Source organism: Pan troglodytes, chromosome 10, assembly GCF_028858775.2.
Source record: "Pan troglodytes isolate AG18354 chromosome 10, NHGRI_mPanTro3-v2.0_pri, whole genome shotgun sequence".
Taxonomy (NCBI): domain Eukaryota; kingdom Metazoa; phylum Chordata; class Mammalia; order Primates; family Hominidae; genus Pan; species Pan troglodytes.
Genome location: NC_072408.2, coordinates 138,770,323 through 139,029,928, shown reverse-complemented (window position 1 = coordinate 139,029,928; position 259,606 = coordinate 138,770,323). Strand labels below are relative to the sequence as shown.

The 259,606-nt window shown below is 50.3% G+C and overlaps 5 protein-coding genes and 1 non-coding gene across 45 annotated transcripts; 1 reads left to right on the top strand and 5 right to left on the bottom strand.

Annotated features, from left to right (window-relative positions):
* Positions 1-33,964: 33,964 nt before the first annotated feature.
* Positions 33,965-40,299, bottom strand: NOC4L (nucleolar complex associated 4 homolog). The gene is made up of 15 exons (XM_016924672.4): positions 40,101-40,299; positions 39,713-39,833; positions 39,022-39,128; positions 37,298-37,405; positions 36,904-37,053; positions 36,699-36,798; positions 36,572-36,606; positions 36,016-36,066; positions 35,783-35,894; positions 35,436-35,496; positions 35,109-35,219; positions 34,833-34,993; positions 34,649-34,731; positions 34,272-34,385; positions 33,965-34,187 (listed from the first exon to the last, which is right to left on the bottom strand). The coding sequence occupies exons 1-15, from the start codon at positions 40,215-40,217 to the stop codon at positions 34,068-34,070; spliced, it is 1,551 nt and encodes a 516-aa protein (XP_016780161.2). The 5' UTR covers positions 40,218-40,299; the 3' UTR covers positions 33,965-34,067.
* Positions 40,300-40,373: 74 nt separating this feature from the next.
* On the top strand, positions 40,374-46,945 carry DDX51 (DEAD-box helicase 51). 2 transcript variants are annotated; one of them, XM_016924669.4, is made up of 15 exons: positions 40,374-40,713; positions 40,797-40,969; positions 41,789-41,939; positions 42,245-42,390; positions 42,477-42,548; positions 42,711-42,817; positions 43,061-43,169; positions 43,247-43,392; positions 43,647-43,836; positions 43,932-44,047; positions 44,128-44,244; positions 44,468-44,569; positions 44,743-44,806; positions 44,898-45,032; positions 45,453-46,945. In XM_016924669.4, exons 1-15 carry the CDS (start codon positions 40,410-40,412, stop codon positions 45,645-45,647), a joined length of 2,127 nt encoding a protein of 708 aa, XP_016780158.2. In that variant the 5' UTR covers positions 40,374-40,409; the 3' UTR covers positions 45,648-46,945. The 2 variants fall into 2 exon arrangements, with proteins under 2 accessions (XP_016780158.2, XP_016780160.2); XM_016924671.4 differs by having other exon boundaries at positions 45,369-46,945.
* A 5,271-nt stretch (positions 46,946-52,216) lies between these two features.
* LOC738562 (putative EP400-like protein) lies at positions 52,217-100,180 on the bottom strand. The gene is given in 13 exon segments (XM_063786169.1): positions 52,217-57,440; positions 57,769-57,962; positions 58,412-58,613; positions 61,815-61,870; positions 62,216-62,355; positions 63,196-63,378; positions 65,487-65,751; positions 66,355-69,372; positions 73,956-74,020; positions 75,100-75,210; positions 78,478-79,415; positions 79,418-79,784; positions 100,039-100,180. Coding segments are annotated over 5 exon segments (1,494 nt in total). The 5' UTR covers positions 79,761-79,784; positions 100,039-100,180; the 3' UTR covers positions 52,217-57,440; positions 57,769-57,962; positions 58,412-58,613; positions 61,815-61,870; positions 62,216-62,355; positions 63,196-63,378; positions 65,487-65,751; positions 66,355-69,335.
* Positions 100,181-105,421: 5,241 nt separating this feature from the next.
* On the bottom strand, positions 105,422-234,645 carry EP400 (E1A binding protein p400). 36 transcript variants are annotated; one of them, XM_016924654.4, is made up of 54 exons: positions 234,544-234,645; positions 222,612-223,981; positions 220,926-221,036; positions 204,799-204,898; positions 202,994-203,101; positions 202,114-202,499; positions 197,785-198,078; positions 196,702-196,887; positions 194,488-194,628; positions 193,878-193,956; positions 193,119-193,168; positions 192,336-192,393; positions 189,606-189,695; positions 179,482-179,589; positions 178,364-178,554; positions 177,789-177,966; positions 173,044-173,180; positions 171,500-171,669; positions 171,014-171,188; positions 170,764-170,900; positions 166,955-167,141; positions 166,300-166,466; positions 164,458-164,627; positions 163,355-163,597; positions 160,754-160,918; positions 158,946-159,104; positions 157,217-157,311; positions 156,460-156,731; positions 154,845-155,047; positions 154,590-154,759; positions 152,599-152,795; positions 147,431-147,542; positions 147,128-147,271; positions 141,761-141,919; positions 141,495-141,578; positions 140,912-141,046; positions 140,508-140,552; positions 140,270-140,423; positions 139,663-139,904; positions 139,323-139,496; positions 134,765-134,901; positions 134,569-134,625; positions 132,002-132,080; positions 131,629-131,883; positions 130,159-130,204; positions 129,970-130,079; positions 121,972-122,185; positions 121,582-121,829; positions 119,453-119,671; positions 117,372-117,567; positions 116,855-116,979; positions 114,700-114,846; positions 107,740-107,817; positions 105,422-106,932 (listed from the first exon to the last, which is right to left on the bottom strand). In XM_016924654.4, the coding sequence occupies exons 2-54, from the start codon at positions 223,944-223,946 to the stop codon at positions 106,660-106,662; spliced, it is 9,495 nt and encodes a 3,164-aa protein (XP_016780143.4). In that variant the 5' UTR covers positions 223,947-223,981; positions 234,544-234,645; the 3' UTR covers positions 105,422-106,659. The 36 variants fall into 36 exon arrangements, with proteins under 36 accessions (XP_016780143.4, XP_016780147.4, XP_016780146.4 ...); XM_016924658.4 differs by having other exon boundaries at positions 117,372-117,546; XM_016924657.4 differs by having other exon boundaries at positions 204,808-204,898.
* Positions 153,389-153,524, bottom strand: LOC112205154 (small nucleolar RNA SNORA49). The gene has a single exon (XR_002939005.1). It is a non-coding gene; the product is annotated as a small nucleolar RNA SNORA49 (small nucleolar RNA).
* A 5,891-nt stretch (positions 234,646-240,536) lies between the features above and the next one.
* PUS1 (pseudouridine synthase 1) lies at positions 240,537-256,083 on the bottom strand. Of its 4 annotated transcripts, none has more exons than XM_009426589.5 (6): positions 254,774-255,369; positions 254,435-254,663; positions 252,250-252,387; positions 245,326-245,428; positions 242,616-243,307; positions 240,537-240,659 (listed from the first exon to the last, which is right to left on the bottom strand). In XM_009426589.5, exons 1-6 carry the CDS (start codon positions 254,845-254,847, stop codon positions 240,654-240,656), a joined length of 1,242 nt encoding a protein of 413 aa, XP_009424864.3. In that variant the 5' UTR covers positions 254,848-255,369; the 3' UTR covers positions 240,537-240,653. The 4 variants fall into 4 exon arrangements, with proteins under 4 accessions (XP_009424864.3, XP_063642226.1, XP_009424863.3 ...); XM_063786156.1 differs by lacking the exons at positions 240,537-240,659; positions 254,774-255,369 and adding exons at positions 240,711-241,060; positions 255,845-256,083; XM_009426588.5 differs by lacking the exon at positions 240,537-240,659 and adding an exon at positions 240,711-241,060 and having other exon boundaries at positions 254,774-255,415.
* Positions 256,084-259,606: the final 3,523 nt, after the last annotated feature.

The following is a 259,606-nucleotide window of genomic DNA, read 5'->3' as shown; positions in this document are numbered from 1 at the left end:
GTGGCACCATCTGACACTCAGGCTCAGCCCCCACACTGGCTCGGTGAGGAGCTCCAACCAAGAATATTCTGACCAGAATGACTCTTGGGACACTCGTGGGATGGGAAAGACTCCCAGAGGCTGGAAGTTGTGGTGACAAGAGCTTGAAGCCACCAGGGGCTACCGCACAGGCCTGAACATGGAGCCAAACCAGAGAAAGCAGAGGTGGCCATTTGAGCCCTGGATCAAGCCACACCTGAAGGCAGTTACCAATAGGAGTCAACACACTCCCGATTGCCTGAATCAGTTTTGGTTTGTTTTTCTGTCACTAGCAACCCAATGACTCCTAAGTAACATAAAGGGGGATGGTCTCGTGTTTGGAGGAAGAGCGAGGCCTGGGGGGACGTTTTCTGTTGTTGTTAGGATGGGAGGTTTGAACTGTTTGCCAGCTGAAAGGGAGCAGTGCCTGGGAGAGGCAGATCCAAGAGGCTGGGCTCTCAGGGAACCCAGAGAGAGGAGAAACAGCCACAGAGAGTGAGAGAAGGAGAGGAACACCAGGGGGACACAGGGACGTCCGGCCCCACTCCTGTTCATCTGAGGACAGACACACAGTTCCACGCACCATTCACCCGAGGACAGCCACGCAGCCCCACGCACCGTTCACCCGAGGACAGATACGCGGCCCCACGCACCGTTCACCCGAGGACAGACACGCGGCCCCACACATTCATTCCGCAGGCACTTATCGAGGGCATACTGTGCACCCGCGCTGCCCTTAGCTCCTTCCCCAGAATTTCCCATCGTGAGCCCCTCTCCCACCAACATCCTGGGCCATTGCCACCTTCTCCAGGAATACTCAACTGTGGAGAGCAGAGAAACCAACTTCCCGCCCACATGGACCCTGCAGAACCTGTGCACCTGGGAGTGCTCAGAGTCAAGGCTCTCCCCCTCCTGCTGCCCAGGGGCAGATGGTCAGCGGCCACGGCTGCCTCCACCAGCACACGTTCAACCATGCCACACATGCCACACACGTGATGCACACGATACACCATCATACAAACACACAACACACATGCAACACACATGACACACAATACACATGATATACAATACACACACCATCATCCAAACACGCACCACACACACCACATGCAACACACACCATGCACACACAATACACACACCATCATCCAAACACACACCACACATTGAACCACACAACACACACGTATGCAATACACACGTGCCACACCACATTCAACCACATGACACCCACACGACACACACACAATACACACACCACACATTCAACCACACAACACACACGTACACAATACACCACCCACGAAACACATCACACGCCACGCAGCCACACAAGGCTCACACACCACACACTCTCCAGCCCTCCTGCCCACCCAGGGGCGCCACAACTGCGGTGCTGTCCCGGCCACACCTGGGCAGGTGGGAAGGTCAAGGTGATCCCCGGGGCCCCCAGGCCTGGAGGGTGCAGGGAGAGGAGGAGCGGAGGTGCAGGCACCGTGGCCAGGCAGTCAGAGGCATCCCATCACTCGGGGGGACAGACTTCACCAGCGGCAGGAAGACAGCGTGGCGGGCACACGAGGTGGAAACAGTGAAGGGACACACCTGTGCTGGCGGCCTCGCCCCTCACACCCTCCAGTCATCGCCAGCCAAGGCAGCCGCTATGCAAGGGCTTGGAAGGACGTGGACCCCAGCACCCAGCGCTCACCGCCCGCCTCCACCACACCCTCCAGCCGCTGAGGCTGACGGCTGACGCCAGCATGTGAGAGCATGTGCTGTCTGCTGGGTGTGTGTGTGCTGGGCTGTGCAGGGTGCGAGTGAACGTGTGCTGCGTGTGTACATGTGCTGGGTGTGTGTACCGAGTGTGTGTGTGCTGTGTGAGTTGTGTGGGGTGTGAGCATGTGCTGAGCCTGTGCTGGGTGTGAGCGTGCGCTGAGTGAGTGTGCCATGTTAGTTGTGCAGGGTGAGTGTGCGAGCATGTGTGCTATGTGTGCACTGGCGGTGGGAGTGTGTGTTAGGTGTGTCAGGGGGTTGTTGCATGTTGCTGAGTGTGTAAAAGGCACAAGGACAAAGATGGTGTACAACATGAGAACTCGGCGTGGCCGTCGGGGATGGGGCAGGTCCCTACCCCAGCTCTCCCCTCGCGGCCGACACCTGCCTTCCCTGGAGCCCACACTCCCTGCAAACCTGGAAGTGCCCAACACGAGACCTTTCAGGGCCGTGGTGTCCACATGCACCCCACACAGACACCCCCAAAGCCCCACAGAATGCAGGGGCACCCGTGGGCCGGAACGAGTGTGCACCCCAAGACCCACAGGCCCTCCCGGCAGTGAGGAGGCTTCCCGCAGTGGCCGTGACGGAGACACGCGGAGCTGCAAGTCTGCTGAGTCCTTCTCTGTTTCAGCAGCTGCGCTGGCTTCGTTTCTATTTTCATTTTTTAATTGTGTAAAATTATATGTATTATAATACACGTAATATGCATTTTATGCAGATATTGAATACATACAATCATACATATATCATTTCATTTAATAACAGAAAACTCACCATCGTCACATTTTTCAGTGCACAGTTTAGCAGGATTAAGAGCAGTCAGGCCTCTGAGCAGCCGAAATCCCCACCCCCACCCCCAGAACCTGTCATCTTCCAAACTCAGGCTTTGTCCCCATGAGACACGAGCTCCCCAGCCCTGGGAGGGCCTGTTTCCTGGCTCGTAGACAGCCACCTTCTCACCGTGCCCTCACATGGCCAAGAAAGCAAGAGGGGTGTGTGTGCATGGATATGTGTGTGTATGCATAGACGTCTGTGCGCATGTGTGTGCATGCATGAATGTGTTTGTGCATGGAAGTGCGTGCGCATGGATGTGTATGTTTGTGCATGGATGTGTGCATGTGTGTGCATGTGTGTATAGATGTGTGTGAGTGTATGTGCACGGATGTGTGTGCACATGTGTGCATGGATTGTGTGCCTGCATGGATGTGTACATGAACGTGTGTGTGCATGGATGTGTGTATGTGTGCGCGCACATGTGCGTATGTTTGCAGCCCTAATCTCAAGGAAGGACTCGAGCTGGGGCAGCCTTGACAAGGAGCAGCTCCTCCTTCCATCGACCTGCAGGCGACCCCGCCAGGGGCTTGAACTCTCACCCATTCCCTACAGCAGGTCGTGGGTGACAGAGAAGGAAGGGCCTGCCCTGCCAGCCCCACTCCCAGGCCCTGCCTGTGCCAGGGGTTCCAGCCAGTCCTGAAGAGCCTGGCCAGGCCCCCAGCTCACATAGACATGGCTCTGCAGAAACACAACCTTTGCCCACCAAAGCCACGGAGGCCGCCCACCATGGACAGAGCTTCCTTCTCCCTGCCCTTTCCTGAGCTGTGAGCATCCCCATCAGCCATTGCACAGACAACTCTAACAACCAGTTAAGCAAAGAGCAAGCTGCAGGCATGGGTGGATCCAGCTGCTTTGCCTTCTGTCCCCAGCTCCTCCCTGGGGGCCCTGTACCCAAGGGGACATCTCTGCAGGACCGTTCAGCAACTGTGGCTCCACTGGGACCACTATTAGCAATAACGGCAGCTACTTGGATCGGGACCTTGCTTTGGGGCAGGCTGTGCCCCGCTTTGTGCATGCCTTCTCATTCATTCTCACACCAACCCTGTTAACAGATAAGGAAACTGAGGCCAGAGAGGTAAAGCACTGGCCCCAAGCCCACAGCAAGGGCGTGGAGCAGCCGAGATTCGCGCTGACACTGGCCCCAGCCACGGCAAGGTGTGGGCCACAGCACCCTGAACTGGAAATGTGCTGTCCTTTGTGGTGGCAAGAGGGACTGGAGCTCGTGCCCTGGGTCTGACACGTTACCTGAAGCCAAGAACTCGGCAGAGCTTCCTGCTTAGTGCTTCGGCTGCGCTGGCGACAGCAGGAAGAGTAGAAACCCGAGAACGCCCACAGCACGCCAGTAACTTGGAGGGGGTGGGGCTCGCCAGGGCACACGAATGGCACAAATGTTAAGCTGAAAACATGATACATCCCTAAACAAACAACAGCTCTGAGAACGGCATTTACGCACAACAGCACGGGCGCAACTCGGAGACACAGAGGACATTCGCTGAGTGACAGAAGCCAGACACAGAACGGGCGCGACTCGGAGACACGGAGGACACTCGCTGAGAGAGAGAACCCAGACATGGCACGCAGGGTGGCAACGACACAAGATGCCAGACACGGAATGCAGGAGAGGCAGGTGCGGCCCGGGGCGCGGGCCCACACGGTCCTGGGCGTGAACACTGCTGTCTGGGTGGATGGAAACGTCCGGCTCCCCCGGTGGGGGCTGCCTGTGGCTGCGTTTGTCAGACTCGCCACCCTACACATGTAAAGTGGGTGCGTCTCCAAGCAGGGAACAGCCTTGCTTCAGTGGCTCTGTCACCAAAGCTGGATTCCCTGAATTTAATCACAGGGAAACGTCAAAAATCCAGATTGAGAGGTGTTCAGCAGGACAGCTGGTCAGCACTCTTCGACTGGTCAGTGGGTACATTTGAGGCCCTGAATCCCAAGGGACAGCCCAACCTGGGGTCACACAATCCTGAGGTCACGAAAGGGAAAGGCTGGGGGCAGCCACAGCACCATGTAAGGGGAGTGGGGGCGGGGGGAGAATCACAAGCCACAGATCAAGGAACAGGAAGTGTTCTCAGGGACAGCTGGAGACATCTGCATTATTTCTCGACTTGGGCCAGCCGGAAACGATTTCAAAAACGAAAAAAGTCAGAAACCAACACTTTTCAGGGGTCTCATTCTGTCGCCCAGGCTGGAGTGCAGGGGTTGGGGGGGCGGGTTCTGAGCTCAGTACAGCCTCAAACTCCTGGGCTCCCCACCCTCCCGTCACACCCTCCCCAGTCACTGGGACTACAGGCGCACACCGCCATGCCCAGCTAAGTTTTTATTTTTCTTTTGTTGCCATGTTGCCCAGCCTGGTCTCGAGCTCCTGGCCTCAAACACTCCTCCCACTTTGGCCTCCCAAAGAGCTGGGATTACAGGCGCGAGCCACTGTGCCCGGCAGAAAAAATACTTTTTTAAGTGCACATTTTATTGTACGTAAATCATACCTCAATAAAGGTAATTTTTGCCTTTAAAGTATATAAACGATAATTCTACCTAGTAAATAAAATATGTACTTGTATATGCATATAAAAAGGTTTGAAATAAACATACCTAAATACCACAGTGATTAAATAGCACTAGTGAGTTTACAAAGACTTTTTTCATGCCTTAATTTTGCTTTTCTGTTTCGTCTGTAATAAGAAAATATTCTACCATTTTTTCAGTTATAATTGTAAATAGTAATTATATATCATAACTATGTTATTCATTTTAATAAAGTTGTAATTAGTTGTAAATTCTATAGTTCTTCTAAAGTAAGAAAACATTCTTTAGAAAAAATAAGAAAACATTCTTACTTTAGAAAAAATATGAAAACATTCTTATTTTAGAAGAAATAAGAAAATATTCTCTTTTCTTATTTCTATATCCCTTCTTTACAGGGATGAGTGGAGTGGGGCCAAGGGGTCTCTTCCTGGCTGAGGGACCCTTGCAGCAAGGTGGTCGGCTGTGGGTCACCGAGGATACCGGCCAGGCAAGGGGTCTGGGTGCAGCCCCTCCTGGGCCCCTGTCAGGCCCCTGCCTGTGACTCAGGGCGTGGCCGCCTCCTCCTAGAGCCTAGGGGCTCTGGAAATAGACCCGGCGTGCAGCCTCCCCACGGAGCCCAGCAACCCATCAGCCCACTCCTTTCCTCTCAGGGAAGTGGGCACAGACCCCACGACCCTGCGGTGCCGCTCAAAGGTGAGCCCATCAGTCTTGCGCCCAGCCCGTGACAAGCTGAAAGCCGCCGGTCTCAGCTCCAGGCTGTCCCTGCTGCGTCTGCACAGTCCACGGCACTTCCAGTCACTCCCCACCACCTCCTCCCCCTCCTGACCGCCTTCTAATTTAATTTCCTGTCAATCCCCAGAAAATGAGTTGTAACTTCTCTAGGAAACATCATCCATCCTTACAGTAAGAGCAAGTTTTATGTCTGCCCGCAGCCAGTCGCCGGGCAGAGCGACGCCTCTGAGCGAACATTCTCCACCAAGCCTCAGTCCCCGCGGGAGGGACCCTGTCCTCAGACCAGCGATGTGGGGGAGAGGGCCGCGATGGGGTGCTTTGGAGCCAGAACTCCCCAGAGCCCGCAAAAGCGCAGATTGCAGGCCCGCCCCTGGAGCTTCTGAGCCAGAAGGACCCCAGAACTAGCATTCCTAACAGGCTCCCCGGGGCTGCTGTGCTCCAGGGACCCCACTTTGAGAATCAGGGGTCTAGAGCACCCCCGGCTTCTAGAAGCTAACACCCCGGGCGGGCCTCGAGCTCCCAGGAGGCGGCTCCTTTCGCCTGGCCTTGGTTTCAGAGAGTCCTGCTTGTCAGCCACCCCATCTCCAGAGCATCATCAGGGTCCCCGCAGCTGCCTCTGACCTCACCCCTGCGGCCCCATCCCACGTGCCTCCCCTCTGCTGGGAGGGTGGCCTGGGTGACGGGGTGTGTGAGGCGGGAGGGTGGCCTGGGTGACTGGGTGGGGCTGCATGTATTCACCCCCACGGGACAGGAAGTCAGTGTCAGAGGGGACAGGGCATGTGGTGACAGAAGCGGAGGCCAGGAGGGAGGGGAAGGGCCCAGCCCAGGAGTGCGGCCTCCGGACGCTGGGAAAGCAGGAGCGGCTCCTCCAGGAGGACCGTGGCTGCCTCCACACTGCATTTTCTGGCCCACGGAGCCGAGAGGATCAATGGGTTGTTGAAGCCACCAAACAGCTTCCAGCTACTATTGTATTGCAGCAGGAACAGGGGACCAGCCGGGCTGGGAGCCTGGGTTGGGGCCGTTTGACGGCTCGGCGCCGGGGTAGGAAGTGTGGGAGCAAGGCCCGAGGAAGGGCAGCTAGTGCCCGTGGCGTCGGGGAAGAGCCTCCAGGCAGAGAGGGCCGCCCTGCGGAGGCAAATGCCAGGGTGTTCCCGGAGCAAACGGGGCCTCAGGGGTGCAGCCAGGGCCAAGGTGAGGGCTTTGGCTCTGGCTCTGAGGGGGTGGGAGCTGCTGGAAGGCTCTGGGCTGAGGCTCCCTCTGGCTGGGAGTGGGCAGAGCCAGCCAAGGGCGAGGTGAGCAGGCGCTGGGTGTGGGGAGACCTCGGGCGGCCAGGCCAGGTGCTGAGCTGGGGGCTGAGCAGGGAGCTGAGCTGCGGGGTCCGAAGCCTGGGTGGGATCCCCTCAGTGGGACCCGGCAGCCCTTGGGGGGTGGGGGGGCAGGGGCGGGCCCAACACTGCCTCCTCCTCCCGTGTGGGGCTGGCACTATCAGAGCCCCAGAAACCCAGGCCAGGGAGCACGGCCCTGCGCAGCCCTCAGCAGGCTCAGCTCTGCGGACTCTCAGAACTCAGCCCCTCCACAAGAGCCACGTCCAGGTGCCACAGTCCCGCGGGTTAAAAAGAGGCCCCCATGACCCACGCACACCAGGATCACATCCGCTAGCTGAGGGGCTTGGGAAGACACCACCCTGATTTAGGGTGGGGTCCTGGTAAGGAGAGGAGGGGAGACAGAGACACACAGGCCAGAGCAGGAGGGACGCAGCCACGGGACACGAGGTACCGACACGGGGCACCCCAGAGAGGCCTGGGATGTACCCTGCCCTGGAGCCCCAGGGAGACCAGGACCTCCCACACACCCCAGCTCCAGGCTCCAGGCTTCTGGTGTGGAGGGAACACATTCCTCTGCACGGCAGCCCCAGGTCACGACACCTCCCACGTGGCCTGTGGTGGGGGTGGGGGTCACCCGGCAGTGGCTCAGCAGTTAGCCCTGAAAGCCGCCGGGAAGCTGACAGCCGCCCTGTCTGTTCCTCGCCGAGGTGAGCAGGGACCTGGGGGCCCCCCTCTCCTCCTGAGCTCGGCCAGCATGGCAGCACCCCCCTGCTTTGCCTCAGTTCCACCACAGGGCCCTCACAGCCCAGCCCAGCCCTCCTCACCTCCCAGAGCAGCTCAGCTACCAGGGTTTATTTTGCCATCCGAGGCGTCTCCTTGTGTTCTGAGATGAATCGGGAGCATGTTTTCCCACTTCCCGAGACCACATCGTTGAGGGTGGACCTGCCTCAACCAACAGCTCACGCTTTTCAGTGCGCTCACCTCACTTGGCAGGTGATCTACCGTCTTATCTAAAGCAGCTCAACAGAAAACACGCCCACAGCTGAGCTGTGTTCTAACTAAGCTAAGATCACAAAGCAAGTTCCACTGGCTCCAAGTTCCAGACACCCACTTCCTAGTGAGTCCTCTTACAAAACCCAAATTATCGTCCTGTTTGGCAGAGGGGATGGGCTAAAGGTCAGCTTCAGCTGTGAGAAACAGAAACCCCTACAAAACGGTGCCTTCCGTAAATCAGGGGCTTTAGTTCAACATCAAAACCAGGTGTCTTCACTTCCTTTCTCCCTTCCTGGAGGTCTCACGGTGGCTGCTGCAGCCCCAGCCCTTACCTTCACATTCTAGGCAACAAAAAGGAGGAGAAAGCCGCCATCTATCCCAGGACAGCCTCTCCCCGCAGCCCCCGGAGGCCTGTTTCTCTCCCATGGCCCCTCTGGCGAGTGTCCTGGTTTGGCAGTGGAGAAAGGTCCCCAAAGGCCGAGTGCTGGGTGAGCAGCCTGCAGGGTGGTCCACACGCCAGAAGCTCAGAGAAGCCGGGAGAGCAGGGCACAAACCCTCACGCCCGCTCCACTGCTGCTCTGCCTGTCTTTCCAGAAGGTTCTGGAGGTTTCTGGATTGTTGAAGACAGTGGGCCTGGGGCAGACATGTGCATCCAGGAGTAGAGGGTGGGGTGGCCCAGTGGACACCCGGCACCAGCAGAGGCAAAGCCCAGGCGTCCCAGGCCGCAGGAGAGGCTCCAGCCGAGCCCCTTCTCCACGGAGTCCCGAGGCTCCCAGCCCCCAACGCCACGTGGCCACGTGCCCTCGGCCGGGGTGGCCGGGCTGTGCGGCAACCCACACTGGGGGCTCAGGACGTGAGAAGTGGGTCCCAGTCAGCAGAGGGGGCTCAGGATGTGAGAAGTGGGTCCCAGCCAGCAGAGGCCGCTGAAAACCCAAGTGTGTGTCTGCAGCCTCCCAGTGGCCTCCCAGTGCCGGAGGGACACATGGAAAATGGGTCCCGGGGTTGAGTGCAGCATGAACCATCCAGCCCGCTACAGCCCCTAGGGGACCCCGAAAACTCCCCTCCTCTCTGTCGCTCCTGGCAGACACCAAAATCCCCAGCCTAACCCCTGGAGAGCGCCTGGCCTCCCCCAGCCCTTGTGGGTCTCTCCATGATGCCTCTTATTTCTGGGTGTCCAGAAAGCCGGTGTCGGAGCCCCGCCTCGCCGCCCCGCACACCTGCCTGGGTCCGGCCTCGCCGCCCCGCACACCTGCCTGGTCCACACGGGCCCTGCAGACTTCACAGGTCCATGCTGCTCCCCACAGGAAGACCCTGTTCTTCCCACAGTGCCCCTCCCAGTGAATGCCACCCCGCCCATCCCTCAAGCCAAAGACCATGGAGCACCTTTGGTTCCTCAGTTCCCATCACCCCAAAATCCATCCCAGCAGCCCCCAAACGCCCGTGCTGCCTGCTCCTCCCCTCCCCAACAGATCACTGGGTCACATGCGCCGTCTCCCTGTGCTGGGAAAGGCCAAGGGAACTAACTGCACCTGCTTCCTTGCAGAGCTGAGGCGTGCAAACCTTGCAGACCTGTGGGCGGTGTGGGAGGGGCGCCTCTAACAATGGATCCTCGCGGGACTCCAGGCCTGCCCTCTCCCTGGGACCTCGCCCTGTTTGTGGCTTTAGAAACCATCCGTTACCTGTCGCCTCCAAGTGGTACCTGCTGCTGCCTGGACCTCTCCATGAACTGCAGCCTCCTAAATCCACCCGCCACGTGCATCAGCCTTTCCGTCTGGACGTCTCGGAGACACCCAGGTCCAGCAGCTGCAAAACCAAACCCCTCCTTTCCCCAGCCTCAGAGTCCACTCCAAGCCCCCCCATCCCATTAGCGACCACTTTGTCCCCGCAAGTGATCACACCAGGGCGTCGGATTCAGCCTTGGCGGCTCTTTCCACCCATGGTGGCTGCTGCAGCAAATTCCGTCAGCTCTGCCTTTGATGCACACCCTGACCTGACTTCTCAGACCCCCGCTGCCCCCCAGGTCCAGGCCACACTGGGCTCCCGACTTCTCAGACCCCTGCTGCCCCCCAGGTCCAGGCCGCCCTGGGCTCGAGCTGGAGTCCCTGCAGCTGCTTCCTCATCGGTCCCGGCCGCCCTGGGCTCGAGCTGGAGTCCCTGCAGCTGCTTCCTCATCGGTCCCGGCCGCCGCCCTCGCCCCTGTGGCCTCTTCCACTCAGCAGCCAGCGTGAACCCAGGAAAGCACACGGTGTCCCCCACCCCTGCCCAGGGCCGCTGGGGAAGTGGCAGAGTCTGGACTGACCACCTCTCCGACCTGAGGACTTGCTCAGACAGTGACGGGGGCATTTCAAGGACACAGGGGACAGGCCTGGCACCATTCAAAAGGGCAGAGAAACAGTAAAAATATCTAATTACAACAGAATCCTTGAGTCTAAGAAAAGGGATGGGGAGGGGAGTTCTGCTTCCCGGAGGAACGGCGGGCTCCAGGCTCACGGGCAGCGGGAACGGTGAGCTCCGGGCTCACGGGCAGCGGGAACGGTGGGCTCCGGGCTCACGGGCAGCATGGAAAATCCCCACTCAACAACAGACCCACGTCAGGCCCTCCTGGGTGCTCAGCCGCCGGGTGGGAGGTGGACTGGGATGGGATACTCGACTGCCCAGAAGTGTCACCCACAGGTCACCTTCCAGTGCACAGGGAGGTGTCGCCATGACAGAGAAACCCCCCGGGTCACCTTAACCGAGTGAGCAATAATCAGACAAGCACCCTGTCTGCCCCGGGTCTGATGCACGAATCCCCCCGGCCAAGAGAGTGGCATGGAGGCCAGTCCCAGAGCGGGACCACTGGCTCCAGAGGGGAAGCTCCACTGGGGCCCACGGAGGAACGGCCTCAACCCTGCCCCGCCTGTGCTGCTGTGCCACGTTGGGCCAGCTGCTGTGCCTCTCTGGGCCTCAGTTTCCTCCTCCGTAAGATTCAGCATCTGCCTCATAAGCTTGTGGGGTAAGATGAAGCTGCACTCAGGCGTCTGGAGCAGCCTCCGGCCCTGAGCAAGCCTGAGATGGAGGGGCATGGTCGTATAATTCCCTCTTTCCTCAGCAGCCGCACGGAGGGTCGGCCAGTGCCCTGCAGGGCCCCTGCCCTTGCCGAGCTCAGCACCCAGCAGGGAGACAGGAGGCCCACGGGCTCCAGGCCAGGCTGTGTGTGGAGAAGGAGGCGCGGAGACATGTACAGGTGGCTGACGGTAAGAGCAGGACTTCCGCATGGGGCAAGGGTAGAAAAATAACCTCCACTCCCACCCGTGATACCTTCGCTCTGAGCCCCACAGGGCCAAGAAAGCGCCTGAGCCTCCATCGGCCCTGGGAGGGCCCTGCTCTACTCACCCCTTTGCAGATGAGCAAACACAGCTTCCGAGGAGTGGGGCTGCCTGCCCAGGGCTGCACCTGGGAGGGCCCGGGTGGCTCCGAGCTCCTGGCCTGGCCCCCTGGGGAGGTGACAGTGGGCAGGGCAGGGGCCTCTTGGCTACAGGCCCAGAACGCCTGAAAAATGTGGCCCTTCAGGGACTTTCGGATGCTTTGGAAGGGCTTCCAGTGTCCCTGGTGCCCCCTCACCCCCTGCCAGGTCTTCCCGGTCCCCACCCCCGACACCCCACACATCCCCATGTCTATGGCCTTGAATGTGCAGGACACGCCTAGGCACCAACCCGACCTCGTCGGAAGCCGTCTCCACCGACACCATCATAGGTGGCCAGGCCTGGTCCCCCAGAGCTGCTCCCCGACTGGCAGCATCACAATTCAAGGCAGATGGAAACCGTCAACGTCTCCACATCATAGCTACCATGCACGCGGCTGGGCAAGTTCCTCGGTGGGTCCCACACAGCACTGCACAGCCTGATCTGGCAACAGCTCCACGGGTCCCAGGGACAGAAACTGAGGCCACACCGGTGTCTGCACGCGCGTTCTGCCTGGTGTTGGAGGGTGTGAGTGCACCTGTGCCTGCCTGTGTGTGCTGGTCTCATGGGTGTGCACATGTGTGATGTCCAGTACTCCTTAGGTGGCCAAAAGTCAATGCCCCTTGCTGACGCCCCAAGGTGCCGGGGTTCCCTCCCCAAAACGTGGTCGCGTTGGCTCTCTGGCTCAGCGTCATCGGAACCCGGGGTCCACCAGCCTCCCGCTGGGCGGGGCATGGTCCTCGTCCTCATGGGGCTGCAGGGCAGCCAATGTCCTCTTGTTCCCCCCGCCTCCACACACACACCGGGGGACTTCATTTGTGGCCACAGGGTCCCCTGCCCTGCAAACTGTCTCCAGCTCACTCTTTGGCCAGTGACAAGCGTGTTCACCTCCAGCACGGGACAGAACCTGGGAGTGTCTGCCAGGATGGAGAGGGCCCAGCCAGGGCCTGCCCAAGGCACCCCTGTGTATTAAAGGGACCTGCCCCGGGGACATTGGGGGATGGGGACAGAAAGGGGCTGGGGCCATGGCTCGACCACAGTGTGCTTGGAAAAATGTGACTGGAGGATGATGAGGCCGTCCCCGCCCAGCACCAGGCAGTACAGATCCGCTTCCCAGCAGGAGCGGGCCGGGATGTGCGTGGCAGCGAAGGCCGGGGCTGGCGACTTTCTACTCATCTGCTCATTAGATCCGCAAAGTGAATTGCGTTTCTCATAATTCTGCTATCGACTGCCAAGTACTTTGTGGTCTGGCACGGGGAGAAAAGAATTTACCAAGAGCAGAGAAATCTGTGTAAATAAATGCATCATTAAGAATTCCTGTAACCGTCAGAAAGGCTGATTAATGGCACTTTTGCTAGTGCAGGAAGAGGGCTGACATCACAACGTTCCTTACTGAGAATGAGGCCTGAGCCCAGCCTACGGAAGGAGGGTGCGAGCCCCGAATCGCTCTCCTGATTAGAACTTGTTCCAAGTATTGACTGGGTCGAAAGAAACAAAATTTAATTTGAAATCAATTCCAGAGCATAAAATTGACCTCAGTTGTGTGTGCTCAGAAGCCACCAGGCCAGTCTGCGAGTTCTTGGTCCAGGCTAGGGGCATCAGACCTCCAGCTGCCCTCCCCGCCAGGGAACATGTCCACCCTGCAGAGACTCACAGGGTCCCCTGTGCCTTTGCCCTTCTTTTGGGGCGTGGTGGGAGTGCGGAGAGAGCGCCCTCATGAGACCGAGGGTCCTCCCACCCATGCCCCCTCAAGCCCAGGTCCCACACAGGTCAGCCCTCCTACCAGGACCCAGGTGCCATGGGAGGTGGGGAGTCAGCAGCCTCAGGGGCCCCCGTGTCAGATGGACAGAGGTTATGCCACAGACGTCCTGGCCGACATCCGGGGTTTGGGGCCACCTGCCAGTCTCACCTGCCACTGCCCATGCTGGACACGTGATTCTGGTGGTGGCCCAGGCTCAGGGAGGAACTCAGGCCAGCAGCCAGGAGGGGCAGGTGGGAGCAGCTCAGAGGAGCTGAGACCCCTCAGCGTCCCCGCCCTGGGGTGCCTGCTGCGGGCGGGGGCTGTGTTCCCTAAAGAACACTGGCCAGCTCCGGCCCTGGCTCCCCGCTGTCTCCCCCTGCCACGCAGCCCACCCTCCCTGCAGTCTCCCCCTGCCACATGGCCCACCTTCCCCACTGTCTCCCCCTGCCACGTGGCCCAACCTCCCTGCTTCTCCCCCTGCCACGTGGCCCACCCTCCCCGCTGTCTCCCCCCTGCCACGTGGCCCACCCTCCCTGCTTCTCCCTCTGCCACACGGCCCACCCTCCCTGCTTCTCCTCCTGCCATGTGGCCCACCCTCCCCGCTGTCTCCCCCTGCCACACGGCCCACCTTCCCCAGAAAGCACCTTGGGGTGGGGCCAGGACCAGGGGCCCCGGCACGTGGGAGTCACACCCAGGACTCAGTGGCCCCCAGCTCCGTGCACAGACGCCAGGGCCAGCCGGGAGGGGCAGGGTGCTGGCCACCACAGGGGCTCCTATCCCCCAGATCCCTCAGTGCACTCCGCCAGAGGGCCGGGACCCCACCAGAAAGGGAGCCGGTGCGGCACGGCAGGCAGGGTGCACCCGGGACTCTGCATTTCTAAGAAGGCTCAGCTGGTGCTGGTGCTCCTGGCCCTGTGGCCACGTGGAGCCATCCCACCACCCGCCATGGGAGCAGACGCCCTCCCTGCTGGCCCCATGAAAGCCCCACGGGGTCCCTGGCCCACAACCCAACTCCCTCCCAACCCCGCATCCTGCTCCCTGGCATCAAGAAAGGATGTACCCCCAGAGCCAGGGACAGCCTCAGCCCCGGCACCATCGGAGTTGGGGCCCCGGCTTCTAAGCCTGGCGCCAGCACAGCCCAGGCAGCTCCTCCGATGTGAGGCTCCTCGGAAGGGCAGGCTTTGCTGGGCTCCTGTCGTCTGGGTCTGTACTGCAGTCGGCAGTCCCCACCCACGCTCAGCGGCCCTGGCCCAGCAATGGACTTATTCCCGTTATCCCGGCCCAGACCCCGTCTCAGCATCGGCCCCCAGAGGACCCCAGTGGGCACCCCTCCCCACAAGCTCACTGTGCTGGGACGTGTGGCCGGCCTCACTGTGACTTGCAGAAAGCCCATGGAGAAGGCTGTTCCCAACCCGTTTCACTCAGGGGAAACTGAGGCTCAGGACCTCAGTGGCGAGCAAGAGGGCTGGCTGCAGAGCCCCTCCTCCCAGCTTGTTCATCTCCTCCAGTCCAGCCCAACCAAAGGCCACAGCTGGGAAGCCCCGTGGGCCTGAGGCTCAGCAGCGTTCCTGGGGACCCTCATCCAGCCCCGCTGACGCTGCCGCCAGACCAGCTCTGACCTGGGAAGAGCCCAGAAGGCTCAGCCCCCAGGCCAGAAAGTGACTGCCCCCACATCCTGCCCTCCACAGCCACGCCAGCGCCTCCCCGACCCCTACACTCAGCTGTGTCTCGGGATCCCCAGGTTTCAATCCCTGCCAGGTTTCCAGAAATGCTGATTCACCTCGGAAACCGCACGTGCTGTGGGCGTGCACATCTGGCGAGAACAAAGCCATCGTGGGCAACCCTTGGGGACGCTGTTTCGGCCTCGTGTGTTGTTATTAAACCTACCGATTTCCGCCTGGGTTCTGGCCCACGTGACCTCCTCTGCTGCTGTGTGAATGGCCCCCGTCCTGCACACTTACCGCCCCAGCAAATCCCAATGCCAGCTCTGCCTCCCTGCCACTGGCCACTCTCTTTCCAGCTTGCCCTTGAGAGGCTCAGGGCTCCGGGCAGGGAAGAGGCTGCAGAGAGGGAGGGTGGCCCCGAGCCGGGTGTTTTCCCAAAAGCTCCTCGCTTGGGTGCCCACCCTAGGTGGAGGAGTGACCCCTTCAGGCTCACAGCTGTGGCCGCCTACTGCCTTCTAACAAGAACCCCACAGCTGAGTGGCTTAAGCAATGCCAATCACTTTATCTCCTCCCTTGGATTCTGTGGTCGGAGTGTCTGGCTCAAGGACAGGAAGAGTAGGGCCCAGAGGTCTCTCTGCGTTGCCATTTCAGCATGGCAGCTTCGGGTGCCTGTGCTGCTCGGTGGCCTGGGACTCTGGAGGAGGGAGTCCCCAGACACACCTGCAAACAATGCATGGCTGTGCCCAACAGCCTCAGCACGCACAGGCAGAAACGAGGTTCTGCCTCACCAGCCATCAGAGAGACCCACTCAAACCACAGGGAGACTGCACTTCACCACCAAGGGATGGCGCAGATGGATGATGAGTGGATGGATGGGTAAATGGGTGATGGATGGATGGATGGATGAATGAATGTATGATGGATGGACGGCTGGGTGGATGAATGGATGGATAAGGGATGGGTGGGTGGATGGATGATGGATGGGGGGCTGGATAGATGGATAGGTAAATGGATGGATGGGTGGGTGATGGGTGGATGAAAGGATGAATGAATGTATGATGGATGGCTGGGTGAATGGATAATGGATGGATGGGTGAATGGATGGATGGGTGGGTGATGGATGAGGGATGGGTGGGTGGATGATGGATGGATGGGTGGATGGGTGGGTGGATGGGTGGATGGGTGGATGGATGGATGGGTGAATGGATGGATGGCTGGGTGGATGGGCGGGTGGATGGGTGGATGGGTGGATGGATGGATGGGTGAATGGATGGATGGCTGGGTGGATGGACGGATGGATGATGGATGGGTGGGTGGATGGATGGATGGGTGAATGGATGGAAGGATGGATGGATGGATGAATGAATGTATGATGGATGGATGGCTGGGTGGATGATGGATGGGTGGGTGGATGGATGGATGGGTGAATGGATGGATGGATGGATGAATGTATGATGGATGGGTGGGTGGATGGATGGATGGGTGAATGGATGGATGGGTGGGTGATGGCTGGATGGATGGATGAATGAATGTATGATGGATCGCTGGGTGGACGGATGATGATGGATGGATGGATGGATGGGTGGATGGATGGATGAATGAATGTATGATGGATGTCTGGGTGGATGGATGATGGATGGATGGTTGGATGGATGGCTGGGTGATGGCTGGATGAATGGGTGATGGATGGATGGATGAATGAATGGATGATGGATGATGGACGGATGGATGAATGGATGGGTGGGTGGATGGATGGATGGATGGGTGGATGGGTGGATGGATGGATGAATGAATGTATGATGGATGGCTGGGTGGATGGATGATGGGTGGGTGAATGGATGGATGGGTGGGTGATGGCTGGATGGATGAATGGGTGATGGACGGATGGATGAATGAATGTATGATGGATGGGTGGATGGATGGATGGCTGGATGGATGGATGGCTGGATGGATGGATGATGGGTGGGTGGGTGGATGGATGGATGATGGGTGGGTGGGTGGATGGATGGATGATGGGTGGGTGGGTGGGTGGATGTATGGATGGCTGGATGGATGGATGGATGAATGAATGTATGATGGATGGCTGGGTGGATGAGGGATGGGTGGGTGGATGGATGGCTGGGTGGATGGATGATGGATGGATGATGGGTGGGTGGGTGGGTGGATGTATGGATGGCTGGCTGGCTGGATGGATGGGTGGATGGATGAATAGATGGAAGAATGTATGATGGATGGCTGGGTGGATGAAGGATGGGTGGGTGGATGGATTGATGGGTGGATGGATGGATGAATGGGTGATGGATGGATGAATGAATGTATGACGGATGGCTGGGTGGATGGATGATGGATGGATGGGTGGGTGGTGGATGGATGGATGGGTGGGTGATGGGTGGATGGATGGATGGATGAGTGGATGAATGGTGGCTGGATGGATAATGGATGGGTGGGTGGGTGGCTGGATGATGGATGCATGGATGGGTGAATGAATGGATGGATGGGTACGTGATAGTGTGCAGGAAAAGTTAAATATTAAATTTGAACTAAATTCAACGTGGAAACTAACAATGGTCACCAAGTCCTGGAACAGGTTGTGTGAGTCCCTTGAGGCATTCATCCAGTGCTGTTTCAGAGAAATCTCTATTTCAATCTATTCCTATACGTTAGTTATTGAAAAACAACAATTGCAAGAACAAGTTGACCTTTTTGCGTTCCTTGAGCCTGGTCGCGAAGGGCCCTTGTGACTGGGCCTCATGAAAAAACAACTCGTTACAAAAAGAGCTCAGGTCCCAGACCGCGCCAAAGATTCATGAGACCTCTCCCCATCTGTGCACAGATGGGCAGCCGACTCTGGAGCCCAGGCTGTTGCTTCCCGGTCTGGTGGTGAATCCTCCATAGTCTGGTGAGTATAAATATATATATATTTAAATATATCTATTTATATATATAAATAGATATATCTATTTATATATATAAATAGATATATTTATTTATATATATAAATAGATATATTTAAATATATTTATATATATTTAAATATATTTAAATATATATAAATATGTATATTTAAACATATTTATTTTTATATATTTAAATATATTTATTTATACATATAAATATATATATTTAAATATATTTATTTATACATATAAATATATATATTTAAATATATTTTTATATATAAATATATATAATATATATTTAAAAATGTTTATACATAAATGTATATATGTATATATTATATATAAATATATAAATACATATATAAATATATGTATATATTATATATATAAATATATGTATATATTATATATAAATATATAAATGTATATATAAATAATATATATTTAAATATATATTATATATTTATATATTTAAATATATATTTATATATAAATAATATATATTTAAATATATTTAAATATATATGTAAATATATATTATTTATATTTAAATATATTTAAATATATATTATTTATATATATAAATATATAACATATATTTATATATTTACATATATATTTATATATAATATATATTATATATAGATATATAAATATATAACATATAAATATATATATTATATACATTTATATGTAAATATTTATATATATTTATATATAAATGTATATTATGTATATTTATATATATTTATATATAAATGTATATTATGTATATTTATATATAAACGTATATTATATACATTTATATATTTATATAAATATATATAAATATATGATATACATTTATATATAAATATACATAATATACATTTATATATTTATATATAAATGTATATAAATGTATATAATATACATTTATATATAAATATACATAATATACATTTATATATTTATATATAAATGTATATAAATGTATATAATATACATTTATATATAAATATACATAATATACATTTATATATAAATATATATAAATATTTACATATAAATGTATATAAATATATATGTAAATATATAATATATATATTTAAATATACATAAATATATATATAAATATATAATATATATTTAAACATATATAAATATATATATTTAAATATATATTTAATTATAATTAAATATATATATAAATATATATAAATATATATAAATATAATTTAATTAAATATATATATAATTATAATTATAATTATAAATATATATATTTAAATATATATAAATATATAATATATATTTAAATATATATAAATATATATAATATATATAAATATATATATTTAAATATATAAATATATAATATATGTATATTTATATATTTATATTTATAATATATAAATATATAATATATGTATATTTATATATTTATATTTATAATATATACTATTCATATATTATATATTTATATATAACATACATAATATATATTTATATATTTATATTATATATAATATAAATAAATATAATATAAATATATATATATTTTTTCCCTTTTCCCCTTCCCATTGCAATTTGCTTATTATATATCTGCACTGCCATTTACGTGGAATAAAGGTTGTTTACCGTTACAGGTATTGTGTGTCTTTTCTTCTCCCCTCATGCATCTCCTGCACAGAACAGATGGATGGGTAGATGGATGGATGTGTGGATTATGGGTGGATGAATGGATGATGGATGGATGGCTGGATGGATGATGGATGGATGGATGATTGATGGATGGGTGGATAGATGGATGGCTAGGTAGACGGATGATGGATGGATGGCTGGGTGGATGGGTGGGTGGGTGGACGGATGATGGATGGGTCAACGGATGGAGGAGTGGTTGATGGACGGATGGGTGGACGGATGGGTAGGTGATAGATTAGCTAAGTGGCAGATACAAATAGATAAATGATACAGATATATATGATTGATCAATGAATATAGATGATAGACATAGGATAGAGATCATCAATATAGATAGAGGTGGCAGACAGGTAAGCAATAGATTGAAATAGACAAATAGAGATAGGTAGAGAGATAGAATAGATAGCAAATATGATAGATCACAGAGATAGAGAGATAGGGGAGAGAGATGATTGAGAGAGACAGAGAGAGATGGAAGGGACCAGTGCTGGCGGGGATGTGGAGAACTTGGACCCTTGTGCCCTGCTGCTGGGATGTCAATGGTGCACCCACTGTGGAAAACTGTCTGGAGAGTCCTGAACACATTAGACGTGGAATTACCACAGGATTGCAGCCACGCGGCACGTCCCTAAGCAGCCGGGAGCCCAGCGACTCTTCTTTAACAGTAAGAACACGGTGAGACTGCTGGGCTGTTTATCCAGTTAGTGACAGGACAAAACCAAATTCCAGAGGCCGTGCCACCTGCACGCCCAGGCCCTGCGGTAATTCCTGGCTTTGTTAGCCATGGGGCTAACGAGGGCTGAGCCACCCACGAGGCACCTTCCTGGAGGCTGGGGTGTCACCCTCTGCGCCCTGATGCGGGCCCCATTATGTGGGTGACCTGCGCCCAGGGGACCCTGGGCAGCCTGCAAGTGAGCGTGGTTCAGGGCTGGGCCACACATCCTGGCTCTGCACAGCACCTACCTGGTTTTTGGTTACTCACCTGTCCTTTAAAATATGTGTAGAGCAGGGAGAGGAGCTCACGTGGCAGGGGCAGCCCACGCAGGGTGGCAAGGGCACAGGTGCGAGCTCAGGGTGATGCTGCTCCTCTGGGGCAGGCCAGGCACCCGTCCTGGGGGGCGTCCCGCAGACCCTATACCCCCTGGCCTGAGCAGCCCCCATTCTGCCAGAGCAGCAGGGCCCCACCTTCCTGCGGGGCACCTGCCCTCCCCACGGGCAGCTCAGTGCATGACAGCTCTGACCCAGCATCAACTGAGAATGCTTCTGGGGTTCTGGGGGAAGGAAACTAAAAGGCATTGGAGGGGCTTGCACCTGCAGGACGGAGCTGCGCCCAGCACAGGGCGGAGTCGAAGTGGCTCAGACCTGCAGGATGGAGCTGTGCCCAGCACACGGCGGAGTCGAGGTCACACAGGTGGGGAGGACCCGGCAGCTGGGGATGGAGCCACCTGGGGCTAGAAACAGAACGACAGGGTCAGTGGAGGAACAGACATGCAGGAGGGACAGTGAGGGAGGTGACGCGGCCATGGGTGAGGTCAGGGCCCAGGGAAGCTCCCAATGGCTCCAGAGCCAGGGCTCACCAGCAGCCAAGCACCGGGATGGAGGGGACGCTCAGCAAGGGCTTCCCGCCTTCCAGAAAAGGCGACATCCACCCTCATGGCCCAAATGGGAGGGTTTGGGGAAGGAATTTCAGAAGGGCCCCTGCCCCCGCCCTGCCCATGACTTCGGTGGCTGATCCCACTCTCCATGAGGCATCTGCTGTGGCTGCATGGCCCGGGAGCCAGCTGGGCTGGGAGGGCAGGGACAACTCAGACTCTGTGTGCCCCCACTGCCTGGGAAGGCGGCCAACACCGCTTTTGAATTTTAAATGAAACCAAAATTGACTGCGGTAGCGAGGAAATATTTCCTAACACAGTAATTTCCCTCAGAGTGCAGTTGCCACATCAATAAAAATAAACAGCTCTGTAGTGGCCACAGCTCAGGAAGCGGGCAGAGCACAGGCTGGCCCAGGAGGCTGCTTCCCTGGCTCCTACCTGCCTCCCACCTCCCCACGGGCCTCCCTGAGCCTCCTCACGGCAGGGCGGCTGGTGACCCGAGAGGGGTGGCTGGGGACAGCATGGAGGACATGACAGCACCTCAGGACCGGATTCTGGATATACTGCACCCTCTCGTGCCAGGTGTTGGCAGTTCCGACCAAGCCCAGGCATGAGGGAGGGCCAGGCGGTGTGAGCCCGGGGGCATCCTGGGGGCCGTTCTGGAGGCCAGAAGCTGCAGGTGACAAAATAATGTGTGACGAGGGGGATTTGAGAGTAGCAGAGAGGAATGTGTCCTATGTCTGCCAAAAAGAAAGAAAAGATGAGGGAAGAGGGGAGAGGAGACAAGAGAGGGGAGGCGAGAGGGGAGAGAGGAGAAGGGAGAGAGGAGAGGATCTGTGCAGGGCACATGTTTCCCGTCCCAGGGTAGGGAAGGACAGCCCCCAGGGCAGAGCTGTGGAACGCTGTTTTCTTCCCTCCTTGATGCTGTGGGTTGGCGGTGGCTGGACGCAGCCCCACCAAATGGGGGCTTCAGGTGGCTGCTGGGGTCCCAAGACAGCCAGGCTGAGAAAACCAAGGCAGGTGTCATGGGCCATGGTGGGGCTTAGGCTTTCTCACGATGTGGCGTCTCCACGTAGTGGAGGGTAGGGCGTGGCCTCTGATGACCCAGCTGTAAAGTCCAGTGGGAGGAACAGCTCAGTGAGGAGGAGCTGAGTGGGGATGAGCTGAGGGAGGAGGAGCTGAGTGAGGAAGAACTGAGTGAGGAGGAGCTGAGTGGGGAGGAGCTAAGGGAGAAGGAGGTGAGTGGGGAGGAGCTGAGTGGGGAGGAGCTGAGGAAGGAGGAGCTGAGGGAGGAGGAGCTGAGTGAGGAGGAGCTGAGTGAGGAGGAGCTGAGGAAGGAGGAGCTGAGTGGGGAGGAGCTGAGTGGGGAGGAGCTAAGGGAGAAGGAGGTGAGTGGGGAGGAGCTGAGTGGGGAGGAGCTGAGGGAGGAGGAGCTGAGGAGGAGCTGAGTGAGGAGGAGCGGAGTGAGGAGGAGCTGAGTGGGGAGGAGCTGAGGGAGGAGGAGCTGAGTGGGGAGGAGCTGAGGGAGAAGGAGGTGAGTGGGGAAGAGCTGAGTGGAGAGGAGCTGAGTGAGGAGCTGAGTGGGGAGGAGCTGAGGGAGGAGGAGCTGAGGGAGGAGGAGCTGAGTGGGGAGAAGCTGAGTGGGGAGGAGCTGAGGGAGGAGGAGCTGAGGGAGGAGGAGCTGAGTGGGGAGGAGCTGAGGGAGAAGGAGGTGAGTGGGGAAGAGCTGAGTGGAGAGGAGCTGAGTGAGGAGCTGAGTGGGGAGGAGCTGAGGGAGGAGGAGCTGAGGGAGGAGGAGCTGAGTGGGGAGAAGCTGAGTGGGGAGGAGCTGAGGGAGGAGGAGCTGAGGGAGGAGGAGCTGAGTGGGGAGGAGCTGAGGGAGAAGGAGGTGAGTGGGGAAGAGCTGAGTGGAGAGGAGCTGAGTGAGGAGCTGAGTGGGGAGGAGCTGAGGGAGGAGGAGCTGAGGGAGGAGGAGCTGAGTGAGGAGGAGCTGAGTGGGGAGGAGCTGAGTGGGGAGGAGCTGAGGGAGGAGGAGCTGAGGGAGGAGGAGCTGAGTGGGGAGGAGCTGAGGGAGAAGGAGGTGAGTGGGGAAGAGCTGAGTGGAGAGGAGCTGAGTGAGGAGCTGAGTGGGGAGGAGCTGAGGGAGGAGGAGCTGAGGGAGGAGGAGCTGAGTGAGGAGGAGCTGAGTGGGGAGGAGCTGAGGGAGGAGGAGCTGAGGGAGGAGGAGCTGAGTGGGGAGGAGCTGAGGGAGAAGGAGGTGAGTGGGGAGGAGCTGAGTGGAGAGGAGCTGAGTGAGGAGCTGAGTGGGGAGGAGCTGAGTGGGGAGGAGCTGAGGGAGGAGGAGCTGAGTGAGGAGGAGCTGAGTGAGGAGCTGAGTGGGGAGGAGCTGAGGGAGGAGGAGCTGAGTGAGGAGCTGAGTGGGGAGGAGCTGAGGGAGGAGGAGCTGAGGGAGGAGGAGCTGAGTGGGGAGGAGCTGAGTGGGGAGGAGCTGAGGGAGGAGGAGCTGAGTGAGGAGGAGCTGAGTGAGGAGCTGAGTGGGGAGGAGCTGAGGGATGAGGAGCTGAGTGAGGAGGAGCTGAGGAAGGAGGAGGTGAGGGGGGAGGAGCCGAGTGAGGAGGAGCTGAGTGGGGAGGAGCTGAGGGAGGAGGAGCTGAGTGAGGAGGAGCTGAGTGGGGAGGAGCTGAGTGGGGAGGAGCTGAGGGAGGAGGAGCTGCGTGAGGAGGAGCTGAGTGGGGAGGAGCTGAGGGATGAGGAGCTGAGTGAGGAGCTGAGTGGGGAGGAGCTGAGGGAGGAGGAGCTGAGTGAGGAGGAGCTGAGGAAGGAGGAGGTGAGGGGGGAGGAGCCGAGTGAGGAGGAGCTGAGTGGGGAGGAGCTGAGGGAGGAGGAGCTGAGTGAGGAGGAGCTGAGTGAGGAGGAGCTGAGTGGGGAGGAGCTGAGGGAGGAGGAGGTGAGGGAGGAGGAGCTGAGGGAGGAGGAGCTGAGGGAGGAGGAGCTGAGGGGGGAGGAGCCGAGTGAGGAGGAGCTGAGTGGGGAGGAGCTGAGGGAGGAGGAGCTGAGTGAGGAGGAGCTGAGTGGGGAGGAGCTGAGGGAGGAGGAGCTGAGGGAGGAGGAGCCGAGGGGGGAGGAGCCGAGTGAGGAGGAACTGAGTGGGGAGGAGCTGAGTGAGGAGGAGCTGAGTGAGGAGGAGCTGAGTGAGGAGCTGAGTGGGGAGGAGCTGAGGGATGAGGAGCTGAGTGAGGAGCTGAGTGGGGAGGAGCTGAGGGAGGAGGAGCTGAGTGAGGAGGAGCTGAGGAAGGAGGAGGTGAGGGGGGAGGAGCCGAGTGAGGAGGAGCTGAGTGGGGAGGAGCTGAGGGAGGAGGAGCTGAGTGAGGAGGAGCTGAGTGAGGAGGAGCTGAGTGGGGAGGAGCTGAGGAAGGAGGAGCTGAGGGAGGAGGAGCTGAGTGGGGAGGAGCTGAGTGGGGAGGAGCTGAGGAAGGAGGAGGTGAGGGAGGAGGAGCTGAGGGAGGAGGAGCCGAGGGAGGAGGAGCCGAGGGGGGAGGAGCCGAGTGGGGAGGAGCCGAGTGAGGAGGAGCTGAGTGAGGAGGAGCTGAGTGGGGAGGAGCTGAGGGAGGAGGAGCTGAGTGGGGAGGAGCTGAGTGGGGAGGAGCTGAGGAAGGAGGAGGTGAGGGAGGAGGAGCTGAGGGAGGAGGAGCTGAGGGAGGAGGAGCTGAGGGGGGAGGAGCCGAGTGAGGAGGAGCTGAGTGAGGAGGAGCTGAGTGGGGAGGAGCCGAGGGAGGAGGAGCCGAGGGAGGAGGAGCCGAGGGGGGAGGAGCCGAGTGAGGAGGAACTGAGTGGGGAGGAGCTGAGTGGGGAGGAGCTGAGTGAGGAGGAGCTGAGTGAGGAGGAGCTGAGGGAGTAGGAGCTGAGGGAGTAGGAGCTGAGGGCGGAGGAGCTGAGTGGGGAGGAGCTGAGGGAGGAGGAGCTGAGGGAGGAGGAGCCGAGGGAGGAGGAGCCGAGGGGGGAGGAGCCGAGTGGGGAGGAGCTGAGTGGGGAGGAGCCGAGTGGGGAGGAGCCGAGTGAGGAGGAGCTGAGTGAGGAGGAGATGAGTGGGGAGGAGCTGAGGGAGGAGGAGCTGAGGGGGGAGGAGCCGAGGGGGGAGGAGCCGAGTGGGGAGGAGCTGAGTGGGGAGGAGCTGAGTGAGGAGGAGCTGAGGGAGTAGGAGCTGAGGGCGGAGGAGCTGAGTGAGGAGGAGCTGAGGAAGGAGGAGCTGAGTGGGGAGGAGCTGAGGAAGGAGGAGCTGAGTGGGGAGGAACTGAGTGGGGAGGACCTGGGTCCAGGGCAGAGCCAGGATGCTGGAGGCCGCCGCATCTTTATCGGTGGGGTCAGGGGTCACCACACGGAATCTTTTTGCCGGGATCTGAGGCTGGAGACTGCGGGAAGCTCTCAGGGGAGGGCCTGCAGTGGAGCAGGCCTAGGTGGGAGGCGGCCAGCAGGAGAGGAAACGAGGGCCCAGGGAACGGGAAGGGCGGGGGCTTCGGCCAGAGGGGGCCAGGAGCTGGGGGAATGTGGGAGGAGGACCGTCGGTCCCAAGATCACTCCCCGTCTCCGGGCCCCTCTGGCCACCAGGTCCTGCCACCAGGTCCTGACACCATCCAGCCTGCCTTGCTTCCACCGCCCCATCTGTGGGGCTGTCAGGCACTTCCCACATGGGCACGCAGGGCTCCTGAGCCTGGCTGTCCTCCGACACCAGCTGGGGGAACCTGCCAGCACCCAGCTCTTCCTTCTTGATCACACCTCGCACAGGTATTGCAAGGACAGGTGGAGGGCACTGGGGCTGTGAACTCTCACGTCACCGCGCCGCACGCACTGGGACAGTGGACACTGCCTCTCCGGACTTCCTGAAGGGCTGACAGGGAAGGGGATGAGGCTGTCCCACCAGGGACAGTCCCCCCACCACCTCTGTGAAGAAGCTCCCAGCCTGTCCTGAGGGTGCTGCAACCCTGGGCTGGACCCTCTGTCCCCTGGTTCCCAGGAGACCCCGACAGAGCCCCCCGAACCCACCCACTCCATCCCCTCGCTTTCTGCCAGTTCCACTGGGCTCAGGGCCTGCAGATCTGGAAGAGGATGCCTGGTCCCGTGGCCCCCGCACCGTTATCTCTTCATTACTTTTTCCTCTTATCTACCCAGTTTCCATTCTCTCATGCAGCCGGAACCACTGGACTAGAATGACAGCAGGATCAGCGCAGCACCGCGCCACCGCCTCCCCGTCTGCCTGCCAGCCAGTAGGGCTTCAGCCACTCGCCAGCTGGCCCAAGCAGCAAAGCCCATCGGGCCTCGGGGAGCACTGTCTGTGGCGGTTCACAGCTCCTTCCCCAACACTGTCACCCACCTGAGTGGCCCAGACAGCACTCGGCCGGCCTGCTGAGCAGAGCTGGGAGCAGGGTGGACCTGGCAGAGCACTCCCCAGCTGGGGTGAAGAGGGCTCGCCCAGCGTGGGCATGGGCGGCTGCCTAGACACCCACGTGAGCACTGCCCAAGCTCTGGGGAAACGAATGAAAGAAGGAAAAGGAGCCGAGAGAAGTGAGAAGAGAACAATGCTGTTTCAGTCCCAGGTCCAATCACACCTGCTGCCAGCTCCATCTGTTCACATCCCATTCCCCAGAGCCCGTGGCTGTGTCCCCCACGGGGCAGAAGAGACTCTGCAGGTGAGACCGGCTGAGAGTCTAGTAGGGGGTCCTCCTGGATGACCCCGGCCCAGTTCATCACACGGTCCTTACAGGATGGAGGCAGGAGGGGCAGAGGGAGCAGTGGCCGCAGCAGCAGAGGTCGGGGTGACAAGCAAGGGACCATGCCAGAGCCCAGGAGCACAGCAGACTCTGGAGCCCAGAGAAGTCAGCAACGAGTCTTCCCAGAACCCCTAGAGGTGCCCAACCCGCCCACACCTCCACACCCCGCCCTTCCATGCCCAGCCCCGCCCACATCTCCATGCCCTGCCCACACCTCCACGCCCCTCCACGTCCAGCCACACCCCGCCACGCCCATACCTCCACGCCAGCCCAGAGCAAAGCCTCTGACTATGCCTTCAGGGGACCTGCCACCTGCAGTATCAGAACTCGGACCACGAGCCCCCAGAGAACAGTGCTGCAGGGGACAGACCCCGGGGGGCCACAGCGAACGGGGAGCTTCCCGAGGTCTTCGAGGGGCGCCATCAAGACAGACGTGGCGCGGAGCACACAGGGGCAGTGGAGGCTCCGCGAGGCACCATCCTCAGCACAGGATGCCACCACAGAGACACTGGGACTGGAGGCATTGGGAGGGCAGCGGGGCCCCAGGGGTCTCCTGAAGGTCACCCGCCCAGCACCCCCCAAGACAGGCGCTACCGTGTGAGCTCCCCACAGCTGACGCAACAAGTCACCGCAAGCCAGTGGCCTAGAACCACGCAGCTTCATCACAGTCCGGCAGCCAGGAGACCGAGATGCTGTCCTGAGGCAGGTGTGGGCAGGTTGGGGCAAATGTGGGCAGGTGTGGGCAGGTGTGGGCGGGTGTGGGCAGGCGGGGCCCTCAGAGACTCAGGGAGGACCCATTCCTGCCTTTTCCAGCTCCCAGAGGCCCCTGCTCCACCCTCGGAGCCGATGGATAATTCCGGCCTCCGCCCTCCTCTTCACGCCTCTGACTAGGACACGGGTCACCGGACTGATGGCCCACCCTGAATGCAAGATGATCTCAGCTGGCTCCTTAATCTGCAAAGACCCTATTTCCAAATAAGGTCCACTCGCCGATGCTGGGGGCCAGGACGGGGACATCTCTTTCCGGGGGACACATGTTAGCCCCCATGAGATCCGAGGAGTGAACCCCACCCCCTGTGAAGGCTGCGGGATGAGGGGTCCCCGTCGGCACCCTGAAAACACCAGCAAAGCTGGTGCAGAACATCTAGGAAGACCAGGCAGGGTCAGAGGCATTTTGGGGGCCACCGCGTCACACGTGCAGGGAGGGCGCTGAGGGAGGTGGGTGGGGGCCCAGGGTCTGCGTGTGCGCGTGTGTGTGCGTGTAGTGGTGTATGTGTGTAGTGGTGTGTGCATGTAGTGGTGTGTGCATGTAGTGGTGTGTGTACGTAGTGGTGTATGTAGTGGTGTGCGTGTAGTGGTGTGTGTGTGTAGTGTGTGTGTAGTGTGTGTAGTGTGTGTGTAATGGTGTGTGTGTGTAGTGGTGTGTATGTGTAGTGTGTGCATAGTGGTGTGTGTGTAGTGTGTGTGTAGTGGTGTGTGTGTGTAGTGTGTGTAGTCTGTGTAGGTAGTGGTCTGTATGTGTAGTGTGTGCATAGTGATGTGTGTGTAGTGTGTGTAATGGTGTGTGTGTGTGCAGTGGTGTGTATGTGTAGTGTGCATAGTGGTGTGTGTGTAGTAGTGTGTGTAGTGTGTGTGTAGTGGTGTGTAGTGTGTGTGTAATGGTGTGTAGTGATGTGTAGTGGTGTGTATAGTGTGTAATGGTGTGTGTGTGTAGTGTGTATGTGTAGTGTGTGCATAGTGGTGTGTGTGTGTAGTGTGTGCGTAGTGGTGTGTGTAGTGGTGTGTAGTGGTGTGTGTAGTGTGTGTGTAATGTGTGTAGTGGTGTGTATGTGTGGTGTGTGCATAGTGGTGTGTGTGTACTGTGTGTGTAGTGGTGTGTGTGTACTGTGTGTGTAGTGTGTGTAGTGGTGTGTGTAGTGTGTGTAGTGGTGTGTGTGTAGTGTGTAGTGTGTGTGTAGTGTGTGTAGTGGTGTGTGTAGTGTGTAATGGTGTGTGTAGTGGTGTGTATGTGTAGTGTGTGCATAGTGGTGTGTGTAGTGTGGTGTGTAGTGTGTAGTGGTGTGTGTGGTGTGGTATGTGTATTGTGTGCATAGTGGTGTGTGTGTGTAGTGTGTAGTGGTGTGTGTGTAGTGGTGTGTGTAGTGTGTAATGGTGTGTGTGTAATGTGTGTGTGTAATGGTGTGTATGTGTAGTGTGCATAGTGGTGTGTGTAAGTAATGTGTGCGTGTAGTGGTGTGCGTAGTGGTGTGTGTAATGGTGTGTAGTGGTGTGTGTAGTGTGTGCGTGTAGTGGTGTGTGTAGTGGTGTGTGTGTAGTGTGTGTAATGGTGTGTGTGTAGTGGTGTGTATGTGTAGTGTGTGCATAGTGGAGTGTGTAGTGTGTAATGGTGTGTGTGTAGTGTAGTGTGTGCGTGTAGTGGTGTGTGTAGTGTGTGTGTAGTGGTGTGTGTAGTGTGTGTAATGTGTAGTAGTGTGTGCATAGTGGTGTGTGTAGTGTGTGTGTAGTGGTGCGTGTAGTGTGTGTAGTGGTTGTGTGTAGTGTGTGTAGTGGTGTGTGTAGTGTGTGTGTAGTGGTTGTGTGTAGTGTGTGTAGTGGTGTGGGTGTAGTGTGTGTAGTGGTGCGTGTAGTGGCGTGTGTAGTTGTGTGTAGTGTGTGTAGTGGTGTGTGGTGTGCGTGTAGTGTGCAGTGTGTGTATAGTGGTTGTGTGCTGTGTGTGTAGTGTGTGTAGTGGTGTATGTAGTGGTGTGTATGCAGTGGTGCGTGTGTAGTGGTGTGTGTAGTGTAGTGTGTGTGTAATGTGTGTGTGTAATGGTGTGTGTAGTGTGTGGTAGTGTGTGCGTGTAGTGGTGTGTGTAGTGGTTTGTATGTAGTGTGTGTGTAGTGGTGTGTGTACTGTGCGTGTAGTGTGTGTAGTGGTGTGTGTATCTAGTGGTGTATGTAGTGGTGTGTGTGTGTAGTGTGTGTAGTGTGTAGTGGTACGTGTAGTGGTGTGTGTAGTGGTTGTGTGTAGTGTGTGTAGTGGTGTGTGTAGTGTGTGTGTAGTGGTTGTGTTGTGTGTGTAGTGTGTGTAGTGTGTAGTGGTGTGTGTGTAGTGGTGTATGTAGTGTGTATGCAGTGGAGTGTGTGTAGTGGTGTGTGTAGTGTAGTGTGTGTGTAATGGTGTGTAGTGGTGTGTAGTGTGTGTAGTGTAAGTGTAGTGGTGTGTAGTGTGTGTAGTGTGCGTGTAGTGGTGTGTGTACTGTGTGTGTGTAGTGTGTGTAGTGGTGCGTGTAGTGGTGTATGTAGTGGTGTGTGTAGTGGTGTGTGTAGTGGTGTGTATAGTGTGTGCGTGTAGTGTGTGTAGTGGTGTGTGTGTAGTGTAGTGTGTGTAGTGGTGTGTGTAGTTGTGTGTGTAGTAGTGTATGTAGTGGTGTGTGTAGTGCGTGTAGTGTGTGTAGTGTGTGTGTAGTGGTGTGTGTAGTGTGTGTAGTGGTTTGTATGTAGTGTGTAGTGTGTACTGCGCATGTAGTGTGTGTAGTGGTGTGTGTAGTGGTGTATGTAGTGTGTGTGTAGTGGTGTGTGTAGTGTGTGTAGTGTGTGCGTGTAGTATGTGTAGTGGTGTGTGTGTAGTGTGTGTAGTGGTGTATGTAGTGGTGTGTGTAGTGTGGTGTGTGTAGTGTGTGCGTGTAGTGGTGTGTGTGTAGTGTGTGTAGTGGTGTGTAGTGTGTAGTGGTGTGTGTGTAGTGTGTGTGCAGTGGTGTGTGTACTGTGTGCATGTAGTGTGTGTAGTGGTGTGTGTAGTGGTGTATCTAGTGGTGTATGTAGTGGTGTGTGTGTGTAGTGGTGTGTATGTAGCGGTGTGTGTCATGTTGCATGGTGAGCTCTAACGACCCCAGCCCCCAACACCCAACTCTACCTCGTGCCACCCGGAGTGCAGGCGAGCCGTCCCCACCAAGTCCACACTGCAGGTTCACGAGCGAAATCAGTGCTGCTGCAGTTCCACACCGCTACGTTCTGAAGTCACTTTGTGAGCAGACATAGACCCTGGCAGCACACTCTGCAGATGGGACAACTGAGGCCTGGGGCCGTGCCACCCTCCCAGCCAGGAGTGGAGCCCGCGCTGTTGGAGACCGGCATGGCCTTCACCGTGGGCTGCTGGCCCCAGTGGGGGAAAACCCAGACACCGCAGGGAACGGACACGCTCCTCGCTGTCGAGCGGGAATCGCTTACCGCCGGGGCCTTCGCCACAGCTCCCAGCACGACCGACGCTCGGGAAACGACTGCTGATTCTCCGCAGCTGATTTCCTCAACGCCAATTAAACGCTCCAGCGTCCCTTATCGCTGGAACGCGCGCTCCACAGCTCTTCAGCTATCCCTCATTACGGATGTAGCTGTGACTTCATTGTCCGGCAGCCGCGTTCATTTCCTGAAGGGAGACCCGGAATCGGGGGACGGGAGGAGAGGGAGAGACAAGACAGAGAGGGAGCGGGGGAAGCACAGGGGGAGAGAGGCCCCATTTGTGCGGCGCTGTTCTCCGTGTGCAGTGAGGACACCGCCGGGTACACGCAGGTGCCGGCTGGGTATTGGCCTCATAGGTGATTGAAGGGGCCCCTGGAATTTCTCTAAGATTCTGGAACTGAAGGTGTCTCAGTCCGTCTGCACCACTGTTACAGGTTACCTGAGAGCAGGTAACTTCTAAAAAGTGCCACTGTCTTCTCTCCAGTTCCGCAGGCCGGGAAGTCCAGGATGAAGGCACCAGCCTCTAGCGAGGGCCTCCTGGCTGCACCCAACCTGACAGGAGGCCAAAGGCCAGAGAGCAGCCGGCTCAGCACCACGTGAAGAATCCACTTTTACAAAGGCCTGAATCCCATTAACAAGGATGGCGCCCTTGTGGACGAGGCACTCCTAACACCGCCTGGTGGGCAGCACCTGGATCTGGGAGGGCAGGCGCTCCTCCACAGCACAGGGGACGTCCCCGTGCTCTCAGGGATGGCGGCAACACCTGTATCTCAGAGGGCATGCACTCCTCGGGGGCAGCACCTGGATCTCAGAGAGCACACGCTCCTCCACAGCACAGGGGACATCCCCGTGCTCTCAGGGATGGGGGTCACCAGCCAGGGAGAGGGGACCTCAGGCGGTGAAGGAGGTCCCTGTTCATGCCCGGCTCACGCAGGGAACACAGGGAGCAGAGGACCGAACACGGTTACGTGGAGGTTGCTAGACACAGAGCCCCTCTGACGACAGAATCCAAGCCTGGCTGACTCGGAGGCGCTTTCACTCTCCTCCTGGCCTCGCCCATCATCCGAGATCCGCCTAACAGCCCAGCACAAACCCTCCGTGATGTCAGGAGGGAGGCCCTGGCTGAATCTGAGCAGGAAATACTGCAGACCCCGGCGAGGTGAAACCTGGCAGGGCAGCTCGGGCGCTGCAGGCCTGGGCAAGGCTGCAGCGGCCTCTGGTGGCCGCATGAGCTCAGGATGCCAGCACCTAGGCCCAGCCCTGCCCCAGGAGCCCAAGGAGGGCGGGGAGGGGGGCCAGGGCTCTGGAGCGTACCCGGTGTGACAGGCTGCCTGGGACACAGCAAGAGGACGGGCCCTGTCTGCCCTGCTGCAGCGGGAGTGCTGAGAGGGCCCGGGCGGGACAGCATGAAGAGTGGGGAAGGAGGGGCGCCTGTGCAGGACTACCACGCACGGGGTACCAGGGAAGGCCTCCCGGGGGGACGGGGACGGGGCGTTCAAACCAGGGCAACACAGGGAAAAGCGGCAGAGGCCACAGCTGTGGCTGGTGCAAAGGCCCTGGGGCAGGAGCCAGTTCACTTGAGGAGCCCGCTGGGGCAGAGGGAAGCAGCCAGGGGGATGCTGGGAGCAGAGGCACCATCTCCACCATCACTCTGCCCCCCAAAACCCCGCTGGGCACACGGAGGGTCCCGGCCAATGCTGGGCCGGCAGGGTGACACCCCCAAGCCACGGCCAAGGCACTCCCCGCCCTCCCCAGCCACACCCACGCGCACCAATCTCTGTTCCAGTGCCCCATCCCACCCCGTCCTCGAATAAGCAGACTGTCAAAAGGAAACTGGGGGTCACTGTGTAGACAGAAAACCTAGTTTGTTTGGTATAAATTTGGTTCCCTAAAAATAAACACCCCAATAACAAGGCTGTGCTGCAGCCGGACCAGCGCCTCCCACAGCGGGGGAAACTCCACTGCAGCTGGACCAGGGCCTCCCACGGGGGTGGGGGCAGGGAACTCCAGAGGGGCCCAGGCACTGCCTGTAACTCTACGCAGCATCTACCCGGAACTCTACGCAGCACCCACCCGGAATTCTACACACCATCCACCCAGAACTCCACGCGGCATCCACCCGGGGCCTCGCGGGGCTCCCAGAACAAAGGCCAGATCGGCAGGACACAGCCAGCGTGGGATGCTGACACTCACAGGAACCCCCGACTCACACCAACCCCCCACTGACAGCAACACCCCCCACTCAAACCAACCTCCCATTCACACTAATCCTAACCCACCCCACACACACACCACCCCCCCATTCACACCAACTCTCCCCTCACACCAACACCCCCTACTCACAACCAAACTCCCCCCAGTCACACTGACCCCCCCACTCCCACCACCTCCCCTCACTCCCACACACACCATACCCGTATACACCACCATACACCTCCCACCACAACTGACCCAGGCAGAGAGAACCCCCCCACCCCTGCTCCCTCCCGGGTGTCTGGAGTGTAACCTCAGCAGAGGCCCCAAGCTCTGCCAACAGGGAGGTCACTGGGGCCAGCGGGTGAGGGAGGCTGGGTGACCGGTGACACTGGTGGGCTGGAGGCCCTGGGAAAGACCACGCCTCAGGTTCCCCACCATCCCCTCCCAGGCTGTGGAGTCGGCAGGGGCCTCGCTTTGCCGTGTGCCTGGTGGGCTCGGGCAGATGTGAGGCCCTCGGCCTGGCAGAGGCATCCAGCCGCCCCAGTCCACACTCCCTGAGCCTTTCTCCTGCAAAAACATTTATTCACAGGTGGGCCGGGGTCAGCTGAGATTTATTCACAGGTGGGCCGGGGTCAGCTGAGATTTATTCACAGGTGGGCCAGGGTCAGCTGAGCGTGAAGTGCTGGGCACAGAGTTCACCCGGCCGTCCCAGCAGGCCCTGGGCTGGGATAAACTCCAGCGGCACCGGCTCGGGCCCCTTCTTCTTCAGGTCCCGCTCAAAGATCTGCAAAGCACAAAGCACGGCGGCTCTCAGGCTTGGCTCAGTGCCCTGTGGCCCAGACCCTCGCACCCCGGCCCAGTTCCGCACCTCGTAGGCCGTGAGCTCCAGCAGTGGCGCGATGCTGACCTCAGGCACGGACAGGGCCTGGTTGATGACGCTGGCGGCTTTGGACACCTCAGGGTGGTAGTGGCGCTGGAGGGCCTGGGGCAGTAGGGCCGTTAAGAGGCAGCTGCCCCAGGCCCCCGCCCTGTGCCCCCAGCCATGGCCTCCCTGTGCTCCCAACCAGAGTGGGCAGGGTCAGGACGGAGCCATGTGAGAAGGCCAAGCACCAAGCACCCACAAACCCAGGTGGCCAGCTGGGGACGCAACATGAGGCTATGCGGGAGGTGGCATGGGGAGCTGGGCTTTCTGAGGGGCCGAAGGATGGCTCGGGAGGCCCCAGGGTGTGGCAGCAGCGCCCTCACCTGAAGCTCCCACAGGGAGCTCTCCAAGGCCCGGCTCTGGGCTGGGTCCTCCTCTCCAGGGTCGTAGGGGTCGGCGTCCAACTCTAGGAATGAGACGCGGGCCCTTGTCTGCCGTCCACCTCCCCAGGGCACCAGGCACCCCCGCCCCAGCTCCAGCCCAGCCTCCGAGGGCCCCGCAACTCACCAGGGCCGTGTGGACGGTGCACGAGGACCCGGCAGGCAGGGTGCCGGCGCAGCAGGTTACAGATGAAAGGCAGGACCATGAGCAGGGCCTCAGGGGGAGCCGTCAGGGCCAGGCGGGCCAGCCGCTTGGCGAAGGCGGCCACCAGGTAGGCGGGGAGGTGGCTGGGCAGGGCAGTGGTTGTGAGACAGGGCCCGGACTGCTAGCCCCCACCACCCTCCCCTGGCCCCAGGCTGCAGCCGCACAGAGCAGGGCAGAGCCAGGTGCCCTGGTACTCACGAGGAGGACAGGAAGAGGTCAGCCAGGTGGAAGAAGCGGGCGCGGTACTTGACGTGAAAGACAGAGGGGTCCAAGAGGCCGTAGAGCTTCCGGTAGAAGTCGGGGTACTCCCTGCGGGCCGGGGGGAAGGAGCAGTGGATGGAGCAGGGCCCGGGAACTGAGGCCTCCAAGGCCAGGGTCTCACTCGGCGCCCCTTCCTCCCGCCCAGGGACTCCAACACCATGGCCTGTGAGGACAGCGGGGACCCCGTGGGGCAGGGTGGGAAGGGGACAGAGGAGCAGGGCTGGGCAGACTGGGAAGAAGACCTGCACCCCTGGCGACACTCACAGGTTGTGTTTGTGAATCAAGATGAACAGCCCGTTCAAGGCCAAGAGGCTGAGGGCCCCCCCTGCAGACAGACAGACACAGGCTGGAGCTGCAGTGACCTCGCTCCCACCCTACCCCCTGCCCATACTGAGTATAAGTCTGTGGAGTGTGGCCTCTGCCCCTGCTGTCCCCTCCCACAGCCCCCACGGACACAAAGCTGGAGACCACATGCAGGGCAGGGGAGTGGGGGGTGGAGGCAGTGGGATCGGGGAAGAGGAGCTGCGGGGTGGGGGTTGGGGGTGTGAGCGAGGCGGCCGCACTCACCGAGGGGATTAGGGGTGTGGTATGAGTGAGGCGGCCGCACTCACCGAGGTCGCAGGCGCGGGTGAGGAAGTCGATCATGAGCGTGGGCTGCGCCAGCTGCGGCAGGATGGCGTCATGCACAATCAGCAGCACCTTCTTGTAGAGGCTGAGGGGCAGCTGGGCGGGGGCCGGCAGGTGGGGGTGAGGGGCGGCTGGGCAGGGGCCGGCGGGTCGGGGTGAGTCCTCCGCCCTGGGGGAGACCCGGATGCCGCCCCCGCCCCCCCGGCCTGGCCCCTACCTTGTGCTTGAGGAAGCTGAGCCACATGGCCTGGAAAACCCTCCTGTGCTCCTGCAACGGGGTCCAGACTGCACTCGCCGCCCTCCCCACCCCAGACCAGAGCCCGAGCAGCTGCCAGGGCACCCCGAAGCCCAGCCTGAGCCAACACAAGCCTGCTCTCCACTTTTCTGACCCTGCCTTCCCTCTTCCTGTCCCTATTCAAGTCAGGTACACCTCGCCCTCGAGGCTGGAGTCTCAGAACAGCCAAGAAAGCAGCTTTGGCAAGACCATGGCCAAGAGGGGGGCTGCGCCCAACACAGCCCACGGGGCCCACAGGTGGCACCAGAGGCTTGACTCCAAGAGGCGGCGGTGGCCTCTGACCCAAGGGAGGGCCCCGAGTTCACAGGTCTCGTCACCTCCCACACTTCTTTGAGTGACCTGGTGGCCGTGCAAGCTGCCACCTGTACCCTGGGAGTTTCCTCTGGTGAGGAAGGCGGCAGCCTCCATGGGGTCTCACATGCACCCCACACACACCCCCAAACCCGGGAGGGTGCCCGGCTCTCCAGAAGCAACTCACCTTCAGGTGAGCAACCTTCCAGGTGTCCCACAGCTCTGCAGGGAAAGCGAGGGCAAAGGTCACCTGACCCGCAGGGGAGGCAGACCAAGGCTCAGCCCTGTCCGCCCCTGACTCTCAGCACACTCACCCGCCCGCTTCACATAGAAGTTGGAGACGGTGGGCTCCCGGCGGGGCAGGCTCACGGCAGACAGCAGCGTAAAGGCGTTGTTCCAAAAGGTGGGGGGCACCTGCGGAGCCTGGCCTGAGTGCCTGAGCGCCTGGATGCCGCCCCCCAGTCCCTGCCTCCCTGGGAGGCAACAGCATGATGCTGGCGACAGGACCCCATCACCCACCTCGGGGTGCTGGCCAGTGACCCGGGCCACGGCATCCACGGCTGCCTGCATGGTGTGGTAGCGGGTGTCGTCGTAGTCCAGGTACTCCCGGAACTGGGACAGGAGCAGGCTCTGGTCCTCCTCAGGAGACAGCAGGCCTCCCACCACCAACTAGGGGCAAGGACCAGTGAGCAGCCCTGCTCGGCCCAGCATACGCCAGCAAGGTCCAGGCAGGCAGCCCTGCCCCATCGAGCCCCCCAGGCAGACTCCTCCTGGTTGGGTGGGCCACAGGAGCCGCAGGAGTGTCCCAGCCAACAGCCAGGCTCAGCTCAGCAGGCCCCTCCCCCACTACGGGGCCATCCTGGGATCTGGCCAGCCAGCCAGGCCCTCTGGGAGTCCCCAGCAAGGCCCTCACCTTGAAGAGCTCTCGGGGGAACAGGTAGTTGCCTTCCCACTTGGACTTCTCCAGGGGGTGCGCTCCTTCCAGCTGCACGAACTTCATGAGTGCGCTGAGGGCCAGCTCCTGGGAAGGGGGCAGTGCAGGGTGGCTGTGATGCCCTCACCCCACGGATGGGCCCAGAGCTCAGCCCAGTCAGGGAGCCCCTCACATCTAGGCCCAGGGCTGAGAAAAGGGCGGCCGGGCCTTCTCTTGCTCCACATGCCACCAGATGCCACTCTGGGCTTCCGTGTCCCACCCATGATGTAGAGATGACAAGAGCTCTAGTTAAAGAGATCCAGTGCTCACGACAGAGTCTGGCGGGGGAAGGGTACACAGCCCAGGTCTGCTTTATGGGCCACCTGACTGCTCTCTCGTCACCTGTGTCACGGGAATGCCACCATAACCCTTGGGAACAGCTGTGAAAACACAGGCGTGTGATGCCAGCGTGGTGCCCAACTCAGACCCAGGCTCGGAAGCTCTCATCTCGGAGTGGCAAACACAGTGCTTTCAGGGCCCAGGCAAATGACACCACAAAGCAAAAGAGCCACGTGCGGGATGACAGGAGCACACGGCTGTCTCAGAGCTGTCTCTGACTCTCCCTCCAGCCAATCGCAGCCATGAACAAACTTAGACCCCGTGTTGACAGAACTGATTATTTCTTTCTGAGAAGGTGGAAACTGGTTATTTTCATGTGGTATCTCCCCAACATTTAAAAGTCTGCAGCTCGGCTATAATTACAGACAGACGTGTCGGCGAGGATGTGGAGTATGGAACCCTCAAATGCTGCCAGGGGGAGTGTAAGATAGCGCAGCTACTATGGAAAACAGTCTTGTAGTTCCTCATAACATTAAAAACGCAGCTGCTGTGTGGCCTTGTAATTCCACTGATAAGGCATATTCAAGCAAAAGAAACATCACACAAAAGTTTGTACGCGAACGTTCACAGTCCGCTGTTCGTAACAGCCAAAGGTGGAAACGACCCAAATGCCCAGCAACATACGAGCGGCTGAACGATACGTGCTGTGCTATACGACGGGCTGCTACTCAGCCACAAAGAGAACCAACTTCGAACACACCGATGAGTGAAAGAAGCCACATACCGTATGATCCCCTTTATGAGGAGCGTCTAGAAAAAGCAAACCCATTGATCCAGAAAGTAACCACTGATCCAGTAGTGGTTGCCTGGGGCTGGGGGTGGAAAGGGGTGGGATATAGGAGCGATGTTAACTGGTACAGGATTTCTTTTCGGGGCGATAAAGATGTTCTGGGATAGTGGTAACCACTGCACAACACAGTAACAGATGCTAACTTCTCAGCTTTAAACAGTAAACTGTGTCTCAGTTATTCCTCATTACAGATTTTAAGAAAGCTCATAATGCACTCCCATGGCTGCAGACCACAGTGTGATCTAAGCAAACACATCTGTGGACTGGCACGAGGCTTGGTGTGCGTGCTCTATGCAAACACAGAGATCCCCGTGGATGCCACTGGAGATGGAACACGGATTCTGCGTCTTCAATATTCAGTACAGGACTCGATAGCCATGTTTCTGAATGGGACTGAACACCCACAGGGTGATGCTCCCATGAAGGAAGCAGCTTTGCCTGGACAATTGTGGGAGCCCCAGACCTCTGCTTTGTGGATAACCTGGGAGTGGGGGTGCAGGGGATGGACAAGGATGAGGCCAGCCCAATGACCCACCTTGACCTGAAAGGAGGGGTGGCCCAGGAGCTCTCCCAAGCGATTGCAGCAGCTGTGATAGCGGTGTCTCATCCACACCTTGTACTTCCGTGTGGCTCCCTGGGACCCTGCAGACAGGTTAGGGTGGTCAGCCCACATGAGGCCCACATATGCCACCCTGGGCCCAGCCCAAAATCTCAGGCCTGGCTCCACCCTCCCATTGTCTTCTACTCAGCCTCCGCAGGTGGAAACAGGTCGCTATGGCCCCCAGACCTGTGCTGGGACCAGCACATTCCCTGAGCCCTGCAAACAGGAAGAGCACCTCCTACCCCAGGACTGCCCCAGCCAAGCTGCCAGGAGCAGGATCCACATCCCCTCTCTTTACTCCAAGACCTGATGTCCCCAGGATGGGGACATAAAGGAAGCTCCGAGTTTAAGCGACCGTGTCAGGATCAGTCAACATCAAATTACAAAAGGGGTGCAAAGCACACAAAAAGTCGTACCTTGTCCATTGTTCATCTACACTCAGCTGCAGGGCACCCATGTCACCCCTGCCCCAACGCCACCATCCATCTTCCACGGTGGGCTTGGTGCGTCCTCCCACCAGCCTGCACGGCCTGTGCCAGGGTTGGGGGCGCTCATCCCATGGTGACAAAGCCTCCCTCCGACCCACGGAAAGAGAAGAGCAGCCCCGGGGCCCTCCAGGGCTCACCTGTCATGACCATCTCCTCAGAGGGCAGCTGGCCCACAAACAGCTCTCCCCGCTCCAGCAAGGCCCCGAAAAGACGGCTGCACGTGCGGACTGCTTCCTGGAACTCCTCCTGGTCCTCAGACTGCAGCAGAGGCGGCGGCGGGGTGCCGAGGCGGCGGCAGGGCGCCCAGCCGGCAAGTGTCACCTTCGCCCCTGCCTAGGCTGCCCCCAACCCGTTCCCTTCCCCCTCGGGACGCCAGCCCCGTCACCCCCGACCCGTGACCCACGCGCCTCCCACCCTGACCCTCCAACGCCGTCTCGGAACCTCCTGGGGACCTGCCGCCGCAGCCCCCCATTCAAGTCCCGCTCCCGTGCCGCGACTCCGGCCCTGCGACGCCGCCAGGCCCACCTGCAGCACGGCCAGGATGTCGAACACGGCGTTGGCCTCACTGCGGCTCGCCAGCACCGCCTCCAGCCGGCGGCCCAGAGCCCGGCGAACTCCCGCGGCGCCCGGCTCCCGCTCCATGCCGCCGCCAACACGGGACAACGCGGATTCTCAGCCGCCGGCGCTCCCGTGACGTCACCACGGCGCGTAGAACCCGACGTCATCTCTACGCGCCGTACCCCAACCCCGTCTTTCGCGCGGAGCCCGAGTCCCAGGCGTGCCGCCGACGTCATCGCAGCGCGCCACGCCCGAGTCCCAGGCGTGCCGCTGGCCATGGCGCTGTTCTACGTCGCGCGGTACCCGGGCCCCGATGCGGCAGCTGCGGCGGGGCCGGAGGGCGCGGAGGCCGGGGCGCACGGCAGGGCCCGCGCGCTGCTCGAGCGGCTGCAGAGCCGGGCCCGCGAACGGCAGCAGCAGCGGGAGCCCGCGCAGACCGAGGCGGCTGCACCGACCGAGCCGGCGACCAGGAGGCGACGGCGGCCCCGGCGGCGGCGGCGGGTGAACGACGCGGAGCCGGGGAGCCCGGAGGCGCCGCAGGGAAAGCGACGGAAGGCGGACGGCGAGGACGCGGGCGCAGGTGGGCCGCGGGGCGAGCGGGCTCCCTCTGGGGCGCCGGCGACTCGGTGCTGACGCGCTGCGGGGTGGGTGTCTGCCTCGCAGAAAGCGACGAGGAGGCGCCGGGGGAGCCCAGCGCAGGGAGCAGCGAGGAGGCGCCGGGGGAGCGCAGCGCCAGCGCCGAGGCGGCCCCAGATGGACGGGCCCTGGAGGAGGCGGCCGGACCCCTGGTCCCCGGCCTGGTGCTGGGGGGGTTCGGGAAGAGGAAGGCGCCGAAGGTGAGCGTCGGCGGGCGGGAGGGTGGTCGGCGTGAGAGGGTAGGCTGCGCGGATTCTTAAGTGCGGCGGTCGCCCCGGAAGGTTTCGTTCAGTGAATGTTCCCGGGTCACAGCCGCGCCTCGCTGCCAGGCCTGCAGTTTCATCGCCTAGGGGTCTGGATCTTGCACGTGCAGAGCTCCCGTTTCCTCTGCTAGGCTTGCCCCTGTCCTCCCGCCGCGCCGCGCCAGTTCTCCTGCAAGATGTGTTTGCGTGAACGTGCGGGGTTTCCTGCTGTGCGCTCACCGCCTCAGGAGTAAGTCAGAGGCCGTTCTGCAAGCCCCTGACCGTTGGTGTTTTTGCTTAACACGTGTAGTTTTCGGTAAAGAGATTTCCGACGAGACAGGTGAAGAAAGCGAGAAGTTTGGCAGAGTGCTCGGGCACCTTAGGTAGGGCAGGTGGAGGAGATTCTCTTTGAGTTGGGATGCAAAGACTTGAAGCCAGGTCAAGGTTGGGGGTTGGGGGTGCCAGGCAGAGGCCTCGAGGCAGGGACGCCGGCGTGGCTGGGGCAGGCGAGCGCCAGGTCACAGGACCTCCTGGCTGCGGGAGCGTGGATGCCACTGTGGGTTGATGGGAGGCTACAGAGTGAGTTTGCTCAGGGAGTGGCATCTGCTTTTACTGTTTAACTTCTGAAGGCTGTATGGAAAGCGCATCCTGGGGCTGAGAAGGAGCTGAAGACTACAGAGGTTTCCCCAGGCTCCCTCCCCCAGCTGCTTCCACCGTGGGCTTCTGCGCGAGAGCCTGGAAAGCGCTCACCTGGCCTCTCTTTCTTTTTGATGGCAGGTCCAGCCTTTCCTGCCAAGGTGGCTGGCTGAGCCTAACTGTGTCAGAAAGAATGTCACGGAAGATCTGGTTCCTATCGAGGACATCCCTGACGTCCATCCTGACCTGCAGAAGCAGCTGCGGGCACACGGCATCTCGTCCTACTTTCCAGGTGCCCCAGCCCCGGGCAGGCAGCTGAGGGAACACCTCCCTGGGCACCCACACACAAGGCTGTGAGTGGCCGTGGGTCAGGCGTCCCTGCCACATCGGTGCCAAGTGTGGTCTCAGCACCCTCAAGCTCATGGTTCCCACTTGGATCTCCTGAGGCTGGCGTTCCTCTGGGCCTTGGTGCCATCCCTCTGGGGAGCGGTTCCCAGGCCTCCAGCAGAGCAGCCCAGCCCAGAGGTCACAGGCAGGGAAGCAGCAGGCCTAGGCCTAGGCGTAAACACGACTTCTCTCTCGCCTTTCCTCATCCAGTCCAGGCAGCTGTGATTCCCGCCCTCCTGGAGAGCGCAGCCTGTGGGTTTCTGGTGGGCAGAGGCGGCTACCGGCCTAGCGACCTCTGTGTTTCTGCCCCAACAGGCAGTGGGAAGACACTGGCCTTCGTCATCCCTGTGGTGCAGGTCTGTGTGAGGGTCCCCTTTCTCTACAGCGGGTGTGCAGAGGACAGGTAACAGCCTTGCTGACGCAGGCGCCCCTTCCCCCTCAGGCCCTGCTTTCGAGAGTGGTCTGCCACATCCGTGCCCTGGTTGTGCTGCCCACCAAGGAGCTGGCCCAGCAGGTATGTGGACCCTAGACCTGGAGTGTGGCACCGCCCGCCTCAGCTTCCCTGCTGAGTGCACAGCGATCAGCCCCTGGGGGACCCAGATTAGATCTGGGGTCCTTTTTGCTGCAGTAGGTGGACACCAGCTACCTCCAGGCCAGTGACAGACTTCTCCTGCAGGTGAGCAAAGTTTTCAACATCTACACAGATGCCACACCTCTGAGAGTCTCCCTGGTTACGGGACAGAAGTCTCTGGCCAAGGAGCAGGAGAGCCTCGTCCAGAAAACGTAGGTTGTGTCAGGGTGCGGGTTTTTCAGGGGGTCCCTGCTCAGCCCTGCAGGTGGCCTGAGGCACCGTGGGAGCAGAGGAGGGGCCAGCATCTTTAACCATCTGTTCCCGTGAAGAGAAGGAGCTCCCACCCGCCCCCTTCCCATGTGGGGTGGAGTCGGGGCTATGGGGCGAGGCAGCGTCTTGCTATCCGGAAGCCCTTGAGAAAGCTTCCTTCTCTCGAGCCGCTCTCTGGTCTGTAGAGGTGATGGGTACCGCTGCTTGGCTGACATCGTGGTAGCCACCCCCGGCCGCCTGGTGGACCACATCGACCAGACCCCAGGATTCAGCCTCCAGCAGCTCCGCTTCCTGGTATGTCCCCGCCCCAGGGGCCTGGGCTTTGAGCTCAGGGCCGCGCCACCCAGTCCCGGGCTCCCTGTCTCCTGCAGGTTATCGACGAGGCTGACCGGATGATTGACAGCATGCATCAGTCCTGGCTGCCGCGGGTGGTGGCGGCCGCCTTCCAGAGCGAGGACCCCGCGGACCCCTGTGCCCTGTTCCAGCGAAGGCAGGCCCAGGCTGTGACAGCCGCCAGGTATCCAGCAGCACTCCCAGGTGCTGGCCTCCCCTGAGCAGAGTCCTCTGCACACAGCTCTCCTTCCTTAATGCCCAGAGATAAGGCTGGCTTGAGCTCTGGTGCACAGAACCGCATCGTTCTGTCACGTGAGCTGGACCCACCTTGCTCCTGGTCTGCGGCAGTCTCTACAGTGCATAGCGTGAGGAATCCTGTTCCCTGGAGGTTCGGGGCAGCCACTGGTAGGGTGCCAGCAACACCTCCTTCTCTTCCAGCACCTGCTGTCCCCAGATGCCCCTGCAGAAGCTGCTCTTCTCAGCTACTCTGACCCAGAACCCTGAAAAGCTGCAGCAGCTTGGCCTCCACCAGCCCCGGCTTTTCTCCACAGGGCTAGCACACAGGGGCCTGGAAGATACAGATGGGGACGGGGATTCGGGGAAGTATGCCTTTCCTGTTGGGCTCACGGTGAGTGGGATACCATGTGGGCAGAGGGTTGCACTGGGAGCCTGGGGCCCCTAACCAATCCTCACCTCCACCCCGACCCCCTGCCGTCCCTGTAGCACCACTACGTGCCCTGCAGCCTCAGCTCTAAGCCGCTGGTCGTCCTGCACCTGGTCCTGGAGATGGGCTTCTCGAGGGTTCTCTGCTTCACTAACTCCCGAGAGAACTCCCACAGGTGAGGCCCCGGCTGGGCGGGGGTGGCAGAGGTGGCCTCTGGTCCCAGCATCACTTGGCTGCAGCCTTCTCTCTGCCTAGGCTCTTCCTGCTGGTGCAAGCTTTTGGGGGTGTGGACGTGGCTGAGTTCTCCTCGCGCTATGGGCCTGGCCAGAGGAGGATGATCCTGAAGCAGTTTGAACAGGGGAAGATCCAGCTGTGAGTTCCTGGGCAGGGGCAAGGCCTCTGTGGGGTGGGGTTGCCCACTCCAGGGTCAGCCTGGGGCTCTCTAAAAGGTGCTTCCTTCTGCAAATGGGCTTCCTGTGCCCCGGCCCCATGGCAGCCAGTTCCCAGAAAGGCCTGAGCTGCCCCCCGCAGGGCCGGTGCTGCCACGGCCCCTGCTCCTGGCACATCGGGCCCACAGTGCTGTGTGTCCCGGCAGGCTCATCAGCACGGACGCCACCGCGCGAGGCATCGACGTGCAGGGTGTGGAGCTGGTGGTGAACTACGACGCCCCCCAGTACCTGAGAACCTACGTGCACCGGTGAGCCCCGGCGCAGCGGCCACTGGGGGGTCTGGGGCTTTGTGAGCTCCTGGGCGTTGATGTGGGACTGTCTTGCCTGGCTTGGGGTGGGGTTGGTGTGGAGAGAAGCTGTCGTTCCGTCAGACTCTTGAAGGCTCAGGGGCCGGTCTGGAGATAGCTGTGTTTGATTCCAGGGTTGGGAGGACAGCTCGCGCTGGGAAAACTGGACAGGCCTTCACACTGCTCCTGAAAGTGCAGGTGAGGCTGCGAGGGTCTTGGGAGTTTCTGCTGTTGGAGGGTGTTAAGGGGCTGGCCCAAGAACCCCCTTCCACCATGAGCTTCCCTCTAGGAGAGGAGATTCCTCCGGATGCTAACTGAAGCTGGGGCACCTGAGTTGCAGCGGCACGAGCTCTCCAGCAAGCTGCTGCAGCCGCTGGTTCCTCGGTACGAGGAGGCCCTGTCCCAGCTGGAGGAGTCTGTCAAGGTAAGGGCACCAGAGTCCGGCATGAAACCCTCTGGGGAGGGCGTTTGCAGAGAGAGCGTCGTCACCACACGTGGAGAAAAGAGAGAAAAAGAGGAAAGCGAGAAGGCAACAGAGGGTCACACAAGTTGTCCTCGAGCTTCTGGCCCAAGGGCGGGGAGCCCCTGGGCACCAGTGGTGGAAACACATGGCCCCAGGGAGGGCTGTCAGCGGGGCCAGGGCCTGGTTTCTGCATGCACAGGGCTTCCTGTCCTCAGGGTTCCAGGGGCAGAGCCCGGGGCCCCACAGACGATGAGGGGACAGAGTGTGTGGTGCTGAGCCCTCCCCTTTCCTCCACAGGAAGAGCGCAAGCAGAGGGCGGCCTAGGCTGGGGCTCAGAGGGCCGGAGGGACTGAATGCTCACCACCCTGACCCTCCTTCCAGAGCAGTGCTGATCACTGGATCCTGTATGTGAGGAAAGGAATCCCCCAGTGGACACAGCCTTCCTCCCCAGGCACATGGTCTCTGCGCCAGGCAGCCCGGGCATCAGAGCTCAAGCACCCGCCCCGACTGGAGACTTTAGGGCTTGTCACTTTCAGAGTGTGGAGGTCAGGATGGCTGCGGGCAATGAAGCCTTAGTAAAACGGTGAAAAGTACTCCCAGACGGACACGGGCACCTGTCATGCTTTTGGCTGAGAGTTGGGGGCATTAACCTTGAGCTAATGTTAAAAATCAAGCTCTTGGCCAGGCATGGTGGCTCATGCCTGTAATTCCAGCACTTCGGGAGGCCAAGGCGGGTGGATCACCTGAGGTCAGGAGTTCGAGACCAGCCTGACCAACATGGAGAAACCCTGTCTCTACTAAAAATACAAAATTAGCCAGGCATGGTGGTGCATGCCTGTAATCCAGCTACTTGGGAGGCTGAGGCGGAAAAATGGCTTGAACCCGGGAGGTGGAGGTTGCAGTGAGCTGAGATTGCGCCACTGCACTCCAGCCTGGGCAACAAGAGCAAAACTCCGTCTCAAAAAAAAAAAAAAAAAAATTGCCGGGCGCGGTGGCACACGCCTATAATCCCAGCACTTTGGGAGGCCGAGGCAGGTGGATCACAAGGTCAGGAGATAGAGACCATCATTGCTAACATGGTGAAACCCCGTCTCTACTAAAAATACAAAAAAAAAAAAAAAAAAAAAAACAACTAGCCAGGCGTGGTGGTGGGCACCTATAGTCCCAGCTACTCGGGAGGCTGAGGCAGGAGAATGGCGTGAACCCAGGAGGCGGAGCTTGCAGTGAGCCGAGACTGCGCCACTGCACTCCATCCTGGGCAACAGAGTGAGACTCCGTCAAAAAAAAAAGCTCTCCTCCCCAGATTTGTGAACCTTGTGATTGTTCAGTGGACACCTCACGTATTGCTGGTGGGAAGGTCACATGTGGAGACAGCTGGGCAAAGCCTTGGGGCGTTAAACAGAGTCACTCATGACCCAGCACTTCCTCTCCTATGCACCTTGTATACCCCAGATCAGTGAAACCTATATCCACACAGAAACGTACACAAATCTCTCAGCAGCATTGTTCACAGTAGCCAAAAACTAGAAACCACATGTCCGTCAGCTGATGAATGGAGAATAAAACGTGGGAAATCCACACCAGGAGAGAAAAAGGAGCGAGGCACCAGCACGGGCACCACGTGGATGAACCCGGAACCTGACGCTAAGTGAAGGAAGCCTCTGGAACCCGACGCTAACTGAAGGAAGGCTCCGGCTATAGGGCGTGTCCCAGGCACAGCCAGAGATTGAAGGGTGCCGGGACCGGGAGTTGGTGGGGGTTGGGGCTGGGGACACAGTGGCCAGTGTGTGGGTTTGTTTTGGGGATGATGAAAATGTTCTTAGATTGTATGTGGTGATGGCTGCTCACCTCTATAAACCTTTTACTAAAAACCACGGACTGGGTGGATACAGTGTGTGAATTCTCTCAGTCCAGTGCTTTGTTTGAAAAAGGTGGATGATGCCAACATCACTAACCGCCAGGGAGACGCAGGCCATGGCCACACCCGGCTCACTGGAGTTGTGAGGATGGGAACACCAGCCCACCCCCCTCAGTTCAGACCTCAGCTTAGATGCAAAGAATGTCTGGGATGGGGACTGGCAGCTGATGAGAGATGCAACCACTGAACCTGTGGACTGTGTTCAAACAAATGCCAGCAGAACACAAAAGGCGACTGTTATAGGAGGCAGAAAGAAATGATTTAGGTAGACAGGGTAAAGCCAGTCCCCAGCAGAAAACTTGCCTTTTAACAAACAGCAGCTCAAAAATAGCTCCCTTTCTAACCTTTGGGTTCAAAATCACTTCTCACAACAAGCAGCCAGAAAGCAGACCGTGAATCACAGATGAGACAGCTCGGGCACAGAAGGAGTGCGGGGGGTCTCCTGGGTGATCACCAAACTTCACACTTCCACAATGGGCCCCAGTAAAACAGTGGACCCTAATAAGCACATTCCCGTCCCCTTAGGCGCACTAAGGGAAGCTAAAAGCAGACTGTGAGGGGTGCCTGTAACCCCAAGAAGATGTCTGGGAGCAGACCCAGAGACCCTCCCAGAAAAGTGTCACAGAGCAGCACAGACTAAGAGTCTGACAGAAACTAACTATACAAATAGCACACCTTGTCCCAGCTAAATCCCTGGGCCCTGGGAGGACAAGACATCCCTCCTCTAACTCCTCGTCACTAGCCCATTTATAAAAACCTTGACAGGCCGGGCGCGGTGGCTCACACCTATAATCCCAGCACTTTGGGAGGCTGAGGCAGGCGCATCACCTGAGGTCAGGAAATCGAGACCATCCTAGCCAACATGGTGAAACCCCATCTCTACTAAAAATACAAAACTTAGCAGAGCGTGGTGGCGTGTGCCTGGAGTCCCAACTACTCAAGAGGCTAAGGCAGGAGAATCACTTGCCCGGGAGGTGGAGGTTGCAGTGGGCCAAGATCAGCCCACTGCACTCCAGCCTGGCGACAGAAAAAAAAGAAACCTTGACATCTTTACTACAACTTAGCAACCCGCTCAGGCCCCCTCTGCAACGGAGAGCTCTTCTTTCTTTTTGCTTATTAAACTTCTGCTCCAAACTCACTGTGTGTGTGTGTGTTTGTGTGTCTGCGACCTCGATCTCCTTGGCCATGAGACCAAGAATCTTGGTATTTACCCCAGGCCACAAGGCTGCTTCACGATGATTGCCATTTATCGGGGATTGATAGTGGCTCAGTGCTGCTGGGTTCGCAGACATAAGATGTGGGCCTGGCCCCACACACGGGAGGTGGGAGGAGCAGGCACCATGGGCACACTCGGGAGGTGGGAGGAGCGGGCACCGGGGAACACTTGGGAGGTGGGAGGAGTGGGCACCGTGGGCACACTCGGGAGGTAGGAGGAGCGGGCACCGGGGCACACTCGGGAGGTGGGAGGAGCAGGCACCATGGGCACACTTGGAAGGAGGAGCGGGCACCGGGGCACACTCAGGTGGGAGGAGTGGGCACCATGGACACACTTGGGAGGTAGGAGGAGCGGGCACCAGGGCACACTCGGGAGGTGGGAGGAGCGGGCACCATGGGCACACTTGGGAGGTAGGAGGAGCGGACACCGGGGCACACTCGGGAGGTGGGAGGAGCAGGCACCATGAGCACATGGGAGGTAGGAGGAGCGGGCACCGGGGCACACTCGGGAGGTGGGAGGAGGGGCACCATGGGCACACTTGGGAGGTAGGAGGAGCGGACACCGGGGCACACTCGGGAGGTGGGAGGAGCAGGCACCATGGGCACACTTGGAAGGAGGAGCGGGCACCGGGGCACACTCAGGTGGGAGGAGCGGGCACCATGGGCACACTTGGGAGGTAGGAGCGGGCACCGGGGCACACTCCGGAGGTGGGAGGAGGGGCACCATGGGCACACTCGGGGAGGTAGGAGCAGGCACCAGGGCATCTGCAGTGCATTGGGCAGGCCCGTCCCGGCCCTTCCACAGTGGCACGGGGGCCTGGATCCTTCCCCAGAGTTTCGAGATGTGAGAGGGGAGAGGAGTGGGAGGGACAGCAGCTGAGCACACGAAGAGGTGGGAGGGGCAACAGGACAGAGCTGTTGGTGATGGTGGGGACCAGGCGAGAGGGGGTGGGGTGGGGGCTGAGGGGTGTGCTGGGGCCATGCCGGCGGCAGGATGGTGGGCACTCACCTGCTGGGCTACCAGCTGCTGAGGGCTCAGGCAGGCGTCCGTGGCTGGGCCTCGAGGGCTCTTTGCGACCTTCACGGAGCACAGAATAGGGAGGAGGGACCTTCAATGTGCAGTGTGGGCCTGAGCTGTCCACACATTCCCGTCTCCTTACCTCTACGGAGGAAGGGGGTAGGTCTTGAAAGTAGGATAATGACAGCAAGGAGCACAGCAGCCACTGGCCTGACCCCGTGTGGCCATGTGGGAGGGGCACAGTGTGAGCTGCCCCTACCTGCATATAGGCCTGCACTGGCGCGGTCCCCATGGCCTCGGGAACCTGAAACATGGGGGACGGCAGAAACAGTGCTTTCCTGGTGGGCCGCGGAGGGTAGGCCACTCTCCTGGCGGGCTGCAGTGGAAGGCTGCTCTTGGCTGTTGGCCGGTTGGCTGCTAGGCCTGAACTGTGACTTGCTGGGTATTCATCTATGAACTCAAAGGACAGGCCTTAGAGAAAGAGCTGGAAGACGGCAGAGCCATGGAGGGGCGGCCAACCCCTCCTTCACCTTTCCAGACATGGGTGTTCCGCATGGCCCTGTGCATTCTAGTTGCTGGGAGACTCTAGGGCGAGTCGGACGGGTCTGGCCCTCCAGGAGCGAGGTCTGCCCTGTCAGGAAGGCAGAGCAAGGCTGGCCGCAAGTGGCTCATGCCTGTAATCCCAGCACTTTGGGAGACCGAGGCAGGTGGATCACCTGAGGTCAGGAGTTCGAGACCAGCTTGGCCAACATGGTGAAACCCCATGTCTACTAAAAATACAAAAATTAGCTAGGTGTGGTGGCAGATGCCTGTAATCCCAGCTACTCGGGAGCCTGAGGTGGGAGAATTGCTTGAACCTGGGAGGTGGAGATTGCAGTGAGCCAAGATTGCACCACTGTACTCCCGCCTGGGTGACAGAACGAGACTCTGTCTCAAAAAAAAAAAAAAAAAAAAAAAAAAAAAAGGAAGGCAGAGTGAGTCCACCTGCCAGGTAACAGGCAGGGTCCCGGGTCTGGAAGGCCCACAGCCATCCCCACTCAAACTGTCATAGCCCCCCCCATCAGCCCCGGCTCCAAGGAGATGGTCCTTGTCACTGGATAGATGCAAACTCGGGCAATCAAGAGGTGGACCCACAGGCTCAGCTGGGCCCGGTCTCCGCAGGAGGAGACCCCGTCCCGGGGGGGGGCAGAACCACCCCCACACTCCGCCCAGGTCAGGGTGGCAGCCATGTCTCTGGAGGGTGGCACAAAACCAGGCAGCAGGCACAGCCAGCAAAACTGTCCACACCCGCGGAGTAAGGATGGCTGTGGGGGAGCGGAGGAGGGCGCAGCCTCACCAGAGCACAGCTGTGCCCGTCTAGCCCCAGGGGGAGATGGTGGGTGGGGTGTGCCGCCTGCGTCTGGCTTGCCTGCTGCGGCTCCCCGGGCGCTCCCCCACCTTATTGAATAAGCAGAGAGAAGCCCAGGGTCGGAGCGGCCTCTCAGGCCTTTCAGAGGAACGTCGCGCCGGTTCTGGAGGAGTGCGCCCCTGACCCAAGGCCCTCCCTTGCCACTGACACTGATGGCGTCCACATCATTGTGGCGAGGCGTGGGAAATAAAAAGAAACCACTGTACGGGTGGCAGCGACGAGCCGCACCCGAAGGCGCTCCTCCGCGGGCCCCGCTGCGCTCCTGGACCGCATCCTCCCGTGGCTGAGGAAGGAGGCGCATCCAGGCTCCCCCACCTGCGTCCCAGCCTCAGCTCTGCTACGGAGAGGCCGCCAGGCCGGGGCAGGCAGCACAGTGGCCCACACCCCTAGCTCCCCCAGCGTCCCCGCCCCTGGCAGCCCCATTGCCGGCCAGGGTCTGGCGTCTCTGAGCCAGGTGGCCCGGCTTCCTGGAAGGGCCACGCCGGCTGCACCAAGATCCTGAGAAGTCAGCCCAGGCTCCACGCAGCGGTTTGGCACATCCCACGAGGCGTCCTTACTGCAGCCCAGCCCTCCCCACGGCTCCTGCTCCCAGGGGCTGCGCCGGGCAGGGGTGGGAGGCAACACCAGGTGCCCACTGCAGGAAGGCCTGGGGGCGGCGGGGCTCATGGAAGGCATCCGGGGGTGGCGGCTGCTCTGGGCTGCGGCCCTGGGGGAGCAGCTCCCCTGGACCACACCTGGAGACTCTACCATCAGCAAAAATGACAGGGAAAAGGCCTCTGTACCACTGTCCTGTGACTGGGCAGAAAAGGAGGCCTTGCTCCCGCTCAGGGAACCTTCTAAAATGCACCTGCTGCTGCTCGCAGTTCTCTTCTTGGTGGGGCCTACAGCTCCTGGTCCAGGTCACAGCGCTTCCCATCAGGTGGGAGAGAATCACCGCCCACCAAGCCCACAGCTCTGGGGCCAGCAGGCAAAAGGCGAAAGCCCTGCTCATATTCCGAACCAGTGGCCTTTGAACACCATGTGCCTCCTGTTCAAAACTGTGCCTTGGGCTATGAGAACAGAGCCCGCAGGGACTACCATGCAAGTCTGGAAACTGCTTCCAAGGAGCCCGACCCTCCGTGGGCAGCCACTCCCCGCCTCGCCTCAATGCCACACAACCGAGCTGCTCTTTAACAACCCACGTTCCACAACGCTCCTTATTCTGGTTTTGTATTTCCATTCCGTTCTCCCGCAGACTTAGTCCTAATGTATTTTACGCTTGGAATCCTTTGACAGCTCCCACAGACTTCTGTGCAACAGAAATGGGTACGAAAATTGATCACAAGGCTCTAGGTGTTCAAAAACAATGACCCCGACTGAGAAATCATTACAATTAGTATTGGTATGCAAATAGTCAACATAACATAAGCATATTACAAACTATGGTAATAACTAAATATGAAAAGTGAAATTTAACCCCAGTGAGATGGATCAGGCTGTAAACTGCCCGATTCTGTCGCTGTTCAGGGCACCACTTGTAACCGCCCTCGATCCCTGGTGGACTGAACAGAGGGGGCGAACGTGGGAATAAAAGACAAGAGACAGAGTATATTTGAAAGAAGGGGTCAGGGGGCACCTTGCCTCTAGTGGACAAGGGCCCTGAGCTTTACACAGCCCTCCATATTTATTGGTAAAAGAGATCGCGACAAAGTGCGGTGATTGTCGGGTAATCGGCAGTCGGCCGTTTGGTTCACAGCAGGCTTGCGAGACTGCATCCTTCGAACAACAGGCGCTAGATTTTCCAGTAGATAACTTCAAGGACCCCAGTGCCAGGGAGTGACCGCCCTCAGCAAACCTTCTGGCAGCAGGCGCAGCTGTGAGTTTTACTCACATCCTACATTCAGGATAAACAGTTTGCTGATTGATCATATAGCCTCCAGTGGAATGCTGAGTTGGTCATGATCCCTTCGGCCTTTTTGGCTCCCAACATCAGGCTATTTTTTTTTTCAACCAGTTCATCCATTCATGGGATGACATAGATTCAGCACTGGTGCTGTTCTTATTTTTCGTATTTATAGATCAAAACACTGAGGAAAACCCACGCCCGTAATTAAGCAGATGGCACCAGGAGTTCTGCCGCTTGACTCTGAGCCCTTCTGAAGACTTCATCAGCTGGAGCTTGACAGGTTCTCCTTCACATGTGGCTGAAGCCAGAAGAGAAGCCTCCCGGCCTGCAGGCAGCTTCGTGGGTGGCACGTGGGGGTGGCCTCCTCAGCCTTGATAGCAGCACTCAGGGCTGTCCTCTGGCAGAGCCCTCACCAGGCAGCAGCTGACGAGGAGACCCGGATGATGATGGAAGCTCTGGAGACGTTCCTAAGGCCTCGTGACTGTGTTTGGAAGGTCTTTGCATCTGTGCAGCTCAGCGTGAGGGGCAGATAGGCTGAGCCACACCCTGGCAGCCTGGGGTGGTCGTCTGATTCTTGCTGTCCTCAAGCTCACACTCCAGTCTCACCATGCACGGCTCCCAGGCCCCCCCTTGGCCCTGGGGGGACCCTCCAGGGAGCATCACCGCCAACTCTTCAGCACACCCTCTGTCCCCTGAGCTTTGCTTTCCACATCGAGGGCCATTTGCCTTCTTAAGGTGAGTTTGTTTGTGGTAAATGTTTTCAGTTTTTGTCTGAGTATGTCTTTGTTTTCACTCTTACCCTTGAAAGACAGTTTTATCCCAGCACTTTAAAGCTACTTCTGGTTTCCACAGTTCCTACTAAGAAGGGAGCTGTCCATGGAATCGCCTTTTCTTCGTGAGAAATCTGTTTTCCTCCTGGATTCTTTCATGGTTTTCTCATCTGCTTTGAGTGCCACAGTTTGCCCAGATGTGTCAGGCACAGGTATCTTTGTCTGTATCCCGCTAGGGACTTGTTGTATTTCTTCAGTCTTTAGACTGGTAAGTTAAACCCATTCTGGAAAATTCTCAGCCATCCACTCTTTGAATATTTTCTTTTTTCATTCTCTTCTGGAACTCAGTTGAATGTGAGATTTTCTCACCCCTCCCTCTTCTTTTCTTATTTTTTTGCAGAGACAGGGCCTCGCTCTGTTGCTCAGACTGGTCTTGAACTGCTTGGCTCAAACAAGCCACCCACACTGGCCTCCCAAAGTGCTGGGGTTACAGGCCTGAGCACTGCAGCCAGCCTGTCTTCTTTGTCTTGTTTGCTAGTCTCATGCTACCATGATTATTTCTCCAGATCTCTCTGCAGCTCACAAATTATCTAATGTATTGTTTAACCCTTCCATTAAGTTTTTTAAAACTGCAGTATAGGCTGGGCACGGTGGCTCATGCCTGTAATCCCAGCATTTTGGGAGGCCGAGGTGGGCAGATCACAAGGTCAGGAGATCGAGACCACCCTGGCTAACACGGTGAAACCTTGTCTCTATTAAAAATACAAAAAAATTAGCCAGGCATGGTGGTGGACACCTGTGGTCCCAGCTACTTGGGAGGCTGAGGCAGGAAAATGACATGAACCTGGGAGGCAGAGCTTGCAGTGAGCCGATATCACTCCACTCCAGCCTGGGCAACACAGCCAGACTCCGTCTCAAAAACAAACAAACAAAGAAACAAAAAAACTGCAGTATAATTTACATACAGTCCAAGTCGCTGTTTCTGATGCATACTTCAGTTTTGATCAATGCACACAGCCATGTAACAACCATCAGCATCAAGATACAGAATCTTTCCACAGCCCCCAAGAATTCCCTCTTGTCCCTTTGAAAGTCAGTCCTTCCACCGCCCCAGCCCCTCGTGACCGCAGAGCTCTTCTCTGTCGCTATAGTGTTGCCTTTTCCAGAATGTCATATATAAAAACAAAAACTGCAGCCTTCTAAGTGTGGCCTCTTTCACTCTGCATAAGACATTTCAGGCTTATCCCTGCTGCCCCCAGCATCAGTGGCCCAGTCCTGTCTCCTGCTGAGTGCTGTTTTATGGAACTGGTGGGCTGCCGTTTGTTTACCCATTGGCCAGTTGAAGAGTGTCTGGGTTGCTTTCAGTTTTAGGTAAATGAATAAAGCTTCTGTGAACACTTGCATCATTTTTCATTGTGGTTACAGTATTTGGTTATTGTGTGGACATATGTCTTCATTTCTCTGGTATAAAGAATGAGGGGCGGGATTGCTGGGTCATACAGTAAATGATTGTTTTATTTTATAAGAAACTGCCAAACTGATTCCAGAGGGCTCCACTATCTTGTAGTTCCACCAACAAGGTATGAGAATTTCTGTTGTTCCACACCCTCACTAACACTTGGTTTTGGTCTTGTCTTTTTTTTTTAAAGGCATTCTCACGGGTGTGCAGTAGTTTCTCATTGTGATTTTTATTTGCATTTCCCAGAGGACAGTGCTTATTTGCCACCTAGAGAGCTTCTTTGGTGGAGTGTCTGCTCAAATCTGTTGCCCACTGTACAAAATAAGTTGTTTTTGTATTAGTAAGCTTTGACAGTTTTTTGTATGTTCTGGTTACACGTCCTTAATCAGCTACATGACTGGCAAAGGTTTTCTCCTGGTAACTTGTCTTTTCATTCTCTAAACAATGGTTTTCACATAGCAAGAAGGTTTAATTTTATTAAAGTATGACTTGCCAATTTTTTCCTTTTGTAGGCTCTATTTTTGGTGTCATATCTAAGAAATGTTTACTTAACCTATAGTCACAAAACTTTTTTCCTAGGTTTCATAGTTTTGAATTTTATGTTTGGGTCTATGATTCATTGAGTTAATTTTCTATGGGGTGTGAGGTAGGGATCAAGATTACTTCCATTAAGTTTTGAATTTCAATTATTACATTTTTCATTTTTAGAGGTTCTATTTGGTTCATTTATTATCTGCTTAGCCTCTGATACTGTCTTGCTTCTTATTCATGCTTTTTAGCTTCTCCTTTGTTTCTTCAAACACATTAAACATATTTGCATTTCCTATTCTAACATCTGAGTCTTTGCAGGTGTGCTTCTTTTGGCCATAACTTCTGAGGCCCCTTCTCTTGTGTGTGCTGTGATTTTCCACTATGAGCTTATAGTCTAGGGATCCTGCTGGCTGGAATTCCTTGAGGCCTGGGTTGGGGGTTCCTCCTGCAAGGACATACATTTCTTTCTACCAGAGGCCTGGGGGCACTATAGCTCCAGATATGCTTGCAATTAAAAGTCACAGTTTGCAGTTCTTTTGAACATGTAAATAATATGAATGTTGGCCCTATACCTGTGATGGAGAGTGCTAGCCAGGGGCCATAAATTTATAGGAGAGACTTTTTAAAGATGTTCCATCCACAGCCATGGCCAAGTGAGATACTGTTTCTGCAGTGAAGGTTAGAGTAGTAGTTTGCCCACTTCATCATTTCCTGGTAGTGTTTGCTGTATCCCTCTGTGAGCCCAGCCTTATATGGGGGTCTCCAATTTGGTTCTGCCCCTCCCTGGGCCCAAGGCTTCTCCAGACTGCTCCCCAAACTTACCTCAAAGTTCTAGGTCATCTGGGTCCATGGGGACCCAGGCCATAGAGTGTCTTTAGCACAGAACTACCTCCTTAGACTTCAGCCCTCGCCTGATTTCTAGACTCACTATCCTGCAGACTCATTCACGGTTTTATATATTTTATCTGGCACTTTTTGAAAATCAGGCATTTTTAGACGTTCTGTTGAGATAGATTTTCAGGTTCTCTCATCTACCATATTACCAGAAATAGAAGTCCTTGTCAGAGTGATTTTTCACAGAAATCATTGTAAATATGTTTGAAAAATTATACTATACAGCAAAGCAAGCTCTCCCCTAGAGAGCAAATATATGTAAAAATTACAGGGTCAGAGTTCCTTGACACTCGGCCCCTCCCCGCCTCCAGAAGCCCATGCAGGGAGCCTCCTCAGCTCTGTTTAATGGCTGCCTCCAAAAGGAAGGGGCTCAGTCCAGCCCCACTCTGGCCTAAGGGCCCTGATTGATGAGTGTGAGATGCAGCTCCCACAAAGCCCAGTGGCCACTTACCTTCCGCTGTGCAGCAGCAGGCCTGGGGCGGCCGAGGGCTGCACAGCTTTTTGCTGCTGGTGGTGTTTCAGCTTTCGGAGCTGCTGCATGTGCAGAGGCTGCACAGCCAATCTGGCCCCCTGTGGTGACAGCAGAGAGACAGCACGCAGGACACACGAAGCGCGCATGGACAAGGATCTGCATCTCACACTCATCATTGCCGCTGATTTGCTCAGAGGAGTAACCTGCCTGGCAATGACGGTAAAGGAAGTGCCTGCTGCCTTAAAAAGGAGAAATAACGCCCATGCCGCATCTCCCCTTAATAGAGGCAAGCAGCTCTCGCTGGGGGGTACAGCGGCCTCTGCTCCATTTGCTTAAAAGGGGGAGGTGCAAGGAATGAGGCTCTAATTAGGTGTCTTAAAAAATTAACACATGAGGTGCTGATGGTCGTTGTGGGAGTCGGTCTCGGTCCGGCACCCCAGAACTCCAACTGGCAGACAGGCATGTGTGACTGCTTCAGCGACTGTGGAGTCTGTCTCTGTGGCACGTATTGTCTCCCGTGCCTTGGGTGTCAAGTTGCAGCTGATATGAATGAATGCTGTGTGGAGCAAGCGTCGCAATGAGGACTCTACAGGACCTGATATGGTATCCCTGGATCTATTTGTGATGATTATATGGCAACCCTTTGCGGTCCTCCTTGTACTCTTTGCCAAATCAAGAGAGATATCAACAGAAGGAGAGTCATGCGTACTTTCTAAAAACTGATGGTGAAAAGCTCCTACCGAAGCAACAAAATTCAGCAGACACCTCTTCAGCTTGAGTTCTTCACCATCTTTTGCAACTGAAATATGATGGATATGTTTAAGTACAACTGATGGCATGAAAAAAATCAAATGTTTGATTTATTATAAATGAACTTTGTCCCTGAGCTTAGCTAAATGGTGCGACTTAGTTTCTCCCTGCTTTCATATTATCGAATTTCCTGGCTTATAGACTTTTTAAATTACATTTGAAATATAAACCAAATAAAAGATTTTACTGATAAGAAAAAAAAGTTAACACATGGCAGAACAACTCAGCAACTTCTAGAATGAGAAATTTAGAAAGGTTTGATGCAACTCACTCAAGTGAGTTGTTTCGAGTTTGGTGAGGCGAAGGTGGCTGCCTACCTGCCGCTTTTTGCAGCTGCCTTATCACAACACTGATCCCGTTGCGTTGATGGAAGCACTGTGACCCTGGCTGACAGCACCACAACTGCCAGGACAGACACCACAGGAGGCGTGGCCACAGCAACCTGGGCCATCTGGTACGTCAGCGCTGACATCAGTCTTGGGCCTTGCAGGTGGGAGGTGGAAACTCGAGTCTAAATAACAAGAAACAAGGATCACACATGCCCTGCCCTGTCACACCGCGTTATCCTTCCTCAGGGGTTGAAATCATCAGCCCCCCTCAGGTATTAAAAACAATGATGAGGCCAGGTGTGGTGGTTCACACCTGTAATCCCAGCACTTTGGGAGGCTAAAGTGGGTGGATCACCTGAGGTCAGGAGTTCGAGACCAGCCTGGCCAACGTGGTGAAACCCGGTCTCTACTAAAAATACAACATTAGCCGGGCGTGGTGGTGCATGCCTGTAATCCCAGCTAATGGGGAGGCTGATGCAGGAGAATCACTTGAACCCAGGAGGGGAAGGTTGCAATGAGCCAAGATTGGGCCATTGCACTCCAGCCCAGGTAACAAGAGCGAAACTCCTTCTCAAAAAAAAAAAAAGCAAAAAAAAAGCAATGATGACCGAACGCTTACAAGCCGGGCTACCTGGAGGTTGGCCATGGTGGTGCCCATCAACAGGGCTCTGGGTCTCGGGGCCGTGACCGTGGTGAGCTGGGGGCTCTGCTGTGGTGGGGGGTGATGGCTGCACTTGCACTTGTGTGGTTGGCTGCGCCCCGGGGAGGGCCTGCGGTGGTGGGGGTGGTGGGAGCAGCTGCAGTTTCTGTTTCTGGAGTCTAATCAAGTGCTCCTGAAGATACAGATAATACTCATGTGTTTCCTTAGTTGGCAAGCTCACTTACGCAAATCCGGAAGTTTATGTCTTTCTTCACTCATGCTTTTAAAAAGACTGTCAAGAGATGTACAGCTAATCAGATATAGATGCTACTACCAGGTATCTCTGGTATCACGGGCTTGCTTTCAGGAGCCACGTGGTTCTAACGGCACATCCTGACTGGCCCTCGGCCCCCACAAATGCACCGCCGGCAGCTCCCTCCCACGCATAGGACACAACACACACTCTTGCACATGACACACAAGGCTCATGCAGAGACGCACCATCCTCAGAAACACCCGCACACAAGGCTGGCCCTGGGCTGGCCTCGGGGAACTTGGGATTTGGGGAGGTTCCCACCATTCTCTGACCCACAGCCCCTCATCCTCTGGGCCTGTGCCGCCTTCTCCCTGCGTTCTGAGTCCTCACCACACAGCCCCGAGCTTCCTGAATGCACTGCACTGCTCCCTGTCACATGCATGTGACGTGTGCGCTACTCCTGCTGCCGTGACTTTCCCTCCCCCGTAACCACCCAGGAACTTCCTATTTGCTCTGAAGACTCAGCATGACCTCCATTCTCCCAGGTCAGGCACTCCTTTCCCTGTGCTTTCCGATACTCACCACCAGGACTGTGAGTTCCTAGGGGCACGTGTTGGTTTTCCACTTTGAGCAGGTGATTAAAAATGGACGGATGGATGGATGGGTAGATAAGAAGATGGGTGGATGGATGGGTAGATGGATGGACAGATGAGTAGGTGGATAGATGGATGGCCGGATGGGGTGGATGGATGGATGAATGAATGGACGGGATGGCTGGCTGAGTGGGTGGGTGTGTGGGTGGATGGATGGATATATGGATGGGTGGGTCGGTGGGTGAATGGATGAGTAGACAGAAGGATAGGTGGATGGATGCATGAATGAATAGATGGATGGAAAAGTAGATGGGTAGATGAATGGATAGATGGATGAGTGGATGGATAGGTGGGTGGGTGGATGGACAAGTTGGTAGGTGGATCGGTGGATGGGTGGGTGAGTGGATGAATGGAGGGACAGATGAGTAGGTAGACAGGTAGGTGGGTGAATGGATGGATGGATGGACAGACAGGTGGGTAGATGGATGGATGAATGGGTGGGTGGGTGAGTGAATGGGTAGAAAAGCGCTGGGACTATAGGTATGAGCCACTGCACCCGGTATATGTATTTTAAATTTAGCCATTAAATTTGAAAGATAAAGCATATAAAGTGGATGTTTAAAATCTTTTTCTTTTCTTTCTTTTTTTTTTGAGACAGAGTCTCACTCTGTCGCCCGGGCTGGAGTGCAGTGGTGCGATCTCAGCTCACTGCAACCTCCACCTCCCGGGTTCAAGCGATTCTCCTGCCTCAGCCTCCCGAGTAGCTGGGACTACAGGCGCATGCCACCATGCCCGACTAAGTTTATTTTTAGTACACATGGGGTAAAATCTTTTCTTAAATACAGCACAGACTCACATCATAGGGGTGCACCAAGTCACATTTCAGCTGGATGCCTGCATGTCGAAATCTCTGATTAGCCAAAGCCAATATTACCATCAACAGAATAAACTCTGTGACAGATGAATAAATCTGACATTTTATTTTTTAAATAATATTTTAAATTTAGGGGTCAAGCTTATTTGTATCTGTGAAAAATTCCCAAACTAGTACTTTTTCTTAAAAGACTTGTCAACAACAGAATTAAACGCTGTCCTTGAAGATGATTTTGCTCAATGCTGTGAATGCCACAGTCCATTCCAACACACAGATCAGAATCAGCCTCCAATCCAATCTTCCCACCACGCTTGATATTATTACTTACATGTTTGGAAATACATGTTGGTTCAAAAAAGATAAAATGTGCTTCCTAAAGTGTTCTACCATGGAGTCTCTCTTTATGTTTGTAGCAACTATTAATCTATTTCTGTATTTTATTATTAGAAAGTTCTTGACAATTATTTGTGGGCACAAAATTACCAGCTTTCACAATAATCATTCATTGTGCTACAGCCTTCTACCACTGCAACAACAGATACAGGTTCATATTTCAACTGACAGAACTTCTAAATATAAAATCCCATAAGGGTTTTTTCTTTTTTTTTTTTAAGCCCAAGTCACCTGAATACACACCGATATTTAAAAGTGAATATTCTGGCTGGGCACAGTGGCTCACACCTGTAATCCCAGCCCTTTGGGAGGGTGAGACGGGCAGATCACCTGAGATCAGGAGCTCAAGACCAGCCTGGCCAACATGGTGAAACCCTGTCTCTACTAAAAATACAAAAAATTAGTTGGATCTGGTGGCTCATGCCTGTAGTCCCAGCTACCGAGGAGGCTGAGGCAGGAGAATCGCTTGAACCCAGGATGCGGAGGCTGCGGTGAGCCAAGATCACACTGTGGTACTCCAAAGCCTGGGTGACAGAACAAGACTCTGTCTCCAAAAATAAAAAAAAGTGAACATTCAGAAACTCATCATTGTAAATAATATGGCTTATTTATATTATAGGTACATAGTCCCTTATCCAAAATACTTAGGGCCACACAGGGTTTGGAATTCAGACTGTTTCAGAGAAGTAAGGTAATGACATAAGTCAAATAAGCATGGGAAAGTGTTAGGGACGGCATCTGGCAGCCATGACCAAACACGCCGACGTTTCCACAGCAATAGCACCCAGACACACTCACCCACCAGGACCGCGGGGCTGGCCTGGCCTCAGTGTGGGTCAGGTTTGCTGCAAACTGAGTGAGCAAAACCTTTCTGCTGTCTGAGCTTTTAGAGTTTTAGAATTGCAGATAAAGGGTGTGAACCCAAGGGACGCTGTCCTACTGATCAGACATGGCGTAACCTGCCCCATCACAGGACACAGAGGACAGTCGAGGTGCCCGGTCCCCACACGGCAAAGCCAAAAGGCAGTTCGGGCGGAAAAACCAAAGGCAAGACCACACGTTTCTGTTTTGATTTGAAGTCATCCTGAGAAAATTCGATTTTGAAATTGACCCTTTCTGGGTGGTCCCAAAGATCGTGAGTAGATCTGTCCTCTCTGGAGGGAGACCAGAGGGAAATGCTGAGGAGACTGGAGACCGGAGCCCCCCGGCAAGGACACGGGCACCCTGAAGCCCCTCACCCGGAACATGAAGTTCTGACATCACAAAGAAAACACTCACCACGTCGCTTTTATTTTCCAGTGGAGCACTTGCTTCAAAGATGCTGGAATCTTTACCTACAAAGACATAATTCATAATGTTTTCAGGGCTTCAGTCTCATTATGCCATGTCACAAAGCACAGGAGCATAACAATGAATTCTAACAGTTCACCTTGGCAGTGGGCTATAACATGACGACTATTTGAATAAGTACACTATATTAACTTAGTTGGTTACCTCTTTTTGAATATTTATTCAAATTTAATGTCTTTTTTTGTTTCTCTTGAAATTCAATTTGCAGCTTAATTTCTACTATCTAAAAGATAATCTACGATCTAAAAGAAAATCATGAATTAAAATATAAAATCATTAGCTCCCGAGTGAAAACTTGAGGGCAAGTTGTAGAGGAAACGTGTGTTTACCTGCGCAGTACTAGACCAGGGACGCTCGATTTCTCTGGTAGTACAGGTGACGTCTGCTTCAGCCTGCTCGGCTCCTCCCTCCTGGCCCCGGCCTCCCTGCGCGTCCTGTCCTGCAGCTGCCGGGCCACAGCTCTGACCATCTGAAGACAATCGCCACATTGTCTGTGAGGGTCTCCACGCACACAGTAATATGGAAACATCTTGTTTTTTACTAGATATACATATTTAATTCTGGAGAATTCCAAAGAAAGTCTATTTTTCCATTTTTAGTATCCATTCATGATACTGCTTCAAGCAACAATTCTAATAATATTCAATAATAAAAAGTAAAATGAATATTCCCCTAGAAAATATCCCTTTACTGTCAGTCAAAGACACTTATGTTAATGGGCAATAAAGTCCAGATGAAACATGAACCACAATTATCACAGGGCTTTCTATGCAAACATAATTCAAGATAATCCTTCTCAGTTTAGACGGTGCCATGGCCAGACATGAAATGCCAGTTGGTATGAAATTGTCCACATGGCCGGGGGTGGTGGGTCATGCCTGTAATCCCAGCACTTTGGGAGGCCGAGGCAGATGGATCACTTTGAAGTCAGAAGTTCGAGATCAGCCTGGCCAACATGGCAAAACCCCATCTCTACTAAAAATACAAAAAATTAGCTGGGCATGGTGGCAGGTGCCGGTAATCCTCACTACTCAGGAGGCTGAGGCAGGAGAGTCCATTTAACCTGGGAGGCAGAAGTTGTAGTGAGCCGAGATTGAGCCACTGAACTCCAGCTTGAGTGACAGAGTGAGACTCCGTCTCAAAAAAAAAAAAAAAAAGACTTACAGTCAGTTAAAGTCTTAGAGTTAGTGATGAAAACTCAAACATTAAATTGGCCATATTAAATTTAGAAATTTTCTTTTACATAATATAATTACTTCTTCAATTCTCTTTCACGATGTGATTTCCACAAAGTACTATTCCAACCCACCTTCTTCACAGAGGCCACCTTCCACCTCTCCTGGGCAAAGTCTGTGGCCATCCACTGCATCTCCTCCAGCAGACAGTCCCAGTGGGACTTGGGCCGTGGGGCCTCCTGCAGCTTCAGCAGACGCCTCTGGGACCACAGACCTGCTTTCCTCAGCTCCGCAATGCGCTGATGCACCTGGTTCTCCTGAAAGACAGGAGCAGCCCATCAACTGTGAAGACAGAGACCCCAGCCCCTTTGTCACGGGCTCAGATTAAGGACCTGAATGAGGGAAGGCGGTTTCCCGGCGGTCCCCAGTACAGCCCACACTGGGTGCTGGTGGGGGAACCTGCAGTTCCCAGATGCTGTGCACACACCCCAGATGCCCCCTGCTCTAGAATCTGAGTAGGCTGGTGCCAAAGAATCACCAGAGAAGTAGCCATGGCCAGTTTTTCAGATGCCTTTACCATCTGCCATATTATATTGAGAAACATTTCAACTTCTAATTTAAACAGCTTGTAGCAAAAGCAACTTCTTTCGCAGATAACTGAGCTCTCTCACCAGCTTCATCTGCTCTGCAATCTTGTCCTAAGGGCTCTCTATGGCCATAGGGCCTGGTGGGGGATGGGGCGGGGCAGGTGGTGCTGTACTCTGGGCTCTGGACACCATGGCCACAGCCACACCTGCAGGTCTGAATGCACCTGGAGAGGCAGCTTTGTGACTTGCTGAGGGGGTGCTGCTTGTCTGCATGGAGCAGATGGAAAGGGGTGCTGCTGGCCGGGCGCGGTGGCTCACACCTGTAATCCCAGCACTTTGGGATGCTGAGGTGGGCGGATCACGAGGTCAGAAGATAGAGACCATTCTGGCTAACATAGTGAAACCCCGTCTCTATACAAAAAAAATTAGCCGGGCATGGTGGTGGGCGCCTGTAGTCCCAGCTACTCGGGAGGCTGAGGCAGGAGAATGGCGTGAACCCGGGAGGCGGAGCTTGCAGTGAGCCGAGATCGCGCCACTGCACTCCAGCCTGGGCGACAGAGCGAAACTCCGTCTAATAAAAAAAAAAAAAATGAAAAGAAAAAAAAAGAAAGGGGTGCTCCCCGCAGGAGCCGAGGGCAGACGAGGTGACAGAGGCAGAGTGTTTGCAATAACTGGTTACCCTCAAGGGCAGCAAGCAACCCGTCATTAACGCATTCGGTTCTCAATTCCACTAAAACCTTTACCCGGAACGCTGACTTACGGCCCTCACCATTTCATCAGAAGTGCTTAGTAGGGGAAAAACATTGAAGAAGTTAGACCTAGTCCTTTACACTCACTGGAAACACAGATTCCTGGGGAAGCACAGACCACCGAGAATATTCTGGTACTGCAGGACTCATCCCGTGCCCGGGTTTGGAGGGCAGCCCCTTTGGGTACCTGGGATGGTGCCGCAGGCAGAGGCTGGCGGGCCTGGGGAGCTGCCTGCTCCTGGGTGGGGAGGTGGAGCGCGAGCTAAACAGCCTGCCTGGTGGCGCCGAGAGCCGGCCTGGCAGGAAAGGTGGCGGCGCTGCGATTGGCGGCTGGGTCCTTCCCTGGACTGGGAGCTGTGCTTGTGGCTCTGTCGCCTGCTGCTGGGAGACCTGCAAAGACGCTGCAGCGCAGACCCCGGCTGGGGCAGCCTCCCGGCGTGTGCAAGCTGGAGGCGTTCTGCACGGGAGGCCCCGTGGAGGGGTCGTACTGCTGCTGCCTCTGCCTCTGCCCAGCGAGCTGCGCGGCGTGCGGCGTGGGGGGCATTCCTCCCGCAAATGCAAAGAAAGTCAAGCCCAGCTCTCCCAGTATCTCAAAGCAAAACAGAGACGCGACCTTAAGAAATTAGGGAGCCCACTGCTCCCCAAACCGAATAATGTCCCAGGTGTCCATTGACAGATGATGCGTAAAGAGAATAAGGTCTTAGCGAGGAAGGAAATCCTGCCACGTGCCACCGCGTGTATGAGCCCCGAGGACCTTCCGCTGAGTGACACGAGCCAGGCACAGAAGGGCAGGCAGATCCTGTCTGTCCCACTGACATGGGGTCCCTAGAGCACTCAAAGCCATGGGGACAGCAAGCGGAGCGGGGCTGCCCAGGGGAGGGGCGGGGCATCCGTGTTTCACGGGGGCAGCGTTTCCGTTTGGGAGGGTGGAAATCTTCTGGAGGTGGACGCAGGTGACAGCTGCACAGCAACGTGAACGTGCTTCATGCCACTGAGCTGTGGCTTCAAATGGTAAAACAAAAGCCAACCGGAAGAACTCCAAGGAGTAACGTTTGAATCATTATTATTATTTTCGAAATAAGGGCTCACCCCATCACCCAGGCTGGCATGCAGTGGAGCAATCACAGCCTTGTCTCTGCAGCCTTGACCCCTGCGCTCAAAGCGATCCTTGTGCCTCAGCCTCCCGAGTAGCTGGGATCACAGGCGCGCGCCATCACGCCCGGCTAATTTTTGTATGTTTTGTAGAGACGGGATTTCTGCATGTTGGCCAGGCTGGTCTCAAACTCCTGACGTCAGGTGATCCGCCCACCTCGGCCTCCCAAAGTGCTGGGATTCCAGGCTGAGCCGCCGCAACCTTCAAGAACAGGTTTTAAAAAAATCATTTTTACAGTAGTTGTTCCAGTCCTAAACACAGCCAATATAAAAGATTTGATTTTACATTTTACAACCAAAAAAGATGGAAATCTCTAGAATCTAGGCAGTGGCTAAACTATCAATTTGGCCCCATCATTCCTTTTCAGGCCCATGGTCCTGAAGGGACCTCCTTCCTCCCACTCGAGAGAACTCTCACCGGCAGATGAGGGCGGACAATGCCACAGCCTGTGATTGGAGGGTGCCTGCCTCTGGCTGCTCTGTGATTGGAGGGCGTTGGCCTGTGACTGGAGGGTGCCCTCCCCTGTTCTGGCCTGTGACTGGAGGGTGCCTGCCTCTGTGCTGCCTTTGATTGGAGGGCGCCGGCCTGCGACTGGAGGGCGCCCTGCCCTGCGCTGGCCTGTGACTGGAGGGTGCCCTCCCCTGTGCTGGACTGTGATTGGAGGGTGCCTGCCTCTAGCTGCCCTGTGACTGGAGGGCGCCCTCACCTGCGCTAGCCTGTGACTGGAGGGTGCCCTCCCCTGTGCTGGACTGTGATTGGAGGGTGCCTGCCTCTAGCTGCCCTGTGACTGGAGGGCGCCCTCACCTGCGCTGGCCTGTGACTGGAGGGCTCCCGCCTCTGGGCGCGCTTTTCCTCCTCTGGTGATCTGCAACCGCACAACTCGCCTCCCAGCCCCCACGCTGGGAGAAGGCGATGGCCGTGCCCTCTGCTCCGGGGGCTCCGTGCTCCTGGATGGTGACTCCCCAGGCCCGGCCCACCTGCCCGCCCCGCAGCCGCAATGCTCCTGGCTCACACCCTGCCCAGCAGCTGCGGCCTGAAGGCCTCGACGACCACCTGCCTCGGGGCGTGCACGTGGCGCAGCCTCTGCCACCAACTCTCCTCAGGCGGGCGCGGTCAGCAGCGCCCACTCTGTTCTAGCAGCAGCGCAGCTTCTCCACCTCAGCACCATCTGCGAGGGACTCTGCCTTGAGGACACGGGACCACCTTCCCTGGCCACCTTCTGTCCCGAGGGCAGAGAGGAGCGCAGGGCACGCCAGGCCCTGCCTTCCCCGGGGAGGCTCAGACACAGGCGACCTGACGGGAGTGGGCGCTCTGAGGACCAGGGAGAGCAAACATGACGGCGCAGGGCGGGCGCCGGGGCGGCAAAGGCCTCTCCAAGGTGGGCCGTGGAGCCAAGACCTGAATAAAGAGAAGGGAGCGGTCGGGAGCCGGTCCGGGCAAAGGCAGCGGGTGGCGGTCACGCATCTCTGCGTACTCGGGCCTCGCCACTCGCCAGTCTCTGTAAATATCTGCTGAAGGAGCGCATGGATGTGACTTACCATCATGGGCCGGTTTCCCGGGTCTCTAGGCACAGACTGATAGGCACGTACGTATACATATGCTGGTACCGGTATTTGCCGATGTGTTTTCCTTGAAAACTACGGTGTACTCACTCTATAAGCAATGCAAACTTGCAAAAATTAAAGAAAGACAAAAAACAGTAGATGCTGGCGAGGACGTGGAGAACAGGGAACACTGCACACTGTCGGGGGGAGTGTAAATTAGCATAGCCTCTATGGAAAATAGAATGGAGGTTCCTCCAAAAACTAAAAATACAACTACCGTCCAATCCAGTAGTCCCACTCCTGGGTGTGTATCCAGAGGGAAATAAATCATTCTCTTGAAGTCATACCTGCGCTCGCATGTTTACTGCAACACAGTTCACAACAGCAAAGACACGGAATCAGCCTAAGTGCCCATCAACAGACAGTTGGATAAGAAGATGTGGTGCATATATACACAATGGAATACTGTCCAGCCATAAAAAAGAATGAAACTGTCCTTTGCAGCAACATGGATGCAAACAGAGGCCATCATCCTAAGCGAAACAACTCGGACACAGAAAGACAAACACCGCACATTCTCACCCGTAAGCGGGAGCTAACTCACACGTCCACACAGATGTAGAGTGTGGAATGAGAGACACTGGAAACTTGGAAGGGTACAGGGTGAGGGGAGGGTAGATGCTCAGTGGGTGTGATTACATTATTCCCATAACGGCTGCACTGAAAGCCCAGACTTTGCCACCACGAAGTATGTCCATGCAACAAAACTGCTCCTGTACCCCATAAGTTTATAGCGAAAAAGTTGGATATGTTAAAAAAAATTAAAGCTTGCCATTAAATCTATAGAATATTAATTTTTTAGTGTGGTATTAACTGACACGTGCTTACAACATGGTGCCGTGCTCAGCGCCTTACAGACGTAACAGTGTCAGTCCCCAGAACACACTTGAGAAGTGTAATTATCGCTGTTGCTCCCATTTTACAGATGAGACAACTGAGAGGGGTGAGGTGACACCACATGGCCACATCCCCAGAGCCAGCGAGGGCAGGGCTGACCACGCTGCAGCCCGCACTCCAAGCGTCACAGCACGGGCCCCACAGAGCAAACAACAGTGCATGTGAAGACAGCCTGAGATCATCATAGAGAAAAAGAGAATGCTTCTACTTGGAAAAAGTTAGGAAAATACATGAAAACTCTTGATAGTTTGGTTTTTAATCACCTGTAGGGGAAACTGTGAGTCTGCACAGACACCGCCAGCCTGTGCCCAGGTCTGGGTCAATAAACAGATGCAAGGGCCCACTCTGCCCAGGAACAATCAACAGATGACAGAGTGTGCAGTAGCTTCAAAGCCTCAGAGCTCAGAGCTTCAGAGCTGTTGGCTCCCGGCTCCCATAGCCTACTCCTGGACTAGTACCTGCCAGGTGCTTCGGCACACAGATACTTTGTGCTGTCGGCATTAACTGCTGGAGAGGAACACCTGATGTCACCTCCAGGTGCTGTAAACCCATCCCAGGATGGCCCACTTGTAGGTGAGGCCTCTGACATCAAAGGAGAATCTGTGACATCAAATCCAATCACAGCACAGTGAGCCAGGTTCCACCTTCAAAGTTCATGCTACATTATCCCTGGTGCAGAACACGGAAATAGCACAGAACGCACTGCGGGCAGGACATCCTCTCTCTGATCCTCACCAGGAAGGGAGGCAGTCTCAGGCCTGGGTGGGACCAAGCTCTTGAGGCACCCATCTTGCTTTGCTCTGAGTCCATGCCCACTGCCAAGTGGCCTGCTCCCAGGGATCCTGCCATCAAGGGGGGTGGCTGGACAGTGAGTTCGGGGACACCCACATGCCAGATTCTGATGTGCCTGGCCAGCATGGGGAAGCTCCTGGGCACAGAGCTGAGGCCCAGGCCCTGCCACTACATGAGTGCCTGTGGCCTCCCCAGGCCCGCTCCCATGCCTCCAGCTCAAGGCACTAAGTGGCCAAAATGATGGCTGAGTGTAAAGTCACTTCGCTCCAAGCAAGAACTGAGAGGAGGCACAGGGGTGACCCCGTGAGCCCACAGAAGCCATTTGGTACCTATTTGTTGACTTACTTAAAATGAAAAAAGTTGAAAAGTACACTGCTAGAAGGCCTGCATGGTTTCCTTTTTGTTTGCAGGCTGGCTTCATGCTGGGTGACTGCTACATACCTGTGGGCGCCAGTGTTCACTGCCTCTTAGATGCTTCCATTTTTATGGAATTCACATCTCCAGGTACTGGAGTCCCCATATGTATTTGCTATTAGAAGACAAAAATTATGGGAAGTATAAATGTGTGTTCACTTATATCACACTGATTTTAAAATAAGTATTTCTCCACTGTCTCTTCAATTTCTATGACAAAGAACATGATATCACAGCTTAGAGCTATTGGCCAGTGATCATAAATAAACTCAAAAAACCCTCCATATTAGCCTTTGAATTTGACAGAAAGGAACAAAAATAATCTTTTCATCGTTTAGTGCTTTTCTGTGTACCACTTGCTAAAGGCAGCACAACAGAACCAGGCTTCAGAAGTAGTATGTAGATAAGAAATCTAAGTCACAGCTGCTAACCAAAAGCGGAAGCCAGAATTAAAACACCAGAGGTATCCATGTGAAAACTAAATCTAGAGCTTAGAAAAATAGTTGTATAAACTAAGGCAAAAATGACAATGTCAAAATATTTGTGGAAAGAAATAAAACTCTAAGTCTATAATATGTCTTCACCAAAAAACAGAAGGCTTATGTGGATTTGACAACAAACAAAATCTTAGTAACTGGAGAATAATGTGAAAAGAAAAATGTCTAAACGTTTACTGAGTAGAAAGCAGACTTAGGTTTTATAAAGTCCACCATACATGAAAATGGGTTGTACTCTCAACTCTAACTGAAATGAGGACAAAGCCACACAGGCCCCTGCAGAGGTGTCCCACACACAAGCACTGGAGCTGCTCTAGGTATTGCTTTCCATCTGTTTGCTTGGGAGAAGTTGTAATAAACCTTTCCCCCAACAAGCGCAGACCCTCAGGCCTTGCCTCATCATCTGGGGGACTGCATCTGTGACAGTCACTTCCGGGACACATCTCCTGGCATGGGTCCTCAGGGACAGCCTCAGAATCAACTCCTCAGAGTCATCTGCAGCATCTGTAAATACACTGATTGCTATTTTTGGGATATTGGGATAGGAAATGTATATGTGTTGATCCTCAGGCATTATTATCATATAAAACAACATTTGTTTCAATATCCTTGTATATGAGCCCTTCCTCAAGCAAAATGTTAAGTTTCAGAGACCAAAATAGAATGGCGATTTGGCTGGGCGTGGTGGCTCATGTCTGTAATCCCAGCACTTCGAGAGACCGAGGTGGGCAGATCACTTGATCTCAGGAATTCGAGACCAGCATGGGCAACATGGTGAAATCCCATCTCTACAAAAAAAATACAAAAATTAGCTGGGTGTGGTGGTGCATGCTGATAGTACCAGCTACTCAGGAGGCTGAGGCAGAAGAATCATTTTGAGCCCGGAAGAGCAAAGTTGCAGTGAGCTGAGATCGTGCCACTGCACTCCAGCCTGGGAGACAGAGCAAGACCCTCTCTCAAAAAAAAAAAAAAAAAAGGAACGGAGATTCAGACAGGTTCACAATTAAAACCAGTGCGCACTATTACTTCAAAGACTGTTAGAATGCTGCAGCAGGCTGAGTTTCAGAAATACCAAAAAAGGCTGGAAAAGATGCTTAAACAAACAAAAAACCAGGCTGGACAACATTAATTTTTTTAAATAAAAAGCTGAAAATTTAGCTGGGCATGGTGGCTCACGCCTGTAACCCCAGCTAGTTGGGAGGATGAAGTGGGAGAATCGCTTAAGGCCAGGAGTTCTAGACCAGCCTGGGCAACATAATGAGATGCCATCTCAACTAAAAATTTTAAAAATTAGCTGAGCATGGTGGTGTGGTGCTTATAGTTACAGCTACTAGAGAGGCTGAGGTGGGAGGACTGCTTGGGCCCAGGAGATGGAGGTTGCAGTGAGCCAAGATCGCACTACTGCGCTCCAACCTGGGTGACAGAGCAAGACCCTGTTTAAAAAAACAAAACAACAACAACAACAAAACCAGTTTCGTTTCTTTTTTCTTTTCTTTTTTTTTTGAGACAAGAGTCTCGCTCCGTCGCCCAGGCTGGAGTGCAGTGGCATGATCTCGGCTCACTGCAACCTCCGCCTCCCAGGTTCAAGCCATTCTTCTGCTTCAGCCTCCCAAGTAGCTTGGATTACAGGCATCCACCATTTTTGTATTTTTAGTAGAGACGGGGTTTCACCATGTTGGTCAGGCTGGTCTTGAACTCCTGACTTCAAGCAATCCACCTGCCCTGGCCTCCCAAAGTGCTGGGATTACAGGTGTGAGCCACCGCACCCAGCCCACTTTTGTTTCTTTACCTCGTTTAAGATGTTAAAGGAAATTTGTTTTTTTGAGCCAGTATGTTAACTCATCATGGAGATACGAGGCTGAGTCAGGCAGACGGCCAGGTTCATCCTCTTATTGAACAAGGGCAGGCCCTGCCCCACGACTGCTCTCCAGGGGCATCGGCACAGGGGTTTCAGCCCAGCGCGGGGCGCTGCACATGTGGCCTCGTGTAAAAGCTCAGTTTTTGGTTTCCACTCCCTACTGCTGGCCTCTCCTCAGCAGTCGTCCAGTTGTTTATCCTCTCCTGCTCTTCATACGGTGAACAACTGGAGGACTGCTAAGCCTCAGTCTGGGGCCAAGCTGAGCACATGACAGAGAGTGCCTCTGTCCAGAGTGTCCCCGGAGGGCACCCTCCCATGACACGCACGGCACCCAGCCCACCTGCATCTGCATCTCCCTAACTGGCCTGCACGGCTTGGTTGAGAAGTAAATGCATGCAGAGGTCCGCCTCCATTGTATTCTTGCCAGAAATGTTCAGCCTAAGTCAGCAGTGAGAAACGGAACACCCAGGCTGTGATGGCCTCTGCAGAGCAACTGGCCTTCGAAACATCAGCGTCGGGAGAGAAAGAAAAGCAGACCCAGGCAGGAACATGCCTCGAGAGGTGTGGATGCCCGCGAGCGTGACCGGAGGGCTGTGGTCATGTGGGACATGTTCTTGTTGGGAGACACACAACAAAGGATCCAGGGGTAAACAATCACGACTGTGACAACTTTAAAATGTGTGGAGATAGACAGACAGGTAGAACACATACATGCGGCCAACTGTTAACAACTGGTGAGTTTACCACTCACTGTACTGCTCTTTCAACATTTTCAGTAATTCAAATTTTTCACAATAAGAAATTGGAAAAAAGAGCCAGGCGTGGTGGCTCACGCCTGTAATCCCAGCACTTTGGGAAGCTGAGGCGGGTGGATCACTTGAGGTCAGGTGTTCGAGACTAGCCTGGCCAACATGGTAAAACCCCCTCTCTGCTAAAAATATAAAAATTAGCCAGGCACGGTGGCACATACCTATAATCTCAGCTACTCAGGAGGCTGAGACATGAGAATTGCTTGAACCCGGGAGGTGGAGATTGCAGTGAGCCGAGATCACACCACTACGCTACAGCCTGGGTGAGAGAGGGAGACTCTGTCTCAAAAGAATATATAAATAAAGAAATTGGAGAAAAGAAAATTGACACTGCCCACAGCCAGTTTGTTTGGAGAATCACACTGAACTCAACCTGTGTTCTCAACATTAAGAACATGACATGAGAAGAGTAGGGTAGAGCAGCCCTGTGTTCTGTCTGGGTCCTTGCGCTTGCTGGGGCCAGGCCACAGGCGCCAGCCCTGCCGGCCACAGGTACAGCACACTGGGCCACCCCACAGCCTGCATCCTGCTCCCAGAAGCCCATGCATCCCTCCACACTCTTCCTGTGGGATTCTGCATATGTCACCAATGCCATTTGTTACTCTGAGTTAAAGTTGTTTTTTCAAATGCTGCCTCCCTCACTAGTCAATTTTGAACCATCAACAGTGCCAGCTGATTAACAGATTAAAACTCTAAATGTCCTTTTTTTTTTTTTTTTTTCTGAGATGGAGTCTCGCTCTTGTTGCCCAGGCTGGAGTGCAGTGGCGCAATCTCGGCTCACTGCAACCTCCGCCTCCTGGGTTCAAGTAAGTCTCCTGCCTCAGCCTCCCAAGTAGCTGGGATTACAGGTGCCCGCCACCATGCCCGGCTAACTGTGGTATTTTTAGTAGAGATGGGGTTTCACCATGTTGGCCAGGCTGATCTCAAACTCCTGACATCAGGTGATCTGCCTGCCTCGGCCTCCCAAAGTGCTGAGATTACAGGTGTGAGCCACCGTGCCCGGCCAACTCTGAATGTCTTTAGCCATATGTACATGCATAGTCAGTAATATTTTTTCTATTACATTATAAAGCATACAGCACACCTGTTAGGGTGGCCACTATTAAAAAAATGTACAAGCGTTGACAAGGATGTGGAGAAAGAAAACCCTCCTCCTTGCTGGTGGGGTGTAAAATGGTGCAGCTACTATGAAAATGGCACGGACTTTCCTAAACAGTTAAACACAGAGTTAGTGCGTGACCCAGCACTTCCACTCTGGGTATATGCCCAAGAGAACTGAAAGCAGGACCTTGAAGAGATATCTGTACGCCTGTCTTCAGGGCAGCGCTGTTCACAGCAGCTGAAATGTGGAAGCAACCCAAGTGTCCACCAAGAGATGGATCAACACATGCAGTCCACCCATCCCGTGGCGTGTGACTCAGCCTTCAAAAGGAAGGAAATTCTGTTACAGGCTACAATGTGGATGCACTCTGAAGACATGATGCTGAGTACAACAACAGACAGAAAAGGACGAATACTGTATGATTCCACTTACTTAGGTTGCCGGAGAAGTGCATTCCAATCCGCAGAGACAGACAGTACAGTGGTGGGTGCCAGGGGCTGGGGGAGGGGGAATGGGGAGTTAGCATTTCATAGAGGCAGAGTTTCAGTCTGAGAAGATGAAAGTGTTCTGGAGATGGATGCTGGTGATGGCCACACAGCAATGTGAATGTGCTTCATGCCACAGAACTGTACACTTAAAAATGGGTAAAATGGGAACTCTTATGTATATTTTAACATAATTTTTAAAACATGTTTTTAAGTATATAGAAATGTTGACTGGGCGCAGTGGCTCACACCTATAATCCCAGCACTTTGGGAGGCTGAGGTGGGGGATCACCTGAGGTCAGGAGTTCGAGACCAGCCTGGGCAACATGGTGAAACCCCATCTCTACTAAATACAAAAAAATTAGCCAGTGGCACGTGCCTGTAATCCCTGCTACTCGGGAGGCTGATGCAGGAGAACTGCTTGAACCCAGGAGGTGGAGGTTGCGGTGAGCAGAGATTGTGCCACTGCACTCCAGCCTGGGCAACAGAGCAGGATTCCATCAAAAGGAAAGAAAGATAGGAAGGAAGAAGGGAAGAGAGGAGAGGAGAGGGGAGGGGAGGGGCGGGGAGGGGAGAGGAGAGGAGAGGAGAGATAACTGAGTTGCAGTTTCCAGGAACTTCCTTGTATTCTGAAATCTGAAATCATTGTTTTTTGCTACTCATCCCCTAGAATATGTTTAAAGAACAAAATCAACTCCCTATAGCAAGAAAATAATTTAGAAAATCTGTTTGTTTAAAAGCAGACAAAGGGGGAAAAAAAAGAGAAACATCCAAAGAGGCCACAATCGTACAGAAGCAATGAAAAATGCAAATATATCAGAAAAGCAAATGCAAATGAAAAACATTCCAGCAGAAAACTTAACAGAACTAATGATCAGAGACAAACACTTTTTAATTTCAGTAACAGTAGGGAAAAATAACAGCATCCATGCATTAAAACTAAGAGCCTTCACAAAGACGTTTCAAGATGTATTTTGAACAAAAGAGGACAGGCTCTTGGGACCCCTCTGGGGCCTGCCTCAGCACATCGAGTCCTCAAATCCGAGTGAGGAAAGTCTGGGGAGCTGCACTGTGGAGCCATCAGAAAGTACCTGGAGCGGCTGCTGCTGGGCTGGAAAAGCCGCAGAAGTCCTCGGCGGTAGCTGGGTTGCTATGGCAACAGGAGTCCCAGGCTGCCCGTGCTTTCTGGCCACAACCTTTACCTGAGAGGGAATATTCAAAGGGAAGGGAGCAAGAAGGGAAAATAATGTCTAAGCTTTGCAAAGTTGACCACCGCCTGCACATCCCATGCAGCTGGCGGCCTCAGCCACTAACAGAGGGGCACGGGGACACTGGGCTCGCTGATGCAATTTCAGGCCTCACAGGGCTGGAAAGAACAAATCTGGCCCTAGGCACTGAAGCTTTGTTTGAAGTCCAGTTGAAACCTCAATCTGTGGCTGGCAGGTAGCCACGGTCAGGCTACACAGGCCGTGTCCACACAGCTTCGTGCAGGAGCCCAGGGGCAGTGTCAGAGGGGGGCCAACCCCTCACGGCAGGGGCCGCAGATGCCTGAGGAGGCCATCCATGGTGGGGCATGGGGAAGAATGACAAAAAACACTCCCACTGAAAATGTGTCATTTCTTAAAAACACACTCTGATAAAACAGAAAGACAAATTAATCTGCATCTCCATAATGACAGCTTCTTAGAGTAAGCAAACCAAAGAAGCTTTCCAGATACATTAACTGCTTCAAGTCCAGGGTATTCAAATGGGAATACCCTGGAAATTAAATGAACTCAAAGTCAAATGGCACTTTACAGCTTGAAATCATAGAGAGAAATACAAGAAAATAGAAACCGGTTCTTACTTCTGGCTGACAGGTCTGAAAAAGAAAAAGGAAAAGAAAAAGAAACTGGTTCTTCTGGCTAAATATGTCCAGAAGGCTAAATATAAACAAGCACATATCATCATAAATAATCAAAACCAAACCTTAATATGTGTCAGTACCCTGGAATAAATTAACACTTTAAAAATAATGAATCAGATAGACAGTAAATCTTATGTTTTGTATATGTTACCACAATTAAATGTTTTCTTTTCTTTTTTTTTTTTTTTTTTGAGACGGAGTCTCGCTCTGTTGCCCAGGCTGAAGTGCAGTGGCGCGACCTCGGCTCACTGCAAACTCTGCCTCCCGGGTTCCTGCCATTCTCCTGCCTCAGCCCCCCAAGTAGCCGGGACTACAGGTGCCCGCCACCACGCCCAGCTAATTTTTTGTATTTTCAGTAGAGACGGGGTTTCACCATGTTAGCCAAGACGGTCTCGATCTCCTGACCTCATGATCCACCTGCCTCGGCCTCCCAAAGTGCTGGGATTACAGGCGTGAGCCACCGCGCCCGGCCCACAATTAAATGTTTTAAAGAAATCACATAGCGGCTGGGCATGGTGGCTCACGCCTGTAATCTCAATGCTTTGGGAGGCCGAGGCAGGTGGATCACGAGGTCAGCACCAATTCACCAAGTAAAAAAGCCATAGGCAAATGTAGCTAATTAGTTTAAATAATTTGGATGAATTCTATAGTTACTAGCCCCCAAATATTTTGTAGCTCTAATGAAGTTTGGTAACAGGGATCATGTTACAGAGTCAACACAACGAGCAGCTGGAACATGAGCAATATTACACAGAGGAAAATATTCACGAAAAACCCAAATGTTAGTCAACTTCCGGTATTTTCCTATAAAATGATGATAAAACATAGATTCCGAAGACGCCAGTCAGGTTCTATAAAAACTTATTTCTATCATTTAGAAGTAAACTTTAATACAACGATGAACTTACTCTTCCTGTGACTATGGAAGCTGTTACACTGCTTATCTGCAGTATTTCTTAACTGAATGCCATAATGACCTTTCTAAGGAGACCTTCAGCTGATCCCACAAGACCTGAAGGCTGCGGCACCTCCGCTGTGGCGTGCTTCAAGACGCTTCCATGAAGATAGTCTCCTCAGCCTATGAATACCTTACGGGCAAGTTTCCTAGTTTCCACACATAGTAAATGTTTAAAATAATTGCTTTCTAATTTTATTGCATTATAGGGAGAGGACAGTTCATATGAAATTAATTTTATAAATTTTATTGAGGATCCCCTTGGGGGTCAATTTACAAATAGTCTCCATGTATACTCTAAAAAAATTATTCTTTGTTGAAAGTTTTTACACACACATACATATACGTGTGTTATACACTTAAACAGGCTAATTTGTGTTAATTTGAATAGTTCATGTTCTACACTTATAAATATTTATTGTCTTCTAAGAAAAAAGCTAGTAACTCCTCATATAATTGTGGATTTAAAAACTGCTCCCTAGGAGGCCAAGGTGGATAGATCACAAGGTCAGGAGTTCGAGACCAGCCTGGCCAACATAGTGAAACCCCGTCTCTACTAAAGATACAAAAAATTAGCCGGGCCTGGTGGCGGGTGCCTGTAATCCCAGCTACTTGGGAGGCTGAAGCAGGAGAATTGCTTGAACCAGGGAGGTGGAGGTTGCAGTGAGCCGAGATCATGCCACTGCACTCCAGCCTGGGCAACAGTGCGAGACTCCGTCTCAAAAGCAAAAAACAAAACCAAACAAAACAAAAAAAAAACTGCTCCCTTGAAATTCTCTAAATAGGCTACACATAGTGGCTCATGCCTGTCATCCCAGCACTTTGGGAGGCTGAGGCGGGCTGATCACTTGAGGCCAGGAGTTCAAGACCAGCCTGGCCAACATGGTGAAACCCTGTCTCTACTAAAAATACAAAAACATTAGCTGGGTGTGGTGGCACATGCCTGTAATCCTAGCTACTCGGGAGGCTGAGGCACGAGAATTGCTTGAATCCGAGAGGCGTAGGTTGCAGTGAGCTGAGATCGCACCACTGCACTCCAGCCTAGGCAACAGAGCAAGACTTTGTCACAAAAAAAAAAGAAAGAAAGAAAGAAAGAAAATGAAATTCTATAAATTTTTGCTCTGTATATTCTAAGTTAGAGCTGTAACTTGTTCAGAAACTCTTGACATTGAGATGTGTGTTCAGGAACTTGGAATCTTGGCTTTGAGCCCAGCCAGCCCTGACTGCAGGCAGCTGGCAAGGGTGGACTCTGGGGTTCTCATCTTGCACGGCACAACCGTTTAGGAGCAGGCAAATGTGGTGGCATTCCAAGAAAGGTGCCAGGACGCTGCCGCCGTGAGCACCTGCCACAGAGGTGCCTGACTGAACACCACTGGAGTTTCCATGCTGCTGGGGGTTCAGCCATGTGCTGGGATCCCTGGAACCACCCTCTGTAAATGTGGGGAGCCTCTGAGGGACTTGAAACCACTATTCACAGCCACAGTGTGTCTCTAAAGTGAAGTGCCTAGGACGCATGCTCTGAGATGGTAAGCTCTGCGTTGCACCTGCACGCAGCATAAGCCCTGAGCTCTGCCTCCCATGACAAGCACCAACACAAAGAACTGTTACCTCATCATTAATGACTTCAAAGTGCTCCTCTTCCTCTTCTTCAATGTCCAAATCATTCTGCCTAAGATATGCTTGTAATGGTCCATACAGTCTCTCCTTGAAAGCTAAGAAATCCATCATGTTCCCTTGAAAGTGTTGCAAGAAAAACAGTTCAATCAAATACTCCTTGAAGACCTCCTTCAGAGCCTGCATCTCCTGGTAATGATAGTCCAGGCACTGCTTCCTCATCTGTGCCATCTCCGGAGAGGCTGGGGGAATCTCCTCTAACTTCTTGGGAGCCTTCTTCATTCCCGCGTTCCCCACAGACATGAGTGGGAGGCTGGAAAGGCCTGGGGGCACGGCAGTCCTGGAAGGGCTGGTGGGCGGGGGTGGGGACGTCATCCCAAACCCCGCTGCGCCCCCAGCCCCGGGGAGCAGCACGCCGGGCGTCCTCTCGAAGCCCAGGGGCCGGGGCAGCGGCGGCCCCTGCAGCACCTGCTGCTGCTGAACCAGCTGGCCCTGGATGATGCTGCTGATCTGCGGTGGCAAGTTAGCCGTGGTGATGTGGCTTGGGCTGGCCAGGGGCTGCAGGCCGGCCCCACCCGCAGCTGCAGGGCTCTGGGGTCCCAGGTGGTGGATGGTGCCCCCTGACTGTGTGTGGGGCTGGGAGGGTCTCCGCTCTCGGACTGTGATGGGCGTACCCGGGTGCTGGAGCTGAACCTGGGCTCCCTGGGCGATCTGGGTGAGCCCTGACCCATCCTGAAACACAAAGTGTCCACCACTGGAGGGGCTCAAGCTGATCTGCCTCACCAGCACGCTGGCATCCATGAAGCCCCCTGTAGGGCTGCTGCTGCAGAGGCCCAGCCCAGGGCCAGGGGCACCTGCACGCACATTCTGCAAGGCCTGCCCCGGCCCGGGACTGGGCTGCGTGGGACTCTGGGTCTGGACCTGCTGGGACATGGGGACGTGACCTGAATGTACCATGGAGACCCATGCTCAAACCGCCGAGGCTGAGCGCTGAACTGGAAGCCTGGAGAGGTGGGACTGGGGAGCGGCAGTGGGGCCAGCGTGACCTGTGGGCTTCCCTGGAACACAGGGCCCACGCCCTGCAGGTCAACATTCATGTTCTGCCCACCCGCAGGGCCCCCTCTCACCATCAGCTGCTGTAGTTGGTGGCTGGGGGATGGCAGTGTGAGGGGCAGGGACGGCTGGGAGCACGCTGGCTGCTCCTCGCCCGCGCTGGGGCAGGCCCCAGGCCACTGGACATGGCGCTGGCTGCTCTGGGAGCTGCTGACGTGCTGCATGACTACGTCTTCAGGAAATGCTCCCTAAACAAATGCAGAAAAGTTAGAGTTGAGTGAGGTGAGCTCCATGCCCGGGCGCCTTTCGGAGCCTGCACAGGTGTCTGGAAAGGTGGCTCAGGAGGGGCCAATGCGGGCCCAGCAAACCCCAGGCACGAGACTGCTACCCAGGGCAAAAAAGGCTCAGATCAGAATATCTGCTCAGCAAGAGATGCTCGGCAAGCTTCCGTGCCTCACACTTTTCTTGAACTGAAGTATTCATACCTGCCTAATCCAAGTCTACCGCAAGGGGCTGAAAGTGCTGGCAATGAAGAGCATGGGAGGGGGGAGAAGGGAGAGAAGTACAGCACAGCAGGGCATCCCCAGCGGGTGGCAGACGGTGGCTCAGGCTCACAAAGGTTCTCTACGCCCCTTACATGATCTCATTTAGTTTTCACAGTCATGCCATGGGGTCACTCCTATTGATAGCCCATTTACACAGAGAGACACTCAGGCAGCGAGAAATGAGCTCCCTGGGCTGTAAGGTCCAGCTCTACAGGGCTTAGCGGGTGTTCTCCCCATGTGCGGAGACGAGAGATTGTAAGAAATAAAGACACAAGACAAAAAAATAAAGAGAAAGCAGCTGTGCCCGGGGGACCACTACCATCAACATGCGGAGACCGGTAGTGGCCCCGAACGGCTGGGTGCGCTGATATTTATTGCATACAGGACAAGGGAGCAGGGTAAGGAGGGTGAATCTTCTAAGTGACTGACAAGGTGAAGCAAGTCACGTGATCACAGGACAGGGGGCCCTTCCCTTTTAGGTAGCTGAAGCAGAGAGGGAAGGCAGCAAACGTCAGCGTTTTCTTCTATGCACTTATAAGAAAGATCAAAGACTTTAAGACTTCCACTATTTCTTCTTCTGCTATCTACTAAGAACTCCAAAGAGGAACCAGGAGTGCGGGAGGAGCATGAAAGTGGACAAGGAGCGTGACCACTCAAGCCCCACAGGGAGGGGGTTAGGCCTCCGGATGACTGCGGGCCAGGCCTGGAGAATATCCAGCCTCCCACAGGAAGCTGGTGGAGCAGAGTGTTCCCTGACTCCTCCAAGGAAAGGAGACTCCCTTTCGCGGTCTGCTAAGTAACAGGTGCCTTCCCAGACACTGGCGTTACCGCTTGACCAAGGAGCCCTCAAGCGGCCCTTATGTGGGCGTGACAGAGGGCTCACCTCTTGCCTTCTAGGTCACTTCTCACAATGTCCCTTCAGCACCTGACCCTATACCCGCAGGTTATTCCTAGGTTATATTAGTAATGCAACAAAGAGTAATATTAAAAGCTAATGATTAATGTTTATACTAATGATTGATAATTGTCCATGATCAGCTCTATATCTGATTCGTATTATGACTATTCTTATTCTAACTATTTTCTTTATTATACTGAAACAGTTTGTGCCTTCAGTCTGTTGCCTTGGCACCTAGGTAATCCTTTGCCACATCGGGCCAAGCTACGAAGTGGTGGAGCCATGGTCCAGCTCCAGGCACATGGGCTCCGAGGCTCATGGGCCTCACTATAGGCCAACACCGTGGACAGGTCCTGAGCCTGCCCCTGAATCTGGGACTTGGACACTATCAACCCCAGTGCTAAAACATCAGTTCCACGGATGTGATCCTGCATGAAGACTGAACACTTGATTGACGGTTTTCAGCATTTAATCTGTCCTGAAGGACTCAGTGCATACTGCCTGGTAGAAAAAGGCAAAGGGAATCTGTTCAGAAGTAGTCATTCCAGAGACAGGCTGGAAACGCGGGCACAGAGTGGACCTGAGGCACTCCAGGTGTGGCCTGACCCCGGCTGGGAGGAGAGTCCAGCTCCCACCTTCCTACCATGACAGTAGACCCCAACTGCCACGTGTTTTTTAATGAAAGACATGTATTACAGACAAATGCATTTTATGGACAGCTTAGACCTGATGTCTTTTCCATCATCACCATCATAGAAATTCAAGGGAAACATTCAAAAAGCTGCAAAGATACCACCCACTACAGAAGCCGCCTCTCCTAACGCCTGATGCTCAGGGACACAGTAGACAGTGCTTACGTGAAAACGGTGCAAGCTCACATCCAGCACGAGGTGTGGCGAGCCAGGCAGACACGAAGCGACGCTTGCCAGCAAAACCACTATAAAGAGTGCTTGATAAACACACTGTTTATGTTCGATTTTAAATGGAAAAATTCAAGATCCAAAATTATGTAATTTTAAAGATGTAATAAAAAGACTCAAAATGTGTCCACAGGTGGTGGTCTCTGGGTTAGGTGGATTATAATGATTTTTTCCCTTTTTATACTTTTTTGTGCTTTCTAGATGTTCTCTAATTACTATGTGGCATTTTTATATCCACATGGAAAAAAAGGCATCTTTTTAAAAAGTGCTTTTCCTGGCTGGGCGCAGTGGCTCACACCTGTAATCCCAGCACTTTGGGAGGCCGAGGCAGGCGGATCATGAGGTCAAGAGATCGAGACCATCTGGCCAACACGGTGATGTTGGCCCGTCTCTACTAAAAATACAAAAAGTGGCTGGCATGGTGGCAGGTACCTGGAGTCCCAGCTACTCGGGAGGCTGAGGCAGGAGAATCACTTGAACCTGGGAGGTGGAGCTTGCAGTGAGCCAAGATCGTGCCACTGCGCTCCAGCCTGGCGACAGAGCGAGACTCTGTCTCAAAAAAAAAAAAAAAAAAGTGCTTTTGCTTACTAGTAAACTCTTCTTCCAGGTGTGCAAAGTTTGCACATGAGGGACTGTAATCTAGTAAAATAATAATTAGAAGGTGCATAGAAGATACAAGGCAAAAAATTATTTGTACATTATTTCTAACTCAGAACACCTTTCCCTACGGAAATGCAATGACTACAGTCTCTTTCTAAGATAAGATAGATCAGTGGCTCTGTACTTCGGAAGACTGTGCCCGCAGGGGACATCAGGCAATGTCTGGAGGCATTTTTGGTTGTCACAACTGATAAGGGTGGGAGCACTACTGGCATTTGGTGGGTAGAGGCCTGGAGGTCTCTAATCATCCTACAACACACAGCACGGCCCCACCAGGAGGAATCTTCTGGCCCCAAATGTGAACCAGCTGAGGCTGAGAACCCAAGACTGAGGAGGTGGCCCTGTGGGGCTGACCCGCCACACCATCTGCACCGTGTGTCCAGGGCTGAGTGAGAGCATCTCCTTGCAGTCAGGCCACCCAAGCACACAAGGAGGCAGCCTGGCCCTCAGTGGCAGCCAGACTGACCCCGGCTCTTCAACTTATTGACCGGGAAGGGGCCACTGACACTCCTGAGAATCTGGTGAAAGCTGTGGACTGTTCTTACCGAACACACCTCACAGCCACAAGCTTTACATGTTTACACATAAGGGACTCTAAGAACCAGACCCTCAGTTGCCAGCAAGGGAATGAGGCCAAGGGAGCTAGTGACTCCTCATGGGGCAGAAGGGCAGCTGGAGTCCCCATGAGAAAGCCCAGCCTGGGCGGGCCGGCCGGCAGGACCAATGGTGGGCAAGAGTCCTAAGTGGACCACAGAAGGTCTGGGGTTAGCAGGCAGTGCCTGGGCTCTGGGGAGGCCAGATGAGGGGAACAGCGAGTCGGAGTGCACAGGAGCCTGTGCTTGTACCTGGGAGGAGGGGCCAGTCCTCTTCCATGACTGCTCCCCGTGACAGGACTCCCACCACAGCAACGCTCAGAAAGAGGACAGTGCACACGTCCCCTTCCCACAGCCCTAGTCAGAGCCTCCCGCCAGCCCTGATCACAACACAAAGGGCTGGCGGTGTCTCCGTGCCTGTGTGCCCTAGGCACACACACTGTCGTCTCCAGACACCGCCTTGGCCGCTGGTAGAGTCTGCATGAGGGCAGTCAACACACGGCCAAACTGGAACTCTCTGCCCCACCACAGGTTTCTGCAGTCTCCATGCAGCAGACATCCCTGGGAGCCCCCAGGCTGCTGGGCAGGGCTTCCTCCTCAGTTCAGATTCTCCTCCACAGACGGTGCTTTTCCTGAGGTGGAGTGCAGCAGAGGGCCCTTCCTGTCACCCGACACTGACGCAGGCCTGGAACTAGAAAAGGGGCTCAGAATACTCAGGGGGCACAACAGAGCTGCAGCAGGGAGAAGGAAGAGGAGCCCTCCCCGGGCCATGCAGGCAGGCCAGCAATAATCAGTACACGTGCCGGAGGAGGCGAAGGCCAACCAGCAGCTCATCCGTACTCGTCGTATTAGAGTGAACTTAGTGTATTAGAGTGAATCCCAGCACTCTGGGAGGCTGAAGCAGGCGGATCACTTGAGGTCGGGAGTTTGAGACCAGCCCGGCCAACATGGCGAAACCCCATCTCTACTAAAAATACAAAAATTAGCCAGGCGTGGTGGTGGGTGCCTGTCATCCCAGCTACTCGGGAGGCTGAAGCAGGAGAATCGCTCGAACCCCTGGGAGGCGGAGGTTGTAGTGAACTGAGATCAGGCCACTGCACTCCAGCCTGAGTGACAGAGTGAGACTCTAGTCTAAAAAAAAAAAAAAAGAAAGAAAAAAGACAAAGATTTTTCCAAATGTACAAAACTGAAAGAATTCACCACCAGCAGATGTGCAGTACAAGAAATGAAGGACGTACTTTAGGAATAAGGAAAACAGATCCAAGGTGACAATCTGGTTCTATATAGTAAACTTGGGGAGAAGAAAACTTCCTCGACCTGATAAAGAATCTCAGCGGCTACAACAGCTAATATGATGCTCGATGGCAAAAGCCTGAAAGCTTTCCCTCCTAAGACAGAAACAAGGAGGGGATGGAATACAGTGTGGATCTGTGTCCCCACCAAACCTCATGTCGAATTGTGATCCCCAGTGTTGGAGGAAGGGCCGGATGGGAGGTGACTGGATCATGGGGGCAGTTTCTCATAGTGTTACACCATCCCCCTCGGTCGCAACAGTGAGTTCTCATGAGATCTGGTCATTTTAAAAGTGTGTATCACCAGCCAGGCGTGGTGGCTCATGCCTGTAATCCCAGCAGTTTGGGAGGCCGAGGCAAGTGGATCACTTGAGGTTAGGAGTTCGAGACCAGCCTGGCCAACTTGGCAAAACCCCGTCTCTACTAAAAATACAAAATTAGCCAGGCGTGGTGGCGCACGCCTGTAATCCTAGCTACTCAGGAGGTTGAGACAGGAGAATCGCTTGAACCTGGGAGGCGGAGGTTGTAGTGAGCCAATATCACACCACTGCACTCCAGCCTGGGTGACGGAGTGAGACTCTGTCTAAAACAAAAAAAGTGTGCATCACCTCCCCTTCTCTCTCTTACTCCTGCTCTGGCCATATCAAGTGTTCACTCCCCCTTTGCCTTCTGCCAAGATTGTAAGTTCCTGAGGCCTCCCCAGAAGCTGAGCAGATGCCAGCATCATGCTTTCTGTACAGCCTGCAGAACCGTGAGCCAATTAAAACTGTTTTCTTTATAAATTACCCAGTCTCAGGTATTTCTTTATAGTGGTGTGAGAACGAACTGATACAGGGCGTCCTCTCTCAGTACTTGGACTCAACATGGAGATTGTAGCAGCACAGTCAGTCAAGAAAAAGAAATAAAACACAGACAGACTGTAAGGGAAAAAGATTAAAGCCCTTCATTCTCAGGCAAAATAATCATCTCTGAGAAAATCCTGCCAGGCACAGTGGCTCACGCCTGCAATCCCAGCACTTTGGGAGGCCAAGGCAGAAGGATCACTTGAACCAAGGAATTCAAGACCAGCCTGGGAAACACAGTAAGACCCCATCTCCACAGAAAAAAAAAAATTAGCTGGGGGTGGTGGTATACACCTGTAGTCCCAGCTACTTGGGAGACTATAGTGGGAGGATCACTTGAGCCCAGGAGATAGAGGTTGCAGCGAGCTATAATTGTGCCACTGTACTTTAGCCTGGGAGACAGAGTAAGACCCTGTCTCAAAAAAAAATTATTTCAAAAAATATAAAATACTCAAGAATAAATCTGATAGGTGTGCAAGACCTGTACATCAAAACCACAAAACACTGCAGAGAGAAAATTTTAAAGACATTAATAGTGCTCATGAATCAGAAGACTCAGTATTGTTAATATGTCAGTTCTCCCAAAATTGATCTAAAAATTGAATGTAATGTCAATCAAAACCCCAAGAGGCTTTTAACAGAAATTGAGAAGCAGATTTTAAAGTTCATAAGCAAATGCAAAGAACTTAGAAGAGCCAAAATTATGAAAAAGACAAAAAGATTTAGATTTCCTGACTTTAACGTGTATTATAAAGCCACAGCAATTAAGACAGTGTGGAAATGGAACAATCTTACAGAATACCAGAAATAGATTCACATATACATGGTTAATAAATTTTCAACAAAGAGGCGAAGATCATAAAGTGGAGAAAGGATAATGTGTTCAAAAATGATGCTGAAACAGCTGGACATCCATACGCAAAAAAATGAACTCTCATCCATTATTTGTACAACAGACCAAAAAAATTTCAAAATGGATTGTAGACCTAAATGTGAAATCTAAAACCAGAAACTTCCTAGAAGGAAATATAGAAAAAACATCTTTGTGTGTGATCTTTGTAATTCTGGGTTAGGCAAAGACTTTTCAGATACAATAGCATGATTCATACAAGAAGAAACTGGTAAGTTAGGCTTCATGAAAATTAAAACTTCTGCTCCTGAAAAGACACTGTTAAGATAACCACAGACTAGAAAATATTTTCAAATCACATATCTGATACAGAACTTCTATCTAGAATTCTCCAACTCAGGGTTTTTTTTTTTATTTCACCAGGCAAAAGATGTCAACAAACACTGTCAAAGAAAAATGGATAGAAAATAAGCACATGAAAAGATGCTCAACTTCATTAGTGATTAGGGGAATGCAATTAAAACCACAGTGAGATGCTCCTACAGGCCCTCCTAAGATGGCTAAAGACCGATCATACCAAGTGCTGGCTGCTAAGGATGTGGAGAAACTGGAACCTATTCATATACTACTAGGGGGAATATAAAATGGTCCACACACTTTGGGAAACAGTTTGGCAATTTCTTAAAAAGGTAAACACCTGCCATACAATCCAGCCGTTCCACTCCTAGGTACTTACCCAGGAAAAGAGCCAGCATGTGTCCACACAAAGTCTTGTAAGTGCGTGTTCCTCCTAGGCTTATATGTGAGAGTCAAAAACTGGAAACAACCCGAATGTCCACTGACAGGTGAATGGATAAAAAAATTACGATCTATCCCTACACGGAATATATTTGGAATATCATTCAGCAATAAAAAGGAGTGAACTGGTGATACATGCAAAAAGACGAATGAATCTTTAAAAAAAAGTTAAGTGAAAGAAGCCAGACACAAAAGAGGACACTGCTCCTAATTCCATTATAAGGAATTCTAGAAAAGGCAAATTACGTGACAGCAGATCAGCGCTTGCCTGGGGCTGGGCCTGAGGCGGGAAAGATGGCAAAGGGATGCAAGGGCCCCCTAGAGTGAGGAAAACACCCTAAAAGGCTGCTCTGCAACCACGTGGTGAATACTTACTAGGATTCAACGAAGAGTACACTTAAAGTGAGTGAATTTTATGGTAGGTAACTTATACCTAAATAAAGCTATTTTTAAAGTATAGTGGATAAATATGCATTTATATTTTTAATTGACTATTTTATCTATCTTTTTTCTATTTTTTTTTAAAGGCTGGTGCCTGGACTGTTAGAAATGCAAAATGCTTGTTCCCCAGTGCCACAGAGAAATAGCACTCGAGCATCCATTTAATGTTCTCAGCAAGGCAGTTTTGACTTTTTGCATAAAGGGTGACCCTCGCAGGTGGAGCCATGGCAAGAGCATACCTGGACACGGGAGGGACAGGAGGTCTTATCCCTGAGGCAGGTAGTCCCTACTGCTGTGTCGTTCCCTCATTGGCTAGGGTTGGACCACACAGTCTAAGCTAATTCCGACTGGCTATTTTAAAAAGAGCAGGAGTACGAGCCGGAGTGGCGGGGTGAGCAGTTTGGTGGGAAGGACGGTTAGGAAGAGGTAACTAAAGGTGACTCCGGTCAAAGCAGGTGACTGAGATGAGTCAGGATGGAGCAGGTGACCAGGGGAACAGATGTGAACTAGTGATTAGGACTGGCGGGAAAGTTGTTTACTGAAACTAGAGGCAAGGGGGTGAAGAGAACCAGGAAGTTAAACTTTAAAATGGAGAATCAAAGAATAGGAAGGCTGAACAGACTGACTGACTGATTCTTTGAAGAGAAACTTGGGGTTCACTATATTTAACAGAACTTTATTTCTAGGAGTCAAGCGTGCTCAGAAAATCAAAGATGCAACGGAGAGTCTGAAAACTATGATTCCGTCTCACTGTTAGAACAGGATTAGTAGGGAGGATGAGGCTAACAGAATATAAACCAATCGAAATATAAAAAGAGATGTTTCCTGAAGAGAAAGGCTGAATAAAATTTTTTAAAAGATAGGTTGGATAGAAAAAGAAAAACAAAGCCAGGCGAGGTGGCTCACGCCTGTAATCCCAGCACTCTGGGAGGCCAAGGTGGGCGGATCACCTGAGGTCGGAAGTTCAAGACCAGCCTGACCAACACGGAGAAACCCCGTTTCTACTAAAAATACAAAACATTAGCCAGGCGTGGTGGTGGGCGCCTGTAATCCCAGCTACTCAGGAGGCTGAGGCAGAAGAATCACTTGAACCTGGGAGGTGGAGGTTGCAGTAAGCCAAGATTGCACCACTGCACTCCAGCCTGGGCAACAAGAACAAAACTCCATCTCAAAAAAAAAAAAAGAAAAGAAAAAAGAAAAAGATGTTTCCTGAAGAGAAAGGCTGAATAAAATTTTTTAAAAGATAAGTTGGATACAAAAAAAAAAAAACAAGGCTGGGCACAGTGGCTCACACCTGTAATCCCAGCACTTTGGGAGGCTGAGATGGATGGATCACTTGAGGTCAGGAGTTCGAGACCAGCCTGGCCAACATGGTGAAACCCAGTCTCTACTAAAAATACAAAAATTAGCTGGGCGTGGTAGCATATGCCTGTAATCCCAGCTACTCTGGAGGCTGAGGCAGGAGAATCGCTTGAACCTGGGAGGCGGAGGTTGCAGTGAGCTGAGATAGCGCCAATGCACTGCAGCCTGGGCGACAGAGCAAGACTCCATCAAAAGAAAGAAGAGAAGAGAGGAGAGGGGAGGGGAGGGGAGGGGGGAGGGGAGAGGGGAGGAGGGGAGAAGGGGAGTGGGGAGGGCAGGGGAAGGGAGGGGAGGGGGGAAGGAGGGGGAGGAGGGGAGGGGAAGGGAGGGGTGGAGTGGGGAGGGGGAGGGCAGGGGAAGGGAGGGGGAAGGGGAAAGGAAGGGAGGAGAGGGGAGGGAGGAGGGGCAAAGAGGAGGGGAGGGGGAGGGGAGGGGAGGGGGAAGGGGGGAGGAGAGAGGAGGAGGTGAGGAGAAGGGAGGGGAGGAGAGGAGAGGACAGGGGGAGGGCCGGGGAAGGGAGGGGAGGGGGAGGGGAGGGAGGAGGGGGAGGGGAGGGATGGCCGAGGAGGGGAAGGGGGAGGGGGAGGGGGGTGGCGAGGAAGGGAGGGGAGGGGGGAAGGCAGGGGAACGGAGGGGGAAGGGGGAGAGGGGGAGGAGAGGGGGAGAGGGGGAGAGGGGGAGGGGGAGGAGAGGGGGAGGGGAGGAGAAGGGGAGGTGAGGAGAGGGGGAGGGGGAGGGCAGGGGAAGGGGAGGGGGAGGGGAGTGGAGGAGAGGGGAGGGGAGGGGGAGGGGAGGGGAGTGGAGGGGAGGGGAGTGGAGGAGAGGGGAGGGGAGGGGAGAGGGGAGGGGAGAGGGGAGAGGGGAGGGGAGAGGGGAGGGGAGAGGGGAGGGTCTTTTGCAAAGACCGGGGCCACCAAACAAAAGAGGTAAAGGGAATGCACTCAAGTCTGCCTGATGGTCGGCGAGGCAGGAGACAGAGTCTCAGAGCCAGCTGGAACACTCCTCTAGAAGAGGCTTCCTGAGGGTGATGGCAGAAGGGAACCCAGGACAAGCAGCAGAGGCTCAAAGCCTGAAACTGGCGGGGACCCCGTTTGGAGGCAGCCAGCCTCAGCTCTGGAACCCGCTGAGGAAGGTTCTGCCTGAAACAAAGGTGGGCACAGGGGAGCTGGAGAGAACACACTCAGGCCCAGAAGCGCCGGCCACAGTCAGCCCCTCTCAAGCAGCTCTGCGTCCAGCCAGGCACACCCAGTTCCAAGGACACCTGGCAAGAATGTCAACTGCCCCTCTCTCCAAGAGCCACAGTAGTACAGTCAACATTAAGCAAAACAAAATTCATGGCAAACACATAGAACAGGACAAAAAGAAGCCTTATGTCCTGATTAAAGCTGCAACTCGGCAGGGCATGTGATGGCACCTGTGGTCCCAGCTACTTGGGAGGCTGAGGCAGGAAGATCACTGGAGCCTGGGAGTTGGAGGCTGCTGTAAGCTATGATCATGCCACTGCACTCCAGCCTGGGTGACGGAGCAAGATCCTGTCTCTAAAATACACTAATAAAATTTTAAAAAGTTTAAACTCACAAATTATACATGACATACATAAATCTTTATAAACCAACATTATAGCAACCAAATGCATGAAAACAAAATTTCCTAGGACAACCTGATTTTGAAACCAAAACCAAAAAAAAAAAAAAAGAAAAAAACCCACTTAGAATGAAAGACTGTAAAACACCTCTTTCAAAACCTGATTGATCAAATCGGACAAAAATAAAGAATGGAATACAACGCAACAAAATAAGTAATATGCTTGTTATAAAACTTTGTACTTGGCCAGGCACGGTGGCTCACGCCTGTAATCCCAGCACTTTGAGAGGCTGAGGTGGGCGGATCATGAGGTCAGGAGTTCCAGACCAGTGGCCAACATGGTGAAACCCTGTCTCTACTAAAAGCACAAAAATTAGTCGGGCGTCGTGGCACATGCCTGTAGTCCCAGCTACTCGGGAGGCTGAGGCAGAAGAATCACTTGAACCTGGGAGGGGGAGGTTGCAGTGAGCTGAAATCACGCCACTGCACTCCAGCCTGGGTGACAGAGCGAGACTCCGTCTCAAACAAACAAACAAACAAACAACTTTGTACTTGTGAAATTTTTATAGGCCATAAATAAAATATGCATTAAGTCCCCAAAATAAAGGTTATACATAACAAATTAATTATATTTTAGATGCCAAATTCATAAAACTAGAAATTCATCATAAAAATGACAAAGAGTAACTAGTTGGAAGTTTTTAAAAACCACTAAATAATATCTGAACCAAAAAAAATTAAACATGAAATTACGAACTTCTCTAGAAAGTTAAAAAAACAAACAAAATATAGAGTATTTCTCTTTTAAAACCTATGGGAAACAAAGCTGTACTTTAAGAAAAAGTTACAGCTTTCAGTATTTTTATTATCAAAATAAAAGGCTGAAAATAAGTGTTCAATTTAAGAAAGTATACAAAAACTGAAAACAACAAAATGAAACAAACAAACAAAAGTAGTAGAAAGGCTAAATTAAACCAAAAACTGATTCTCTGGGAAAAGTAAATAAAATGGATAAAGTCCAAGCAAGTCTGATTAATGAAAAAAGAAAAAATAAAAACAGACAAATGGGCCAGGCGCGGTGGCTCACGCCTGAAATCCCAGCACTTCAGGAGGCCGAGGCAGGCGGATCACGAGGTCAGGAGATTGAGACCATCCTGGCTAACACGGTGAAACCCCGTGTCTACTAAAAATACAAAAAATTAGCCGGGTGTGGTGGCGGGCGCCTGTAGTCCCAGCTACTCGGGAGGCTGAGGCAGGAGAATGGCGTTGACCCGGGAGGCAGAGTTTGCAGTGAGCCGAGATTGTGCCACTGCACTCCAGCCTGGGCGACAGAGCGAGACTCCGTCTCAAAAAAAAAAAAAAAAAGAAAAAATCAAAAAGAAAATTAAATATCTATTGTTTTAAAAGACTCTAGGAGACAATGGAATTTTACTTAACTGAGCTCTAACCTTTAAAGCTCAAGTAATTCCTATGCTATTTAAATATTTCAAGTTTATGGAAAAAATAGAAATCTCTCTAATTCACTTTACGAAATTAGCATTTAATACCCAAACCTGACAGTACAAAAAAGCAATAAACTTATAAGAATTTTGCATATGCGTGGTATAAAAATTATTTTTAAAAATTCATAAATAGAACCGAGCATACACTCAAAGAAAAACACACTGACAAAGGGGAGTCAGTCCAGTAATTCAGGGAGTGGGCCAATATCAGGAAATCTACAAACTTCACCATCATTTTAAAGCTAAAAGCCACTAAATGAAAAAAATGATACAAAATTTAGCAGTTCTTCTGAATAATAATTCAAAGTAAAACACATATCAAAGGAAACAAGTTGAACATAATGTTTTAAAAACTAGCTCCCAAAACTCAACAGCAATAATCATATTAAATGTTGATATGCAGAAACTAATTCCATTAAATCAGGAACACAAGGATGCAAATGTCACCATTTCTATGTAGCACTTCAACAGAGGTTTTAGCAGTTAAAAATAAAAAGAAACATGAACTAAGTAATGAGGGAAGGGAATATAATTTATTATTATTATTTACATATATATTTTTTAGAGATAGGGTCTCACTCTGTTGCCCAGGCTGAAGTACAGTGGCACAATCTTGGCTCACTGCAGCCCCGACCTCGCAGGCTCAAGTGATCCTCCCACCTCAGCCTCCCAAGTAGCTGAGACTACAGGCACGAGCCACCACACCCAGCTAATTTTTTAATTTTTTGTAGAGACAGGGTTTTGTCATGTTGCCCAGGCTGGTCTCAAACTCCTAGGCTCAAGTGATCTTCCTGCCTCAACCTCCCAAAGTGCTGGGGTTACAGGCATGAGTCACCGCACCTGTCCTGAAATTATATTTATTTGTATATGATATAATTGTATGCCTACAATACCCACGAGACCAAAACTTGTAAGAATAACAATTTGGCCAGGCACAATGGCTCACACCTGTAATCCCAGCACTTTGGGAGGCTGAGGTGGGTAGATCGCCTGAGGTCAAGAGTTTGAGACCAGCCTGGCCAACATGGTGAAACCCCGTCTCTACTAAAATACAACAAATTAGTCAGGTGTGGTGGTGAGTACCTGTAATCCCAGGTACTCTGGAGGCTGAGGCAGGAGAATCGCTTGAACCTGGGAGGCAGAGGTTGCAGTAAGCCACATTGCGCCACTGCACTCCATCCTGGGCGACAGAGTGAGACTCGGCCTCGAAAAAAAAAAGAATAACAATTTTGTTGAGGTGCCTGCAATCAAGATAAATATACAAAAATCAACAGGCTTTTTTTTTATGTCAGCAATAGACAACTGAAATGGAAATTTTAAGACGTCCCATTCAAAGGCCACAAAAACTATAAAATACCAGTGTACATTTACCAAGTACATTACCAAGAAGTACATTTACCAAGAAGTACATTTACCAAGAAGAGAAATAAACTATATAATGTTAGTAAAGAACATTAAAAAATACATGAATAAGGCCGGGTGTGTTGGCTCACACCTGTAATCCCGGCACTTTGGGAGGCCAAGGCGGGCGATCACCTGAGGTTGGGAGTTCGAGACCAGCCTGACCAACATGGAGAAACCCCCATCTCTACTAAAAAAAAAACAAAAACAAAATTAGCCAGCCGTGGTGGCACATACCTGTAATCCCAGCTGCTCAGGAGGCTGAGGCGGGAGAATCACTTGAACCTGGGAGATGGAGGTTGTGGTGATCCAAGATTGCGCCACTACACTCCAGCCTGGGCAATAAAAGCAAAACTCTGTCTCAAAAAAACACGAATAAAATGAAGCAACATACCATGTTCCAGAATAAGATTTACTATCATAAAATGTCATGCCTTCAAAACTGAACATATACATGTAATGCAATTCCAAAGAGGATTACAATGAGTTTGGGTTTTGTTTTGCTTTAGAAATAAGAAAAAAATTAGCTTAAAGCTCAATGAAGTGATATGTTTTTAAAGAGACAGTGCTTTTTTGAAAAACATAAGAATACTGACAAAATAAAAGAAAAACAAAATAGTAGAATTCCTGACTTAGGAAAATAGTCATACTTATTCTAGAGCTTCTGTAATAAAAAAGCAATGTAGGTATATACAGCTATTGTGTAGCCATAAAAATTGAAAGTTTAAACTAAAAAAAAGTAGCATGCTCTTGGCCTCCCAAAGTACTAGGATTACAGGTGTGAGCCACCATGCCCAGCCTGAAATTATCTTTATTTGCAAATGATATAATTCCATGCCTACAAAATCCGAGACAAAAACTTATAAGAATAGTTTGAATTCGGTGAAGTGTCTGTAATCAAGATAAACATACAAAAACCAACAGGTTTTTATGGAAAAAAGAAAAAGAGGAAAGAAAAAGGAAAAAGATTAAAAATGTATAGATACTTTAATGGTAGTGGCATTGGGAGAAAATATCTGCAAACCATACATTTAATAAGGGGCTAATATCCAAAATATATAAGGAACTGAAACCACTCCATAGCATGAAGACAACCTAATTTAAAAATGGGCAAAAGACCTAAATAGACATATCTCAAAAGAAGATATACAAATAGCCAAGAAATACATGAAAAAAGGCTCATCATCACTAACCATCAGGGAGATGCAAAGCAAAACCACAATGAGATTATCACCTCACAACTGCTAGGATAGCTATTACCAAAAAGACAAAAGATAGTTAAGTGTTGGCGAGGATATGGAGAAAGGGGAACCCTTGTGCACTGTTGGTAAGAATGTAATTAGTACAGCCATTATAGAAAACAGTACGAAGCTTCCTCAAAAAAATAAAAATAGAATGAAGATATGATCCAGCAATCCCACTTCTGGGTGCACAGCCAAAGGAAACAAAATCAGGATGTTGAATAGTTATCTGTACTCACATGTTGATGGCAGCATTATTCACAGTAGCCTGGGTACCCATCATCAGATGAATGATTTTAAAACGTGTGGTATATATACAACACAAAGGAATAGTATGCAGCCATTAAAAAAATAAGGAAATCCTGTCATTTGCAAGGACATGGATGAGCCTGGAGGACATTGTGCTGAGTAAAATAAGGCAGGCACAGAAAGATAAATACCACATGATCTCACTTATACGTGGAATCTAAAAAGGTTGAACTCATAGAAACAGAGAGAACAGTGGTTACTGGGGCCGGGGGGTGGGGGAAAAAGGAAAGGGGGATATTGATCAAAGGGATCAATTTCAGTTAGATAGAAAGAGTAAGTTTTAGTGATCTATTGTAGAGGATGATAATTATAATAAATAAGAATGCATTGTATATTTCAAAATTTCTGAAAGAGTAGATTTTAAATATTTTCACCACATAAAAATGGTGTGTGAGGTGATGGGTTTGTTAATGAGCACAATTTCATCATTCTGTAATATAAACACATTAAGACATCACGTTGTTCTTCATAAATATATAATATATACAACAATTATTTATCAATTAAAAATTAAGGCCAGGCATGGTGGCTCACGCCTGTAGTCCCAGCACTTTGGGAGGCTGAGGTGGGCAGATCCCTTGAGGCCAGCAGTTCAAGACCAGCCTGGGCAACAGGGCAAAACCCTGTCTCTACTAAAAATACAAAGATTAGCTGTGCACTTGTGGTCCCAGCTACTCAGGAAGCTGAGGTGGGAGAATTGCTTGAGCCCGGGAGATCAAGCTTGCAGTGAGCCAAGATTGTGTCACTGCACTCCAGCCTGGGTGACAGAGTGAGACTCTGTTTCAAAAAACTTTCCTTTAAAATTTTTAATTACATTAAAAAAAGAAAAAGAAATGGTAGTAGCATCTAGGGGGGAAAAGGTTATATCCCCTACCTTACACCATTTCAGTCAGAATAAAGAACTAAATGTTATCCTGGAAGGAAGGAAGAGGAGGCACGGAGGAAAGGAGGAAAACACTTTGTTGGAATAATATTTCGGGGACTATCTCTACAACTGCGAGGTGGTGAAAGCTTCTTAATAAGTAATGCAGGAAACCCAGATGCTGTAAAGGAAAAAATACATGACTACATAAAAGATGTTTTAAACAAGATCAAAAGACAAAAAATAATTAGCAGAAAAATACATGCAATATTTTATGACTTCAAAGGGTAAATATCCCTATTATCCAAAGAGTTTGGCTGGTTGCGGTGGCTCACACTTGTAAGCGCAGCACTTTGGGAGGCCAGGGCAGGCAGATCACTTGAGGTCAGGAGTTTGAGACCAGCCTGGCCAATATGGTGAAATCCCATCTCTACTAAAAAATACAAAAATTAGCCAGATGTGGTGGTGCCCGTCTGTAATCCCAGCTACTCTGGAGGCTGAGGCGGGAGAATCACTTGAACCTGGGAGGCGGAGGTTGCAATGAGCCGAGATCACACCACTGCACTCCAGCCTGGGCGACACAGCAAGACTCCATCTCAAAAAAGAGCTACTATAAAATAGTTAAAGAAAAAAGAAAAGAAAAGAAAAGGAAACCTCTCCAGGAAATGGGGAAGAACACAATGGAAAACTTCAGAAGAGGCACTGCCAATGGGCCAGTCCACGAAGTGCAGCAGACGGCGCCAGCAGGACATGGCAGCACCCATTCAACAGGCAGTACGTCAGACGGGAGCAAAGCGTCCTCCCCTTCATGGCTTCAGGAATGTAACTTTGCTGTAACTTTGGGAATAGATCTCTCAATAACTATTGAAATTTAAATGTTAAATATGCATACCCTTTGACCCACTAACACCATTTAGTTCCCCTTCATGGGAATCTAGCCTATAGAAATGAAAGAAAGTGTCAGGACCCATGCATAGGAATGTGTCTCTCAGTACAAACTGTGGCAAAAAAACAGACACAAAATGAAATCCATCAATGGGGAATGGTTGACTAAATATGTTGTATCCTCAGTATGGACTATTATGTAAACATAAAAAGAATAAATTTTTGCCTGTAATCCCAGCACTTTGGGAGGCTGAGGCAGGCAGATCACAAGGTCAGGAGATTGAGACCATCCTGGCTAACACAGTGAAACCCTGTCTCTACTAAAAATACAAAAAATTAGCCGGGCATGGTGGTGGGTGCCTGTAGTCCCAGCTACTCGGGAGGCTGAGGCAGGAGAATGGCGTGAACCCGGGAGGCGGAGCTTGCAGTGAGCTGAGATCGCGCCACTGCACTCCAGCCTGGGCGACAGAGCGAGACTCCGTCTCGAAAAAAAAAAAAAAAAAAAAAAGAGAGAATAAATGTTTATTTCCTGACATGAGCAGATGTTGAAGACATATTACTAACTGAAATGGAAAAAAAGATGGAGGGTGTTATTACAGCACAAAAGGACTGAAATGGACTTATTTTTCTGTATTGTTTGAATTCTTATGAGGGTACATTTTGTAACATCAAAAAGCAAATTAAAAATATGGCTCATTCCAAGGTACAAAAAATTACTCTGGCAAATCAAAGTTTTTCAAAGTATCTTCAGACTCAAAGAAGTCAAAAAATAAGCTGGACACAGATAGACACTATTTGTTCCTGTAGCAGCTGGAAACCACAGTGAAAGAGCGTTGGCTTTTCCTCCTTAGAAGGGCCTCAGCACCTGACTTTGGAGAGAGCCCATTCTTTGCCATTTTTCCTCTACATGGTGGTTGTCAATGGACTCTTAGGGGACCAAGAATCACTTTACAACATTCTGTTCTCCTATTCAAAATGGGTCATGCTCCATACTTCTCAGAGTCATCACCCAAAATCATACATTTCAATGCTTTTTCAAACATGTGAATACCACCCAGCAAATTCGTAAGCATGCCATTATCCTCCAGGCCCTTTATTACATGATCACCATCATTAAAGTCCTAACACTTAACCATTTTGTAGTAGTTATGACAACTGTTACCTTAACAGTGAACAGATCAGATGACAACGTATCCATGGCCAGGTGGGACGATGTGGACCCAGGAGGACCTAAAATCATGGCCCAGAGACCTCTGCACCACATGCTGACTCTGTAAGGCCATCTCTCCTTGAGTGCTAGGTATTGTTGAAGGAGGGAGTTTCTACTTGTCTGTACTGTGACTGAACATGAAGTACAGACTTTTATAAGTAATATATATATTTTTTGAGACAGAGTTTCGATCTTGTTGCCCAGGCTGGAGTGCAGTGGTGTGATCTCAGCTTACCACAACCTCCGCCTCCTGGGTTCAAGCGATTCTCCTGCTTCAACCTCCCAAGTAGCTGGGATTACAGGCAAGCACCACCACACCTGGCTGATTTTTTTTGTATTTTTAGTAGAGACGGGTTTCTCCATGTTGGTCAGGCTGGTCTCGAACTCCCGACCTCAGGTGATCTGCCCGCCTCAGCCTCCCAAAGTGCTGGGATTACAGGCATAAGCCACCACACCCAGCATAAATAATAATTTTTAAAAGTGCATTAGTTTAGCAAAAACATGACAGGGATGTCAGTGAAACACCTTTGTGTTACAACTGTCATTTTGTACACCTTGGACAACTCCATTCAACAAACAATTTAGTTAGTTTTGAAGTCTCAATAACATAGTCAGAAAAGAAACTGCTGTAATCTCCCCTTATCCATGGATTCAGTAACCCTCGGTGAACTGCAGTTCAAAAACATGTGCGTACAATATAGTAAGATATTTTAGGAGAGAGACATCACTTTCACATGACTTTTATTACAGTATATTGTTACGACTGTTCTATTTTATTATTAGCTGTTATTAATCTCTTCCTGTGCCTAGTTTATGAATTAAACTTTATCGTAGATATGGATGGATGCATAAGAAAACAGTGTATATAGTGTTCACTACTATCCTTGATTTCAGGCATCCATTGAGGGTGTTGGACCGTATCCCCTGAAGATAAGGTGGGGCGACTGCACGTGGATTGAGAGGTGCCCTCACTGCTGCAGAGCTGTGGTAACAACACTCACTTGTGGTTCCCAGACAAGACTCTATCTGGTCGTGAGCCCCCAACAGCCAGTGGTACTGCTATCCAATCTGACAGATGGAAACCAGCGCCAATCAGCCTGCCTGGAGCGGTACAAATAAGCCTAAGACTCAAACTTTCAGCCAGTTAACTGTAAGTAAACCAACTTTTTGGTAAGGAGGAAATACTCACCCAGCTCTTGGGCAAGATAAGTGTCTTTATTATAAAAGGTGTCAATTCGCAGCGTCTTTACTGTAAAGGTGGTGGTATTATTAGATTCTTCCTTTCCACTAACACAAAACTCCCAGTACCGGAAGGCCCTTGTCAGCAGCAGGACCCGCGGAGGGGTCCGTGGTCAGTTCTGGGACAGCTGCCGAGCAGGGCAGTGTGTGGAATCAACTTCACTGCTCACGTGCAGCACACCCTGAGCGCACTCGTCTTTCCTGGAGTGCAGACCAGGCCCCGACCTCAGGGATCAGGACAGCGGGGCCAAGGGGTCAAGAGGCAGAGGCGGCGTGAGCGCCGTAGACAGCGGTCTCGCGAGGCTGGAACCAGGCGGGCGGCAGTGACGGGGGTGGGCACCAGGGGACTGGGTGAAGGGTCATGAGAGGAGGGGCGGTTACCGGGCCAGACGGTCACAGGGATCGTGTCACCGGGGAAGGGCTGGGAGGTCGGGGGTTTGTGTCACGGGATGGGGGGGAGCGGTCACCAGAAAACGGGGTGATGCGGGAGAGGGGGCGGAGGAGGGAAGGCGGGAAAACGGCAGTTACCAGGTCGCGGGGGGAGGGGTCGCAGGGGGAGGGGTGGGCGCTCACGGGCGCAGGGTCACTGAGGGAGGGGTGGGCGTTCACGGGGGATCGTGTCACGGGGAGGGGGTCCCTGAGGGAGGGGTGGGCGTTCACGGGGATCGTGTCACGGGGAGGGGGTCCCTGAGGGAGGGGTGGGCGTTCACGGGGATCGTGTCACGGGGAGGGGGTCCCTGAGGGAGGGGTGGGCGTTCACGGGGATCGTGTCACGGGGAGGGGGTCCCTGAGGGAGGGGTGGGTGTTCACGGGGATCGTGTCACGGGGAGGGGGTCCCTGAGGGAGGGGTGGGTGTTCACGGGGATCGTGTCACGGGGAGGGGGTCCCTGAGGGAGGGGTGGGCGTTCGCTCAGCCGGGGTCACCGGGTGATGGGCCGGAGAGAGGGGAGCGCGCGGCCGGGGAGCCTCGAGGGTAACCGGCGGGTGTGGGCGGTCGGGGGCCGAGGGTAGGGCCAACCCCTCACGCCCGCCACAGCCCCGGCAGCGGATACGCGGGCCGTCACTCACCGCGGCTGCCGGGCGACGCAGCCAAGGGCTCCCGGCGCGGATGAGCGCTGCGACAGCGGACGGGGCGGCGAGGCCACTACAACCGACCAAACCGACCGGCCGACGCGGAGCCAGTGCGCAAGCGCGGGAGCCGGCCCGGCACTGCGCAGGCGAGGCTCGGACCAATCAGCGCCCAGCGGACCCAGAGGGACGGGGCGGAGGGGGCGGGGCGGAGGGGCGGGGCGGAGGGGCGGGGCGGATAGGGCCGGGCCTCGGTCCGCGCCGGCGCGCGCCTCTGGCTCCGCCCGGAACTAGTTCGTTCATTCATTCGCACGTGGGCACTGAGTTGTATTTGCCCGCCCTCCCGCCGGACACCTGCTGAGCGCTGGTCACACTGACAAGCACAGCTAGCGGCTCCCCTCGCGGGCCCTACAGTCTAGGCGGGGAGGATAGATAAACGTGCAGTTAGAAGAGCACCAGGCAAAGCAGCCGGGATGGGGCAGGCTGAGGTCTGTTTTAAATTGAGCAGGGGAGTCGGGGTGCCTAGGGAGATGAGATGTTACGTGGGATCCGAAGATCCACAAGACTCTTGCCTGTGACCACTGAAATGGTGGGACATGTCCCTGGTTTCGTCGTGTCCACTGCAGACGGGTGAGCTTTGGAGCTGTGCATCAGGCGCCTTCCACTGCATAACCTGCCCATCTACTTAAGAGTGAAACCCGTATCACTTACCACCTGTCCATTTCTTCATGGTACTTATCCCCTGAATTATTTTATCTGACCTGCTAGGATGCAACCCCCTTTTTTATTTTGCTGGCAAGTATAGCCTAGTTGTCTAAACTGCCACATAGTATGTACTTTATAAACAGCTGAATAAACCAGTAATTCATCCATCTCTCTGATCAGCTTTTTTTTTTTTTTTTTTTCTTTGAGACGGAGTCTCGCTCTGTCGCCCAGGCTGGAGTGCAGTGGCGCGATCTCGGCTCACTGCAAGCTCCGCCTCCCGGGTTCACGCCATTCTCCTGCCTCGGCCTCCCCAGTAGCTGGGACTACAGGCGCCTGTCACCACGCCCGGCTAATTTTTTGTATTTTTAGTAGAGACGGGGTTTCACGGTGTTAGCCAGGATGGTCTCGATCTCCAGATCTCGTGATCCGCTCGCTTCGGCCTCCCAAAGTGCGGGGATTACAAGTGTGAGCCACCGTGCCCGGCCAGCTTTGATTTTCTTAAACAGCCAAGTGTTGTTCTTCCGCCACTCCAGCACTAGTGGTAAAGTTGGCATGAAATATGCTACATTAAATATTCATTGAATAGGGATAAAACAGAGCCACACTACAGCTGGAGAAATAAGACAAATACTATTGTTCAGCCCAAGGTACTACTGGAGGAGAACACTGGGGAGAAATGAATAAATGAATGAATGAATGGATGCACACTTAGTTACGTGGGGGTAGTCTTCAAAGTAGGAGAAATACTTTACAACAAAGGAGACGAGCACAAAGTCAGGGCGACAGGAAAGGCTGCATAGGGGGCAGAACGATGCTGCTCTGGGGGCTGGTCGGAGTGTAGGTGGCTACACAAGATCAGGCAGGAGGTCGGAAATAAAGGTTCCCGAGTAGGGGACCATGTGACAAAAAAGCTGATAGGGCCTTATTTTAAAAATTCATGGCCGGGTGCGGTGGCTCACACCTGTAATCCCAGCAATCTGGGAGGCCGAGGCGGGCGGATCACTTGAGCCCAGGAGTTCGAGAACAGCCTGGCCAACATGGTGAAAGCCCATCTCTACTAAAAATACAAAAATTAGCCAGGCATGGTGGTGCGCGCCTGTAATCCCAGCTACTTGGGAGGCTGAGGCAGGAGAATCGCTTGAACCTAGGAGGCAGAGGTTGCAGTGAGCTGAGATCACGCCACTGCACTCCAGCCTGGGCGACAGAGTGAGTGAGACTGTCCCCACCCCCACCCCGCCCCCACCACACAAAAATTCATGCACTTGGCAAACTACCTGAACAGTTAAAAGGACGCGCATAACAGTGCAGATCAGCAGCCTTGATCCTTGCCCCCCAGTCTCTCCCTCCACAGAGGCAGTGCTAACACAACGTACAATCGTCCCTCAGCACCTCCCATGGATGCCAAACTCCGAGAGGCTCAAGCCCCTGATGCAAAATGCATATAACTCAAAAACATCTTTTTTAAATCATCTCTGGGTTACTTACAATAGTGAATGCAATGTAAATGTCATGTAAATAGTTGTTATGCAGCATTGTTTAGGAAATAATAACCCCCCCAAAACAAGGTCTGTATATGTTCAGTATAGACACATTTTTGTTTCTGAATATTTTTGATCCTTGGTCGGTTGAACTCATGGACGTAGAATCCACCACATGCAGGGGCAAATACTTCCAGGATATTCTATGCACATCCAGGCATACATCCAGTTCCATCCTGGTAGCATACTTCACAAACTAATCCCCCAGCACAGCTGTACTTTGTAGAGGCTGCACTGCATTCCACCGAATGTATATAGCATAATCTACCCAATAAAATGGGAACTTTAGAAAAATTAGGGGAATAGATGCTGCAGCAACAGCATAGCAGGGCACCCTATGGCAAAGGAATCTCCCCTCCCATTGCCCTGGATCACAATGCCCAACTCTGGGGTGTTGGTGGGCAGCTGTCACACGATCTGACATCTTGAGTAGGAGGTGACACAACACACTCCGGGCTCAGAAGCTACCTTAAGGTCTTGACGGCTGTGCGCAGGCACAATTGCTTCACCCACTGGCCCCTGGTCGCTACTAGACAGCAAACAGAAACACAGCTTCCAGGCCAGATAAGCCCGCCCTAGGGCCTGCTGCCACAGGCACACTTGGCAAAGACGTGATGGTAGGGTCAGGATGACAGAAACAGTAGGCTTTGCAAAACCTGCAGTCCTCTTCGTTGGGAGTATAAAAGACAGACACCAAGTGCAGCACCCAACGTTGGACTGGATCCTCAAGCCACCTTAGGAGAGGGGACATGGGGACACAGAGGCCCTGAAGGAGGAAGTCACCTGCCCCTGGTTATGTGGCTGGTAGGCATGGAGCCACAGGTGCACCAGGCACTGCAGTACAGACCCCCAGAGGCCAGGGAGCAGCAGCCGGGCTTTGCAGCTGGCTTTCTCGCCCACCCTGGTATCTGCACTATCACCTGCAGACACGAAGTGTGCAACCAGACCCTGGGAGCTTTCAATCTGGAAGACCTGAGGTGGAAGCCCAAAGCTGCAGGGCCAAGTGCCCGTGCACCCCCGTTTTTGTGGTGGGAGAAAAGATACAGAAACTAAGGGGCTTCTGGGATGCTTCTTTGCGTAATGTGTGCTTTTTCAATTAAAAGTGTGCGTTGATTTTTGTAATCAGATTTAAAATGAAACGAAGAAAAGTCTAAAAGCAGAAGAAAAAGAGAAGCAACAACTCCCAGGCCATCTGCTCACAGGCGTTTTCGGTGGTGAGCACCTGTGAGCAGGTGTCCCTGCCCTTACTTGGGCACACAGACTGGGTGTGGAAGGACACTGGTGCCAGTGTGGCCCCCAGGACAGTGACGACGGGTGCTGTGAGGGTGGCAGGCCACACGGGGCAGGGCGGTGCCGGCTCTTTCCTCCACGTGCGGCTTTGGGAAGCGGCTGCGGGAAGCGGCTGCCTGGTGGACTTGGTGAATGTGATTTCTGTTCCTTCCAGGTCCTTCTATGGCCACGGAAGAGTGGGTGAGGGGAACACCTCTGGCTCCAACATTACTTGTTGGTTTCTTCTTCACACAAATGAAAAACTCAGCATCTCATTTTAACTTAAATACCAGTTTTCTATGAAAGACAAAATGAAAAAATATATAAAAAGGTCACTTTATTTTGCCTTTTGTTTGGTATGCTATCAATGCCCTTTAAAATCCTACTATTCAAGTACAAATGCTGATGTTTACAAAGTATTTACAATTTTAGTCTTGTTCCTTTCTATCTTAAAACACAACAGCTAACTGGTTACAACAGTTAACAAAATAATAATAATAAAGTTCACAAAAAGAGAAACCCCTGTCTTATCAGGCACCAAATCTGAACAAGGGCTTGGATCCAACCTTCTGCTTCCCGCCAGATGCTTTAAAAACAGTCTGGCTAACTGTTTTTATCATCAGAATAAACGTCTTTCTTTAAAGAATAGCAGGGCAACTGTTTCCCAGGGTCGCCAATTAGAGTCTGACAGTGTTCGGGCTGCTGCCTTTATAGTCTGTGTTCTCAAAGTTTCCAACTCTTACTTGCCGTATTGGAATGAACCCAGATTCACAAGGGGAAGGCCTAGACATCAGCTTCCTGAACGCGTACTTAATTCTTAGGTTAGAAACTTTAACCTTTAAAAGGGAAGGCCAAGAAAATAACACACTAAAAGGAGAGTTTTTACGTACACGACTAAATGAATTTAACTCAGGTCAACGGTAGCATCTAGAAGTTACTAAATTGAGTGCTACGAGTAAAAATATGTCCGTGTTTTGTATTAGGGAACAGCCAAAGGAAACACACTTGAGAGACAGGAGACCCTCACTGACGTGAGATCGGGGCGGAAACTCCACATTGCAAATATTCAGAATCCCATTAAGCTCTCCAAAAAAGCATTTGAGAGATGGTGTTAAATTCTCTTGTAGTGTTTTAGATTAATAGAGCGCTTTTACTTAGATAGTTATGTCTAGGATATTCTAAAATAAGTGCACTCAACATTTTATCTTCAACTATAAGGAGACTACCAAGATTTGGGAAAGACAAAAAAAAATGAACAGGGCACACAAATTAAAACAAATGACAAAGGCAGAATTCCTAGATACTTCAGTTCTATCACATCTGCGGATGAGGAGGAGTAAAAGTTTCCACTGGGAGCCAGATGTGAGGCGCACACAGCGGCCCTCCCTCCGGCAAGCTGCGCTCTCATGGCACGTGCCGAGCCAGGGAGAACGGGTTGGTTAGAACAAACAGATTCCAGTCCTCTGCTTTGGTATGTTCAACTAACTAAAAGATTAATTTCTTCTGTTTCTTCAAAGCTTGGTTTTTACTTTTCTCCAAATTTCTTATCAAGAGCTCAAGTGAGCTCCCCAGTTGATTTCACTGACTCCTGCTGTATCGCTGTCCACAGAAACCTGTGGGACAGAATACCTTCCTCAATGTCACTTAAAGTGAGAGAATGGGGAGGAAGCAGATGAAATACAATTTAAAAACAGAAAATCTTTATTGTGCCATAACTGATTTTTAGTATACAAAAAACCTAATATAACCTAATTTCCTGGACCAAATAATGTAAAATAGGCCAAAATCAAGCCACAGCACAAAGGATACTATTGGATATGGACCTTTTTGCTTTGGTGAAAACTTCAAAGTAAGGAGACACTGTCAATCAATTCCACTAAAATTGCATTTATTTTCTTGTCATAGTAAAAAAAAGGAAAAACAGTAGCAAATACTGGGCTTCGTTTTCCCCCTCAACGGCACGCCTTCCACAACAGCACAGGTGGTTCTCTGCTTCACTGGCAGAACCACACGAGCTTATCCTAGAGAAAATCTGCTGTCGTAAGTCCACAAGGAAGAGTTGACTGGGCCCACTGCTATAGCCAATACTTCCAGAATCACCAGCCCACCTTCGTCAAAGGGCTGACTGTGGCAGCAAGGGGTGTCTGTCACATTCGTCCTGGCTCACTGAGCCCAGGCCTCATCGTACCCTCAGCTGTGACATCTGTACGACCATTGCCTCTGCGTGGTCCTCTGGGCCTCATGCCAGCCATGGCAGAGTGTCCCAAAGGTTCTCAGGAGCTGTTTAACACACTATGTGAAATACCAGCTTCCCCCGAAAGCTGGAGATGCGTCTTGAGTGCACTGAGTTGGGCATCAGTCCCAGAAGTTTCCATTAAATGAAAGCGAATCCCATTGCGGGGTAGGGCCTGGGGGAGGCCACTGTCGGCTGCTCTTTGGAATAACAATGCAATGACTGATCATTTCCCTTGAACACAGGCCAGGAACGTGCCTTGTGTGTTTAGGTGGGTGTCAGAACATTTCTCTTAAAAGTTAAGTCACATTTTAGGAGGGAAGGAAGGAACCATATTGCCTTTCTTTGGAATGGAAAACCAATCTCGGATGATTTACTTTAGACAGGCCTTCTCCTCTACGAAGACCATGAGGCATTTTTCAGTAAGGTATAAAGAACTAAACTCTGGCAGACACCGTGGAAGCCCACGCCTTATCTTTAGAAAGTCCATTGTATGCTCCTCACACACGGCAGACGGCTTCTGTGGCGTGCAAAGCACTACATGCTCACAAAGAAATTCTAAATGGCTTTCAGAACACAGTACTATGGCTCTAGGGGACGGGTGCGGGTGGGGACTGAAAGGTGAAATGATTTAGAGGAAGCCATGTTGTCACTTTTTCCATGAGCCACGTAGTACAGAGAATGCGGCACTCCATAAGGACCATTTGTCCTGCAGTGTGGGATGCATTTTAATAAAATGATTACACTATTTTGTTTCAATTATATCTTTCCCAGTGCTGAATCTCTTGCGTGACATGGTCCCAAGGTTCACTAATAAAGCGTTTTCTGTGAGGAAGGTAGTTTTGCTTTAGATGAGAGGCAGCCCTGCTGCCCTGACTACTGGCACGGAGGCTTAGTAGGTGTCTTTAGCCTGACAGCAGGGACCCTCATCTGTAACTTGGGCTGCTGGCTTGGGCTGTCGGAGCTGGCGGGCACCTGGGCTGGGTTGGGAGCGCCTGGAGTCTGGAGCGGGGCCGACGCCGTGGTCACCACCTGCTGCTGAATGAGTTTCTGCTGAACCACCTGGGCAGTCGCGGTCACTGCAGGGATCATCTGCACCTGCTGCCCGGCCGCCGTCGCCTGCGTGAGCGCCACAGTCTGTGGAGAAGCCTGAGCCGAGAGAGTCAGAAAACACACATTGCCCAGGAAACTCAGTCCAGGGACAGGAAAATGGACGTTCTTTGGGATGGGGAGGACTCGAGAAACTTCACTGACTATGCTTTTATGACACGGAAGAATGACCAGTCACACAACAATATGACCTCTGGTTTCCAATTAAACACAAGTGGAAAATTAAAAGATGGTTGCTTTTAGACTAACACCAGACGCCTCTTGGGAAAAGGGTGAGCGCTGGGTCAGGGACTGATTTTGTTGTTGTAGTAAAGCTTTTAATAGAGTTTGGTTTCTTGAAATCTATATGCCAGTGTGACTTTAAACAAAATTTAGAAAGTTTAAAGCACCGCTTTACATTTAAAGCACTGTGCTAAAGAGTCATATTGTGGAGCATCAGTGACAACAGTGAAAGCGCCTGAAGGGCTTCTGTGGGAGGCAAGGCCACTGTGCCCACAGCGCCTCTGCTCAAGGGCGGGCCCCGAGCGGAGCCTGCTTGCCTGAGGCCTGTGCCTCCCTAAAACCACAGGGCAGTGTCTGTGACTTGCAGGACACACCCGCGATGATCAGTGAATGAAGGGTCCTGGGAATGAGCCCAAGGTGAGGCTCCCTCAGTATGGCTGACACAACCTCTAAACGCTTGTTCACTCTTCTCATTATTAAGTGTATCTAGTTTTTCCCCTGAAGTTAATGTTTTTGTGTGTATCACAAAAATCAAAAGTGATTCCCTAATCATGACCTCAGATGAAAACAACCCATTCTCTGACCTGGGAAATGTGAGGTTTCCACTTTGTCTATGCGTCCTACCTGCTGGGAAGCAGAGGCAACTTGCTGGATGCTGGCCACGGGTGTTTGCTGTTGAACAACTTGAGGAAGTTTTGCAACCTTTGACAAAACAAAAAAAGCCAAACATACAATTCAAAGGAGTATGTGCACAAAAAGAGATTTTTCCTCCCTTTCTGTCCTCAGTTAATGCAAAAAACACAATGACCAGGTGACACAGAAGAGCAATTCTCGTAGTGTGCCCACCTGCAGCAGCGAGAGAGCAAGTCGTTCCACTGCATGGTGAGTCAACTGACTGCCTCCCCAATTTGCCATCACTCATCATTTAAGCTTATTTTTGGTCTCATATTTCAGACACATTTTTTCTTTTCACAAAAACGACTGCAAGTTTATATGAAAGAATCAGACTGAGGATGTAAGTATTTGAGCGTCTTGTGAGTCCCAAGGGCTCTGCATATGACAGGCCTGGACGACGTTCCAGTAATGAGCTGTACAGTGCAGCTAGGGCAGCCAGCTGAAGTGGGGAACCCGGTGACGCACCAAGGTTTTGAGGCTGGTAATTTTATCATTTTTCTACATTCGTCTTAGTCATGATTGAGATCTGGCTATTTATAAAGCAACACTTTCCACCCAGTGCCCACTTTCTGTGCACTTGCTACTGCATGCATCTCCCGCTGTCTTGACGTAGTAAGAGGCTCTGGGCCACCTGTGTGTCCTATCAGCACCGTCATGGCGTGCACCCAGAACACAAGAGAGGCTCCAGCGTGGGCAGCTGCTGGGGGCCCTGATTTCAAGGGCCCTCCCTGCACAAGGCCCTCACGGACCCTGGTCTCTTGGTGGGTCCTGTTACTTATAGAAAACGGATGAAAATAATATTTCCCAAGATAATTCTGCGAAAAATGTGAAATTACATGATTTACTCACACATGAACAAAGGTCGAAATAAATGTTAGTCCTTACTAAAATTAAAATCAATCAGAAGGCATTTACTAGTTTACTGTCACTTAAACAATTATAAATAAAATTCACTAAGATAAGTGCCCTGAGCGCCCCCTGTGGAACTGCTGGGAAACAAAGATGCGGCCGGTGCTCCAGGGCCCATCTCAAGACCACAATGGTCCAGGACTTACTTGGCACAGCACTGAAAATCCTGAGACGTCTTAAATAAAGCACTAGCAAGAAATCTTAAATGTACCAAGAAACCTGCAAAGAGTCAGGAACTGCCAGTCTCCAAACCTAAGCACAGGCGGGCATCACGAGTCACGGAGCAGAAAAGCTGCACAACCTCTGCCCGGGATCGCTGGCCACACGGAGACGCACCCCGTGATCTCCAGGGTCGCACAGGACACAGCTGACCAGACACCAGGTATAGGCCAGTTCTCGGTGGGGAGTTCGCAAAAGAGCCCCGTGCTACTGCCAGCTGCCATCCTGGAGGGAGACACTGTCCCCACAAAGATACCCAAAGGCTGCAAAGAAAGCATCCCCTTCCTCCAGTGGCATCTGTAAGAAAAGCACCTGCCCTAAGCCTCAGTGCCGGGGAGGAGAGAGGAGGAGACACAGATTCAGAGGCCAGGTGGGTAACACCTGAGAGCTGAGTGAAAGCCTGAGCCACACACCAAGCAGTGTTCCTGTGGCACCTGAAGGTGCCCGCGGAAGCAAAACTCCACCTTTGCCCCAGGCTGCGAGGGGTCCCTGCAGATGCAGCACATTTCAGACAGGGAAATCACCAGATCCAGAAAAACACCTCGCTCACTCTGCGAGGCCTGGAAACAAGAGACTATAAACAAAGACCAGGCATATTTGGGAACTTCTGAAAATAAAATAATAAATCATCAAGATAAAAATTCAACAGACAAGCTTTGAAGCAGATTTGACTTAATCAAGGGAAAAATGAGTGACTGAGGAGACAGAGCGAAAGACATGACTCAGAATATAGTATGACGAGACAAAGACACAGAAAATATAAAAGCTGCTGAGAGACCTGGAGGGCAGAGGAAGCAGGAAAGGGGCAACACGTAAACAAACAGTGGCTGCTTCTTTCCTAAAGACATGAGAGAGACTGCCCGAGATTCAAGAAGCTGGAGCATTGGAATGAAACTGCAAAACAACAAAGACAAAGACAACGTCTCGATAACAGGCAGACGGTGGGGGAGAGAGGTGACCCAGAACAACAAAGACAAAGACAACGTCTCAGTAACAGGCAGACGGTGGGGGAGAGAGGTGACCCAAAACAACAAAGACAAAGACAACGTCTCAATAACAGGCAGTCGGTGGGGAAGAGACAGGTGACCCCGGAAGAGAGAAACGCTGGACAGACACCGGCTCCTCTTCAACAACAAAAGCAGCCACAGTGAGGAAATGATACCGTGAATGCACTCAGAAAACAATGCCGACCGGGCGCGGTGGCTCATGCCTGTAATCCCAGCACTTTGGGAGGCCGAGGCAGGTGGATCACCTGAGGTCAGGTGTTCGAGACCAGTCTGGCCAACATGGTGAAACCCCACCTCTACTAAAAATATAAAAATTAGCTGCGCATGGTGGTGTGCGCCTGTAGTCCCAGCTACTCGGGAGGCTGAGGTGGGAGAATCTCTTGAATGTGGGAGACGAAGTTGCAGTGAGCCAAGATCATGCCACTGCACTCCAGCATGGGAGAGTGAGCCTCCGTCTCAAAAAAAAACAAAAAAAACAAACAAACCCAAAAAACAATGCCAATCCGGAATTCTGTACTAAGCAAAACTGTCTCTCAGGAACAAGAGTGACACACAGGCATTTTCAAGCACTAAAGGAAATTCCAAAGGATGGGTCAAGTGGAAGGAAAGTAATTCCACATAAAAAGTCAAAGATGAAAAAGGACAGAATTATGGCTGGGCATGGTGGCTCACGCCTATAATCCCAACACTTTGGGAGGCCAAGGCAGGTGGATCACGAGGTCAGGAGTTCGAGACTAGCCTGGCCAACATGGTGAAACCCATCTCTACTAAAAATACAAAAATTAGCTGGGCATGGTGGCATGTGCCTGTAATCCCAGCTACTCAGGAGGCTGAGGCAGGAGACTCGCTTGAACACAGGAGGCGGAAGTTGCAGTGAGCCAAGATCGCGCCACTGCACTCCAGCCTGGGCGATGGAGCAAGACTGTGTCAAAAAAAAAAAAAAGGAAAAAGGACAGAATTAAAACGCACACTAACAGCAGCATTTGAGATGAATAAACTGAGCTACTGTGTGATAAGATCATTGCTGGAGAAGAGGGTGGAGGCCATCGTTAACTTCATACTCTGATACAGAAGTGTGCACATGGAGATTTTAGGGTAACCACTTAAAGAACAGAAAGAAAATATATAATTTTTCACTGACAGAGGGGAGAATTGACAAAAAAAAGAGAAGGTGGCCCAAAAGAAGGCAAGGAAGGGAGGAAAGAAAAAACAGAACAAGCAAGACAAACAGAGTCCAAACAAAAGAGAAGCCAGAAATTCAAATATACCCAACCTTATATACAGACAAGTGGACACGTGTTTCAGGTAAGAGTCAGAGATGGAAAGCCTGACCTCACGACAGCACCGGGCCTGCCCGCGAGCTGCTCACAGGAGGTGACGAGGGACACACAGAGAATGGCTGAAAACAAGGAAGGAAAAACACAGACCAAAAACTTCCAACAGGAGGGTGGTGCTTGACTCATGTGAGGAGAATAGGCTTCAAGACCAGAGATATTACTGAAGACAGTAAGAGTCATTTCAAAATAACAAAATTCAAAACTTTAATGTGGCTAATGAAAAGCCTTCTAAGATATAAAGCAAAACCAGAGAGAAAGGTAAGAAGAAACAGATAAAGGCATACTCAGAATGGGACATCTAAACACGCCTTCTCAATAACTAGTAACACAAGTGATTGGTAGGACACACAGAAGACCGAAATGACACACACAGTAAACTTGACCCAGTTACAACAAAATCATCTCACAAGTGAACCCATCCTGAAGACTGCTCTGGAAGGACACAGACCATTTTTTAAAACTGACTGTATTTTGAACTAGATAGCAAGTTTCAACAAATTTCAAAGACTGAAATCATTGAGACCTCATTCTCTGACAATACAATGAAGATTTATTTTTAAGTCAATAATAAAAAGTAACTGGAAAACCTCACCTGGAAATTAAGAAACACTTCTAAAAAGAACCCAGGCAGTAAAGAAGAAATCAAAATGGAAATTCAAAAACATTTAGGACTGAAGGAAAACCAAATAATAAAATTTGTGAAATAAGCTCAGGTGGTACTCCATCTTAACAAGTTAGAAAATGAATAGCAAAATAAAAGAAAGGAAAGGAAGTAAAAACCCTGGCAAAAGCCCGGCATCGTGGCACACACCTGCGGTCCCGGGCCCTCCGGAGGCTGAGGAGGGAGAACTGCTTGAGTTCAGGAGTTCGAGGCCACCCTGGGCAACACAAGCAGGAGCGCGTCTCAGAAACAGACCTGACAAGGCAGGCAGAGCGCACGAACGAGACTGAGCTGCCCCGATGCCGTGAGGTCGCACACACAAGAGCAGTAATTGAACTCATCCATGCACAATGACAACTACCACAGGACCCAGTGAGTCACCCCAGAACACAATGATTGAACATCACAAGATTCAATGACTATAACCCACTACAACAGTCCATCTGTCCACTGTACTAACAGCCCTCGGACACACCTGTACTCATGGGGCTTGCTTTATTGGAGGAGACAAAATCACCTGAACAAAGTACTTATAGTATTTGTTGAAGGTGATAATACAGAAACAGAGAGCAGAAAAGGTGAGCAGGAAGGGAGACTGTGAGCAGCGCTGGTAGGGGCACAGGTGCAGAGGAGCAAGTGCAGAGGGGTGCACAGGCCAGGAGCCGTGGGCAGCAGGGCTCTGCAGAAGACATCCACACCCCCACACCCCCGACCCACCCACACAACCACAAAGTATTCCTGGGGGACGGATGGCAAAAAGGAAGCAGGAGAGATGGCAACAACCAGGGAAGGGTGCGGAGGAGGAGCTGACAGTAGCAACAGGAAGCGGCTGCTCCAGGTCTAGCAACAGGAAGCGGCTGCTCCAGGTCTCTTCTGGAAGTCAAGCACACACAGCTGCCTGCCAATGGGCTGGACCTGTATGGATGACTGTACGGGTTTCTCAAGTAGGCTAAAGGTCTGCAGAGACAGCTGCCCTTCCTGAGCCGGAAGCCTCTGGTAGGAGCAGGTCAGGCGTACACACCTGAGGCCTGAGGGATCAGACATCTCCATGGATCTGTCAAAGGCAGGTAGGATGAAGAATCTGGAACTCAGGACAGTAAGTGGCTACAGACATGAATCTGGGTATCATTTGCACAGAGACAGGACTTAAAGCTTTGAGGCTAAAGGAGATGTGTAAGGGAGGGAGGGAGTTCATACACATGGGCTTTAAACAAGACAAAAAGCACCGTAACAAAGAGGAACAGAAACTTCAAGCAAAGTAGAAAAGAACAGAATTTTCTTACTCTGACAAAAACACAGCAAACACCCTACTTCACAGTGAAATACGGACTCTGACATTCACCACTGTGCTGCAGGTCCCAGCCAGCACAGTAAGGCAGGAGAAAGCAAGGGTTTAAGATGGGAGAAGTAGATCGTCATGATTTACAGGTGATACAACTGTATACGAAGGAAATGCAACAAAACAAAACCAAATCCTAAGATAAATTATTCAAATAACCAGAATCTAGCAAGGCGGCCAGAATAAAAAAACTAATGTACAAAAATGTACAACAGCCAGAGACAGAAAATGGAAATTAAAAGCATACCATTTACAAAAGCATCAAAAAATACTGATTGCTTAAGAATAAAATTAACATAATCTATAACACTTTCACAAAATATTAGAAAACTTCATTAAAAGGCATTAAAAAAGACTTAAGTAACAAAAGATGCATCATATTGGTGAATCTGAAGGAAAGACTGTAAAGATGTCAACTCTCCCCTGAACAGCTACAGAATCAATGCAATTCTAATAAAAACTTTCAGCAGTTTTGATTGTAGTGTATGAACTAAGCTAACTAAAATTAACACAGAAGTGGAAAGAGCCAAGAATAGGCACGCTACACCCAAGGAAGGGTGTGGTAGGGGGACTCGCCCTCCAGACACCAAGTGTCACTGCCGCTCATAGCGAGAGCCCCGTGGGACCAGCATGGCCTCTGAGACAAGAAGCCCTGAACATCCCCACAGGATCTCAGGTGGAGGCGGCACTGTGGATCGATGGATGACAGAATTGGGCTTTTAAATAAATGGGGCTGAAAATAGGGTATTCATAGAGCACATCAAATTGAATTCCTGTTTCTATCTCAGACCCAAAAACCAATTCCCAGAGGATGTAAGACTAGCTGAGAAGGTAAAACTCCCCTGCTCTAACTGAATTCCTGTTTCTATCTCATACCCAAAAACCAACTCCAGGAGGGTGGAAGACCAGCTAAGAAGGTACAACTCCCCCACTCTTAGAGAAGGATGCAGGGAGGTAACTCCATAAGCTCTGGGAGGAAGCAGGACATAAAAGCTCTAGGCAGAGAGGAAGACAGGAGGGCACACTGCACACATGAAATCAGGAACTCAGTTCTCCCAAAGACACCAGGTAGAACTTGATGAACAAGAAATATCAAAAAATATCAAAAAATAAAATAAAATATATTTTTAAAAAAGACACCAGGAAGGGAGAAGAGGAGCCTGGAACTGGGAGAGGGCAGCTGTACCCCACAGAGCTGGAGATCGACGTCCAGAACATGAAGGCAAAGCTGGCGACAGCCGGAACAGGCCCCGGCAGAGAGGAGCCTTCCCAGGAGCCAGAGGGGGTGAAACCTGAGGCCAGGAGACAACAGTTCCCTCCAGTGCACCACCCAGGGCAGCCGCAAGGGCTGGGAGTTCGCAAAGCCCGTGAGACACACAATCCAAAGGCCGGGCACCCACTCCTGACACTCGGGCCCTCACCCTGTTCCCCGCTCACCTGGATCTGGGTCTGCACTTGCTGGGCCCCGGCCAGTTTCTGGGCCTGGGAGATGGGTGTGGTAAGAAACTGGGTCTTAAGGGCCGGCTGCGCGGCGTAGGCAACCTTCTGCTGCGCGCCAGGGGTGGTGATCTGCTGTGCGGTGATCTGGGGAGAGACTGCGAAATTAGGGCCGCAGAGACCATGCCGCGCTCAAGACTCCCGGGACGCCTGCCCGCTCTGGGCCCTATGGCAGAACCCAGCCCCTTTCCAGCCTACCTCCCAGACCAACCCTGTGCATACCCACATCTCCTGCCCCCTGTCCCATCCCTGCCGCTGCCTCCAGGCCTACCTCTGCCCATGCAGCATGGCCGCCAGCTTCTCCTCCAGGAGGCCTGGCCGTTGCCTGCAGCCCACCCCACCCGGGACACTGCTCCCTGAATAGTCGTGCTGGTGGGGCACCCTGACACCCTTGTCACACCTGCACGGGGCTGCTACTTAGGTGACTGAAAGCGATCACAATCTCTCAAATCCAATGTAAAAACTTGGCAGACATAAAGAAAATATTTAGTACACGGGGTAACAAACTGGTATGCACCATTTTTGCATATCATATTGTGTACATCTGACGTTTACGTATCTGCTTTATCCGCCATGCTTATGGGTAAATAGGGGTTTTTAACATCTAAGGATGTTTTGTCCAATCGTAGGAACACACAGCCCAGCACTTCAGCTGCAGCCCTCCACTGCTCCCTCAAGCACAGCTCAAGCCTGAGGGACCACACCCACCTGTGCATCAGCATGGCCACGTCTGCCCATGGACCACCATGACGCACCCAGGGACTGCTGACCAGGCCCGGGAGGTAAGTCCCAGCACTGTCTCCTTCTTCCAGAGGCAAATAAATGCAGATGACCATCCCGACCCAAAGGACATGCACTTCCCTGCAGCGGTCGTGCCAACTGGGGATGCAGGCTGGTCTTTGGAACCCGGCCACGGCGGAGCTGGTGGCACTACCCAGACACCCTGCGCCTCCCAGCTTTGTGTCCCCTCAGTGCTCACTCCCTCTCCCTCTGGGTTCCAAAGGACAGCTCTGCTTCCAGCTCCCCACAGAGCATGCCATTGCTGCACACCAGCAAGGCTTCACCCATAGGGCCCCTGGGCACTGGTCTTCTGCAGGAGGTAGCAGCGGCTCACAGCACAGCCAGTGTCCAGGTGGTGTGGCACAAAGAACCCTGGGCCTGCTGGAGTCAGCCAGCCGCCTTTTACTGGCCCTGTGATCTGGGCAAGTCTTTTTCTCTGAGCCTCAGTTTCCTCAAGACAACATCCTCCGTCTTGAGGATAAGCACCAGGTGCCTGCAGGGGTCCAGCACAGCGCTCAGAGAACAGGGCAGCTCCCCACACAGCCATGTGGCTTCCCATCAGAGCCCGCCTTCTAGCTCTAGCCAGAGAGCAGTGCCAGCAGAACGTGGGGTCTGAGGGCCCACACCAGCCATCCGAAGCCCGGGACTTGGGCTGGGTGCCACCGATGAGCCACCACGAGCAGAAGTCCCTGGAGGCAGAGCTGTCTCACCACCGTGTCCCCCTCACGTCCTTCAACACAGCACTGGCTGCTGAGAGGCACGGGTATCGTCTCAGGGAGCTGGCTGAGCCTGTAGACGCCCTTGGAGCCCAGTGCCCTGCTGCGCCCCCATCCACGTCGGGCCCTGGCGTGTATATCTCCCCTTTCACCACCAACATGCACAGAGGCCACATTCTCTGTCTGGGGTCCAGACTGTACGGCATCCCTGTCCTCCAGTAGGAGTCCAGGCGGGTCCTGTGGTGTGAGCTGCGTCTGCTTCCCTGAGCCCACTGGCCCCCATCATGCAATTGCACCCCCTGTGTCTGTCCCAACGCCATGCAGGCTTCTTACCTGGCACCCAGCCATCCTCACAGACTATACCCCCTCCATCCCCCTGCCAAGACCTCAGCCTCACTTGTCACATCACACACAGCATTCACCTTTTAAAGGAAGGAAAAACCAACAGGGATGACCACACTAGCACCTCCAGCCCTTGAAGCCACCCTCTGAAAAGCGTGGGCCGCCACATGGGGCTTTGTCTGCTTAGGACCCTCTCCTCCAGCAGCCAGCTTTGGCTTGGCATAGACCCAGAAGTGAAAATCCCCTAGCCCCGGTACCTTCTGCTGGACGGCTGCCGGGCCCTGTGCAGCCTGGGGCTGGATGGCCTTCTGCTGCTGGACGGCCTGCTGCTTCAGCTTCAGCAGCTGCTGCATGTGCACGGGCTGGGCCACCACGGTCTGTCCTGCAGGCAGCAAAAGCCCCTTAGTCAGCACACTGGGAAAAGAGCTTGAGGCTCACGCCAAGCTCTGTTCCAACTGACTCACCTCTACAGAAAATAACAAACTATGAAACTCTATGGAGACAAGTAAGCCATCCCTTAACTACATTAAAATGTTTCTGGGTTCACAAATTACACTTAAATTAAGATGGAAATTTCAGAATGTTAACAGTTCAATTGAGGACCCAGCCTTGCGCCTGGAAAGCGCCAAGGCACGTTTGTGCTAGAACACGTGATGGCACGCTCAAGTGGGTGGGTGTGAGGAAAGAACACGGGTCGCTGGCGACCACTGCCACCAGAGAGGCCTGTGAAACCAGGCTCAAGCCCAGGACGGGAGGGTGTGCTGGGGCGGGCACCTGCTGCCTTCTGTGGCTGACCGATCGCCACGCTGATCCCCGCGACGTTCATGGGCAGGGTGGTGACTCCCGGTGAGGAGACCACAGCTGCTGGGACGGACACCACCGGAGGCTTCGCCAAGGCCACCTGGGCTGGCTGGGGTGCCTGGGTCTGCATCTGCCCTTGCGCCTGCAGCTGAGAAGTGGGAACCCGGGTCTAAACAGTAGAAATAATGGGAGAGTCCAGAGAAATTCAGGACATGGTATGTCTTTCCAAATACTTCTCCACAAGAGGTCATGCCATGAGAAAATTTACAAAGATCAACAAAGTTTAAAGTAGCCCGACAGGAAAGGAAAACTGAGAGATCTGCACGCCGCAGGGAAATGTCAAGTCACAGGTCAGCCCGCGCTTCTGAAGCTCCCGCAAGACCTGCAGGCTCATCACACATGCTGCTGCGTTCAGATGTCAGTGATCTCACGGGACATCACCTTCACTTCCCTCCATCTCCTGAACCAGTAACCGCATCCTGTCCCGTTTCCCACAGAAGCCTTTTCACTTCCTGTTCCTTCAGCGAGCACTCGACATCAGCCTGTCCCTCACTTCAAAATGACTGCCTCAGCCTCCTGTCCCGCATTTTCTCTTAAGTTACCATTTAAAAAATGGTAAATGGAAGTACTTCCATTTTTGTATGTATAGAGACTAAGATTACATAAGAAAATACAAAGTAAAAATTACCCACACTCCTCAAACTACTCACATCTGAATATTAAAACTGGTATTTAGCCTTCAGCCACTGTTCATATCTGTGTGGCTCACCGTGAAAGTGTGCAAAAATGACATGAATTATAAATATTTTGAAATCTGTTTCTCTTCTCTTTACAAAAAACCACTTTCAAAATTGCTTAATATTCCATTGTTTGGATGATACATCATTTACTTAATGAAATTCTTAGTAATGGACATTTAATTTCCTCTAACACTCATGAAGCAAACAAGCTTGTATATTCATCACTTTGTAAATGTTCAGTTATTTCTCCAGGACATAAGGGGGTGTTTAGTTAAATAAGCATGCACATTTTCATAGCTTAATTACCAAAATCCTCTCCAAAAAGAGGCCACTGATTCCTGTCCAACAAGACCCCGGTACCCTGGCTACCACTAGGTGTTACCACCCTTCTCAGTGAATTTGCATTTTTGTGAACATGAATGAAACCAAGCACCCTTTTGTAGTTTTTCATCCACTTCTACTCACTCTGCTGTGGAGGGCTAGCCCCTCCCAGGGAAGACCCAAAGTGGGGGTCCAGCACCCACACAGCTGAGCCTGAGCACCTGGGTCCCCAAATCCTAGCTTGAGTTGCAGTTGATTGGTTGTGGGATTTGGGTGGGAACTTAGCCTACGTGCCTCAGTTTCTTAACCTGTAAAATGGAATTAATAGTAAGACCCTTATCCCTGCCTGGGGCAGTCCATGAGCGCTGGGCCAGGTGAAAGACACAAGAGAACGAAGGGCAAAGTCTAGCTCAGGGTGAGCCTCCAACAGGGCAGCTGTCACCAGTACCCCTAGCTGAGCTCTTGTCACGGTGCAGTGACGCTGCCTGCCCCGGGACGCTGGCACCTGCTGAGAGCCAGTCTTCCCAGACAGCACTTGCGCCTGATGCTAGTCCCTTCTGAAATCTCCAAATGCTCTCCCTGCCTACAGCGGTCACCTGAGAGCAGCTTCAGAGACCGCCACCTGCCCATGCCTACGGCTTACATGCACAGCGCCCTCTGCTCCAGCCACACAGGCCTTGGTCCCTGCAGGGTCCCTCAGCAGCACAGGGAAGCCACGCAGGCTACATCTCACCTCGCTCACTCTCCACCCCCCTCAATTCAAGCCCTGAGAAGCTTGGTGATGCCTGGATGGGCTCTGGGAGCTGCTGCTGTGTTAATGTTCCACAAGTGGTGAGTCCCGTCCTCTGTCCAAGGGTTACTAAGTTCTCGGGGAAAAGATCCCGTCTCACACTCACTCCTGTAACACGTGACACGCACCTGAGCAAGCGCAACAGCTGTGTTAAAACATAAAAAGATGCTGCTTTTGGAAAACAAACAGAAACTGACACTTACGAGCCGGGCCACCTGGAGGTTGGCCACGGTGGTGCCCGTCAGCAGGGCACCAGGCCTTGGGGCCGTGACCGTCGTGAGCTGGGGGCTCTGCTGCTGCGGCGGCTGCGAGGCCTGCACTTGCACTTGGGCTGTTGGCTGCGGGGGCGCAGACTGGGCCTGTGGCGGTGGGGGCTGCGGGGGCATCTGCAGTTTCTGCTTCTGCATTTTGATGAGGTGTTCCTAAAATACAAGCAAAGTATCTTCTCTTCAACATTAACTGTGCTCCATTCTTTAAGTAGACATCTTGTTCCTAAGCCACCCCTCTACTGCCCATTAAATACCAAAGCAGACACCTGCTACCGTGCAGTATCCAGACCGCCTTCCATGGGCTGCCCAGTATCTTCCAGGTGTTCATTTATTAAAAATGAGCATTCGTCGGTGAAAACTACAAACACGGATTCTGACTGATAAGTTCATAGCAAAAAGAATTCTATTATCCTCACAAACAAGTCGATTTAAATCTGTAGCACCAACCAAACTTATTTGTTTGTAAGTTCAAAAAACATTTTAAGAAAAAAATTTTTAAGAAAACCTATACTGAGTTGATCATGACTATCAAGTCTCTTTTGAAATGCTGGAAGTGAACTGGTTTTGAAATGGATTTGGGAGAGGGCAGAGTGAGGAACAAAGGAGACAGGCAAACAGCTGGCACACAGAGCTCCTGGCAGCCAAGGCTGGGTGGCAGCCTTGATGTTGACGGCACTGGTGTCTCAGTGGTTGAACCGGGGCAGGTGAAAAGGCACCTGTGTGGCTGTGGGCCGGGGGGTCATCAGTGGTTGAACCGGGGCAGGTGACAAGGCACCTGTGTGGCTGTGGGCCGGGGGGTCAAAGCCCGGCTCTGACTCCCTGACAGTTGCCTCTGCTGGGCCCGGGACTCTTGGGCACAGCATTCTAATTTAGCACTGTCCAGTGGCACGTCCCGCAGGATACAAGTGGGCTAGGCGGGGGCTGCCCAGGGTGGTAGCCACAGCCACATATGGCCATGCAGCCCTCGAGGGATGGCTGGTGTGACAGGAACAGGATAAGCTCAATGTCTAAATTCCACCGACAGCCCTCCCGACAGCCCCAGGAGGGGCCCTCAGCTGAGTGTGCGTCTCCTGCAGCCCACTTCCTCCCTTCCAGACCACGGAGAGGCCCAGACTCAAGCACTCCGGCAGGCCCAACAGTGAGCTGAAACTTCAAAATATTGTCTTGTCTTTATTCCGTATGTGTCTCTGGTTACTTTCTATGACAAGTATTAATGATTTTTCATTTATGGTAGGACATAACATTTCCTTTTTTTTTCCTTTGAGACACAGTCTTGTTCTGTTGCCCAGGCTGGAGTGCAGTGGCACAATCTCGGCTCACTGCAACCTCTGCCTTCCAGGTTCAAGCGATTCTTGGGCCTCAGCTGGGATTACAGGCACCCGCCACCACGTCCGGCTAATTTTTGTATTTCTAGTAGAGACGGGGATTTGCCATGTTGACCAGGCTGGTCTCGAACTCCTGACCTTAAATGCTCTGCCCGCCTTGGCCTCCCAAAGTGCTGGGATTATAGGCGTTAGCCACTGTGTCCGGCCCAACATTTCCTTTGAAAATGAATATATTTACATAAAGAACAGCAAAGCTGGTACAGAGGTTAGCAAAAATCAGGTACATCAGTACTCCAATGGCCACCTTTGAGAAACAGTACCGCACGTGAACCACATCGAAACAAACCCAGGGTCCATCGCCTGCTCTCCCAACACTGCTGAAGAGTATCTTCTCACCAGCACTTTCTCTGGTCCAGAACCGCACCAAGAGGGCCTAGAGACTGATGCTGAACACAAGGCACAAGACGCCTAAGCAAGAAGACGCATTTGCACGCTGGGTGTTAATGTCTCCAAAGTGCTCTGAATAAGCTGTAAGATACTTCTCTAAGGCATGATCAAAGTGTTATGACATGGGAAATTTTAGACCAATAAAACGAAGCACGCGTCCTACATAAAGGCAGTGCTAGACGTTTGCAAAATACACTCTGGACTGCACCATGCAAGTAGGCACCGTCTCACAGACGCTGGGCTGACTGACCGCAAGACGCACACGTTCATGGTCCTCTGGGAAATGCTCACCGGCGTCAGCTTGCCCACAGCTTTGATCTGTGCTGGGGACTGGGCCTGGCCCTGGATCTGTGGAACTTGCACCTGAGAGGTCGTCGTCTGCTGCTGCTGCTGCTGCTGCTGCTGCTGCTGCTGCTGCTGCTGCTGTTGCTGCTGCTGCTGCTGCTGTTGTTGTTGCTGCTGCTGCTGCTGCTGCTGCTGCCTGAGAAGCTGGAAATGTGCAGGTGTGATGGTTTTTCCAGGGAGCTGAACTCCTGTGGCTATGAAGAGGTTTGCTCATTAGGTCTGGACAGGGATACTCGCCCACCTTCAGATCCTCATTCTCAGACAGCAAGCAGCAGCTGAGCCCTCACACGCGCCAGAGCAGACGTGTGGCAGAGAAAGCTCCCAGCCTGGCTTTACCTTGGGACACTTGGGGCACCAAAGACCGCGCCGGGGTCTGCACTGGGGTCAGGTTGGTAGTGACCACGGCCGAGGCTGTCACAGAAGTGACCGCTCGAACACCCTGAGTCGTTGCCATGGACACCAGGTCAGGGGTCGCCGTGGCTGGGGAGCCGACTGCCCGTGGCGGGGGCTGGGTGTGCACCACCTGGGCGGGAGCAGAGCCTCCCGGCGTCTAGAAAAGGCAAACAGAGGACCTCATCAAATATTTCACACAGCACTCAGGGCTGTTCACACTCAGAGCAGGGAAGACAAGAGCACCCAACTTCAGAGGCGAAACAAGTGAAACACACGCTAGAGTTCAGTCTTTTGAAAACTGCTGATTTCATGTGTAAATTCACAAGCAAGTGCCCTGAGCAATGGTTTCTCCCAGCAGATCACATCACCCACAGAAACACGCTTCAGATGGCGGCACGCCCGTGCACATGCTGGAAAGGCCGTCCTGTCCCTCCCTCTCCGCACAAAGACCTCTTGGTCCCCAGGAACGTAACGACTGTCCTTGAGGCACCCATGCTACCCACAAACACACAGCCCACAGTCCTGGCTCTCTACCACTGTCCCCATCTGTGCTGAAACTACAGCCCTGAGTGTCTCACCATGTGCGTGGGGTCTTGTGGCATCTTACCTTCATCTTGCCTAAAATTCAGAGCATCCTCACTGTGCCCTGCAGTCCACTCTGGCCCGCAGGCAGAAGTGGCAGCCAGAGTGGTCCCCTCACCCTATCCCACCTTGCCCCACCGTCCTTCCTTGTCCCACCATAAACTGGAAGGCAAACGCAATCATGCCACCTCTGCAGTGTCCCTCCAGCTGACCTCTGCCAGCTCCCTTGGTTCCGAAGTGCAGTGTATTTTTAGTTTCTCTTGATCCTTTTATGTCTCATTGCTTACGCATTTGGATGGAAATCTAGCGTGTTACTCCATGTTTTCCATTCCACCCAGCTGCTGTATGTTTCTTTTCATCTCCTTCCTTGCCTCCTCTCAGATGACTCTTTCCTCACCAATGTCCCTGGCACAGTTGGGAGCAACTCGCTCTGCTCTCATTCTTCTGGTGGCTGGTCTGGAATTACCACGGATGCTTGCCAAAGTCTAAATACTCCATGCTTTTCCTAAACAGTAACGAGATCTGTGCACATTTCAGCCCCTCTGCCCCTTCCCCAGCTTGCATGTTATTGTCCTGTGTATTTATTTCCTCTTTCTAACCCCAGTGAGCTCCTGCGTTCATCCAAGAGTCTACCTTGTTACCACTTCCAGCTGGGAACACCTTTCTTCTGCTTAAAGCATATCATTCAGTGAAGGTCCAAAGTTGAAAATGTCTTTATTTTGCCCTTGTTTTTTTTGTTTTGTTTTTTGTTTTTTGTTTTTTTGAGACGGAGTCTTGCTCTCGTTGCCCAGGCTGCACTGCAATGGCGCAATCTTGGCTCACCGCAACCTCTGCCTCCCAGGTTCAAGCAATTCTCCTGCCTCAGCCTCCCGAATAGCTAGCATTACAGGCATGTGCCACCACGCCCAGCTAATTTTGTACTTTTAGTAGAGATGGGGTTTCTCCATGTTGGTCAGGCTGCTCTGGAACTCCCGATCTCAGGAGATCTGCCCGCCTCGGCCTCCCAAAGTGCTGGGATTATAGGTGTGGGCCACCACACCCGGCCTCCCTTGTTCTTTAAGATATCTCCAAGAGATGCAGAGCCCTAGGCTGGCAGCAACTTTCTTTCCCTGGCACGACAACGACCCCCGCTGGCTCCCGGCCTCACTGCTGCTGCTGACAAGTGAGCCGCTCCACCTCTGAAGGCAATCTGTCTTTTCCTATGGCTGCTTGAAAGACCTCTTGGTCACTAGCATTATGCAGACGTGGTTCCTTTTTCTCATCCTTGACTGGGATTAGACTTTCTACATATACGCATCAGTGTCATTAGTAAGTTCTCAAAAACTATTCCGTCTTCAAATATTGACTCTGCTCAATTTTCTGTCTGATAGTCAGTGACCACCTATCAGGCCCTGTCACCATGTCCTCCATGTGTCATCTTGTCATCCCATGTTGTGTGTAGGATGTCTTCTGATTTTTGCCTCCACTTCCCTCATTTTCTCAATTGTGTGATATTAAGCCCATTCTTAAGTTTGGGTTGTTTCCCCCAATTTTCGTAATCAGACTTTTCTAAAAGTTCTCTATATACTTTCTAAACATAGTTTCCTGCTTACAGATATTCAGATACTCTCAATCTTCTATTTCCTTAAAATAGAAAGCATAACTTTTTTTTTTTTTTTTTAACGGAGTCTCGCTCTGTCACCCAGGCTGGAGAGCAATGGTGTGATCTCGGCTCACTGCAACTTCCGCCTCCCGGGTTCAAGCAATTCTCCTGCCTCAGCCTCCCGAGTAGCTGGGACTACACACGCGTGCCACCACACCTGGCTGATTTTTTTTTTTGTATTTTCTGTAGACACGGGGTTTCACCGTGTTAGCCAGAATGGTCTCTATCTCCTGACCTCGTGATCCGCCCGCCTTGGCCTCCCAAGATGCTGGGATTACAGGCGTTGAGACACCGCGCCCAGCCTGAAAGCCTAACCTTTAAAATCTAAATCGGATAATCCCAATATCGCACATCTTTACAGGCCTATCCAGTGTCTGTCATTCCGCTGATTCTCACTCATAATGCCTTCTCTTTTCTGTTTAGTTATTTTGTATTCTATTGTATTGTACTGTATTATACTAGAAAACTATTTGTGGAGATTCTCAGAAGTCAAGAAAGCACAATCCTCCAGAGAGAATCTGCATTTGCTCCAGGTCAGCTGCCCAGGAACATGCCCACTGAAGCAGGTAGACTTCACTTGATGTGAGGGAGTGCGGGAGACACTTTTAAGGTAATATCGACTTGAGCTGCAAACTACCCTGTGGTTTCAACCTCTCGGGGGCCGTCCCCACCGTGCTCCACTACTCAATCCAAGGGCAACTCTTCTTTTGACCCCTGAAGGCCAAGGGCAGATGGATTCTGCTTCTGGTTCACTCCCGCTCTAAAGGTTTAGCCACCTGGGGCCCTACCTCGGTGTATCAATAGTTTCCTTTTTAGATTCTCCACCTTGGCCCAGCCTTGGACTTGAATTCGAGTTCCCTCATTCCACAAGCTGAAATTTATTTTCAAGGCAAACATGACTTCAGTGAATCCTGTTTCTCTCTCTGAGTTTCTTCCCTCCCTTAGATTTGGGCCTGATAATTAATTATTCTTGTCAATTCCTTGAAGCTTTAAAAATTTTTATCCAATAACTTCAGTTCTTTTCATTAAGAGGTGGTATAAAAATAACTTAACTCATCTTGTTACCAGAAACAGAAGTCATCCTTTTCTGGACTCCTTAAACAGTTTTCGCATCCCAACTATTCAGGAAGCTGAGGTGGGAGGATTGCTTCAGCCTGTGAGTGTGAGGCTGCAGTGAGCTGTGATTGTACCCCTGCACTCCAGCCGGAGCAACAGCAAGATGCTGTCGCAAAAAAAAAAAAAAAAAAGGAAGAAATCGTTTTTCTCCTTAGCCTCTACTCTAATCAATTCTACATACGTAGGAGCACGTTAATTTTCCTAGAACTTCTCTCTGCTCTAAGACCGTTAAGGGCCCCCCACTGCCTGGTGAATAAAATCCATAGTCTAGGCCGGGCGCGGTGGCTCACGCCTGTAACCCCAGCACTTTGGGAGGCTGAGGTGGGTGGATCACGAGGTCAGGAGTTCAAGACCAGCCAGGCCAAGATGGTGAAACCCCGTCTCTACCAAAAATACAAAAATTAGCCAGGTACGGTGGCGGGCACCTGTAATCCCAGCTACTCAGGAGGCTGAGGCAGAATAACCTGAACCCAGGAGGCAGAGGTTGCAGTGAGCCGAGATCGCACCACTGCACTTTAGCCTGGGTGACAGGGAGAGACTCTGTCTCAAAAAAAAAAGAAAAAAAAAAAATCCATAGTCTTTAGCCCAATATCCAAAGCCCAGTACAATCTAGCCTCAATATTACAAAGTGCCAAGCACACAGAAGCCACTCAATAAAAACTTTTTAAAGGCAGGGAACCACTGTTTCTCTGTTAACATCTTTTGTGTTCCATTCAAACAGAACAACACGCCATTCTCCATGCACGCCATTCCCTTCCCCTCAGATCCTCCGCTCACACGACTGGCCCTGCATTCAGAAGGGCCAGTTCTGTGGATGACGTAATTCCTGTCCTCCTGAAGCCCAACATCACTTTCTCCTGAAAGCCTTCTCTGAGTCCCCCGAGTACAATCACACATGTCCACCACTGCTATCTGCACCTCTCTCATGTTCCAGCCACAGCACTACAAGGCCCCCATGAAAGCACACTGTGTCTTGGGCCCACAGTGCCAGGAAGAATGTCTTGTCCATTAAGAGCCACTCAAAAATATGTCGTGAATGAAATGCTTTACATTTTAAAATACCACAAAGAACAGGTCTTTTTCAAAATAAAACGCTAAATGCAGTGATTCTGGCTTGGTACCCTCATAGAAACAGTGGTATTGGTCATACGGGATGTTCCAAACGCCTCAGGCCTAACAGCTTCTGCTATCTACTGCAGTGACAGAGCCTGAAGTTGTTTACTGCAAAGCAGAAAGAAAAGTGAAATAATCTTAAAGTCACATACTAGAAAAACTGTGTGTATATATATTCTACTGCTTAAGAGTGTTTTAGAGGGATTTATTGAAGGGTAATTTACAGAGTACAATATATGGTTCTATGAATTCTGACGGACACATTATCATCACGTAGCTACTGCCATGACCCCACCACTCCCAACGTTCTCGAATTCCTCTCCGTAGTGGAGCCCCTCCCGCACCTGGCAATCATTCATCTGTTTTCTGTTATTGAAACGGAGTCATACAGCATATGAAGCTTTCTGAAACTGTTCACTTAGCTGCAAAATGCATCTGAGAGTCCTCCATGGAGATGCATGTCTCGGGCGTTCATTCTTTTGTATTGCTTGGTAGGACTGGGCTGTATGAATGTACCATGGTTAATCAGCCCATTCACCAGCTGAAGGGCATTTAGGCTGTTTTCTTTTTCAGCAATCCTGAATAAAGCCACTATAAACATTGGTGTTGAGGGTTCTTGTTCTGGCGTTTTCACTTCTCTTGGGGAAGTACCTAGCAGCAGAACTGCGAAGCTGCATGGTAAGAGTAGGCTTGGTTTTATAAGAAACTGTTTTAGGAAGTGACTGTGGACTCTGCATTCCCACAACCTTGTGAGAGGGTCCTCGCTGCTTCCATGACTGCCAGCCTTCTGTTTCTGAAGCCACTCTCCCAGGCACATGGTGGTGTATCACTGTGGTTGTAAAAATCTGCATTCCCCTGATGACTCATGGCGTTGCACACCTTTTCAGGTATTTATCTGTTATTCCTCTAGCTTCTTGGTGAAGTGACTGCTGCATCTTCTGCCCATTTTATACAGTTGCTTGTTTTCTTACTACTGAGTTGAAGAATCTTTATATTTTCTCCCAGTCTATGCTTTTCGTTTTCTTACTATTTCTCAAGGAGCAGAAGTCCTTAATTTTGATGAAGCCTAACGTATTAACTTTTCTTCAGGATTCACAGGCTTCTGGTATCCTAAGAAATCTCTGCCTAAACCAAAGTAGCACAGATTTTCTCCTAGAAATGCTACTGTTTTGGCTTACAGTGTAGTTTTTGCTTTTACATGCAGGCCTGTGATCCACCTGGAGTGCCTTTCATATTCCGTGTGAGTTACGGGCCAAGGCTCGTTGTTTTGCACATGGCTGCCCAACTGTCACAGCACCGTTTGCTGACAAGACAGTCTGTTCACCACTGAATTACCTTGGCACTTTTACTGAGGTCAACTGAAAATGTGTGTGTGTGTGTGCGTGTGTGTGTTGGGGAGGGGTCTATTTCTGGACTCTCTATCCAATTCCATCATCTACACATCTATCCTGCCAATGCTCCATCATCTAGGCTACTACAGCAATGACATCTTCACAGGAAAGATGCTTTTCAAAACCCAAGAAAGACTACATTCTACTTGCCAAAGCACTGACTTTGAAGCATCGTTTCTTCTCATTCAGGGTATGTTGCCCCTGGGTCTGTGAACTATTTGGAAAATCGAGATACAAATCTGAGCTCCTTATTTTCACTTGTGTTTGGTTCTGATGATGAAACACCCAAGAGAAGCAGGTGGTCCCAGGGCACCACATGGCTCTGCACCTTTGCCTAGGTGCCTCCTCTCCACCTGGGTGGGCTGCACCTACCGCTTCCCACACCTGGGGTCTCCACGTTCCGTAGAAACTGCCCGCTCCTCCCATGCCCGCCTGCTCCTTGCACACACCCAGCCATACCCTCGTGTGATGCCGTGTCCCCTCCCCCAAAACCACGCCCCCAAGAGGGCTGTCATCTCTTAGCTTCGCCACATGGGCACAGTGACAAGCACATGGGGGGCACCTGCGGCAAAAGAACCAGCAGCGGATCCTCACATCCCGCCTACCTCCTATCTAAAATCATCCTACAGGGAGGGGACAGTTCACACACACACACACACACACCCTCCTACACTTCACACACACACCCCTACACTTCACACACACCCCTACACCTCACACACATACCCCTACACCACACATACCCCGACACCTCACACACACCCCTACACCTCACACACAACCCCTACACCTCACACACCCCTACACCACAAATACCCCTACACCTCACACACACCCCTACACCTCACACACAACCCCTACACCTCACACACACCCCTACACCTCACACACACCCCTACACCACACATACCCCGACACCTCACACACACACCCCTACACCACACACACAACCCCTACACCTCACACACATACCCCTACACCACACATACCCCGACACCTCACACACACCCCTACACCTCACACACAACCCCTACACCTCACACACACACCCCTACACCACACATACCCCTACACCTCACACACACACCCCTACACCTCACACACACCCCTACACCTCACACACAACCCCTACACCTCACACACACCCCTACACCTCACACACACCCCTACACCACACATACCCCGACACCTCACACACACACCCCTACACCATACACACAACCCCTACACCTCACACACACACCCCTACACCTCACACACACACCCCTACACCTCACACACACACCCCTACACCTCACACACACACCCCTACACCTCACACACGCACCCCTACACTTCACACACGCCCCCCGACACCTCACACACATACCCCGACACCTCACACACATACCCCGACACCTCACACACAACCCCTACACCTCACACACACCCCTACACCTCACACACACACCCCTACACCTCACACACACACCCCTACACCTCACACACACACCCCTACACCTCACACACACACCCCTACACCTCACACACACACCCCTACACCTCACACACACACCCCTACACCTCACACACGCCCCCCTACACCTCACACACATACCCCTACACCTCACACACACACCCCTACACTTCACACACGCCCCCCTACACCTCACACACCCCTACACCTCACACACACACCCCTACACCTCACACACACCCCTACACCACACATACCCCGACACCTCACACACACCCCTACACCTCACACACACACACCTACACCTCACACACACACCTACACCTCACACACACCTACACCTCACACACACCCCTACACCTCACACACACCCCTACACCTCACACACACACCCCTATACCACACACACACACACACACACCCCACCTCATTTTCATCCCTCATACAGAATGGAAACCATCCCCTAAACAGCTGAATGTTTCTGAAATCAACATACTGATCAGCTACTTATTTTATGAAATTCAAACTAGACAGTTTTTCACCAATGGAATACTTAAAAAGAAGAAGAAGAATTAACAGACAAGCAAATAATTTCGGCAGAATGCAGTCAAGGTGCACAACCCAGGTGAAGCGCAACTCACAGTCAAGGCCCCAGGAGCCACTGGCGACGCCAGGCGCTTGTTGATGGACTGGAAGGTGGCAGCTGGGACCCCTGCGATGGTGTTCACGATCACATTTCCACTCACGGCACCTGCGGAGACAGGCGGGCGTAAGGCAACAGCGCCAGGAGAAACGGGGTCCACATTTCAGCATCTCTGTATTTGTCTTACCAGTGGGCATGCTCGTCCCAGTAACTGATGTTTTAATGGTTCCTGCCTATTTAAAAAAAAAAAAAAAAAAATCCATTTGAATTTCACGTCAGGCTCTCCCCTGCATAAACCCTCCAAAGATTTGAATTTCATGTCAGGCTCTCCCTGCATAAACTCTCCAAAGGCTTCCACTTCATTCAGAATCAAATCCAAACTCCACGACATTCACACAGCCACCCGTCCCATCCTCCCCAGCTCATTCCACCCAGCGGTGCCCCCACCCTCTGTCTACCTGCTGTCCCTCCACCCCTATCCCATTGTCCCTCCACCCCAGGGACCCTCCATCCCACTGTCCCTCCACCCTCACCCCACTGTCCCTCCACTCCTCCGTCCCTCCACTCCATTCATCCACCCTCTGTCCCTCACCACCTGAGTCCAGCCACACTGAGCTTTCTGGCCCCCATATCGGCCAAGCTCAGGGCCTCTGTACTTGCTGTTTTGTTCTTCTTATGACCAACTCCTTGTCATTCAGGCCTTAGCTCAAATGCCAAGTCCTCAGAAAGGTGTTTCCTAACAAGCCAGTCCTGCATTGTGCCACCCTGACTCCTCCCGCCAGCATTTAAAATGATCCCTTTGGCTGCCTCCCTCCCCTGTAGGACGTGGCTCCAGAATGTGGGCACTGCCCATCTTGCCCACCTTGCACCAAGTAAGTATTCACAAAGATCCCTTTTGAATAAATGAGGAATGAAGTTGCCTGAGTACATATAAAAATTCCACTACAGCAAACAATTTTCTAAAAACTACTGCAGGAAATGGTTCTATGTAACAAAAATATTTTTATGCCTGCCTGGTAGTCCAAAGTGTGGGTTTCCCCAATTTGGCACAGCTCCTATTCTCTGCAGGTGTGATTCTGCGCATATGATTTCAGCGTCTGTGTGGCACACGGACGCACACAGTACAGAGATACACCAGAGCGTGGTGTGCACGGCCACAGTCCGCAGCTCCGCACCCTACCTTTCTCACAATGCTTCTTGTGTGCTTTACAGCTTTTCTACAACAGGCATTAAAGACTGACGTGTGTGGGGGAGCACACATGGGCATGCTTTGAGACGCCGACACAGGCAGTACCTGCTCTCTAAGTGTGTAGGAAGTCAAGAAGTGAACGCGTCACAGGTATGTTTTACAAAACCCAGGCAATTACAAACTTCCCAACCACCTCCACTAAAAGGAGCTGCCTCTACCTGCCAAATCCAATAAAGCCACTAAGCCTACAAAAGCCCTGGAGGAGAGAAATGGCAGAATCCAGGTGAAAACACACAATTCCTCTGGGATGAGACTAAGCCTTTTCCCATTTCTTCAGAGGAAGGTCTACAAGCTGGAAATGTGCTAGAACTGGCAACAAGTCTTCGTTTCAACAGAAAGCACTTGAATCAAGTGCAGGTGTGGGTGACTTCCCGTGGAGGGGAAGCCCGGGAGGAGGCCCCTGCTCACCAGTACGGCTGCACTGCCCCCCGTCGTGATTGCAGGCTGCGCCTTCGCTGGGGCCTGCACAGGCTGTGGCTGGGTCTGGGGCTGTGGCTGGGGTTGGGGCTGGACAGCTGGTGGCCCTGCTGGCGGCTGGCTGCCCGCTGCCTGTGGTTGTGGCAGCGGTGGCGGTGGCTGCTGCGGGGGTGGTGGGGGTTGCGGCTGGGGCGGGGGTGGCTGGGCCACGGCCGGCTGCTGTGCCTTCTGCTGATCAGCCAGAGCCTGAGGGGCCAGGAAGGAAGAGGAGCCACTGGAGGGGCAGACTCGGCCTGCATACCCCCTGGATGAAGTCACAGTCACCACATTTTCCCACTCAAGCAGAAGGGCCCAGGGCGCTGACCTTTTTCTCTTTTGCAATTCGCTCTGCACGGAGAGATGCCACCTGGATGGGAGGCAGCGGCTTGTCATAGTTGATTCCACTGAAAGACAGACGCAAAGGTTAAAAACATACAGGCAAGTTTTAAGATAGACAAGTACCACGTACCCTAGAAACACCATGCTGCCAGGTGCTGGGGCAGCTCCAGCCCAAGAGACGAGGGCGTAAAGCAAGGTGCCCAATGTGCCCTGCAGGAGATTGAGCCACCTGGACCTCATCCTCAGCCTGGCGCTGAGTCCTCTTCCTTGAGGCCGAGCTCTCCCACTCTCCAGGAAAAGTATGTCCGAACACGTCCCCAGCGTACTTGTGGCAACCCCCAAATGCACAGCCCACCTCATGTGTCTGCACTGTACTCGGGAAAATCTCCGTCTGTTCCTTCTGTGAGGACGCCCTCGAGTTCCTCTCCAGGGAGGTAAAGGGAGGGCGGGACTGTGCCTGTCTCGCTCCCCCGAGAATGCCCAGGCTCCACGCCGCGCAGGCCCACGGTCCATAAATATTAGTAGGGTGAATTAACTCTTCATTTAATCGACAATATCAATCAAATGATGGGTCTGTGCTCCCAGACGCTAGAGTCCCAGCGATCACAGCACTCACATCAGACGACAAACAGGTAAAATGTGCAGTGGGTCTGAAGACGTACTGGCTGCTATGGAGGAAAACAGCAGGGCGGGGCTGCAATTCTCAACACTGCGCTCTGAAAACATCTCAGGAGGGCAGTTAAGTGAAGGGCTGGGGCGCAGCTGCCAGCACACTCAGGGAGCACCAAGGGGCTGAAAGCCAGGGCCAGGCGACTCAGAGCGTGGGCAGTAGGGAGTCCTGGGGGTTTGCGGAGATGGGCCCTGAGCCAACTCCTTCTGACAAGGATCACTCCACTACTGTGCGGAAAGGTGGCCACAGAACGAGGAAGCCTCCCAAATCCGCCACTGTGTGACAACTGTGGGCGGCAAGCTACTCAGGTGCCGAGGCAAGAGACCAAGGACACGAGCTGTTCCAGTATAATAAAATATAAAACAAGAATAGTTATACCAGATATAGATCTTAGATATGATTATCTATGAATATCATTAATCATTAGTTGGTAGCAATTACTCTTTATTCCAATATTATAATAATCCTCGCTCTATAATCATAACCTAGGAAAAGCCAGGCCATACAGAGATAGGAGCTGAGAGGACACAGAAGTGACCAGAAGACAAGCGTGCAAGCCTTCTGCTATGCCCGGACAGGGCCACCAGAGGGCTCCTGGGTCTAGCAGTAACGCCAGTGTCTGGGAAGACACCCGCTGCCAAGCGGACCGTGGTCTAGCAGTAGCCTCAGTGTCAAGGAAAAATACCCGCTACTTAGCAGACCGGGAAAGGGAGTCTCCCTTTCCCCAGGGGAGTTTAGAGAAAACTCTACTCCTCCACCTCTTGTGGAGGGCCTGACATTAGTCGGGCCCGCCCGCAGTTATCCGGAGGCCTAACCGTCTCCCTGTGATGCTGTGCTTCAGTGGTCACACTCCTAGTCCGCCTTCACGTTCCATCTTGTACACCTGGCTCTGCCGTTTAGTTAGCAGCAGCAAATTAGTGAAAGTACTAAAAGTCTCCGATAAGCAGAAATAATAATGTAAGATGTTTCTCTCCTTCTCTCTCTGCCTCGGCTGCCAGGCAGGGAAGGGCCCCCTGTCCAGTGGACACGTGATCCACGTGGCCTTACCTATCACTGGAGATGGCTCACACTCCTTGTCCTGCCCCTGAGTCTTGTATCCTATAAATATCAGTGCAGCCTGGCATTCGGGGCCACTACTGGTCTCCATGTCTTGGTAGCAGTGGTCCCCCAGGCCCAGCTGTCTTTTATCTCTGTCTTGTGTCTTTATTTCTACGCTCTCTCGTCTCCGCACACGGGGAGAAACCCACCGACCCTGTAGGGTTGGAGCCTACAGACAGCAGTGCCTAAACCAGATGCACATCACTTCATCCCAGCACACGTCCTTTCCAACATTTTATGGAAAGAGTCCGACAGTCAGAAACGCTGCAGACACCCATGTGCCTGGCAGTAAGGTTCCACACTGGGGTTCCACCATCCATTACCCCATTTACTTTCTTGCATCTACCCACTTCTGTACCCATACATTCATTCATTCCTCTTTTCCCCTGTATAACTTCAGGGCAAGTACACACACCCCTAAATGTGGTGTGTTCTTAAGATATGGCGAACAAAATCAGTGCCTGAGAGGTGGGGTGTGAGGAAGAAAGCCCCTTGTGGTTGGCCACATGGCCCTGGCACACTCATCACATCTGTCAGCGTCTTTCCCCACTGAGGGCCAGCAAGGACAATCCCTGTAACACAGAGACAGGGCAGGGGCCGTCCCATGCATACCCCAGCCCACGGCAGTAAAAGCACCTCTCTCCTGCAGGTTCTGCGCACTGCCACGTCCAGCTGATGCCTGAACACGCTAAGTGCACAACGATTTGCTGAACTCACTGAACTTAGATGACACTGGAATGAAATCCTTCCAAACAGTAACAAATGTGTCACGAATAGAGAAATACCTTTCTGCCAACACAGACGCGTGCTTGGGGTTCTTCTGAAAGGGATTCATGCCAAGCCTGAAGTATAGACAGTGAGACAGCAATTATTAAATAAAGGAAATATCTGAAGAAGGGTATGTTAAAAACACATCAAAACCAAGCTTCACGCAATCTACTCAGTCATAATGAACATAAAATGAGCACTCAGGAAACATACAGAGGTTTGATTGGGGGGCTCCTCTTGCCAGCAGTCATTTTCATTAAGTCAAAGTGGCTCGTGTACAGCTGGGTGTGTGTGGCATTCTCATCCTGGGCATAGATCTGGCTCGTACGGAGAGGACGGTTGTTTTTACTCTGCAACGAAATTGACGAGAGTGCATCCAAATTAGGCAGCATGGACAGACGGCTGCGTGGGACACAGGGCTCACTGGGTGGGAATCTGAGGCTAAACTCCCCATGGCTGAACACAAACTTCCTTTTCCTGGGCCTTCTTTCCAAGTTCAGGCATAACCCAACAGCAGCGGCATTAAGTGGCTGTCGCGGCCGACTGCTGTGACACTCTCCAGTCCATGCTAATCCTTTCCAGGTGTTCTCTCACGTAAGCCCCATAATCACCCAAAGAGGGAGAGGGAACAAAACAGGTGTGCAAAGTGCCCAAGGTCACATGGCAGGTGACTGTGTGGAGCGGGCTGTGAGCCTTCACCCGCTAACACCAAGGGGCAGCGCGGACTGCCATGGACAACACTGTCATCTGCCCACGGTGGACAGTGAGGCTGGCGCATGCCCAATGGTGTCTCAAAGTACATTCTTGGGGTCTCTAGCAGTGCTTATGGCTGGCAGTCTTTCCTTCATAAATCGCACAGCTAAACAATGGGCCACTCAATTGTGGGCTATGTGCTCCCAAGACATCTTAGAATCCTGCAGAATTTTAAAGCAACTCCTTATCCTGTGAAGTGAACAGCTGTCCCAGGAATGCTGTCTGTGCAAGGTCACAGAGGTAGCGACAAGTCAAGACCAGGGCTCAAGCACCTCCTTCCTCACCCAGGGCTCTTCCCCCATGCTCCTCTAAACTCTGGTCAAAGAGAGTGTGCCAAGGTGAAAACCAAGACTCTCACATGACACAGCAGCACAGGCCCAGGTACGGGTGTGTCTGTGCAGGTACATGTATACGTGTCTGTGTGCACACGTGTCCTCCACTGCTAGAGGAATGCCTTAAATTCTGAAGGCAACATCAAGGACAACCAGAACTAGAAACCAACATGCAAGGCCACAGCAGTCTGCTTCCGGAACACTGTACCATACAGGGAAGCATTCTCCTCCTACCTATTATCCTAAGAGTAAGCAAAGGGAAGCAGGGAGAAGGGGTGCCTAAGACTAATACCAGGCCTATCACACATGACGCTGGATGGCTCAACTGAGCCAAGTCAGAGATGGAAAGACCGTGCGTCTGGTAACGGAACTCCTATGCAGGCTCTAACCAGGCATGAATGCCCCGCCCCGCATGGCTTGCTGGAGCCCCCGCAGGCTTTGAGAGGTGGGGCTGTCCCACTCACGCACACATCCGACCACTGTCACTATCATGGGCTTCCACAGGGAGTGAGGGTCATGGAGGCTCAGGATGTCCTTTAGGGGGCTCGGCAAGTCACCATGGGGTCCTCTAATGCAAAGAGGCATGTCCTCTACGTACAGAATGAGAGGCCCTGGAGAAAATTCTAGGTCTCAGGTTTCTGTTGATTCCTAAAATACAGGTTAAGACTGAATCTTACTCTATGCTTCTGTGTACAGGCTCTTAACAAAGTGCTCCAACTTATTCAGAACATCACCCACAGCCGGGGGTGGTGGTTCATGCCTGTAATCCCAACACTTTGGGAGGCCGAGGTGGGTAGATTATCTGAGGTCAGGAGATCGAGACTAGCCTAGCCAACCTGGTGAAATTTAGGGCATTCCTCTAGCAGTAGAGGACATGCCTCTACTAAAAATACAAAAATTAGCCGGGTATGGTGGCATGCACCTGTAATCCCAGCTACTCGGGAGGCTGAGGCAGGAGAATCACTTGAACCTGAGAGGCAGAGGTTGCAGTGAGCCGAGATCGTGCCACTGCACTCCAGCCTAGGTGACAACAGTGAAATTCCCGTCTAAAAAAAAAAAAAAAAAAGAACATCACTCTCAAACTTTACAAATATTTTTGCCTTTTTCTTTGGATTAGCTTCATAAATCAGCTGTAAAAGAAGACAATATTGTTGCAGGAAGTCAGGGACCCCGAACAGAGGGACTGGCCGAAGCCATGGCAGAAGAACGTGGATTGTGAATATTTCATGGACATTTATTAGTTCCCCAAATTAATACTTTTATAATTTCTTATGCCTGTCTTTACTGCAATCTCTAAACATAAATTGTGAAGATTTCATGGACACTTATCACTTCCCCAGTCAATACCCTTGTGATTTCCTAGGCCTGTCTTTAATCTCTTAATCCCATCATCTTCGTAAGCTGAGGAGGATGTATGTCGCCTCAGGACCCTGTGATGATTTTGTTAACTGCACAAATTGTTTGTAGAGCATGTGTGTTTGAACAATATGAAATCTGGGCACCTCAAAAAAAGAACAGAATAACAGCAATGTTCAGGGAACAAGAGAGATAACCTTAAACTCTGACTGCCGGTGAGTCAGGCGGAACAGAGCCGTATTTCTCTTCTTTCAAAAGCAAATGGGAGAAATATCGCTGAATTCATTGAATTCTTTTTCTCAGCAAGGAACATCCTGAGAAAGAGAATGCGTCCCTGAGGGTAGGCCTCTGAAATGGCCGCTTTGGGGGCAGCTGTCTTTTACAGTCGCAGCTGTAGGGATGAAATAAGCCCCAGTCTCCTGTAGCCCTCCCAGGCTTATCAGGATGAGGAAATTCCTGCCTAATAAATTTTGGTCAGACTGGTTGTCTGCTCTCAAACCCTGTTTCCTGATAAGATGTTATCAATGACAGTGCCTGCCCGAAACTTCATTAACAATTTTAATTTCGCCCTGGTCCTGTAGTCCTGTGATCTTGCCCTGCCTCCATTTACCTTGTGATATTCTATTACCTTGTGAAGCATGTGATCTCTGTGACCCACACCCTATTCATACACTCCCTCCCCTTTTGAAATCACTCATAAAAGCTTGCTGGTTTTACTGCTCAGGGGGCATCACGGAACCTGCCGACCTGTGATGTCTCCCCCAGACACCCAGCTTTAAAATTTCTCTTTTTTGTACTCTTTCCCTTTACTTCTCAGACCGGCCAACACTTAGGGAAAATAGAAAAGAACCTACGTGACTATCGGGGGCAGGTTCCCCCAATACAATATTTTAGCTTTAATTTTTTTTCCATAATAAGATAATGGCTATTATTATAAATGCTTCCAAAACACAGAAAACCTAATTAATGCAAGATTCCAGGAAGTCTTATTGGTGAAGGGACCACAAAGTGGTATTACAAAGAAAACTTGCTTTTCTACGTTTAACAAAAAAACAAACAAATGCTTTGAGACAAGTGTTTTTAGAAAAATGAAAAGACAGATGACTGAAAGAGTGGGTACAGAAATAAATTAAGTGTGATGTTCCCATCCTGAGGATGGATCTGACTACTATGGAGAAAATGTTAATTCTCACAAATTAGGAACAAAAGTAAATACAATAAAAGTACTGGATGCCTGCCTCTACTATATGTGTCCCACCCTGTTCCATGCAAGAAGATGTGCCCACAGCTCCTGTTTGGATGGGCTCCATGAGGTGAACTGAAAGGCGGTGGTCCCCACACGCCAGCATGGCACATGCCCTGGAAGTCAGGCAGCACATCTCCCAATGGGTGTGGACACTGGCAACGTGGGCACAGTAGAGCATGCAGACGCTGCTGGTGTGGGGGCTCTGGATGCTGTCCTGAGGTGAGAAAGGCAGGCAAGCAGCAAGAAGGAGCTGCCTGAAGAAAGCCAGATGCAGCACAGAGAGGGATGACTCAGCTCGAGGGAAGGCACGCCGCACGCATGCCTGTATGTTACTGACCAGCCGCCTGGACTCTTCGGGGGTCAAGCTACAAACCACACAGCTGACTTCTTACATGAAAGACCAATGATTTGACTACACTATACGTAAATAAACATTTGCAATACTTATAGTTAACCCTGAAAAAGAGAATATGATGCTTGTCAAACCATTGCAGCCAGCCAGTCTTTCGGTACCAGAATAGCAGAGGTACCAGTAACAGACTTTTCTTTAAGTACGCCACGATCAAAACAAAGCGAGACAGCTTATCAACTTATCTTTTCATTCACCCAAAACCTTCTTGAAAATGTCTATCTATATATGACCAAGTGTTTGGATGACACCCTCATTTAAGTACGCCATGATCAAAACCCAGTGAGAGGTCTTTTCATTCATCCAAAACATTCTTGAAAATGTATATATATATGGCCCAGTATTCAGATGACACCCTCATTATCTTAGAAATGACAACGGCAGTGCAAATGTTGGTATCAGATAAAACATCAGGTACGAGGCCTGCTGCCAACACCAAGCATGATCCCAACAAGCACGTGAACTCCTCCATCACTGCTCATGCCATAGGCGAGGCACAGTGCAGACACCTGACCTCGCTGGGTCCACCAGGAGCCCAAGGAGATGGACTTCACCACAGACCCACAGGGATGAAGGAGCCCAGTCAGTGAAGAGCAGGACTGGAGCTGAAACTGCAGGCCACGGCCACCACACCTGCCTGTGTTCTCCTCGGAGGACAAACGAGACCGTGCTTACCTTCCCCTCCTCTCGTGGAATGATGACATTCTCGTAGCGATTCCGGCACTGTTTGGAAGAGCGGTAGATTCGGCTACAGGAGTTAACAACGTCACTGACAAGATCCCAATTAGGTGTGTGAGCAGGTGACACGATTGTGAGGTTCAAAGGCAGCTCCAGTAACTGCTTTACAGCCTAGAGAAGGAGATTTCAGGTAAAACAGGTGAATACACTCTAAGTCAGAAGGTCTTCCCTCTTGCCAAAGACTCCCCGCAAAGTGATCACAGTGAGCTGGATGCACGGACGTGCGGAAGAAAAATGACCGCACATGACCGCTGGCACAAAGACCACGCCCACCTACCTGCAGCAGTGCCCAGTCCTCACTGATGAGCCACTCGGGGTTGTCTTGACCAGGCTCGGCTGTGGGTTTGGCAAAAGTTGGCAGGGGCTTGGCGAATGGCACCTGCTGCTTCAGCAGAATATTCTTCTTCTGCTCCTTGCCCTCTCTGCGAATTTTCAGAAGGCCTGGTGTTGCGCGGTCAAACAGGGACCGAGGAGGGACGACCGCCTCCCCGTGACGCTGCTTCTTCTTCCTGCCTGCAGCTGAACAGAGAGGCAGTCTTCAGCAAGAGAGTAAACCAGGAGATTCCACACGGGCAGGCAAAAGACAAAGGAAACAGGTCAGGCAAGTCTGGAGGTGCCTGGGCAAAGAGGCCACAGAAAGCACCTGCCAAAGACAGACCTGCTTTCGGGCCTTCACGGTCAATTAGAATGAAACACGAAGGTTTCCTCACTGTAAACAACATAACCTGTGCACATGGCCTGAGAGGCAGCGGACGGGCGTGTGATCGCTAGCCCTGCAGCAGACAGGCAGACAGCAGACAGGCAGACAGCAGAAAGTGGCTGACATGCAGGGATTCTGCAGGCCAGGGCCCCCCCAGGTCATGTGACGCCCTCGGGATGCACACCTGAGGGGTCTGTTTTGTGTCGCTTCCGCTCCTTCCTCACGTACACAGGGGGCAGCTTAGCCTCTGGGATGGGAGTGGCTTCATACATGAGACACATGACCGAGTCGAGGTAGATGTCACTGTCGTCCTGCGGCGGGGTGGGCGGGGTCCAGAGCTGCATGGAGAAGGGAAGGCCCATGAGATGTGGAACTCACAGGAAGCTGCCCACACAGACACAAAGGGAGAGGGCAGCACTCACCGGCATGACTTCTGTCTGCCCATCGACATCTTCGTAGACATACTCCTGTAGGGAACACGGCAAGCTCTGACTTCCACCAAGTCTCAGTGTCATGTTATAAGCCACAAATCATGTACCTTCATACTCATTAAGTCTTTCAAATAAGTTCTGATCAACATGACTATTTATAAGACTTATAAATGTTTTAATCAGAGCTGGTCAATATCTAACTGACAATCTCCAAGTGTCAATTTTTAAGAAAATTGTGTTTTTAGAACATAAGTGAGGTTGTGTTGATATGAGAAGTAAAAATTCCTAGGCATTTTCTCATGTCAATGTACACAGACTTTGAACAAGCCAAACATGGCTGAACAAGTGCCCCTCAGCAGGGGGGCAAGAGGGCAGGAGGGCCCCGGGCCGGGTACCATGCTGTAGGCATCCTCTCGCGTGTAGGTCAGGAGCTCCACCTCCTCCTGCTCCAGCTGCAGCCGGGCCTCCCTCTCCTGCAGGGTCTTCAGGTTCCAGAACTCCCATGCCCTCACTGCAGTCATCACTGCATCCTGACGGGGAGAGCAGCAAGAACTTTCAGGATCAGGAGTGCAGCTCAGAGCAGCCCCCGAGTCCCTGCTCCAGGTCTCCTTGTTGTCTCAGAGCCACATGTTCTCTACACACACTGCTCCACAATGCATCACCCCCACAAGCAGCAGCCTGCTGCAAATCCAGTCAAAGACATCGAGGGCAGAACAAGCCCCACGGTCCCTACGGGGGTAGAACAAGCTCCACGGTCCCTACGAGGGGAAAACAAGCCCCATGGTCCCTACGCGGGGGTGAACAAGCTCCACGGTCCCTACGGGCTTCTCGAGACTCTCTTCATTTTAAGTTCATTTCCAAACTTGTGGGTTTTGGCTTTTGTGACTTTAATTTAATGAAGTCACATTTACTTCAAATCAAACTTAACTCTGAAAATACTGCAAATTTTTTTCACTGACCAAAAGTTGATTCTCTTACCTCACTGTTTCTCTCCTTTTCTTGCTCAATGGAAGTATGGAATAATTCCAGGTAATTTAAAGCATATTTTTCAATTGGTGTAAGCTGTTCCAAAAGTATATTTTTTGAATAGGGTTAATAGCAAGTTAATAAAAGTCAAGTTCCTTATACAATCCACTAACCAACATTTGAATCAAAAAGTGATTTTTCTTGCAGTAAACAATAAATATTTTATAGAAGCGTCAAATTTTTAAAATATGTAGTTGTAAAGGAAAACATGCCCAAACCTGCTCCATGAAGTCAGCTAGTTCCTCTAATTGGGATGGTTCTTCATCACACGGCATGTTCTCAGAGTCTGATGACAGAGCATCAGTGTGTGGTCCCAGCACCCCCTCCTGTGCGGACTTCTGGGCATCCTCCTCCAGATACTCAATACTCTTGAGGGCCTGAGGAAAGTCTATGTTTAGATTGCCTTGATAGACTTTTTAAATGAGGGTAGTTTGAAAAAGAGCTATCCCATGTAAAGTTAATGGAGATGCCTCCACTATAATCACCCACTCTCCATAAAGGTAATCCACTCCTTCCCTGAGGTCCTCTTACAGGTGAAAATGATAAGGCACTTAGGGAATACAGAAAATGAGTGGGAAACCTCCTGGGCCTTGCTAACCTTACTATCGAGTTGGACAGGCAGGCCCCATGGAAGAGCTGAGCACTGATGCAGGCAAAGCATGCCAGGGCACCCAGGGCCAAGGAAGCTTGGAGAACAAGAAAGGCCCAAGGAGGCTCCATCTCAGACCCGATGCACACCACTGCCCACAGCTCCTGACAGACACAGCAGGACAGAGGCTGCTGTCCAGGAAACAGACAGCAGACGGACAGCCCAACGTTACAGCAGCCGGAGCAAGTCCACCGCGAAATGTAGCATGGATGACTATGAACATACAAGACAGCTTTACCACAGTGCAAGACACACAAGTTAGAATGACGAGATGCCACTGTTCATCTGCTGAAACAGCTAGGAACACACATCTATAGTTACTAGCAGATGTGGGCAAAAGACATCTGACATGGAGGTACGGTTTTTAGTTAGAAGATACAAATTAAAAACTGGTACAATCTGTTTCCAGGGCAATCTGGCAAAACCCTCAAAGTGATATAACACTACTTCGACACTATACACAGAACTTATTGCCAGATAGGTGGTGCACCTAAATAGCAAACATAAAACAATGCAACATGTAGAAGAAAATAGAGGAGGATGCCTGGTGACCTTCAGGTGGGCAGAGTAATCTCCTCAGCAGAGCACAAAAAGCACCCACTATAAAGACGGCAGATGTGGGCCCTGGATGGTGTTAGAACTCGGAACTTCTGCTCATCAATACACAGCATTTAAAAAGGCAAACCACAGAATGGGAAAGGTATGTCAAGTGTATCAAACAAAGGCCTTTTATCGGGATACATAAAGAACTCCAACAAGTCATTAAGAAACAGAGACAACTGGCCGGGCACGGTGGCTCATGCCTATAATCACAGCACTTTGGAAGGCCAAGGCGGGCAGATCACCTGAGGTCAGAGGTTCAAGACCAGCCTGGCCAACATGGAGAAACCCCGTCTCTATTAAAAATATAAAAATTAGCCAGGCGTGGTGGCATGCACCTGTAATCCCAGCTACTTGGGAAGCTGAGCTGGAGAATCACTTTGACCTGGGAGGTGGAGGTTGCAGTGAGCTGAGATCACACCACTGCACTGCAGCCTGGACGATGAGTGGGACTCCGTCTTAAAAAAAAAAAAAAAAAAAAAAAAAAAGAAATAGAGAAAATCCAATTTAAAAAAAAATTGGGAAAAGCCTTGGCATTTCTTTAAAAAGTACTCAAACTGCCAGTAAATACATGAAGAGGCACTCAAACTCATCAGTCAACAGCAAAACTACAAATTAAACCACAATGAGACTATCCCACATTCTGCCCTGCAGCTACAGTGAAAGGACCAGCAATTCCGCCTCCACACCACCACCCAGAACAACCCCATGGCAGGAGCATCCCCGGCACAGCCACAGCATCTCCTGAAGTCAAACATAAGCAGCCTGAATTGCACATACGTGCTTACCAAAAGACAAGGATACAAATATCCACAGGAGCACAATTCAAATGAACCACTCCATCACGTCCACAAGCTGCAGATCTGATAAACTGCGGTATATTCAGACAGAACTCTAGACAGCAATGAAAACGAGTTACAGACTGCTACGCACAAGAAGGCAGACCCGAAGGAACAGGCTCCACGTACGGAAAGTGCAGAAGCAGGTGGTGCTGTCAGAATTCGCAAGAGGCAGCACCGCTGGGGGACAGGCCTTCTGAGGAGCCCGCCGCATCCTCCTCCTCCAACAGATGCTGGCTACCAGGTGCTTCTACTGACTGAACATTTCTCCAGCTGGAATCTCTGTAATGTGTACACTTGCTGTATGTTTTATTTTTGCATGTCAACAAGGACTTTTCTTAAAACCATTTTGCAGGCACAAATCCTCTGATGAGCGTTGCCAATGACAGAAGAATCCTATAGCCACAGTCCCATGCAGCAGGTACGAGTACAGCACGCTAACGTGGATCTGTCTCCGCTGGCAAAAGGCCAAGGCTAACCTACCTCTCTGTCCCCAGGGGCCGGTCAAGCCAGTGAGGAGCAGCCATCCTCCTCACACACCCACTGCAGCAAGTTCTGCTGGCTCTGTCCTCCAAAGACCCGCCTGCTGCCCCCACATGTCCCCCAGCTGTCCTCACCAGCCTTGCTCACCAGTGTTACTGCTCTGGGACTCTTAACTGGTCCCCAGGATCCCCCTTGCCTTGCTACAACTGAGTCTCAACAAAGGAGTCAGAGCGACTCTCTTAGGTGATGCCAGACCCCGTGCCATAGCTTGACTCAAACCCTTCCAAGGGCTCCCTACAGTCAGGCCTCACCTGGTCACACCCTCCCCACCCCCTCAGCCACACTAACCTGTCTGCTGTGGTGACCACAACATTCTCCCCTGGATTCAGCACTTCACAACTTCTCATGTGAATAAATTACATGCTTTACTCACTAGGTTTGGTTTCTGCCTCTCTCCTTACTAGAATAAAAGCTTCATGAAATTTGTGTCTTTTTTCGATCCTGTATCCCCACTGCTTAGAACAGTGCCTGACACACAGTAAGACAATCAACAAGTATGTTTCAAAAGAATCTGTGTGTTGAAATACTATGCTGCTGGGAAACAACACAGCCAATATGGAAAATCCACAGACTTCTGATGGACACTTGGGTTGATTCCGTGTCCTGGCTGCTGGGACAGTGCTGCGATGAACACGAGGGTGCAGACGCCTCTCCTACACGCTAATTTCAACTCTTTGGATATACAGCCAGCAGTGGGATTGCTGGATCATGTGGGAGCTCTATTTCCACATTTTTGAGGAACCTCCCTGCCGTCTCCCATGGTGGCTGTGCCAACGACATTCCCAGGGACAGAGTGCAACGGGCCCCTTTCCTCCATGTCCTCGCCAACACGCGCTATCTTTTGCGTTTTGATGACAGTCATCCCAATAGGTGCCAGTTGGTACCTCATGTGGTTTTTATTTGATTTTCCTGATGATTAGTGATGCTGGACGTTATTTCGTCTACACATCGGCCACTTACATGTTTTCCTTTGAGACATGCAGAGTCAGGTCCTTTGCATATTTTATCTTTGAGACAGGGTGTCACTCTGTCACCCAGGTTGGAGTGCAGTGGCACGATCACAGCTCACAGCAGCCTCAATCTCCTGGGCTTAAGTGATCCTCCCGCCTCAGCCACCCCAGTAGCTGGGACTACAGGTGCTCACCACCACACTCCTAGTTTTCAAAATTCTTCTTGTAGAGATGGCGTCCCACTATGATGCCCATGCCAGTCTTGAACTCCTGGCCTCAAGCCATCCTCCAGCCTCGGCTTCCCAAAGTACTGGGATTACAGGCCTGAGCCACCACACCTGGCCCCAGCTACGCTTTTGTGTTGTTTTTCTTTTTCAACCTCATGCATGTATTACCTCCTTAAAACACAATGAAGTTGATCCATACCTCCTGATATGTAATAATCTGTAAGGTATTTCTGTGCAAAGGAAATGATACACAGGCAATCTCTAGAAGAAATGTGAGAAACGGGGTGGTGGCGGGGTTGGGGGCAGGGCAGAAGACTGGCTTTTCATTATAAATTCTCAAAGGTTTGGGTCACGGGTGGATCCCTCAGGAATAGAAACGCTCTGGGGCTGAGGGAGTGGGTCTCACCCTGTTCGTCCTGTGAGGGCCAGTCTATTAAAGGGAGCCTGCTGCCTGCCCCTCGCTCCCTCTCTCGCTCCGTGGCCTGCACATGCAGCTCCCCCTCCCCTTCCACCACCATGGAAGCCGTCTGAGGCCCTCACCAGACAGATGCTCAATCCTGAACTCTGCTGCCATCAGAATCACCAGCGAAATAAACCCCTTTTTAAAATAAATCACCCAGTCTCAGGTATTCCTTTACAGCAACACGGACAGACTAAGAGAGTCATACCCCAAGTATTTCTTACTTATTCAGTAACTGAGTAATGTTTAGAAATGGAAGAGGAGACAGCACCAGAGTTGGTAAGAACAAGCTGAGCACAGGCAAGGAGGGGGCTGAACACCATGAGGCTGGGAGGCTCAATCTCGGGTGTCGGCGGACAGGTGCTGAGGGGCTGCGTAGTGTGCCTGGTCTGGTCTTTAACGCTTTCACAGAAAAGAAAAAACATACAGAGAAGCCCATGCAGTCATGCGCTGCAGTCAAACAGGGCAGGAAGAAAGATGTACAGGGATACCAAATCCTTCCAAGGTAAGAGGCACAGAAACGGGGACCCCACAACAAGTTCTGGAGGAGTGGCAGGGCCACATGAAGGAGGAGGGGACTCAGGGAACAAAGGCAGCTGAAGGCCTCCATCTCCAGGACGTGGGGCTGCAGGGCTTTGGTGGGCAAGCCACGGGGACAGGGAGGGAACAGCGGCCCCGTGATGGGTCTGTGACATGTCTACACAGCAGCACCCCCAAAAGGGAAAAATCAAAGGACCCAAACATGCCCTCTATCTTCTACTACCCACACCGAAACAGTAAAATATTGACATAACCCGATAGCCAAAATATTATCACTTCAACATGTAGTCAACACTCAAAAGTATCAACGTGATAGTCTGTGTTCTTTCTTATACTCAGTCCTTGCAATCAACCAGCACCTTACACTCAGCACCTGAGTGCAGGCTCATGGCTGCACTGCTCAGGGAGAAGCCAACACAGCCAGCTAGAGGGGAGTAGGGGCAGTGCCCGCAGAGCTTCCAGAGGAGGCAGGGATAGATTTCCATGGGGAGGGGAAGGAGCTGAGACTGTGGCAAAGTGCAGATGAAGACGGCAGCCACTGCTTCGGTGACAGGCCTGTGGTCCGCGACCTTCGCCACCATTCCCCTCACTTGTATTTACAGTTCAAAATCCCCATGACAGAAAGAAGGGAGTGGGGAGGTTCCAAAAGCAGGGACGGGAAGAGGGCTTCAGGCCAGGGAAGAGTGGGGACTGAGCACCCAGAACCCTGGGGGAGGATGCAGGTGTTCCGCCGGCTCCCACCGTGCAACTCTCCAGCCAGATTCAATGTATTCTTACCTCTATGAAAGGTCTTGCAATTTTGGGTGCAATGGTTTCCGTGACAGAAGGTTCCTGAGAAAGCACCACAAACTCCTCAGCTTTGACCGGGAAGCCAGCATCATCCATGGGAGAATAAACTTCAAACAGCTCCTGGATGGTTCGCTGAACACAGAGATGTGTGTTACTCCCCAGTACAAGGTCCAAGTGTGCATCTGACCTGAGCTGGAGACCTGAGCCCCTCGCTAGTGTGCACTAACACCACGCGATTCCACGCGCCGCACGGCGGCTCTCACCTCAGGCCTCTCATTGAATAAGGAGTACCTGAGTTAAGAAAGCCATGGAGTAGTCATTTCCCTGAGCAGCCACTTCTCGGATCAGATCTTTAGTTCCATTTTTCAACAATTTCTCTTCAATGGAATTGCCACTCACAAGCCTGCAAACAAAAGATGTAAGATGCTAAGTCAGTCACCAGGAAACACAGTGACAACAGGTGGGCACAGGATGCAGATGGTGATCAACGAATCCACGTCCCTCCTCCAGCTACCCCTGCTCAGAACATGCCTTCGTGGGGCACCAAAGGCCGCTCTCAGCCAGCCCCTCCAATCTTAGCTCTCCCGCCTCCCAGAGAGCTGACAGGAGGCCCCTCCGGAAGACTCTTCGCTGTGCCACCTCATCCTTCCACCTGCCATCCCGTTTTTCTCCCACCAGTCTCAACCTGGAAATGTCCCACCTGGTCCTTCCAGATGTACCTCCAGCATCTATCTTCTCTGAAGCTTTCACTGAGCCCAACAGGCAGAACTGATCACTTCACAGACTGGCTTGTTAACACTCATGAGACACCTCATTCTCATGTAATTATGGGCGTTTTTGTCTTTCTAACCCCGGTACACTACCAGACCCACAAGAGGTGTTCAATTACGACCGTGAGCTGCAGATGTCACCCCACTGGACAGACGGACCCCCAGTGCAGGGACACAAGGCTTCCTCAAGATTCCATCACTGGGGACACAGAACAGACCATGCAGTCTATTGCCTTCCCATGAGGCTCATCTGCCTGTAAAATGCTAAATGCTAAACCCCAAAAAAGCTCACATTAAACAACTTTAACAGCATGATTTTCACAGAGACGAAAACAAAATTTTTTTCAGAAAATTCCAAATTAAAAGGATCCTAAATATTAAAGAGAAACAATCATAGGGAACAGCACGGAAAGTGAAGACGTGAACCCAGACACAAACAAAGGAACTAAATACGTGATAAAGGGAAATAGTGGATGGACAACTTCATCAACAGCAAACCACCACCTGGGAAGACTTTCCTGGCCTTTAAATGAAAATCTACTCTTTCTTGATTATATTACTACATGCAAATCATAAATTATTTGATTACATAAAAGCATAAGAAACAAAACAAAACAAAAATCGCCTGGATTCCAATCACCCTGAGAACCACTAAAAAAAGTGGGGATGGCATTTCCACCCACCTTAGTTCACAAGAAGGTGCTGCTGCACGTGTGACAGTGTGCGCTTCCGCGGGCACACTTTTCCTAACAGGCGTATTTCATGGCTGCTTCAGGGAGGGTGGCCTGCCTCTCCTGCCCCCCGCCCCAGCAGCCATGTCAGTGTGAACCTGGGTGCGTGCTTCCACACCGTTCCGTGTGAACCTGGGTGTGTTGTTCCATGATGCTCCATGTAAACCTGGGTGTGTTGTTCCACAATGCTCCGTGTGAACCCGGGTGTGTCCTTCCACGATGTTCCATGTGAACCTGTGTGTGTCCTTCCACGATGTTCCGTATGAACCTGGGTGTGTGCTTCCACGACATTCCGTGCGAACCTGGGTGTGTCCTTCCACAACATTCCGTGTGAACCCGGGTGTGTCCTTCCACGACCTTCCGTGTGAACCTGGGTGTGTCCTTCCACGACGTTCCGTGTGAACCTGGGTGTGCCCTTCCACGACGTTCCGTGTGAACCTGGGTGTGTCCTTCCACGACGTTCCGTGTGAACCTGGGTGTGCCCTTCCACGACGTTCCGTGTGAACCTGGGTGTGCCCTTCCATGACGTTCCGTGTGAACCTGGGTGTGTCGTTCCACGATGCTGTGTGTGTGAACCTGGGTGTGCCCTTCCACGATGCTCCATGTACCGTCACTTCGTGCACAACCGTGTGGGGAAAATGTCCGCCTTACTTCCCACTTCTCTGCATTTTGCTGTCCTCCCTAAGCAGTGTATTACAGAAATCCCTCGACATGAGCTCATTTTCCACCTGGCTGCTCAACACCGTGGGATGGCTGTGCCCCAGTGACTGCTTTGTGCCATGTGACAAAGCTGCGACACACATCCTTAGATAGCAATCCCACGTCCCCATCAACATGAGGACGTCCCCTTTTCTAGTGCCAGGCTGAGCAGGCTCGTTCCCTTAGGGTCTCACCTGTCCGGGGCATGAGAAGAGAGATCTCATCGTGCATTAAACTGGTCCTTCCTTCTCCAGACCAGTGAGCTGGAGCGGCCTCTCACACTTTCTGGCCAATTGGGATGGACTGTTCATATTCACAGGCCCTTCCTATTTAAAAGTAAGGGGGGGTCTTTATGTATCTTCTCGATTTTTAAGAGCTATTTAACTCTTTACTTGCACTGAGAATGGCAAATCTCCCTGTTCTATCACCCGCCTGTCCACTGGGCTCACCGTATCTGTACAACGCTTGGCTTCCTGTCTCACTGCAGCTGTGTGCCTGTCTCCCCTGACTTCGGGGTCTGTGTGGGTCAGGCGGTCCCTTCCAGCTCTCGGCCACAGGTACTGTCTCTTCAAGAGTGTTCTAACACTGCTGCTCCACCGAAAACATTCAAGTCCTTCATCCCTCTGGACTCCGCTATGGTCAGGCGTGGGAGCAGCACTCCAAGCCCCTCCTCTCACTCGTGGAGCGCAAGGTGTGCGGCACATTCATGACAGAAAGGCCCTCCAGTTACAGTGACAGCCAACCTTTGTAACATGCAAAATCCCCATGGGTGCCGGGCTATCTGCCCCGACACCAACAGCACCCTTATGCAGTTTGGGGGTTCCCATGGCTCATAGTGGGGCACACTCCCACCCGCAACACTGAGCATCATGATGGCGGCCTTCATCAGGACGTCCACACTGCAAGCACATTGGCACCACCTTACCCAACCGTGTGTGTGCACGCATAGAACCTTCACACCCATTAGGAGTGTTTTCACAAAAATATATTAAATTTTAGTATTACTTTGGAGAAACTTCACATGTTCATGAATGAAGTCTACCCACTCGAGAACAAAGTGTGTCTTCACACTTGGCACAGCCCATCCTGCATCCTTCAAGGCCACCTCATGCCTCACTTCAGATGCCCTGTTCCTGCACCGCTAAGGCCATGCCTGAGACTTTATTGATACTGAGAATAAAACACTTTTCCAATTTCTGGCTAGTAATTGCTAAGGGCCAACAATGCAGAATGGATTCCACACTAAGCCCTTATCCATTCAACATAAACCATGCACCAAACTTATATTCATCACCATGGAAATGTATGTATAATGTACTGTTAAAAGAAAAAAAAAGTTTACAAAAGAAGACACAGTGTGAGCCTTCTTCAAGAAGCAGAAGCGTGTCTGGGAAGATGTGCAACTGAATGTTAATAATTGCTGCCTCTGCAGGATCCTTGTTTTTCTTTACAGGCTCTCCTTTTTTTCCTCGAGGAACATGTAATACATTTATAGCAAGAAAAATAATAATAAAACAATTTAAATACAGCATTTGAATTACTATGACACCAACCATCTTGTTAAAAAACAAATGGTTGGCCGGGTGCAGTGACTCATGCCTGTAATCCCAGCATTTTGGGAGGCTGAGGCGGGCTGACTGCTTGAGCCCAGGAGTTTGGGACCAGCCTGGGCAACACAGCAAAACCCTGTCTGTGCAAAAAATACAAACATTAGCCAGGCATGGTACTGCACACCTGTAGTCCCAGCCACTTGGGAAGCTGAGCCGGGAGGATTACCTGAGCCTAGGAGATAGAAGCGTCAGTGAGCCAAGATCATGCCACTGCACTCCAGCCTGGGCAACAGACCGTCTCAAAAAAAAAAAAAAAAGAGGTTAAAGCACACTTGGGTTTTAGTTCCAGGGTCAGCTACCACCTAGGAGACCTCATGCAGGGACCATATTTGTCTAGTCTCAGGCTCCCTACTGGGAACTGACGGGTCACCATCAGAGGTGAGCCCAGGATGTGCTCGGCACACAACCAGGCACAAAATAAGCAGAAGAAGTAAATCTACTATTACACTGTAACAGTAAGCACTTAGAAATTTAAAAATATACAGTAACCTTTCTCCATTTCCCCCAATTGTGTTTTGACAGTTATAGTTTTTATCTTTACAGATAATAATAGGCCAGGCGCGGTGGCTCACACCTATAATCCCAGCTCTTTGGGAGGCCAAGGCGGGCGATCACCTGAGGTCGGGAGTTCCGAGATCAGCCTGGCCAACATGGTGAAACCCCGTCTCTACTAAAAATACAAAAACTAGCAGGGCGTGGTGGCGCACACCTGTAACCTCAGCTCCTCGGGGGGCTGAGGTGGAAGAATCGCTTGAACCCAGGAGGTGGAGGTTGCAGTGAACCGAGATCACGCCATTGCACTCCAGCCTGGCTAACAAGAGCGAAACTCCGTCTCAAAAAACAAACAAACAAAAACATAATAATAGATTTTGGCTGGGCACAGTGGCTCATGCCTGTAATCCCAGCACTTTGGGAGGCCACGGCGGGTGGATCACGAGGTCAGGAGTTCGAGACCGGCCTGGCCAATGTGGTAAAACTCCGTCTCTACTAAAAACACAAAAACTAGCCGGTTGTGGTGGTGCATGCCTGTAGTCCCTGCTATTCGGGAGGCTGAGGCAGAAGAATTGCTTGAACCCGGGAGACAGAGGTCGCGGTGAGCCAAGATCGTGCCACTGCACTACCGCCTGAGCGACAAAGCAAGACTCCATCTCAAAAAAAAGAAAAAAAAAAAAAAAAACTAATTCTCTTTTTTCTTCTTTTCACAGGTGTTGACCATTCTTTCAATAGCCATTTTACTAACAGATAATTTATAGTTCATAATAATTAAAACAACCCAAAATCTAAATCGTACTTTTAAGACTGAGATACTCTGCAAGAGGTACCACACGTAAAAACTGAAGACGGCAAGATGACTTGTGTGAGCAGCATCACTAACTTACAATTTCAAGCAAATGTTGAGTATAAATAAAAGGAATAGATAGATAAAATAGCAGAAATGTAAGTTTGAAGGAAAACAAACCCTAGTTTAAAATTAGATACCATGCATTGTCTTTAGTGCTACCTTTTGTTTCTGCATTAGTGCTTCTTGCACCAATATCTCCTGCAAAGCTTCTCATTGACTCCATTTCCACGTGGCCATCCCCACAGGCCCTCACCTGTATATGTGGATGTCTTTGCATCTCCTGATCCTATCCCCCGCAGGCCCTCACCTGTATATGTGGATGTCTTTGCATCTCCCGATCCTATCGCACCACTCCTGAGCTTTGGCATCCATCACTGGATTCAGGTCATTGTCATAAAACACGACGGTGTCCGCCTCTACAAGGTTTATACCTGTGGTACGGCTGTGAGTGGAGAGAATGGCACAAAAAATCCGCCTGTCTCTGTTGAAACTCCTCATCAGTTCCTAAGATGAAACAAAACACAGGAGTTAGTATTCTTAGAAAATGTTGGGAAACCTTTGACACGTTTCAACATTTATTAATTAGAAATAATCCCATAGCAGGCCGGGCGTGGCGGCTCACACCTGTAATCCCAGCACTTTGGGAGGCCGAGGCGGGTGGATCACAAGGTCAGCAGATCGAGATCATCCTGGCTAACATGGTGAAACCCCGTCTCTACTAAAAATACAAAAAATTAGCCGGGCGTGGTGGCGGGCGCCTGTAGTCCCAGCTACTTGGGAGGCTGTGGCAGGAGAATGGCGTGAACCCGGGAGGAGCTTGCAGTGAGCCAAGATTGCGCCACTGTACTCCAGCCTCGGCGACAGAGCAGGACTCTGTCTCAAAAAAGAAATTATCCCATAGCAAAACTGCTTGGTTTGTATTCCATTCAACACGAGGCTCATGTTAAAGCAACACCAAGGTCCCCGCACTGTATTCCAGCTCTTCTGTGCAGCCACTATCATCTTACGCTCACCCATCGCCAACACCCTCATGCACAGTTTAAATAACATCAGCCATGAGTGACAAGAAGGAAAAAGTTAGAGTCCACCTTGCATTTACTGTCAGCTCAACTTGTAGGCCCCAAAAGAAAACAGCGTCTTACTGGGGAGGGATATGTGCTTTCTCATCTATCCTCAGGCAATGCCAGAGCACTTTACAGGCAACAAAAAGTCCCTGGAGTAAGGCTGAGGAAGCAGGAAAAACAAAACCGTGAAGGATAGTCCTCTAACCTCACTGTTGACCATGAAGGGAGATGACTTGAATACTTTTCTTCCATAACGATTTCTGTGCCGGAAACGAAACCTAATCACTGACCAACTCTCTTCCTTCCGGGCATTCTACAGATAATTTGCTATAATATTACCAAGAAAACTTGTTAAATCACCTTTTGCTCTATTTCTTTCTAGGCCTCTCCAGCGTGTGCATGAGCATGTGTGTGAGATAAAGCAGGCTGCGCGACTTACAGGGCAGCAACTTGGTTTTGCGCTGGGGGACACTGGGCCATGCTACTAAAACTGGCTCTGAAATGCTGCTGACAAGGGCCTAGCACACCATGTGGAATGCTGGGCAGTTTCTGCTCATGAAGCTGCTGGGGCACGGGGCCCATGGACAACCCCTTATGCACTCACTCTTCTGCTGAACACTGACTTTGTTCTCAACTATGAATTACCATAAACATTTCAACAACAACTATGTAGACAGATCTTAAGTGGTGTGTTTGTTGTCATGTAAGTAAAGGGTCCTAAATACAGAATTACTAGGTCAAGCATACATCACTATTAAGGTTCAAATCCATACTGCCAGGCTGCCTTCTAGAACTATACTAGTTTATGCTTTCACGGGAGGATATGAGAGTGTCTGACTCACTGTGCCTGATGAAACAAAACAGCCTTGGCAAATCTTGTAAGTAAACAATGGGCATATTACCCTAACTTGTATTTCCCTTCATTCTAAATTGGTTGGAATTGTTTTCATATTTTTACCCCGTAGCTACCTCTTGAAGTACGCCAGTATCGTCTTAATGATGATTGCAGGTCACCAGCGTTTATTCTGAGACATCAAGACTACATTTACCTAACAACGTGGCTTTTAATAAAAAATATCGAAGGATGGATTGAGACTTTAAAAAGTTCAGAAGCTCATTAAGTCCTTCCCCTTTCACTTAGAAGGGCCATGAGACCACTGAATTTACACAGCACTTAGGCATTCAACACCAGTGACTGACCCATCAGAGACAATGTAAACAATGTGCTTCTCACCTGCCGTTGCTCACTGCTGGCATTTTCATCGATTCTTACATAGGTGAGGTAATGGAAGTTCAAGAACATCTCTAAAATGTCCAACATAAGAATCATCTGTGATAAAATCAGCACCCGACGTCCTTCAGATTTCAATTTCTGAAGCAAGATAGCTAAAGCTTCCAACTTCCCTGGGAAACGAATCACATCAAGAGCGCCTCATCATCCAGGGCCAGCGCAGCTCCCGCACGGGCCACGCCCCCAACTGCCGCATACCTGAGTCGAACTGCACCAGCCTCAGCTCAGGGAACTGCAGCAGGCGTGGAGCCGTGGTCTGCCGCAGCTGCTGGAAGTACGGCGCAGCGTGCTCTCTCAGGCCCTGCCTCAAGATCCTCATTCTGTGGCCGTACAGGGGTGGCGGCCGCGGCACCCGTAGGGACGGGGGTGCTGCCACCACCGGAGGAATCACAAAGGCCACCCTGAGGAGCAGAAAGCATGTTTTGTCACCACCAGGAGCCACACACCTTCACCCAGCATGGGGGCTCCTGAAAGATGGGGCAGACTTCTGACAGTCCAAGTCCCAGGAAACAGCAGGGCTCAACCCAGTCACATGGGGATGTGGGTGTTGGCACATGGGCAGGGGCCCAACGAGGCAGATCCTAACCAGTCCTGGCCAATAACCACCACCTCGGGGACTAATTCAGACAGTCCAGGGCTGATGGATCAATGGGGGTGGATTCCCTAGGCCGCAGGCACCAGGTCAGAGATAAGCCATTCTCTTTCTAGTGGGTCTTCAGCTGGAAACTTTGGGACAAAGGTGCACTGTCTCGTGGACCCTAGAACTGCTGTAGCCGCTGTGCCACCAGGACGGGGGCCAGACTCAGGGTGAAGGAATCTTCAGGACAACGACAGTACAGCGAAGATCGCGTAGCCAACCTAAGGCCACCTTGCGACCTGTGGAGACCACCTGCACCAGAAGGCCCTTGCTATGGACATCAACTACGACTCACTCCCAGCTGTATTCAAACTCAACGAACGGTCACCCATGATGTTCAATGAGGGAGGAGTACACAAAGACAAATCAGTACTCGAAAGAAAAACTCCAGGAGCACAAGGTCACTGACAGAGTCACTCCCAGACCAGGAGAAGCCAGAAGTGGCTTGTTCGGCCTTGGAGAAGCACTCCCAGTTTTCTTTTTTTCCATTAAGTCTGCTTCCTGATCTGAAAGAACTGAAATAGGTAGATCCTGAAAGCTGAGCTGAGCCAAGGCACAGGAAGAAGCCAGGTTGCCCTCTGCAGACAGGAGACAACTGAGAACTACAACAGCTGCAAAGAAGGGAAGAAAACATGTCTGAAGTGGAGCCTGGAGACCGGGTCCAAGCAGGGAGTGGAACTGCAAACAGGGTAACGCACTCTACTGAAAGCAAGCTCAGTTGAGAGCGGCCGGGTGCCCATCGTGCCCACCGGTGCTCAGATTTGCTCTCCATTAATGCACGTTCTGAGATCAACTCCTGCCCACATTTGTCATCATGTAATGTTCACTCACTCATGGGGCTCTTTTAATGCAATCATTTTTTTGAAAGAGTCAAATGGAGAAAGTCCTTAGCAACACAGTGATCTGTCCCCAGGCACAGTGTGAGCTCAGTGCTGCAGCTCTGCCCCCAGGGCTGCCAACTTCCTTCAGAAGCCGCGCCTGGCACTGAGACCCAGATAACAAAACCATCTGATCCCAAAGCTGAAGACCTCAAAGACTAACTTCAAAACAGACTGCTAAGGGACAGCGTGGGGAGAAGCCGATGGGAGTAAGATGTACATCCACGAGACAAGAAGGGGTCTTGCCGGGGTGCAATGCAGCCAGAGAGCACCGAAAAGGTCACAAGGTCTGCAGTACCTGTCAATAACATCCTGCAGAGACTCTCCACACCGACAAAGCGTCAACATCAGCTCACTTGGACTTTCTGAGGATGAAGTGTAACTGTGCGCTGGCCCGGCCTCCTTCCCACGACAGCCATCCAGGGACCCACGCCACTGTACCCTTCCGTGGCCAGGCAGGGCACAAATCCTTAGCAAGTCTCTGCCATAGACTGGAGCTTGAGAACAGCGCCGCTCGTTGACTAAATAAATCTGATCCAGGCGCTCTTTCAAGAGTCTGGTCTTTTCCTCCTTTATCAAAAAGTGATGAAAAACAGTTACTTGAGAAACAGAACGACAAGTTCCTGTCTTCACCAACCCCCCACCCAGCCCGGGATTTCCCACATATGAGATCCACTTCAATATCCCCGGTCTTGTGTTACAGGAACTAGAGATAGAAATGAAGCCGAGAGCTACAGGAAATAGAGATGGAAATGAAGCCGAGAGCACAAGCGTTCTCTTCTTTGCCAAGATGGGAAGTATTTCTCAAGACACAAGTGAGCAATTCTAATGCCCAGGAAGACTTGCAGAAGGACATAAAAAATACAAAAAAAGATTGTGGCAGTCGTAAGTCCAGTTTCATTTCTTTTATTAGGAAATGTGTGTTTTAAAATAAGAATTCAGTAACATCACTTGAGAATTCACAGGAGCCTGTAAATATCACAACCAAACACAACCAGCAGCTCTTGGAAAGCCACCTGTCCACGTGCACCGGGGTCTCAAGCTCAGGTGCTTACCTGGGTCGGCCCTCCAATGGGAGAAGCTGGTTTGGAGGCCATTCCGGGTTCTCCTACAGCCAAGGCATTCACCGCCACGCGGCCCGGAACGCCAACTACAAATGCATAAAGGAAGAGGTGAAAAGGAACGCCAAGTTCACAGGATTTCATCTGCCACCAGCATGCTCCATGGAACCTCACCCTCCACCAGCACACTCCACAGAAAGTCATTCTGCAACGGCATGTCCCCAAGGCCTCATCCTCCACCAGCACACGCCTGGAATGTGCATGAGCTCAAACTTAAATGCTTTAGACCTGCCACGGAAGCATGCTGGCTCGCAGGCCATGACTGGAGCTGAATGGAGCCAGCAGCTTATCCCTTTCCTTTGCGAGGCACTCCAGAGCCACCCAGAAGCATCCCAGCACACCTCTGAGGCCCTGGGTACCCCATCGCCATCAGCACATAGCCACCTCCTAGCCCAGGTGACCGCCTGATGACTGTGAGGCCCTTGCCTGCCATGAGCAGCCCAGCCCCGGCAGGAAGTCCACCCAGTCCTCACGACTGCAACAGAGCAAGCCAGTGCCCGTTTCATATCCGTTCCCTGGAGCTGCTCCTGACATGACACCTGCTACCAGCCAGGGCCAATCAGGAAGGCAGAAGCCATGCCACTTAGTGCAGCAGACTTTCCTACAAAGATGTGGTCAAAGAGGTGTCTGAGTGCTGAAAAGGGGCCCAGGGGTAAGAGTCACCTTAGGGAAAAACAAGGGGAGAGGCTGAGGTTGTCAGAACTCAGCACTTGGGGGTGGGGGTGTCTGAGCTCAGACCCTCAGGGTCCAGGACTCCAGTTGGTACTGGGGCCTCTGAAGCTGAGGAGGGCTTCCACGGGACAGTGACTCATCAGCCCGCGAAGAAGGGTGCAGCAGCTGGTTCTGGAATCCCCAAGATGCCTGGTTCTGGGGGTAGCGGCAAAACCTGGTGAGTGGAACTGCTGACCATGCTGGCATGCAGGACTGCTGCTAGGTGATGCTAACAGGACTGGAGAACAAGCCACGGCCCCTCCCCACTCCAGCCTTGCAGCCTCCTCTGATGACTAACAGAGCCTAACAGGTTGGCAGTGACCCACCCAACATCACTGCCCACTATGCAAAGGTGGGGCTGGAACTGAATGGACACCACTCGGCCACCAGGACAAGGGCTCCATCCCAAGGAGAGAGCCTCACCCCTCTAGGCTCCCACCTGCCTCCACAGGTCTCTGGGTTCCAGAGGACACACCACATCATGACAGAGCATGTCCAGAGAGACCTGGGGCCAAGGCAGGCACAGAGCGGGGACTCAGAGGTGAAGCAGGTGGCGAGACAGGATGAGTGGCAGCTCGGGCCGGACAAAGAACCAGACCCTGCGTGGGCGGCCACACACTCCCACTCCCAGGGGAAACGGAGCACACTGAATGTGTTGGCGATATACAAACAAGCAAGATTTCTCATGATTCCAAATTTCTTGTGAGAACACAAAACAAAAACCTAAGGACAGTGGAGGCTGGTTATATCCAACCAATACCTTTGAAAGCACAAGAAAAAGAAAATAAATCAGGCTGACACTAGGACACATCTATAGAAATCAGAGATGGCCACACACTAGACTGTGCTGTTCTGAGATACAGTCAAAGACACATGAATGCCTTCCACTCGCCTTAGATGGAAGAGAAAGAAGCATCCAAGCCAAGTCTCCCTCCTGCTCAGAGCACCCTACCTTGTGGGGTCAAGGGTGCAGGGCTGGGACCGCCGGCCGGGGGCTTGCTTCCCAGGGCGCCGTGCACAGCGCCCGCCTGAGACACGGTCTGCATCACCACAGGGCCAGGGGCTCGAAGGTAGGGCTGCCCGGGGGCGGACACGATCTGGAGGACGCTGCCTGCAATCATAGGTCCACTAGGTGTCAATGACAGGCATGTGTACATCACAGCCACATACTCCAGGCACTTCCAAACAGTACAAAAATAAGTTGACAAACTGAAAATCAAATCTACACAAAAAAATCAATGCAAAGTTCAGTTACTGTGAGGAAAGTGGCATCACCGACAGTGGATGACAACACACTAAGAGACAAGGTATCTTGCTCCGTGTCAAGAAAAGGCCATCTACCCTCTGTCCCTCATGGAAGGTGGGTGACACACAGCTGCTGAGGACCTGCCATGCTGTTCGAGGTACTGAGGCGGACATCCCCACTCCCAGATCACAGCAGTCAAGGAGAATGAAGAAACAGAACAAAACCCTGTTTTTAGCCCAGATGCCTGTGGCTTTTCTGCTGCTTTTTAACGAGGCTGCCACTTTGGATCTTGTGTGACTACATCTTTCTGACTTCTTTTCCTCTGGAGAAGATAGTTTCCCAGGTCATCTCTATGAATAAACCGGCGGCCATCAGAGATGTTACCAAGCGACCCCGCCTCTGTGGGCCAAAAAATGTTTTGTTTTGTTAAAAAAAAAAAAAAAGGAAGTAAACCAGACTGAATCGTTTCTCTGTGGCAGGCCTTGTTCTGCTGAGATGTGTGTGTCTCTCTAAGGAGGTCAGTGGGCTCACCCTACTGATGACGAAACCCTCCACCCTGACAAGTGCCACAGGCAGCAATCATGAGGAAAGCACTGGGGGAAGGCAGTCGCTGAGGCTGCAGTCACGGAAGGTGAAGGAAGGTGAGGGAAGGTGGGGGAAGGTGCCACCGGGGCTGCTGTGGGGGGGTGGCGGGGAGGCAGCGCTGAGGCTGCTGTTGGGGAAGGTGGGGGAAGGTAGCCGCTGAGGTTGCTGTCGAGGAAGGTGAGGGAAGGAGGCTGCGGGGGCTGCTGTGGGTGTTCCTTGAACCCTAAACAAAAACACAGGGAGCAAATGATCCCACCACGGGGACAAGGCGCCACTCAATTCCTCTCCCTCACTTTTTTTAAAGAGCAGTTACTATATAAACACACTGCTCTTCACCAAAGGTCTGGGCTTTGGGTCTGGGAGTTAAAATTAAGTCTGCTGATAGAAGAAAATGATTTCTCATACATAAAATTACTAATCCTGTGGTGTTTTAGGGACAATTTGTCTCACACCTATATTAGAAAGCAGCAAATATTTCTGTTACTTATCTATTACTTAGAGATGGGGTCTCACTCTGTGACCCAGGCTGGAGTGCAGTGACACGATCTCGGCTCACTGCAGTTTCAACCTCTGGGGCTCAGGTGATCTTCCCACCTCAGCCTCCTGAGTAGCTTGGACCACAGGAGAGCACCACCACGCCTGGCCAAATATTTCTACTTTGATCTACAAAATACGAAACTCTCTTCAAAGCGCAGATGCTGGTAACGAAAGTGCCTGTTGTTTATCTGACACGCATCAAGTGCAGGCAACCCGGTGGCTGATGAACGTCATCTCGCTGGTCTTCCATGAACCCATGAGGTGAGACGCATCATCGGACACAGGGAAAAGCCTGACACTTAAATGCACGAGGCAGGCCCACGGGCAGCAGGGCTCATGGTGAGGCGCTTTTGTCATTTTTGGCATCAGTGCTCTCTCATCCTTATCCTTACCTTGCAGCTGCAGCGGCTGGCCCGCTGTGAGCTGCCGGAGCTGGCTGTGTGACAGGGTGAACTTGCTGCCCTGGAACTGCAGTGTCACCGGCGTCTCCTGCTGAGCCACGCGGCTCTGTGGTCCTGTGATGGATGCCAGCTGAGCTATTTTCACTACCTCTCCACCTGTTGAAACGTAGAGGAAAAGGTGAATTCAGATCATTTTGGAAAAAATTTGGGAGTGTCATATTGACAGTCGTTTCTTGTATATAATGACCATCTATCATAAACTGAAGCACCACAGAAATGTTTATCAGGTAGTGTTTTCTACCACTTCTTAAAAATAATTATTTTTATTAAAAAGAGAAAACAAAATGTCAGATTTTAATGGTTAACTTTACTTAACCATAATTGGTTGGGATTTTAGATATCAGATATTGATATTATTAACGAAGCTATTAAGGAACATTTTACTTTTCTACCGAAACAACAAAAATAGCAGAAATCAGCTGGGTGCAGTGGCTCATGCCTGTAATCCCAGCACTTTGGGAGGCTGAGGTGGGTGGAGCACATGAGGTCAGGAGTTCGAGACCAGCCTGGACAACAGGGTGAAAACCCATCTCTACTAGAAATGCAAAAAACAAACAAACAAACAAAAAAATTAGCTGGGCATGGTGGTGGGCGCCTGTAATCCGAGCTACACAGGAGGCTGAGGCAGAAGAATTGCTTGAACCCGGGAGGCAGAGGTTGCAGTGAACTAAGATCAGGCCATTGCACCCCAGTCTGGGCAACAAGAGTGAAACTCCATCTCCAAAAAAAAAAAAGCAGAAATGTATTTGTAATACACTTGGAAACTCACATATGAACCTAAACTTTAGAGAACTTCAAAAATGTGAAAAGTACCTGTCCAATTTAGCTCACAAAGAGAGATTATATCTTTACAAATATAAAAAAATAACTAGCTTCAATTACACCCATAACTCTTCAAAATCTAAGAATGCATTTCTATTTATTTTGTGAGAGACAGGGTCTGGCTGTCACTCAAGCTGGAGGGCAGTAGCAGGATTATAGCTCACTGTAGCCTCAAACTCCTGGGTTCAAGCGATCCTCCCACCTCAGCCTCCCAAGCAGCTGGGCCTACAGGTGTGAGCCACGGTGTCTACAAGATCTAGCAATGCCTCTAGATACATAAAGAAATCACATACATAAACAAAGCTTTAAGATATAAAGCTTCATACTAATTTGAATTAGATGGTAAGCGTCAATCTATAACATTTACTGTTTTAAAAAAAAAAAAGTAAAACTTAGCATTGCTTAAAACACTTTTTTTGAAAAAACATAACTCAGATGTGGTCATTTGCCCCCCTACCTTCCGGCTACAACTGAACAACAGGTTTAAAGACTTATTTCCCAATGGTTGATACTTGAGTCTAAATGTTCTTCCCGAGAAATCCATGCCAGAATTATTAGTGACGTGATAAAAAGAACAGTTAGTAAGAGACTAGAAAAATGTCTAGAGATATCTTGCCCACAGAATAACCGTGAACAAGGAGGGGAAAATGAAAACAGAAGACAGAGATTTGTGCATAGAAGTGTCAATCTCTCAACAATCCTCCTTGCTCCATACACAGGTGAGGACCGACCCACAGGAAAAGCAGTTTTGCTCACTTCACAGATCTCCCAAAGAACAGCTCCTCTGGCAACCACCAACATGACTCTCATCCCACGCAAGACAGTGTCTAGTTTGATGAAGATGTAAAATATGCAACTGCTTTCTCCCTTAGGGCACTTAACTAGGACAATTCCTCTTTATTTTTGGGCAATGGGAGAGAGAGAGACTTGTAAGGAAAGAGAATTAGTTTGAACTCAAGTGTCTCTGTGCATCACTCCCTCTCCCATCTCCATCTTTCCAGAAAGGCCTCCACATAATTTGGCTATACCAACAACAAAAGGAGTTGAGGTGGCACTTGAGAAATAACATCATACTTTAAGTCAGGATAATTTCCACCACAGAATGAATAGGGTACATGTAAGGTTTGAAAACATACTAATCCCACTGGACACAGCAAAATGTTCTGTATTAAAAAAATTAATAACTGTTTTTTAAGTCATAAATTATTACAAGTTATCTTGGTTGAGCAATCCCAAGTTTAAATTTGGTAACAGGCGAGAGACTAAAAAGAGCTAATGTTTTTTAGGAACCTAAAGCTAGTTCACATGACTGGCAAGGAAGCGACCTTCCCAAATGCAGTCGCTGTCACTCTAGGAGCATCTGCTCCCCCAGAGTGCACCTGTGTGGCTGGTGGAACAAGGCCGGGGCTAACACTGGGAAGTGCCGTCCACAGCACCAAAGCAGTGAGTGAGCGCAGCAGAAAAGCAGAGCTGGATGGCGGGGTCAGGAGAGAGAGCACAGATAGGAGAAGGCCGGATGCGGCCTCCACAGAGGCGCTCCCTGCTAGACTCATGCCGGAGGCAGCTGCACTGGTGAGAGGCAGCGCTGGGCATGGGGCTGGGGAAAGACAAAGGAGTGGACAGCAAGGCTCCTCCTACATCCCCGTGTTCTTAACACAACTCCTCTGGGGTAGAGAGATGGCAGAAACCTGGAAAGGTGAGGCCACTTACTGGGCAAGCGGGCCTGGGCCTGCGAGGGGAGCACCAGCCTCTGAGGCAGCGCGCTCTGCCCGGCCGCGTGCGAGGGGGCCTGGGGCTGGGGCGGGGGCTGGCCTGGGGTGGAGGCCTGTGCTGTGGTCTGGGCCCGCAGTTTCGCAGGATGGGCCGGGCTAGCGGCTGTGCTGGAGGCCGAGGCGGGCTGGTGTCGTGGAGCACTGGCGGAAGCCTGAGAGGTCTGAAACGGGGCTGCTGCTGCTGCAATCGATAAGGTTTGTTTGTGCAAAGCTGTTAGAGGTTCTTAATAAAATACAATATTTTAAACCGAATTTTAAAGAAATAAAATAAACATTTCACACTGTCTCTCAAATGAGAAGTCCCCTCTTAAGGAAAAAAAGAAGGGCCATATAGTTTACAGGGTGAGAGAAATATAATTTTACTTGTTGATAATTATCTTCACTTCGAGCTACAGTACTCTACGCGGTACATTTCTCAGAGTAAACAGAAACTGTTAGAAGTCAGCCCAACCAAACATTAGTATCAATTAGAAACTATTTCCTAAACACACAAAGAAAACATCAACAGAACTTCCACTCATATTTCTATAGAGAATGCTGGCAACAATGCAGGTCTGAGCATTTATTTTTAGCTCAGAAAACCTGGATGGACATGGCGTGGAGGGCCCCTTTGGCCAGGTGGTGAAATACTACTTTTAACTCTTTTGATGGCCTTTTCTACTCTACCCTTCCTCAAAAGAATAATTAAGTTCAAGTGACAGCACAAAATACAATATGAGCAGACGTTCTCAGGAGTCTCCTAGACGACTGCACGCACGCGCCTCTGTCAACAGAAACAGCCTGCCCAGTGGCTGTGAGCATCAGATCAACACTTATCACCTAGGAGTGAAGCTTCTTCAATAGGGAAAACATCCATTACAAGCCATCAAAAAGTCTAAAACTCATCAAGAACTAAACAAGGCACCTTCAGAAAGCCAGCGGGTGGTGCCTGTTCCCACTCAGGGACAATTACCGCATCCAGAGGCGCGAGAAGAAAGTGCCATGAACTTGTCCCACAAAAACCTCCATAAGGCGGAGAGCAGACAACTACGTGAAGTCTACCTTTTGCCTCCGGATTGGCAGAGAACGTGGCGATGGGCGGCCGTCCTCGAAGCGGGCCCTGTGGAGCAGCAGAGGCCGTGGTGGGGGCTGCCGTCCGGGGCGGGTGAGTGCTGGGGAAAGCCACGGTGCGACCCTCGGGCTTCTGGCCGTACTGCACAGGCTGAAACAACCTAGATGCCCATTGGTCCAGGCAAGAAGATACAGAGCATCAGACCACAGAGAGGACAGGCCACCTCATGGAGCCGGGGTTCACCGCTGCCCATAGGAAGCCAGCTCAGGGACCAGCACCCAGAGTGCAGTTTACAGAGGGAAGGGGAAAGATGCCTAAGTACTGCTCTAGGTAAGCTCACCCCGGGCCCGGGCGCAGTGGCTAACAAGACTAAGTACACCAAAGTGGTATGGTACATCCACCCAGATTCCTGGGAATACAAGGGTGAATGCTGTTTTAACTTTCACAATCATATCAATGTAGATAGAAAACAACGCATCTATTACAGCACAAGGGCTGAGGGGAGTGAGGAGAAACATCAACTTGACAAAAGTCTGATCAAGCGGCCGTTCAAGTGATGGTTCACTGTTGCCTCAAACTTCTGGCTTCAAGCAATCCTCTTGCCTCAGCCTCTAAGTAGCTAGGAATACAGGTGTGCACCACCACGCCTGGATTTGATTTTTTTTTTTGGAGAGACAGGGTCTCCCAATGTTGCCCAGGCTGGTCTCCAACTCCTGGGCTCAAGCAATCCTGCCAGCTTGGCTTCCCAAAGCACTGGGATTACAGGCATGAGCCACTGTGCCCACTTTAAGCTGGGAACTATATTGGCCATTTTCAAAACTCCTATACAATGTAACAGGCAGAGACGGCCATCAAAAGCCATTTTTAGGCCGGGCGTGTGGTCTCACACCTGTAATTCTACCACTTTGGGGGACCAAGGCAGGAGGGTCCCTTGAGCCCAAGAGTTCAAGACCAGCCTGGCAACACAGGGAGACCTCTGTCTCTATTAAAAACTTTTATAAACTTTTTTGTAAAAAGCCATTTTAAAAAGACAGACTAGCACCCACTGGAATGGGTGCTGTTCATTTAACTGACGGCTGCAGGCTCTCTGAGGAGCAGCCTGCTGGGTCGTGAGTCCTCAAGCTAAGCAGAAACCTCTGGTACTGATGAGGGGACGGTGATCCACTCAAAGTCCCCAGTGAAGCCAAATACAGAAGTGCCAACAAGAAAGACTGCAGAACTCCTGGAATGGCAAGGATCACAAGACTGTCTGCAGAGCTGGCCCCTTCATCTCCAAATACCTATTTCCTTTCCTTTCCTTTCTTTTTAACCCAAGCATAGGATTTTGGATATTTCCAATTGCTAGATTTAGACTATGAGTCATTTATATCTCGTTTTAATCATCTAACGTGTCTGTCCCTCCCAGCCTCATGACACCCGCAAAAGCATCACTTCAGAATCACTCACATGTCACTTGTTATGACAATGACATCACCGTGGGGGTGGAGTCCTCTGCCTGCCACACTCACGACACATGTGTGGTTCGGCCACACCAGCCTCCACCACACGAGGCACCAGGTCAAATGCAGCCCTGACACCCACCCTATCCTAAAACTGCTGCAAAGACGATCAAGGAGGTTGCTGCTCAGGGAGGCAAGCAGTTGCACTGCACCACACAGCCTAAAAGGCATCTGCAGAGCCAGGCATACCCCAGCCAAGGACACCAGCAAGGTCCCAAGAGCAGCAGATAACCTAACTACATTAGCAGCCTTTCTTTTCACCACGCATAGACCTGGGTCAGCTGTGGGGGCCCTGGGAGCCAACCCTCCCCACTGCCTCTGGGTCGCACGCACCTGCTGGCCTTCAGCTTTGCTGCTGCTGGTCGGGCTGCTGGGGCTGCTGAAGTGGAGATTTCCTCCATGAGTTTCCGCGGTATCTTTTTCTTAGACAGCAACTCTGCCTCGTGACGAGTGATTTTATTTTCTAAGCCGATGAGATCAAACATGGAAAGATCTGCTTCCTAGAGAGAAAAAGAAAAAAAGTCTTGCTGCATGAAGAGGCAAAAAAAGCACCTAAGAATCAAAACTGATTTCTATGGCAGGGCCCTAACGTGGGCATCCAGACGCGCCCCCTCTAACGGCCACTCGGCAAGCAGACCCTCCTCCGTGCCAATACACAGGTGCTGCCACACCCTTGGTGAAGCTCTGCTGATGAGCGTGCATGCTCAGCTACTTCTCACAGCCCACAATCCACACAATGCCAAGAAAGCCTGCCCTCTGCATCTTTCCACTCTGTGAGCCTGTCTCCCTCGGGTAAATTTCCGGAGGTGGAACACTCCGGCAAGGGGTGGCAGGCCATCAGTGCTGCTAGACGGTGCCATGTATCGCGGAGCTGCAATTGCAATTGCAGAAGAGCTGGTTGAGAACCCATTTCCAAGAATGGTTTTATCTATAATGTGCCTAGAAAAGATATCCAACAGTAATTCCGCTTTCTGGATCCTCCACTTACCTTCCAGAAATCTCTCTCCAGTGCCTTCAGGATTAGAGATGCGGACGGATACTCCAGTGGCCCCGCCACGTAGGAAGAGCCTGGGTGCCGGGGCTCGACGAGCCCAGGGTGGTTGCAGATGCGCTGCAGCCGCACAAGGATGCTCAGGACGTTGACAAAGTGCCCGCTCTTCAAGGCCTCCTGAGTGCTGCCCGTGGAGAAAGAAACACGAAGCATTCAATCCAAACGGCACATGGACATAGTCCCACCCTCACCATCGACTGTCCCAACTCCAGAAAGGCAGGCAGGAGCAGATTTTCTAGGTCCGCTTAATGAGTTAGACAGAGTGGCCATTCAAGTCCACATCCCAGGCAGGCCCCTCTGCACTCGTTCGCCATCCCCATTGAGAATGACATCCGCCCCACCAGAGCTGATGGAAAGACAGCCACTCCACTTCATTCACAATCATACCGAGTGCTCTGAAAGAGAAGTGGGGGCATCCAAGGGGGATGAGCAAAGTGAGGGGCAGGGTGAGCGCAGCAGAGCAAAGCCCCTCACACACCCGCTCGGCAGCTCTGACGCCTGGTCCTACACTGGCCCTGCAGGCAGTGAGCGGGGGTAGACGAGGGCCCAGGTCCATGCCCTGTGCGGCTTACCACCCAGTGAAGGGGGCAGACAGAAGGACCTACAACGCACACTGGGACCAGGGCTGGGCAGGAAATGGGACCGTGGTGGGGAGTAGCTCTCTGGTGTGAGCACAGTGCACCAGGCGGCCTGAGGGAGGAAACCGGGGTGATAGTGACGACAGGTAACTGGTCGGGAGAGAGACTCAGGAAGGAGATGGCAGACTTGTGGGAAGAGGAGGGAGGAGAGAGCAATGGCAAATTTCCATCTCAAACAACTTGGTCGATGGTGGCGCACACCCTAAAACAGAACACCAGGGAGGGAGCCAGGCTTGGGAAAACACGAGCTCAGTTCTGCCACGCCGGACGTGAGGAGCTCAAGGGTCAGCTCAAGTGCAGGTGACAGAAACTACCATGACATCAGTACTCACCACAGAACCCAACCAAGGCCGGGTGCGGTGGCTCATGCCTGCAATCCCAGCACTTTGGGAGGCCAAGGTGGGCGGATCACTAGAGGTCAGGGGTTTGAGACCAGCCTGGCCAACATGGTAAAACCCCGTCTCTACTAAAAATGCAAAAAAAAATTAGCCAGGTGTGGTGGCACATGCCTGTAATCCCAGCAACTCGAGAGGCTGAGGCAGGAGAATCACTTGAACCTGGGAGGCAGAGGTTGCAGTGAGCCCAGATCGTGCCACTGCACTCCAGCCTAGGTGACAAGTGCGAGAGTCCATCTCAAGAAAAAGAAAAAAAAAGAAAAAAAAAAGCAGGAGGGCTCCACAGGAGAGACGGTGCCTGGAGTCCTGAGTCCCCACACAGCTAGGCCTTGATGCGTGAGGAGCACATTGCATGGGGGCTGAGAAATGAGTGGAGACCGAAAAATGGAGACAAGCATCAGGAGAGCTCCTGTGAGCCTGGCTCTAGAGAGCAGCAGTGGGAAGGAAAAGAGGCCAGGGAAGGACTTACATGCACAAGGGCCAGGGCAAATCACATGCTTCAAAAAGAATGGCTGAGACGACGGATGGTTCCAGAGAAGGGATGGAGCTTAAAGCTCGTATGAACTGGCTGGTAACAGAAAGGCAACTCGCCCTGGCTAACAGGAACCAGGAGAGGCCGGCACAAGCACAGGGGGGTCTGGGCAGGTAGGGAGTCTGGTCTGGCAGCTCTGGAGCTCGTGGTACAGAAACATGGGTGCCACTCTCACGGCAGCGGGTGTGGCATGGTCCCTGCAAGAGGAGGGGGGAGCTGACCAGGACAGGACGCTCCTGGGCCACCCAAGGATCCCGTCAAACACCAGACAGTGCCCAAACACTTGATTACCAGGTGCTCCAGGGGGGCGAGGCGTGCACACACCTAATGCACTAAAGCTTGATTTCACAGGCCCGGAAAGAAAGAGGAAAATGTGCTTGAGGAGTCCAAGCGCTCTCCTGCCATTAACCCAGGGAGCAGATGCCACAAAGCTGGCCTAAGACCAGCAGAATAAGACGTGCTTTCCCCCAACAGGTCCCAGGGCCACCAGCCTCTCACACCTCAGACGACACTGCAACCCTGAAGGCAAACCACCATATTGTGTGGGCACAACCACATAAGGGCAATGGGTCGGACTCCCTAAGATGGTCTCTGTACGCAGGGCGTGGTCAACGTGACTTCCCTGATAGGCTGGCGCTCAAAACCTGCATAAAGTTATGAGTCCTCTCCACTCAAATGACAACTAGTGTGTTACCAAAGCTGACACAGGCTGATTTCAGTATTCTACTGAAAAATCTGACACCAGAGCTTCAGCAACATGGCAAAGCGGTTTCTATCCACACATACAAAGTTTCTACAATGCTTGGAGAGTCTCGCCACTAATGGTGTGGAATGAAGTCCTGCTCCACTGCTCCGCCTCTTGGAGAAAGGACGGTTGTATTGTGTCATTTGTGGAGGACTGAGAAATTCCACAGTCATCATGCACATTTACCTTCCCTCCTGAAATCTCCACTCACCAGGATTAAGCATGCTGCATTCACAGGCACCTGCCTCTAGAGGGTGCCCAGGCTCCACATGCGCATGCACAGAACCCTGGCGAGCCCATGAGTGCACGCCCTCTGGCTGCAGAGCAGAGGATGAGGCACAGAGAGGGAGACCCAGAGCAGAGGATGAGGCACAGAGAAGGAGACCCAGAGCAGAGGATGAGGCACAGAGAGGGAGACCCAGGACGGGGGGTGGGGTGTGGCTAGCATGGCCTCACCCCTAGTCTCCACAAACCACAGTCTGCTGTGCCATGGCCAGAGTGCACTCATACGATCGCCTGGCGTCTGCTCCCGCCACAGCACCTCATCAGGGTCCCCATGTCATCTCCCCACAAGGAGGGGAGCACATCAGCACGTGGCTGGGGGAAGAGTGGGGTCACCTGATCCAGTGTGTCTGACTGTGCCTGTGAGGGACGCTGAGGCTGAGGTGGCACGGGGTAGGGGGTAACCCTGCAGCAAAGCCTCATGGCCACACCCCCAGCAGAGAGTGAGGTGTGATGACTAAGCACAGACAAATTTCAAATCCTCCAAAACTTGATTTCCAGGGTTTTTTGTGTTTTTTTCATCTAAACTCAGGAAAATGGAAAGCCTGACAGACCAAAACCATGCACATCTGAAGACCTCGGAGAGGGTCAAAGGGGGCCCCACACTCTGTGTCAACTCGAAGGGCACAGCTTCTGGCACCAGCACGTCCCTGCCAGACAGAGGCACAGCGGCTGGCCATCACATGGTGTGCATTGCGTGGCGCATTCCACCCCATGCAACGCACCACTCATTGCGCCACAGACACCAGCGTGCCACCTCCGGTGGGCCACAGCCGACCCAAGTCCTGGGGCCTCCAGCTGGCTGTGGGAAGGCGAGCTGCTCAATCACCGTCCCTCCCGGATGAATGGAAACTAAAATTCACAGAATTCTCTGGGCAACACAGGGAGCAGCACCAGGACACCACCCTACACGTGGGCAGCTACACAGGAGTGGGGCTTCTGAGACGGGAAGTGCAGCAGGACCAGCATGAGCCTGAAACAGCTGGAAACACCTGAGGCTGCAGAGCCTGCTGCCCCCAGGAGGGTGCCTCGGTCTCCAGCTCCAGACACCCAATCCTTGCGGAAAGGAGCTTTCTGCTGAGGCCACAGAAAGGGCCGTTTTCCCTCACAGGCAGGGACAGCAAAGGGGGCACATGCCCAGAGCCCACACTCACCCAGGTTGCAGGATAACGTCCTCGTATAAGGCTTTTTGTCGGTTAGAAAGGCGACACTTCAAAACATGCTCATATTTCTTTGTTAGTTGCTTTTCCACATCTCTCTTAGTTCTCCTCAAAATAAATGGCTGTGTCACCTGAAAATAAAAAACTGTTTACTGTTTTCTTTCCAAAAATGCTGCTGTAACACATTTATAATGAGGCATATGCATGTTTAATTAATTAACTGAAATGGCAGAACCCAACCTACCCTGTGTAACCTTATGACCACTTTATGGTAGTAATCCTGGCTCTCTTCACTGGGGGCCCTCAGAGGGGAGCTCAGGTAGGGCCTGGAGATCCCTGGGACCAGGAAGTGCACCATGGTCCAGAGCTCCAGGAAGGTATTGTGCAGCGGCGAGTCGATCAGAAGCAGGCGTTGTTGGCTGCAAACAGGACAAGAGACAACACTGGAGTTCTACAGCCACGGGGCTGGCTGCAGCAGCATCTTCTCTGACAATGTGTGAGAAAAGGGACAGTGATTTAACACCGCAAATGTCAATGTGCACATGCCTGAAAAGGGGGGCTGCACTGACCCAGCTCTGGGGCTCTCTGGCCCATGTGCTGGGATGAAGATGAAAAGCAATTCTCTAGCTCAAAGGCCATTGTCTGTGTCTGCAATTATGCAGATTTCTTCAAGAGAATCTTCTACATCAACAGCAAAGAACACTCAATGACAAGCGCGTAACCCACAGACCTCTGCAGGGTGAAAACCGCTTCCCAGTGCCTCTCGGTCATGCCCTTCACGCGCTGCATCTCATCAATGACCAGGCACTTCCAGCGCACTCGTGTGAAGGCGGTGAGGCCCCGGAAGAACTGAGTGTAGGACGTGATGCAGACGTGGAAGCTGTTGGGTTCGGCCCACTCCTGCAGCACAGAGAGGACGGCTCAGTGCCTTCACACTCCACTGTCTTTCAAAATCACCTTGAGGACACACCCTTCCCAAAGCTTGCCACCCAGTGACTCCGTTCCCACCTATAATTTTACTTGCTTTTTTAAATAACTTGCTATTACCGCACAGAAAATGGCTGTGTTTATGTTTTTATCTCTACCTCTAGGGGTCTAAAGCAGTTTCGTTGACAAATTAAGAAGCTATTTTGCAGGCGCTGACAATTACCATTTGGAAAATACTGAGATTATAGCAGAGGATCCTGAAGCAGGGCGAGCTCTTCTAGTATCTAATCAAAACAAGGGGAAGTGTGCTCAGAAAAATAAGAGATGTCAACATCTGTATTGCAACTGACTGCATTATATACTTTTTAAAAACAAACTAAAAGCCAGACATAGTACTATGGCTTGAATGTGTTCCCTCCAAAACTCATGTTGAAATCTAATGCCCATGGTGGTAGTATTAAGAAGTGGACACTTCCCTGCTCTCAAAGATGAACTTGTGCAGTATGAAAGGGCTGGAGGGAACCAGCTTGGACCCTTTTGCCCTTCCATCCCTTCCGCCATGTCCCCTCCAAAATGTGCAGCAGCAAGGCCCCATCTGGGAAGCGGAAACCAGGCCCTCACCAGACACTAAATCTGCTGGCATCTGGATCTTGGACTTCACAGCCTCCAGAACTGTGAGAAATAAATTTCTATACTTACAAATTACCCAGTCTGTGGTATTTTGCAATAGCGCCAAAAACAGACTACAATAGTAAAAAAGAAAATACTACTGAAAGCTCACTTTTTCAGTAAACACTACCCAACACAATGATGTCTAATGGTCCAAAACGTTCTACTCAATGGAAAACTGTGATGAATCTACCTTCAGTGACCTAGTACTAGAAACTATAGGGCAGACAAAAATCTTTAATAAGTTAAAATTTGTTCCAGAAACGTTATCTATTAGGCATGTTGTGGAAATGGTTCTATGGGTTTTAAATTCAGAGCTGGGAGCACCTAGCTTCTCCTCTGTGCCTGTGGAAGCCAGCAGGGCCTCCGGGGGAAAGTGTTGCACTGCCCCAGAGAATACCATTTTTGGAGCAAACTGCCCCACTTTCTGGGCAGTGACACTGAGATCTGTGCACACCTGGGCCTGCGAGTGCGTGGCCCTCCTCACAAGCAATGGCCAGGCCGATGCGGTATTGTCTATGCTTTCGAGGGGAACAACATAAAGGTCTGTTAACTCATGAATGAGTGATCTTTAATAATTCCATGAATAAGCATGTCTTCACATTTTTTAATGTGTCTTTTATAAAAATTAACATGGCTTTCTGTTTAGCTTTATTTTATGTTTAAAAAAAAAAATACCTGTCTCTTTGCTTTGAGTTCTCTGTGGCTGCCAATATATGAGAGGATTTTGAGTCCGGGACACCAACGTTTCAATTCAAGCTCCCACTTGAGTATGTTACAACTTCTCACAACAACAAGATGGGGGCCCCAATTACCTACAAAGCAAAAAACAGAATTTTCCACGTCAAAGTATCTGTCATGTCCAGGCACCTAGCACTGTGTCTGACCAGAGACGCTTCATCAGTATGAGTATGGGTCACATGAGCCATCGCACGACTGAGGCAGACTTGCGGGGGAACAAGTGCATTCATCTGGAGCCAGCACACTGCCCAGAAGCTGCTCCTTGGCCCCCAGGGCGCTGCTGCACAAGCACCAAGCCTGCACCAGAGGAGGCCTCAGTAGACACACATTGAACGAGCAGTCCCAAGAAGACACTAGTGTTCATTCAAACCACAGAAAACCCCTCCAAGATCCCAGGGGGAACGAGTAACACTCAGAAAGTGGACTCACAGACTAAGAGAGCCCCAGACCCTGCTCAAGTCCTTCCCACAAGCCAGGCACCCACGCAGCAGGCATCTAAACTGTGTTTTGTTAGCCAAGGGCTTGTGTCCATCGCTGCTTCCCAAGCTTTAGTCAGGGCACATCCAAACCATCCTAAAATATGTTGTTTCAAATTTCATTCTTCAGAAAACTAAGATTTTGTTTTTTTTAAGATGGAGTTTTGTTCTTGTCACCCAGGCTGGAGTCCAACGGCACAATCTCGGCTCACTGCAACCTCTGCCTCCCAGGTTCAAGCGATTCTCCTGCCTCAGCCTCCTGTGTAGCTGGGATCACAGGCACAAGCCATCATGCCCAGCTAATTTTTGTATTTTTAGTAGAGACGGGGTGTCACCATGTTGGCCAGGCTGGTCTCAAACTCCTGACCTCAGGTGACCCGCCTGCCTCGGCCTCCCAACGTGCTGGGATTAGAGGCATGAGCCACCGAGCCTGGCGAGAAAACTAAGGTTTTTAAAGATTATTAGAGGAATACATACAAATTTCAACTTCTGTGCTATAAATGTAACATAAACCAAGTTACAAGACAGACTTAGCAGACTTTAAACAAATATTTACAACACATCCATCTACGGCCATTACTGCTAATATGCAAAGCATTCCTGCTGATCCTGGAAAAGAACCACCCAATAGAAAATAAACAAAGGATATGAACAGAAATGTCACAAAGAAAAAAATATAACAGGGCAATAAACTCTTTAAAAGACACAACCGGCTGCATGCAGTGGCTCACGCCTGTAATCACAACACTTTCAGAGGCTGAGGGAGGCAGATCAGGAGGTCAGGAGTTCAAGACCGGCCTGACCAATATGGTGAAACCCTGTCTCTACTAAAAATACAAAAATTAGCTGGGCCTGGTGGCGTGTGCCTGTAATCCCAGCTACTCAGGAGGCTGAGGAAGGAGAATCACTTGAACCCGGAGGCAGAGGTTGCAGTGAGCTGAGATCACGCCACTGCAATCCATCCAGCCTGGGTAACAGAGCAAAACTCCGTCTCAAAAAAAAAAAAAAGACACAACCTCAGGAGTAGGTAAACACAAATCAAATACAGATGATATTTTAACACCCAGTGAAAAACAAGATTTAAAAAATAAATAAATAAAAAAGAAAAGAAAAGCTGGCTAGGCACGGTGGCTCACAGCTGTAATCTCTCTAATCCCAGCACTTTGGGAAGCCAAGGCAGGAGGATCTTTTGAGGCCAGGAGTTCGAGATCAGCCAGGGTAACATAGTAAGACCTCATCTCTCCAAAAAAAAAAAAAAAAAATTAGCCAGGCGTGGTGGCATACACCTGTATTCCCAGCTATTTGGGAAGCTGAGGCAGGAGGGTTGATCACTGGAGCCCAGGAGGCTGAGGCTGCAGTGAGCCATGATCACACCACAGCTCTCTAGCCTGAGCAGACACCTGTACCAACACCTGCACTGATGCAGACCACACACTAAGGCAAAGCCACATCAGCTCCCAGGGCCTGTTAGGCCTCTATCATGGCTGACCGCAATCTTTCTGTTGTCATCCCCCACCGTCCCCTCACACCCTCTTACCCTCTCACCCTCACACTGGCCTCGGTGCTGTTCCTGGACACCAGCTGCACTTGCAGCCCCCACCCCCACCCCCACTGCCCCATCTCCCTGAGACCTTGCTCCAGCTGGCCAGGCTCCTGTCACTATGCTGGGTCATTAGCCCATTTCAAGGTTCATCTGTACCAGTGTGGGGTTCCTGAAAGCAGGGCTGCAACCTCAGGACCTAGAAAAGTGCCTGGGGTCTGTGACAGTCATCAGGTAAGGAGCAGATGAATGAACGCTGACTGATTCACTCATCTGTTCAACTGACAAAACACAATCCCCTAGTTTTAGAAGCATAGGCTACTTCCAGGCTGGGCACGATGGCTCATGCCTGTAATCCCACCACTTTGGGCAGCCAAGGCAGGCAGATCTCTTGAGCCCAGGAGTTCAAGACCAACCTGGCAACATGGCAAAACCCTATCTCTGCCAAAAATATAAAACTTAGCCAGTTTTTTGTTCAGTCACAGTGATCCTCCCACCTCAGCCTCCTAAGTAGCTCCTTAGGAGGCTGAGGTGGGAGGATCACTTGCACCTGGGAAGTCAGGGATGTAGTGAGCCCTGATCATGCCACTGCACTCCAACCTGGGCAACAGCTCCTCAAAAAAAAAGGCTGGGCACGTTGTCTCACGCCTGTAATCCCAGCACTTTGGGAGGCTGAGGTGGGTGGATCACTTGAGCTCAGGAGTTCCAGACCAGCCTGGGCAACAGGATGAAACCCTGTCTCTACCAAAAATACAAAAAAATTAGCCAGGCATAGTGACAAGCGTCTGTAGTCCCAGCTACTTGGGAGGCTGAGGCAGGAGGATCGCCTTGATCCTCTTGCCCAGGAGGCCTCAAGCGATCCTCTTGAGCCCAGGAGACGGAACGTGCAGTGAGCCAAGGGTGCACCAGTGCACTCTGGCCTGGGTGAAAGAGCAAGACTCTGTCTCAAAAAAAAAAAAATGTATAGGCTACTTCCAATATTTTACTATTGTAACAGTGAACACTCTTTTAACCTAAATAATAAAGTAGCAAGGCAAGGTAGCTTTTCCATCTTGAATTAACTATGCCTATGAATGTATGCTATAGCACTACATCTAAACTGTGTGACACGGGCCAAAGACAGAAACAAATAATGGAAGAAAATATGAAGCTCAGAAGTTGATCTGCTTATGCTTAAAAACTGATCATGAGATGCACCGAGTTTTTCAAAACAGAAGGCAAGGAAGACGTATTCAACAACAGTGCTGTGGCAAACTATGCAAACAGCTTAGAAGGGAACTGTTAAGAAGAACCCTCAGGCCGGGTGCGGTGGCTCACGCCTGTAATCCCAGCATTTTGGAAGGTCAAGGCAGGCGGATCACCTGAGGTTGGGAGTTCGAGACCAGCCTGACCAACATGGAGAAACCCCATCTGTACTAAAAATACAAAATTAGCTGGGTGTGGTGGCGCATGCCTATAATCCCAGCTACTTGGGAGGCTGAGGCTGGAGAATCGCTTGAACCCAGGAGGCAGAGGTTGCAGTGAGCCAAGATCATGCCATTACACCTCCAGCCTGGGCAACAAGAGTGAAACTCCATCTCAAAAAAAAAAGAACCCTCGCTGGAGGTGAAGGGACCCTCAGCCCTGCCTCTCTCTCCTTAAGCTACTTGGACTGAGACCCCCACCACAAGCCCACTGTGTTCCATTTCTTTCCACACAGCCTTCAGTCAGAGCACCCATGGGGTCATCGCTTCCCTAAGCTGACCCTCCTAATTTAAACGTGTCCAGCTTTACGTTCAAAGCTCAAATGTAAAGACAAGGCCACATCCCCTCTTCTCTGCAGCAATAGCAAAGCCTACTTTAAGTCTGGAACATATAGTGGGAACCACATTCCAAGATGTTTACTGAACACTTCTCTTACAAGAGCAAGAACAGTGAAACCTTGTCCTGTGTTAGAGACACAAGTCACACCTTCTTCTGCAGCTAGGCACAGAGCAGGAGACTAGGGTGGGCACTTGACCCAAAAGCCAAGAGAGGAAGGGGAGTGAGCAGGGAGCTGACTCTAAAGACTGGAAAGGAGGCCAGAGGGCCTACACAAGCTGTGTACCAGCTAGAAGTGTCAGGAGGGTGAAGAACCAGTTGGGGCTGCCATGCAGAGACTGAGCCCACACAGTGTACCCAGGCCCATTCCCTAAGGAACCCGAGCAGTGGATCAGAAACGCTGCCCCACTGACAGGTGAAATCCAGCAAGAGGGACGAGAGGAGGCATGGACATCATAACATGAAAAGGATACAGTGAGCCAAGATGCATGCCACAAACCACCCCACACGGCTGAGAGCCCAACAGCGGGTTCATGCCAGTCTAGAAGCAGCATGGGAAGTGGACCACCTGCTCTGCTGCCCACACACTGCACAGTGACCTGACCCTGGAGTCACAAGGTTCAGTCATAGCCTGACGAGTCTCTGTATTTTATTAGATTTTCACTAATTGTTACTGGATGTTAACTGTGAACCAGTTTTTTATTCATTCATACAATGAATACTTCTGAGCCTCAATTTGCTCAGGTCAACAGACAGGAGCAAAGAAGTAAATAAGATAGCCAAGTCCCCACACTCCCATCAAACACACTGGCCTATAGGTAAGTCCTAGCAAATAGGTATTGTTAAAAAAACTAGCAAACTCTTACCTTCGTTACAAGCTAGGTGGGCAAAAAAAGCAATGATCTGCACTGTTTTACCCAGCCCCGCTTCATCTGCCAATATGCCATTGAGATTCTTCCTGTAGAGTTTGGCCAGCCAGTCCAGGCCAATCTTCTGATAATCTCTGAGAGCCCCATACAACAAAGATGGAGCATTAAACTTGACCTGCAGTGATGAACAAATAAAAGAATGACAGCTCGTCAAAATAATCACCCAAACTTTTTCTCAAAACTGAAATCAACAGTCACATGATAAACCAATTAGAAAGCCACAAAAATGATCTACAGAAAACAGGAAGAGGAAGAATTGCTTCTTTTGGAGATCGAGTCTCGCTAGGTCACCCAAGCTGGTCTTGAACGCCTGAACATCTGGCCTTAAGCAATCCTCCTGCCTCACCCTCCTGAGTAGCTGGGACTACAGGCACATGAAGAATTGCTTTTTCTGACAACTCTGCAGTTGGGATAGACCATTTCACTGGGAAGAGGAAAAGCTTTTCTCATGGCTAAGCTATGTGCTCTGTCTCTCAAAGGCCCATCCCACACTTGAAAGCTTAGCGCCTCACCGAGGTTGTGACCCGAGCACTGCCCTTCGGCAGGATGGCTTCAGCCACCGCAGTGACGTCCGCAATGTCCTTGGCGTTTGGCTTCCCGATATTCATCCTCTCGGCAGCTTTGAACTGATCCATGATGAAAAGCGAGTCGATGAGAACCAAGTCCTTGCGACTCTCCCTGTCGCCTGGACAGTCATCTGCATCTGTAACGACAATAAAACAGAGAAGTGAGGGCCACTGAGAGGGCTTTATAAATCTAAACCTTTTTTTAAAACAGGAAAAAGTTTATAGAATCCAACTACTTTAAATACTGAATTAGGCAATAATTTTTTATTTGTAATCCAAAATATCTAACAATGCTACCTGGATAAATGGGAGAGAACTCTCATGAAACTATCAAACCAAGGACCATTCTGGAAAGCCCTCCAAGAGTATAATTTGCCCCAAATAGTCTGGTATTTTGGAAAATGTCTCCATAGCAATTAGGAGCTGGTATCACAGAGAGATACATGTAGGTGTCTCAGGGTTTAGGGATCTCCCGTCTATCACCAAGAAAGAAAAAAGCAGAACCCTTTCCCAAACGTGGGAAACCGGGAGGAGACCAAACCCGCCACTCCTTCCTCTGGTCCTGCTGGCAGCGTGGGGTCTGGTAAGGTCTGACCTCCCCAAGGCTCCTGTGGGCCACTCCCCAACTCGCATGCAGGTGTCTAACTGTCCCAACAACTGGAATGAGAGCAGGAAAGGCAGACCTTTTCTGGTATGCTCTGTGCATCTGTTTAGAAAGTCTAATACCAAGTAAAATAAACTACTCAAAACTGGTGTGTTGAACAAACACAGCACAGCCTGAATAAATATATCTAGGTCCATAAAACAATGATGTTTATAAATCTAGAGAAAAATATTTTTACATCCTTCACAACATGATCAAGTGCCCCGATAACTGTGCCAGGTTAATAAATTAAAAGCACGGAATTTAATAAAATTCTATTCAATATAAAGATACTTATTAAATATTTCTAATTTTTTATTTTATCAAACTAAAAGAAATTTTCTAAATCTTATTTTAAGTCTTTGTAAGTACTCCGGCTTCTGCTTTTAACCCTGAATTCTTCCAAAGGCTGGGAGCGCACCTTCCTCTCCGCTTGTGTCCTCCCCATCAGGCTTCGGCCAGGGCCACTGAGAACTCGGCAGGAAGGCGCCTTCGTACAGCTTCATCAGGTCCAGGAGGGGCAGCTCAGCTGCAGAGGGTTGCGGGCAGAAGGGCTGTTACTTTATAACAACAACTGTCATTTAAATTGGGAAGGAGCAGCGGCCAGGAGAACCACGGTAAGAAGGGCAAGGGGCTTCCTCTCACATGTATTCCTTTTTCCAGCTTTAGATCACTCCTTGGAAAAAGATTATATTGTCTAAAAGCACACTTGTTTTTTCTAAAAACTAAAATGGTTGCCCATTACTGATAAAAGGTGTAAAATATTTTGTTGGGGGATGCAAGGGGAATGATGAGAAATTACTTAGTAGGTGCAACACACATTTGGGTCATGACATACCAGAGACCCAGACTTCACCACTACACAGTACAGCCAGGAAACAGCACTGTACTTGCACCCCTGAAATTTATGCAAATTTTAAAAAGTATAAAATATTTTCTCTATAAAGATGAGAATCTTTGAAGGAAACTCAATTGTATTCACAAAAGATTTAAAATATCTGAAATAATCTAAATGAACAGTAACAGTATAGACTAATAAATAAAAATGTAAAAAATGAACACCATTGATAGGAAATAACTGATGAAGATGATATATAAAAATACAAAACATCAAATGAAGAAACAAAAAGCAAAAATGTTAAAAAGTATAATAAAACATAATTAAGCTTTTTTAATAAAACACTCACCCTAATTGCTTAAAAAAAAATACCACACATTAATTAAATCCCCAATAACAGTGGGCAAAGGATATGAAGCTGTTACATACATAAAAGTGTAAAGGGCAATAAAATGTTTTTTCATTAATCATCCCTGGAAATCAGTGCACAATTTGTTAAGTACCAAATTATCAACCACCTTAAAATCATAACCCTGGGAAACTATTATGAATTAGATACTCTCACATGCTGCTGATAATGGCATAAACTGGCTGGATTTTTCTGGAAATCAACACGGAAAGCTGAAGGGCTTTGGAATCCAATGCCCTCAACCTCATCATTTCCCCCTTTAGTGAGTCTATCCAGAGGAATGACAGAAATGTGAACCCAGATTTCTGTTCAAAGAATGTTCACACAGTGGTAGATCTAACAGGGGAAAACACTTTAGTTGGGCTGTGTACTTGTGATATGTGAGCTTGTTTGCATCTGCATTTTATGTCAAAGACTGTTGAGCCAAAACAACAAATGCCATGGACAAGCACCCTACAAGGACCATGTTAAAGGCACTGTCCACTTGGGACTAGCAAAACACTTTTTGAATTCATTTGCTCAGGATGTTAAATATTTGCCACACTGGCTTGATGGACATAGACCTAATGGAGCCCAGTGAAAGTAAGTGTTGGCTGTGGAATCCAGGTGGTGTGTCCATGGTGTTCCTAACAAGGTTCTTCACCTTTCCTGTCTGTCTGATGCTTACAGAGCGAAATGCTGGGATGCACCACTACAGCATATGATGCTATATGTAAGTAGGAAAAACAAGCCAAACCACTGGAAACTTCCAGTAAGAAGATAATTCTGTAAGGTGTCTCAGAACAAACAATACACAGAAATCAGCCTCCACATATGGAAATGAGTTAGAAAATGAAATCGAAGAAAAAAAAACCTGTTTAGACAGAAAATTAAATACAGTCGTCCCTCAGTATCCTTGAGAAGGTGGTTCCAAGGCCCCTTTCGATACCAAAATCCAAGGATGCTCAAGTCCCTTATATAAAGTAATGTATATTTGCACGTAACCTATACACATCCTCTCATATATTTTAAATAATCTCTAGGTTACTTATAATACCTAATACAATGTGAATGCTATGTAAATAGTTGTTACACATTTTTTTGGTATCTTTTTTGTAATTGTTGTACCGTTATTTTGGCTTATTTGGTTTGGGGGGTTTTTTTGGTTGGCTGTTTTTTTTAAATATATATTTCTTTTAGAGATGGGGTCTTGCTACGTTGCCCAGGCTGAACTTGAACTCCTGGGCTCAAGTGACCATCCTGCCTCAGTCTCCCAAGCAGCCAGGATTACAGGTGTGAGCCACCACACCCAGCTGTGTTCTTATTTTTTACTGTTTTGCTTTGTTTTGTTTTTGGTAAATATTTTCTATCTGTAGTTGATCAAATTCATGGATTTGAAACCCATGGACATGAAGAGCTAAATATACTTAGAATTAAACTTTCAAAAATTCCACATCTCTGTGAAGAAAGCTCTAAGAGGTTCCTGAAGACCATGAAGAAGCCTTGACCCAACGAGAGGCTCTGCTCATGGATTCAGCTCGACACCATAAAGACAATGGGATCCCCAGGAACCCACCTCCTGGTGTTCACTCCTGGTCTCTCCCACACTGACCTGGCCTGACCGGTGTGACCACCATATGTGAGAATGACCGTAGGTGACTTCCAAGACTCAGCTACAAAAGATACTACAGTGTCTATCCTGCTCCCTCATGGATATTTGCTCTGGGACACCAGCCCCAGGTCAGGAGGACACTCAGCCTGCCCTCAGCGTGCAACCAGAGCCCATCAGCTGGCAGAATGAACCAGCCTGGAATGGCATCCTCCAGCCTGCTACATCAAGCCTTCTGAAAACCATCTTCACAGGAGACCTGTGCCACAACCACCCAGCAAGGCTGCTCCCAAACTCTGCCCCACAGAGAGTATACAGCGCTAATTTAATAGGATATCTAGTAAGTCAAGAATGCGCACCATAATCAGATAGCCCCTACAACAAGAATACAGAAAGCTAACAGAGAAGAGGAAATGAAATAATTTGTAAATACTTGCCTGATGCTTTAACCATAAAGAGATTGACTAAAGAACAGGTGAGAAAATACAAGATAAATTTTAAAATTAGGATAGATCTAGGCCCAATTATTAATAGAACAGGCTTAAATTTAATACGAATGTACTAAACACTCCAATTTAGAGACATAGGGACGTTAGAATAAACTGTAGGGCAGAGAAGACCAACTATATGCTGTTTACAAGAGACATGCTTTACAAAAGAACACAGATCAGAAGTTAACAGAAACTCTCTCTGGAGGAAACTCCTTCACTGTCAGGCCTAAAGTAACTTCCACAATGAAGTTCCAATATGTGGGCGGCAAGCCATCCAGGTGCCGAGGCAAGAGACCGAGGGCACGAGCTGTTCCAGTGTAATAAAATATATAAAACAACAAGAGTTATACTAGATCTAGATCACAGACATGATTATATACGAATATCATTAATCACTAGTTTGTAGCAATTACTCTTTATTCCAATATTATAATAATCCTCGCTCTATAATCATAACCTAGGAAAAGCCAGGCCATACAGAGATAGGAGCTGAGGAGACATAGTGAGGAGTGACCAGAAGACAAGAGGGCGAGCCTTCTGTTATGCCCGGACAGGGCCACCAGAGGGCTCCTGGGTCTAGCGGTAACGCCAGGATCTGGGAAGACACCTGTTGTAGCCTCAGTGTCAAGGAAAAACACCCGCTACTTAGTGGACAGGGAAAGGGAGTCTCCCTTTCCTGGGGGGAGTTTAGAGAAGACTCTACTCCTCCACCTCTTGTGGAGGGCCTGACATCAGTCAGGCCCGCGCACAGTTATCCGGAGGCCTAACCATCTCCCTGTGATGCTGTGCTTCAGCGGTCACACTCCTAGTCTGCTTTCATGTTCCATCCTGTACACATGGCTCTGCCTTTTAGATAACAGTAGCAAAATTAGTGAAAGTACTAAAAGTCTCTGATATGCAGAAATAATGGCGTAAGCTGTCTCTGTCTCTCCCTCTCTCTCTCTGCCTCGGCTGCCAGGCAGGGGAGGGCCCCCTGTCCAGTGGACACGTAACCCACGTGACCCTACCTATCATTGGAGATGACTCACACTCTTTACCCTGCCCCTTTTGCTTTGTATCCAATAAATAATAGCGCAGCCAGACATTCGGGGCCACTACCAGTCTCCGCGTCTTGGTGGGAGTGGTCCCCTGGGCCCAGCTGTCTTTTCTTTTATCTCTTTGTCTCGTGTCTTTATTTCCACAATCTCTCGTCTCCGCACACGGTGGGAAGAAACCCACCGACCCTGTGGGGCTGGTCCCTACACCAATAAATTGTCAAAAATCACAAAGTACGCTAGGAAACAATGTACCATCAGCAGAAACCAGGATTCATAACCGACAGCAGAATCAGACCTGCAAAAACATCACCCATGCTATTATTAGGCAGAGATTATAAAATTTCATATTTGAAGAAATAAAAGACGACTGAAAGTCTGAATACAGAGCAAGAGATAATTTTAAAATTTCACGTAGGTTTTCTAAAAAACCATTGGGAATGTCTTAAAACAAACTGGTAACTGGAATTTAACACTTAATCAATGGGTTAACAAAAGACTAGGAAGAGCTTAAAAGAGAATTCATAAAATAGAACACAGACGTGATAAAATTATCCAGAATCAAGTAAAACTGATGACATAATAGGATAACAATTCTAAACCTATATATGCACATACTAACATAGTCTCAAAATACATAAAATGAAAACTGACAGAAACTTAAGGAGAAATAGGTACTCATTATCAAAATGGAACATTTTAACATACTTCTCTCAGTAATTGATAAAGCAAGAAGACAAAAATCAGTACGGATAAGAACTGGATAATGCAATTAACAAGTTCTACCTGGTGGACTGAGAGAGAGAATTGTACCATAACCTGATGAATGCATGTTGTTTTAAAGCATGTATGGAATGTTTATAAACTGGTCCATTCAAATCCAGGTCAGTGAGAATCCCATACATCTTCTGTCTGATCAAAATGCAATTAATGTAGAATAATAATAAAAATATATATTGAAAACCCTGTATTGTTTGGAAATTAAGAAACATCCTTCTAAATAACTCATGGGTCAATAAAATATATATACAGGGGAAATCAGAAAATATTTAAAACTGAGTAATAAATATGATATTCAGCTAAAGCAGTATTACGGAAAAATTCAGACCCTTAAATGTTTATATTAATGAGCTGATGAAAATTAGGAAGCTAGTCATCCAAGTTAAAAACTCAGAAAAAGATGTTTTTAAAAAAGAAATACTAAGAGCAGAAACAAAACAGAAAACAATATACAGGTGCCAGATTAAAAAAAAAAAAAGAATCTGACAAACTTTTGACAAGACTATCAAGAAAACAGACAGGCATAAATACACAGTATTAGGGGAAAGAAGGGACATACATACAAACACAGCCAAGATCGGAAACACTGTAAGGAGAAATTATTGACAATGTATGCCAATAAATTTTAAAATGTAGATGAAATAAAGAAATTCCTAGAAAATGTGACTATCATAATTGACTATGAAGAAAAGAAAAAGTCATATTCCTCAATTTAATTTATGAGGGCCAGGCGCGGTGGCTCAGCCTGTAACCCCAGCACTTTGGGAGGCTCAGGTGGGCAGATCACCTGAGGTCAGGAGTTGGAGACCAGCCTGGGCAACACAGTAAAACCCTATCTCTACTAAAAATATAAAAAATAGCCAGGCATGGTGGCTGGTGGCTGTAATCCCAGCTACTCAGGAGGCTGAGGCAGGAGAATCGCTTGAACCCAGGAGGCGGAGGTTGCAGTGAGCTGAGATCGTGCCACTGCACTCCAGCCTGGGCGACAGAGCAAGACTGTCAAAACAAACAAAGCATGCAATACCCACCTACAACATAAACACTGAAGAATAGATACAAACTTCACTAATCTTATAAAAATATCTACAAGAACCCTATACACCATGTCCATTTATGAAACATTAAAGGTATCATCATAGTCATCCTGAGAGCAGTAGTGAAGAGCACACCGTAGGACACGTCAGGCCAAGGCTTCCACGCACTGCAAATCCTCAGAAGAACACTGGTTATCCCATTTACAACTGAGAAAAACACCACGGAGAGCTCAGACAACCTGACCGAGGCCGTGGGGTCAGTAGGCAACAAACATTAGGTTCGAACCATGCAGTTATGACTCAACACTCTAATGCTCTGCCTTTCTACTGAAAGTGCTCCCTTTCAAAGCAAGAACAAGCCAAAGTTGTCCACCACTAGCACGAACTCAACACTTTACAGAAAGTCCTACCTAGCACAAAATGGCAAGAAAAAGTAGTATAAAAGGAACAAGGATTATAAAGGAAAAACTCTTCAGAGAAGTATACAAAGACTTTGTATACAAGACTGTATACAAAGACTTTGTATACAAGACTGTATACAAAGACTTTGTATACAAGACTGTATACAAAGACTTTGTATACAAGACTGTATACAAAGACTTTGTATACAAGACTGTATACAAAGACTTTGTATACAAGACTGTATACAAAGACTTTGTATACAAGACTGTATACAAAGACTTTGTATACAAGACTGTATACAAAGACTTTGTATACAAGACTGTATACAAAGACTTTGTATACAAGACTGTATACAAAGACTTTGTATACAAGACTGTATACAAAGACTTTGTATACAAGACTGTATACAAAGACTTTGTATACAAGACTGTATACAAAGACTTTGTATACAAGACTGTATACAAAGACTTTGTATACAAGACTGTATACAAAGTCTTTGTATACAAGACTGTATACAAAGACTTTGTATACAAGACTGTATACAAAGACTTTGTATACAAGACTGTATACAAAGACTTTGTATACAAGACTGTATACAAAGACTTTGTATACAAGACTGTATACAAAGACTTTGTATACAAGACTGTATACAAAGACTTTGTATACAAGACTGTATACAAAGACTTTGTATACAAGACTGTATACAAAGACTTTGTATACAAGACTGTATACAAAGAATTAACGAACAGAGTTCAGAAAAGTTGCTGAGTATAAGAGAAATAAAATCAACTGTACTGACACATACCAGCAATATATTTAAAATATAATTTTAGAAAATATACCATTTAGCACAACTTTTAAAAACATATAGTACCTAGAATTAAATCTAACAAAAGAGACACAATCATGAAATTTTATGGAAAGCTATTTAGGAAGACCTAAGTGAAGGGGAGAACTATATTTTGATCATAGACTGGAAAGGCTGAACTTCATAAAGACAGCAATTCTCACAAAACATCCATTAATGCAATTAAATTCTAATCAAAACTCCCAATAGGTTTTTCTGTGAAACTTGATGAGCTGATTCTAGCAAGTTTCTGAAACAGTCCCCAAATAGACAAGATCCTCCTAACACAGAGCAAGGCAGAAGAACTTACCTAACCAGACATCAAGAACTATTATAAAGCTATAGTAAGAAAGACAGTGTGGTATCAGTACAGATTGGTACAAATTTGCCAATAAAAGAATAAAGATCCCAGAAAGAGCCATGCATAGAAGGAAAACTGTTTTACATCTGAGCTGGCACTTAAGATCAGTGGGGAAAAGATAGGCTTTTCAATATGGCTTTCCAAATATGCATTTTGGGGAAAAAAAGGAAACTGCACTCATTTCCCAACCTAAGAGTAAAAGCAGAAAAATTTTAGATGATATATCTTTGTGAACAAGATTGACAAATTCAACTACAGTAAGTCCTCACTAAACATCATCAATAGGTTGGTTCTTAGAAATTGTAACTTTGCGCAAAATGACGTATAGCTGATCGGTGGACAACTTGGGTTGGAACTGTGAGGGTCCTCTTCCATGCAGATTTTATCCACAGCAGGACCAACCCCTTCCCCTCCCCCTCACCCACTCCCTCCTCATCCTACTCAACGTGAAGATGACGAGGATGAAGACCTTTATAATTATTCGCTTCCACTTAATAAATAGTAAATGTATTTTCTCTTCCTTATTTTTTAACAACATTTTCTTTTCTCCAGCTTACTTTGTTGTAAGAATACAGTACGTAATATTAAATACACATAACATACAAAATAGGCCAGGCACGATGGCTCACATCTGTAAACCCAGCACTTTGTGAAGCCAAGATGGGAGGCTCGCTTGAGCCCAGGAGTTTGAGACTAGCCTGAAATCCCGTATCTACAAAAAACACAAAAATCAGCTGGGCGTGGTAGCACGCACTATTGTCCCAGCTACTTGGGAGCCTGAGGTGGAAGGATCGTCTGAGCCCAAGAAGTCAAGGCTGCAGTGAGCTGTGATCCGCCACTCACTCCAGCCTAGGTGTCAGAGTGAGACTCTGTCTCAAAAAAGAAAAAGAAAAAAACCACATAAAATATGTGTTCATCGACTGTTTCATGTTATTGATAAGGCTTCCAGTCAACAGTAGGCTATTAGTAAGTTTTGAAGGAGTCAAAAGCTATATGCAAATTTTCAACAGTGCAGGTGGTGGGGGCGGGTTGGCACTCCTAATCCCCACATTGTTCAAGGGTCAACTGTATAACAAAACCAATTTTTTTTTCCTCATGGCTATAATAAAACAACATTAATGTAACGTCATTTCACTTAAAGTTGCAGTTTCCAGGAACTTATTGACAACATTAAATGAGGACTTGCTGTGTGCTGAAATTAAGAACGCCTTTCATCGAAAGGTACTGCAAAGAGTGAAAAGACACACCACCAACTGGGAAAATGTCACTGCAACACAGAACTGACCAAGAATTCATGTCCAGAATGTATAAAGACCATCACCAACAAGTCAATAAGGAAAGAAAACTCAACACCAAAATAAGCCAAAATGAACAAAGGAAGAAACATGAAAAGATGCTTCACTTCATCAGTTATCACAAAAGTGCAAATTAAAACCACAAGGAGATATACTTTTTACCCCCAGAGTGGCAGACAATATCAAGAGTTCTTGAGATGTGTTATAGCAATTAAAGAATGGCAATAAAACTAAAGATATATATATATGTAATTGTTTTTAAAAAGAGTTCCTTCTTAGGCTGGGCGCGGTGGCTCAAGACTGTAATCCCAGCACTTCGGGAGGCCGAGGCGGGTGGATCATGAGGTCAGGAGATGCAGAACATCCTGGCTAACATGGTGAAACCCCATCTCTACTAAAAAATACAAAAAATTAGCTGGGCGTGGTGGCGGGCGGCTGTAGTCCCAGCTACTCAGGAGGCTGAGGCAGGAGAATGGCGTGAACCCAGGAGGCGGAGCTTGCAGTGAGCCGAGATCACGCCACTGCACTCCAGCCTGGGTGACAGCGAGACTCCATCTCAAAAAAAAAAAAAAGAGTTCCTTCCTGAGATGTGGAGCTTGGCACACCCACTCTAAACAACAGTTACTCTCCTGCCCCTGAGCACAGGCAAGCCACTCATGCACACGTGCCTGGGGAATAGGAGAATGCTCACAGCAAACACAGGGAACCAGGTGAATGGCCACCAACAGCACAAAAAAGAGTCGGTCACATATTTACAAAAAGAATACTGCCTGGCAAAGACACTGATAGCAACACCTAACATTGTGGCTGAAACTCAGGACATCCAGGCTGAGTAGAGAGAGCAAGGCCATCAAACTGTGGTGGACTCGTTCGTATGAAGTTCTCACACACTCAGGATGAACGGTACATTCAGTCAAGCTGTGGTGGGACTCGTTCCTATGAAGTTCTCACACACTCAGGATGAACGGTACATTCAGTCAAGCTGTGGTGGGACTCGTTCCTATGAAGTTCTCACACACTCAGGATGAACGGGACATTCAGTCAAGCTGTGGTGGGACTCGTTCCTATGAAGTTCTCACACACTCAGGATGAACAGCACATTCAGTCAAGCTGCGGTGGGATTCGTTCACATGAAGTTCTCACACACTCAGGATGAACGGTCCATTCAGTCAAGCTGTGGTGGATTCATTCATATGAAGTTCTCACACACTCAAGATGAACGGTACATTCAGGGAGACACACGCAGGTGGCAGGGAAGAAAGACAGTCAGGGCAGTGTCCGACACACAACCCAGGAGGGCCAGGACCTCCAGGTCAGGAGAGAGAGCAGCAGGAGGCACACAGGGACTGTTTTCCATAAAACAGGCACTGCTGCTGTTGTTACTCAATATATTATTATTCACATCTCACATGTTTTAAATGTTTCTTTTTACTTACTGAATGTTTAATAAGGTAGCAACAGCCTACCTTCCTTGGCTAAATTAGAAAGTTCTGTTTGGTGGTCCACAACGCCTTCATTTGCTTCCTCCTCTTCAATTGTTTCCTCTTCGTCGTCCACTAAAATGGTTATCAGCAAGTGTCACTGAGAGGCAACACCACTTGAGTGTCTGTTACTCATTACACACTATAAGGCTTCGAAATTATTTTGCATAGCTATTACAGAAATTGAAACTGAGCTTTTAAACTTCTCAGGTTAAATTTAATTAAATGGGCAGGAAATTGGAAGTGTATTTCCCCTTCCACTTCAGGCTGTGAATGACAGCCCTGGTTTTTCCACACATGGCAGACCTTCTTCAGGCCAACATACGGAATGCTGTCAACCCTCCTACCTTCCTGCAGAGCCCCACTGTGGAAAGCCCACAGGCATGCCATCTGGGATCACCGTGAAGTCATCATCGCCCATCTCACGAGGCCCAGCCACATCAGCCTAACACTCTCCTTGGCTCTCCTGTCCTCCACAATCACCAACCCAAGCCCACTCCGCTCTCTTCAGCCCTCCAGCCCTGAACCTCACACCTCACTCGCCATAGAGATCTTGGCTCCTGGCAGAGAAAAGAGCAGCTACCAGCATCCCCACAGCCAAACTCCCTCTGTCCACGGACCCTCTCCCCACCTGGGGGCCTGCAGGGGGCCTGCACCATCTCTCCTCTCAGCTGGCTCTCAACTTTTCTTCTCTCACAATCTAACGTAACATCTCTCCCTTCCTACCATCAAAACTCTTCCTCATTTCTTCACTACAAGACCCCCACTGCCCACCAAGAAGGCCTAGGCACCTGACCCCAACCACACAAGTCGCTGGGCCTCCAGGTGCTGCCTTTCCTGACTGTGTACTCGACACCCTGGTGGCTCACGACAGGCCTGGCCATCCCCTCCTCTTGGAAACGCCTTCTGCCATTCCTTCTGCCTTCTGATCACTTGGTTTCCAGGGTGGAGAGTTTTGGAAAAGAAAAGTAAAGACGACCTCGGGTGGTTAATTTGGCCTTCTCTGAGTTACCCTAAGACATCTTTAGGCATTAAACAGAAGTCAAATAAAAGTCTGTTTCAATACAGTTGAGCATCACATAATGCCGTTTCTGCCAACAATGGACCGCGTATGCAATGGGACCCTGTAAGACTGTAATACCGTATCTTTACATTACCTTTCCTGTGTCAAGATATGTTTACATGCACAAATACCACTATATTCCAATTACCCACAGGATTCAGGAGAGTCACCTGTGTGCAGGTTTGTAGCCGGAGGCACAGGCTGCACCATCTAGGTTTGGGTGAGTACTTTGTACGTTCACATAACAACAAAATTGTCCAGCAACGCATCTCTCAGAATATATCCCCGTTGTTAAGAAACACATGACTGTACACAAATGTGCTCCTGAGAATGTGAGAAAATAAGGAAAGCGGAGAGGTCAATCTACATAAAGCCGACCGCAGCTACCAGAGTGCAGGCCAGAGAAAAGGTGTTCCTCATGAAGAAATGACCTAATCCTTTCCAGGTAACAAGAAAGACACAAACCTACTGTACTCTGTTGTGCTTCTCTTGTTGTCTGAAAGGCCAGAGTTCAATCCATCCCCAGTGCAGGATGGTACTATCTAGAATTCAGCACCAGGCCAGGTGTGGTGGCTCACACCTGTAATCCCAGCACTTTGGGAGGCTGAGGCAGGTGGATTACCTGAGGTCAGGAGTTTGAGACCAGCCTGGCCAACATGGTGAAACCCCATCTCTACTAAAAATACAAAAATTAGCTGCATAGTAGTCCGCACCTGTAGTCTCAGCTACTCAGGAGGCTGAGGCAAGAGAATCGCTTGGGAGGGGCCTGAAAATGCCACCACAATGCTGTGCCAGTCCTGGGCCATGTGCCCTCAGGCTCCTCACTCATCTGCCACACTGCTGTTTTGTTTCTGTCATACGCAGCAGAACTGAATACTGCCAGTTTCATGCCAACAATCTGGCCGAACTCCCTGTTGACTTCCAAATAAAAATCAACACATAGCAAAGATCAATCTTCAAAAATTTGGAAAAGTTAACACACTTCACCAAATCAAGCCAATAAACCCACACTGATGCTGATCAAAGAGCCGAAGGAGAAACTGCAGGCCTTACCTGGCACCTGACAGGAACCGCCACACAAACACCCAAGAAAGTTTCTCCAACCTCTCTACTCCTGCTCCCCACTCTGTCTCTAAAAATCCAGTCTACTCCTGAGGACTTCTGTACTCAATCCACATGGGTTTGGAAATAGGTCATGGCCGTGGGCTGTCCCCAGCTCACACACTGAGTGCTCAGGTATCTGTTCTCATCTGAACCAGGTTTCTCCAACATCTAAAATTCACATGAGTTTCTCCTGAAATCCCAATGGCTGGCAACCATGGGTCTACCAGAGGACATACCAGGGCCACCTCTCAAGGACAGAAACAGGCTTGGCCCTGTGCCACAGGAGCATGGGGCCCCAACACTCTCCAAGATGCACCCAAGTTTCCAAACCTCAAAAAGCAGATACGACCATGTTGCTCCAGAAAACATCCCAAGTCCTCTAGAGATACAAAAAGTACTCTATACACTGAGAGACATCTGGATAAATATAAAGGTTGAGCTTTCCAACCAGCTGAAGATGACAAGACTAAACCCCAAGTCGCCGCAGCTCTGTGTCATCTCATCAGCAGCCCTGGAGATGACAAAGATAGTGCTGAGGGGGAACAGACCTTCGTCATCAGTCAAAGATATGCTAGCTTTTCTTTTTCTTCCAGACATTCCTGAATCCTGAAAGAAAGAAAGAAAAACCACAAGCATGAGATCCAAACACTCAGAATGGGAAACCAAGACAGCAGTGTCCATGGGACAGGTTGGGGGAGCCCCGGGGCAAGCCTGCTAGGCTGCCCTCAGCCTCCATTTGGGGTCGGGGCAGGGCAGCGGGGGAGCGAGGACATGATCAATGCTCACTGTGTTCAGCTGTCACTGCCAAATTAACACCCCACGTGAGACTAAGGCTATAAAGCACCAGTTTATTTTCAAAGTAGACTGAGTCTATAATGAAAGGGAGTAATAGGCGGGGCACGGTGGCTCACGCCTGTAATCCTAGCACTTTGGGAGGCCAAGGCGGACAGAATGCCTGAGCTCAGGAGTTTGAGATCAGCCTGGGCAACACAGTGAAACCCCATCTCTACTAAAGTACAAAAAAAAAAAAAAAATTAGCCAGGTGTGGCGGCGTGCGCCTGTAGTCCTAGCTACTCGGGAGGCTGAGGCAGGAGAATTGCTTGAACCTGGGAGGCAGAGGTTGCAGTGAGCTGAGATCGTGCCACTTCACTCCAGCCTGGGCGACAGAGCAAGACTCTGTCTCAAAAACAAAAACAAAAAAAAAAAAAAAAGAAAAGAAAGGGAGTAATAGTCACAGCCTACAAATTCCTCTGGATAAGAATGAAAAGGCCCACTCTACTGGAGCTGCTTCTACTCCTTCTCACACAGCACAGTAACAACCCCAAACTTACCAGAGAACTTTCCTGTAATGCGTCAAATCCTTTAGGTCTCAATTCTTTCCCTAGAGAGACAAGGAGCACAGTTCGTTCCCAAGGCCCCCCATGCTTGGCGAGGGCGTCTCTGCTTTCCAGGCAGGGTCCTGCTGCCTCCACCCACGTGCAGGGAAAGGAAGGACGCGTGAGTTCTGCCTCCTCCTCATCATCACATCACGCAGGGCAGTGGTTTTTACTAACTTGTGGCTCTATGACTTTCAGCAGCAGCCACCTCTCAGCCTCGGGTTCCTCATCAATAATGGGGGAACACAATGCCCACCCTCCTGGGGGTGTCCTCAGAGGCAAAGGAAACAGTGAATGCTGCCGCCACTGGTGCCGTGCACATCCTAAGTGGAGTGGCACATAACGAGCGGAGGCAGCTGCCGAAGAAACATCAAAGGAAGAACGACAGGGAGGCGTCACCCAGCCAGGCACCCAAGGATCCTCCTGCATGGCAAACACCTCAGGAAGCTCCTCACTCACTGTCCAGGGACTGAACCCCAGTTCTGTGTCCCAGAGTTTATCAACTTGGGGGTGCTGACTCACACTAGCACATCTCAAAAGCACTGAAGCATAAAACTAGGATGGCCACACAAAGAGAAATGTAACAATCAGGCAGCTGGCTGATGAGCAGATGTCCTCTGTGGGAAGCCACAGCGCCAGGAGACTGCCTGCTGAGAAAAGAATCCGAACAAAATACCACCCAAGCGTGGTGAGCCTTTTTTTAAAGGGTCCTACCTCTCCTGGAAACTTTCTGTAAATTTAAGGCCTTCTTCCTTTTTTCTTCTAATTCTACTCGTAGTTTTATTTCCACAACCTAAATGCAAAGGATTAAATGAATAAGCACATTACTAAGGATGGGAATTACAGACGTTCTGCATACAAAACACTAAAGCACATAAGCAGAGTCTAAAAACAGTGTTTTCCAGCCTCGTCAGTTTGGTGCTTTTTCATTTATTTCATACTAACTACATCCTGCCCAGGTTCTATTAGGTGGTGAGGTAAGAATTAAAATTTCAAAAAAGGAAAGCAAGTGAGCGAGCGGCCGCTCTAGAAGTAACCGTGGTGGTGACTCACGCTAACCCTGAAACAACGCCCAGAGCCCCTCCACGGCATGAAGCACCTCAGAGGGCAGCCACAGCTGAGGTGCATCCCCTGTGCAAGACAGACGGAGGCACGAGCAGCTCATTCAAAGGCCAACAAGCAACAGCCCAGGAGAGTGCACACGTTGCTGACTCTGGTGCTCGAAAGCTTCCTAAGCAAGGTGCCCGAGCTCTGGTCTCGGGAAGTAGCCTCACCAGCTCCGACAGACTGATTCTTACGACCCCATGACAACGGCAGCACTCGCCTGTTCAATATTCGACCAAAAGCACTCTATCTCCCGGGCCGTGGAGGCGGCTATCCGCCTCAGTCTGCTCTGCTCTTCCTTCTTCCCCCTTTCTTCACGGAGCTGCTTCTCCTCGTGATGGCGCACCACAGTTCTAACGAGCTGGTGAATAAAAGTGCAAGAATTGTATGTTGTACTCTATGTCATGCTGGAAAAAAAAGGATATGTAACTTTTTTTAAATCTTCTCAGACTAAAATTACATACAATTCACTGTCATATACATCCTCGTATGCTCTTAGGGTGGATTAGGAGAAACATGACTATAAGCAAAAACCACCATCAATATTTAGCTTGACTTTTCTAGAAAGTGTTTTTATACTTTTCACCAAATACACATTATTTTCCTCAAAACTAGAATACCACATTGTGCTATAATCTTCTTTTCCCATTTAATAGATGATTAACATCTCCCCATTCAATAAACATGGGTCGGCATCTCATTTCATGAATGCTGCACCAGTTATAGAAATTATTGGGCTGCGATAATTCACATTTTTAAAGCTTTTGCTTTAAATTGTCAAACTGCTTTCCAAAAGTTTAGACACTTCGCATACCCACCAACAGAACCTCAAATGGGTGGAGAGAATTAAGATGAGAAAACCTTTGGAGCCCTGAGAGCACAATGGCTGTCACCCCCACGCCCGTTCTAGGGATGGAAATGCACTCAACTACCGCCGGGACTCTGCGCACACGCCGTGTTCCCACTCGGCCTCCAACGGGGCTCACTGTCGTCAACACAGGCCCTGATCGGGGTGGGCTGCTCTGCAGCCTCTCCCTGTCTACCCCAGCGAGAGGCAGGAGGCACGGGGAAGGGCAGGCCTGGCTGCAGATGCATCACTCAGCTGTTGAGAGATGGCCCTGGCCTGTGCCCTGTAGGTGCTGCACTGCTCTTCAGCCAACCCCACCAGCTCCCACTCTAGCCCATCGGCCAGCCCCCACCCATCCAGCCTAGCATCCACATGTCCAGCCTGGCATCTACACGTCTGGCCTCCTGCCCTATCCAGTCTGGTGTCCACCATGTTCAGGACTATCTTCTTTGTGGAAAGGCTGGTTTAAGGAAGAATCTGGGTTTTTCTGGAATGCTTATGAATCTGACTTGAGACCCTTGACCCTCAGAACCCCACGGTTCTCACCCTGTGGTCTCAGCTTTTCTCTGCCTACCCTACATGAAGACAGCAAGGGGGAAAATTCTGGGTACGGAGTGGACAGGGCAAGGGACAGAACACAAGGCCACAGCCTTAAGAGTACAGAAAATATGAACAAAGACCCTAGGGCCCAAGAAACAGAGGCAGCGACACGGTAATGAGGAGGATAAGGAAGGGCCACGGCTGTTCACACAGTGAAAGCACAGCTGCTTCCCACTGAGGCCTGGGGTTTCTAGAAATCTACCACTTGTTCTCACTTTTCTAGTGTTAGCAGTAGGGCCTCCAGAGTCTTCCAAGGACTCTGCGCCTGCTTTGGCAACAGTTAGGAGAAAAATAAATTCTCAGCCAAAATTAAAGAGAAAGCTAGACTAGAAGCCCAGGAGGAAGGGCAGGAGGCCGTGTGGCCAGGCAGGAAAGCCTAGGACAGCCCCTTGCTGTCCCTTGACTGATACCAGGTGCCTTCTAACTCTTAGCCTCTCAGCTCCCTGAACAGCCCCAGCCACCAGCCTGAACCTGTGGCACTGCAGGTATCCTAACTCCAACTGCCAGGCAAAGCCAGGCAACAAAATGAAGCTAAATCCACATCATTGCTTAGTGGGTGAGCACAGGCTTGATCCCAACAACGCATGCTGGGCTCTGAAGACACCACCTCAGAGACTTAATTACACAGCACAGTTATTCTCCAAACAACAGGGAAGTATCCTTCCCAGACTTCACAGGTTAAGGCCTCTAGAGTGAGTCTGCCAGGCACAGTGGTTCACGCCTGCAATCCCAGCACTCCAGGAGGCCGAGGCAAGCAATCGCTTGAGCCCAGGATTCAAGACCAGTCTGGGTAATGTGGCAAAAAACACAAAATTAGCTGGACATTCCAGGCTGGACATTCCAGCCTGGACAACAGAGCGAGACCATGTCTGGGGAAAAAAAAAAAAAAAAAAAGTGGGTCTGGAGTCCTGCCCACCACTTACACCACTGCAAACTCGAGCCCCCACCAACGCACACAGCACAGCAGCTCCACGCATTCCAACCCACCTTCTTCGCAGCAGCCACCTTCCACCTCCTCTCCTGGGCAAAGTCTGTGGCCATCCACTGCATCTCCTCCAGCAGATAGTCCCAGTGGGACTTGGGGCGTGGGGCCTCCTGCAGCTTTGGCAGACGCCTCTGGGACCACAGACCTGCTTTCCTCAGCTCCGCAATGCGCTGATGCACCTGGTTCTCCTGTAGATGATACATGGGGGATGGTGGGGTCGGCATGTGATGAGCGTGTTCCACCAACTCAGACCCCAGAAATTTGAAGCCCTACTATGCAAAAGGCTCAGTCAGGCACTAAGAAAGAGAGAAAGCACAAGGTCCCAGTTTAATATCAAAGGTAAGATTCGAACACAAAGGTCAAAGTGGTTCTAGGAGAGGTCTAGGAGCATGTGACCCTTCCAGGAGCCTTAGAAGAAGCTGGAGCAATAGTCCTGCCCCAGCTCTACAAAACAGACTAAAACTTTAAAACCTCATGTTTCTACCAAAGTGTTTACATGGGAAACCATAGGATGTCTGGAATTTGCTTCTAAATAATCTGGAAAGGAGTGGGATAAATGAAATGAGACTAGCTGCATATTGATCACTGTGATAAAATCAAATAATGGGGAACATGGGGTTTATGACACTCTATTTTGATACACATTTCTTTTAATTCCCCTAATGAAGTTGAACAAAATAAATGCTTAGTCATCCAACCCAAAGTAAGTGCTAAGGGCTGGGCAGTGACTCTCAAACACAGGGCTGCAGACCCGTGGCTGCAGGGACCTCACAGCCTGCAGGGCCCCAGCGCTCAAGCTTGTCCCTCTCCGCCTAACTGCTACACGTGACCTCTCCCACCCTCGTCTACTGCCCATATGAAAGCAGCCCAAGACTGCAGGCTTTATCACAAAAACGCAGACTGCCTCCATGAGTCTACTTCCAACAGAAAAGGCTCACCCTTGGTTTTCATCTTGTGTCTACCGATTCCCAAGCCATGCTGAATTGAGCAGGCATTCAGTTTTACGCCATCACATTCTTGACAATTAAAACTAAATGTGCTTCACCAACTGGAGTACATTTTACAACTTTCTTAAGCATGCTTACCAGAGTTATTTGTTCTGTCAGTGTATCCTGAGAACTGTCTTGGGACGAGGTGGCATTCTGAGCAGGACTCTGTGGTTTGGGGGGGGCAGATGCCACCACCCCTGGGGTCCGGGAAGTGACTGGAGATAGTGCCTTATTGGTGGCTGAGGAAGGTCTATTTACTGGAGAGGATCGAGCAGGGGAGGGTCCTGGGCCGGAGCCACTCACAGGCGCGAGGCACGAGGTAGAAGAGGTGGGCAGAGGCCGTGGGCAGGGCGGGGCAGGGTCCACAGGGAGCCTTGTCGATGCTACCGTCTGTAAGGGCAGGGCACAAGTGGAGCAAGGTGAAGAAAAGATGTCGGGGCAGCCCACGGTGCCCAATACCTGAGCGCCCACAGCACCAGAGACGCGCACTGCCGGCACCTTCCGCTCCACGATGCAAGCAAACAAATCCCATCGTATCCACAACCCAACACTGACGTGTCCACAAGTACCACATCCTCCCACTTCCACAAAACCAAATAGGAGTTCTCATTATGAACTATCTTTAGGCCATGCCCAGGCTCATGCCTGTAATCCCAACACTCTGGGAGGCTGAAGTGGGAGGACTGCTTGAGCCCAGGAGTTTGAGATGAGCCTGGGCTTTGACAAAGTAAGACCCCATCTCTACAAAAAAATTTAAAAATTAGCCAGGTGTGGTGGTGTGCACCTTTGGTCGCAGCTACATGGGAGGCTGAGGTGGGAGGACTGCTTGAGCCTGGGAGGCTGAGACTGCAGTGAGTCATGTTTGTGCCACTGTACTCCAGCCTGGGCAACGAAGCAAGACCCTATCTCAACAAAATATAAAATAAAATAAAATGCAAATTCAGTGTGCCTCTCTCATGGCAGACAGGCTAAAAGGGTTAAAAAATCCTCCTCAGGCCAGGCGCAGTGGCTCACGCCTATAATCCCAGCACTTTCAGAGGCCGAGGTGGGCGGATCACCTGAGGTCAGGAGTTCAAGACCAGCCTGACCAACATGGAGAAACCTCGTCTCTACTAAAAATACAAAATTAGCCGGGCATGGTGGCACATGCCTATTAATCCCAGCTACTCGGGAGGCTGAAGCAGGAGAATTGCTTAAACCCAAGAGGCGGAGGTTGTGGTGAGCTGAGATTGCGCCATTCTACTCCAGCATGGGGAACAAGAGCAAAACTCCGTCTCAAAAAAAGAAAAGTCCTCCTCTTTGCACCACCTCAACGACAGACTTAAAGTCACAGAGAACTGCTGCGACTCTGTGACTTAAATTCACAGAGAGCAGGGAAGGTGGGCTGAGTGAAGGCTCACACAAGATTTAGCCCGTTCGAAAGCTGAAGGGAGACAGAACCGCTAGAGCACACTCTCTCTGAGCGCCCGTCCCACGACGTGGGTCTGCTTTCTTCACCTCGGCAGCGCCGTCTCCCGGCTGGCCACAGGCGTTTGGAAATGAAGCTTTATTACAGCACAGCCACATCCACTTACGTGCTGTCCGTGCGTGGCTGTGTCTTCACTTCTGCCACAGAAACTGAACAGCTCGCAAAGCTGGAACATTTACTCCCTGGCCCTTGACTGAGAAAGTGTGCCAACCCTGGCTAACCTAGAAGTAACAGGTTCCTACAGACTTTGTAAAGCGCTTCTTTAAAATCATTTTCCAGGCTGGGTATGGCGGCTCACGCCTGTAATCCCAGCATTTTGGGAGCCCAAGGGGGGTGGATTAGTTGAGGTTAGGAGTTTCAGACCAGCCTGGCCAACATGGCAAAAGCCCATCTCTACTAAAAAGTAAAAAAAAAAAAAAACAGTTGCCTAAGCATGCATAAGACATTATGTGCATTGTAAAATGATCAGTAAATGATTTCCTCTACTGTTGTTCTTAAGGAGAGAATATAAAGTTATTTAGAGAGCTAAATTGTGAAATAAATCATTCCTCTGCTGGAAAAAAAAAAAAAAACCTAGTAGGGCATGGTGGCGCATGCCTGTAGTCCCAGCTACTCGGGAGGCTGAGGCAGGAGAATGGTTTGAACCCAGGAGGCAGAGGTTGCAGTGAGCGGAGATCGTGCCACTGCGCTCCACCCTGAGGGACAGAGTGAGACTCTGACTCAAAAAAAAAAAGATAAAATAAAATAAAACCATTTTCCACAGCTGATTTTTTCAGTAACACAGGCAGGTAAATTAAATCTAAGAAAAACCACGGAGCTGCTTTAAGTCAGTATGTGGCTCGATGTGAGGAAGTGTTCAAAATAGAATCATTTCCACAAAAACCTAAAGCAAGCAATGTAAGGCCTAGAAGAGCTCAGCTGCCCCGGCATGTGTCGCCTTTCTCAAAGTGGGTGCACAAGGCTTCCCTGCAGACTTGCACAAAAGGCTCCCAACCACAGCCCCACCAGTTGCTGGCTTTTCTGGCCTCTGGTTTTTTGAATCTATAAAATGGAGATAGTAAAGATTCTACCTCATAAGGTTGTCAGGTAAAGGAAATAAACAATGCCAATAAATCGCTCATCACAGTGCTTGACACCACACCTCACAAGTGGTGAGTAAGAGATAGCTATTATTGTTACTATTATTTCATCGTTATATACTTAAGACTTTGCCATAAATCTCAAACATAAAGAACCTGTAGGCCGGGCGCGGTGACTCACGCCTGTAATCCCAGCACTTTGGAAGGTCAAAGCCAGCGGATCACCTGAGGTCAGGAGTTCAAGACCAGCCTAACCAATGGAGAAACCTCGTCTTTACTAAAAACACAAAATTAGCCGGCATGGTGGCAACATGCCTATAATCCCAGCTACTCGGGAGCTGAGGCAGGAGAATCGCTTGAACCCAGGAGGCAGAGGTTGTGGTGAGCCGAGATCGGGCCACTGCACTCCAGCCTGGGTAACAAGAGCAAAACTCCGTCTAAAAAAAAAAAAAGAAAAAGAACTTGTAGCTTGGGCAGCATGGCGAAATCCCATCTCTACAACAATACAAAAATCAGCCAGGTGTAGTGGTGTGCGCCTGTAGTCCCAGCTACTCAGGGGGCAGGGACAGGAGGATCATCTAAGCCCAGGAAGTAGAGGCTGCAGTGAGCAGAGATCGTGTCACTGCATTCCAGCCTGGGTGACAGAGCCAGACCCTGTTTCAAAACAAACAAACAAAAACCCTGAACTCAAAGCCCACCTAGGAAATTCCTTTGTTAGTGAGGGAGAAGGCAAAAGGAAGGGAAGACTCTCTGCAGTGGGCTCCCCACGCCCTGATGTGCATCAAACAGTAGAGAACCAAGGGGGCTGAGAGTCCTCCCCGGCCTCCCTGTCAGTGCCCTGTTGACGGCTGGCACCGAGGCTGTGGCATTTTGCTATTCCTTAGGAACCGAAACCAGTTTACTGTGGACATTCCAAAAACACACTGGGTAAAATTAATCAGTGGAGGAGGAGGGGCATTTTAACTACCTGAAATGTGTATCAAGCTGCATCAGTAACGCCTTACATATGTGTATCAAGCTGGATCAGTAACACCTTACACACGTTTGCAGAGCATATAGCATCCCAAAAGCAGCAAAGCAGGCATCCAGGGAGCATGTCTGGTGGGTGGTGTGCAACATGGTTTTGCACTCACATGGAGCTAGGGTCAAGCCCCGCTTATCACTTCATCGCCATGTAACCTGGGGCCAGCCCCAGAACCTCTGAGTATTTGTCTCCACACTGGTAGAATGGGTCGCTGCCACCTACCTGAGAGTTGCTAGGCAGATCATAAGAGATAACTGACACCATGCCCTTCACACAACATATGGGTGAGTAAGGAGGGACCCCTGGTACTAAGAGTGACAATAATAACAGTTGTCTATTATTATTATTATTTTTTTTTTTTTTGAGACAGAGTCTCACTCTGTCACCCAGGCTGGAGTGCAATGGTGTGATCTCAGCTCAGTGCAACCTTCACCTCCCAGGTTCAAGTGATTCTCCTGCCTAAGCCTTTGAAGTAGCTTGGACTACAGGCACTTGCCACCACGCCTGGCTAATTTTTGTATTTTTAGTAGAGACAGGGTTTCGCCATGTTGGCCAGGTTGGTCTCGAACTCCTGAGCTCAGGTAATCCACCCGCCTCAGCCTCCCAAAGGCTGGGATTACAGGCGTGAGTCACCAAACCCAGCCCAGTTCTCTATTACTTTAATAAAGATAATATCATAGAGCCAAATAAAACTGTATTGCAAGTACTGAATTGAGTAATTGTTCTAAATTGGGGGAGCAAGCTGCTAAGAGAAAATACACAAATTACAGTGTGGTATGACACTCTGTCTAACACACAGGTAGCCAGCAAATGCTGCAAACCATTTTCTTTTTTTCCTCTATCTTTTCTCATACCTGTGGCAGGGAGGAAAGCTGAGAGGCCTGCACCTGCACCTTTCCAGGTGTGGGAACGTGGAGGGCCAGCTGTGCAGGCTGCGAGGGAGGGATGGGGAGTTGGCTGCTGGGGGGTGCAGGGATGGGAACATTGGGCTGCTGAGTCTTCACCGGGATTTGGAGCTGTGTCTGGGCCTCTACCACTTGCGGCTGCTGTGCAAACTGCAGCGTAGAGGAGAGGGCTGCAGTGGGAACACCGGCTGGGGGCAGCCTCCCGGGCAGCTGCGGCAGTGGGGTGTGCAAGCTGGCAGCGTTCTGCACGGGAGGCCCCGTGGAGGGGTCATACTGCTGCTGACTCTGCCTCTGTCCAGCGAGCTGCGCGGCCTGCGGCGTGGGGGGCATTCCTCCTGCAAAATAAGAAAAGCGCCAAAAGCACTGATTCCCAAGTGTGGCAGCTTCTACCAATGAGTCACAAGGAGACACGTCTAACACCCCGGTGCTTGTCCAAGACCCACCACACTCACACGAGAAGTTGGCCACAACCGAGCACACACAAAAGGAAAGAGGCGCTTGACCTTTGCAAGTCAGCATCAAGCAAAACAAGCACCAGATCACCACAGGGCACCCCCACAACAGCAGCAATTAGGAAAAACACAGGAGTAAAAATTGTTGAAAGACACTATGACAATGCAACGTGTGGCTCCCATTAGTGTGGCAAGAATATGTCTCCAGGGGCTTTGCATATGATATCGACTGTGACTCAGAGAAGTATCTCAATTTCAGGCACCCCACTGCAAACACGCTACCTCCACTGCCCAAGTTTGAGTCTGGTGCTGGTTTCTGGAACCGCAGTGTACTGCCTGCTCCTGAGCGGGGAGCTGGCTCTGCTGCTGGGCCTTACCTTGTGCGGTCGGCATTAGTTGCTGGAGAGGAACGCCTGCGTCCGCCCCCGGGTGCTGGAAAACTACCCCTTGGTGACCCACTTCAAGGCGAGGCCTCTTAGACTGCTCTAGAATAATTTTCAAAAAAGGTGCAGTTTGATGTAAAAATAAAACCAGAGAAGTAGTAGAAAAAAACATGTGTGTTTTTATCATCTTTGAAAAGGGAGGCCTTTCTATACATGAACTAAAATCCAGAAGCCATAAAACATAAGGCTGATAAATACAATTTCTCATTAAAATGTTGCCAATATAAGAAAAAGCATCATGAAAAGGCCAAGGACAAGCAACAACCTGAGAGGCAACACTGCAACGTGTGTGACGGGCAGAGGCGGGCTCGCTTAGCACTCAGAAAGCACAGGCACACATGAGGAGCATCACAAGTACACGGACGAGAGCATGGAGAGCGGGCAGTGGAGCAGACTCACAAATGCCCAGCACACAGGGAATGAGGCTGCACAGCGTGCTCAAAACTAAAGAAACCCATATCAGAACAAGGAATGTTTCACTCATCAGATCAATGAGGATTAAATGACTTATACCTAATAAAACGATCAAAATGTGAAAGAAACAGAAATTGTTGATGGCAGTGAAAACTGGCCCTGTCCTTTTGGTGGGCAATTGAGCACCATCATTACTTAACTACATCTGCGCTTTGATCTAGCAATTTCATTTCTAGGCATTTTTCCTTTAGATATATTGACAGACAGTCAGGCGCGGTGGCTCACGCTTATAATCCCAGCACTTTGGGAGGCTGAGGCAAGAAGACTTGAGCCCAGGAGTTCGAGACCAGCCTGGGCAACATAGTGGGACCACAACTGTACCTAAAATGCAACAATTTTTGCATTTAGCTGGGCGTGGTGGCACGCGCCTGTAGTCCCAGCTACTCAGGAGGCTGAGGCATGAGATTTGCTCAAGTCTGGGAGGTAGAGGCTGCAGTGAGCCATGATGATGCCAGTGCACTCCAGCCCGGGTGAGCCAGACCCTACCTCAAAAAATAAGCAGATGGATAGACTGATAAACATGTAGGAAAAAAAAACCATGAGACTATATGTTCAATCCTTAGCTCACTGTAACAGACACAAGGTGGCACTAACAGATGAACACTGACAAGGATCTGACTGATAAAGAACCAACCATCCCCAAGACGGAACAGCACGGAGCACTGAGAGAGGTTATGACCTGGAGAGATGGCCTCTTCAGTTAATATTCTTAGACATAACAACTTATATATGATCGCATCTCAACTTTTTCAAAGTATCACATATGTAACAATGCTTGTGTATGAAGAGAGGAAGGTCTGTGAGAGAGAATATAGGAAACATTAACAGCGGTTACTGCTGTGGCTGGGGAGTGGGCAGGTACCAAGCCAGACATAGGCTTAAGTTATACCCTACTGAACTGTTGAAGTCTTTTATATAAAAATGTATTAAGTTTATCATTTGAAAAAATCAGCTTAAAAATATGACAACTTTGGAAAGCAGATGATTTTGTGTTTAATCACACCGTGATGACTCAAGAGCCTACAAATGCATACAGAAAACCAACACGGAATACACCTGCTCAACTGAAAAATTCCTCACTTCAGGACACAGAAAAATTCACGTAAATATTGTTCAGCTGATAATCACTGTAAGACAGGTTAATTTTCAAAGTAGGAAGAAACCAAGTTTAGCAACTGCTCTTCAGAAACTCATGGCAACTGTACCTCGGCAGCCCAAGGAGAGGGGGGCATTCCCGAGGCCACGCTAGCTGTGCCCTGACGTACCTGCCATACCTGTGGAGGGCATCGCCTGCTGCCTCTTAAACAGGTCCGTCTCTACTGTGCTTCCGGCCCCTGCTACCAGGCTCCCTGCGAGGGCTTGCTGCTGGGAAAAAAGATGAAAAAATGAGATTTTGATCACTGAAGGCCATTACAAGAATAAACTCAAATTATCATAATTATCCCAAACATCGACCTCATTCCTTTCTAATAACAGGAATGTTATCTACCCCGTGTCTTTAAATATACATGTGTAATGTATATTTATGTATAATAAACAATTTAAAGTTCTAACTTACCTCTGGGGGAAAAAAGACTTGTAAAAGACATATTATTCTGGTTTTAATGGAATTTCAAATCAATGCAAACCTACAGTCCTTGGGAAACAACAAAAGGGCTAATGCTGGGAAACATGAGTTTCAGTTCTGAGACAAATCTCAGCAGACTCATCAGTCACACTGCCCAGCATAACTTCACATCCAAAAACACCGAATAATAAAAAGGTGAAGTTGCCTTTCTACTGGAAAATGACACTAAAACCCCAATTAATAACTATCTAATTAATTTAGATCTTTTTTTTTTTTTTTTTTTTTGAGACGGAGTCTCTCTCTGTCACCCAGGCTGGAGTGTAGTGGCGGGATCTCAGTGCAACCTCTGCCTCCCAGGTTCAAGCCATTCTCCTGCCTCAGCCTCCCGAGTAGCTGGGACTACAGGCGCCTGCCACCACGCCTGGCTAGTTTTTTTTGAATTTTTAGTAGAGACGGGGTTTCACCGCATTAGCCAGGATGGTCTTGATTTCCTGACCTCATGATCCGCCTGCCTCAGCCTCCCAAAGTGCTGGGATTACAGGTGTGAGCCACCGCACCCAGCCAACTTAGAGCTTTAAAATGATATTTTTATAGTTAGCACCCTACATGAGATATAAATATGTGAGATATATAGAGATATAAATAGATGTTATTTAAAATGTTTAAAGTGAAAAAAAGCCATCACCAGGTGTGGTGGCTTATGCCTTAATCCCAACACTTTGGAAGGCTGAGGTGGGAGGATCGCTTGAGGTCAGGAGTTCAAAACCAGCCTGGGCAACACAGCAAGATCCTGTCTCTACAAAAAAATAAAAATTAAAATGTTAGCCAGGCATGGTGACACATGCCTGTAGTCCTAGCTACTCAGGAGTCTTGAGCCCAAGAGTTTGAAGCTGCAGTGATCTAGGACTGTGCCACTGCACTCTGCATTCCAGCCTGGGCAACAAAGTAAGAGACCCCATCTTTAAAAAAAACAAAAAATGAAAGAAGCCAATCTGAAAAGGCGACATGCTACATGATCCTAACTCTGTGATGTCTTGGAAAAGGCAAAACTATAGAGACAAAAAGATGAGTGGTTGCCAGGTGCAAAGCAGAGGGGAGGAGGTGAATAGGTGAGCACGGGACATTTCTAGGGCGGTGAAACTACAGTACTATGCTAATGACATGGCACTGAAGGTTTCACCAAGTGCAACAAATGCACCGTCTGGTGGGGGACACGGATATAAAGGAGGCTGTGCACATGGGCGGGGGAGCAATGGGGTATGTTTAAAAATCTCTTGTTCCTTCCTCTCAATTCTGCTGTGAACCTAAAACTGCTCTTAAAAAATCATGTTTTTTAAAAGTTTACATGGGAAGCTATTGGCATGTTATTTTACAGAGACAGAAACTAGCCAACTCTTGGTCAGCACAGACTTAACCCTAACCCTTTTCCATCTGATCACCATCCTTGCCATTAAAGTAAATGCTAAGGACTTAATTACTAGTTGCTAAATTATTCCTTAAATCACTCAATTATATTCACTCTACTTAGTGAGACATTTTAAACGCAAAAGTTACAGATACCTAAACAAAGCAACTGTTCAGTGACAGGGAGCTGTTTGAACCAACTGCCACACAAGGGCCACCACACAGCCACCACCAGCCATGCCACAGACTCTGTACTCACACGGGGAAAGGCTTGGGAAGAGTTACTAAAAGGAAAAATCAGCCACAATACAGCATATGTAGCAGGAAGGCACTGCCATTTACATTTAACCAAGATGGAAAAGGAAAGAAGATGAAAGGGACAGAGGGAATGGACAAAGAGAGGGAGGAAAGAAAGGAAAGAATGTTTTGAAAACAATGGCCTGGCAGTGGTTACCTCTGGGGCAGCATTACAGGTGACATGATTTGTGTGTGTGTGCGTTTCTAAATTTCCCAAATGTTCTATAATGAACATGTATGACCAATACAACCAAAAGAAAAGAGTATTTTTTAATAAAAAAAAAAAACTTGATAAAGGGCTCCGTGTCCAGTAATGGCCAAGTACTTCCTATCGGGTCAAACATAATCCAGGTAACAAGGCTGGGCATGGTGGCTCACGCCTGTAATCCCAGCACTTTGGGAGGCCGAGGTGGATGGATCACAAGGGCAGGAGATAGAGACCATGGTGAAACTCTGTCTCTACTAAAAATACAAAAAAAAAAAAAATTAGACGCGGTGACGGGTGCCTGTAGTCCCAGCTACTCGGGAGGCCGAAGCAGGAAAATGGCGTGAACCCGGGAGGCAGAGCTTGCAGTGAGCCGAGACTGCACTACTGCACTCCAACCTGGGTGACAGAGCGAGACTCCGTCTCAAAAAAAAAAAAAAAGAAAAAGAAAAAAAACATAATCCAGGTAACCATAAACTCTAGATGAAATACAAAAAAATATGAAAAGGTAGGCCAGTGATACAGGAAGGGAAGTGATATTCGCAAGAAGGGAATGGAACACAGTAAGGTTTCCAGTTTCATGGCATTTGGCATGAGGGCAGCCCCAGTGTGTGCTCTATGGAACGGCTCAAACCTAAAGACACATAGCATCTCACTGGCTTGAACAAGAGGACAAAGAGGAAGAGACAGATGGAAAAGGAGGAGGCCCCACATTCTCTCCCTAACCTCCACCTAAACCACGTACACAAAAACAGAATCCAACAGAAGGCCCAAGTACTGAACTGAGTTTTCAGGTGCCTCCTGCCACAAAGGAGAAAGAGTATGCAGGTTTTTTGTTGTTGTTTGGCGTTTTCGTTTTTTGTTTTTTTGAGACAGAGTCTCGCTCTGTCGCCCAGGCTGGAGTGCAATGGTACGATCTCGCCTCACCGCAACCTCCACCTCCTGGGTTCAAGCGATTCTCCTGCCTCAGCCTCCTGAGAAGCTGGGACTACAGGTGCGCCACCATGCCCGGCTAATTTTTGTATTTTTAGTAGAGACAGGGTTTCACCATATTGGCCAGGCTGGTCTCAAACTCCTGACCTTGTGATCCACCCGCCTCAGCCTCCCAAAGTGCTGGCATTACAGGCGTGAGCCACCACACCCAGCCAGAGTGTGCATTTTTAATTCAATCAAGTTAAGTGTTAAAGAAAATAAATACTTTTCAGAAGAATATAACAGAACCCAGGGTTTCTACACGTCATGCACAATTGTACAAAATCCAATTCAAACTTACTCCAAAATACAAACAAAATTACTCCAAAATACAAACAAAAAACATGAGTCATACTCAGACACCAACCTCAAGATGACCCACGTACTAGAATAAGCAGGCAAGGATCTTAAAATGACCTTAATATGTATGCCCAAGATCATAAAGAAAAATATACTGCAATAAAAGACAAGAAGAAATCTTGACAAAAAAACAGAAACTATTAAAATAAAGAGTGAAATGGAGATACTAGAAGTGAAAAATACAACATCCGAAATAAAAAAAAATTCATTGGATAGGCGTAACATCAGTGTGGAGATGTGAAAAAATCAGTCGGGGCACGGTGACTCATGCCTATAATCCCAGCACTTTGGGAGGTCAAACTGCTTGAGGTCAGGAGTTCAAAATCAGCCTGGGCAATATAATGAGACCCCATCTCCAAAAAACAAACAAAAAATTTTAAATTGACCAGGCGCAGTGGCTTATGCTGTATTTCCAGCCATTTGGGAACCTAAGGTACGCAGATCACTTGAGGTCAGGAGTTCAAGACCAGCCTGACCAACGTGGCGAAAATTCATCTCTACAAAAATACAAAAATTAGCTAGGCATGGTGGCACAGGCCTGTACTCCCAGCTACTTGGGAAGCTGGGATGGGAGGATCACTTCAGCCCTGGAGGCTGAGGTTGCAGTGAGTCGAAAGAACGCCACCACACTCCAGCCTGGGTGACAGAGTGAGACCCTATCTCAAAAAAAGAAAAAGAAAAAGAAATTTAAAAATCAGTGAGCCTCAAAAAAGATTATTGAGAGAGAAGAACCAAGTGAAGGACCTGACTTCAAGACACGCCCCAAGACTCCAGGAACCAGGACAGTGCAGTGCAGCGCTGGCGTAAGGACCAACACACAGATAAGAAGAACTGAGCTGCGCACCAAGAATCAGACCCACACTCACACGGTGTTCCAAAGCCTCTAAGGCAATCCAATGGAGAACAGACAGTCTTTTCAACAAATGGTGCTAGAAAACTGGATATCTACATGAACACACGGATAAACTGGACTTCATTAAAATGAGAAACTTCTGCTCAAGAAGCACTGACAGGGAGGACTGTGCGCCCTGTTGACTGCTCCCCGGCTGTGGCTGACACTCAGCCTGCTTCCCAGAGGACTCAGGACACACAGGTCCTGCTGCCCCTGGGTTCTGCAGAAGACACAGGAACTCCTCCAGGCACGGCACACTCAGCCTTGGTTTTCAGAATGATTTTTAGTTTTACCTTATTCTGTCTCCATGAAGGTATTATTGGTAAAGATACTCTGGTCTTTTTTTTTTTTTTTTTTGAGATGGAGTCTCTCTGTCACCCAGGACGGAGTACAGTGGCACACGCTCTGCTCAATGCAACCTCTGCCTCCCGGGTTCAAGCAATTCTCCTGACTCAGCCTCCCGAGTAGCTGGAATTACAGGCGCCTGCCACCAAGCCCGGCTAATTTTTTGTATTTTTAAGTACAGATGGGGTTTCACTATGTTGACCAGGCTGGTCTTGAATTCCTGACCTGGTGATCCGCCCGCCTCGGCCTCCCAAAGTGCTGGGATTACAGAAGATACTCTTGTCTTTAAAATACAACCTTGATTTTGATCAAAAACCATTATGACAATTCTTTAAAAAAGAGAATTTCTCACAAAGAAAAAACACTCTGAAGGGAATTTAATTCTGGGTGCCCATTTAGGAGAGACAATACCAAAACAGAGCTTATCCATGGAAAGCACAGCAGAAGGAAGCTCACAGAACATCTGCCACCTAAAAGGACAGACTGATGGTATTCTGAAGGTAGAAATTAAGACCAATAGTAGTTGGCAGCTACCAAAAGGAAAATTTCTGCCCTATTTAAATAAACAAAGAAATAAACTATAAAGCCAGATGTAGTGGCTCATGCCTGTAATTCCAGCATTTTGGGAGGCCGAGGCGGGAGGACTGCTTGAGCCCAAGAGTTCAAGACCAGCCCAGGCAACAAAGTGAGACCTCCATTTCTACAAAAAAATTAAAAAACTGGCCAGGCGCGGTGGCTCACACCTGTAATCCCAGCACTTTGGGAGGCTGAGGCAGGCGGATCACCTGAGGTCAGAAGTTCGAGACCATGCTGGCCAACGTGGTGAAACCCCATCTCTACTAAAAATACAAAAATTAGCTGGGCATGGTGGCACACACCTGTACTCCCAGCTACTCGGGAGGCTGAGGTGGGAGAATCGCTTGAACCCAGGAGGCAGAGGTTGTGGTGAGCTGAGATCGCGTTCAGCCTGGCAACGGAGCAAGACTCTGTCTCAAAAAAAAAAAAAAAAATACAAACACATACGTAAAGTAACGTAAGAAACAACAGTTGGGTTAGGATCACAAAACCATAAATAATTACTCATTTTCTCTAACATCATAATCACTGAAAAAAATGCTCCAATCAGGAGGTTTTTATAAGACATAAATAACCACAATAATATTAGTAGTATTTTTTATACTATAGCTGCACTCAACACAACCACAAAACCTTCTGGAAACAAAGAGAAATACACGCAATGCTGAGCACTCTGGATTTATTTCTGGAGTTTAACTGGCATAGATTAGTTTATTATAAAAATCCTACGATTGGCTGCAAATAATAAAACTCATCCTGAAACTCTGTCTTATTTTTTTTGAGACAGAGTCTTGCTCTGCTGCCCAGGCTGGAGTGCAGCGGCACAATCTTGGCTCACTGTAGCCTCTGCCTCCTGGGTTCAAGTGATTCTCCTGCCTCAGCCTCTCAAGTAGCTGGGAATACGGGAACACGCCACCACACCCAGCAAATTTTTGGTATTTTTGGTAGAGATGGGGTTTTGCCATGTTGGCCAGGCTGGTCTCAAACTCCTGGCCTCAAGTGATCCGCCCACCGTAGCCTCCCAAAGTTTAAACTCTTTTTAGAATGGTTAACAGGGCTTGCAAAGCCATAATAAAACTGGGGCCACAGTCTAGCAGCACTTTTAGCTAAACACAAAGTGAGTATACGGTGGGCACCACAAAGAGACTTACGCTCTCCTGATTCACTAGTGTCACTCCTAAGAGTTTTTCTAAATAGAACAGACATAACCTAAAACTAGAAAGTGGTTAGATGAATTACAGGTCCTGAAAATAATGAAGCAGTAACAGCAGTTAAAAACAGAATTATTAGAAGTCAATAAAATAATTATTTGTTAAATGAAATAACAAAACAAAAAAGTGTAAATTCATTTGTTTCAACTGGTATATATGCAACATAACATTTAAAAAAATCAGTCAGGCATGGTGGCTCATGCCTGTAATCCTAGCACTTTGGGAGGCCAAGGCAGGTGGATCACTTGAGGTCAGGAGTTCGAGACCAGCCTGGCCGACATGGTAAAATCCCGCCTCTACTAAAAATACAAAAATTAGCTGGGTGTGGTGGTACACGCCTGTAATCTTAGCTATTCAGGAAGCTGAGACAGGAGAATCGTTTGAGCCTGGGAGGCAGAGGCTGTAGTGAGTCGAGATCGCGCCACTGCACTCCAGCCTGGACAACAGAGCGAGACTCCGTCACAAAAAAAAAAAAAGGTTGTGTTAGGGTGATAAAATTATGGCGAATTATTCATTTTCTCTAACAGGAAAATGATGAAAAATTTCTGCTTAGAACGGTTCTTTTTATCTTTTTATAAATAAATGCGTGCCTGTCTGTATTTTATATGCAACACCCCTGCACTCAGTATCACCTAAAAATCTTTTCGAAACAGAAATTAGTACATATGTAATAACAAATTCTGAATTTATTTCTAGAGTTTCACTGGTCAAAATAAAAATTACACAATTGGCTATTAGTAATAAAACTCGGCCAGGTGCAGTGGCTCACGCCTGTAATCCCAGCACTTTGGGAGGCCGAGGAGGGTGGATCAGGAGGTCAGGAGATCGAGACCATCCTGGCTAACATGGTGAAGCCCCGTCTCTACTAAAAATAACAAAAAATTCGCTGGGCGTGGTCGCAGGGGCTTGTAGTCTCAGCTACTCCGGAGGCTGAGGCAGGAGAATGGCGTGAACCCAGGAGGCGGAGCTTGCAGTGAGCCGAGATCGCACCACTGAACTCCAGCCTGGGCGACAGAGCGAGACTCTATTTAAAAAAAAAAAAAAAAAAAAAAGAAAAAGAAAAAGAAAGTAATAAAACTCATGCTGAATTTTTTTCCCAAAGAAATGGATGTTTTTCATTTTAACTCTTTTCTATTTTCTTAGATAGATATCCACTGTTACTTGCCTCAAAAGTCTGTAACTCAAAATGGAGACTCCTTGGTTTCCTCTTTCAGTCTTATAAGTAATTTTTAATTAGGAAATATATCACACACACAAAAGAAATTATAAAATATATGTAAGACTTTCAAAGCACAGTAAAATTAATCATAGAATTTAAATAGTAAGATATCTTTCACTAAACAATCCATTCAACTTGTTTGGAATTTTCATAATACGATGTGGAGGAGGAAAGTGGAAAAATACATACATAAAATTTAAAGCAGTAATAATAAAGCGATCCCTACATACTCATCACATGCCTTAAGAAATAAAAATTTTGGCTCTTGAGATTATACTGGAAGATTAAAAAAAAAAAAAAAATTTACCCATACCTTAAAAACTCCATACACCCGCTTCTACACTTACTACCCAAAATGTCTGTTAAACATTTCCCTAAAGAACCCTTGTGCACTGTTGGTGAGAATGTAAACTATTACAGCCATTATGGAAATCAGTATGAAGGTTCCTCAAAAAATTAAAAATGGAATGAACATATGATCCAGCAACCCCACTTCTGGGTGCACAGCCAAAGGAAAGGAAATCCGCGTCTTGAAGAGGTATCTGCACTCCTGTGTTCACCGCAGCCAAGCTATGAAAACAACCTAAGTGCCCAGCAACAGATGAACAGATAATATAGCATATACACATGGAATACTACTTGGTAACAAAAAGCAAGGAAATCCTGCCATTTACGACAACATGAATGAACCCAGAGGGCATAATGCTAACTGAAATAAGCCAGAGAAAGATAAATGCTGTACAGTATCACTTACACGTGGAATCTTTTTTTTTAAGAGACAGGGTATTGCTCTACAGCCCAGCCTGGAGTGTAGTGGCACAATCACAGCTCACTGCAGCCTCAACCTCCTGGGCTCAAGTGATCTTCCCGCCTCAGCCTTCTGAATGAATAGCTGGGACTACAGAACGCATGCCACACCTGGCTAATTTTTAAATTTTTTTTGTAGAGATGGTGTCCTATGTTGTGCAGGCTGGTCTTGAATACGTGGTCTCAAGCGACCCTACAGCCTCGGCCTCTCCAAGTGCCGGGACTGCAGGTGTGAGCCAAAGCGCCCAGCCTGCAATTAATAATATTGCACTGTATACTTGGAACTTGCTGAAAGAGTAGATCTTAGACATTCTCACCAAACAAAACAAAACAAGGGTAACTGTTAATTAATTTGATTGCGGTAATCACCTCACTATCCTTATACCAAATCACTTTGTACACTTTATAAAATTTTATTTGCCAATTGTATCTCAATAAAGCAAAAACCAAAAGAAAAAAAAAGTTTCCTCACAGTGTCACCACCTGTGGGTGTGTGTCTAAACCCTCTCAGCTTTGCTTACACCCGCGCATCAATGTGCACGATGGCAGGGCTCTCTGTTTTGCACTGGGTGCTCTATTAGTTCTCCTCTAGGACACAGCCCATCCATTCTGTGGCCAATGGACAATCTGGTTCTTTCCAATTTGGGGCTGCCAAAAACAATGCTGCGAGGAACATTACTGCACATGTGTTCTGGTGCACAAACACAAGAGTCTCTCTAGAGCATCGTGCTGGGTCAGAGTATGCTCTCTGCTCACCTTTTCCAGATGATGCAAAACGTTTCCAAATAACTAGACCAAGCTCCACTCTCATCAAAAGCAGATGAGAATCCTACAGCTCTACATCAACGGATTCTCTCCAGTTTAACTTCTGGCAATCTGGTGCATGGAACAGGAATTCTGAGGAGTTTAATTTGTACTGTAAACACTGCATCTCTTTTTCATGTTGATAGGCACTCCTGGCCTATTGTCTTACTGTTCTAATGCAGATACTTATCAGTGTGGTCTATAAATGCATTAATATATTCTATTCCTCCAGGCATTAGCAGTAAAGATGTCCCACTAACAAATTTTCTGATAATCTCCAACTTAAGAGTTATCTTCTTTTTCTCGGGGGGGGGGGGGGGTGGGCGGCGGAGGCGGTGGAGACAGAGTTTTGCTCTGTCACCCAAGGGAGTGCAGTGGCACCATCTTGGCTCACTGCAACCTCTGCCTCTGGAGTTCAAGCAATTCTTGTGCCTCAGCCTCCTGAGTAGTTGGGACTACAGACGCACATCACCACACCCAGCTCATTTTTTTGTGTTTTTTAGTACAGTGTTTCACCATGTTGGCCAGGATGGTCTCTTACTCCTGACTTCAGGTGATCTGCCCGCCTCTGCCTCCCAAAGTGCTGGGATTACAGGCGTGAGCCACCGTGCCCGACCAAGAGTTATCTTCAATTGTATAAAACCCATTACAATGAGTATCTAAATAGCAGAATCAAATTACTATTCCCCACCGAAAGGAACCAGGCTCTTTGTCGAAATGGCTGATTCCGGGGCTGGATCAAAGAATATATATATATATACAAGGTGCACTTTAACAGTTTGTGCCAGAAAAGAAGGAAGTACTCCAGAAGTAAGACAGGTATGTCGGAAGTATACTAGAGCCAGCTTGAAGAGGCTCCAATTGGCCAATCACAGACAACCTGAGCATCAAAAGAAATAATAACAGAACCACCAGGAGGGGGGCTGGGCAGTAAATGACTGGCAAGGAGCATCAGGCAACTTCATGGAGTGATCGAAACGGACATGTTGACCATTGTGTGGGTTACATGGGTGTACGTACTTGTCAAAACGCTGCAAACCGTTAACACTGAAGATCTGTGTGTTCTGTTTTTAAAATATGCCTCAATTTAATGTAATTTACCATTTTTACAGACTAAAGAAGAAAAACCACGTATCACTGTCAATAGATGTATTTGACAAAATTCAACATCAATTCATGATATACTAGGAGTAAAAGGGAATTTTATTACCTTGATAAAGAACATCTGCAAAATCTACAGTTAACATCTTACTTAAAGGTGGAAGACTAACTGCCTTCCCCCTAGATCAGGAAGGAGATCATACTGGGTGCCCTTGCCAATACAATAAAAAAAAAAGAAAAGAAAAGAAATAAAAAGCATACAGATTGAAAAAGAAAAAAAATCCTGCTCTATTTGCAGACATGATTCTCTATGTAGAGAATCCCATGGAATCTACAAAAAAGCTCCTAAAACTAATAAATGAGTTTAGCAAGGTTGCAGAATGTAGGTTCAAATAATCAACTGTATACCTATATACTTACAATAAACAGCTGGAAATTTTGTTAAGTACTACTTATAATACCCCCCAAAATTGGAATACTGAGGTATAAACCTAAGAAAATATATGGTATGCTGAAAGTTACAAAATGTTGATGAAAGAAATCAAAGAATACTGAAATAAATGGAGAGATACACCATATTCATGGACTGGAAGACTCATATTGTTAAGATATCACTCCTCCCTAAACAGGTCAATGGACGCAACACAATTCTAATCAAAATCCCAGCAAGATGTTTTGTAGATATCAACAAGCTCATTCTAAAATGTATACAAAAAGGGAAAGGAACCAGAATGACCAAAATAATTTTGAAAAAGGAGAACAAACTTGGAGAACTCACACTACTTGACTTCAAAACTTACATAAAGCTATAGTAATCACAATAGTGTGACACTGGCAGAGAAAAACACATAAAGAGACGGGAAGAGAAGAGAATCCAGAAACAGAACCATACAAGTAGGTCAACTCATCTTTGGCAAAGGTGCAAGTCAACTCAACATACACAGATCGTCTGTTCAAGAAATGGCATGGAACAACTGAATATTCACATGCAAATTTCTTATATTTGCCATGTTACACAAAATTTTACGCAAAATAAATCATAGATCTAAAAGTAAAACTATAAAACTTCTACGAGACAACACAGAAGAACATCTTTCTGACCCTGGATTGAGCAGAGCTCTTAGATATGGCATCAAAAGCAAATCCATAAAAGAAAAAAACGATAAATTGTACTTCCACAAAATTTAAAACTTTTGTTCTGAAAAAGATAGTGTTAAGAGAAGAAAAAAACAAGCCAAAGACAGGAAAAAATACTTGCAAAACATGTAGCTGACAAAAAACATGTCCATATTATGTGAAGAATTTTCAAATGCAGTAATAACTCAGTGAAAAAATGGGTGAGACATTAACAGATACTTTGTCAAAGATATACGAACAGCAAATGAAAAAATGCTCAACTTTATTAGTCTTCAGAGACATCCAAATTAAAATAAACTAGACCTGGAATGATTAAAAAAGAAAACTGACAATAACAAGTACTAGAGAAGAAGCAAAACAAAGAGAACTATCATACTGGGAACACAAAATGGTACAGGCACTTTGGGAAAGTTTGGAAGTTTCTTTGAATCTTTTTTTTTTCTTTTTGAGACAGAGTCTCACTCTGTCGCCCAGGCTAGAGTGCAGTGGTGCCATCTTGGCTCACTGCAACCTCCGCCTCCCAGGTTCAAGAGATTTTCCTGCCTCAGACTCCCAAGTAGCTGGGACTACAGGGACACGCCACTACACCTGGCTATTTTTTTTTTTTAAGTAGAGATGGGGTTTCACTGTGTTGGTCAGGCTGGTCTCGAACTCCTGGCCTCAACTGATCTGCCAGCCTCGGCCTCCCAAAGTGCTAGGATTACAGGCATGAGCCACTGTGCCCAGCCTTTTTATTTATTTATTTATTTTTTTGAGTCAGAGTCTTGCTCTGTCACCCAGGCTGGAGTGCAGTGGCATGATCTCAGCTCACTGCAACCTCCGTCTCCTGGGTTCAAGCAATTCTCCTACCCCAGCCTCCCGAGTAGTTGGGATTATAGGCGCCCACCACCACGCCCAGCTAATTTTTGCATTTTTAGTAGAGACGGGGTTTCACTACGTTGGCCAGGCTGGTCTCGAACTCCTGACCTCAGGTGATTCGCCGCCCCCCCTCGGCCTCCCAAAGTGCTGGAATTACAGGCATGAGCCACCGCACCTAGCCACCTTTTTATTTTTTTGAGACAGGGTCTCACTATGTGGCCCTGTGGCCCAGGATGGAGTGCACTGGCATGTCCATGACTCACTGCACCCTCGAACTCCAGGACTCAAGCAATCCTTCCACCTCAGCCTCCAAGTAGCTGGGACTACTACAGGTGTGTATCACTACACACAGTTGTTTTTTTTTTTTTTTTTTTTGAGGCGAGTCTCACTCTTGTCACCCAGGCTGGAGTGCAATGGGGTGAACTCGGCTCACTGTAACCTCCACCTCCCAAGTTCAAGTGATTCTCCTGCCTCAGCCTCCCAAGTAGCTGGGATTACAGGTGCCCGCCACCATGCCCGGCTAACTGTGGTATTTTTAGTAGAGATGGAGTTTCACCATGTTGGCCAGGCTGGTCTCAAACTCCTGACCTCAGGTGATCTGCCTGCCTCGGCCTCCGAAAGTGCTGGGATTACAGGCATGAGCTACCACGCCCGGCCTAATTTTTTAATTTTTAGTAGAGACAGGGTGGTCTTTTTTTTTTTTTTTTTTTTTTTTTTGAGGTAGGGTATCACTCTGTGGCCCAGGCTGGTGTGCAGTGGCGCTGTCTCAGCTCATTGCAACCTCCGCCTCCTGGGTTCAAGCAATTCTCGTGCCTCCTGAGAAGCTGGAATTACAGGCGTGTGCCACCATGCCCAGCTGATTTTTGCATTTTTAGGAGAGACAGGGTTTCACCCCGTTGGCCAAGCTGGTCTCTACTGACCTTAGGTAATCCACCCACGTAGGCCTCCCAAAGTGCTGGGACTACAGGCATGAGCCATCATGCCTAGTCCAGGCTGGTCTTAAATTCCTAGCCTCAAGTGATCCTCCACCTTGGCCTCCCAAAGTGCTGGGATTTCAGGCGTGAACCACAGTGCCTGGCCCAGGTTGGTCTTAAATTTCTGGCCTCAAGCAATCCTCCCGCCTCAGCATCCCAAAGTGCTGGGATTACAGGCGTGTGCCACTGCACCCGGCCGGACGGGTTCTTAATAAAGTTCAACATACCCAGAAATCTGATTCCTAGTTTTTCTTTTTTTTTTTTTTTTTTTGAAATCAGCCAGCCAGCCACCCAAACCAGAACACTTTCAGAGAGACTCTTTGACTCCTAGGCATTTACCCAAATGAAATGAATACCTATGTTGACATGAAAAACAGTATGTGAACATTTGTAGCAGCTTTATTCCCAAATTCTGAAAACTGGAAACAACCCAAATATTCTTTAAAGGGTAAATGGATAAACAAACTGGGGCACATTCACACAATGGAATAGCACTCAGCAATAAAAAGAACAAATTAATGGTAAATAAAACAAAGTAGATGAATCTGAAATGCATTATCTTAAGTGAAAGAAGCCAGACTGAAAAGCAACCCAGACTAGGATTCCATAGATATTCATTCTGGAAAAGGCAAAATCATTAGCGATGGAGAACAAAGGTCAAGGGAGGCGTGAAGGGTTGATGAGGGAACATTTTGGGAGGTGATGGAGCTTCTGTTGCTTGACGGTGGTGGTGGTTACACAACTCAATGAATTCGTCAAAATTCACAAGTACAGACTAAAAAACAGTGCATTTTACTGAATGTAAATTAAATAAGTTTAAACAAACATAAGCAAATAAATACTGATAGTGATATATTACAGCCTACTGATTCTAATAAATGTAGACAGAATGATGGAGTTAGAAAACCCAGCATGGATTCTTTATAGTAATAACTGATTCAGGCAAGACTCACCAACAGATGCTAGAACTAGCGGGTAAAAGTTTAAGGGGATTCAGGATATTTACATAGTCTCAAAGTATCTTCCCCCAAATTACTCATCATTTAAAAAAGGAAAAATAAATAAATTTCCACTGGACAGGCCTGGTAGAAACCACCTTAACGAAGTGGTCAGAGTTAATATTACTAGTTATAGGACAAAGTGACATCACAGCGTTCTGATAAGACACATTGAAATGGACATATCATTACTTCTATAGCAATCTTCTCAAAAATACATGATCCAAATAGGACACAAGAAAACATCAGACAATCCCACATCAAAGGACACTGTACAAAATAATTGGTCTGTACTTTTTAAGGCCCAGGCCCAGGCCAAAGCCAAGGTCATGAAAGACTGAGAAACCAACCCAGATTAAAAAGGCCAGAGAGGCATGACAACTTGATACTGGACTAGGGGGAAAGAAACACTATGAAGGACATCCTTGAGACAAGAGATGAAATTTGAATATAAACTATGGATTAGAATATATTATTGTACTACTGTACAATTTCCTGATATTTATCACTGTACTGTGATTAGGTAAGGAAACAGTCTTATCTAATACATGCTGAAGTATTTACAGATAAAAGAATAGGATATGATGTTTTAGATACATGTATATATATGAGAATGAAAATAATGCAAATGGGGCAAAAACAACTGATAAATTTGGTAAAGGATATAAGGGGTTTTTTAAATAATTAATTGCAACTATTATGTACATTTGAAATTAAATCAAAATTTAAAATAACAACAAAAATCCCAAGGATGAAACTGCTTTCACAACCCAGCACTATCTATTCCAAAGCTAGTAGAAATTTGATGGTTTGTTTTTTGTTTGTTTGTTTGTTTGTTTTTGAGACGGAGTCCTGCTCTACTGCCCAGGCTGGAGTGCAGTGACACAATCTCGGCTCACTGCAACCTCCGCCTCCCAGGTTCAAGCAATTCTCCTGCCTCAGCCTCCTGAGTAGCCGGGATTATAGGCATGCACCACCATGCCCAGCTAATTTTCATAGTTTTAGTAGGGACAGCGTTTCACCCTGTTGGCCAGGCTGGTCTCGAATTCCTGACCTCAGGTGATCCATGCACCTCAGTCTCCCAAAGTGCTGGGATTACAGGCGTGAGTGACCTGTGTTTTTAAATTATTGGCATTACTAATTTAACACTGAGTGAATTTGCAAAAAATTAAAAATAATCAGTTTGCATTCACTTAATATCCGTTTAGAAGCCTATGGTCCTGATGATTTCAGAAGTGTATTTCACTTCAGCATTTCCTCTAGCTATGGAAAATACCAATTTATCATCTACTTGAATCTTTTTTTTCTTATTCTGTTTTGCACTGTTCTCAAAATAAAGGACACAAGAAAGAACCAACATTGAAAACACAGCACACAAGGAATCCTGAGCATACATTCAACAGGACTATTAGATGACATGCATGCTAAAGCTACTACCGCATTACAAGTATACGAAAGAAAGTAATGCACTAAGATCTGTGTCATCATTAACTCATGCAATTTAATTTTATAACTGTATACGCAGGAAGATTTTTTACTGTTGAAAAATAAGAAATGGGCTCTGGAAAAAAAATGCTGAAGAGCAAGTAGTATATCGAAGGTTAAAATATCTGGATGAAGGAAAAGTTTGGGATGAGACTACATTTGAGAACCATCGAAAAGTACCTGAAATGGTTGCTGCTGGGATGAAAAAGCAGCAGAAACCTTTGGCGGAAGCTGGGTTGCTATAGCAACGGGAGTCCCAGTCTGCCCATCCTTTCCTGTCACAACCTTTACCTGAGAGGAAATATTTTGAGAAAAAAAGGCAACATAATTTTTACAACTGCTCAAAATTTTGTTAGAATTTTATTGCTGATAGCTCACTGACATTTGGGGTTTAAAAATGGAATGTTTTTGCATCAATTCCTGTAAAAGGATACTGAACTGACAGATTTATAGCACAACAACCTAACTCAAACTGCAAACCTTGCAGAAACTCCAATTTAAGTCAAAGTGCAATATCTTTAGATTCTGCAACTTCAAATTTTAAAAATGCATATGGCAGACAGACTTCAAGTAACAAAGCCCTACCAACTCCCTAGGAAATTTGCAGAATAGCCACTCTGTTATATGTAGGGTCAGAATGGCAAAGGTCTTTTTCAGCAGGAAGTTAGAAAAACGAATTTTTCTTTCTAAGCACAGGTAAGGGGGATTGAGCTTACAGACAACATTGGTATACAAACGTAACAGAAATGAATTTTACTATTTCAGGACAATAGAGGTGAAATCCTCAAAATAATCATATAAACCTGTTGAAAAACAAATATGGTCCATCCTGGAAAAGGTGTTAAAAGAAAACACAAAATGGCAAAGCCACACAAATACATCCATAGATACCAGTAAGGACTGCTTGAGCAAAGAGACTAGCTTTTGTTCACCAAAAGCAGATTTCTTTGCAGAAGAGCTGACAAAGATTTAAATTATGTTAACTGTATCATAAAACAAAATAAGCTCCACCAACATAGTATACACTACACAACACAAAGGCACAAAATACAGTGCGTCACAGTCCAATTCACTCTCACCCTGATTTTCAGGAAGTCTCAGACTCACCTTGGTACTAAGAAATCTCAGGTAGGGGGTTTATTATGTGCCATTCCAGGCACCCAAAAAGTATACTCTCTAAAAAAGAGTCACTCTTAAATATCACTTAATAGGTATTTGTAAAAATGAGTTTAAAGTATGATCTCAAATCTTAAGACTACATCTAAAAATTGAATAACTTCTCAAACATAGTTTTCTGCCATAATAACTATTTTAATGATGAAGGTCCCATATACATACATCTAGTGACTTATGGCTGGTTATTACAAAAAGCTAGTGACTTAAATCTGTTTGAAAACCATGCTGATGGTGTTTTTAAGGAGATCTATACAAGTAAAATGTGAAACTTGGAAAACCAGACAAAGGGTGCTGGGCTTTCACACGTTTGGCTGGTGACAGCTGTCAGCGTCAGCCAACAAATCACACACCCGGATACAAGGGGAAAAAAACTGGACATGCTTGCTGAGTTCTCTGAACCTGAGATGAATCCTTGGTGCTCAATGAAAACACTGGATGTTGAAGACGCACTCATCGTAGCGCAGCTCCGTCCCTTCCTCCTGACACACTTCTGTGCTCAACAGCTCTTCCTTCCCATGAAGGAGGCCAAACACATTCTTCACTTTTACTTATGGGTCAAATCCTTGCCCCAACACCTTAGAAATACCTTAGAAATACCGCAGGCTCAATAAATTATTACTTAATTCATTGTCGCATAGACTCTAATCATCTAGAAGATTTGTAGTAAACAAATTAACTCCTGTTTCTTACCTCGTCATTGATAACCTCAGATTTTTCTTCCTCCTCTTCCTCCTCCTCCTCTTCTTCTTCAATGTCCAAATCATTCTGCCTAAGATATGCTTGTAATGGGGCATAATGTTTCTTCTTGAAAGCTAAGAAATCCATCATGTTCCCTTGAAAGTGTTGCAAGAAAAACAGTTCAATCAAATACTCCTTGAAGACCTCCTTCAGAGCCTGCATCTCCTGGTAATGATAGTCCAGGCACTGCTTCCTCATCTGTGCCATCTCCGGAGAGGCTGGGGGAATCTCCTCTAACTTCTTGGGAGCCTTCTTCATTCCCGCGTTCCCCACAGACGTGAGTGGGAGGCTGGAAAGGCCTGGGGGCACGGCAGTCCTGGAAGGGCTGGTGGGCGGGGGTGGGGACGTCATCCCAAACCCCGCTGCGCCCCCAGCCCCGGGGAGCAGCACGCCGGGCGTCCTCTCGAAGCCCAGGGGCCGGGGCAGCGGCGGCCCCTGCAGCACCTGCTGCTGCTGAACCAGCTGGCCCTGGATGATGCTGCTGATCTGCGGTGGCAAGTTAGCCGTGGTGATGTGGCTTGGGCTGGCCAGGGGCTGCAGGCCGGCCCCACCCGCAGCTGCAGGGCTCTGGGGTCCCAGGTGGTGGATGGTGCCCCCTGACTGTGTGTGGGGCTGGGAGGGTCTCCGCTCTCGGACTGTGATGGGCGTACCCGGGTGCTGGAGCTGAACCTGGGCTCCCTGGGCGATCTGGGTGAGCCCTGACCCATCCTGAAACACAAAGTGTCCACCACTGGAGGGGCTCAAGCTGATCTGCCTCACCAGCACGCTGGCATCCACGAAGCCCCCTGTAGGGCTGCTGCTGCAGAGGCCCAGCCCAGGGCCAGGGGCACCTGCACGCACATTCTGCAAGGCCTGCCCCGGCCCGGGACTGGGCTGCGTGGGACTCTGGGTCTGGACCTGCTGGGACAAGGGGGACGTGACCTGAATGTATGATGGAGACCCATGCTCAAACCGCCGAGGCTGAGCGCTGAACTGGAAGCCTGGAGAGGTGGGGCTGGGGAGCGGCAGTGGGGCCAGTGTGATCTGCTGGTTTCCCCCGACGACAGGGCCCACGCTCTGCAGGGTGATGTTCACGTTCTGCGCGGTTGCAGGGCTCCTATTCATCAGCTGCTGTATTTGATAACTGGGAGACTGGGGTGCCGACGGGCTTGCTGAGGGAGCGAAGGGAGCTGCGGGGGACGGGGGTGGGTTGGGGTGGGCCGGCTGCTCCTCACCCTCGCTGCCAGGGCAGGCCCTGGACCTCTGCAGCTGATGCTGGACGTTCTGGGGGCCAGTGCCATGGTGCATGATCACCTCCCTTCTGTATCCAATGTGTCGTTCTCCTAAAAATTAAAATTAAAATCAAGTCACTTGAAGGCACACATACTGTTTTATTGCCACTTAACAGCACTGAAAAGACACTTTGAAAGTACATTCCCACCGCATCTGATTCAAACGACAGAGCTGACTCACATTCAATATGGCACAGCTGGAGAAATGTGTCCTCAGTCACTGCTGTGCCCAGGGTGGGCCACACGGGAGTGGGTGGGTAATCTAAACCACCTACTGAGGGAGGAACATACCGATCATCGCTGACCTCAACAGCTAACTTGTGTGGGCGCTTGGAGAGACCAGGCCATCCCTCAAATCCTCATGGCCGCCCTGTGGGGTAGGTACTACTCACACCCCATTTGAAGGACTAGGAGACTGAGCTACAGGAGTATCTGTGAGCTGTTCAAGGCCACGCAGCCAGCAGGCAGAAGAGCAAGGTCTGAAGCCAACACTCACGCTGTGGACTTTCCGGCTTCCGCCCGTCTCTCCCTATGGAGGGACAACTCCCTGCTCCCAGCTGCCCAGAGCCCAGGAGGCATTCTGTGACTCTTGCTGAATGGGGGTGTGCAGCACCTCGCCAGAAGCAAATACCCAGCCCTCCCCAGCCAGTAGTTCTTATCAACCTCCAGGACTACCTCAACTGCAAACTCTCCTCTTGTAAATCCAATTCAAAGACACAGAGCCCCATTTGTGTGTCAGGCCCGGGGCTACTGCAGGAGAGCAGAGACAGACACGGGTAAGACAGTCCTTGCCCTGGGGAGGCTGCCAGCCTGTGCCAGGAGCTAGGAGAAAACATGACACCAAGTCCTGGAGTGGAAGGTAGGGAACAGCCTCAGATCTCAACATTCTCCCTAAGAACACGCGAAGAGAAGAAACTGTGAGAAGGTCTCAAGGGAGAGAGAAGGGAGACGGCCAGGGCCTGGCTCTCACTCTGGGGTGAGTTGCCTTTCTGGCTTTGCAAACTCTCTGGGAGGCTGTACCACAATCTCAAAGGAGCTGTAACCCAAACGCTGCTGAGCACAAGTGGATGAGAAACAGCAGGGGAGGAGCAGAAGGGGCCACTGAGGAAAGTCAGGTTTCAGGACAGGATGAAGCAGAGGATGGAGCAGACAAGGGTAATCCTGGGGTGAGACAGGGTCAGACCTGGGCTACAGACTCCAGTATCTACAGGGGAAAGGAGGACTAAAGATAAGCAGTGAGCCCCCCCACTGCAGCCCCGTCTGTTCCCCACTGTGGTCGCTCTTTCTCCCCTAAGAGAAGCAAGGGTGCAAATGCAATGGTGAGTGGCACCTGGCACCCAACTCAGTGCCAGCGTTCCAAGAGGAGAGGTTGGACACTGTCCCACATCAAGGGGGCAGCTGCTGCTTGGATCTCTTTAATAGCTAATTTCTGTCATAAAGGAGCAAAAATCTCATTCAACTTTTCAAGGGAAGCAGATGGACTCTTGGTGGCACAGTTTAGCATTGAGCCAGTGGGTGAGGAGCCACACCACTCCGCAACGTTCCAGTTCACACTTAGGCCTGCCACAGAGGCCAGCTTGACCTGGGTGCCACCATTCACACTTCTCCAGTCCTGCTGGACCCACCCAGGTGCCCCTGTCTTCTTGAGGTGCCTTCACCTCAACCCTGGCTGGACAGCTGTCAGGGAGCTTCTTCTTGCTTACTCCAAGACAAACAAGACCCCTTGTTCATCGCAAGGACATCACTGCTTATCTCTATGAGAGAAAATGGACAATGGATTTTTAAAAACCATGAATCTACAGAAGATAAAAAATGGCCAGGCATGGTGGCTCACACCTGTAATGCCAGCACCTGGGGAGGCTGAGGCAGGAGGATCACTTGAGGTCAGGTGTACAAGACCAGCCTAGGCAACATAGTGAGACCCCATCTCTACAAGAAAAATACAAAAATTAGCCAGCCATGGTGGCAATGTAGCAGCCTTAGTCTCAGCTACTCAGGAGGCCGAAGGAGGAGACCGCCTGAGCCCAGGAAATCAATGCTGCAATGAAGAACAAGATTCCATCTCCAAAAAAAGAAGTTACAAAACGTATAAGGCTCTTCTAAGTCTTGGGTACCTGGCTGAAATACACGTATATATGAAATCAAAAACTAAAGAATTTATAAATGCACAAGCATATTCCTAACAAACATTTAAAAAGTGCATATTTAAACTAGCAGCAGAAAGGCATGCTTTGATCAGATGGTTAGTTTCTGAAGATGGAGTCAGAAGACAGCACGCAGGCTGCAACAAACAGATCTTAAGGGAAGAGCAAGGCCACAGAGACACCCAACAGCATGCCCCTCCCACCACCCGGCAGAGAGCCCATCAGAGTGGGTGCGGGGACAGGGGCTCCAGGTGGGGGCAGTTAACAATGCTTATTACTTTCAAAACAAGCTTCTGTTCCTGATCTTACTAAACAAGCATTATGATAGGAGATTAGTGTGAAACTGGCACAAAAGCTAAATTAACATAGGTAGAGTATATTCGGGATTATTTCCTTACAATACATTCCCAGAGTGTCAAAGGAGATCAGTAAGAGAAAATGAGTGCTAGAAAGAAACTCTCTCACATATAGTAATTCAGAAAACCAGGGGAAAGGTAAGGGTTAGGAATTTTAAAGTTATGTTATAAAAACAAATTAATGCATTGAGAAATTCAACTTAAACTCTCATCACAAACCATACATCAAAATAAATTACATGGCGGGGTCTGGTGGCTCATGCCTGTAATCCCAGCACTTTGGGAGGCCAAGACAGGCGGATCACTGGAGGTCAGGAGTTCGACACCAGCCTAACCAACACGGTGAAACCCCATTTCTACTAAAAATACAAAAATTAGTTGGGGGTGGTAGCACACACCTGTAATCCCAGCTACTTGGGAGGCTGAGGCAGAAGAATCGCTTGAACCTGAGAGGCGGAGGTTGCAGTGGGCCGAGACTGAGCCATTGCACTCCAGCCAGGGCAACAAAACCAAAACTGTCTCAAACAAGCAAATAAATAAATAAATAAATAAAGCATTTTTATAAGCTAACTTTCCAAGTTTTACATTAAATGTAAAAAAAAAAAACAAAGAAAGAAAGAAAAATCAAAACGTTCCTTCTGGTAGGTGATAGGAAAAAAAAAAAAAAACCAAAACGTTAAAAAAACGAACACAAAAGTGAGTATTTACTAAATCTCTGAAGGAAATTCAATTTCCTAACCTTAAAAATAATAAAGTTGTAACTGAAAAAATAGAAAGATTTGAAGATAATTTTTAAATGTTTAAAACTCAAAAAGTAAATCATCAAAATCTAAAACCAAATTATCTTGGAAAGAATATTTGAAGTAGGTACGACAAAAAGCTATTACCAATACCATAAAAAGCACTCATACAAATCGGTAAGAAAAACATTAAAATCCCAGTAGAAAAATTAACTAAAGACAAAAAAAGGCTGGGCATGGTGGCTCATGCCTGTAATCCCAGCACTTTGGGAGGCTGAGGTGGGTGGATCACCTGAGGTCAGGACTTCGAGACCAGCCTGACCAATATGGTAAAACCCTGTCTCTATTAAATACAAAAAATTAGCCGGGCATGGTGGCACATGCCTGTAATCCCAGCTACTTGGGAGGCTGAGGCAGGAGAATTGCTTGAACCCAGGAGGTGGAGGTTGCAGTGAGCCAAGGGCTTGCCACTGCACTCCAGCCTGGGCAAAGGAGTGAGACTCCTAAAAAAAAAAAAAAAAAAAAAAAAAAAAAAAAAGGACAAAAAAAGACAGTTCACAAAAGGAGAAAAGCATGTACTTAACCAGCTTAGAGGAAAATGACCAACCTTGCTACTAAAAAGAGGAATACAGACTAAAATAAATATTTCCCTAGACCCACTTAGCCAAGACATTAAATCAGACAACTGGCACTCCACTAATTCTGCTAAAGGGAATTACAGAAGCAATTTGGGAAGATGTAGAAAAGATTTCAAATGGGTTCAGAAGCCAAAAAACGCCCTGTAGGAGTAGACTGCATACAGCAGTAGGAAAGTGGAATGAACCCAACTGACCCCAAAACCTTTGGCCTAGTAACCCTACTTCTAGAAATCTATCCGAAGGAAATTAACCTACCAACCTAAAAAACTGTACATAAACAATACTCACTGTAGAATAACAAAAAAAATTAAAAAGCATAATCAGAAATTCCCAATGTTGAAGTTCTAGATGGAAAATAAGTAATAAAACCAAAATTTCCAGATACATTAAGTGAAAAAAGCAGGTTACCAATTGCATAACACAATCACTAAGTTAAACATACAGAAAAGGACCCACTGAAACGTATCAGAATATTAAAACTGACCTTCCCCTGATGAGCAGACACATCAAACCATGATACAGCCATACAACAGACACAACCCAGCAACACCAAGGAACAAACCACTGACACACCCACAACACAGTTGAGTCTCAGGTGCAAGATGCCAAGTAACAGAGGCCGAGGGCTGCGTGGGTCACTGGCATGACATTCCGGACAAGGAAAATGGTGGGGAGAGAGACTAGAACAGGACCTGACAGGGGCTGAAGGCGGAGATGGAGCTGACTAGAGAGATGCATGAGGAAATGGGGAAGTAAAGAACCGTAGCTACAGCTTGATTTGTGATAATGGTTACAAGATGGAATGTGTCTCTCAAAAGTACACAGATGGGCTGGGTGCAGTGACTCATGTCTGTAATCCCAGCACTTTGGGAGGCCGAGGCGGGCGGATCACCTGAGGTCAGGAGTTCGAGAACAGCCTGGCCAACATGGTGAAACCCCCGTCTCTACTAAAAATACAAAAATTAGCTGGGCATGGTTGCATGTTCCTGTAATCACAGCTACTCGGGAGGCTGAGGAAGGAGAATCCCTTGAACCTGGGAGGTGGAGGTTGCAATGAGCCAAGATCACACCACTACACTCCAGCCTGGGCAACAGAGCGAGATTCTGTCTCAAAAAAACAAAAAGTATACAGATGGCAACATTAAATGGACTAAGAAAAAAAATTCAACCATACACTAAAAAGCATAAACTTGGATGAGCACGCTGGCTCACGCCTGTAATCCCAACACTTTGGGAGGCCGAGGCGGGTGGATCACCTGAGGTCCGGAGTTCAAGACCAGCCTGACCAACATGGAGAAACCCCATTCCTACCAATAATACAAAATTAGCCGGGCATGGTGGTGCGCACCTGTAATCCCAGCTACTCGGGAAGCTGAGGCAAGAGAATTGCTTGAACCCAGGAGGCGGAGGTTGCAGTAAGCCAAGATCACGCCATTGCACTCCAGCTTGGGCAACAAGAGCGAAACTCCGTCTCAAAAAAAAAAAGCATAAACTTTTACCATATGTAAATTATACTTCAATTTTATTAAATGGTTCCTGACCTCAGTGATGTTATAGCCACATTAGTGAAACAAAGACAATCAACTATAATGCAAAGAAACTGTTTATCTAAAATAACACTTCTCAAAAACATAGTACAGGTATCCTAATGGATAGCAAAGCTACCAATGGTGGCTAAACAACTTTAAAAATTTTTAACGACTAAGTTTCTAATTTTAACTCAATTTTTACTCCTAATTTTTTCTCTTTTTTTGACATAAGGTCTCACTCTGTCACCCAGGCTGCAGTATAGTGGCACAATCCTGGCCCACCGTAACCTCTGCCTTCCAGGTTCAAGCAAACCTCCCACTTCAGCCTCCTGAGTAGCTGGGACTTACACACCACCACAGCCAGCTAATTTTTGTATTTTTTGTACAGACGAGGTTTCACCATGTTGCCTATGCTAGTCTTAAACTCCTGGCCACAAGCAATCCTCCCACCTCAGCCTCCCAAGTAGCTGGGACTATAGGCACACACCACCACACCCTTTTTTTTTTTTTTTTTTCTGAGACGGAGTCTCACTCTATCACCCAGGCTGGAGTGTAGTGGCGTGATTTCGGCTCACTGCGCCCTCCGCCTCCCGGGTTCAAGCGATTCTCCTGCCTCAGCCTCCTGAGTAGCTGGGATTACAGGCGTGCACCACCACGCCCGGCCAATTTTTGTATTTTTAATAGAGACAGGGTTTCACTATGTTGGCCAGACTGGTCTCCAACTCCTAACCTCAAGTGATCCATCTGTTTCGACCTCCCAAAGTGCTGGGATTACAGGCACGAGCCACTGCGCCCAGCCAAATTTTTGTATTTTTTTGTATAGACAGGGTTTCAACATGTTCCCCAGGCTGGTCTCGAACTACTGGGGCTCAAACAATTCTCCTGCCTTGATCTCCCAAAGTGCTGGGATTACAGGCATGAGCCACCACACCTGGCCTGGCCCCTAATTTTAATTCAACTCTCTACAGAGACGCTGACACACACACATTTTGAAATGTGTTGTGTGTTTTTTTTAATTTTAAGACAAACGGATAAAAAGGTATGATGAAGCAGGTATGGTAAAATGTTTAATGGAAACTAAGTGGCAGGTATACTAGTGTTCACCGTAAAATTTTCTCTTGTTTTTTAAGACAGAGTCTCACTCTGTCACCTAAACTCAAGTGCTGCGGCGCAATCTCAGCTCACTGCAACCTCTGTCTCCTGGGCTCAAGCGATTCTCATGCCTCAGCCTCCCGAGTAGCTGGGACTACAGGTGTGAGCCACCACAACCGGCTAATTTTTGTATTTTTAGTACAGACGGAGTTTCACCACGTTGGCCAGGCTGGTCTCAAACTCCTGATCTCATATGATCCACCTGCCTCAGCCTCCCAAAGTGCTTGGATTACAGGCATGAGCCACCCCACCCAGCCAACCACAAAAATCTTTCGATCTTTGTGTATCTTTGAAATTTTTCATAATAAATGTTACAAAAATACTTTCAATATAAGATGGTAACACTAGATGTCACGTAACAAATTAAAAGCTACTAACCCAAGATCTATATGTTAACAAAACCTTCATTATTCTCCCACCAAAGGGCACATTACAAAAGTACCATACTAGTTCCTGAAATATATAAATTCCGAATGATACCAAGTGGGCTAAACTGAATTTTAAAATTGTCTAGGGCTTATCACACTGTATGTTACTACAGAGAACTGACCTGTCAGGGTGCTGTAATGGTGGATCAACAGGAAAGCCTCCCCTCAATGTCTCCAGTGTCCCTTCCATTTAACAGGCTACAATTCCAAGGATTTAAAATCATGGAGGTAGTAGTGGGTCCTTAACCTTATGAACCAAAGCTCCTATATTAGAACAGGTGGGATTTATTTCAGCTTGTGAGAGAAGTTCAAGAAAAACTGAAGAAGTGCTTCATCAAACACCAAATAATAAGGTTATAAATCCCCAATCCATCATTCTACTGTTGTTTCTTGATCTTTATTTTTCCACGGCCCCGCTAAGGAACATTTGTATAAGTTTCTCTCCTAATTGCCTCCCCATGGAATTTTAATACTACAGCTGCACACAGATATACCACACTGTACATCTGTTCAGGTACTGGGATCTTTGGGAGGCCACAAATCACTGTAATGCCTAAGTTTTTTCACCCTTCTTCCAATAACTAATTTTCACTCCCTTGTTGGAGATATCGCCCTCACTGAGAATGCATGTTCTGATGTATGGAAAGAAACCCAGAAAAATGAATTCCAAATTTGGTAGCTGTGGGGAGCTGATGAATGGGGAGAAAGGGCAAAGGAACTCTTAACGAGCTCTATGTATTTCTGTGTTGTTTGGATATCTTTCAATGTGAACTGTTCATGTGTTACCCTTATTAAAAAAAAAAGATAGAAAACAAAGAACTGGAAACAATCCAAACGGTCCATCAGCGGGCGAACAGACAAACCGGTACGTTCACACCAAGGAGTACTCCTCAACAATAAAAAGAAACAGGCTGGGAACAGTGTCTCAAACCTGTAATTCCAACATGGTGGGAGACTGAGACCAGAGGATGTCTTGAGTCCAAGAATTCAAGACAAGCCTGGGCAACACAGTGAGATAGTGTCTCTACAAAAAATCAAAAATTAGCACGGCGTGGTGCCACACACCTATAGTCCCAGTTACCTGGGAGGATAAGGCAGGAGATCACTTGAGCTCAAGAAGTCACAGCTGCAGTAAAGCTATGATCATGCCACTGCACTCCAGCCTGGGCGACAGAGCGAGACCCTGTCTCCAAAACAAAAACAAAAACAAGCTATTGGGGCCGGGCGCGGTGGCTCACACCTGTAATCCCAGCACTTTGGGAGGCCAAAGTGGGTGGATCACTGAGATCAGGGGTTTGAGACCAGCCTGGCCAACATGGTGAAACCCCATTTCTTTTTCTTTTTTTTTTTTTTTTTTGAGACGGAGTCTCGCTCTGTCGCCCAGGCGGGAGTGCAGTGGCGCGATCTCAGCTCACTGCAAGCTCCGCCTCCCGGGTTCACCCCATTCTCCTGCCTCAGCCTCCCGAGTAGCTGGGACTACAGGCACCCACCACCACGCCCGGTTAATTTTTTGTATTTTTAGTAGAGATGGGGGGTGAAACCCCATTTTTCTACTAAAAATACCAAAAAAAAGGCCAGGTGCAGTGGCTCACCATGCCTGTAATCCCAGCAAAGGGGAGGCCGAGGCGGGCAGATTACCTGAGGTCAGGAGTTCAAGACCAGCCTGGCCAATATGTTGAAACCCCCTCTCTACTAAAAATTAAAAAAAAAAAAAAAAAAGTAGGCAGGTGTGGTGGCAGGCACCTGTAATCCCAGCTACTTGGGAAGCTGAGGCAAGAGAATTGCTTGAACCCGGGAGGCGGAGGTTGCAGTGAACTGAGATCATGCCATTGCACTCCAGCCTGGGCAACAGGAACAAAACTCCGTCTCAAAACAAACAAACAATACAAAAAAATTAGCTGGGCATGATGGCAGGCACCTGTAATCCCAGCTACTCGGGATGCTGAGGCAGGAGAATCACTTGAGTCTGGCAGGCAGAGGTTGCAGTGAGCCGAGATCGTGCCACTGCACTCCAGCCTGGGAGACAGAGTGAGACTCTGTCTAAAAAAAAAACAATAAAAAGAATAATTACAGACATTATTTTATTGCACATATTCTGCTAAAGAAAATGACAACACAAATAAGTAAAAAAGAATACAACTCATCCACGAACCCAGAGAGAAGCCCTATTAACACTTCCACGTGTCCCGGCGCGGTAGCTCACGCCTACAGTCCCAGCACTAGGAGGCCAAGGCGGTAGGATTGTTTGAGGTCAGGAGTTCGAGACCAGCCTGAGCAACACAGCAAGACCCCAACTCAAATAATAAAAAATTGGCCGGGCATGGTGGTTCATGCCTGTAATCCTAACACTTTGCGAGGGCGAGGTGGGCGGACTGCCTGAGCTCAGGAGTTCGAGACCAGCCTAGGCAACACAGTGAAACCCCGTCTCTACTAAAAACACAAAAAAAAACTGCCCAGGCGCGGTGACTCATGCCTTCAGTCCCAGCACTTTAGGAGGCCAAGGGGGCGGATCACGAGGTCAGGAGTTCCAGACCAGCCGGACCAACATGATTAAACCCCGTCTCTACTAAAAATACAAAAAAAAAAAAAAAAAAAAATAGCCAGGCGTGGTGGCAGGCGCCTGTAGTCCCAGCTACTCGGGAGGCTGAGGCAGGAGAATCGCTTGAACCTGGGAGGCGGAGGTTGCAGTGAGCCGAGATCGCGCCACTGCACTCCAGCCTGGGTGACAGAGAGAGACTCTTTCTCAAAAGAAAATAACAAAACAAAATAAAAAGTTAGCCGGGCATGGTGGCCCAAGCCTTTGGTCCCAACCACTCGGGAGGTCGAGGCTCTAGTGAGCCGTCATCGCGCCACTGCACGCCAACCTGGGCAACAGAGCGAGACCCCGTCTCAGAAAGTAATGACTAACAAAGCACTGGGATACGTTACTTTTCTGTCACTGACACGGCGACAGCTGAGCAGAAGCCCGTGGGCCGCAGGTGTGTGACGAGAGGCGCTCCCGGCGGAGGCAGCGGCAATTACTAAGGCTCCGCCGTGGAGGACCGGGCAGATCTACGCCGAGAAGGAGCGGATTCGGACCTCACTGTAACCCCTGTGGCGGCGCGTTCCGGGACGCCCGGGACGCGGGGTCCTTAAGTTCTGAGTGAATTCGCCCCGTCGCGCCTCAGGAAAGTGGTTCTGGACGTCCCATCCCCACATCTCAGCGTCGCGTCCGTGACCCCGAGGGAAGCCCACGCAAGCGCCAGGAGCAACAGCCACCCCCTCAGCCCCGAGAACCAGGAGGCGCGGGCCGGAGTCCCCCGGTTCCCGCAACGCCGCCGCGCCGAGCTGCCCTCGGCCACGCCCCCAGCCCAGGAGCCCGGGGGGCCACGAGAAATGGGCGCGGATCGCGCGACCTGCGGGCGACGGGCGCTACGACTCGAAAGACCCGGGCCCGTGAGCCCTCAGCCCGTCGCCCGCCCGGGGTCGCTCACGACAGCCGCCACGGCCTGGTCCCCACGCGACGCCCGAGGCCGACCGGCGAGCGGGCCCTGTACGCCCGCGGCTGCGGCTACGCGACCCCGGGCCCTGGACGCTGCCGTCCCGAGAGCCTCCCGCCCCCGTCCCGCGCCTCCGCCCTCACTTACCCTGGGCCTCAGGGCTGCGCTCCGGCCGCGTCAGGAGGGCGGGAGGATGGAAGCGGCGCCGCAGCCGCTCAGTGCATCCGGGGCCCCGGCGGGAGGAAGCGGCGGCACGGCTGCTACGGCGAGCCGGAAGGGACGCGCGTCCGCGCGCCCGTAGCTGCGCTTCGGCGGCGCCGCTCTGACCGCGCGAGGGCGCCGGAGGTCGAAGGCGCCGGAGGACTAGGGCGCCGCGAGACTCAGCGGGGTGGGCGGGGCCGAACCCAAGGCCGAGACGGACGGAGGGGGGCCGGTCCGAGACAGACGGAGGCGGGGTGGGGCCGAGACTGAGGAAGGCGGGGGCGGGGCCGAGACTGACGGAGTCGCGGCAGCCCGGCTTTTCCACGCGCAGTTCGGGAAATGCGCCCACGTGGAACAGAAGTGGGCCGCCAGCTCTCACACTCTGCAGATTCACCAAACAGACCAGGCTCACATGCAAGACCCAAACCCTGTGTGGCCCAGGCTGGCCTCGAACTCCTGGACTCCAGTGATCCTCCTGCCTCAGTCTCCCGAGTGGGTGGGACCACAGACTCGCGCCACCACCCCTGATTAAGTTTTTGTATTTTTAGTAGGGGGAGGTGGTTCACCAAGTTGGCCAGGCTGGTCTCGAACGCCGGACCTCAAGTGATCCGCCCACCTCGGCCTCCCAAAGTGCTAGGATTACATGTGTGAGCCACCGCACCCGGCCAAAACCGGCAAAACTCTATTAAAAGACACAGACGTAGCTCACGTCTATAATCCCAGCACTTTGGGAGGCCGAGGCGGGAAGATCATTTGAGGTCAGGAGTTCCAGACCAGCCTGGCCAACATAGTGAAACCCTGACTCTATTAAAAATACAAAAAATTAGCTGGGCGTGGTGGCAGGCGCCTGTAATCCCAGTTACTCCGGAGGCTGAGGCAGGAGAATCGCTTGAACACGGGAGGCAGAGGTTGCAGTAAGCCGAGATCATGCCACTGCACTCCAGCCTGGGCAACAGAATGAGACTCTGTCTCCAGATAAAGACATAGGCGTGAATCTTCGGGGTTCTGGGTTAGGAAATGGTTTCTTAGATATGACACTGAAAACGCAACTAACAAACATAGATATATTGGACATCATCACAATTTAAAACTTTTGTGCTGCAAATGACACCATTTAAAAAAGATAATCCACAGAACAGGAGAAATTACCTTAAGTCCATATGTCTGACATGGAACTCGTGTCCAAAGTACATAATTTACAACATAACAATTAAAAGGGCAGGCACGGTGGATGTTGCCTGTAATCCTAGCACTTTGGGAGGCTGAGGCAGTTGCATCCCTTGAGCCCAGGAGTTCAAGACTAGCCTGGGCAACATAGAGAGACCCCATCTCTACAAAAAATTTAAAAGTCAGTCATGGTGGCATACACCTGTAGTCCCAGCTACTCAGGAGACTGAGGGAGAATCACTTGAGCCCAGGGAGGCTGAGGGTGTAGGAAGCCGTGATTATGCCATAGCACTCCAGCCTGAGTGAGACTCTGTTCCTCCAGCCAGGGCAACAGAGCAAGACTCCGTCTCAAAAAAAAAAAAAAAGAAAAGAAAAGAAAAGAAAAAGAAAGTAAATTAGTGGTTGTCAGGGACTGTGGGGAGAGGATAGGCAGTGACTGCAAATGAATGTGGGGTTTCCTTTTTGGGTTGATAAAAATGTTGTGAAATGAGATACTGTTGATGGTTACGCAACTTTATAAATTTACTAAAAGTCACTGAATGATATACTTTAAAAGGGTGAATGTTATGGTATGTATGTGAATTATGTCTGAATTTATTTTTTAAAAAAGAAATGTGGGCTGTGAGGTAAAGTGATGAATGCTTAACTTTAAACACACTGAAAATTTTTGGCTGGGCACAGTGTCTCTTACCTGTAATCTCAGCACTTTAAGAGGCTGAGACAAGAGGATCACTTGAACACAGGAGTTCAAGGCCAGCCTGGGCAACATAGTGAGACCTCATCTCTACAAAAAATAAAAAATAAACTGAAATTTTTAAAGAGAAAACAATTTGGCTATAAAAGGGAAGAGACAGAGGGAAGGTTGGAAGGGGATAAGATTAGATGGATAACAGAGGGGAGTGATTTTGCATGTTGAAGTGCCGTGAGGCAGTAGACATGCTGACGGTACGAGAAAAGACAGAGTGAAAGGGCAAGGTCTGAGAAGGCAGGAGAAAGACAACGGGGAAACCATCAAGGGCATGGGCACTAGAGAGGGAGACCTCTTCCACTCCAAAGCAGGAAGTGCAAGCCTGGGGTGGGATTCAAGAGGATGGGGAGTGGCATTTCCTGGCCCCCATTATCTCCTGGAGTGGGAGTGACCCACCTGCTGAGAGCATGGGACAGTGGTCACTGGGGTGAGGAGAATGGAGGCAATCGGATATGCCGGTGAGAAGACACTGACTTAGAGAAGTGTCATGGGACTGTCTGCCAGTAGAAACTCTGGGTGACTGTTGAAATGGCAGTGACAGTGGACACAGAGCACAGCACCAATCACATTCTCCCTCATCGTCATAAATGAGCATTAGAAGGCTGGCAGTTGATTGGGCGCAGTGGCTCATGCCTGTAATCCCAATACTTTGGAAGGCAGAGGTGGGCAAATCATTTGAGTTCAGGAGTTCAAGACCAGCCTGGCCAACATGGTGAAACCCAGACTCTACTAAAAATACAAAAATTAGTTGGTCATGGTGCTGCCTGTAGTCCCAGCTATTCGGGAGGCTGAGCCACAAGAATCACTTGAGCCCAGGAGCTGGAGGTTGCGGTGAGCTGAGATCGCAACACTGCACTCCAGCCTGGGCGACAGAGCACCGCTACGAAAAAAAAAAAAAAAAAAAACAAGGCCAGCAGTTGGGTAAAACCACGGCTAGGGGCTTTCATGCCAAGGCACTGTCTGAAGGAGGCACAGAATCCTGGAAGTGGTGGACTAGGGAATCCAGGCAGGGGCAGCCAGGATGAAGCGGCTAAAGGAGAAGAGAGGAGAGGAGTTGGTGGTGTGAGGTGTTGATTCAGCCATTAGTGTAGGATTCAGGACACAAGTAACAGGTGGTGCTGCCCAGTGGCAACACGGAGCACCACGACACAACGGTTTCCATCCTCACTCACACTGAGAAAACCATACTGCAACTCCCCACCTTAGGACTTACTGCTTCATCCCCAGGCATGAAATACTGAGTCCAAGTAAGTGAAATGATGGGTTCAGCAAATTTTTCAGACTGGCTGTTCCAATGAGAAGCTATTAATTTTGGTGAAAATCAATTTATCACTTTTTTCTTTCACTTTTTACATCTTAAGAAATCTTTGGGCCAGGCACAGTGGTTCACACCTATGATCCCAGCACACTGAAAAGCTGAGGCAGGAGGATCACTTGAGGCCAGGAGTTTGAGACCACCTGTGCAACATAGCAAGACCCTGTCTCTTAAAAAAAAAATTTTTTTTTTTTTTTTGAGACAGAGTCTCGCTCTGTCACGCAGACTGGAGTGCAGTGGCACGATCTCGGCTCACTGCAACATCCACCTCCTGGGTTCAAGCGATTCTCCTGCCTCAGCCTCCCAAGCAGCTGGGATTACAGGCGCATGTCACCACGCCCAGCTAATTTTTTGTATTTTTAGTAGAGATGGGGTTTCACCGTGTTAGCCAGGATAGTCTCAATCTCCTGACCTCATGATCCGCCCACCTTGGCCTCCCAAAGTGCTGGGATTACAGGCGTGAGCCACCGCATCTGGCCAATTTTTTTTTTTTAATTGGCCTGGCATGGTGGTGCGCCTGTAGTCCCAGTTGCTTGGGACGCCGGAGGATAGCTTGATCCCAGGAGGTGGAGGCTGTACTGAGCTATGATCGCACCACTGCACTCCGGCCGGGGCGACAGAACAAGACCTTGTCTCAAAATAGAAAAAAAGAAGAAAAAAAACCCTTTTGGCTACCACAGAGCAGTGAAAACATTATCCCGTGTTTGCTGGAGATGCATTACCATCCTTGCAAAGGCTCACGCATGCTTATATATACATGGAACTCCAGAAGAAGCCGCAGGGCACTAGTGAGAGCAGTGGCCTCTGGACAGGGATACTGGGAATTAGAGAATGAAAGGCAACTTCCCTTTTTCATACTTTTTTATTTCCTTCCATATATACATATTATTTTAAAATTTAACATACCCCAGGATCATCAAAGGTGATTTAAATGGGTCACCCAGGCCGGGCACGGTGGCTCACGCCTGTAATCCCAGCACTTTGGGAGGCCAAGGCAGGTGGATCACCTGAGCTTAGGAGTTTGAGACCAGCCTGGCCAACATGGTGAAACCCTGTCTCTACCAAAAATACAAAAATCAGCCGGGCGTGGCAGCGGGCACCTGTAATCCCAGCTACTCTGGAGGCTGAGGCAGGAGAATCGCTTGAGCCCGGGAGGCGCAGGTTGCAGTGAGCCGAGATTGCGCCACTGCACTCCAGTCTGGGCAATACAGCGAGACTCCGTCTCAAACAAAATAAAAATAAAAAATAAAGTCCTGTCTATCCCAGGTAAAATTAACATGCTTAGAACCAAGCTCCTGCTTGTTCTCCAAACCCATTCCTTTCCCTGTCTCCCGTTCCAGTTAACGGCCCAGCTCATCCATCCCTCAAACCCAAAGCCCAGTGGGCCTCACACCTGCACTCCCTGGCTCCCGAAGCAGTGAGCCCCACTGCTCCTCCGGCCAAAATCCCTAAAACCAGCTCCACTCTCTTGGGCACCCCACACCCTGGGAGCTCACTGCCTGAAGCATCTCCCAATCCCACCTGTCCTGCCCCACTTCTCACACACGGTGTCCACTGCATCATGGGCACGTGCACGTGTGTCACTCACGCACTGCTGGGGTGACAGGCGCCTGCGCATTAGTCACGTGTGTTGTTGGCACATCAGGCGCATGCGCATTAGTTGTGTGCACCGCTGGAGCATCAGGCGCTCGTGCATTGGTCACGTGCGCCCATGGGCTGCAGGCTGGGAGGCCATGCGTATGCACAGCACTTCCACCGCTGAGCCCCTCCCTGGGCTCCTGGCAGCCCGCCGGCCAAGGATCCCCTGCTCCTGGCTAATGCAATGTGTTTTGTTCCACGCTAAGCACCACTTCAAAAGCAGTCTTCCCCAGCCTCCCTTGCAGCTACGAACGGCCGCTGGATGCACCTGTGACCAATGACGTGCAGCAGCTGCTGGTGGGGTCTTCCAGTAAGCTCCACTAAGGGCCTGTTCCGCGATGCACCCTTTCCTTCTGCCCTCTGCCCCAACCCCCACCCGCCTGGCACCGGGACAGTGCTGAGGCGAGTACCGACCTGCAACCAGGGCAAAGGCTGCATGCACGGGGCTGTCTAGGAAGAGGAGCCCGTGGCTGCCACCCCTCTCGGGGATGCGGCAGGTCAGTGGGGCCCCCGCTTCAGTGCCCTCCACAGCCCTGCCTCGGCCCCACCCTGCAGAGTGCAGGACGCCGGGTTTTTTTGGTTTTTTTTTTTTTTTTGACGGAGTTTGGTTCTCTCACCCAGGCTGGAGTGCAGTGGTGTGATCTTAGCTCACTGCAATCTCCACCTCCCAGGTTCAAGCGATTCTCCTGCCTCAGCCTCCCGAGTAGCTGGGATTACAGGCGCCCACCATCACGCCCAGCTAATTTTTGTATTTTTAGTAGAGACGGGGTTTCTCCATGCTGGTCAGGCTGGTCTCAAACTCCCGACCTCAAGTGATCCACCTGCCTCGGCCTCCTGAAGTGTTGGGATTACAGGCATGAGCCACCGTGCCTGGCCAGTTTTTGCTGTTGTTGTTGTTGTTTTTTTGAGTGCAGTGGCGATCAGGGCAGCCTCAACTTCTCCAGACTCAGGCAATCCTCCCACCTCAGCCTCCTGAGCAGCTGAACTACAGGGCATGCCGCCATGCCCAGCTAATCTTTTGCAGAGACGCGGTTTCACCATTTTACCCAGGCTGGGTCTGGAACTCCTGTACTCAAGCGATCTGCCCACCTCAGCCTCCCAAGTGCTGGGATTACAGGCTGAGCCAACCTCCTGGGCCTGTCTCTTTTGTTCAGCCGTATCTGTTCTCAACGGGACACCATGCTCTGCTCATCTCTGTGGACGAAAAAAATGTTAAAAAAGACTAAGAAAAAGGCAAACCAAGGATTGACTAAGCAAAATTTGTACTTGTTTAATAAGAAAATCACTTCTTTAAAAAAATAGTTCTTTACATGCTGAGGTTCATCTATGCAATGCAAGAGCTGAAAACAGATTCGAGAAAGGCTGTTCCTACAAGGGAAGGTCCTGAGGTTACAACGCCGGGCCACATCTGCCAGGCAGGCCTGAGAAGCCATGGCCGGGAAAACATGGCTGCAGCGATCCCAGCTTCTTGCTGCCCACAGGGGTGGCACATCTGGGCACACACTGTGAGCTGCTCAGAGGCACTCTGGTGGGCAGCTCCCATCGCCTCAGTCAGTGTCTCCGTCCCCTTCGCTGCCTTCCAGGGGACTGGGCACCTGCAGAAGAAGACCACATGGAGAATAAGAGGCAAGCACTCTCTCCACTGCTCCTGGATGCCCACAGGGGCCCATGACAGGCTTGGCACAGGAGCCGTGCCCCCACCACTCCCTCATCAGGAGCAGAGGCTGGTGTTTGTTCTCGGTCATTCTCTTAACCAGGTCAGGAACCTGCGCAGGGAAAGCCAAGGGCTGGGGACACTAGAGGGGCCTTTGTTGGGCTCCTTCACATCCTCACAGGTCGCATGACCACAGGGGAAAATAAAATGGGGCCATTTGGAAACTCAACAAATGCAGGTGCCTCGGAAGTATATATGCCTCTCATCAGTGGAGTCCACAGCAGTCCAATCTGGCCCAGGCCAAATCAGCACCTGCGCTGTATTTAGCCTGCACCGGGCTTGGGAAAAATTAACTACCAGCACTTAAAAAAGAGAAGATTTCCCATACCAGTATGCAACGCTGGTTTCCCTTGATAACATTTAAGCATGCGGTCACTGTCACATTCCAACATGGCCACCACCAGCTGCCACTGAGCCACGAGTACCCCCTTCAGATGAAACGAGGGCTCCTGGCCACCGCTGGCCCCCCCACTCCCTGCCGTCCGTGGGCTGGGGGCCTCTCATCGCCCCATCTATAGGACGGCTCGCCAGGTGCCTGGCCCCTCGCCTGCCCACCTTACCTCCCTGGGGCCGGCACACAGTTGAATCTGCCACCCAGGTATGCAGGAAGGACTCTCTTTTCACAGATATCTAGATGACAGGAAGAATCTCCCTGAGCCCTGCCTGGGAATGTCACCCTTTGAAACCTCACTGGGCCACCATGAAAGAACTCAGGCTGGCCGGACGCAGTGGCTCACGCCTGTAATCCCAGCACTTTGGGAGGCCAAGGCGGGTGGATCACAAGGTCAGGAGATCAAGACCATCCTGGCTAACACGGTGAAACCCCATCTCTACTAAAAATACAAAAAATGAGCCGGGCGTGGTGGCAGGTGCCTGTAGTCCCAGCTACTCGGGAGGCTGAGGCAGGAGAATGGCGTGAACCCGGGAAGCGGAGCTTGCAGTGAGCCGAGATCGCGCCACTGCACTCCAGCCTGGGTGACAGAACAAGACTTCGTCTCAAACAAACAAACAAAAAAGAACAAACTCGGGCTTTGGGGACATCTCTCACCCCAGAGCGAAGAACTGAGAATGACATTTTCATTCACTTAGCTTTTAGCGTCTGCACCTACAATCCTGTATGTTCCGGTTCTAAGCTACATTCCGCAGCTGTCTAGCCGCTGATTACGCTCCATGCCAGGTCCATAGTAGGTGTGCTGGCAGCAAGCCTGACCCTGGGACAGCCCTCCCAGGGTCGAAAAGCACCCCGTGGGGGAGCAAGTGGGTGGCACAGGCAGGCAGACAAGGAACATCTCAAGACCGCCTGCCCCTGCTCCTGCAGCAGCTGTGTGGCCTTGGGGGGAAGTGACACACTTCTCTGTGCCTCAGCTCACTCCTCTGTACAATGGAAACAATGTGGGCCTGTGTTCTGCTGAGCACTGCTGGGACTGTGCCCCTACCTTGGCACCCGTGCCACCTGCCGTGAGAGTGGTGGCACTGAAGTTGTGGATGGGCAAGGTGCTCAGCCACTGGGCCATGGAGCGTTCGTCCCGCTCGGTGCCGATGATGGTGGGGTAGATGTGCTCCTCCTTGAAGGCTGCAACCTTTCCCTCCTCCTGCGCCCAGTCCAGCGGCTCATGCAGCCCATCGTTGCCAAAGCGCTGGTTATACTTCTCGAAGTGCACCCTCTCCAGGACCAGGCCGAGTCCCGGCGCCTTGGGCACGTCCACCTTCTCTGTGCCCCAGCTGCGCTCCAGCACGCTCTCAGGGGCATAACCCTTCACAATGGCCACCACCAGGCCGACCATCTTCCGGATCTGATGCATCATGAAGCTCTGGCCCTTCACCCTGATCACCGCAAACTCCAGGCCCTCCCGCACAAAGGGTTCCTCGCAGTACATCTCCAGGATGTAGCGGCAGGCACTGGGATCCTGCGGCCCCTTCTGCGAGGTGAAATTGTGGAAGTTGTGCGTGCCCTTGTAGCAGGCCAGGAGCCTGTTGACCTGCTGCAGCGTCTCGGCGCTCAGGCGGTAGGTCTCATCCTGCACGTCCCGGTCCTTGTGCGCAAACGCAAACGTGGGCAGCAGGTAGCAATAGGTCCTGGCATCACATCTGTTCTTGGAGTTAAACCCGCCCGTGACCCGCTTCAGTCCTAGGGGGGAGGTGGTCAGAGAGGAGAAAGGCAGGTGAGAAGTGCCTGGATGACCAGGGAGCAGCCTGAGCACGGCGTGAGCCCCAGCGTCTCCTTACCCAGAGCACCGACCAAGCTCCAGCAAGCATCGGCTTCTCTGGGGAGGGGGCAGCCACAGGCTGGGGAACAGGCACAGGAGGACGATGGACAGGAGGGACAGGTGCAGTGCTCTATAAGGTGACTGAATTTACAACCATTTATTGTAATTTTCCAATAGTGAGAAGATACGGAATGTCTCCAACACAAAGAAATGATACATGCTTGGAGTGATGGATATATTATGCTAATTGCCCTATTTGATCATTATACATGACTGGAAATATCACACATAATTCTACATAAGTATGTATAATTATTATGTGTGAATTTAAAATAATAAAAGCAGCCAGGCGCAGTGGCTCATGCCTGTAATCCCAGCACTTTGGGAGGCCGAGGTGGGTGGATCACCTGAGGTCAGGAGTTTGAGACTAACATGGTGAAACACCATCTCTACTAAAAATACAAAAATTAGCTGGGCGTGGTGGCGTGTACCTGTAATCCCAGCTACTGGGAAGGCTGAGGTGGGAGAATCACTTGAACCCAGGAGGCAGGTGGAGGTTGCAGTGAGCCGAGATCACGCCACTGCACTCCAGCCTGGGCAACAGAACAAGACTCCATCATAAAAAATATAAAAATAAAAACAAAAACTTAACAGTGGGTAAAATCAACAGGGATTACCGAATCCTATTTATGACTCATATGTAAATGTTCTTAGTGGCTTTACTTCTAACAGCCCAAAACTAGAAATCACCCAATGTCCATCAGCAGGTAACTGTATAAACAATCCGTGGCACACCCACAGAACAGAACACCCCGCAGCAATGAGAAGGAACAGACTGCTGACATACACAACAGCATGGATGAATCTTAAAATAATCAGGCTGTGGGCTGGGCATAGCAGCTCATGCCTGTAATGCCAACACTTTGGGAGGCTGAGGCAGGTAAACTGATTGAGCCTAGGAGTTTGATACCAGCCTGGGCGACATGGCGAAACCCCATCTCTACAAAAAAAATAAAAATTCAGCCGGCTGTGGTGGCGTGTGCCTGTAGTCCCAGCTTGTAGGCTGAGGCGGGAGGATCCCTTGAGCCCAGGTGGTCGATGCTACAGTGAGCTGTGATCACACCACTGCACTCCAGCCTCGGCAACAGAACAAGACCCTGTCTCAAACACTTCTCTCCAAGCAGACCAGTCAGGCAGACAACAGTTCTGTTTTCTTGGGATGACACCAAAACAAAAAGGAAAAGAAAACAGAGAGCAAGACGACAGATTCACGCCCAGCCACACCTATCATTACATTAAATATAAGCGGCTTCTGGGAGGCCAAGGCAGGAGGATCACTTGAGCCCAGGAGTTCAAGACCAGCCTGGGCAACACAATGAGACCCCATCTCTACAAACTCAAAAATGAAGTGTGGTGGCACACACCTGTAGTCCCAGTTACTCAGGAGGCTGAGGAATGCTTGAACCCGGGAGGCGGAGGCTGCAGTGAGCCATGATTGCACCACCGCACTCCAGCCTGGGTGACAGAGCGAGACTCTCTCAAAAAACAAACAGAATAAATGAATGAACGAATGTATTATGTAAGTTGCCTGTACCTGCCACTTAAAAGGTAGACAGTCACATTTTAAGGAGGCCTAAAAATTCCATTTATCAGTCCTGCCGTAAGAGGGAACAACTGTTCATTTTAACCATGAATTTGGATTTTCACATCCTGTGTTTGCTTAAAACAAGGCGCCCGTGTAGCAACAAGCACTGCAAATGAGCAGCTTTCTACTCCTGTCTAGTGGCTCCCATTTCTGAAGGTCAGAACCAGCTGCGAAGCAACTCTGACTACACTTCTGCATCAGAGACAGTTGGAAAAGGCAGGAGCATGCATAGCCTCGTGTCTCTGCAAGACCATCTACAACCAGGTGTGTGGCCGCCTGCACTGCAAGGCTTACCCAGAATCCGAATGTGAGAGGGAAGGTGGCTGTTGATCTTTTCTAGAATGTCCTCAATCAGCCACACCTTCAGGGATACCACCTGGCCGGCTGCGGACACACCCTGTAAACAAAGCAGAACGGGTGACGGAAGGTGGGTCCCTTGGGCCTTGCACGCTGGTCTCTGAGAAAGAAGGACTACGCGGACCTTACGTCATTTCACACATGAATTCAGCTGTTAAAAATGCATCTGGAGGGCTGGGCATAGTGGCTCATGCCTGTAATCCCAGCACTTTGGGAGGCCGAGGCAGGTGGATCACGAGGTCAGGAGATCGAGACTATCCTGGCTAACATGAAATGTTAGTCTCTACTAAATGTATTTTTAGTCTCTACTAAAAATACAAAAAATTAGCTGGGCATGGTGACAGGCGCCTGTAGTCCCAGCTACTTGGGAGGCTGAGGCAGGAGAATGGCGTGAACCTGGGAGGCGGAGCTTCCAGTGAGCTGAGATCGTGCCACTGCACTCCAGCCTGAGTGACAGAGCCAGACTCCACCTCAAAAAAAAAAAAAAAAAAAAAAAAAGATATGAAAATATGACTCCCAAAGATTGGGGAAAAGAGAAAACACAACTTAGAACCAAGAGCAGAGTGAGGAGGGGGTCCCCACCTGAGTCAGAACTACAGTGGCCCTGGAGGAAAGGGAGGGGCCTTCTGAGGACAGGCAGTGCGTACACAGGTAGGTACACAGATAAAAACTGATCAAGTTTACACTTAAGACTCGCACACTTTACTGTTTGTTTATTTCACCTCTTTTTAAAAGTAAGTTTCTATAGATTTTTTGTTGGGTTCTTTTTGAGACAAGGTTTTGGTCTGTCACCCAGGTTGGAGTGCAGTGGTGCCGATCTTGGCTTACAGCAACCTTGACCTCCCAAGTTTGAGCAATTCTCCCACCCCAGCCTCCCAAGTAGCTGAGACTACAGACAGGCACCACGATGCCTGGCTAGTTTTCAATTTTTTTTGTAGAGACAGGGTCTTGCTATGTTGCCCAGACTGGTCTCGAACTCCTGGCCTCAAGTGATCCTCCCACCTCAGTCTCATAAAGTGCTGGGATTACAGGTGTAAGCAACCATGCCCGGCCAAGGAGATCGTTTTCGATTAAAGGAAGCTCAAGAGACATGACAACTGAATGCCACTAATGATCCTAGATTAGATCCCAGACCAGTTAACAAAAATAAAAGGCATGCCACATCAAAGAAGCTGAAGAAAAGAAAAAGAAAACAGAAAAGAGAGTTTCCTACTTTGGACATGTTAGATGATGGTACTCTATCAGGTTGATAGAGTGAGGTTGCTGAAGGATGTCACAGTCCCTTGGAGACTCATGCTAAGATGTTTCAGGGTAAAGGATGATGATGTCTCCAACTTACTCTCAAATGGTTCCATTTTAAGATAGAAAAGGCCAAGCACAGTGGCTGTCATTCATAATCCCAGTACTTTGGGAGGCTAAGGTAGGAAGATTGCTTGAGCCCAAGAGTTCAAGACCAGCCTGGGCAACAGAGCAAGACTCTGTCTCAAAAAAGGTAAAAAAAAAGATAAATAAAAAGAAAGCAAAAACAAACAAAAAAACGGGCCGAGTGCGGTGGCTCATGCCTGTAATCCCAGCACTTTGGGAAGCCGGGGCAGGCGGATCACCTGAAGTCGGGAGTTCGAGACTAGCCTTACCAACATGGTGAAATCCCATTTTTACTAAAAATACAAAAAATTAGCTGGGAGTGGTGGCAGGTGCCTGTAATCCCAGCTACTCGGGAGGCTGAGGCAGGAGAATCACTTGAACCCGGGAGGTGGAGGTTGCAGTGAGTTGAGATTGTGCTATTACACTCCAACCTGGGCAACAAGAGTGAAACTCCATCTCAAAAAATAAAATAAAATGAATTTTTTAAAAAACCACACACAACTATGATAATATGGTAAAAACCTAACCTTGGTGAATCTGGGAAGACTATGTGGGTGCTCATGGCACCCACATAAGAATCATGTGGCATTATTAAGAATCATGGCATTATTCTTAAGACTTTTATGAAGGTATGAAATTTTCAAAATAAAAAGTTGGAAAGAGTAAAATAAACTGTTGAGATGTTCCACTGGCCAGATCCACACATGGAACGTGGCAGAATGAAACGAGATGTTCTGAAACAAGATGACTTTAGGTAAATATACAACAGATTTCAAAGACTTAGCACCAAAAAAGGGAAAGAAAATACATCTCATTGCCAACCACTCTGTAGAAGCTGAAGTGAGAACACTCGAGACATCCTGGGGGGTCAACAGCTGAGGGACACCTGGTACCTCTGGGGTGTCCTATGTCTGGCTGTGGTGATGGCTGCACAGCTCTGTGAATATACTGGAATCACTAAACTGTATACTTTTTTTTTTTTTTGCCAGGCTGGAGCTCAGTGACGCAACCTCGACTCCCTGCCACCTTCATCTTCTGTATTCAAGAGATTCTCGTGCCTCAGCCTCCCAAGTAGCTGGGATTACAGGTGTAAGCCACCATGCCTTGCTAATTTTTGTATCTTTAGTAGAGATGGGATTTTGTCATGTTGGCCAGGCTGGTCTCGAACTCCTGGCCTCAAGTGATCCGTCCACTTTGGCCTCCCAAAGTGTTGGGATTACAGGCGTGAGCCACCACACCCAGCTTGAACCGCACACTTTTTGTTTTTTGTTTTGTTTTGTTTTTTGAGACGGAGTTTCACTCTTGTTGCCCAGGCTGGAGTACAATGGCACGATCTCAGCTCACTGCAACCTCCACCTCTCGGATTCAAATGATTCTCCTGCCTCGGCCTACTGAGTAGCTGGGATTACAGGCGTGCACCACCACACCTGGCTAATTTTTGTATTTTTAGTAGAGACGGGGTTTCGCCATATTGACCAGGCTGGTCTTGAACTCCTGACCTCAGGTGATCCGCCCACCTCGGCCTCCCACAGTGCTGGGATTCCAGGCTAAGCCCCCGCACCCGGCCCGAACTGTACACTTTCAATGGGTCAATTGTACAAGAGTGAATTATATTTCCTTTTTTGCTTTTTTTTTTTTTGAGATGGAGTCTCACTCTGTCACCCAGGATGCAGTGCAGTGGCACCATCTCAGCTTACTTCAACCTCCGCCTCCCAGGTTCACGCAATTCTCCTGCCTCGGCCTCCTGAGTAGCTGGGATTACAGGCATCCACCAACACACCCGGCTAATTTTTATATCTTTAGTAGAGACAGGGTTTCACCATGTTGGCCAGACTGGTCTTGAATTCCTGACCTCAAGTGATCCGCCTGCCTTGGACTCCCAAAGTGCTGGAATTACAGGCGTGAGCCACCACGCCCGGCCAAAAGTGAATTATATTTCAATAAAGCTATTTTTAAAATCTGAAACAAAAACAGAATGTTAAACAGCAGAAATACACACACACAAAAATAAACAATAGGCCGGGCACGGGGGCTCACACCTGTAATCCCAGCACTTTGGGAGGCCGAGGCAGGCAGATCACCTAAGGTCAGGAGTTCGAGACCAGCCTGATCAACATGGAGAAACCCCATCTCTACTAAAAATACAAAATCAGCCGGGCGTGGTGGCGCATGCCTGTATTCCCAGCTACTCGGGAGGCTGAGGCAGGAGAATGGCTCGAACCCAGGAGGTGAGGTTGCGGTGAGCCAAGATCACGCCATTGCACTCCAGCCTGGGCAACAAGAGTGAAACTCCGTCTCAAAAATAAATGAATAAATAAATAACAAAAATGTTAAACTGTTACTGTGTTTTCATCTGAAGGGCAGGGCACTCGGGTGTGACCGTGCCGGCCTCATGGATTTACTTCTGCAGGTTACCCCATACAAGTGAGAAAACGTATTAGAATGAAACCATCTCTCTAATAACAGCAGAAATAAAAATAAATACAAGGACCCTATTTTGAAATGCTCTCTTCATCAGCTTGGACAAATTGTTACTTTTCTTCCCTGAAAACAACCAGAGAGCTGTAAATGGAAGAATCAAAAAGAAAATGAAAATAGTTAAGACCCACAGAACTCTCTACCTTGAGCCACAGATGCATCACCCCCACCCACTAGGAGTGAACTTGTGGATCCCTCTTTGTGTTCTCACCCACTAGGAGTGAACTTGTGGATCCCTCTTTGTGTTCTCACCCACTAGGAGTGAACTTGTGGATCCCTCTTTGTGTTCTCACCCACTAGGAGTGAACTTGTGGATCCCTCTTTGTGTTCTCCCCTCTGTACGACGGCTCCAGTACGCATCCATGGATCCCCAGGGATCTGTGTGCCTTTGAAACTAGGCATTTGTGGGAAAAAGAGCCATAGCTTTATTCAGATTCCCGGAGGATCCTGACCGGCAAAAAGTTATGTCTCTGATAGGCCCCTAATGCCTTCAGGCAGCCTGAGAGCCATGTGACAGAGCCAGGCACTCGGAAGAGCAAGGATGACAGGTATCACGTTCACTGATGCCTCATACGTGCTACACAAAAGCTATCTGTTCTCTCCGGCTCTGCTGTCCCCGTCTGCCAAACGTTGGGTTGTGGGCGGTAAGCCACCCAGGTGCCGAGGCAAGAGACTGAAGGCACGAGCTGTTCCAGTGTAATAAAGAAAATAATTAGAATAAGAAAAGTTATACTAGAAATAGGATATAGATATAATTATATACCAATATTATCAATCATTAGTTTGTAGTATTACTCTTTACTATTATAATAATCTCTGTTCTATAATTATAACCTAGGAAAAATCAGGCCATACAGAGTCAGGAGCTGAAGGACACTGTGAGAGGTGACCAGAAGACAAGAGTGTGAGCCCTCTGTCACGCCCAGATAAGGGTCGCTTGAAGGCTCCCCGGACTACTGGTAGCGCCAGTGCCTGGGAAGGCACCTGTTACTTCGCAGACCGGCAAAGGGAGTCTCCCTCTCCCCAGGGTAGTCAGAGAACACTCTGCTCCACCACCTCTTGTGGGAGGCCTGACATTACCCAGGCCTGTCCGCAGTCATCCGCGGGCTTAAACAGCTCCCTGTGGTGCTTCAACGGTCACGCTCCTTGTCCACTTTCATGCTCCACCTGCACACCTGGCTCCTGCTTTTCAGTTCTTAGAAGATAGCAGTAGCACAATTAGTGAAAGTATTAAAGTCTTTGATCTTTCTGATAAGTGCATAGAAGAAATGCTGACGTATGCTGTCCTCCCTCTCCGCCTCACCTACCACAAAGGGAAAGGACCCCTGTCCGGTGGACATGTCACTCGCGTGACCTTATCAATCACTTGAGATGACGCACGCTCCTTACCCTGTCCCCTTGCCTTGTATGCAATAAATAGCAGTGCGTCCAGGCATTTGGGGCCACTACCAGACTCGGCCCATTGGTGGTAGTGGTCCCCTGGACCCAGCTGTCTTTCCTTCTATCTCTTTGTCTCGTATCTTTATTTTTCTACGATCTCTTGTCTCCGCACATGAAGAGAAAACCCACAGGCCCTGTAGGGCTGGACCCTACACTGGGTCCCTCCTTAGAGACATCCCCATTCCCTGTGGCGGGCCACTCTGTGCACACCCAATCCCATGGTTCAGTCCCAAGCACAGGAATGTGGCGTCACAGGACCACTTGGCATGTGCTTCCACACAGGCCAGCAGCAGCGTCCAGGGTGGACGTGAAAACCAATCGCAAACAGGAGTACTCAGCCTTGTGGTTCTGAAGGAACAGTGCTGGGTCACCAGCCCCATGCAGCTGAGACCACAAAACAGGTCCAGGGTGGTGGATTTGTGATGAGTGTGGACTTAGCATACACACAAAAACAGTATTACATTTATCCCATGAAGAGATTTTTATATGGATTACACGCCGAAATGAGGATATCCTGAATATACTCAGTTTATAATACAGTGAATTATTTATTAATTTCAAGCCAGATGTGGCAGTTCATGCCTGTAAATCCCAGTACTTTGGGACGCCAAGGTGGGAAGATGACTGGAGCCCAGGGGTTTGAGACCCCTGAGCAACACAGCAAGACCCCATATTAAAAAAAAAAAAAAAAACAATTTAGCCAGGCATGGTGGAGTGCCTGTCGTTCCAGTGATACGGTTTTGCTGTGTCCCCGCCAAATCTCATGTTGAAGGTAATCCCCACGTGTCTAGGGAAGACCTGGTGGGAGGTGACTGGATCATGGGCCCGGTTTCCCCCATGCTGTTCTCGTGATAGTGAGTGAGTTCTCACAAGATCTGATGGTTTACAAGGGGCTCTTCCCCTTACCCTCCTCACTCTCTCGCACCTGCCGCCATGATCTGTTTCCTGAGGCCTCCCCAGCCATGTGGAACTGAGTCAATTCAACCTCTTTTCTTTATAAATTGCCCAATCTTGGGCAGTTCTTTATAACAGTGTGACAACAGACTAATACACCCACCTACTCGGGAGGCTGAGGCAGGAGGATTGCTTGAGCCCAGCAGTTTGAGACTGCAGTGAGCCATGATCATGCCACTGCACTCCAGCCTGGGCAACAGAATGAGATCCTGACTCTAAAAAAGGAAAGAAAAGAGAATGTTGCATCATACAAGTGTGGCTCTCTGCCTTTGCAGCCACACAATTACATCTGCCTCAGAGTGAGCCTGATTGGAGGGTCGAAAGCAGACGTTGCGGCCGCCACTGTGCCACCTGCAAGAATGTGTGTCCCTGAGAACAGAATCAACAGAAGAGAAAGCAAAGACCAGAGAGAACACAAAGTCCCACTGGCAGGGAGCATCTAGATCCAGCTATACCTGAGCTGACCAGGCTCCTGGACGTCTCACCTACATAAGGCGTAGGCTAGTTTGATTTGTACATCATTATGTGCTCAGAAACAGCATAACAAGCCAGAACACTGAGCTGGAAAGTGGGCCACGTGCTGCTCATAGCAGCGGGGGAGGGGCAGAGAAGGCCGCTACCCACCTTGTCTGTCCGGGCGCAGCGCTGGAAGGACATTTTCCTCATGTCCTCACCATGATTTTCAGGAATACAGCCTGACCGGACGAGGGCGGACACCAAGTCATCTTCAATTGTTTTGAATTGTGAGGACCCAACATTCCTCTGGAAAAAGGAGACAAAAACAGATTTTATATTTTGCAGACAGGGGTCGCCATGATGTTGCCCAGGCTGGTCTCGAACTCCTGGCCTCAAGCGCTCCTCTGGCCTCCTGAAGTGCTGAGATTACAAGTGTGAGCTGCCACGCTCAGGTGAAAACACTGTTTTCTGCTCACTCACCCTGGGGCCGGGCTGCTCCATGCTAGGGGGTGGGTAGCGTGGAATGGAATCAAACAAAACACAGGTTTGATTGAACCTGTGCATACACCTACTTCCACAATCTGTCAGTTACAAAATCAGTGCCGTGGGTGCTACCTATACTTTAAAAAAAAAAACATTGACTATAAAGTAATCTATGGCCAGGTGCAGTGGCTCACACCTGTAATCCCAGCACTTTGGGAGGCCGAGGAGGGTGGATCACTTGAGATCAGGAGTTCAAGACCAGTCTGGCCCACATGGTGAAACTCTGTCTCTACTAAAAATACAAAAATTAGCCGGGCATGGTGCCAGGCTCTTGAGGCAGGAGAATCGCTTGAACCTGGGAAGTGGAGGTTGCAGTGAACTGATAATGTACCACTGCACTCCAGGCTAGGTGACAGAGGAAAACTCTGTCTCAAAAATAAATAAATAAATAAATAATTAGGTATGCTTTTAATCCCAGTGACTCAGGAGGCTAAGGCAGGAGAATTGCTTGAATCTGGGAGGCAGAGGTTGCAGTGCACAGTGGTCGGCCGGGCTCTGTGGCTCACCCCTGTAATTCCAGCACTTTGGGAGACGGAGGCAGGAGGATACTCTGAGGTCAGGAGTTCAAGGCCAGCCTGACCAACATGGTGAAACCCCGTCTCTACTAAAAATACAAAAACTAGATGGGCGTGGTGGCGAGCGCCTGTAGTCCCCGCTACTCGGGAGGCTGAGGCACAAGAATCACTGGAACCCGGGAGGCGGAGGCTGCAGTGAGCCAAAATCCCACCACTGCACTCCAGCCTGGGCGACAGAGCAAGACTCTGTCTCCAAAAAAAAAGCAATCCATTACTTATAACTTTCACCATAAAAGCTGTTATAACAACTGCCAAAGTTAAGCATTATTTTCTTAAACTTTTGTTTCAGTCAGACACTGCATGCACTGCATGACCTTCTGTGGAAATGTTTAAAGATGTTTAAAGAACACAGAACTGGGCAAAGCCACAGTGTTAACTACAAAAAGGAACAAAAGGAATGTCTACCTGAGGCCAGTCGCAGTGGCTCATGCCTGTAATCACAACACAGGGAGGCCGAGGCAGGAGGATCGCTTGAGCCCAGGAGTTCGAGAGCAGCCTGGGCAACACAGCGAGACCCCATTCCTATAAATAATAAAAAACTTAGCAAGACATCATTCCTGCAAATTATAAAAAAAATTATTCAGGCCGTGAGGTCAAGGACACTTACAGCCCTCGATGTTCGGGAGGCTGAGGTGGGAGGATCTCTTGAGCCCAGGAGGTGGAGGCTGCAGCGAGCAGTGTGGATGCACCACTGCATTCCAGCCTGGACCACAAAGGGAGACCACGCCTCAAAAAGAAAAAAAAAATACACCTACCTGAATGTACCCAGACCCTCTACCTTCCAGAAAAGGAAGTGGGCTGAGGAGAGAATCTTCACAACTTTAATACTTAGCTCTCTGTCCCCTTAACGCTCACGACAGCAGGCTCTTCTGAGCTGCCCCGAGCTGTCCACTGTTCTCAGCACCGAGCGTCAGTACACCTAGCTCATCTTCACACTCTACTTAGCAGGTGCTGTGAGCACTCCCATCCTAAAGATGAGGACTCAGGCACACAGCAAGTGAACCCCGCCCCAGATAACAGTGGTTAGCGGCAGGGCCGGGCCTGATGGAAAGCAGCAGGAGCTCGCGTGCAGCAGGAGCAGTGAAAGCTGCTTGGGCCTGCACCTAAATCCTGCCGGACCCGCCGCTACCTGGGCGACCGCGCCTGCACCTAAACCCAGCCGGACCCACCGCTTCCCCGGCGGCCGCACCTGCACCTAAACCCCGCGGGACCTGCCGCTTCCCGGGCGGCCACACCTGCATGCCGTGGTAGCCCTTGCCCGAATAGGCCATGAGCAGCACGATCTTCCGCTTGGGCAGCTTCTCGCGCCGCTCCTCGTCCCCACCGCTCTTGAGCTTCTTCGCCGGATGCTCTCCGTCCTCCCAGACGCGGTCGCCCCCGGCCCAGCCGCTGCAGGACCTCCGGTCCTGGGGGCATGCGGCTCCGGCGGGCGGCGGCTCCGCGTTCCCGGCCATGCGCGGCGAGCTGCGGAGAAGGGCGGCGTGAGCGGGGGCCCGCTCCGCACCGCGCGGGGTGGACTGGGGTGGGCTGGGCTGGGCGGGCATAGCGGGGTCGCCCGGCGTCGCGGTCATTACCAGGACGGACGCGGTCCCAGGCGCAGGGTCCACCGTCCGAAGACTCCCAACAGCGCGCGAAGCTGGAGGCCCATGCGCAGGCTACCAGTGCACCCGACCCCGCCCTGATCCCCGACCCCTGACCCCCAGTGCCCCAGCTCCGCCTCTGCCGACCCCTAACCTCTCGGACCCTGACGCTGCAGCCCTGTTCCTTCTGACCCCTGACCTCCGGGAAACCGGCGCCCCAGCCCCTCTCCAGCTAACCCCTGACCTCCCGGACCCGCACACCCCAAGCCCACTCCTGCTGGCCCCTGACCTCTCGGACCTGGACGCCCCAGCCTCACTCCTGCTGACCCCTGACCTCTCAGGCCCAGCGCCCAAGCCCCGTCTCTACTGCCCCCAGACCGCCCCGGGACCCTGACGGATAAACTCCAACGTCCCCTGACGCCCAGGTTGACCTCTGACTTCCCCAGCCTCTTCACCTCCCGCCCCGCCCGGTGGGCTTTCCTCAGGAGTCGAGGAGACCCGGGCCACCCGCGTCGGGACCAGAGAGGCTCGCTCCCGCTCAGGCCCCATTCGCGAGGCGGCAGACTGAGCCGGAGCCGGACCACGTGGGCGAAGGCGGAAGTGGAACGACCGACTGCACGGCGGCCGAGCGCGGACAAAAATTCTTCGGGAGAAGAGGCAGGGCGGGGGCAGAGATGGGGGCTGATGGGGGCGGAGATTAGGGGGTGGGGGTGGGGTGGGGCGGGGATTAGGGTGTTGAGGGCGGGGATTGGGATGGTGGGGGCGGGGCGCCAGGCCCTCCTGCATCCAGCACCGCGGCCGCGCGAGTGGTAGCTCCGCCGCCGCCTCCCGGGTGCTGTCGCCCGCCCAGCGGAGCAGGGGAAGCGCTGAGCCCACGCTGGCCCCGCTCCTCTCCGTTGCCGGGTCCGCTCCCACGGGCTCGGCCCCCAGACCCTCAGTGGCACCCACCCTGTGCGGCCCTCGTGTGGCCCCAGCCCCGCTCCCCGTCCCCGTTCCACCGACGCTGGGGCGCAGGGGCGGCTCCGCCCTGCCCTTCACCCGCACGGTAGAGGGGTCACCGCTCACCGCAGCCTCCGCCTCCGGGCTCCAGCGGTCCTCGCAGGCGCGCCCCACCACGCTCGGCTAATTTTTTCTTATTTGTTATAGAGATGCGGTCTCCTGAAAAGTAGCCACTCTTTTTTGTTTTGTTTTGTTTTGTTTGGGTGGCGGGGGATAGAGTCTTGCTCTTTCGCCAGGCTGGAGTGCAGTGGCGCGATCTCGGCTCGGAATCTCCACCTCCCGGGCTCAAGCGATTCTCCCGTCTCAGCTTCCGGAGTAGCTGGGACTACAGGCGCCCGCCACCACGCCCGGTTAATTTTTTTGTATTTTAGTAGAGACAGGGTTTCACCATGTTGGCCAGGATGATCTCGATATCCTGACCTCGTGATCCGCCTTCCTCGGCCTCCCAAAGTGCTGGGATTACAAGCGTGAGCCACGCGCCCGGCCTTTTTTTTTTTTTTTTTTTTTTTTTTTTTTTTTTTAAGAGACCGGCCCACTATGTTGCCCATGCAGATCTCGAACTGCTGAGCTCAAGCGATCCTCCCGCCTCCCCTCCCGAAGTGCTAGGATTCCAGGTGTGGCCACCGCGCCCACCACTTCCTCCTCTCCCAAGCTTGCCCTCCTGTCTCCTGCTTTCCCTTAGACAAACTCATATGATCCTGGGCCCGCACAGATAATCTGGCATAATCTCAAAATCCTTAATCCCATCTCTGGGGCCACAATTCAACCAACTACAAGCTTGAATTTGGGGAATGAGCCATGGAGGTGTTGGGGAGAGCGTGTTCCTGGCAGTGCAAGGGCCAGGAGGCAGGAGCCAGCCGTCTGCAGCAGCCCCACTCCCGCCCTCCAGGGGCTGTGCCTTCTCCTACAGGTGAGGACTCAGTGGGGCCTGGGCACTGTGCCCACCTGGAGTATGCAGGTAGAGAAACCACAGGGCTGCGTGATGACTGGAGGGACTGATAGGAAAAGAGGACCAAGGGGTCCGGGGCCAGGTTGTGTGGGGCCTCGTGGGCCACCGAGGACTTGGCATTGGCTATGAGTGAGGTGGGAGCCCCAGGGATCCAATCTGACACCCCTTCCCAAGGGGCACTCAGTGGGCTGCGAGTGGCTTGTGAGGAGCTGGTGGCCGAGGCAGAAGGGGAGGCAGGAGGGAGATGCAATTGTCCAGCTGGGAGGGTGGCTCAGCTGTACTAAGTGACCCCCCAGGAGGGCACCCCTCCACCAGCCCAGGCTCCAGGACTGAGGCGGGGGGGTTTGGACAGGCACCCAGGGGGGCCACAGTTCTGTGGCAGTGTGGGCACCCAGGCCTGGTCCCCCTGGCTTAGAGCCCTGCCCCCACATGGCCAGTGTGTGCAGGGATGAGGTCCTTCCTGTACTGCCATGGCTTCCCCTGGGCCCACCCTCACCACCTGGCTCTGGCACAAGGACCTTTACAGCAGCTTTATTTACCACTGCCCAAACGCAGAAACAACCGATATGTCGACAGGTGAATGGAAAAACTGTGGTACCTCCAGACAATGGAATACTATGCAGCTCTAAAAAGAAGAGACCAGGCACAGTGGCTCATGCCTGTAATCTTAACGCTTTGGGAGGCCAGGAGGGCGGATCACTTAAGGCCAGGAGTTTGAGACCAGCCTGGCCAGCGTGGCAAAACCCCTGTCTCTAAAAATACAAAAATTAGCCAGGCTGGGTGCAGTGGCTCACGCCTGTAATCCCAGCTACTCAGGAGACTGGGGCACAAGAGTCGCTTGAACCTTGGGAGGTGGAGGTTGCAGTGAGCCGAGTTCCCGCCACTGCACTCCAGCCTGGACAACATAGCGAGACTGTCTCAAAAAAAAAAAAAAAAAAAGGCCAGGCGTAGTGGCTCACGCCTGTAATCCCAGCACTCTGGGAGGCCGAGGCCTGCGGATCACGAGGTCAGGAGATCGAGACCATCCTGGCTAACATGGTGAAACCCCATCTCTACTAAAAATACAAAAAAAATTTAGCAGGATGTGGTGGCAGGCCCCTGTAGTCCCAGCTACTCGGGAGGCTGAGGCAGGAGAATGGCGTGAACCCGGGAGGCGGAGCTTGCAGTGAGCGGAGATCGCGCCACTGCACTCCAGCCTGGGCGACAGAGCGAGACTCCGTCTCAAAAAAAAAAAGGAAATGAGCTCCCAAGCCCTGGGCATAGTGTATGATTCCAACTACGGGACATTCTGAAACAAGAAAAACTACGAGGACAGGAAGACCGGGGCCAGCAGAGCTAGGATGGGAGAGGGCAACAGGTGGAGCCCAGAGGACCTTAGGGTGATGTGTGGCGTGACACTTCTGCAAAGCCCAGTGTACATCGAGTGACCCCATGATGTGAACTATGGACTTCGGGTACTATGACAGAACCTGTAGTATTAGAAGTGTCCATGATTTTTAAAAATCTAAAATATGAATATTGGGTTCAATAGCAGAGACAAAGGCACTGCACGAACGTGACGTGTTACTGACAGGGGAGAGGGCAGATCTCTCTGTACGTCCTACTCAATTTTCCTACAGATATATAAAACTGCTCTAAAAAATGATATTAACACCATCAAAATTCCATGTTTGTAGTGACCGTCTGGGCATTTCTTTACGTTTCAGAAGTACCAGGAGGATCACGGCACCCACAGCCTGGCAGCTGCTCCACCACACTTTCTCACTCGGTGCCCAGTGCAGCTGCTCCTGTCTGAGGAGGCTCAGTTTGGAAGCAGCCCCTCTTGGGACTCAGAAATCAAGGTCTCCGCCTTCCCCTTCCTCGAGAACACCAACCTCTTAATGAACTTTCACTTCTTACTGCGGTTAGCAGTTTTTAGCAAGTTATTTTTATCTAATAAAAACAATATATAGTTTTAAAAATGCGAACTCTACAGGAGTTCGAGACCAGCCTGGCCAACATGTGAAACCCCGTCTCTACTAAAAATACAAAAAATTAGCTGGGCGCATGCCTGTAGTTCCAGCTATTCGGGAGGCTGAGGCAGGAGAATTGCTTGAACCTGGGAGGCGGACGTTGCGGTGAGCCCAGATTGCAGCACTGCACTCCAGTCTGGGCTACAGAGTGAGATTTCAACTAAAAAAAAAAAAAAAAAAAAAAAAGTTGGGGCGTGGTGGCTCATGCCTGTAATCCCAGCACTTTGGGAGGATGAGGCAGGCAGGTGGATCACGGGGTCAGATTGAGACCATCCTGGACAACATGGTGAAACTCCGTCTCTACTAAAAATACAAAAACTAGTTGGGCGTGGTGGCACTTGCCTATAATCCCAGCTACTCGGGAGCCTGGAGAATCGCTTGAACCCGGGAGGCAGAGATTGCAGTGAACCAAGATTGCACCACTGCACTCCAGCCTGGGTGACAGAGGGAGACTGTCTCAAAAAAAAAAAAAAAAACAGCCAGGTGCGCTGGCTCATGCCTGTAATCCCAGCACTTTGGAAGGCCAAGGCAGGCAGACCACAACATCAGATTGAAACTATCCTGGCTAATACGGTGAAACCCCGTCTCTACTAAAAACAAAACAAAACAAAAACAAAAATTAGCCGGGCTTGGTGGCTGTAGTCCCAGCTACTTGGGAGGCTGAGGCAGGAGAATCTCTTGAACCTGGGAGGCAGAGGTTTCAGTGAGCCGAGATCGCGCCACTGCACTCCAGCCTGAACAACAGAGTTACTCATTTCAAATTAAAAAATAAATAAATAAATAAAAAGGGGGAGGCAAAGGATTTAGATGTTCCTCCAAAGACACACAAATGGCCGCCAAGTACCTGTGATGCTCGACGTCATGACC

Coding starts and splice junctions, on each gene's coding strand:
- NOC4L (XM_016924672.4), bottom strand. CDS start 40,217: ATGGAGCGGGAGCCGGGCGCCGCGGGAGTTCGCCGGGCTCTGGGCCGC. Junction 35,497..35,782: donor CACCCGCGCCTGCGACCTCG/GTGAGTGCGGCC, acceptor GTCTGTCTGCAG/GGGGGGCCCTCAGCCTCTTG. Junction 34,732..34,832: donor GCACCGTCCACACGGCCCTG/GTGAGTTGCGGG, acceptor TCTCATTCCTAG/AGTTGGACGCCGACCCCTAC.
- DDX51 (XM_016924669.4), top strand. CDS start 40,410: ATGGCGCTGTTCTACGTCGCGCGGTACCCGGGCCCCGATGCGGCAGCT. Junction 41,940..42,244: donor CATCTCGTCCTACTTTCCAG/GTGCCCCAGCCC, acceptor TTCCTCATCCAG/TCCAGGCAGCTGTGATTCCC. Junction 45,033..45,452: donor AGCTGGAGGAGTCTGTCAAG/GTAAGGGCACCA, acceptor CCCTCCTTCCAG/AGCAGTGCTGATCACTGGAT.
- EP400 (XM_016924654.4), bottom strand. CDS start 223,946: ATGCACCATGGCACTGGCCCCCAGAACGTCCAGCATCAGCTGCAGAGG. Junction 147,543..152,598: donor AAAGACATCCACATATACAG/GTGAGGGCCTGC, acceptor TTTTGTTTGCAG/GCTTGTGAGTGGCAATTCCA. Junction 141,047..141,494: donor AAAAGGAGAGAAACAGTGAG/GTAAGAGAATCA, acceptor TCTCCCCGTCAG/GATGCAGTGATGACTGCAGT.
- PUS1 (XM_009426588.5), bottom strand. CDS start 254,847: ATGGGCCTCCAGCTTCGCGCGCTGTTGGGAGTCTTCGGACGGTGGACC. Junction 254,664..254,773: donor CTGGGACCGCGTCCGTCCTG/GTAATGACCGCG, acceptor CCTTCTCCGCAG/CTCGCCGCGCATGGCCGGGA. Junction 252,388..254,434: donor AGGGCTACCACGGCATGCAG/GTGTGGCCGCCC, acceptor TCCTTTTTCCAG/AGGAATGTTGGGTCCTCACA.